Source organism: Melanerpes formicivorus, unplaced genomic scaffold (assembly GCF_026170545.1).
Source record: "Melanerpes formicivorus ecotype bairdi unplaced genomic scaffold, bMelFor1.0.p_v2 SCAF_1, whole genome shotgun sequence".
Taxonomy (NCBI): Eukaryota; Metazoa; Chordata; class Aves; order Piciformes; family Picidae; genus Melanerpes; species Melanerpes formicivorus.
Genome location: NW_027142353.1, coordinates 57,961,332 through 58,249,689, shown reverse-complemented (window position 1 = coordinate 58,249,689; position 288,358 = coordinate 57,961,332). Strand labels below are relative to the sequence as shown.

The window sequence follows — 288,358 nt, the reverse complement described above, 5'->3', positions numbered from 1 at the left end:
CAAATCTAGATTACCTGTTTATCCCAAAGATCATTTAGCTGCAAGTTTCTTTAAGAAAACAAGGTAAAGTTTAAACACTTTAAACAAAGTAAACATTACTCCTTGGATTCTGAAACCACCACTGTATTTACTGTAGTTACACCACCTCCATCTTACCACAGAACCATAGAATTGTTTTGGTTGAAAAAGACCTCTAGGATCATCTTAAGAAAAAAAAAAACTGACACAGTGAGGACAATCAATCACTGGAACAACCTCCCCAGGGATGAAGTAGAGTCCCTAACACTGGAGGATTTGAAGGTGTGACAGGACTGTTGTGTTAGATAATCTCATCTAGGCTCCCTTTGCCATGAAAGGTTGGACCAGATGATCACAGTGTCACAGTATCACTAAGGTTGGAAGAGATCTCGAGGATCATCGAGTCCAACCTATCACACAGACCCATGACTAGCCATGGCACCAAGTGCCACATCCAATCCCCTCTTGAACACCTCCAGGGATGGTGACTCCACCACCTCCCTGGGCAGCCCGTTCCAATGACGAATGACTCGCTCAGTGAAGAACTTTCTCCTCACCTCCAGCCTAAACTTCCCCTGGTGCAGCTTGAGACTGTGTCCCAATGTTCTGGTGCTGATTGCCTGGGAGAAGAGACCAACCCCTTCCTGGCTACAACCACCTTTCAGGTAGTTGTAAAGGGCAATGAGGTCACCCCTGAGCCTCCTCTTCTCCAGGCTAAACAATCCCAGCTCCCATGACCTTCCATGTCCTCACAACCTGGGCATGTGAATTTAGCTATGTGGTAAGGACATCAAGGACTCTGTTGTGACTCCCAGCTGTGTGCTTTTAGCAGAATTTGCATAGTATTTTGAAAATACATTTTTCTTAAACCTTTGACATGGGGAGAAACTTAGTGTCATTGCAGGAGCTCCTTAGCTATTGCACTCTGAAGCACTCTAAGACACTGTTTTGGTGATAATGATAGTACAGAAAAGGAAATGGCAAAATACAACTCACTGATGGTTTTGCTCTTCTTTAGCTGATGCTCTAATGGTAGTTTTAGCATTCTATTGACATCTGTGTAATGCTGAAATTTATTTCTTTGTATTTCTTCAAACCATTCTCCAGTCACTCCTGGCAGCCCTGTGTCAGACTTCTTTCTCTTCCGAAGTTTGCTAGGAAGTAAAACCACAAAATGTTATTTTTAAGCCATTTTAGACATTACAGGCACACCATCAGTGACTCTTCCTGTTGCTCATTGTAGGTATTTACAGTGTACTTCTAGACATAAGGACTTTTTAAAAGATACACTGGGACATGACACATTCAGAGCAATCTCATGAAAGTTTGAGTGACAGCAGAATTCTCCACGTTTAGAATGAGATTATGGGACCAGGATAAGTGGGCAACTCATATGCTTGCATTATTCTCTGCCTTAAAGAAGTGCCTCCTTCTTCATTCATTTAAAAAATGAGGTAATAACTCATAAGCATTATAAAACTAATTGAAAGTAAGATGAAGTTCAGCCAACAATTGAAGTAGAATAACAAGTACTCTAACAAAGCAATTCCTGGTTTATTCACTTATTTAAGCAGAAGCAATAACAAGGTTATTCAGGTTTCCAAAAGGAAGCTCACTGAGGCCCTGACAGTGAGGTGCCCACCACGCCTTTTCTATGTGACGGAGAGTAATCAATGTTAAATTCAGCGAACAGGTTCTCCTGCAACATGTTCAACAAGTTCATTGCATTTCCATAGATTCATAGAATGATTTATAGAATGGATTAGGTTGAAAGGGACCTCAAAGATTATCCAGTTCCAACCCACCTGCCATAGGCAGGGACACCCTCCACCAGAACAGGGTGCCCAAGGCCCCATCTAACCTAGCCCCAAATACCTCCGGGAAGGGGGCATCCATGACCTCCCTATACAACCTCTCCAGTGTCTCACCACCCACACTGGAAAGAACCTCCTCCTAATCTCCAGTCTAAACCCATCCTCCCCAAGCTGCAGTCCATTCCATTTTGTCCTACCACTACAAGCCCTTGTAAAGAGTCCCTTCCCAGCCCTCCTGTAGGCCCCCTTCAGACACCAGAAGGCTGCTCTAAGGTCTCATTGGAACCCTCTTGTCTTCAGGCTGAACAGCCCCAACTCTCTCAGCCCATCCCCACAGCGGAGGCTCTCCAACCCTCTGATCATCCTTGTGGCCCTCCTCAAGACCCCCTCACAGCAGCTCCACATCTCTCATATGCTCCAGGCCCCAGAGCTGGACACAGTACTCCAGGTGAGGTCTCACAAGAGCAGAGGAGCGAGGCAGAATCACCTCGTTCAGCCTGGCGGCCACACTTCTTTTAATGCAGCCCAGGATGTGATTATACTTCACATAATCACAGAGACATTCAGGTTGGAAGAGACCCTCAGGATTACCAAGTCAAACCAATAACCCTACTCTACAAGGTTCACCCCTAAACCATATCCCCAAGCACCACATCCAAACGACCCTTAAACACATCCAGAGTTGGCAACTCAACCACCTCCCTGAGCAGTCCATTCCAGTGCCTGACCACTCTTTCCATGACTTTTTTTTTCCCTAATGTCCAGTCTAAACCTACCCAAGTTGCATCTTGAGGCTGCTCCCTCTTGTTTTATCACTAATTACCTGGGAGAAGAGACCAGCACCAGCTTCTCTATAATGTCCTTTCAGGTACTTGTAGACAGCAGTGAGGTCTCTCCTCAGCCTCCTCTTTTTCAAACTAAACAGCCCCAGCTCCTTCAGTTGCTTTTCATAAAATGTATTCTCTAGGTGCTTCACCAGCAGCATTGCCCTCCTCTGAACATGCTCCAGCACCTCCACATCTCTCTTGTATTGAGGTGCCCAAAACTGAACACAATACTCAAGGTGTGGCCTCACCAGAGCTGAGTACAAGGGGACAATCACCTCCCTACTCCTGCTGGACACAGCATTTCGCATGGCCTCAGCAAGAAGGAAGTCAGCCATACCAGCCATCAGTTAGGACAAAAGAACCTTTTAAAACAGAAGACACTGTGAACTGAAAAAAATAGGCATAATTAATGTAAAAAAAATCATATACAATCTTAAGTGATTCACCTGTTTTAATAGTACTTTTAAAAGCAGCAATAATCATTACAGCCCACGTTTAATACCTGACATGAGTGAAATAAGTCTGTGTCCAGCCTCATTTGCTGCCCTTGGTGTACGGATTCGGTCTATCCACTGCTATTCTGGGTCCTCATGAACTACAAGTTCTTCCACAAAGCCATGAATTATTACTGCTCTGTAACACTTAGGAATTGACATAGTGTGAAAAGACTTGACTCCACAGGATGACTGCCTCAATCTGTTTAAATCACTGAAGAGACCTACTTTCACCACAACATTGATGCCCCCCACGTATGCCATCAATGGTATTGTATTTTCCTCTCTCCTTACTGCATAGCTATTTTACCTATGTTTACTGTGTATGGAAGCAACTGATAATGAATATAAATGCTCTGCCACGCACTAATGAAGCCTGAACAAGCCACACACGGGCTGCAACTGAAGAATCTTTTAAAAAAAATAGAATAAACCAAACCAGGTTGGAAGAGACCTTCAGGATCATCGTGTCCAACCCATCAACCAATCCAACCCACCCAAACAACTAACCCATGGCACCAAGCACCCCATCAAGTCTCCTCCTGAACACCTCCAATGACGGTGACTCCACCACCTCCTTGGGCAGTCCATTCCAATGGGCAATCATTCTCTCTGTGTAGAACTTCTTCCTAATATCCAACCTGAACCTCCCCTGGTGCAGCCTGAGACTGTGTCCTCTTGTTCTGGTACCGGCTGCCTGGGAGAAGAGACCATCATCTGCCTGTCTACAACCTCCCTTCAGGTAGTTGTAGACAGCAATAAGGTCACCCCTGAGTCTCCTTTTCTCCAGGCTGAGCAGCCCCAGCTCCCTCAGTCTTTCCTCATAGGGCTTGTGTTCCAAACCCCTCACCAACTTTGTTGCTCTTCTCTGGACTCGTTCCAGCAAGTCAACATCCTTCCTAAACTGAGGGGCCCAGAACTGGACACAGTACTCAAGGTGTGGCCTAACCAGTGCAGTATACAGGGGCAGAATGACCTCCCTGCTCCTGCTGGCCACACTGTTCCTGATGCAGGCCAGGATGCCATTGGCCCTCTTGGCTGCCTGAGCACACTGCAGGTTCACGTTCAGCCTGCCATCGACCAGTACCCCCAGGTCCCTCTCTGCCTGGCTGCTCTCCAGCCACTCTGACCCCAGCCTGTAGCACTGCATGAGGTTGTTGTGGCCAGTGTGCAGAACCCGGCACTTGGATATTTTAAATCTCATTCTAGTAGCAAGTTTAGTTTTTAGACCAAGCAATCACAGGAATTAATTGTTTGTTTATCTGGACATAAAAGTACAAGGTACAGGTGAAAAGGAGTTGGAATAGTGCAATGGAGATGCAAGTGACTTGTTTCCAACTTAGATTACACAAGTGCCTAATGTACAAATCCATGGCTCAGCTGATTCTAATGGCTACAGAACAAAGACTTTGTGCACAGCCTGGAGATGCAATACCAACGTTTTAAGCAAGTCTTTTATGTAAATCTTCCACTTTAATTAGTGGTAAACCCCATGTCTAGGTATACAGGTGCTCACAGGTAACATGTATTTTTTTTCAGTTATCACTTTAAATGACATCTCACATTCTCTGAGAAATTACTTGCTGGAACGTGTCCAGAGAAGGGCAACAAAGATGGGGAGGGGTTTGGAGCACAAGCCCTATGAGGAGAGACTGAGGGAGCTGGGGTTGCTTAGCCTGGAGAAGAGGAGGCTCAGAGGAGACCTTATTGCTGTCTACAACTGCCTGAAGGGAGGTTGTAGCCAGGTGAGGATTGGTCTCTTCTCCCAGGCAACCAGCACCAGAACAAGAGGACACAGTCTCAAACTGCACCAGGGGAGGTTTAGGCTGGATGTTAGGAAGAAGTTCTTCATAGAAAGAGTGACTGGCCATTGGGCTGCCCAGGGAGGTGGTGGAGTCACCATCACTGGAGGTATTTGGGAAGAGACTGGATTGGTGCTTTGTGCCATGGTTTAGTTGATTAGATGGTGTTGGGTGATAGGTTGGACTTGATGATCTCAAAGGTCTTTTCCAACCTGGTTAATTCTATCCTATCCTATCCTATCCTATCCTATCCTATCCTATCCTATCCTATCCTATCCTATCCTATCCTATCCTATCCTATCCTATCCTATCCTATCCTATCCTATCCTATCCTATCCTATCCTATCCTATCCTATCCTATCCTATCCTATCCTATCCTATCCTATCCTATCCTATCCTATCCTATCCTATCCTATCCTATCCTATCCTATCCTATCCTATCCTATCCTATCCTATCCTATCCTATCCTATCCTATCCTATCCTATCCTATCCTATCCTATCCTATCCTATCCTATCCTATCCTATCCTATCCTATCCTATCCTATCCTATCCTATCCTATCCTATCCTATCCTATCCTATCCTATCCTATCCTATCCTATCCTATCCTATCCTATCCTATCCTATCCTATCCTATCCTATCCTATCCTATCCTATCCTATCCTATCCTATCCTATCCTATCCTATCCTATCCTATTTATATTCTATTTCTATTCTATTCTATTTCCTCACAAAACCAAACTTAAAATTAAATATCTAGCCTGGATGTTCTTTCTCATGGAATTAATACATGGTGTATTGTCCCTACTAGTACCTAATGTTTATCTGGTAGCATGTGAAGAGTAGGAGGGCAAGAGAAGACTTTTTTGGTGGATGAGTATTTCCCTACAGAGGGTTAGGCAGACACATGCACAAGTACTAGCAATTTGAAATAAGCTTACTACAAAGGCAAAAATGTTAATCATCACAGATATTGCCGCACCACAGGAGTGACTAAACACCATAAACTCCATCTGCAGTACTGAAAACAGCCTGGCAGTAATGTGAAACGGGAGAGGCGAGGCACAAAGCGCTCTCAAGCGCCAACTTCATGACCTCACTCCTGCGGCCTCAGCAAAGGGGATCCGAGATACCAGGAATAAGAGCGCACAGAGCCAGGCATGAGGTATGTTGGGAGTGGCTGCAGCCCCAGCGATTGCCCGGAAAACAAGCCCACAGCAGCGCTGCAGACCATCTCTCACACGCCCCTCGCGTCCTTCCTGAGCCACGCAGAGCCAACCGGCTTCCCCGCCGGCCGCCGTACGCTGGGCGTTAGCTTGGGCCCCCCGCGCCACCTAGCGGCGGCTGCCGGAGCCTCGGCCTCCGGTGCCCTTACTCCGGGTGGATCTGCAGCAGACCCCCTCCGGGGAAGCGGCCAGCCCCTGTGTTTAAACTGCTGTTCGCTTGACCTCTGTGGCTTCCGGCGAGAAAGGAAAACACACAAGCCCTACGCTTAATCTAACAGCGACAGAGTCGGGCGTTGTACGGACATGCCTTCCACTGAAAAATGCATTACACGTCTTGCACAAACACCCTCATCGATGTTTAAGCCCCGTAAAGTCTTTATTGGTACACACTTGGCACGATCTTCAGGCATTATCTGTGAAGGAACTGCTTTTGAATTGTGCTTGCATGCCCAACTCGTGCCATAAACCCTTTAAATTACCTGTGCATATTTACATTTACACACACATGCAGGCCCCATGTACTGAACCCTATATATAGTTATGTGACTACCAAATAATATTAATGTGATACATGATGTGTAATTGCAATGTCACATGACCATTAAATATATATTTGTGATGACTCCCAGCCAAACCACAACATTTCCCTATATACTTGCTCTGTCAAGTCTACATGCCCCCTCATGATACTAATGAACAACAGTTGTGCAGTGGAAGGAAAGCCTGTCTCAAGAAACAATTACAGGAGAAGATGGTATCTGCAGTCAGTATTACAATGAATTTGCCTTTAAGGCAGTGCTATTGTTAGTTGGATTGCAGATTATATATTGAGACACTGCTCCCTAGGAGTGTCAAAACAAATAGTGTCCTCTAAACCAAATGTACTAATCCTGCTTTCCTGTCTGCTCCATCCATCCATCCTTCCTCTTCATTTCTCTACAGCTGCTTTGGACACTCAGATCCACTTCTTTTCGAGATGACCCAGTATCATTGTGACTGAGAAAAGTACCTGCAAGCTCTTGCAGGATTAAAGGCAGCACCATTCCCAGGAGAACTTACAGGAGACTGCTCCACAAACCAGTGAAGGCAGCAATCCTGAATGACTTCACAGGGTATACACCTCATTACCTTTTCCCATCTATTATCCTACACAGCATCTAAACTAATGAATCACTTGGGAGCAATTCCTTTGCATTGTTTTTAAAAACAACTCTTCCTTATTGGCACAAGGGTGTCTCAGTATTTCTTACACAGACATTTCCAGGGAAAAGTTAAATGTTTGTATGTACTAGGCTTTCATGTGGGTTATCATAAATATTGTGAGAGGAGCTGCAGCCTCCCCTGCCACTTCCTGTTAGGATAATAAGGAGCTTTAATTACTACTGTAAGAGGAAAAGTACTTTCTCCACCATCTTTGTCCTGAATATAAAGCAGAAGAGAGGTGCGTAAGGTAGTAGAACCTGGGTTGCCAAATAGGGCATCTGGGGACATCCCTGCTGTTCGTGGCAGACAGAACTTGATTCCACTTTTGCCCTAGTAGAAATTATGACTCCTATTGATTTCTGCAGTAGCAGGATTTGGCTCTGAAGGTCTCTTACCACACACCTGACAAGAGAAGAGATAAACAGCAACGGCTGAGCATGAGGAATTGCACCGAGTGAAGGATAAGCAGAACAGTACTTGCTTATTGCATCAAAGCTCTGGGTGTCTAAGAAGACAAGGCTGAAAGGATTGCAGATAAAAACCGTGCCAAAAGCACCACACAAATAACTACAGCAGTGCAGATAACTTGCAAAAACAAGTTTCTGTCTTTACTTTGTTTGTATTCCTTAGGTTGTCAGTGAGAAAAGGCAGTGACTGAAGAGCCAATTCTTCCCTATTTTTTTTTCCCTTCAACTTATCACCTTCCCATGGCTTTATACATTATGCTGCACTGTTGAACTGTACATCTCTACCATTACTATAGTCAGTTAATTAAAAACAAAATCTGGCTGTTACCAAAGCCACAGGCAGCTCTAAAATTCATATGCAGGGTTTTTTTTTCCCCTTACAGTTCCTTTGAATTTTATAATTTAAAGACATACTCTCAGGTTGTCACCTTACTTGGGAAAAAAAAAAAGGGGGAAAGAAGTATTACTGACAACACCAAAGATTACCACAGCTGAAGTACTTTGAAATAATGATTATCCAGCACTTCATATAAACATATAGTAGCAAAAGCAACAACATTCTGGTTTCCAAGGTGCTAGAGAAACTCCTGTGGCAGGTTAATCCTACCAGCAGGAAAAACAACAACTCGTAGAGCCAAGATAGTTTTTCCTAACACATCAGAGATACAATAGGTCTGTTTTCTAAGGCAGCCTTCATGCTTAGTAGATGGTGTATTATTACTTACATTAAAGCAATCTTTTGTTGATTTTTCTTTCTTACTGTTTTCTGTTTGTTTAGTATCAACAAATCAAAGCAGCTTCATTATTACATGTACACAGAACATTATGCAGAAGCAGGTGAATCAGTGCACATAGTATAACACACTGCAAAAAGATCTAATTGAAAAGGCAAAATTGTTTTTGCTTTTGCACTGGTAAAATTAAGTATAGAATAGAATAGAATAGAATAGAATAGAATAGAATAGAATAGAATAGAATAGAATAGAATAGAATAGAATAAACCAGGTTGGAAAAGACCTTTGAGATCACTGAGTCCAACCTATCATCCAACCCTATCTAATCAACTAAACCATGGCACCAAGCACCCCATCCAGTCTCTTCTTAAACACCTCCAGTGATGGTGTCACAGTATCACAGTATCACTAAGGTTGGAAGAGACCTCAAAGATCATCGTGTCCAACCTGTCACGACAGACCTCACGACTAGACCATGGCACCAAGTGCCACGTCCAGTCCCCTCTTGAACACCTCCAGGGATGGTGACTCCACCACCTCCCTGAGCAGCCCAATGGCCAATCACTCTTTCTGTGAAGAACCTCTTCCTAACATCCAGCCTAAACTTCCACTGGCACAGCTTGAGACTGTGTCCTCTTGTTCTGGTGCTGGTTGCCTGGGAGAAGAGACCAACCCCCACCTGGCTACAACCTTCTTTCAGGGAGTTGTAGACAGCAATAAGGTCTCCTCTGAGCCTTCTCTTCTCCAGGCTAAGCAACCCGAACTCCCTCAGCTCTCCTCATAGGGCTTGTGCTCCAAACAGTATTTCTCTGAAAAATCAATGCCACCTCTGTTTTGGTGAACAAAATCTTGTATTGCCAATAATTTTTCAATCTAACCTGCTAAAGTCATTGCTGATCCACCACGCAGATTTAGTTCTCTCTTCTCCCAAAACACTAGTCCTCTGCCTAAGTCTTCATCCTTTTTAATTATGATTACTGCTGCTGTAATTTTTGTTACTATGTATTGATTTTTAAAAGCCCATTAACCCACAAAATTGCCTTAAGACATATTTGTCTGAGTAAATGACCAATACAACTAAAGATGTGTATGAGCAAAGAGGATGTGACACAAGAAGAAAGACCAAATAGTGTGTCGGTGCAGTGTTTCTTCTGAACATGACGCAAGTAATAGGTCCATGCAATGGAAGGACTTTCACTGTTGTAAATAGGCATCAGGTCAGGCTGCTGGAGAGTCACCTAGTGGTCACAGCCCTGGATGGAAAGGTGTTACTGGAAGTGCCAAGAAAAGTTCACCTGAAGGACAGGGTAAACACCTAGGTGCTAGGTCCTGCACTGAACTGTATGGGATATGTTTTCAATCCTACTTTGATGGACATATCAAGTTGCCATCTTAAAATATTAATATCTTAAATCCCTAAATATTTAGATTCCAGAAATGTGCAAAACCAGGATATGGAAGTAGCAACAAAGTGGAAAGGGAATTAGTCTTCTAGACTGTATATACAACAGACAGAACTACTTTAAACACAAAGGTACCACTTCTGCACACGATTTTGATACCCACTCTGTAATACCCTTTCAAGCAGCAAGTAGGGCTACATAAGCAGAGAGCTGCAAACAGTAATTGTCATTTTATCCCCAGAGCACTTTCCTGATAAGAGACATCAGATTGTGAGTTGTGATATGTGAGTTAAAGACTGAACATCTTTTCTGCCCTTACCCAAGTTCTACCTTGGCTATTCATGGAGAACATTGTTCTATTTCCACCTCTCATCCTTTTAATTAAAAAGTTGAAAAATAACAAAATCTGAGATCATTATGCTGTCTTTACTCAGCAGATAGATTCTTTTAAATTAGCTGATTAGCTGCTTTGAAATAGCCTAATGGAGTGGCAATGTGCACACTGATTACATAGAATGTAATGCAGAGAGACTATCAGCGTAAAGGAAACATCAGCCTCTCACTGTATGTTGGATGCTTCTTTCTGCTCTGTAACCCACATTGCCTTTTTGTGTCTACAATTTGTTCATTTAAGCACTCCATGTACAGTGTCTAAAAGCTACCTCTGTTTTTCCCCAAATCATTAACTTCTGATATTAAACTATATGAATATACTGCAGACAACTCATTCTAGCTGCTGTTTTCCTTCACTGAGTCCCAGCACTCCATTTCCCCTTGATGCTTTTGTCTTTGCAAGAGCGAAGACTAACACTTTGAAACAGAAAGCTAGGAAGTGTTGTAAGGGAAAGGAAGAGATTCATTCTCCTGCTGACCACATAACTCCTGTTTGCTCTGGCAATTTAGGAATAGAATAGAGTAGAGTAGAGTAGAGTGGAGTGGAGTGGAGTGGAGTGGAGTGGAGTGGAGTGGAGTGGAGTGGAGTGGAATGGAATGGAATAGAATAGAATAGAATAGAATAGAATAGAATAGAATAGAATAGAATAGAATAGAATAGAATAGAATAGAATTAACCAGGTTGGAAGAGACCTTTGAGATCATCGATCATCAAGTCCAACCTATCATGCAACAGCTAATCAACAAAACCATGGCACCAAGCACCCCATCCAGTCTCTTCCTAAACACTTCCAGTGATGGTGACTCCACTGCCTCCCTGGGCAGCCCATTCCAACGACCAATCACTCTTTCTATGAGTTCTATGAAGAACTTCTTCCTAATATCCAGCCTAAACCTCCCCTGGTGGGAATCAGTACTTCTCAGTTAAAGCTCAGAAATCTGGAGCTCAATGACTATCTTTGTGAAGTTTCTAAAGCACAGAGCACTGTACTGAGGGTGATTAATCGCTCATCTCAAGCTGTAACAATGCCTCAAAATACTATTTGTGACATGAAACTATAGCAGCTACCTTGGGTTTACAGTGAAAACATTATTTCATCACGAATAGAATAGAATAGAATAGAATAGAGTAGACCAGGTTGGAAGAGACCTTCAAGATCATCGTGTCCAACCCATCAACCAATCCAACCCACCTAAACAACTAACCCATGGCACCAAGCACCCTGTCAAGTCTCCTCCTGAACACCTCCAGTAATGGCGACTCCACCACCTTCCTGGGCAGCCCATTGCACTGGGCAATCACTCTCTCTGTATAGAACTTCTTCCTAACATCCAACCTAAACCTCCCCTGGTGCAGCCTGAGACTGTGTCCTCTTGTTCTGGTACTGGCTGCCTGGGAGAAGAGACCAACATCTGCCTGTCTTTTAATTGAGTTTATACATACTTAGAATATCAAAGCTCATCATCCTTTTGGGCTGTTGGTCAACAAGAGTGAATGAGGTGAAATACTGCTAGTAATGTCACAGCTGTTGGTGACTCTCCAGCTTGGGCTGACAGCTATTTCCTCTACAGTGAGTGTAAAACAGAGGGATAAGTTTTACAGATTGTTTGCAACCTCTGTGTACAGGCTGCAGATATGTTAAAACAAAACAAAGCCAAAATCAAAACAAAGGTGTTTCTCTATTATGTAGTCAACACTCACAAGCAACCTACCAATATCATATGGCAATAACAAATCCATGATGCAATGGAAAGGAAGACTGCCTATCATTTTTTAAGTGTTTCACATAGTTTCTGAATAGTAGCAATTAGTATCTCCAATGAGATGACTTCATTAATAGGAATTCTCATTAGCATTAGTACATGCAAATAGGTGCAACAGAGAAAGTTCTCCATGCAAGGAGTCTGATTTGTTTGCAGGGATAGATGTAGTCTCAATGCAGAAACATCACATGACAGGAGTAAGTCTTGAATGTCTGTCCCAGCAATCTTACACAGAAATACAGATGTATGATGTGTATGCCATATGATGGGTGGAAGGCTGTGGATTAGGCTTTCTTAGGTGTCTCAGTGGATCAGAAGGTAATGATTAACAGCAACAATATTTACTCTTCCAGGGCAGAGCAGCAGCTAGTTGACTGTGAGACCTGTTATAAAGATTGATAGCACGCAAAGAGACAGTGCAAGTAATTTACAGTATGGCCATGTATTACAAATTTAACTGCTTTACAAGGACATAGAAGGCAGAAACTATTCATCATGATACTGTACAACTGTCTTTATGCAAAACCATTCCAAGGCAACAATATAAGGGGAAACCCAAGAAAACAGACACAGGCCTGGTGAGGAGCTATGAATGAGGGGAATTCATATCAAATGAAGACTGAGTCTCATCTCTGCAAGCAGATTTGTGTGTGAAAGACCATGGGTCTGGACAGAGCTGAGAGCTTAGCTGGAGCTAGAAGCTCCGTGCCATGGTTTAGTCATGAGGTCTGTGGTGAAGGGTTGGACATGATGATCTTTGAAGTCTCTTCCAACCTTAGTGATCATGTGATACTGATACTGTGTTTGTAAAAAGTAAGCTTGAAGCCTAGGTCTCTCAAAACACACCTTCACAATCTCAGGTAACTGTGCAGAGTCTCACACAGAGCAGAAGCAAGATTCTGGTGACAAAAGTAAGACAGAAGGTCAGAATACACTCACACACGATTAGAATGATTAGAAATACTTTTGATGTGAACATTTACACGCACAAATCCTCAGGGAAGGTCCCAGTTCTTCCCTACTTGCTTTAATACATTTCTCACATGAAATCTGTAAGTTGCAAAAGTTTGCAGCTGGTCAACTACAAAGAATTAAGTAATTTTTCAATTTGAAACAAGTACAAGAAAGGCCAAAATGAGGCCAGTCCTTAGTCTATATAGTCCCATATTAAAGTTATGGAACACAGAAGAAACTGAGGTGTGCCCAATGTTCAAAACTGCATTGGGCCAAACTCCATTTGATTTGAAAATGAGATTCAGGGAGCAAAAAGATTCTAAAGGATGATTAAATTCAGTATGCATAAACCACAAACCCTAAATTTTAAATGAGGCAGATACATGCAGTGTTTTTCAAATGCTACCAGAACAGGATCACACAGAAACCAAAGAACATCAGCTGAGGTCTTGACATACAGCCCAACAAGCTTTGCTTCCAGCCATTAGCCAGGTCTCTTCAAGAGCCACATCTACAGGAGGTGCTGGGGCTGCATGTCTAGACAAACCCAAGAATCTGAAGTACCTCAGAGACCGAACCCAACAAAACTCCGGTGCCTTGGGCTTTACTGTGGAAAAGCATGTGCTGCAGTCTCTGAGAGGATTACCAGACACATACAACCGGAACACACCAACCACTGGATCCCAGCTGTGCCAGAACCTGAGGAGATACCAGCCACTCTGAACATGAACCAGACTTGTTCTTTTGCCACACCTTTTCGACTTCCTGGCATTAAGATTTTTGAAACACACGAGAACTTGAAGGTGCTGGTACACAGTGTGTAGACCTGTCAATACCTGGAAACACTCCTGGGGTCTTTCCAAGGTTACTCACTGTATCATAGTATCATAGTATCAGTCAGGGTTGGAAGGGACCACAAGGATCATCTAGTTCCAATCCCCCCTGCCATGGGCAGGGACACCCCACACTAGATCAGGCTGGCCACAGCCTCATCCAGCCTGGTCTTAAACACCTCCAGGGATGGGGCCTCAACCACCTCCCTGGACAACCCATTCCAGGGCTTCACCACTCTCATGGTGAAGAACCTCCTCCTCACATCCAGCCTGAATCTCCCCACCTCCAGCTTCATTCCATTCCTCCTAATCCTATCACTACCTGAGATCCTGAGAAGTCCCTCCCCAGCCTTCCTGTAGGCCCCCTTCAGATACTGGAAGGCCACAATTAGGTCACCTGGGAGCCTTCTCTTCTGCAGACTGAACAGCCCCAACTCCTTCAGTCTGTCCTCATAGGAGAGGTGCTCCAGCCCTCTGATCATCCTTGTGGCCCTTCTCTGGACACGTTCCAGCACCTCCATATCCCTCTTGTAATAGGGGCTCCAGAACTGGAGGCAGTACTCCAGGTGGGGTCTCACCAGAGCTGAGTAGAGGGGGAGGATCACCTCCCTCGACCTGCTGGCCACACTTCTCCTGATGCAGCCCAGGATCTGATTGGCTTTGCGGGCTGCAAGTGCACACTGAGAGGTCATGTTGAGCTTCTTGTCCACCAGCACCCCCAAGTCTCTCTCCTCAGGGCTGCTTTCCAGCCAGTCACTGCCCAGCCTGGATTTGTTCCTGGGATTGCCTCGACCCAGATGCAGGACCCTGCACTTGGTCTTGTTGAAGCTCATGAGGTTGGCTTGTGCCCACCTCTCCAGCCTGTCAAGGTCCCTCTGGATGGCCTCCCTTCCCTCCAGCGTGTCTGCTGCACCACACAGCTTGGTGTAGAATGATCATTCTTTTCCTTACAGCAGTGACAGGCATTATCTTCCAGAGGCCCAGTGACTCTACCACACTTGCCACTAGCATTACAAACTTTTAATAGATACGTATAAGAAAGTTGAGCTAAAGTGAAAATCATCATACATATTTTCCATATTTCAGGCAGTTCTCCATACATCCCCGTGACTTAGCTTGCTCAGCATGGAAGCTGCAATGCCAATTATCATTTTAACTTCTGCACCTGAGTTGTGGAGGAGAGAGAAGGAGTTGAGAACATAGAAGTATTACTATTAGAATAGAATAGAATAGAATAGAATAGAATAGAATAGAATAGAATAGAATAGACCAGGTTGGAAGAGACCTTCAAGATCATCACGTCCAACCTATCATCCAACACCACCTAATCAACTAAACCATGCAACCAAGCACCCTGTCAAGTCTCCTCCTGAACACCTCCAGTGATGGTGACTCCACCACCTCCTCGGGCAGCCCATTCCAATGGGCAATCACTCTCTCTGTGTAAAACTTCCTCCTAAACTCCAGCCTAAACCTCCCCTGGCGCAGCCTGAGACTGTGTGCTCTTGTTCTGGTGCTGGTTGCCTGGGAGAAGAGACCAACCTCTGCCTGTCTACATCCTCCCTTCAGGTAGTTGTAGAGAGCAATAAGGTCACCCCTGAGTCTCCTCTTTTCCAGGCTAAGCAACCCCAGCTCCCTCAGCCTCTCCTCATAGGGCTTGTGTTCCAAGCCCCTCACCAACTTTGTTGCCCTTCTCTGGACACACTCCAGCAAGTCAACATCATTCCTAAACTGAGGGGCCCAGAACTGGACACAGTACTTGAGGTGTGGCCTAACCAGTGCAGTGTACAGGGGCAGAATGACCTCCCTGTTCCTGCTGGCCACACTGTTCCTGATGCAGGGCAGAGGGAAAGGCACCAACTTCCTACAAGGTTTACAAGTCCTTAACTGGGTCACAGCTCTACAGAAAAAATAACAAAACCAGACTGCTCTGCATTAGCTAGTCCAAAATAACTCCCTGTATTGACTGCCCACTCAGTAGTCACTGCTAGTTTGCACTACTCTGCCTGACCTATTTATTCCTGAAGCCTGGTCAATTTATCCACATGGAAGCTACTTTTGCCATTAATTCTGACCTGGAAAATGTCAAGCCATGGTCTTACCAGAATACAGAATTAACCAGGTTCAAAAAGACATTCTAGATCAAGTCCATTCTAGATCAAGTCCAAGCTATCACCCAACACCATCTAAACTAAACCATGGCACTAAGCGCCTCATCCAGTCTCTTTTTAAACACTTCCAGGGATGGTGACCACACCACCTCCCTGGGCAGCCCATTCCAATGGCAAATCACTCTTTCTGTGAAGAACTTCATCCTAACATCCAGCCTAAACCTCCCCTGGTACAGCTGTGGTGTGGCTGACCACAGTCACTGTCACAAAGCCTGACCCTGATGTGACTTCATGGCTTGACCTTGGCCCCGAACCATCACCATGGCCCTGGCCTGTGATTGCCAGGCTGTGGTGGACCCAACTGTCCTCCTTAGGCCTGATCCTGATCCTGACCCTGACTTGTCCTCAAGCCTGGCTTGGGCCCTACTGTGCCACAATGATGATCAAGCTGGAGCTGCCCCTATCTCTCACTGGAGCAGTGGGATGGTGGGGCTGGCCCTGGTAGCAAAGCCCTGCCAGCCCTGTGGGGATTCTCTGCTGCCCCAACAACATGAAGAAATAAGAAATACATTCAGTGCACATATAGGCTCTTCCAAACAAAACACACCTCAAAAGGTGTTTCTGGGTCTCATTCTGCCACCACACACACTGTAGAAAAAACGCTGCTCTCAAACACACAGAAGTGCAAAGCTTTGGTGGAAAGGATTGACATCTCGTTAACAGTGAAATTATCACAGTGTCACAGTATCACTGAGGTTGGAAGAGACCTCGAGGATCATCGAGTCCAACCTGTCACCACAGACCTCATGACTAGACCATGGCACCAAGTGCCACGTCCAATCCCCTCTTGAACACCTCCAGGGACGGGGACTCCACCACCTCCCTGGGCAGCACATTCCAATGATGAACGACTCGCTCAGTGAAGAACTTTCTCCTCACCTCGAGTCTAAACCTCCCCTGGCGCAGCTTGAGACTGTGTCCTCTTGTTCTGGTGCTGGTTGCCTGGGAGAAGAGACCAACCCCTTCCTGGCTACAACCACCTTTCAGGTAGTTGTAGAGGGCAATGAGGTCACCCCTGAGCCTCCTCTTCTCCAGGCTAAACAGTCCCAGCTCCCTCAGCCTCTCCTCATAGGGCTTGTGCTCAAGGCCTCTCCCCAGCCTTGTTACCCTTCTCTGGACACGTTCAAGTGTTTTGATGTCCGTCTTAAACTGAAGTGCCCAGACCTGGACACAGTACTCAAGGTGTGGCCTAACCAATGCAGAGTACAGGGGCACAATGACTTCCCTGCTCCTGCTGGCCACACTATTCCTAATGCAGGTCAGGATGCTGTTGGCCGCCTTGGCCACCTGGGCACACTGCTGGCTCATGTTTGGGGGGTCTGTCAATCAGCACCCCCAGGTCCCTCTCTGTTTGGGAGCTCTCCAGCCACTCTGAACAGATAAGTTTACTCTGAACAGATAAGACCAATAAGATAGCAGAATGCTGGTTCAGCCCCTGCCCTGTATGTGTAAAACTGGAGTTCTACCACAAACTTGAGTTTAGTTAGTCCAAATGCACAGGGATTAAAACCAAAGCAGAAGATGGCATGTGCTGTGGCTTTGGCTCTTAATATCTGCTCTCCTGCAAGCCCCAGTCCTTAACTCTAAGCCCTACCACAAGATAGGATTATTATAAAACAGTAATGAGGAAAAAACTTGATTTGCAACTTAACTAATTGCCTTTGGCTACAGTACCCCTACTCAATCAAGAGGAGTCCAAAAGTGGGATTATTTATGACAGTAATTGTTTACCAAACCAATTGAAGGTCATTGTCTTTCCTGCTATTTTTGCTTCTATTTACCCTGCTTTAGCATATTAGCCCTTCTGGGCTTCAAGGACCTATTTTTGTAAGCGTTTACAAACCACTAAACATGCCAGTGGTACGGTATCAATAACAAATAACAATAGTACCTCCTCCACAAACAAGACCCAACAGCACACTTGTGCCCTGAAACATCCCGGGTGGAGTATCTCTTATGAAAGAACTTCTGTACGAATGCTTTGTCCAGAGGGGGAGCTCCACCAGAATGACAATACACCCAAGTGGTGCTGCCCTCACCCATGTAGCTTATGAGTATTTTGGGGTGGATTATAAGAATTATGATTGTAAAGAGTTGTGCCCCTAATCCAGATCTCTTAACACCCAAGAAGTTAGTTACTGAGGTGCTGGGAGAGGGTCAACAGGACTACTTTTGAGAACAAGCCAACATAAAGGTTGCAATGTCAGACCCCTCAAACTGTAAGCAATGCAAATAACTGAAGCACCAAGAAGGCGCATCCCTGCAACAAATGCCTTCCAAGGTTATGAACGTGGAAAAAGGGAAACCATGAAGTGCATTCCCTATGCAGTGTTTTATTCCCACCTTCTGTTGCCAGACCTGTGAGAGAAAATGTCAGTCAAGAGAATACAGTAAGTAATTACTTGCAACAAATGAACTCAGTAACTGATCTGCCGTAAGGCAGAACAGCTGTGTTCCTGAAACAAATAACTAGTTCCAAACTCTGTGTTGTAGAGACTGTCTAGAACAAAGCAAAGAGGGGATTCATCTTTCTCCACAAGAATTTTATTTTGTGAATGGGTCACCAAGAGGGAAGCAGTGAATGGTGCTGACTCTACCTTACCATTCATTTCTTCTGCTTTTCTCTTTAAAATTGAGGATAAACTAAAAGCAATCTGGCAGGGGAAGGACTTCTCAGGATGTCAGGTAGTGATAGGACTAGGGGGAATGGAATGAAGCTGGAGGTGGGGAGATTCAGGCTGGATGTGAGGAGGAGGTTCTTCACCATAAGAGTGGTGAAACCCTGGAATGGGTTGTCCAGGGAGGTGGTCGAGGCCCAGTCCCTGGAGGTGTTTAAGAGCAGGCTGGCTGAGGCTGTGGCCAGCCTGATCTAGTGTGGGGTGTCCCTGCCCATGGCAGGGGGGTTGGAACTAGATGATCCTTGTGGTCCCTTCCAAGCCTGAATGATACTATGATACTATGAATCTCTTGCTTTGTTGCCTTCTATTCTCATGGTCATAGATCTATACCCATAAATATGCTAAATAAAAAACAAATCTGGAAGTATGCAGAACAAATCAAAGAGAACAAGTGCTCTTTTTGCCCCAAAGCTCCACTTCCCTTTCCACTTTCTTTTCATTTCTAGCTAGACAGTGGCTAATGCCTAACATACAGTCTAGAGTTGGTAATTGCATTTTTTTCCCCCTATTCTTCCTAATAGAAAAGAGAAAAAAATTCTTTGCCCAATATAGGCATAGTTACTTCTCAAAACATAATCTAGCAGGTAAACTGCTGTTCTGGGAGACAGGTTAATTTCCCTGCTGAGTTGCTCTGTCTCTCATTTATTTTCAGTGTCTAGTTTGAAAGCAAAGCTAACCATATTTCCATTTTTCTGAATAAACTAAAATGGCACAAATCTACTGCTTGTACTCCTAATAGGAGCATTATATAAACCAGACAAAACTCCTAAATTAAACTTAATAATTAAAGAATTCAGATCTCTTCTGCCCTTTTAAATATATTTTCTTATTTATCCATTGCTTTTCTGCTGTATCTCCCAACTGTTCATTTTTTGGACAGTCAGCAAATGTTTCAGCTACCTGTTCCCATGCCTCAAACCCCTACCTGATGCCTCTTTTAAGTAGCTGGCTCCATGTCTCCTGGCTCCTCTCATCTCAGCTGCTCTCTTGGCCCTCGTTCTGTTTCATCAGTGGAAGTACATCTCTGCACCCAGTGCTCAGCTGGACACATCGGAGCCCCAGAGCTGACTGGGAAGACAACCTGCTCTGGCACTCTCCACCTCTCCACACTCAGCAGAGGGAGGAGCTGCTTCAGGAATAAAAGGCAGCAGCTCCACCTCTGCACCTTGTAGCTTCATAACCTCTCGCTGCTCAGTCTTCCTACAGGGACTGCTAGTCCCTCTGCTACCTGCCAGGCTCTGATGTGCTGTCCTAAAGAGATGGGAAGCAGTCAGCCTCCCTTGCCACCCTGCCCATCAGTTTCTTGGAAAAGGGACAGAAAACACAGGCATGTACAGGTTTGTTAAGCCTTTGGGACTTGGGGCTTTGCATGCAAGTATCAGCTGTCAATTCTATTTTGAATTACTGTCCCCAGCAGCTGCAGAACAAAGCTTGAGAAGATGAGATGGGTGTACCCTGAAGCCTTGAAACCAAAAAGTCGAATAAGACCTGGAATGTTTTTATGTCATAATTTTCAGGCCTGTTTCATTATGGATGGCAAGCTGACCCGTGGTATTAATAACTGTGCCTACAGCATGCATTCATTGTGTCCTTATGGAAACTGAATTGCTACAGAGCCATCTGACCACAATGCCTTCTGAACATGCTGCATTCCTCCTATCTCCCTCTGCCCGTGCATCTAACTGTGACTGAAATATCTGGGAGATGCTTCTTCCACAAGCATCCTGCAAACCCATCAGTTTCAATAATTAGGCTTACCAATATAGCATTTTGTGACTTGAGTTGGACTTCTGTCTTAACATTGCAATAATTATTACAGAACAATGTACGTATACTGATACCCAGAACCTACATTCCCCTTTTCCTCCCATGCTAATGTTTACGATGCTTGAGGTTTTCTCCAAGTTGGTATTATGAGTGAGACTCAGGTTGATGAACAAAGAATACTGAAGCTGGCTGTTACCTATGTTGAAAACTACTGTGCATTTTTTCCCCTTTAAATTATTAAACCAAACCAAACCAGATTGGAAGAGACCTTCAAGATCATCGCGTCCAACCCATCAACCAATCCAATCCACCTAAACAACTAACCCATGGCACCAAGCACCCCATCAAGTCTCCTCCTGAACACCTCCAATGACGGCAACTCCACCACCTCCCCAGGCAGCCCATTCCAATGGGCAATCACTCTCTCTGTATAGAACTTCTTCCTAACATCCAACCTGAACCTCCCCTGGCGCAGCCTGAGACTGTGTCCTCTTGTTCTGGCACTGGCTGCCTGGGAGAAGAGACCAACATCTGCCTGTCTACAACCTCCCTTCAGGTAGTTGTAGAGAGTGATAAGGTCACCCCTGAGTCTCCTCTTCTGCAGGCTAAGCAACCCCAGCTCCCTCAGTCTTTCCTCATAGGGCTTGTGTTCCAAACCCCTCACCAACTTTGTTGCCCAATATGTGATCACTAATTTTCTAAACTATTTTCAGTATATAGTGGAACCAAAACTGACTGTTGCTGCTTCTCTGAACATGTTCCATGGGAGCAGTCAGGTACATCTGGTTTGCTGTTAATGTTCACAGGTACTGCCGAGAAGAGCCACGAGAGGGCAGTAGACAGGAGAAAACAGGCAAAAAAAATGCAGTCCTGGGAACCAGCAGCCCAAGGCACATCAGAACCTCAGCTCCCTGTCAGTAGCGAGAACAAATAAAGATCCAACAGGTCACACAGTTAATTTCTGCATAAAAGAGGAAGCAATACTGAGAGGTCTTTCAAGCCAGGCTTAGAGGTCTGAAGCTTGCCAAGGGAGCTGAGAAAGGAATGATGGTACCCAGAGGATGTGCTAGGGCATCATAAAGAGCAGGGAGGGAAAGCATAAAGCGGGGCCCAAAGCTCCACAAATGTGCACAACTGACAGCACAAGTCACACATTGCTGCTCCACACAAAGGCTGCAGACAGGAAGAAAAAGGGAGATGGAAAGGGGTTGTGTAAACCAACTAGCATTTTCCCAGAGAATGCCCCCAATATGCATTTACTTTCCTCAAGGCGTAGGCTGCCTGGGTGAAGAGGATCCAGTGGTTCTATCAAATTTCCAGTGTTGTTAAGTAACCTGCAAAGCCAACCAGATCCTGGGCTGCATCAGGAGAAGTGTGGCTAGCAGGTCGAGGGAGGTGATTCTCCCCCTCTACTCATCTCTGGGGAGACCCTACCTGCAGTACTGCATCCAGTTCTGGAGTCCCTATTACAAGAGGGATGTGGAGGTGCTGGAACGTGTCCAGAGAAGGGCCAAGAGAATGCTCAGAGGGCTGGAGCAACTCTCTTACGAGGACAGACTGAAGGAGTTGGGGCTGTTCAGTCTGGAGAAGAGAAGGCTCCCAGGTGACCTCATTGTGGCCTTCCAGTATCTGAAGGGGGCCTACAGGAAGGCTGGGGAGGGACTTCTCAGGATCTCAGGTAGTGATAGGACTAGGGGGAATGGAATGAAGCTGGAGGTGGGGAGATTCAGGCTGGATGGGAGGAGGAAGTTCTTCACCATGAGAGTGGTGAAGCCCTGGAATGGGTTGTCCAGGGAGGTGGTTGGGGCCCCATCCCCGGAGGTGTTTAAGCCCAGGCTGGCTGAGGCTGTGGCCAGCCTGATCTAGTGTGGGGTGTCCCTGCCCATGGCAGGGGGATTGGAACTCGATGATCCTTGTGGTCCCTTCCAACCCTGACTGATACTATGATACTATGAACTACATATATACACACACACATATATCTCCATCTGGAAACAATTATGGTCACATATCTGAGAGCCCTCAATGCATTTGAGGATAAATTCATGGTCAGTATTTCATAATCCACTGCAATGCCTTTGTGTTTATGTGAAAATCAACTCCCATGGTTAGAATTTGTTGGCCACAATAAGCCATCTTTTGATCCTATTTCTGAATTTGTCTTTCAAAATTAACTGGTGGAAACCTTTTTATTCATTTATTTATTTAATGTACAAAACTGAGCTTGTAAAAAGAAAAAAAAAGCTTGTTTCTGATTTTGGTGGGGTATTTTTATTCCAGACTTGTACCTGGGAATGGATTTCCACTGATCTTTTAAGAGCTCTGCAGACAGCTATGTGCTGGCTCATGTGGCATCAAACTGCACACAAAAGATCAGCGCAGTCGTTAGAACCTGCCTTGGGGTCTGCCAGCAAAGTTTTCATTCCTCCTCTCAATACAGCTCAGATTGTGCATCCAGGTACACACTACATTGTAAATAAACACTGACTTACTCTCTGGCCCTGCCCAATTCCAACTAGTTCTTTCAAATGCCATGCTCCAGAGTAGTTTGTGGGGCAACTCACTTCAGCGACTTCATGCAATAAAGCAGTACTGATGAAACTGCTCCTTCGATTCCACAGCATGACAGAAATCAAATAGCCTCAAAATCACACTTTGAAAGCATCCCAGGAGGAAGCTGCCACAGTGGCCAGGCATTATTGTGAAACTTTTGAACTGAAAAAAATGTGTACAAAGTCAATTATCAAAATAATAGTAATAAGAAGGACACAGAGCCAAGGGAGTGGGTATATGGGACTAGGAGGAGCAAATGCAGTTTTCTTTGGAGCCTCTGAAGCTCACAGTAGTCATATAGGAATTGTAGGATTTGGCCCTCGAGGGTGATCACTGTTATTACTTAGATTATAGTAGCACAAGGTAACTCTACACCGCCTGGAACCCGTCTGCTCCTAATGGAGTCCCCTGGCCTGAAGAACTTACAGTCTAAATAAGACCAGGTAGACAAGTGGAGTGAGAAAGAAAGTACTTTTATTAGGCCCAATATAGATTAAGAAACTTGCCCAAGGACACATACAAAGACTTTGACATAGCCAGTGTTTAACCTAGGTTTCGGTATGCTGCCTTGATCACAAACATTTCACCTATCTTCTGCACAGCTGCTGAATACCTCTTCAGCTGAGATTTAAACCAGACTCCATCTCAGTAAAGCATCACTAGAACATCCACTTATGTCATGTTAATTTTGACAGCTTTTGCACAAAGAGAAATCACTTTCCATGGACTCAGTGCTAAGTACACAGACAGAGAAACAAATACAGATTTGGGGGCAGGTGAAAGCCTGGAGTTCAAGAGCAGACTGTTTTTTCCCACAAGCTTCTACATCATTGGAAGCCTCAGTGCATTTGCTGCAGCTTTAGTCTCGTCCAGAGTTTTAAACTTAGAACCACTGAGCAGAGTAGTCCTCCATATGCAGTAAAATATTTCTTCTTTTTTTAGGTTATAATGGGACACATGAAATAGAAATTAATCAAAGAAAGAAAGGTAACACCAAACTATGGAAGGAAGAAAGAAATCACAACACTTAACTCAGTCCAGGCTCACATGCTGCAGAAAACTAAGGAAAGTTTTGGGTGCAAGTTAATGTTGACACATAATGTTTAACTATGCCCATCGTAAAATCCCCTTGGTTGAAACGAAAAAGACACAGCACAAAAATCCACTTGACACAAATGTCACTCATTAAACACTCCTTCTACACCTTACAGGAAAGCATTACTTGTGAAGAGTGCCCACATATGAATCTGAGAGAACACTACCTTTTGCTTGCAAGCTGCCCACAAGGTACCCCAAGTCATACTTGAAGGAAGAAATTATAACCTTTAATAATAAATAGCTCATGTTCCAGCATTATTTTTATTAATTCTTAGATCTTTGCCTTCACCATCAGCACACATGGCTTTAATGATTGCACAGAACAGAAATGGGTGCTAGAAAAAAGGTCAGGGTAGTTCTGTTTCTTCATTATGGCTCATGTAAGATGTTGTGACTTGTGTACCTGAATGCGGAGGCGAATCACTTAAATCACTTGAAAGAGTTTTGTGAGCAACCTTTCAGTTCAGCCTGGCTTGGCTTCCAAAAGCTGCCAGGATTGGCTCCGGGAGATGCCCAAGAGCCGCCAAGCCGCCAAGTTATATAGAATCATAGAATCGTTAGGGTTGAAGGGACCTCAAGGATCATCTAGTTCCAACCCCGCTGCAAGGTCCCGCAAAACTTCCTCGTCCCCATTGTCTCCCCGGGTACCAGTGTTCAGCCTACAGTCCCTGTCAGCGACACGGTGAAAGGCAGAAGCAGCTTCCTCCTCAAGGAAGGGCGAGAGCCACGGGGAGCAGCAGCCGTGACTGAAAGCCATCTCTGCCACAACGCGCCATTCTCCGAACGTCCCGAAGCCACAGATGCCCGAGACGGGCGGCTCCGGGGACCCCGCCGTGCCCCGACATGTCGCAGCTGCCCGGCTGCCACCTCTTTTTCCGTTCACTTCAGAGGGACGAGGCAGCAGCCGAGTACGCCGCCACCCCGCGCCGCCAGACCCGGGGCCGTGCGCCCTCCGCTGACCCGTCCCAAGTCCCGCTGGCCCCGCACCTCCCACCCGCGCCTTCACAGTACCTGATTCTGTCCTTCTCAGCCCGTCGGAGCTCCGAGTCCCTTTGCAGTACCTGAAAAATCGCCTTGGCTTCCTCCTCGTTTAAAAAACTGAGATCTAGCTCCTGGGGCGCTGCGGTCATGGCTTTGCTTATTTTCGGACAGGTGGGCGGAGGCAGGCGGGCAGCGCTGACCTCCTCGGAGCTTGGAGCGACACCAGCATGGCCAAGCCCCGGGAGGATCGCGCACGCCAGCACCCACGGGACTCGCTTCCCGGAGCTGTACCCGTCCTTTACCGCCCCGTTGCGCGTTGAACAACACCCGGCGGAGCGAGTGAGTCCCGGCGGGGCGGGGCGGGGCAGGGTGGGGAGGCCGCCCCGCTGCCGTGGCCGTTGCCAAAGCAGCCGCTCACCCTGTTGCTTGCGCCCCGTTGGGGGCGGGCCGGCGCTTGAGTCAGGTGTTCGCGCCGAGTGTTTGGCGCGATGTTTACCTTGGCGCTGCCAGGCGGAGCACGGGACGCCCGGGGGACCGCTGCGGAGCGGTGCGCATTCCCCAGTGGAACGGTGCAGTACGCCGGCGGGGCAGTGTGAGCACCTCCGCGGGACGGTGCGGGCCCTTCTGCAGCGGTTATGGCGCACGTCCAGCCGGGCAGCTTTGCGGCCGTGAGGCGAGGCCTCCACCGAAGCGCTCCCCACGGCACCGGCGCTCTGCCCGACCGCCGCTCGGCCCCTCGGCGTCCCGCCTCCGCGGGGCCGCCTCTCTCGGTGCCACTGCAGGACATACCTATAGGTTTGCAGACTGGATGCAAAGCCGTAACTGTACCAAGACGGGAAAGAACTAGTTAGTGTTTCAGATTTACTGTCCTTTATGTATTCCCGAAGAAATAATGGAGAACAGAAGTCCTTGACCTGGGCGTTATAATCACCTTTCAGAAGTAACTTCATCCTGATTTCAGTCTGATCGTTATAATGCAACTGCTGGTGCCAGCGGGAGCTGCACAAACAGGTGTGTGTCTCTCTAGTATGTATCTATCTAGTGTGCTAGACTGGTAATAGAATGGCAGTAAGACCTCTGAAAGTTTTCCGTTGAAGAAGGGTTTTACTCTGCATCAAGCTGCAGATGTGAGCATAGCTGTACAGAGAAAGGAAGAGAAATAGGAATTTGTTACGGGAAAGTGAGTCAGTGGAAACATCAGCATGGTGGTGTGCAGCCCGAGCCAGGCTGAGCTGTATCCGACCACCTTCCCACCCTGCAGCAGTCTGATGTGGGGCCGTGTCAGAGTGCTTCTCCACTAGGAAGTCATGTGGTGCAAGTGGAAATAAGGACCTCAAAGCATAGTGTGAATAGGTTGCAGGAGGCTCCACCTTTCTGTGTAGCTTCTGGCATCAGTAATCTGTCCCAAAGAAGAATTTACCTGATTCTTGGTGACCAAACAACAAAAATAAGGCAATGAGACAACTGGTATGTTGTATCAGCATTACAAAGTTTGTGTTGGTTCATGACTAGAAACAGCTGCTCTCTATGGAGCTGTCTACCACAAGTTTATTCTGTGAACAAACCTTGCTTCTCCATGTCTCTTCGTTACTCCACCTCATTTTAGCGTTTTTTAAATGTCTTTTTCATATATCACAGTATCACTAAGGTTGGAAGAGACCTCAAAGATCACTGAGTCCAACCTGTGTGGATCATGATGGCAAGGGAGCAGCCTGCATTCCAGTATTTAGAGTCTCTAGCACCTTATGTGTTTTAAATTTGTTGAGTAAACCTGAGACACTCTCTGATTATTTATTTTTCCTTAATGTTTCATAGCTAACAGCTGTTCCAGGAAAATACAGAGATGTTTTCTCGTAGCATCTCTTCTGTTTAGCAACCTGAAACACAGCAACAAAATAGCATGTGAGAGGCTGCAGACATGAGACGTCTATTAGTAATGTTAATTGGGAGTGCCACTAAGGAGGATGCTGACACACTGTCCTTAATTACAGGGCAAATTCTTCAAAAACTGCATTTCACAAATACTGTTGTATCATGGGTGGTGTTACTCCTCCTTACTTTCAGTGGAGGATTTCAAACTGTAGGACTCCAGAAAGCCATAAGGGCTGTTTTCTAAAAGCTGGTTAGCAACTAGAGAGTTGAGGGGAATGCGCAGGAGGGTTGGTTGCATCTTGTGGTAATTGACCTTGAGGCTCGTATCAACCTTGAGGCTTGGAAGAACTGTGAAGTCTTGTCTGTTCCTGTTGAACTAATTACTGTGTAAATTGTCACACAGATTAGTGAAGGCTACTTTAATTAACTCCCTGTGCTAAGTGAAAAAGGCTTCATGACAAGGCAAAGAATAAAGATGAAGGGCTTTTCATTTAAAATGTATTAAATCTGCTTATTGTGTTTGAAATAAATGCTTGTAAAACTAACCTGGGTCAAAAATAGTTTGATCATACTACACATAAAAACAAAAGCAGTGCCTCTCCCTCTTACAAGCCTGTCATTTAGATCTCAATTTACTCTAATAGTCATTATTGATTTATGTGTTTTAAATTAACAGCCAGAAGTCTAGATGGGTCTCTGGATGTGGTGCCTTGCAGTGCATAGCTCCCACTGCCACAGGTAGACATTTCCACTGAACAGTGAGCATCCTCTAGGGTCTCTCATGGGGCCCCCAGCTGCCACTTCAAAAGAGCTTTGGACTTTCATTTAGGCATTTTAACTGTGAAGTAGTGCACTTTGAAGATTGACTGGATGTTCAGCATCCAAATGCTGCTTGTGTCATTAGACCCATTTGTGTGCTACACAGCATCTTGTGAGGCAAGGAGGGAGCCAAGACCAGGCTGAGCAAGTTGCAGAGTGTAGGCCATTGTTGTCCACCCTGAAACTGCCACAGGCAGTAAGCCTGTTCCCAAAGGGAAAGCCAATCTTCAAGGTGTACCACATTCACAAGTCACATCTTGCAGCCTATGTGGCTTCATACTGCTCCTTTTAACAATTTCCTCAAGCACTTCCTCCCTCTGAGTCTCTTAATTCACCTGCTTTTCTTTTCCTCCCAATCCCTTGAGCGTGGGCTGCTCCCTTCCCCATATTTAGGCTCTGCCCTACAAATATGGCAGGTTTCCTCACCTTACAAGTACTTCTTGCTGCTTCTGCCTCTCACCCTAATGCTTTCCTACCCTATACACTGTCTATATGAACTTCTGTGTTTGGTTTTTTTCCCAGTACTGTGTTATTTCTGCTGAAACAGATTTGTTGATCCCTTAGAATGGCAAAAGGGCATCATGCTAAAAATGTGACCACCAGAAGAAAGGTAAGAGGGATATCCCAAAAGCAGATTAGCACTGCATAGCAGTAAGAAGTCATTGTGAGAGCAATCTCTGAAATAGTGGCTGTGCTCTTCCCCTTGCACTTTGTGATGCTGCTTTTAGTGTATTTGGTGCTGCTTTGGACTCCATCCCACCCCTTTGTTTTGCCTTTTTTTTGTTTGTTTATGACTGTCTTTCTTCCTTTCCTCCTTCCAACAGTTATCTAATGCTGCCAAATCTAGGACTAAGCCATGTCCCTATGCACTACATCTGTGCATCTTTTAAACACCTCCACCTACCTGGAGAGCCTGTTCCATTGTTCAATAACCCTTTTGGTGAAGCAGTTTCTTCTAATACCCAATCTAAACCTTCCCTGGTGCAACTTGAAGCCATTTGCTCTTGTCCTATCACGTTACTAGGGAGAAGAGACAGCCACCTTGCTACAACCTCCTTTCAGGTAGTTGTAGACAGCAAGAAGGTCTCCCCTCAATCTCCTTTTCTCCAGACTAAACAACCTCAGTTCCCTCAGCTGCTACTCATAAAACTTGTTTTCCAGACCCTTCACCAGCTTTGTTGCCCTTCTCTGGACCCACTTCAGCAACTTGATGTCTTTCTTGTAGTGAGGGCTCCCAGATGGAACACAGTACTCCAGGTGTGGCCTCACCAGTGCTGAGTAGAGGAGGACAACCACTTCCCTGGTCCTGCTTGTCAAAGGATGCCTTTTGCCTTCTTGCCTACCTGAGCACACTGCTGAGTCATATTCAGCTGGCTGTCTAATCAGTTCTGATTCCAATTTGAATGCTCATTGGGACTGCACTTTCTCTGGACTGGAGGGAAGACTGCAAGCAGGATCCCTTGCAAGGCAAAACAAGTTAGGTTTTTAGGAGGTTGCTGCAAAGAGCTGTGTCCTGGAGAGGTATGTGAAGAAGGCAGTTACTAGTACATCTCTGGAGTATAAGAGCACTGGGTGGAATGGGAGGAGAAACATGTTTTGTTGAAACGATGCAGGATTTCTGCTTTATTGTAGGTCTGATGTCTTGACTGTCAGAGCCATAGGTTGGCTAATAGTGTGTAAAACATCTGGTCTCTTGGCAGAAACTATATAATCTTCTCTTGCTGCTTAACTAATAGGCACATAATCACCAGAGGCCAATGCCTCTGACATGGCTGAATTACGCATTAAATATAATAAGGTTATATGCCAATGTGTGCAACTTATTAAAAGAGGCTTGGGTAAAGGGAAAAAGAACTAAGCATGACTAACAGTATGAAAGAGATGTTATTAGAAGCAAGAAGGCAGCCTTTAAAACACTGAAGTCATATCCAAATGGAGAAATGGGAAAAGTTCATAAATCCTGCCATAAAATTAAGCAGACCAATAAAAAACAACAAGAAAGAGTTGGGATGAACGACTTGCTAGAGGACTCTAAGGCAGCACTAAGAACAAACATTTCAAGAAGGTAAAAGAAGCACTGCAGAAGGCAGATAACCTTTGCAGAGAAGAAAATTATGTTCCCTGTGGAGGAAACTAGGAAAATGCAGATGCCAGAGTCCTTTTCCAAGAGACGACATGACTGAAACGGAAGTGACTGCAACAAATGACACTTACAAAGTGTCAGTGTCATGACACTAATGAGTGACACTAACAAATAACCAATAATAGGAGTTATTTCATCCAATGGTTCTAAGAAGGCTTACCATAGTCTTATAACAGCTCACTAGAGTTCTTGATACCTGAGGACTGGAATGTGGCAAATAGAAAGCAGCTATAAAACTGTTTTTGGAGAGAATCAAGGCAGCTACAGGGTTATGCATCAGACCTCTGGGCAAATTTGTGAAAAATGTAAGTAAGGGCAGGGTGAGTGGTTACCTGAATTCATACAGGTTACCCTGGAAGAGTCAGTGTGGCTTCTAAAAAGGGAAGTCCTGTGGCAATGCCAGCGATGAGCAGTGTGAGCAATCTGGCAGTGCAGTCCTAGAGCCTGACATGGTGGTAGGCCATGCTCAGCATAAATGCAGAGCCAGCTAGCAGTGTAGCAAAACAGTGCTGTGCCTGCAGCATGTAACTAAAACAAGGCACTGGTAGCTATAAACATGGACAGTTATCTTGGGACAACAGGACACGCACATGCATCAACAACCTTGCGTGTCGTTAGTAGTTGGACCAATAATCTGTAATAGTGTGATGGGAACCAATGAAGCCATGCCAACAAGGCACTCCGAGTTTATGTAAGTTGTAGCAGTTCCCTTGCTACGCACTTCTGCCTTTCCTGTCTCTTCTTCTTCTACACTTTACTTTACTGTGCTATACTTGCACTACAGGCCTGCTCCATAGGCCTGCAACACTGGAACAATAAAGAGCAATACTCGATCATATTGGTCAGCCGTATTGATTCCAATCTCCATCGCCCCCATAAAGTCCTACTTTACAATCCTCTTTTTGAAAGGTGTTAGCTAATATTTGAACAGTGAGAGCAAAGCTGACCCAATCTGCTTGGAGTTTTGAAGACTTTTGACAGTACCATCATCAACAGTTTCCAAGGAAGCTTAGTAATCATCAGTTTAAGTAAAAGGTTCTTTTGTGGGTAAGTAACAGGTTAAAAGAAGGCTAAAAAGGTTAAGAGGAGGAAGGTCACCGCTGGAGTTTCCCAGAGCCCTCTAGGGGAATTCGTGTTGTTCGTTACACTCTTTAGTGACGTGGGAAAGTGGGCAGGGAGGTGAGCAAGTTTGCTGATGTGGTATGAAAGTTTGTGATATGAAGAATGATAAGGACAAATCTGGGAGGAGTGGCTGAGACTCCATAAGGCTGTGCTTCTATTCAGTGAGATCTGGACAGGCTGAAGAGCTGGGCAGAAAGAAATGTAATGAATTTCAACAATGACAAGTGTAGGATTTTGCACCTAGGGAGCAATAACCCCAAAAACCAGTAGAGGTTAGGGACTGACCTGCTGGAACACAGCTCCACAGAGGACCTGGAGAGTCCTGGTGGTTAACATGTCAACCATGAGCCAGCAATGTGCCCTTGTGGCCATGAATGTATCTTGGGATCCATTTAGAAGAGCGTGGCCTGCAGGTCAAGGGAGATTCTCCTCCCCTCTACACTGGCCTAATGAGGCTACATTAGGAGTGTTGTGTTAAATTGTGGGCTCCGCAGTTCAAGAGAGACAAGGAACTACTGGAGAGTCCCTCAGATGGCTCAGATGAAGTTGACTAGGGGATTGGAGAACCTCTTTATGACAGAACACTGGAACAAGGTTGTAGAGTCTCTTTTTTGGAGATACATGGATGTGATCTGTGCAACCCTCTCTACATGAACCTGATTTAGCAGGGAAGTTGAACTATATGATCTCCAAAAGCCTCTTCCAACTCTAGTCATTCTGTGACTCTGTGACAAAGGCAGACTGTGAGGGACCACAAAAGGCCTTTGTGAAACAAAGTGGCTGAGAAATGTGTGTGGAAAAGAATTGTGGCTTCATATATAAGTTAGCTTTTACATAGAAGAAATTAACTCTGAGCTGACTGTTACCATTTGGAAGCAAAGTCTTTATGGTATGTATAACTTGTGAAAACTCTTCTCACAAGTAAGCAGCAATTAGAATAGAATAGATGAATAGAATAGAATAGAACAGAACAGAACAGAACAGAACAGGTTGGAAGAGACCTTCAAGATCATCGTGTCCAACCTATCATCCAACACCACCTAATCAACTAAACCATGCAACCAAGCACCCTATCAAGTCTCCTCCACAAGAGAAAGTGGCCTCAAGTAATAATGCCAGGGGAGTTTTAGATCAAACATTAGAAGAAAAGAGTGGTCAAGCATTAGAACAGGAAAGTGGTGAGGTCATCCTCACTGGAGGTGTTCAAAAAACATGTAGACGTGGCACTTCATGACATGGTTTAGTGGGCATGGTGATGTTGGGTTGCTGGTTGGACTTGATGACCTTAGAGGTCTTTTCCAACCTTAATGATTCTCTGATTCTACAGTATGGAATTCTGTATGTTGATGACCTTAGAGGTCTTTTCCAACCTTAATGACTCTATGATTCTACAGTATGGAATTCTGTATGGACTATAGATTACATTACTTATGTACAGTATGAACATTGATTCATTTATTTCTATATTCTGAATATATATTCATATATATTTTCTATACAGATTATGTAATTCTATATCTTCTATATTTCTGTTTGGCATAGAACAAGTGGAAAGGAATTGACTTTGGCATTTCTTCCAATATAGGTGCCATCAAATGGACTTAATAGGAGCTGATTCCAACACAAAGGAGTGCAACTCCTTGCCGAAGGATTTTATGGATGCAAAAGGCTTCAAGGGGAGACTGTGTAAGTAGACAAAAGAGAGAGTCATTGCAGGTTATTTAATAAAGAAACCACTTTGGAAAATCCCTGAGCTGAGAATAGATTCACTTTTGTCCTTAGACATTTTCTTATAACCACATCTGGCAATAGGATGCTGAACTAGATGGACATGTGGTTGGAATCATTATGAGCATTTGAGTGTTCTGACAAACATGTTTGGAGAGCATCTGTGTGAAACCTGGGGCAATGGGCTCATGGGAGGGTACTATCACTTCTGGATATGAGTTGGACTAGCTGGGCTAGCCTTAGCTGGGTGTTCTTTGAGAGAAATAATTCCTCAGTGTTAAAGATCTGTCTCTGGAGTCTCACCTGCTATATAGCTAGATGCATTCAGCAGTCATGAATATATTGTTTATGGGGCTGCAGAGGGCTTCTTGTCTTAGATGAGACATTCCTGAGGTTTTATCTTCTTTTGTGCCTTTTGTTCAGCTGTTCTGATAATGGGATCATGACCAGTTGCCATGAGGTCTTGTGAGAGTGGCCATCCTCAAACAGTTTCCAGGTATTTACAAGTAATACTAAGTATTATATCCTTGGGACCAAACACATCCCTTGTTGACACCTGACACTATTCATGCTCAAAGTCTTGACAATTTCACAGCTCATCAACTACAGGTAACAGAAGTGTGTCAGAGTTGAAGGAGAGTGGTGTCAAGATATGAATGCATACAGAGAGATAGGTGAGGCTGCTCTGTATGACGGGATAACTTTGCAGGATTTGGAGTAGAGTTGTGCATTTTTTTATAACTGAACTGCTTACAGGAATTAGATTCAAACTCAAAACTCCTCTACTTGTACCTGAATTCCTTATCAGGATAGCTTCCTTGCTTATGCTAGACCAGCACATGGGGAGTATAGGCAAGGCATGCAAATTCAGGTCTATGATAGTACAGACATAACTCAAGAGTCTTTGTGCTTCCCTCTGCAAAAACTAGCCCAAATCTGACTGCTGCATCATAAAGCTATCTATAGCCCTTGGAGCTTCTGTAGCTATGTAGGGTGATATATTTAGTCCTTCTTCACAAAAAAACTGATGGAGTTTAAGAGCAGCCTTCATCACAGATATCTGGATGCCTTCAATGATGAGATAATTGCTTTGGGGTGATAGGTGAACAATGGACATTGGTTATTTTGACTTTAGCAAGACTATCAAGACTATCTTTGGTTATATTCTTGTAATCACACTTAAGAGAGACAGCATGGGTGGACTACAAGGTTGATGAGAAAGTTATTGGATCATCAGGCTCAAAGTGTTCTGGCTAGTAGCTGAAAGTCTAACTGGCAGGAAATTCTTGAAGTTCAAATAGGTGGGTGAAGGAAAAATAAGGGCAAGTAAACAAACAAACAAAGCTCCTCTAAAGCTCTATCTGAGCATGAAAAATACTATGCCACCATACATTTTGAGAACAAGCAGGCTAGAAGGCTGTCTTTCAGGAAAGGACCTGGGGGTCATGGTGAACAACCAGAAAGTGAGCCAGCAACATGCCCCTGCAGCAATGAAAGCAAAGTGCATATTGGGCTGCATTAGTAAGAGTGTGGCCAGCAGGCCAAGGGGAGTGGGTATTCCCTGGGAACTCAGGAGGCTGCATGTGGAATATTATGTCTGCTTTTGGACAAGACACATTATCATACTGGAGCAAGCCCAGTGGAGGGGCACAAAGGTGACTAGGAGGCTGCACATGAGGCTGAATGAAATGGTTTTGTTTAATCTGAAGAAAAGCTTAAGGGGATCTAATTGTTTTGTACAACTTCCTAATGGGTGATTACAGAGAGATCTGCCTGGAGGTCCACCACGAAATGACAAGGAACAATGGACATAAATGGCATCAAAACATTCCAATTTACCATTATGAAAAAGAAAATTCATAGTGTCATATCATAGTTTGTGCTGGAAGGGGCCTCTAAAGATCAGCTAGTCCAATCCCACTCCTGGGCAGGGGCACCTCTAACTAGATCAGATTGCTTATGCTCCAAGCCCCACTCAGCCTGACTTTGGGCATTTGATTCAATACTATAACAGATTGTTCAGGGAGGTTGCAGACACAGAAGACTTGCCTAGGGAAGGCACTGGACATCTAACATTGAAATTAGCTCTGCTTTACGCAGGGAATTCAGTCTGCTGACCTCCTAAAGTCAACAAAGTATGCTTCTGTGATTCTAAGTGGTTTCTAGCATATATGTCACACTTAAATCTTCAAAACAGATTTGCAGGGATACATAATGCTTCTGTGTACTGACTGCAAGATGTAAATGTAGCCCATTGTGAGGAAGTTTGTTTCATGGCACACACCAGCTCATCTTTTACTAGAGAATAATAACCAGATTATCAGAGATAGTAACTATTGTCAACAGTGATTGATGTCCTTAGAATCTCATCATGTGCAATGCTAGGTGAAGAAGAAAGGTAGCAAATCTAAATAAACCCCAAACAATTAGTTCAGTTTTAATTTAATTAAGAAAATGAAAAGAAACCAAACAATGAAAGTCTCACAATCTAAACTAAAGGTGCATAACAGAAAAACTTAATGATCTATTTAGCTAAATTGTTTGAACTAAAGGCATATCATTCTTTGTTTAGCTCCTGAAGCCAGTACAGTTATTAATACTCCAGAGAAGACTCTGGTTTTATGTACATGCTCTGTTTTGGAGGAGAAGGTTCAGCAACTATGATTTAGCAAAATCAGAATGCCTCTGTAAATATACCACAGGAAATGAATATAAAGTGTGGAGTGAAAAATGCCTCCCATTCCAGCAAAGAAACAGGTTGTCTAGAACTTAATTGCATCACAGATATTTCTGTGATCTTTTGTAGCCCTTAACTCTAAGAGTGCTTTTATTGCAGGAGGATCACTAGTATAAGGCAGGGTCCTTACTCTACTTGGTTTGCATAAATACTCCTAACAGTGGAAGTTGGAGGGGTATCCCATTTACGTCATTCTTTTCAATATCAGTGGCTATTGATGTTGATCAGCTATGATTATGGCATGTGTGGCAGTTTGGGCTGGGTGTCCCCCTGCTGCTGCCACATAAGACACATCTCTGGTGTCCCCAGGGTCCAGCCCAGTGGGTGGACACAGGAAGCTGTGTATTTGTCCTGCTCCCTATAAATCCACCTGCAAAGTCCTACACTTCCTCTTTCTTCCCTTGCTGCCCTCGTGGGAGATACTCCCTGTCTGGTAATGGAGGGGAAGTTATCTCAAGGCCTTTTAGGCCTGGCTAGGCTTAATGCCAAGAGGAAAAGGGGGAAGGGCACTCTCAGATCTGGCCACCTGAGATTAGCCTAACAGTGGAGGGGGGGAAGAAAGAGCCCTGGGGGTTCTGGGTGTACCCTCAGGTGGGGAAAGGGGAGTGCTGGGAGGCTTCTGGGTATGGTTTGGGATCTCCTTTGTCACTGTGCTTGTAGCTTCTATAAACCACTCACTGCTTTTCCATTTAAACTTTCCATCACTTCTGCAATCCGTTTGAGTCTCATTTTTCTGCCCTGGTGGGAGGCAAGGGAGGATCTGCTTCAAACTGGAACAGCATGTCAGAAGAACAAACATAAAGAGTAATACTGACTAAAAACTTTTTATTTTTTTACATCAGCAAGCAAATTCCACATAGAAAGACACATTTGTGCTTCAGTTCAACTCACTAGTTAATCCTCTTCTACGTAACACTGACAATGAGTCTAAACATCTTCAGCGGCCAGAGAAAATACTCATTTTACTAAATGTAAACACTGTCATGTAGACAGCTCTAATTACCTTTATTTTCAATGAAGAATACCAAATGCTTGCAGTACACAATTTATCTCATTCTATAGCAGACATCTAAAAGAGGTCAGATGAATCATGCCTTAAAAGAGGCTCTTTCTCTCTCCTGAATATAAAGGGAGTCTAGCATGACTCGTTCCGAATTGTACACTGTGTATGCCTAAAGTTAGGTGAGAGGAATCCCATCCCACCTGTTTGTACACTTAATAAAAGAACAATACCAGTACAGTAGAAAAATAAACAAACTGTCCCCCAGGCCTTAAAACAAGTTTTGGGTTGTTTTGTTTTTTTAATCTTGAGCAATTCAGCTTTTCATTTAGGGTTTGGTTCAACTCCCACTGAAGTCAATAGCTAAATGTTTAAAGAATAATTTAACGAGGCTTGACAATTATTTTTGTTTACTCTCTCATAAAGGCTACTTACCTAAATTCAGTGATAAACAGATAGCAACTGCTTAATGAGAAAGGATATCCTATAAATACAGGTTATACTTTAAAAGCAAATTTTTGTAGATGAGATTTTTTTCCCTTCCATCTCTTAAATGAAATATGTAAGCAGGGTAGATAAATCCTTAGAGATAAATGTCCTTAATAGTTCTAATTCATGTAACACCAGAAGGTTCAGGTGGTTTTCTTTTCTCTCCACAGGATGATTAGCTTTTTAGTTAATATGAGTAATATATTAAATAAAGTCCAGCAGGATGTTATTGCTCTGCTTAAGTGATGATTCTGAAATTTGCTCTGCCCTTGTCAGTTTCACAGAGCTCCTCAGTCCTTGACCCCAAGTAGGAATAGGCATGTAGTGGTATCATAGTATCATAGTATCAGTCAGAGTTGGAAGAGACCACAAGGATCATCTAGTTCCAACCCCCCTGCCATGGGCAGGGACACCCCACACTAGATCAGGCTGGACAGAGCCTCATCCAGCCTGGTCTTAAACACCCCCAGGGACGAGGCCTCAACCACCTCCCTGGACAACCCATTCCAGGGCTTCACCACTCTCATGGTGAAGAATCTCCTCCTCACCTCCAGCCTGAATCTCCCCACCTCCAGCTTCGTTCCATTCCCCCTAGTCCTATCACTACCTGAGATCCTGAGAAGTCCTTCCCCAGCCTTCCTGTAGGCCCCCTTCAGATACTGGAAGGCTACAATTAGGTCACCTCGGAGCCCTCTCTTCTGCAGACTGAACAGCCCCAACTCCTTCAGTCTGTCCTCACAGGAGAGGTGCTCCAGCCCTCTGATCATCCTTGTGGCCCTTCTCTGGACACGTTCCAGCACCTCCACATCCCTCTTGTAATAGGGGCTCCAGAACTGGACACAGTACTCCAGGTGGGGTCTCACCAGGGCTGAGTAGAGGGGGAGGATCACCTCCCTCGACCTGCTAGCCACACTTCTCCTGAGGCAGCCCAGGATCTGATTGGCTTTGCGGGCTGCAAGTGCACACTGAGAGATCATTATAACATTATAACACAGACTACAATGGAGCTGGCACTGGAAAGTCTGACCAAAATTTTAAAGGCCTAGTGCAGGTGGTGAAAATGAAAGGCTAACTGAAACCACTGAAGGTTTACTGTGTAGCCTGGGTGGAAGCCAGTCCTCCATGAGTGTGACTGTGATACGTAACCAGGAGCCTGTGCTGGCACTAATGGGAGAAATAAAGCCAGACAATTTGTGTTTTCTTGCCTCCTTGCTGAATCCATGCTAAATATCTAACTGGCTCTGTAGTTCATTGATTTGCATGTGCAACTGGTAAAGGTGTCTTGGAGGAGGATAAAGAAGGAATTCTGTCGAAATTAACATCTGGGTGAGATTAACAAATGCCAGAGTTAAACTGTAAATGTCTATTCACTAATTCAGTTTATATTTCTACTTGAATATCTGCTTCAGCATAATAGAGGTTTCAGGTTCTGAAGCCAGAACATTACCAGGAGCTGTGTGAGCAGCGTGAGAGAGAAGGCTCTTTCCTGGGCTCTGTGCTGAGAATTGTGCATTACAGATTCCCCAGCCACCCCCTGTTTGACAGTCCTGGTGCAATGGCAAAAGAGGTTAGCACTTTAAAACATATTAAAAAATGAAATAACAGCTTTGCATATTAATAACAGGTTACATTTCAAGAACTAGAATAGTATGGGAGTGTCAATGGCAAAGGACCCTCTCCAGTGCACTTGGTAGTCAAAGAAGAGATTTTAACTAGGTGGGGAAATAAAAGCAGCTTTGAGAGGTTAGAAACAAATAACGATGCAAAATCAAATGCTTTTATTCTCCCTACTTCATTCTTGTGGAATGAGATTTTCGCTAAACAATGAGTTCTGTAGATGAGCTCTGCTGTGCCCTGGCTTGCATCCATTCAACATCCTAGCTACCTTTGATTGCAGCACCAAATCCAGCTACTTGTGAATAGCCGGTCTGTGTAAGCATGCAAGGGAGAACCGTGTGCTCTGCAGAGCTCTTTAGTGGGGAGAACTGAAGATGACAGCATGTAATGCTAGTAGGGTAACGTCAGCACACCTCTCCTCCTGGGGAGCTCTGTGCTGAAGTTGTTCTAATTGTGTCAACCTGTAGTTAAGAAAATTTGGTGCAGTCCAACTGAAACTCTTGAGTCCAGAAGGGATGCAGAATTAAGAAGTCTTTCCTGTCCCAATTGAATTAATTACATTAGTAGTTTTTCTGCAAATTATCAGTGTTAATGAACCTTGCAGACTTCGTATTTCATACTGAATGAAACATGATGTTTGTGTGGATTAAAAGTGACAGTGCTATATAATCCATTATTTTATTGTTTTTTAATGAGGAATAATGAAAAACAGAGGGACTGTATCAATAATCTACAGGCAATGTGTTAGAAACTGCATGTAGATAGATAGATAGAGATGTAGATATAGATGTAGATGATATAGATATAGATATAGATGATATAGATATAGATATAACTACAGCATTTTTTCTAGTAACTTCTGGTAGAGTGACATGTTGAAGAGTTTGAGCTACACTCTCAGCAAGTTTGCTGATGACACCAAGCTGTGTGGTGCAGCAGACACGCTGGAGGGAAGGGAGGCCATCCAGAGGGACCTTGACAGGCTGGAGAGGTGGGCACAAGCCAACCTCATGAGGTTCAATAAGAACAAGTGCAGGGTCCTGCATCTGGTCGAGGCAATCCCAGGCACAAATCCAGGCTGGGCAGTGACTGGCTGGAAAGCAGCCCTGAGGAGAGAGACTTGGAGGTGCTGGTGGACAAAAAGCTCAACATGAGCTCTCAGTGTGCACTTGCAGCCTGCAAAGACAATCAGATCTTGGGCTGCATCAAGAGAATTATGGCCAGGAGGTCAAGGGAGGTGATCCTCCCCCTCTACTCGGCTCTGGTGAGACCCCACCTGGAGTACTGTGTCCAGTTCTGGAGCCCCTATTAAAAGAGGGATATGGAGGTGCTGAAACGTGTCCAGAGAAGGGCCACAAGGATGATCAGAGGGCTGGAGCACCTCTCCTGTGAGGACAGACTGAAGGAGTTGGGGCTGTTCAGTCTGGAGAAGAGAAGGTTCTGAGGCGACCTAATTGTGGCCTTCCAGTATCTGAAGGGGGCTACAGAAAGGCTGGGGAGGGACTTCTCAGGATCTCAGGTAGTGATAGGACTAGGGGGAATGGAATGAAGCTGGAGGTGGGGAGATTCAGACTGGATGTGAGGAGGAGGTTCTTCACCATGAGAGTGGTGAAACCCTGGAATGGGTTGTCCAGGGAGGTGGTTGAGGCCCCGTCCCTGGAGGTGTTTAAGCCCAGGCTGGATGAGGCTCTGTCCAGCCTGATCTAGTGTGGGGTGTCCCTGCCCATGGCAGGGGGGTTGGAACTCGATGATCCTTGTGGTCCCTTCCAACCCTGACTGATACTATGATACTATGACATATAATCTCATTTTCCTGTAATGCCATCTATACATTTTGGCTTATTCAGCTCTATTTCATCAGACAAAAGAATTACACACAAATTTTGTAACACTGTAAAAACGGGATGGGTTTCACTTTATTAAGTGCTGTCACAAAAATGCTAGTAAAAGCATTTTGATGCCACAAAAGCTATCAGAATAATTGATTCAGTTTTAGCTTCTTGGTTTATTTACCACATGAACTACATAAAAGCCTTTCTTAAGAGCAAATGAGAAATGCAGAACCAAGATGGCAAAGCCTTAGTGATGGCTGGGCTTTAAAGGCAAGGGGATTTATATGAGATGCTCAGTAAACAATCATCTTCATCTTCTGTGCTTGATTTGCTGGTGTAGGTGTTGCCACTTGGCAACAGTCATCACCAAATCAGTAAAATTGCACAATAATGATTCTGTGCCACATATAACATGGAAATTCTATCTAATATCGGAGGTGAATCTACAAGGACTTGCCCACCATGCAGGTCCTTTGATACTAGTCTTATTGCTGTGTAAGAGATCCATCTATAGTGGTGGTGGGATTCCTGGCAGCCTGGTTTTGAGATCAGTTGCTGCCCCAGGAAATGGAAAATTGCACTGGCAGGATTGACTCTTAATCTGGCAGGATTGACAACCTTAAGTGTTTTAGCAGGTTGGAATGCAACATGTTGCATTACCCAGGTGACATGCTATTACTCAGCAAGGGCAGCAGCTGCCAGAAGCAGTGGAAATAGCAGGATGGCTCCCAGCTGGACAATTTTAAAATTCATCTGGAGGGAACCAGGAGCTGCCTGTTACCTTCAATGTGCCTCCCCTGTATGGGCAACCTCTGGTAATGGTAGCAACTTTTCTTATGATCTTAAAAATCATAATGTTGTTAAGTGCTGGGCATGCTGTTCTGGGGATGGAAAAACAGTAATGAAAATACAGTAGGTTTCTAAGGAGCAGCTGAATCCTGCTACCCAGAACAGCTAAATTTTCCCCTCTTGCCTTAATTTCCTTGGCGCTGTGATCTCCACAAAAGAGCCTTGAAAAGGAGGCAAAAATAATTCTCTGCCTTTGCAATTAACCTTTGTCAGGTATGATTAGGTCAAAGTAGCAAAAATACTTTTTCATTCAAACACCTCATTCAAGATGAGGAACAAAACCAGCTCTTCCTCCATGCCCTGACGGTGACACGTGTACCTGTTTTCCATCAGCCTTGATGAAAGAGAACAGGACAATTAGCTGACTGTCAGGCAAGGCCATTGTAGTTTGAGTGCTGTCATAGGCTGACCCTGGCTAGCAGTTGGGTCCCCACCCAGTCTCTTGTTTGCTCCCATCAAGAGGGCTGGGGAAGAGACTTGGAATAACAAAAGCTGAAAACTCATGGATTGAAATAAAGACAGTTTAACAGACAAAGAAAAGCTGCCTGTGCAAGCAAAGCTAAATAAGGAATTAATTCACTACGCCCCGCTGTTGGACAGGTGTCCAGCCATCTCCTGGGAAGCAGGACCTCAGCATGCATAATGGTTATTTGGGAAGACAAATGCTTTAATCGAAAACATCCCCCTTTCCTACTCCTTTCCTCGAGCTTTTATTGCTGAGCACAATGTTTTATGGGATATCCCTTTGATCAGTTTGGGTTGGCCATCAGGGTTGCTGCCCCTCCTCAGCCTACTTGCTGGTAGGGCAGAGTATGGAAAATAAACAAAACAGAAGTCTTGATGCCATGTAAACACTGCTCAGCAATATTCAAAACACAGATGTGTTAAGAACACCGTTCTAGTCCCAAATGCAAAGCACAGGAGGCTTCTATGGAGGTTAACTCAGTCTCAGCCAGACCCTGTACAAGTATTCAAAAACCATGTAGGCATGGCATTTTGTGGCATGGTTTAATGGCCATGGTGGTGTTAGGTGAGTGGTTGGACTCAACGATCTTAGGGGTCTTTTACAGCTGAAACAATTCTATGATTTTGTGATTTTAAGTGCTGATCATGTTCTGCTGCTACAGCTAAAAGTCATCACAAGCAAAAAGGAGCACTTGTGCTGGAAGACATACCTAAATGTCTGGGGATGGTATGTCACTGTCAACCTACAAATCAGTTATAAATGTCTAACATGTTAGTTGTCTGGTTGATGTTTATCTGGAAGAGAAACACACTGTTCTCTCCTTTTCTCAAGCTTAATACATTATAATTGTACCTATGTATATGCTTTGTCTGCATTCAAAATTCAAGCAATCAGGCACTACAGCTTGATGGGCACATGCTCGGTTCCACTGATAGGTAAATGCTTGGAGGAAGCAGCAAGGAAGCACAAAGCTAAGGGTGTAGGGAGGAGCCCAGCCTGAGGCATGGCTTCACAGGTGGGGCAAATGCAGAGTGTCTGAGCCAGGACCAGGAGTGGCTTCACTGCAGGAGTGTATCGAGGGGCGCACCCCCAGGCACAGCTCCAGAGGTGAGGTAGGCATAAAGACATGAGGTCTAGGGTGGGGTGGGAGAGCAGCATGCATGCTGGCAAAGTGCACAGATCTTGGCTCTGTGATGGAAAACAATAGAAGAGGAACCCAGGAAAGGACCTAACAAATAACCTTCTTACCTGGGAAACCTAATTTTGGCTCCAGTGTGGGCTATTGTGATACCTTGCCGGTGGATGTGATGGTGGAAGCAACAAGAGCTGGGGGTGGAGCAAAACAGGTTCTGAGAGAGGCAAATAGGTGGAGAGGTTGAGTAAAATATTGGGAAAATTCAGAATGAGTTAAAGGAAAATATTAAATCAGAACCCTCAGCATCCAAATCCAAGAATCACCAGCACTGATGGCTAGGAGGGAGGGTAGGAGAAACTGATGAAAAGGGTGGTGAAAGAGCTGTGGAGAGTCTCACAGGTCACTTGTACAGGGAGGCAATGCCTAATCTGTAGTGTGTCATCGACCTAGCAACATATTTGGAGTAACTTTGAACTGGGAAAATACTTTTGACTAGGTCATTGATTTGTGTCATGAAGGTTAAGTGTTATTGACCTAGTTGTAGGAGGCTTCATCTCTACTCTAGCGGATGATCAAGCAGAGTGACTCTCAGGGTGGGAAGGATGTTGAGAATCAGACTGTGTGAGTATATTAAATCAACCAGGAGGTTAGAAAGTGCGCTGCAGAGCACTAGTACTGTGGCCTGAAGGGAAAGTCAAAAGAAGGAGTAAGTCTTAGTCACTGGCTTACAGCCTTCTTCAAATCCTGCTCGGGATTTTTAATTCACATTACTTAATGACATGTAATTTTCTGTTATCACTAGCATATGATTACATAATTTTGATTTCACAGAAAATAGCAAGGAACAAATTCATGTTCATGCTTGTATTTCACTACAGGATAAAACAGTGAAATCAGAGCTAGGCTTCTGAATATGGAAGTTACCCTCCTGGTAGTGCAATGAGGCTGGTGAGAGACCTTGAGCACAAGCCCTATGAGGAGAGGCTGAGGGAGCTGGGGTTGTTTAGCCTGGAGAAGAGGAGGCTCAGGGGAGACTCACTGATGTCTACAACTACCTGAAGGGCGGTTGTAGCCAGGAGGAGTTAGTCTCTTCTCTCAAGCAACCAGCACCAGAACAAGAGGACACAGTCTCAAGCTGCACCAGGGGAAGTTTAGGCTCGAGGTGAGGAGAAAGTTCTTCACCGAGAGAGTCGTTCACCATTGGAATGGGCTGCCCAGGGAGGTGGTGGAGTCACCATCCCTGGAGGTGTTCAAGAGGGGATTGGATGTGGCACTTGGTGCCATGGTTTAATCATGAGGTCTGTGGTGACAGGTTGGACTTGATGATCTTTGAGGTCTCTTCCAACCTTGGTGATACTGTGATACTGTAGTTAGGAAACAGGTCTCTGGAGAGATGATTTGCACAACCAAGGTATGCTGAGAGAGAACAGGTAAAGTTTTTCCAGTGAAAATGACCCAACAGAATAGTCCTGAATACTGTCTAGCTGCTTGTGTTAAAGGCAAATGCAGTTTATATATACTGAAGTATTTGCAAACTAGCTGAGTAACTTCATAGCAATAATTTGTCAGTAACTTTATGAAATAAGATCTCACTCCAGTGCAAAGTGACTATAAATTGGAGGCATTGTTAGTAACAATACTAGCATGTTATGTTCACATGGTGATAATGTAAACTCTTGTTCAAAGTGCAAGGCAAAGGAGCCATTGAGGATTGTTCCAATCTTCTATTCATAATTTCCCTAAATATTATGTTTATTTTCCACCTACTGCTCTTGTCTTCCTGATAAAAAGATAAACCCCATATTTCCAGTGCAACTGCATATGATCTTACTGTAATGATGGATTTCTAGCTTATTTGAATCACTTTACTCTGTGTTCTTTGTCCTTTCAATACACCCCCTGATACAGTCCCTCCTTACTTTCCTGTCAGTCCCTTTTGAAAGCAACTATAAGGCTTCCCCAGAGATTTCTCTTTTCCAGACTGAACAACCAGCCCAAACTCAGCCTGTCCTCAAAGTGGAGGTTCTCCAGCCCTCTGATCATCTTTGTGGCCCTCCTCTGGACCTGCAGGTCTATGCCTTTTGTATGCTGGGATCCTTAGAGCTGAATGCATTACTCCATGTGGGGTTTCACAAGAACAGAGGAGAATCACCTCCCTTGACCTGCTGGTCACACTTCCTTTGATATGTCCCAGGATGCAGTTGGCTTTCTGGGCTGTGAGCACACCAATTCGTCCCACTAAATGTGATATCAGCACAGGTATTCATTTAAACATTTGTGAATGATGTAACTTAACAGCTGTACAGCTTCTATATGTATGTATGTAGGTAAGCTATGGATGTCATAATAGAATGGAATAATAAACTGGGTTGGAAGAGACCTTCAAGATCGTCGTGTCCAACCCATCAACCAATCCAACCCACCTAAACAACTAACCCCTGGCACCAAGCACCCCATCAAGTCTCCTCCTGAACACCTCCAGTGACGGCGACTCCACCACCTCCCCGGGCAGCCCATTCCAATGGGCAATCACTCTCTCTGTATAGAACTTCTTCCTAACATCCAACCTAAACTTCCCCTGGCACAGCCTGAGACTGTGTCCTCTTGTTCTGGTACTGGCTGCCTGGGAGAAAAGACCAACATCCACCTGTCTACAACTTCCCTTCAGGTAGTTGTAAGCAACAGCAAAGCAAAAAAATTACTGTAATATCTTAGAAATTATGTAGCAACTTTATGGCTTTGACTGGAAGCTCTTGGAAGACCAAAATAACAAATAAATCCATAAAATTATGTTAAAACATTAGCACATGCCACTGATTTTGAAGGAACCATCTTGTAAGAAAGCAAAAGCTGCTTTTCTTTGTTTTGAAACTCAGGAGAGGTCACCAGTTCTCATCTGTATGTATACATACATGTCTGATATAAACAAACACAACTTCTCTGTCTGCATTCTTCACTGGAAAACTGGTAATGCTGAATTCTATATGAGAAACTACTTTAATGTTGGTATCTCGATAACCGTTGGTAGGAGCCTTCTAACATTTGGAGACTATCCAGCCTGTAAAGTACCTTCCCAAATGTCTTTTAAAGGCCACTTTACAGTAATAAAATTAAAGTATCTTCTGGGTTTTGTTCCTCCCTTGAATGATCTGCTATTGCTCCTTTTATTGTTTCGGTGTTTACAATCTGCAGAGATAAAATTATATAATTAAGTGGTCAGGGTAATACACTGTGAGCTTTTATTAATGGTCTCCTACTGCTGAAGAAAGTAATGAAGTAAATCCAAGACATTTATATTTAAGCAAATATTAGCCACTACTGGAGCAAAATCTACAACCTGTTAATGTTGATCCTAGACCGCAGAATATGAAAGCTTGAAGGTTTCCAGGGCAGCTTCCATCTGCAGCTTCTAACACAGCAATAGCAACTGAGACCACTGAGATGCTTCAGAAGCAATATACTGTGAGTATTCCTTGCATGTTTAAGCTGCCAAAGACAAGAAAAATGGTGATAAATTTATAGCATGGACCTTTAGGAAGAGACTGGATGGGGTGCTTGGTGCCATGGTTTAGTCAACTAGATAGTGTTGGATGATAGGTTGGACTCAATGATCTTGAAGATGTTTTCCAACCTGGTTAATTCTATTCTATTCTATTCTATTCTATTCTATTCTATTCTATTCTATTCTGTTCTGTTCTGTTCTGTTCTGTTCTGTTCTGTTCTATTCTATTCTATTCTATTCTCAAATCTGCAGCTCATCAGAAATCTACCTGTTCACATGAGTTCTAATACTCTGTGTCTAAGCTCCTCCTGGCAGCTGTAAGAACTGTGAATGCCTGCTCCTCCACGCTCCCCTGTAGCCTGGTGCCGAGCTGTTGAAGAATTGGGCTCGTGTTGAATTTAAGCATCTTGGTTGCTATATTGGCAAGGAAGGTTTGAGGTCAGGTACCACAAGGAACCATTTGCCTGAACTCTTTAGATAAATACCTTGCACATCAAACCATCATGTAGAGAGTGAAAAAACACCCAACTCTGCCTATTTCTAAGGATTTGATTGTTCATTATGTGGTTAGTCTGTAATTCCTTTAAAAGGTACAATTAGCTATGTCTATTACAGGATTTATAAAGGCTTTTCTGTCTTTCTAGAGAGAGTATCTATTCCAACATCTTGTTTTTCACTACATCTTTTAAATGTGAATTGATGCTCATGGCCCTCATGAAGTGCAGTGTGTCTCCAAGGTCTTTATTTGGCAAAGCATATTTCTCCAGTCCGTGCTGGCCAAAAACAGACACTGAATCTGTTCATCCTGTGTAAGGATTTTTGGGGCCCTAAACTAATACATTTGTGTATTCCAACCTTTAGCAGTTGCCTTGCCTACCTCACAACCTTGAGGAGCGTGAACAGCTTTTAAAAATCTACTGACGACAGTAATCTGCCTTCCGTGTTGCATTCATTGCCCATTGAACCCCTCCCTGAACCTGCAGTAATAGGATTCATTGCAGAAGGGCACCCGTGAACAGGAAGTTTCTTGTTAATATTACTGCAAGGAATGGGGTGGAGTGGTTAGAACAAAGATGCAAAATAACTGCTATCAAGAGTGAAGATCAAAGAGAAGGTGATGAATGGGTGGTTTTGGTTGTTACTGCTTTTGAAAGGTGACTGAAGGATAAAGCAAAACACACACGAAAATTGTTGTTAGTAAGTTAAAGCGATTGGTCTGGATTCTCAGTCCACCAAATTCACTTGTGCTGCCCTGTTTAAAAGAATTCCACATTATGGGAAGCAAATTGTTTGATTCTCTTATGTGAGAACATAAATAGCAACTCAAATGTCTCCCTTTTCCTAAATTTAAACTTAAATACCTCACTATCCTGGTTTTTCTTCTCTGTTCTATACTTCTCAAGCATGTGTTTTTTTAAGCCAGACTTGTCTTTTTCATTATCTCTGTGTCTCATTCAGTAGCATAGTATGCCATATTATACTGATACATATTGTCCCCCAGGGATCAGTGCTGGACCCCATCCTCTTCAACATCTTCACTGATGATCTGGATGAGGGCATTGAGTCAGTCATCAGCAAGTTTGCAGATGACATCAAGTTAGGAGCAGATGTTAGTCAGTTAGAGGGTAGAAAGGCTCTGCAGAGGGACCTCGACCAACTGGACAGATGGGCAGAGTCCAATGGGATGTCGTTCAACAAGTCCAAGTGCCAGGTGCTGCACTTTGGCCATGGCAACCCCATATAGAGCTACAGGCTGGGGTCAGAGTGGCTGGAGAGCTCCCAAACAGAGAGGGACCTGGGGGTGCTCATTGACAGCTGCCTAAACATGAGCCAGCAGTGTGCCCAAGTGGCCAAGAGGGCCAATGGCATCCTGGCCTGCATTAGGAATAGTGTGGCCAGCAGGAGCAGGGAAGTCATTGTGCCCCTGTACTCTGCATTGGTTAGGCCACACCTTGAGTCCTGTGTCCAGTTCTGGGCCCCTCAGTTTAAGAAGGACATTGAGACACTTGAACGTGTCCAGAGAAGGGCAACGAGGCTGGGGAGAGGCCTTGAGCACAAACCCTATGAGGAGAGGCTGAGGGAGCTGGGATTGTTTAGCCTGGAGAAGAGGAGGCTCAGGGGTGACCTCATTGCCCTCTACAACTACCTGAAAGGTGGTTGTAGCCAGGAAGGGGTTGGTCTCTTCTCCCAGGCAACCAGCACCAGAACAAGGGGACACAGTCTCAAGCTGCGCCGGGGGAAGGTTAGGCTTGAGGTGAGGAGAAAGTTCTTCACTGAGCGAGTCGTTCGTCATTGGAATGTGCTGCCCAGGGAGGTGGTGGAGTCACCATCCCTGGAGGTATTCAAGAGGGGATGGCACTTGGTGCCATGGTCTAGTCATGGGTCTGTGGTGACAGGTTGGACTCGATGATCCTCGAGGTCTCTTCCAACCTTTGTGATACTGTGATACTGTGATATTATGTACATTTTTATAGCATAACAAGCTGCACAGATTTACAGTAAAACACAGTAGCAGTAATAAATGATAGGAATAACAGAAGCCTTTTTTTCACTACAGATTTGAAATGATTTTCTCTGAACTTGTTGAAGCTATGATGAGCACAGTGGTGGAGTCACTGTCCCTGGAGGTGTTCAAGAGGGGACTGGACATGACTTGGTGCCATGGTTTAGTCATGATGTCTGTGGTGACAGGTTGGACGTGATCTTTGAGGTCTCTTCCAACCTTGGTGATTCTGTGATTCTTGCCACAGTGTGTTTCTGTGAATGCTCTGTCATTAGATGTGCCTCTTATGTGTTCCTAAAAGGAGCTACCTTCTTTCCACATCTGAGGTATTGCAATGAGAGTGAAACCTAAGCCTTGTGGATGTGGACACCTACAACAAACTCCATTAAGGAATGGATTTCAAGTATTAGCAGGTTTTGAGTTGCTGTGTTTAAGAAGCAGCAAATGTTCTGGGTCTTGTAAGAGAAGCTAAGCTATTCAGATGTTCTCTAGTTTATTTAATTCTTCTGTGCAGTGAAGGTGCTGCTGTTTTCCTGATGTCACAAGGCTGTTGAGGAACCAGATACTATGGAAAACCCAAACTGACAAATACAGTTTGATGTGAATGAATACATAGAGTATTCTCCTGTGCCAGACAGAGAAGGCCAGAGCATAGAATATTTGCTTTGTACTTCACTGCCTGACATAAATTCTTCACAAACCATTTGCAGTCTGGGGAGTAGAAAGCTGAGCGCTGTTTCTATTAAAGCTCTCCATGTAGCCATCCCACTGGACAACATGCATCTGTACAACATAATGGTGTACAGCAATAGCACTGGCCCTTTGTTGATTTACTTTCAGGTTCTCCTATTAGTGCCTCACAGGACAGAGACACAGTGATTGCCTAAGTAAGATTTTTATAATGCAAATAATGCAAAGAGTTTCTTCATAATAGCAGGTTTTATGGGTTGTGAAAATCATCTCAGAGCCCATCACTGCTATGTATAAAATTAGAACAGTTTTTCCTCGTATACATAATTTCATCTTTGTTTACACTGAATTTTAATTGCTAATTTATTGCCAAGCAAATTATTCTACAGTCTTCACAGGAAATTCTTTGTCAAACCAGATAATACACTCTTAAGAACAGCAAGGCTGCTCTGCAAGAAAAGGTGAGCCAGGAGTGGAGTGGCAGTGAGGTGGCTAGGGACAGTGTCCTCCCTACTGATGAGGCATGGTCCCACAATGCATAAGCAGGGAAAGCAGAGTAAGTCCCATAGTGGTCACTTAGCTCAGCCACATGCTAGACACACAAGTCAAGTCAAGGAATCAACAGAACAAGAGGACACAGTCTCATGCTGCACCAGGGGAGGTTTAGGCTGGATGTGAGGAAGAAGTTCTTCACAGAAAGAGTGATTGGCCATTGGAATGTGCTGCCCAGGGAAATGGTGGAGTCACCATCACTGAAGGTGTTTAAGAGGAGACTGGATGAGGCACTTGGTGCCGTGGTTTAGTTAAGATGGTGTTGGGTGATAGGTTGGACATGATGATCTGGAAGGTCTTTTCCAACCTGGTTAATTCTATTGCATTATACTCAGTGCATCAGAGTTTGTGTCCAGGTCACTGAGGTGCATGGCCAGGTACAGGCATACTTGCAGTGTAGCTCCAAGACTGCTACTAAGGCTTTGCCTCCTTGCTCCTAACTCTGCAGATTGCTTCTGAATATGTTGAAAATCATGGACCAGAAAAGACCCTACAGATTGCCAGTGGTGCTTTCCTTTTACTTTTGAAATGTTTATGCAAAAGACACCTATAACTTAGCTATTGATCAGGCGTATTTGATTTGCTCCTTTGTGAGCAAAATAGGAGATTGCCAAGTAATATCTGCATAGATAGGTGCTGACAGTTGCATGGTTATCCACATCTCCCCTTAGAAACCATAATCCTGAGCTTTGTGGTGGGATATTTATGCTGCCAAACTCTACTGACAGAGCTTGTAAGCCTAGGCTGAGTGGCTGTGGCTGTCAAGCTCCTGAATTTGGCTCCTGCTGAATTAATCTTCTGTAGAGCTGTGTAGAGCTCTTACAGGATTTTTGTTTGCTTGTTTTTATGAGTTGTCAAACCTGTATGCTTTAAATCTGAAACAGAGATGCTACTTTCATTAAAGAATACTGAACATTTTGTGAACTGGATCCAAAAATTAGACACTGAAAGATTTGTCTGGACTTTAACTTTGCCTGTGAATCAACCACATCTGCTGAAATAACCTCTTTCCCAAATGTTATTGTTGATGCTAAAATTTAAAGGATTGCTAAATGAAATGAAATTGGAACACTAATCTGCTGAGGAGCTCAGTGAAGCTTTTTAGGTCCATGTTTTCATATGTCTCTTATTGAGTCTTTACATTTGGTGAACATTAAATGCTTTGGGGAAGGATGTGGCACAGTCAGTTCCAGCTTGTAGGCACTTAAATGTTGTGTCTACATGTCAGACTTCCATTACAGTGACTGGAGATTGAGTCAATACAGCTAATGGACACTATATGGGATTCAAATGACTAAATGAGATGTCTCATTCAAAATAAACCAAATAGCTCTGCAGTTTCCAGTGGAATTAAATGTAAGCATCTAGTGCCCTAGAGCACAGAAGCATCTGTGCAAGGCTGGCGGACACAACAGGAGGCATACACAACATGAGGCATACACAACGTGAGGCATTAGAGCTCCCAAACAGAGAGAAACCTGGGGGTGCTCATTGACAGCTGCCTAAACATGAGCCAGCAGTGTGCCCAGGTGGCCAAGAAAGCCAATGGCATCCTGGCCTGCATTAGGAATAGTGTGGCCAGCAGGAGCAGGGAAGTCATTGTGCCCCTGTACTCTGCATTGGTTAGGTTGCACCTTGAGTACTGTGTCCAGTTCGGGACCCCTCAGTTTAAGAAGGACATTGAGACACTTGAACGTGTCCAGAGAAGGGCAACGAGGCTGGTGAGAGGCCTTGAGCACAAGGGCTATGAGAGGAGGCTGAGGGAGCTGGGATTGTTTAGCCTGGAGAAGAGGAGGCTCAGGGGAGACCTCATTGCCCTCTACAACTACCTGAAAGGTGGTTGTAGCCAGGAAGGGTTGGTCTCTTCTCTCTAGCAACCAGCACCAGAACAAGGGGACACAGTCTCAAGCTGTGCCAGGGGAAGTTTAGGCTGGAGGTGAGGAGAAAGTTCTTCATGGACAGAGTCATTTGTCATTGGAATGTGCTGCCCAGGGAGGTGGTGGAGTCTCCATCCCTGGAGGTGTTCAAGAGGGGATTGGACGTGGCACTTGGTGCCATGGTCTAGTCATGAGGTCTGTGGTGACAGGTTGGACTTGATGATCTTTGAGGTCTCTTCCAACCTTAGTGATACTGTGATACTGTGATACAGGCAATCTGTGGCTAAAGCTGCCTTACAGCATCTCAGATGGCAACAGAGAAGCTGAACTAAGCCTCTCTGTTTAGATGCCTCTGTATATGTATGGGAGCTGAATCCCACCTCTAGGATTTGATTGTTAAGAAATGTTAAATCATTATGTTGGTTTGTCCAACAAAAATATCCTGAATCTCCCATTAAAAATACCCCAACATTTTTCATAACAATATTTCTAGGTTTGCCTTTTCCTGTGTTCTTACAACCAGCAGTAGAACAGAAATGTTAGATGAGAAATATCCAGGCATGTGGCTGTACTCCATCCATCATCAACTAACCCTCAGTAGGGAACTGTAGGCAAATTGGCACAGCTTTGTTACCATACTGCTTCCCTGAAAGAAAACCTTGTACCCTGTCCTTGCATTAGTAGGTGTGTAGGTGAGGCGATTTAGCACAGCACTTTTCTGTTTGCATTTTTTAGAACACTGGGATCATTCTGGTTTTTGGAGGTCACATGCAGCTACTCATGCTACAGTGGCAATACCCTTTTCATTTGACAGCACCTTCTATCTGAGAAATATAGTACAACTGAAACAATAAAGCATTCAGATCAATGTATGTGACTTTGCATTTATAGATGAGACTAATTTGGTTTGAGAACTTTTACATGCAGCTGCTATCCCTGTAGGCATACACTGAGTTCCTACCAGTGCATGAGTATAGGATTGTCAGTAGAAATAGCTGAGTGTTTGCCCTCATCTCCATCACTGTAAACAGGCACTACCAAGGTAGTTTATCTTCAGTTTCCTTTTGCCTTTCCATGTTGCCTTCCTGTGACTGATTGCTTGTCTCTACTCTAAAATGGGTCTCATACTGTTAAATATGGGTCTAATGAGCATAAACATTTAGCCCAACTTTAATTTCTACAGCTAGAAATATGCAGATAGATTGGGTAGGTTGGGTGGATTACACTTCAGAGCCACCCGAAGAGGTACTATTAAGTCATTATAAATAGTCGAGAAACGTGCACCTCAGAGTTGAGCAATACACCTAGTGAATAAACTACAGAAACTAAACAATAAACCATGACTCTTCCTCCAAATGCAAGAATAATCAAGCATATAAACCCAAGGATAATAAGGCGTAAGTGTCTGTGTCTGCTGCATAAAGATGCAATGCCAGTTTTTACATAACTGACAAACTAAAATGTATTGTACTATGCTAATGGACTGGGAAAAACAATGCATTAACTGTCTCCTGAAGTGACTCTGAAATACAAAGACCTCAAAGAACTGTGCTAAGTGCAAGTCCTTTTTCATAGTTTCATAGTTTCATAGTTTCATTCAGGGTTGGAAGGGACCACAAGGATCATCTAGTTCCAACCCCCCTGCCATGGGCAGGGACACCCCACACTAGATCAGGCTGGCCAGAGCCTCATCCAGCCTGGTCTTAAACACCCCCAGGGACGGGGCCTCGACCACCTCCCTGGACAACCCATTCCAGGGTCTCACCACTCTCATGGTGAAGAACCTCCTCCTCACATCCAGCCTGAATCTCCCCACCTCCAGCTTCACTCCATTCCCCCTAGTCCTATCACTACCTGAGATCCCCCATAAAGTTCTTTGCTAATTGAAAGGCAGCATTTATGTGTGCCATTTTTACATTAAGCCTCTGTAGCACCGTGCTGTACACCTTTCTGTTTCAGAAATGGCACTCTTCCAAGATGTGTGATTGTCTGAAAGGTTAACTAATCTTTCGTAATTTGATTTGTCAACTCTGTATCTGAGTCAGGAAATCAGCTCAGTTTGCGAAAGAACTGTCAAACATGTTCAGAATTAAACACCTATATATGGAGTTCCCTGGACTGGAATAACAGCCTGTGCCCTGGGACTATACACAGATCCCAGCCATCACAAAAAGCAGGCCTGATTATTTAATGGTTCTTTCTCGGCCTATCTGTTGCCATCACTGTGTATTACTCATTTGTATTTCTGGGTATTGCTCATTTATATTTCTTACAGATCCGTTACGGCCCCTAGTGGCTTAGACATACTTAAACATCATCGTGGTCCTGGCACCAAAAGCCCAGAGAAGTGCAAAGTGCTACAGGGCAGACTGTAGGTAGTAGTGAAGTGATAGGGCCTGCAGAAGCTGGGTGTGTTTGACATGAGGGGAAACAAGTTTCAGCAAACCTCGTCATCTATTTCTTGTGAGGTTTGTCATGCTTATTTCAATATGAAATCATTTCAATATGAAATCATTTCAATCAACTCCACTTCTGTTGGCTTAAAGGAAAAAATGTTTCAATTTTGTATTTGTTTTAACCTCCATCCTGTGGCTTTAAAAAAAACCAAAGGAATCTACATAGAACATTTTGAAGAGACAGTTTTATTTAAAGACTGAAAGTATGACATGGTAAATAATTCATTTTTTAAATTACTTTCCATTTTACAGGCAGCCACCTTGTCTGAAAATCTTAGTGGAAGCTTCTTCCATGACTATTCTCTTTGGTTAGGGATTTCATCACAACTTCCCCAACATTCAGGTGGGACTTTTTGGCAAGAAGTTCATTTCGAGGTCCAAAGACAAGCTGGGAAATAAATTCAGTCATCAGGGTCAGTTTCAGGATGAGGATGAGATTCAGGATCAGGTAGGGTGGTCATATTTGGAGTCAGGCACAGCTGTTGAGGACCAGGCATGTCCACAGTGAGAAAGCAGGTCCCAGGGCAAGCCAGGAAGTCAATCTGCAGCTCAGCATCTCCATCAGTGGGATCTAAGGCCAAAACCAGGTATAGGTGTGGTTCAGCTGGGGACCAACATGACAGATGACATAACTCAGAGCCTGAAGCCACAGGGTGGAGCTGGTCCAGGGTATGGGGGGAAAGCCTCAGGTGAGGCTAGCCAGGGCCATTAAGGTCTATGAGTGCTCTCAGGGTGCTGACCTTCATACTTGGTGCCCCTTGTCCTCCTTGTCACCATGAATAACCTTGCCCACACATACACATCTGTTATTATGAGTAGGAAAGACAGCACATGTGAGAGTGGAATCTATGGAGAACAACTGCTACTGAAACAGATCTTGTCTAAAAAATCATTGCTGTCTTCTCTGTGGTCTGATATAGAGATTTGTTACATTTATTCTTACAGCTAAAATCCCGTCCTTCGTGTCTCCAAACCAAAGCAAGCAACTGTACTTGAATCATGTTTTTGTTGGCTTGTAAAACCAAATCTTTCTTCTCTCTCTTGCTCTTTATTACTCAGGATGGTCTTTGGTTTTGCCACAGTTTTAGGGATAGTGTTGTTACATGGCAACTGAATTAGTCTTGCACATTATAAATGGAATGGAATGGAATGGAATAGAATAGACCAGGTTGGAAGAGACCTTCAAGATTATCACAGCAGAATTTTTTCCTGTATAAAAGAGAAACTTTTACAAACCACTGGCTCTTTCTCAGGCAAGCCCCTCAGGGTGAGAGGACAGCAGAAAAAAAATTTAGAAAGGTGTTTCTTAGGCCTTTTCAGGTTCTCAGACCTCCAGCAAAGGGCCTAGAGGTTCTCCGGCATTTTACCTTCTACTGTAGGATACAGGGCAGGCTGCTTTTGACTTTGTTTATCCTTTCCTGGCATATGGACCTCTTGGCTAATAAGCAAACACATTATTAAAAAGGATCGGAAACATAAGCATAATTAACAGTGTTTTTCATCACAGCAGCATAAAAAGTTGTTTTAGAAATTGGACAGCAAGGCATTATTTTTCATACAACTTTTCCATTGAGGATTTACATCCACAGTGACTCAGAGAACACTGCTTCTCCTCTTCTATGAGGGAGATGAGCCTGCAGGCAAAACATAGGCCAGGTGAGCAAAGACAGCATGTTGAGACACAACACTTTTACTGGCACATTTACTTACAAAAAGGTTAAAATTACTGCAGTGCTTCAACAGCAGGAATGCTTCACAGGGAGGCTTTCATTCGTTTGTTTTTCTACTACAGGCAGACAGATAGAAACCCTCAAAGTGGCAGTTGAGCCTTGTGTCAGTCTGATCATGTTAGATGGAGACCTTGTTTTATATGTCTAGCTAATGTGCTGTAATTGTGGGAAAGATATGTCACCCCCAGAAGCACATCCTTGGGGTGGAATGGAACAGCACCTCCTGCAGACAATTTTTCACAAGGTACTTCTGCAAAATAAACATTTTTGTTTCAAGAATAAAATCTTCAGTATCTTTCCTTATTCATCTTTAACAGCAAATAAACCCCTAGAGAAAACCATTGCATTCAAGCTGTACCTAGTAGGAGAGATCCCATTGAGGTATATTTAATGGAGATTGTTCCAGCCCTTCCTCAAATTAGGAACTTAATACATTTTAAAGGGAAACCAAACATTTCTGTGATTACAGGTTTCCCTGATCTCAAGGAGGAGGGAAAAACATCTTCACTTGACATATGTGTATGGCAAAAGTAGAGCTAATTAAGAGACACTCCCTTTTCCCTTGGCTTTCTGGAATTCCAAACCCTCATCAGAGACAGTAATTATTTCAGGAGTCTTTCACTGTTCCCCTCATCAACTTGTTTACTTCCTTCTTGTGACATGGCATAAATACGGTTGTAATTTTCTACTCCTGCTGTGGCACAATAACTCTGCAGCCTTATTCTGTTTTTAATCCTGTGTGCTGATGAAGTTCTCAAACTGACTCAGCAAATTGTTTCTGACTGTGGAACAACTGCAAAGCAAAGCAGACCTTCCCAGTAGGGAGGGGTTAAGAATTCATGCACTTAAAGATACCATAACATAATTTTGCCGGGTGATACATGTCTCCTATAGAGACCACCCTTACACCACCCAGCCTTAAGCAACACTGTCTGTTTGCAGTATGCCCTGTGATACTCTGCCAGCCCTTTAATAGTTCATGGCTCTGAGCCAAGGCCAGTAAGATTGACAGCTGCATTATGGGTTAGCTGTTTGGGTTGCCATGGGTTAGCTGTTTGGGTGGGTTGGATTGGTTGATGGGTTGGACACGACGATCTTGAAGGTCTCTTCCAACCTGGTTTGGTTTATTCTAATTCTAATGGTTGAAACACATCAAACTGAGCTGAAATCCGGTGCCTTGAACACAATGCCCACCCTGTGCCTTCCCACTGCTTTTTAGTTTCCAAATTCTTCATTTCTCGCCTGTGACCAAATAGCAGAGAAAGCATTAACAGGCTTGTCACAGAAGTCTTCCCCCTGCTCCCCACGCCACCGCGTTGTGGAGGACAACATTTATGCCAGTACTAAGCACATACTCCTCATCTACTAAGGCTTTATTTTTTCACTCAGGTATTTTTCCCCTTCGTTTTATAATCTCGATCGCAGAGCACATTTTGCATGCCGTGCCGGGAACTCATTTCTGGGGCTAGAGTACACAAAGTCTTGATTCTCCTTCAACTCCCGCGCATCCTCCCGGTCGCCCCTCAGGGCTCGGGAGCCCTGGCAACCCAGCCGAGCGGGTCCGGTCCGGCCCCGCCTCTCCACGCCGGCGCGGCCGGTGACGCGCTACTCCTGCGCCCGGTTCCGCCCCCGGCTGGCGTGTGCGTCCCATGCGGGGCGGTGGGCGCAGCATGGGGCGGGCTGGCCACGATGGCGGCGGGTCGGCGGCAGTGGACCCGGTGCGCAGCTTCGAGCGCTGGAAGAAGAAGTACACCCGTCGGACGAAGAGGCTGCGGCTGCAGCGGAAGGAGAGGAAGCGGCCTGAGTGGCAGGTGGAGCGGGAGGGCATCGCCCGCCTGGTGCAGCGCTACCCCGAGGTACGGCAGGGGTGGGCGGCTGGTGCTGCTGGGTCGGGACGGGGACTCGGGGTCTTTGCGGTGGGGACAGGAGGACAACCGTCGGGCGGGCGTGGTGGGCCTGCAGGGGTGAAAAAGTATCCCCTTTCCTTGTGTGGGTTGTGTGGGGTAGGGGGAGGAGGGTTCTGTGGCGGGGAGGAGGGCTCCTGCGCAGGTATGAGGAGCATCTCTGGTTGGCAGGGCTGTTCCTCTGGCTGTCGGCGGTGCCTGTCGGTAACAGGTGTGTTGGGTTCTGTGGCAGGCAGAAGGGCTTTCACCTCTATGAGGAAGGGAATCTGCTGTTCCTTTAACTTTACCCGCACCGGGCAGAAGAGAGGGAAGCAACGGCAGTCCCAGTAGTTCTGTTGGAGGTGACCGTGGGAGCCGGGGGTAGTGACACCCTCATGAGGGGAGAATCATAGAATCCTAGAACTGTTTTGGCTGGAAAAGACCTTTAAGATCATCAGCTGTCAACCTAAGATCACCCTGGCCATCAAACCACATCCCAGCGTGCCATGTTCACACGGTTCTTGAACACCTCCGGGGTGATGTCTCCACCACTTCCCTGGACAGTTATGGCCTTCCAGTATATTGAGGGAGCCTACAAGAAAGCTGGGGAGGAACTTTTTAGTGTGTCAGGTAGTTATAGGACTAGGGGGAATGGAACAAAAATAGAAATCAGATTGGATGTTAGGAAGAAGTTGTTCACCATGAGGGTGGTGAGGCCCAGGTTGCCCAGGGAGGTGGTCAGCATGAAATATGTAAAAAATGGGTGTATATAATAGTGTTACTGCTTTTTATCTAGAGATCAGATTAATGCATAAAATTACTTCTCTTTTTTTCACTAGAGGGAAGTAGTTTGCAAAAGAGTAGTATTGTCATCAAGATGCTTTAAACAGGTATAAATCCTTAGTTTCCTGCAATAGACAGAGCCTACAGGTGGCTTAGTACTTCAAGCGGGTACAAGGCTCATCTGATGGATCAGTAGCTCTTCATTTGATATCTTCCCTATGAGAAGAGGCTAAGGGAGCTGGGATTGTTTAGCCTGGCGAAGAGGAGGCTCAGGGGAGACCTTATTGCCCTCTACAACTACGTGAAGGGAGGTTGTAGCCAGGTGGGGGTTGGTCTCTTCTCCCAGGCAACCAGCACCAGAACAAGAGGACACAGTTTCAAACTATGCCAGGGGAAGTTTAGGCTCGAGGTGAGGAGAAAGTTCTTCACAGACAGAGCTGTTAGCCTTTGGAATGTGCTGCCCAGGGAGGTGGTGGAGTCACCATCCCTGGAGGTGTTCAAGAGGGGATTGGATGTCGCACTTGGTGCCATGGTTTAGTAGTCATGAGGTGTTGGGTGACAGGTTGAACTTGATGGTCTTTGAGGTCTTTTCCAACCTTATTGAGTCTGTTCTATTCTATGATTCTCTAAGTGGCAGGAATGCTTGATTCCCGTGTTGGGACACTGCTGTTCAGCAGTCTGTTAGAGGTAAATGATACCCATTAGAAATGCATGAGTGGTGTAAGCTCCAAGTTTGATGTTTGGAAATCTGTTTATGGGTGATAGTCACTATGCATTCAGAGCTGTGTAGTCTTGCTTCCTCTTCATCTGCTCAGGCTTTGTAGATTTTTTGTTAAAAATAGATTTTTTTTTTGTTAGTTTTGTTTGTTTTTTTCTGAGTTCTGTGGCATTTTTTCCAGTCTTGCTGCTATTGGTTGGTGTGTACTTCACCAGTAGAAGCTGTCCACATCTTTTGATGATCTCCTGTCTGCTAGAGCAGACTCCAAAGTGTTACATTTTTCATAAGGTCTCTACTTGATATCTCAGTATTTTTATAAATCATTGAGCCAACTCATGGACTCAAGCAGATGCTCTTGGGGGGTTTGTGTTTGTGTAATGAACATCTTGGAGAACATGGAGGTGGATGCTGCGCCAGGGGAGGTTCAGGTTGGATGTTAGGAAGAAGTTCTATACAGAAAGAGTGATTGCCCATTGGAATGGGTTGCCCGGGGAGGTGGTGGAGTCGCCGTCATTGAAGGTGTTCAGAAGGAGACTTGATGGGGTGCTTGGTGCCATGGGTTAGCTGTTTGGGTGGGTTGGATTGGTTGATGGGTTGGACACGATGATCTTGAAGGTCTCTTCCAACCTGGTTTGGTTTATTCTAATAATATTCTAATTCTAATAAAGAAGTAACTTAGATGTTTGGGAACTGCACAATTTTTAAAGTATGTTTTGTACCCAATAGAACAGCTCAAAAAAAACTAAGAGTACCTAGAGCTGAAGGCTGATGTATCTGCTGAGCTTTAGAATATAGGTGGGCTCTTCTTGTCCCAATTTTGTGAATATGGGACTGCTGCAATTCTGGATGCTCAAGTCTGGGCGGCTGCAAAGTTGGATTTTTGGAGATACCGTGTGTATGTGAAAAGTTTAGCATGAGGTTTAGGTGCAGGTTCTGCCTGGGGTTTGTGGCATCTGGCATTGTAGAAAATGTAGACCTTGCAGGATTTTTTAAAAATGGGATTAAAATGTTGTGATTTTTTTTTTTTTGGTAATTTTTTTCCCTTGAAGAATACTACATCTCATCTTAGAAGTTCACCCAAATAAGAAAAAGACATCAGTAAATGGAACCAGCTCAGTGGAGGGCCATTGAAATGGTGGAGGCTGGAGCACTTGCCCTGTGTGGAAAGGCTAGGGGAGCTAGACCTTCAGATTGCCTTGGGGCTGGGATAGGGACTATGCAGGAGCTGTTGGTGTCCATTGGGAGATCATTGAGAGGATGGTAGAGGGTGGAATAATGAAGGAGATAATAGGTGTAAGCTGACAGAAGAGAGGCTCAGCCTGGAACGCTTTTTCCCCAGAAGAACAGTCAGGCAGAAGTGCAGATTGCCTGGAGAGGCTGACCAGTCTCCTTGAACAGTTTCAAGTGGATGATAAGCACATGAGACCCTTAATGGGAAGGCTGTGAGTTCAAGCCTGCAGTGGGCAGTAGTGTCCTCCCTACTCTAGTCGTGAGGTCTGTGGTGACAGGTTGGACTTGATGATCTTTGAGGTCTCTTCCAACCTTAGGAATACTGAATAAGCCCTGAGCAGCCTGATCTCACCTCAGAGCTGATCTGCAGTGAGAGGGAGGTTGGAGTAGAGGCCTCCTATGACCATTTCCACGTCATACTAAACAACTATATGTTAACAGAAGCTTAACAGTACCATTTAATGTCTCTGTTATGCTTAGATTGTAAGCACTAATTAATCTTACTTTGTTTCAGATAAATCCAAGTGAAATTCAAAGATTTTCAGATTTTCCATTGTCAAAGAAAACACTGAAAGGTGAGTTAAGGCTTCTTTGGAAAGCAAGTTATGTAAAAGTGAATCTGAACACTCTTTTTGGTTTTAAACTGAGATTTAAGCAAGTATTTTCATGCACAGTGTTTTTGAAATGGAGAGGTAACTCTCTGGGAAACACAAAAGTAATTATTTTTGTTTGGTTGTTTTTTTCTTTCTTTCCTTTCCCCTCCTGCACTCTCTTCTCTTCCCACACTGCAAATAGGATTGCAGGAAGCTCAGTATCGCATGGTAACGGAGATACAGAGGCAAACCATAGGTTTGGCTTTACAAGGCAAAGATGTGCTTGGAGCTGCAAAGACTGGATCAGGAAAAACCTTGGCTTTTATTGTCCCAGTAAGTAATTTACATCCTTCTATTTGTAAGTAAATCAGGTTGTCCAGGAAGAATTCGATGTCAAACATCTCAGGTTAATAGGTCCTGAGAGAAAAGTTGTAATCCAGCAGATCTTAGATGTTCCAGGACTACCTTAAGGGGGGTTGTAGACAGGCAGAGGTTGGTCTCTTCTCCCAGGCTACCAGTACCAGAACAAGAGACACAGTCTCAGGCTGCGCCAGGGGAGGTTTAGGCTGGAGGTTAGGAGGAAGTTTTACACAGAGAGAGTGATTGGCCATTGGAATGTGCTGCCTGAGGAGGTGGTGGAGTCACCATCATTGGAGGTGTTTAGGAGGAGACTTGCTAGGGTGCTTGGTTGCATGGATTAGTTGATTAGGTGGTGTTGGATGATAGGTTGGACACGATGATCTTGAAGGTCTCTTCCAACCTGGTCTGGTCTATTCTATTCTATGATACTAATTCAGTGAAACTGCTTGAGGTTCAGAAAAAGGTATATTTTTGGCCCTATGAATATTCTGAGACAGATAAATTCTGGTTTGATCCTTATGTTAGTAGACCCTGTGTGACTGAGGCAGGGCTTCATTTTTCTCTCAAGAATCTGTTTTCCTGGAGCGCCTTTAGTTGTCCAGTTCTTTTAAAATCTGAAAAATAAATGTGTGAAATAGCAGGGTGAAGATTCTCCAGTTCCTTACACTTTTTTTTTAGGTAATTGTTTTTCACTATGATAAAGGTTGAGGATTTGGACCTTGTATAGCAATGTTGAACTTTGTCATTGTGGGCTTAATTTCTTGTCTTTTGTAAACTCCTTAGAAACCACTCCTAGGTGCGTGCAGGAAACAGGAAACCTCTGTTATGGAGAATATGTTTGACTGTTTTACTCAAAACATCATGCTCTGCATTTTTTTCTTTTTGAAGTTGGAAGTATAATTGAGATATTTACTTGTAAGGGGATCTCAATGTCCTTCTTAAATTGAGGGGCCCAGAAATGGACACAGGACTCAAGGTGTGGCCTAACCAGTGCTGAGTAAAGGGGCACAATGACTTCCCTGCTCCTGCTGGCCACACTATTTCTGATGCAGGCCAGGATGCCATTGGCCTTCTTGGCCACCTGAGCACACAGCTGGCTTATATTCAGCTGGCTGTCAATCAGTAACTCCTGGTCCCTTTCTTCCTGGCTCCTCTCCAGCCACTCTAACCCCAGCTTGAAGTGCTGCATGGGGTTATTGTGACCAAAGTGCAGCACCTGGCACTTGGACTTGTTGAATGACATCCTGTTGGACTCCACCCATCTGCCCATTCGGTTGAGGTCCCTCTGCAGAGCCTTTCTACCCTCTAACTGACTAACATCTGCCCCCAGCTTGGTGTTGTCTGCAGATTTCCTGATGACTGACTCAACCCCCTCATCCAGATCATCAATAAAGATATTGAATAGGATGGGTCCCAGAACTGATCCCTGGGGGACACCACTAGTGACTGGCCTCCATCTGGATGTGGCAACATTTACCATCACTCTCTGGGCCAGCCAGTTCCTAACCCAGCACAGAGTGCTGCTGCCCATGCCACGGGCTGACAGCTTGGCCAGGAGTTTAAGTCCTTTGTTTACAAACTGTATTTTAAAGCAGTTTTGGAGGGGAAAAGTGGTAAGAGAGGAGATAAAGAGTAAAAAAAGATAATTGTACAAGGATATCACAGTATCACAGTATCACCAAGGTTGGAAGAGACCTCAAAGATCATCGAGTCCAACCTGTCACCACTGACCTCATGACTAAACCATGGCACCAAGTGCCACATCTAATCCCCTCTTGAACACCTCCAGGGATGGTGACTCCACCACCTCCCTGGGCAGCACATTCCAGTGACAGCCTTCAGTATTTCCAAGTGCTTCTGGTATTCACATCTATGAAATATGTGTTAGGATTAGCAGAGTAAGACAGTGTTTCTGCAGTGTGAATGCATGAGAGGAGGAATGATCCCTGTCTGAGGTGTATGGCAGCTTTATCTGTAATACTCAATATAGCAGGACCTTCAGAATTGAAGCTGCAATAATTGACTTTCTTTCAGTTGCTTGTTCTGTTTCTGATTCCCACAAAACCTTTGTTAGCAGGGAAGTTTCTTGTGTTTTTCTACATCTGATTTCTATTCTCATATAAATGATTAGGGCTTAATTTCCAGAATTTAGCAGAGCAGGATTACTTATGCAGGAAAGTGCTTATGATTTGCCACTCCTTACTGCCTGATTGGTACTGAGGACCTTTGCTGCAGTGAGTATCATTACCATTAGTTAGAACTGATTGATAATCAAACGATGTGATGCATATACTGATGTTTCTTCAAGTGATAGTATCATAGTATCTGTCAGGGTTGGAAGGGACCACAAGGCTCATCTAGTTCCAACTCCCCTGCCATGGGCAGGGACACCCCACACTAGATCAGGCTGGCCAGAGCCTCAGCCAGCCTGCTCTTAAAACACCTCCAGGGATGGGGCCTCAACCACCTCCCTGGACAACCCATTCCAGGGCTTCACCACTCTCATGGTGAAGAATCTCCTCCTCACCTCCAGCCTGAATCTCCCCACCTCCAGCTTCATTCCATTCCCCCTAGTCCTATCACTACCTGAGATCCTGAGAAGTTCCTCCCCAGCCTTCCTGTAGACCCCCTTCAGATACTGGAAGGCCACAATTAGGTCACCTGGGAGCCTTCTCTTCTGCAGACTGAACAGCCCCAACTCCTTCAGTCTGTCCTCATAGGAGAGGTGCTCCAGCCCTCTGATCACCCTCATGGCCCTTCTCTGGACACGTTCCAGCACCTCCACATCCCTCTTGTAATAGGGGCTCCAGAACTGGACACAGTACTCCAGGTGGGGTCTCACCAGAGCTGAGTAGAGGAGGAGGATCACCTCCCTTGACCTGCTGGCCACACTTCTCCTGATGCAGCCCAGGATCTGATTGGCTTTGTGGGCTGCAAGTGCGCACTGAGAGCTCCTGTTGAGCTTTTTGTCCACCAGCACCCTCAAGTCTCTCTCCTCAGGGCTGCTTTCCAGCCAGTCACTGCCCAGCCTGTATTTGTGCCTGGGATTGCCTCAACCCAGATGCAGGACCCTGCATTTGGTCTTGTTGAACCTCATGAGGTTGGCTTGTGCCCACCTCTCCAGCCTGTCAAGGTCCCTCTGGATGGCCTCCCTTCCCTCCAGCGTGTCTGCTGCACCACACAGCTTGGTGTCATCAGCAAACTTGCTGAGGGTCATTATTTTACAGCTTGGCGTTCTTACAGATCTCTTATTACATGTTTTCTTTCTGGGATTTTTATAATGAGATGATGGTGATTTAAAAAGAAATTGACTTTTTTTTTTGTCTAGGCTTTGGAACTCCTGTATCGGCATCAGTGGACTTCAGCAGACGGCCTGGGAGTTCTGATCATATCACCCACCCGGGAGCTGGCCTATCAAACCTTCAAGGTTCTGCGGAAAGTTGGAAGGAATCATGAGTTCTCAGCTGGCCTTATCATTGGAGGAAAGGTGTGTCCTGTCTTGGAGTTTGTATAGAAGCACAAATGAATGTTAAATTAGATACTGTTTTAGGAAAGAAACTCTGGGAATGAAAAGTCAGGGAAGAGAGCAGTTAGTGAGAATTTATCAATGACTCACACATTTTAGAGTAGAATAGAATAGAATAGACCAGACCAGACCAGACCAGGTTGGAAGAGACCTTTGAGATCAACTCCAACCTATCACCCAACACCATCTAATCAAATAAACCATGGCACCAAGTGCCTCATCCAGTCTCTTAAATACCTCCAGTGACTCCACCACCTCCCCAGGCAGCCCATTCCAATGGGAAATCACTCCTGTGAAGAACTTCTTAACATCCAGCCTAAACCTCCCCTGGTGCAGCTTGAGTCTGTGTCCTCTTGTTCTGGTGCTGGTTGCCTGGAAGAGACCGACCCCCACCTGGCTACAACCTCCCTTCAGATAGTTGTAGACAGCAGTAAGGTCTCCTCTGAGTCTTCTCCAGGCTAAGCAACCCAAGCTCGCTCAGCCTCTCCTCATAGGGCTTGTGCTCCAAACCCCTCCCCAGCTTTGTTGCCCTTCTCTGGACAGCTTCCAGCAAGTCAGCATCTTTCCTAAACTGAGGGGCCCAGAACTGGATACAGGACTCAGGGTGTGGCCTAACCAGTGCTGAGTACAGGGGCACAATGACCTCCCTGCTCCTGCTGGCCACACTATTCCTGATACAGGCCAGGATGCCACTGGCCTTCTTGTCCACCTGGGCACACTGCTGGCTCATGTTCAGCCTACTATCAACCAGTACTTCCCTTGGAAGCTTTTGCATGTATGTGTGGTCTTTCTGCATGACTGGATGGACCATCCTGCAAAGCTTTCCAGGACTATCCTGTTAATTTAGATTATTCTGAAATAACTTTTTGCTTCAGCCACAAATGTGAGCTTGCTAAAGAAATTGTGATATCTCTGTAGAAAGAGGAAAGGCTGATCCTTTACAGGCTCTTGTAAGAGCTGTCAATAGGTTAAGGGGGCCACACTGTCTCTGGTACTGGGCTTCTAGTTTGAACAACTAGAGCTGAGGTAGTTTAACTCCTTTCCAGGATCTGAAGGAAGAGTCTGAAAGAATCCACAACATAAATATGCTAATTTGCACTCCGGGACGGCTTCTACAGCACATGGATGAAACTTCGTACTTCTATGCATCTGATCTGCAAATGTTGAGTAAGTATTGTACTCAGAAATATTTTGGAACAGTTCATGATTGCATGGAGCACTTCCTAGAATAAAAATTAATCCTAGTCATGGTATGTAGATGAAATGTTATGTAAGTTCATGTGTGCTAATTGTTAATAGGAAACGTGAAACCCCCTGTCTTGTGTGTGCTTTCTCTCAAAGCGATTGCTGAGCCTGCCTTCTTTAGGGTAAGAAGTAGTATGTGAACTAGTAAGGAACCTACAATCAAATTTAATGCCCCTTGTTATCTTTTAGATCTGTCTTGGCTAACACTGTCCCCTCCTTTCTGGCTGTGACTGCCGTGTTTTCCCTGCTGTGATTGTTAACTGTATGGAGCACCCATTACAATGTGTGTGTTTTGGGCCAGTTCTGGAAAATGCATTGCTCTGAATTTTAGACAGAGTGCTGTTCCTTTCATTGTTTTGTTAGCATTCTTAACATTGCTTCTTTTCATCCTTCCAACTTGAATACAAATTCCAGTGTAATGGAAAGGTTTGCCTGCCTCTAAGAACTGTGCATAATCTTTAGTATAGCTTGAGGAACTTTGAAGTAATTAAGAAGCTAATGAAGCTGATAAAGTGTGAAATTATGCTTGTTATACTGAGTACCATTCATGGCAGTTAGACAAGAATTGTATTAGACATATATGAATCCAAGTGCTGGGTTCTGCACATTGGCCACAACAACCCCATGCAGTGCTACAGGCTGGGGTCAGAGTGGATGGAGAGCGGCCAGGTAGAGAGGGACCTGGGGGTGCTGGTTGATGGTAGGCTGAACATGAGCCTGCAGTGTGTCCAGGCAGCCAAGAGGGCCAATGGCATCCTGGCCTGCATCAGAAACAGTATGGCCAGCAGGAGCAGGGAGGTCATTGTGCCCCTGTACACTGCACTGGTTAGGCCACACCTCGAGTCCTGTGTCCAGTTCTGGGCTCCTTAGCTTAGGAAGAATGTTGACTTGCTGGAACGAGTCCAGAGAAGAGCAACAAAGTTGGTGAGGGGCTTGGAACACAAGCCCTATGAGGAGAGACTGAGGGAGCTGGGATTGCTTAGCCTGGAGAAGAGGAGACTCAGGGGTGACCTTATTGCTCTCTACAACTACCTGAAGGGAGGTTGTAGACAGGCAGAGGTTGGTCTCTTCTCCCGGGCTACCAGTACCAGAACAAGAGGACACAGTCTCAGGCTGCGCCAGGGGAGGTTTAGGCTGGAGGTTAGGAGGAAGTTCTGCACAGAGAGAGTGATTGCCCATTGGAATGGGCTGCTCGGGGAGGTGGTGGAGTCACCATCACTGGAAGTGTTCGGGAGGAGACTTGATGGGGTGCTTGGTTGCATGGTTTAGTTGATTAGGTGGTGTTGGATGATAGGTTGGACACGATGATCTTGAAGGTCTCTTCCAACCTGGTTTATTCTATTCTATTCTATGGGCCCTTTTCTTAAAGCTTTGTCTTTTTTACTACTCTGTTTATTCCCTGTGTTTCAATGGTAAATTCACCTTGGGTACAGGAGAGTCTGGTTTGCTCTCTCATGGGTTGTATAGCACTGTTTTGTATTCCATGCTTTTGTTTCAGTAACAGGAGAGGGATTTTTTAATTTGCAAGTTTTTGAACTGTTTACTCTAAATGCTAAATGCTTCAGCATGTGAAACTGAGGGCTGCAGTGCTTAGATATTGGGAAATGCTGTGACTTGCTGTTTTTCTGAAAGTGTCTTTCATGGAGGACATGAATATATGAAGAAAATTCTCTCCTATACAGTAGTTAAGTTCACCTTGGCAGTTTAAGTAGGCACGGATTTTTGTACCATAGGGTTTTTGTGTATGATTATTATTGATTGCATGTGTGATTAGTATCCATTCTGTCTCTCAATTCAGTTCTTGATGAAGCTGACAGAATTCTAGACATGGGGTTTGCTGATACAATGAATGCAATCATCGAAAACCTGCCTAAGAAACGCCAGACCTTGCTGTTTTCGGCAACACAAACGAAATCTGTGAAGGACCTTGCAAGACTGAGTCTGAAAGATCCAGAATATGTCTGGGTTCATGAGAAAGCCAAATTCAGGTATGTTAGCATAATGTTCTCTTTTGGGGGGAAGGAGGAGAGGAGTGGAATGAATGTTAAACAGACAGTGATCCTACCTAACTGCTTCTCTGACTGTTGGTTCCTTGAATCAGAAATTACCTTGTGCATCTTTCTCCTTCCCTCAGTATCTGATCCTGTTGTATGCCTTCCTGAAAGCAAGGAATTTCCAGATAAAGGAAGACTAGTTTTGACTGATTGATTCCTGGGAGGCTGAAGCTGCACTTTTCTTATGGCGTCTCAGAAACCTTTTCAGACTCAATTTGTTTTTTCTCGGGACCAAGCATCAGAATGAATTATGTCTTGGGTGGTGTAGTGTCCTGGGTATAACAGCACTCCTGAATTGCTGCTTTTTTTCTTGTTTGGCTTCCTTGCCTCCTAGCATGCATTCTGACTGTGTGGTGGGTTGAAGTTTCCCCCCAGCATTAACTTTGCCAGATCAACTCAGATAGAAGCAAATGAAGCTGTGTTTACAAGCAAAAACTACCATCTACGATGGAGTGTAATGAATATGTACAAAACATACAGTATTTACAACATTGTACGGGTATTTGCCATTAGCAAAGAACATGAAAACCCCCTGGTCAGAGACCAGGGAAGCTGTTTCACCTCCCCTACCCCCCTTATCCCCTTGTCCCAAGAGAGAGAAGGATCACAGAGAAAGCAGAGGACAACAAAAATGGTGAAGGGTTTGGCGCACAAGCCTTGTGGGGGGAGGCTGAGGGAGGTGGGTTTGCTTAGCCTGGAGAAGAGGAGACTCAGAGGAGACCTTTTCACTGTCTACAACTACCTTAAAGGAGGTTGTAGCCAGGTGGGGGTTGGTCTCTTCTCCCAGGCAACCAGCGCCAGAACAAGAGGACACAGTCTCAAGCTGCACCAGGGGAGGTTTAGGCTGGATGTTAGGAAGCAATTCTTCCCAGAAAGAGAGCTTGGCCATTGGAAAGTGCTGCCCAGGGAGGTGGTGGAGTCACCATCACTGGAAGTGTTTAAAAAGAGCCTGGATGAGACACTTAGTGCCGTGGTTTAGTTGATGAGATGGTGTTGGGTGATAGGTTGGACTTGATGATCTCAAAGGTCTTTTCCAACCTGGTTTAGTGTGTAACTATAACTAAAGTTGTGTGTAACCTCCAGTGACAGTGACTCCACCACCTCCCTGGGCAGCCCATTCCAATGGCCAATCACACTTTCTGTGAAGAACTTCTTCCTAACATCCAGCCTAAACCTCCCCTGGTGCAACTTGAGACTGTGTCCTCCTGTTCTGTCACAGGTTGCCTGGGTGAAGACTGCCAGAAAAAAATAGTGTGCTTAATATCCTCTTAGGAGAAGAGGCTGTACAAGCCTAATAAGTAGTCTTCATTTCGAGGACTGGCTATGCATGTGTCTCACGGATCTCACATTTTGTGAAGTCTATTTTAAAGTACATTTAATGTTTGAAAATATTTGGGAAAGGGCAGTTAGAGAACAAAATGAATCAACAAAAGGAAAGTATTAATTTCCTTTAGAATTTACTGCCCTGGTATGTAACAGGGTTATTGCCTTAGGGAAGCAGTTTCCCCTGAAACACTTAGAAAGTGAAAGGCACTGTGATATAATTAAATTGAATAGCAGAACAAGAACTGGAGGAGTGTCTTGTAATTTCATCCTCTGGAGTGGTCACCTTTAGTAAAATGATTTTGAATACCTTTGGTCTGCTTAGAGTGAAGCAGAGAGGGACTGCAAGAGATGAGCATTTAGATAGATTTCAAGGGCAAATATAGAATAGAATAGAATAGAATAGACCAGGTTGGAAGAGACCTTCAAGGTCATCGCGTCCAACCTATCAACCAATCCAACCCACCTAATCAACTAAACCAGGGCACCAAGCACCCCATCAAGTCTCCTAATCACCTCCAATGATGGTGACTCCACCACCTCCCTGGGCAGCAAAGGATTTTTAAATTTTTGTAGAATCTTCCTTTGTAAGGAGAGGAAAGGTGAGTTAAGATGACAGTTCAGAGCTTTACAAAGTCACTTTGCATGTCAGGATTTAATCAGTAGAAGTACATCAATGCTTTGTGTGTGTGTGTGCATGACTAGACTGTGTTTTGACATTGCCTTAAGCACAAATGATGCTTTAATAGGATTAATAGAAAAAAAACTGTATTTTAAGTCAAGGCAATTTGAATGTCACTACTTAGACATGGGAAGAGCAGTAAATGAATTTAGAAGTAACGTCAAAAGTTGTCCACCTCCCCCCCACAGGCTTTGAGTAAGGAAATTGATTTGTCTTTCAAGGGAAGCTTTTTTTGTGGAGCTGCCAAGACTTGTTCCTCAGACTGGGAGAACGTTTCAGCCCGACTCTTCTTTTCTTCTTTTTCTGGGTATTTGTCAGATACTCTTGACTTAGAACAAAGGTCAGACAACTCTCTAGACAATTGTATGCCTGTATATTCTCTCTCTTCCCTTCTTTTCTTTCTTGTTGTAGATGATTTGGGAACTAAGGGAATCTAAATGTACTTTTGGGGTTTGTTTTCAGCACACCGGCAACTTTGGATCAGAACTATGTTGTTTGCGAGCTTCAGCAAAAAGTAAACATGTTATATTCTTTCCTGAGAAGTCACTTGAAAAAGAAGACCATTGTGTTTTTTGCAAGCTGTAAAGAGGTATGGCTGTTCCACCTATTCTCCTTTGTGCAGCATTTCAAAACTTGAAAAATGAAGATACTTGTGTAGATGTTAGGGTGTCAAGAGAGGCGAGATTCTGGACTAGTTTGCAATAGGAAATCGGGGGAGGAACCAAATAGCACCTACTCCTGTAAGCATGTCATGCAGGGCCTGTCTGCTGGGAAGGTCAGTGACCAAGGCTCAATAGAATAGAATAGAATGGAGTAGAATAGAATTAACCAGGTTGGAAAAGACCTTTGAGATCATCGAGTCCAACCTATCACCCAACACCATCTAATCAACTAAACCATGGCACCAAGTGCCCCATCCAGTCTTTTCCTAAACACCTCCAGTGATGGTGACTCCACTACCTCCCAGGGCAGCCCATTCCAATGGCCAGTCACTCTTTTCTGTGAAGAGCTTCTTCCTAGCATCCAGCCTAAACCTCCCCTGGCACAGCTTGAGACTGTGTCCTCTTGTTCTGTTAGTGGCTGCCTGGGAGAAGACTGCCAGAAAAAAGTAGTGTGCTTACTATCCTCTTAGGAGAAGAGGCTGTACAAGTCATTTTTACAGTTATCTACTCTGGCTCCTTTTAGGAAATGTCATCAAAAGGCATACCAGTCTTTTGCTAAAGTTAGTTGCCTCTTTTAGTACCTGGGCATGTGACAAGTTCTCAAAATATCATCTCTTGTCTCTGATGTGGAGAAAAGTGTGTTTCATTTGATGTGCTGACTGTATACTGGATATGACCTTAACAAGTTTAACATGGACTGATAAGGTTTGGGGGTTTTATTTTACATTATTTTTATCCTGATTTGTTGTGTAGGTCCAGTATCTATTCAGAGTGTTCTGTAAGCTTCAGCCTGGTCTTACCGTACTGGCCCTCCATGGCAAGCAGCATCAGATGAAGAGAATGGAAGTCTACACTTGTTTTGTTCGGAAAAAGGCAGCAGTACTTTTCGCTACAGATATTGCAGCTCGTGGCCTGGGTATGTACCCACAGAAGCAGTAGTTGGTCACTTAGTGGTGATCTCACCCTACTGAGTTTTTATCAGCCTTTATGTTCTGAAGACCAGCTTGTTTTTTTAAGAAATGAAGCTGTAGTTTGCTTAAGACCTCATTAAGCTATCTCAGGAGAGACAGGCTTCTTAGAGTTCTCCTCTTTCTTTACTGAAGATGCCCACTTCATTTCTGCTTACTTTATGTTTTTGTCCCAGAATGACTTAACATTGTCACTAGTTTTGCAATGGCATTTGTTAGTGAGCTGGAAGCTATTTATTTATTTATTTATTTATTTAGTTAGTTAGTTAGTTATAAAAATCTATAGATAACCTATTTTTTTTGGGCTTAGAGTGCAGGTATAATTGTGCAATACAGTGCATGTACAAACTTGGTCAGGAAAACACAGACTGACTCCCATAGTATCATAGTATCAGTCAGGGTTGGAAGGGACCCCAAGGATCATCTAGTTCCAACCCCACTGCCATGGGCAGGGACACCCCACACTAGATCAGGCTGGCCAGAGCCTCATCCAGCCTGGTCTTAAACACCTCCAGGGATGGGGCCTCAACCACCTCCCTGGACAACCCATTCCAGGGTTTCACCACTCTCATGGCAAAGCCTGTTGCTGCTGGGTGAAGAGAAGCAGTTGGAAAATGCTTATTAATGATACTCACATTCATTGTTGATTTATTTGTCAGGCTTGATCATGCCCTCCTGTCTTTGAGGCTATGGTATTTCTAATGTGGGCAGCTGAAACAGTGCTGTCTTGCCACGACTAACTTTAAACCATGGTGGTGTGAGATACTGCTACTGCATTTGAAAAGTGGGTCAGATACTGTTATTTAATTATCAAATGTAGTGATATTTTATCATGTGTGACACAAAGCATGTCTGCTCTTGTCAAGTGTGAAATTATATTCCATTCAGTGCCCTGTCATAATTTAGGAAACGAATACACCATTAATTTTAGCTTTCTGTGATGAAGAGAATGATTGTTTATGATCTGCTAATACATGCAATTAACTTTATTTCAGAAGTTGCACCCAGTGTCTGTGAATTTGTCTAAATGATGGTTCTTCAGGAATCAATGCTCCAAAATAATATGTTTGCTTTCCAATAGGAGGTTTTGGAGTACAATGAGCTTAAATTTTTGATGGTTTGTTTTCTTTTGTTTTTTTCCTTTCTTTACCCAGATTTTCCAGCAGTGAACTGGGTCATTCAGTTTGATTGTCCAGAAGATGCAAATACATACATCCACAGAGTGGGAAGAACAGCCAGGTTGGTTTTCACTTTTCATTAAAATATTAGTGTTTGAAACTAGATCACTGTAGAGACAGATAATTGGGTAGGGACTCCTTTGGAAAAAAAAAATCAAGATATGAGTTGGAAAGAAACAAAGTTTATTATCACCAAACCACTATTTTGATTATTTGAGACTAATAAATTGACTTAATAATTTCTTAGTAAGCTTCAGACATTCATTACAGCAGACAGAAACAATGCCCCCATTTAATCTGATCATGGAAGATTAATAACAAAGAAGCAAAAAAATCCCCTTTTGTGCTTGGCAAAAGGCAGAGGTTTTGCTGTGCATGTTTGGTGGAAAAGCTTGTTTTGCCACTGCCCTTTATTGATAAATAAGGCTTTAGTCCCTGGATGCAATTTTTGGAGCCATTGAAGACTCTTCAAAAGAATGGAAATATTTCTTCTTTAATTTGTGGGGGGAAAGAAAGCAAACAGTGTTAATTACAGGTATTTTTTAATGTTCTGAAGGTTTTGTGGAATCATACTCTTAAGGATAGCTTAAAATATTTGTGGTTAAGCCTTTATGATGGAAGGTAGTTACCCAAATACACCCTGGTCCTTGATTTGTGGTTAAGCCTTTATGATGGAAGGTAGTTACCCAAATACACCCTGGTCCTTGATTTGTGGTTAAGCCTTTATGATGGAAGGTAGTTACCCAAATACAACCTGGTCCTTGATCTCAGGAGTAGTTTTCTAAGAGAAAGAGGACCTATTATTGTGTAGATCAAAAAGTTCATGCAATTACCTGAAGGACAAAATGTATGACTTGGTATTATCTCTTGTATGTAACTTAATTTGTAGTGTGGTCTGCAGTACAGGCAGTTGTCAAACCTAATGACAGGTCAGTTGCTCAGAATAGGGCTTCAGCCCTCTGTGCTATAGGAATTTGAAACCAGTCTTCCTGGAGCAGATGGCATTAAATTTTGGTGACTGTAGTTGGAGTGTGCACTTGCAGCCTCCTTTCATCACGTGGAAGTTCTAGCCATGTTTTCATTGTAGTGGGTAACATTTCTGCCCCATCCTGCCCTGTGCTCTCCATTTTCCTGTCTATTTGTTGTAATAGAAGAGAATAATAATTTTTGAAATGTTTGAAATGTTGATTATTTTTTAAAATAACTATCTATGAACAGAGTTGGCAAATCAGAGAATCATTTAGGTTGGGACCATTGACCTGGCACCATCATGGCCATTAAACTGTGTCCCAAAGTGCTACGTCTACATGTGTTTTTGAACACTTCCAGGGACGGTGACCCCACCACCTCCCTGGGCAGCCTGTCCCAATGCCTGACCACTCTTTCAGTAAAGAAATTTTCCCTACTACCCAATCTAAACTTTCTTTAGCACAATTTGAGGCCATTTTCTCTAACTTTATCACTTGAGATTAGGGAGAAGAGACCAACGCCCACCTCTCCACAACCTCCTTTCAAGTAGTTGTAGAAAGCAAGAAGGTCTCCTTTCAGTCTCTTCTCCAGGATAAACAATCCCAGTGCTTCCAGATACTCCTCATAAGTCTTGTTCTTCAGACCCTTCATCAGTTTTGTTGTGCTCTCTGGACACACTCCAGTAACTTAATCTTCTTGTAATGAGGGGCCAAAACTAAACGCAGTAGTTAAGGTGCAGCTTCACCATGCCAAATACAGGGGCATGATCACTTCCCTACTCTAGCTGGCCACACTACTACTATACCAGGATGCTGTTGGCCTTCTTTACCACCTGAGAACTTCTGAGAATTTCTCATGTTCATACAGCTGCCAGCCAGCACCTCCAGGTCCTTTTCTGCTGGGCAGCTTTCCATCCACTCTTCCCTAAACCTGTAGTGTTGCATGGTGTTGGCATGACCCAAGTGCAGGACCCAGCGCTTGGCTTGTTAAACCTTGTACAACTGACCTCGGCCCATCGATCCAGCCTGTCCAGATACCTCTGCAGAGCATTCCTACCCTCAAGCAGATCAATGCTCCCACCCAATTTGCGGACATTTGCAAACTTACTGAGAATGCACTCAATCTCCTTGTCCAGATCGTTGGTGAAGACACTAAACAAGACTGGGCCCAGTACTGAGCCCTGGGGAATACCACTGGTGACTAGCTGCCAACTGGATTTAACTCCATTCACCACCACTCTTTGGGCTCAGCCACCCAGACAGTTTTTAACCGAGGGAAGTGTCCACCCATCCAAGCCATCAGCAGCCAGTTATTTTAGGAGGATGCTGTGGGAGACAGTGTGAAAGGCTTTACTAAGGAGTGCAGGTAAACAACAGCCTTTCCCTCATCAACTAGGCAGGTCACCTTGTCATAGAAGGAGATCAGGTTTGTCAAGCAGGATGTGCCCTTTGTGAACCCATGCTGACTGGACCAAATCACCTGGTTACCCTGCACATGCTGCATAATGGCACTCAAGATGATTTGCTCCATGACCTTCCCTGGCACCAAGGTCAGGCTGACAGGTCTGTAGTTCCCCAGGTCCTCCTTCCAGCCCGTCTTGTAGGTGAGCATCATGTTTACCAATCTTAGATCAGTCATGTTTGTTACATTAAATCACCCAAAACTTGTAGCTGATTGTATAAATTTAAATCTAGGTATAATCTCATGCATGGTAAGTGAGGAAAAATCCTGTATAGGCTAAGTGAGAATTCTGGAGTTTGTTTTGTTTAGTTTTTGTTTTGGTTTTATGTTTGTTTGGTGTTTGTTTGTTCAGGGGTATTATTGGTTTGGGTTGTTTTTTCCCCCAGTCTGTTTTTAATTTAATCCTGTATGGCTTCCACAGAAGCTTTGTAATTTTTCTGTGTGTGGCATACTGTCATCGTGGGAGGGAAAGCAATGTATTGGCACATTTTTTACACTGGCAGTTTATAGGAGGCTTGTTGAGCTCTTTTCAAGCCTCATCACTGAGTTAAAGCACCTTCATAGAATCATAGATTGGTTTGGGTTGGAAGGCACCTCCAAAAGTCATCTAGTCCAACCCCCCTGCAGTGAGCAGGGACATCCTCTTCCTTGAGTTACAATCCTCAGGCCTTTTTCCATTTCTTGTTAGACACTGAGAAGGGCAATTTTAAGTAGATTTAGAGATGGGAAGCAGCTATATAAAGATAAGTAACTCCCTTTTTCCACAGTGCATCTAGTAACGTCTGACCCTGACAAGGACGTTAGCCTTGCGACCTTAAGTGTCTGTCTTCAGGAACTTCTTAAGTACAACTGTGACAGTTTTAGGCTGTGCCTTTAAGGACAGGACGGCTACAGAATACTCTAGTTGAATGCTTTGGTGTAAAAAGGAAAACAAAGATAATTCTAAATGAATTTCATTGGTAGATCAGTAGGAATGTAACTTGAAGGATTTAGTCTGAGTTCAGTCTGCGTAGCTGCTTTCTTTCTGTTGTGTTCTTGGCAGTGCTGACCTTGGACTTCTGAGATAAGAAAACTAATTTTTTTCCCCTTAACAATTGCTTTGAACTAACAAAATTTCCCTTAATATCCATTTGCTCTCTTTAATCCTTTTTAGAAAAAGGGGAAGAAGGGGGAAAAGGGGTTTTGGGGGGAACCTGGAGGGGGAATTCTCCTCCAGAGGGAGTTTCTGTGTACATTCTTTCCTGTATATTTTTGTATATACTGTAAGTACTGTATCTTTTGTATATATTCACTGCATTTCATTCTGCTTGTAAAATACAGCCTTTTTTCATTCACTTCTCCGACTGAGTTAGCTGTGGCTTGTGTGGTGGGAGGGTTGAACTTTCTCACTACCACAGCAACCTTCTGTGATTGCTTAATCACTACAGAAAACTGAGGCAGAAGGTCTGTCTGTAGGCCATGTGCTGTGCTGAATGCCTGCCCCTGGCTTCCTAGGCTGTTGTTTACCTTTCCTTTGAAGTTAATTTTTTGGTTGCCACACTTTACTGAAATTGGAGTACATGGGAGTGAATGATACCAAAAAGCAATTTCCTTCTGTAGGAAAAGCTGTATGGGTACTTTATGGTTCTTAATCTGGTGCAAAGATCAAGGAATGGAGAAACATGCAGACTCTGCCCTTGAAGTAAAGCAGTCCTGTGTAATGGGCTGGGGCAAACCCCCTCCCCACCACAGGTAGAAAAAACAACTCAGACAAACGGATTGCAAAAGAATGGTGGAAAGTTTAAATGAGAAAACAAAAACAGCAATGAAAGTTTTACAGAGAACCACAAGCATTGTGACAAAAGAGAGAGATCCCAGAACATACCCAAGAACATCCCATTCCCACCTGGGGGTACACCCAAACACCCCAGGGCTCTTTCCTCCCCCCCCCACCAACACAGCCTTGGGCCTGGGCAGGCCCAAGGGAGGCGGCTCATGCCATTTTACCTAGGCAGCAGCAGGGGATGAAAGAGGAAGTGAAGACCCCACATGGATGTTTTATAGGGGAGCAGAGGATTGTGGATGAAATAACCTGGTTTGCTGTGACCACCCACTGGGCTGGACCCTTATGGGACCTCCCAGGTGTGGTCTGTGCAGTGGCATCCAGGCCAGCACCCAGCCTAAACCACCACATCCTGGAAAGCGTGTTGTTTACTGAGCTTAAGGACATGAAATGAGTCTCTGACAATACAACAATGGAGACGTCTAGAGTTGTAAGTGAATAGCATGTACTAAGTAAATATGCTAAGTGCAGTTTGGGATGTGGCTACTTGAGAGTGTATTTACCTGTGAAAGTGTTGCGTAGGAAACTTGTTTTCAGTAGCCATGATTGGTATGAGAAGCTTGTGGTTTCATTTTTCAGAAACTTGATAAAAATGATCTGCCTGCAGTTTAGTAGCCCTCATTAATGGGGTTAGAGATAATTACAAATTTTCATGGCTTATGAGAGTGTGTAATTGCACAGAATGAAAGCTAAATTAAATATCTCAGCTAATTAAGAGACTGTGTTAAGCTGCAATTAAAATAGGGCTGCCAAAATACTGTTTACTTTTGAAATCAAGTTACTCTGTGCTACAAAAGTAAATATGAAAATCAAGAGAGAAATTATTTTGGAGATAGAGTAGAATAGAATAGAATAGACCAGACCAGGTTGGAAGAGACTTTCAAGGTCATTGTGTCCAACCTATCATCCAACACCACCTAATCAACTAACCCATGCAACCAAGCACCCTGTCAAGTCTCCTCCCAAACACCTCCAGTGATGGTGACTCCACCACCTCCCTGGGCAGCCCATTCCCATGGGCAATCACTCTCTCCATGTAGAACTTCTTCCTAACCTCCAGCCTAAACCTCCCCTGGCACAGCTTGAGACTATGTCCTCTTGTTCTGGTGCTGGTTGCCTGGGAGAAGAGACCCAGATGGGGCTGAAAAACCTAAGGCTGGCATTTGGGAATAGAATAGAATAGAACTAATCAGGTTGGAAAAGACCTTTGAGATCATCGAGTCCAACCCAACACTATCTAATCCACTAAACCATGGCACCAAGCGCCCCATCCAGTCTCTTCCTAAACACTTCCAGTGATGCCGACTCCACCACCTCCCTGGGCAGCACATTCCAATGGCCAATCTCTCTTGCTGGCAAGGCCTTCTTCCTAACACCCAGCATAAACCTCCTCTGGCACAGCTTGAGACTGTGTCCTTTTGTTTTGGTGCTGGTTGCCTGGGAGAAGAGACCAACCCCTACCTGACTACAACCTCTCTTCAGGTAGTTGTAGACAGCTTGAGAGCTTTAAGAGAGCCACTCACACGTCTGTGGTTTTGCAAAGCTGTATCTAAGATGAAAGAGAATTATTAAAAAAAAAAAACAAATATTTTATTTTAAATGGCTAAGGCCACCATGTCCCCTTAGTAGCATTTTACTTGCATTTTACCCTGATGTAGAACATAAATTGCAACTCCTGCATTTTTGATTTACAGTAAAGTAGCATGAAGAAAATCTGGGCCTTGTCCAGTAATGCTTTTAGTGGAGAATTGGCATGTCTTGAGGGGTTTTTTTTGTCTGTCTTTTTGTCACACAGTCTCTTAGAAAAGTCTGTAATTTAAAATACTACCTCACAAGTGTTTGCCTTTGGGTTTTAGTTTCACAAATTCTGTGTAAGTAAGAGCTACTTGTAGCAGTTGTCTGCCTAACTGATTTATTCTGGCTTTTAATTTGTATTAAGGCCCTCTGTTCTGTAGCCTACAGAGCCTGAAGTTCAAAACATGCTGTGATCAATTTTTGTGAAACAAGTTACAGTGCCACTAGGGGACAGCAGAAGATTATAATTTGTGAAGCACACTGATACTTCTTTTTCCAGCTGTTCTTCCAAACATAACTTGTGAGCTATGTGGCATGAAAAAACCTACCAGGTTGTTTTTCTCTCAGTTGTAACTTCACTGATGAGTAGAAAAGCCACTGAAAAGTCTCTTTTATCTTTCTATTCATACTTAAATATCTTGTCTTTTGGATGTGCCTATAGCCTGGCACATCTCAGTAATTAATTTCTGTCCTATTATGACATTCCTCCCTTTGCTGCACATTTTTTTTCTTTCCCCCCACCTTTTCTTTTCCTCCCTCTCCTTCAGGAGGAGACTATTAAACAACTGCAGTTTAGTGAAGTTTAGTTATTTTGCTCTCAGGACTCAGTGTTTTTAAAAGACATTGACAGTGAATGTTAAACATAATAAATCTTTTTGCTCTGCAGTTTTTATTTGTGGTATGTCCAGGATGTTAGATAGGATAGAATAGGTTGGAAGAGACCTTCAAGATCATCATGTCGAACCTATCATCCAACACCACCTAAAGAACTAAACCATGCAACCAAGCACCCCATCAAGTCTCCTCCTGAACACCTCCAGTAATGGCGACTCCACCACCTCCTTGAGCAGCCCATTCCAGTGGGCAATCACTCTCTCTGTGTAAAACTTCTTCTTAATCTCCAGCCTAAACCTCCCCTGTTGCAGCTTGAGACTGTGTCTCCTTGTTCTAGTGCTGGTTGCCTGGGAGAAGAGACCAACCTCTGCCTGTCCACATCCTCATTTCAGGTAGTTGTAGAGAGCAATAAGGTCACCCCTGAGCCTTCTCTTCTCCAGGCTAAGCAGCCCCAGCTCCCTCAGCCTCTTCTCATAGGGCTTGTGCTCCAAACCCCTCCCCAACTTTCTTGCCCTTCTCTGGACACATTCCAGCAAGTCAACATCCTTCCTAGACTGAGGAGCCCAGAACTGGACACAGTACTCGAGGTGTGGCCTAACCAGTGCTGAGTACAGGGGCACAATGACCTCCCTGCTCCTGCTGGCCACACTACTCCTGATACAGGCCAAGATGCCATTGGCCTTCTTGTCAGCCTGGGCACACTGCAGGCTCATGTTCAGCCTACCATCAACCAGTACCCCCAGGTCTCTCTCTGCCTGGCTGCTCTCCAGCCACTCTGACCCCAGCCTGTAGCTCTGCATGGGGTTGTGGCCAATGTGCAGAACCCAGCACTTGGATGTGTTCAATCTCATGCCGTTGGACTCTGCCCATCTGTCCAGCCTGTCGAGGTCCCTCTGCAAAGCCTCTCTACCCTCCAGCAGATGAACTCCTGCCCCCAGCTTGGTGTTGTCCACAAATTTACTGACGATCGACTCAATGCCCTCATCCAGATCATCAGTAAAGATGTTAAAGAGCATTTAGATCGGACCTGGGATCAGACTTCTGATAGTAGTTAATCAAGGCTAGTTGGTTAAGTTTCTCAGGTGCTTAAACTGAGGTAGGAAAGTCACTGTAATTTTGTTGTTGCCATCATTAAACGTAGTGTACATACAGACATGTCTGTTCTGCTTAGCTCTACATATGGTTCTTCCCCTTTTGATAAATCATATTCTGAAAACAAATGGAATAATAAAAGCTTGTGTTCCCAAAGCAGGATATACTATTACCTACCATCTTTGTACCTGCTGGTATGATGAGTAGAGCCAAGAAGTATGAATAAATACTTGAAGAGGTCTATAGCTGAGGGGATTCTTTTCTGTATTGTGAATACTGAAGAATTTTGGGAAGGTGAAAGGGGTAGGTCATGTAATGATCTTATTCTGTCATGAAACAAAATGCTTTGAAGCATGCTTATTGGGGCTCTCCTGAAGTAATTGGACATTATATGTGTGAAAATGAGACTAATGAGCCTTTAAGCCTTTAGAGTAATCCTTTAAAGTGGCAATAAAGCATTTAAAAGTGCAAGTAACCTAATGGAACCTTTTTCTAATGGAGGAAGCTTGATTTTTATTATTTTTTTTTTTAATTAAAAAAAAATATTAAATTGCACAATACATCCCACAAGTCTTGGGTCAGGATTGAAGATTCTTGGTGGTTTTGTTTTGAAGGTATTTAAGAGCCATTGAAGCGCATTTGCTTACCTTTCTTTAAAAAGAATGCAGTATTCAGACCACCTCGTGTTATGTTGCAGCCAAGTCACCCTCCTGACTCAAGTGAAAGTAGCTGCTCTTGCAGGTCACAAGAAGTTGTTGACACCACATATTTAACTTGAAACTCACATGTGGTGGGTTAATGCCCATTTCTGAAAACGAAAAACCAAAGCAGGGTGGAAGGCTTGCAGGTACTTTACCCTCCCTGCAGGGCGCTTCCCCTGGGAAGCTGAGTCTGTTCCACTCCCCGCTCCCTGCCCAGCCAGGGTATAAAAAGCAGGATATCGTAGCTGTTGGGTCTCCTGTTGGCTCCTGCCTCTGCTGATGAGAGCTACTGCAGCTGCCCTCCTGCTCCTCTGCCACGTGGCCAGACCTGATCCTTCTCCCTGCTGCCTACATGCCTCCTCAGATAAAGACTGGTTTTGTATTACTCTTTTTTGTCCCCCTTGCATCCATCCTTGTTCCTTGCCCTTGTGAACCTTTCCTGTTATTGAGATATATATATTGTTTAAAGAAAATTCTTCACCTCTTTACTTCCAAGCCGACTCCAGATTATTGTTTAGTGGATTTGCTCCTTACCCTTTTTTTCTCCTCTCTGTTTGGAGGGAGGAGGGGGGAGTGGGGAAGAGATTCTCAGCCTTTCCCCCATCTGGGCTTTTAACTCTACTGCATCACATTATTAGATTCTCTGAAATTAAACATTGTACCCTAGCTACATTCCTGACAGTGATCTGTGATGTTGTAGTTGTACTGACTGGCCATGTCTTATCCATTAGACTTTTCTTCATAATGGCATAGTATGAATGTTGCAATACACTAAAATATTAAGTGGGAAAGGTTATTACCTGCTGACATGAAGCTATCCTGTAAAATGTAATAAAAAATAAATAGCCACATGCATTTTAATTCAGTAGAGTGGACACAGCTGCTGTGGAAAATGGATTGCTTACAGTCTGGGCTGGAGGACACAACAACCTCCCAAGGCCTTTGGAATTCAGTTTATTCTGAGACTAGCATGATGAGGTTGGTGAGCCACTGTCTATTGTTGTTTGTTATTTCCTGTGACTTAAGTCTGTCTGGCCAGCAAGGACACCTAGCCAGTATGACAGAATGAAGGAGATTATGGGTGGTGCTATGAATAAAACCCAGTTGTATTGCTCTGAGAAATGGCAATAGGTGTAAATATGCTATTGTCCAGAAACAAGGGAGAGGATATGAAGTGATCAGAGGGAAAAAACCAACCACAGAACAGCCTCAAAATAAACAAACTCCAAAGCAATCTCTTGACTTTTTAAGATGCTGAACTGAAGGTCTGTGTGATGAAGAAATAGGAGCGAACAAATCATTAGAAGCAAGATAAAGGATAAACCAAAAAATTAAGCCAGTTCACTTCTGCTGTTTATTTAAATGCTTCATGGGATGTTGGCCTGTTTACAACCTATGGGAAAGAGGTTGTCCCCCTGGCTGAGTAGAGGAACCGTTAGCAAACAAGAGCTGTCCGCAGCGTTTGCTCAGCTGTGAACGGCAAGCACACTTTGGGGGGTGTGTTGTCAGTTCTGCTGGGATGCTTCAATAGGTGTTGCTGTTGATGATACAGCACAGTTTCCATCAGCAGTGCACACAGCTCTCTTGTTAAAGATTTGTTGTTTTGAAGAAAAATATCTATTGCAGAAAGAGATCATTGATCACGTAGATGGGATAGAAATTCCAATAGTCATGCATTTGTTTTTTGTCGGTTATATAGAATAAAAAATTCCCATGTTGTGGAAGAAACCCAGCAGTGTAGAAGGTATGATAAACTCTTCATGCTCCTGGGCTTAAAGAAATAGTGTTTTCTTGGTTTGAAGCTTAGCTTTCACCAGTCCTCATCATGTCAGAAGGCTTGGAAGGTAGTAAAACTGGAATCAAAGTTTTGCCTGAACTGATGCTACTACGAGAGACCTAAAGCTCTTTTAAGAGTTGTGTTTAAAAGTGGTAGCTTACATAATCAGATGTAATAGTTGAATTCTAAAACAAAACTATGAATGCTTGTATTTCTGTGAAAGGCCTTAGGGGTAGGTGTAGGTGTTAGTTTCTCTTTGTTGAGGGATAATGTGTGGGTGAACAAGTGTATTTGTATACCTATCTGGTTAAAATAGGTCTGCTCAGAGTAAAACTCTCCTTTTTGATATGTTTTGGATGATTTCTTCATAGATGTATTCTACTGTTCCTTTATATAAAGAGTGCAAAGAGTGCAATATAGACAAATGTCTGTCTTCACTACTGTTAGTATTTTATCAAGAAATTGAAAATAATGCTAGAAATAATAGAATTCCACTCACTGTAACTTCTTTCCTAGTCCATATTATATTAAGCACGATTATTAGGTTACCTTTTAGCTAACCTATAGATTGGGAAGTCACTGTTTGTAGCCTAGCTTCTAAAACCTGAATGTATATTTGTTTGATGGTGATTTTGTCTTTTCACATACTTCTTTCAAGAGCTGAAGAACAGTACCATGTCAAGACCTCAAAGATCATCAAGTCCAACCTGTCACCCAAGACTTCATGACTACTACCACCTCCCTGGGCAGCCCATTCCGACGGCTAACAACTCTTTCTGTGAAGAACTTTCTCTTCACCTCAAGCCTTAACTTCCCCTGGTGCAGCTTGAGGCTGTGTCCTCATTAAGTCTCAACTGTATTAGTGTGTAGACCTTATTGCTGCCTATGACTACCTGAAGGGTGGTTGTAGCCAGGTGGGGATTGGTCTCTTCTCCCAGGCAACCAGCAACAGTCTCAAGCTGCGCAAGGGGACGTTTAGGCTTGATTTTAGAAGTTCTTCACAGAAAGAGTGATTGCCCAGGGAGGTGGTAGGGCCCCTGGAGGTGTTTAAGAAAAGACTGGATGAAGCACTTAGTGCCATGGTTTAGTTGATCAGTTAGGGTTGGGTGATTGGTTGGACTTGATGATCTTGGAGGTCTCTTCCAACCTGGTTGGTTCTGTGATTCTGTGCAATACCTTTCTAATTTCATTGGCATATTGTTTCAGTCCTTAGAGCAGTACATCTTTGCTTTAGAAGGAGGTATCTATGTTGCTTTTGGAATTTTGCTAGTGAGTTATTCCACATAATGGAAATGTCTTGTTCTGGATTCTTCATGTAAGCTAAACTGGAATGCAAAGGTGTAAGGAACATCATTCTGGTAAAATCAAGTGTTTCAGAATATTGATGTCCTGAGAATGGCATGAGTGGTCTGCAGTGAATAAATGGTTGCCCTACATGGTGAATAATTGAGTTCACAGTGGAAGTAAGAATTAAATGATTTTGTATTAATAGTTTGACAACCCTGTATGATGAGCAGAGGGTCCAGCGGAAGAGTGAAGCTATGCAGAGTGTTTCATAATGGATGACCACACTCAGAATCATAGAATGCGCTGGCTGGAAGGGACCTCTAGAGGTCATCTAGTCCAACCCCCTGCAGGAAACAGGGACATCCCCAATTAGATCAGCTGTCTCAGAGCCCCATCAAGCCTGACCTTGAATGTCTCCAGAGATGGGGCCTCCATCACCTCCCTGGAGAACCTCTTCCACCGTTCTTCCACCCTCACAGTAAAAAGCTGCTTTCTTCCTGACATCCAGTCTAAGTCTGCCCTTCTCTAGTTTCAAACCATTGCCCTTTGTCATACTGCCATATGCCCTTGTAAATGTGCATGCAAAGCCAGGCATATTTAGTGGGCTTGGTTTTGATGCTGTTCCAAATGCTTAACTTACTGACCTTAATGTTTTAAGGAAAGCAGTCTATAGCTGACTTGTGATAAGGCTCTAGCAAATTTGATCTGGGTGAGAAAGAGACAGCTGAGAAGTTGATTTGGTTTCCTTGATGTCTTTCGCTGAGGGACCTACTGTGCTGAGTTTCTGCATGCCTAATGTATCTGAAGGTGGCTCATTGGCTTGGAATGCAGAACTTTTTTAAGGAATGGGCTTTGATTTTAAGCTCACAAGTTTTTTCAGTGGTATCTTACTTCCTTCTGGGTCTTCTGACAGATGAGATGACAGCGTATGTTGATGCTTCCATCCTGACCCAGTTAGGCTAAAATTAGGTCCGTAATGGAATCTTGGTAAAGTCCCATTTAAGTTACAGATGAAAAAATGCACAAACCATTTTTATTTTATATATTTACCCATTGTTATGGGAGATATGTGACCTCCAAAGCATAAAAAATTATGTACTTATCATTCCTTGTATGTTTGTGTGTGGTAAATACCTTCAAAAGCATTACCACCTCATTTATACTGAGTTTTCTGCAATGGGAAATACTCCAGTTCAGGGAATTGTAATGCAAGTATCTTTATATCTGCATCCCTCCTCCCCTAAATTTTGTAAGTATCATCTCAGTTTTCTCCTTTGCCAGTTTCTAAAACAGGTACTTTTTTTCCCCATTGCCAAACAAAGCAGAAATACTGCCTTTCACTCTCTTGAAATTTGGCATCAACTTACATCCTCTGAAATACAAATGTTAGGGAAACATGTTGCAATACATCTGTTCAGGACAACCTGTATAAGATTTCATGTAAGGTCTACATATCCATGGAGGGTGCCCTTCAGTTCTCTTTCCATTGCTTGCTGGTGGTTTGTTTTTTTTTCTACAAACACAACCCTCACCCCCTTTCCTCCGCCTCCTGGAAATGTCTACCCTGAAGCAGAGCACTGGTTCCCATTCCTATTTTATTCTGGTATCCCTGTGACTCCTCTGTCACTGACAGTTAAAATATGGTGCATTTGACTGAGCTATATGTTGTGATGGTTATGGCAAAGATGGAAAAATTTCTCAGTGTGTCTAGAACAAGCTCAACTCTAGATGCATGGCAAGGTGGAATTAACAACCACAGTACGTTTCATCTATTGCTTTTGTGCTGGTGGTAATATTGTTTGCTTTAATAGTATTGGCAGTGGGTATATGCAGCCTCTGGATGCAATCAAAATGTGGGGAGAGGGGATTTAATAAATGTTTATGAATATCTGAGGGCTGGGTGTCAAGAGGCAGGGGACAGGCTCTTCTCATTTGCACCCTGTGATAGGACAAGGGGTAATGGATATAAACTACAGCACGGGAGGTTCTACCTCAATGTGAAGGAGAACTTCTTCCCTGTGAGGGTCACAGATCACCGAAACAGGCTGCCCAGGAGGGTTGTGGATTCTCCAACTGTACAACACAGTCTCAAGCTGCACCAGGGGAAGTTTAGGCTGGAGGTGAGGAGAAGGTTCTTCACCGAGAGAGTCATTCATCATTGGAATGTGCTGCCCAGGGAAGTGGTGGAGTCACCATCCCTGGGGATGTTCAAGAGGGGATTGGACATGGCACTTGGTGCCATGGTCTAGTCATGAGGTCTGTGGTGACAGGTTGGACTTGATGATCTTTGAGCTCTCTTCCAACCTTAGTGATACTGTGATACTGTGAACCTGTGCTAGATTCTACGGTCCTGCTCTGGCAGGGGGGGTTGGACCTGATGATCTTCAGAGATCCCTTCCAACCGCTGACATCCTGTGATCAGTTCTGCGTTGGTGAATAAACTATCCTCTTAATTTTACTGTGGGTTGTTTGGGTTTTTTTTTCCTTCTGTATGAAACAAAACTACTAGGCAACAGTCTTTCTTGCTAGGAAACTGATGTTCCTGACCTTTACAACAGTTTTCTCTACTTAAAATTAGCCAGTACCACATTGTCCTAAATAATGTATCCTGCTTCCTTCTTGTCCAGCCTTTGTTGTTTGCCCTTGATTGTAGACATCCTTTTTCTCATCTGCAGTCAGTGTAAATACATTGTTACTACCCTTTGCTTTGTATCACTAATGATGATCTGCCATAGCTTCCTTATTAGGGAATCAACGTTGAATTGAAGTTGTCTTGAATTGAGCTTATCTTGAAGGCCTTAGCACAGTGTTAAGTTGTTCTTTTCTGAGAAATAATAGGCTGCCTTTTGGTAAACATTGAAGCCTGTAGATGCTAGAAAGTAAGGAAGGTAATGAAGTAGAAGTATGTGAGTGTTGTTTTGTCTTCTTCAAGACTTTGTGCACGTAAGATGCAGTTTTGCACAGAACTGAAAGTTGCAACGCAAAGATGAGTCCCTGCTCCGGTTTTTTGATCACCTTGAGGAGATGACAAGATATATAATAACATCCATTACTACATAGTCCAGGAAAGTTTGATTACTTTGAGGTTTTAATTTACTTTTCTGAATCACAGATGAAGTGCATACTTGGTGAATAAAGAATCGCCAGATCAAATTAGCCTTTTAGCACAGATGTTTGGTTTTGGTGATCATAGTGTCATAGAATCAGTCAGGGTTGGAAGGGACCATAAGGATCATCTAGTTCCAGCCCTGCTGCCATGGGCAGGGACACCCCACACTAGATCAGGCAGGCCAGAGCCTCATCCAGCCTGGTCTTAAACATCTCCAGGGATGGGGCCTCCACAGTGATGATGGACAACTTGCTGACAAGAGTCAGGAAGAATGGAGAGAACTTCTAATGTCTTCTCATCTGGAGAAGTAGTCCTCCTCCTGAAGAAATTTGGTGGGTAAAGTTAATTCTTTTGCTGCTTTGTCATCTACAAAGGTTTAAAAGTTCTGTCCATTGAAAATAATTAGAGAAATGTTAGTTTGTTCGATGCAGTGGAGAACTTTATTCCCTGTTCTTTTCTCCGGTGTTTTAGGCATTGTAGTGGAAACAAATTTTGAGCAGAAGATCTAAGTGTTCTTTATTGTTTGTGCCAGTAGCTTGTGCTTTCATAAGTTTGCCAGTCTAGAAGCTTTTAGTATGAAAGACACAGAGAAAACTTTAGAAAACTTCAATTTTCTGCTGCAACCTCTCTTTTGGAGGTTATCTTCAAGACCAGAATTTTTTTATTAGCACGTTGCTATTATTATTTTCTGAGAGATGAGTTAATGGTCTATCCAGGTAAAAATCCTTTTGTAGGCTTGCATTTTGCTTTAACTAAACACCCATTGAGGGCACTGAAAGAGATACAAACCTTTCCAGATGATATTTAAGCCTGTTTTGTTTTCGGCTTTCTCGGTTTGGTAATGAATTGATTTTCCTGTTAAGCTCCGAAGAACAGCATCGAGATTAAACTATCTGCTTTAACTAATTAAATCATGCTCAGAATGTAAAAATGAACAAATACACTTCCTCCTTAACTTCAAGTACATTTAAAATATTGACATTTCAAAGACTGAATGTTTCCAAAGAAGGTATGGAAAAAAAAACCACCTGCATTGCGTTGGTGCCAGATGTCTTTCAGTCTCTTTGTATTGCTGTAGGCATCAGCTTTAAGAAATATTTTGCTCAGAATTAGGGTTGATTTTTTTGTTTTTACTTAGTAATAGCCAAAAGATGAGAAAGTACAGGTGTTTGGAAAACTCTGTCTTTTCTTTGGGCTTGGAACACAAGCCCTATGAGGAGAGACTGAGGGAGCTGGGGTTGCTTAGCCTGGAGAGGAGGAGGCTCAGGGGTGACCTTATTGCTCTCTACAACTACCTGAAGGGGGGTTGTAGACAGGCAGAGGTTGGTCTCTTCTCCCAGGCAACCAGCACCAGAACAAGAGGACACAGTCTCAGGCTGCACCAGGGGAAGTTTAGGCTGGAGGTTAGGAGGAAGTTTTACACAGAGAGAGTGATTGCCCATTGGAATGAGCTGCCCGAGGAGGTGGTGGCGTCACCATCACTGGAGGTGTTCAGGAGGAGACTTGATAGGGTGCTTGGTTGCATGATTTAGTTGGTTGGGTGGTGGTGGATGATAGGTTGGACTTGATGATCTTGAAGGTCTCTTCCAACCTACTCTACTCTACTCTACTCTACTCTACTCTACTCTACTCTACTCTACTCTACTCTACTCTACTCTACTCTACTCTACTCTACTCTACTCTACTCTACTCTACTCTACTCTACTCTACTCTATTCTACTCTATTCTTTGCCTGTTTTTGTGTGATTGTGTCTTTACTTAGTTATAATACTATTTTCTCTGTATAAAGGCTTTGCAAGACTTAATGTAAATACTGAATCAGTTGATGCCCTCAGGTACCACATTTTAATTCTTGGGTTTTTTTGTGTCAAGTATCTGTGGAATGTGCCTTTAGAATTCTATCTCCTGAATTTGTGTTTTCTGAAGAGATAACTGACTCAGCATACAGTATGTTAAGCACTAACACAGGAATACATTTCTGATTGCAGGTTCATCTCATCCTGTGTCCTGTTTTGATGGGCACCTTGAGGGTCTTGTGGCAAACTTACAAAACAATGCCATTGTAGAGTAGTATTTCATGTACTGTACCATTCCAGAGTTTGGGGTTGTGGCTTGCAGAGAGGGTATCTGCAGCCTCTGACCTGTAATGGATATTCCTTCCATTATTTGTGTGGCACTGGCCTTTCATCATGTGTTGCACATGGAATAGAATAAATATGAATAAACCAACAATTTAATAGTGCCAGGTTAGGCACTTCAATAGAAGACATTCCAGAAACTGCAAAACTACATATATCACTTCATGCTTTTGATTAAATTCAAGGAGTTTGCAAAACTAATCTTCTGTAGGTGTTTATATAGTGTGATCAAGGTCTGTTTTGTCCTCTTGACAAATGAGGAATATTCTTGTGAAGAGACTACACAGACATACTTTCTGGTCATTCACATAGATCAATTCAGAATCCTTTCCTTTTGCAGCATCTGTTTTGGGGAGCAGAGCTGTGTGCTACTCTGTACTTTAAATTGGTGAGACTGCTGTTGGCAGAAACATTATCTCTGTTTTTCTGTTTAGTGCAAGTCTTGGGTAGATAAAAGAGAATATTTTCATACTTCTTTCCAACAGTGCTCTGAGAGTTCAGGTTCTTTTGACGAATAATTAGCTGCCTTGGAACTGTGATCATCAGTTTTTGCTGTAAAATGCTAAGTTCTCGAAGGTTCAGTGACTTTCCAGGATTTCATTGCTTGTTCAAGCAGTGATGATGTCTGACACATACCCACTTTGTGGAAACATCATCTGGAATTTGGCTGGGTTCCAGTATCTTAGAAGTTGCACTTGTTCTATGTATGCAAGTCATTCCCAACCTTTATTGTTGTATAAAGTGGCCAACAGTGCCTTGCCTTGGTAAAGATAAAAAATGGCCTTAAACCAAGCATATGCATTGCTTTGAAACTCTCTTTTTGGAAAGATTTCTATAACCTGTTGTTTCTGCATTAAGAATGTCTTAGACCCACTAATTAAATGTATTAAAATCAAGTGACTGTAGTCTTTTGTACAGTTCCTCTCTCTTGCCCACAACCCTGAAGCAATATTTTTCAGGGCTAATGTCCTACCATTTCTTTTGGTATTCTTGCCAAACCATCTATAAGCAGTAAATGTGCATAATGGTATGGCAGAGGCTCTGCTCTTGAATCAGTTTGATTCTCATCAAAAATTTCAAAATATTAAATCTGAGCTTAAAATTTAGAGTAAACCTTTATTTAGAATAAACCAAACCAGGTTGGAAGAGACCTTCAAGATCATCGTGTCCAACCCATCAACCAATCCAACCCACCTAAACAGCTAACCCATGGCACCAAGCACCCCATCAAGTCTACTCCTGAACACCTCCAATGACGGTGACTCCACCACCTCCTTGGGCAGCCCATTCCAATGGGCAATCACCCTCTCTGTGTAAAACTTCCTCCTGAACTCCAGCCTAAACCTCCCCTGGCGCAGCCTGAGACTGTGTCCTCTTGTTCTGGTACTGGTGGCCTGGGAGAAGAGACCAACCTCCGCCTGTCTACAACCTCCCTTCAGGTAGTTGTAGAGAGCCATAAGGTCTCCCCTGAGTCTCCTCTTTTCCAGGCTAAGCAACCCCAGCTCCCTCAGCCTCTCCTCATAGGGCTTGTGCTCCAAGCCCCTCACCAACTTCGTTGCCCTTCTCTGGACTCGTTCCAGCAACTCAACATCCTTCCTAAACTGAGGGGCCCAGAACTGGACACAGTATTCGAGGTGTGGCCTAACCAGTGCAGTGTACAGGGGCAGAATGACCTCCCTGTTCCTGCTGGCCCCACTGTTCCTGATGCAGGCCAGGATGCCATTGCCCTCCTGGCTGCCTGGGCACACTGCAGGCTCATGTTCAGCCTACCATCGACCAGTACCCTCTCTCTATCTGGTCACTCTCCAGCCACGCTGACCCCAGCGTGTAGCACTGCATGGGGTTGTTGTGGCCAATGTGCAGAACCTGGCACTTGGATGTGTTAAATCTCACAATGAAATCATACATTAAATGTTTTAAAATTACCTCCCTTTCTGGAGATACTCAAAACCTGCCTGGATGCATTCCTGTGTGGTCTGGTATAGGTTATCCTGCTCTGGCAGCAGGGTTGGACGAGATGATCTTTCAAGATCCCTTCCCGCCCCTAACCTTCTGTGTTCTTTACAATTCAGTCCGCAAATGCAGCATGTATGGAGGGGAGGCTGGGGGGGAAGGCATCTGAGAGCATTTTTGCTGTGATTTTTCAGATTCATCAAATGAAAACAGAGAGCTGTAATAAAAGCTGTCAGGCTGTTCTAACTGCAGATTTCATTGCTGCTCGCATTGCTCGTGGTGCTGTGACAGATAGTGTTTATAGTTTTCAAGCAGTTGTGTGGTGCTGGTTTTGCCAAGCGATAACTGTTTATACTTGGAGAAAAATGGGCTCCCTATATTCCATCTGAAATGACTTTTATCAGTTAATGCTGGGATTGTTTAGTATCATAGTATCAGTCAGGGGTGGAAGGGACCACAAGGATCATCTAGTTCCAACCGCCCTGCCATGGGCAGGGACACCCCACACTAGATCAGGCTGGCCAGAGCCTCATCCAGCCTGGTCTTAAACACCTCCAGGGATGGGGCCCCAACCACCTCCTGGTGTGCCTGAGGGCACTCTCTGGTCTCCAATTTCAAATCTTTCTTAAGACAAGGAAACCTGACTCTAATACTGCCTTAAATAGTGCTTATGTCCACTTTTCAGTGGACAGGTGCAGAACTGGTGTTTTCTTCTGTCGTTGCTGAGCTTTTATTGGAAAGAAATGTGACCTGCCCTGGCATAACCTTGTTCTCTGTGTTCTGTGACCCAAAGAAAAACTCATGACATCTCCCAGACTTCTGCTGACAGTTTATGCCTTTTGTGTAATCTTTCCTTGATGGTTCTCTTGATGGGGAAGAGTGAATGCAACTGGAGTAAAAACCCACCACGAGAGTGTATGATGGACTAACAGAAGGTGAAGATGTAGGAAATGACAACAGACTGAGTGGAATAAAAAGAGGGGTATTAGTTAACTTTAACTATAGAAAACAGAAAGGACAAACCAGATATGCTTAAGATGGATGAAAAGTTTTACCAGCAGAGGGAAAGCAAAAAAGGACAAATATGACTGGAATAGAAACTGAACCAAAGGCCTATTAAGGTAGTAAATAATTTGATATACAATGACACTTGAAAAATAATACAATGGGAATTTTCTGATTCAAAGAAATGGAATAGTTGTAGTCATGGTGGTTTATATATAGGCTTACAATCTGCTGCTGCCTTAGGACTTCCCTGTGAGTAGCTCTTGTCAGTTTAGAGCTGCTCTGCACAGATAGTAGGTTAACATTCTTATTTTGCTTTGTTCCACACATTGCTTTCATCAGTTGGTTGTGAGCTGGATTTTGTCCAGATTTGGCATACTCCTGGAATTTAGTTGAATTGATGTTTTTTATATAATGAGTATTTTCCTATCAGTCTGTACTTGAGAACTATTTGTAAATGTAAATGAAGAAACGCTGTATGTATTGTAATAGATTTGGACTTCCTTACTGTAATAGATTTGGATAATGCTGAGGGAGCTGGGATTGTTTAGCCTGGAGAAGAGGAGGCTCAGGGGTGACCTCATTGCCCTCTACAACTACCTGAAAGGTGGTTGTAGCCAGGAAGGGGTTGGTCTCTTCTCCCAGGCAACCAGCACCAGAACAAGGGGACACAGTCTCAAGCTGCACCAGGGGAGGTTTAGACTCAAGGTGAGGAGAAAGTTCTTCACCAAGCAAGTCATTGGTCATTGGAATGGGCTGCCCAGGGAGGTGTTGGAGTCACCATCCCTGGAGGTGTTCAAGAGGAGATTGGACGTGGCACTTGGTGCCATGGTCTAGTCATGGTGTCTGTGGTGACAAGTTGGACTCGATGGTCCTTGAGGTCTCTTCCAACCTTAATGATACTGTGATACTGTGTAACGCAAATTACATCCTGGGCTGCATCAAAAGATGTGCTGCCAGCAGATACAGAGAGGTGATTCTGCCACTTGGCTCTTGTGAGACCTCACCTGGTGTACTGTTTGCAGGTCTGGAGCCCTCTGTATAGGAAAGACATGGACCTGATGGAGCTGGTTCAGAGGAGGGCCATGAGAATGATCAAGGGGTTGGAGCACCTCTGCTGAGGACAGGCTGAGGCAACTGGGGTTGTTCAGCCTGGAGAAGAGGAGGCTTCAAGGAGACCTAATAGCAGCCTTCCAGTACCTGAAGGGGGCCTACAAGGGTGGAGAGAATCTGTTTACAGGGGCCTGCAATGACAGGACACGGGGCAGTGGCTCTAAGCTGGAAAAGAGCAGATTTAGATTGGATGTTGGGAGCAGGTTCTTTACTATGAGGGTAGTAGAATGTTGGAACAGGTTGCCCATGGAGGTGGTTTAGGGCCCTTCCCTGGAAATATACAAGGTGAGGCTCAAGGAGGCCCTGGGCAGCCTGCTCTAGTTGAGGATGTCCCTGCTGACTGGGGGGAGGTTGGACTAGATGACCTTTGGAGTTCCCTTCCAGCCCAGCCCATTCTGTGATTCTAATGCGTACAAGCTAACTAATCATCAGTGCTTCCTTAGGAGGACATAAACCCATTTTGTGCTTGTTTACCACTGCTGCTGGGTATATTTTCTTTTTATGAAAATCCTGAAGTAGCAAAATGCACCAGAAAGCAGGAACTGTCATTTTCTTTTGCAAAGAGAAAGTGAACAAGAAGATGCATTAGGAGTGAAACAGATTTGGTTTTTTAATATTTTTGGGGTTATTTTTGGTGTGCCTTTGCCAAACATGTGTCTTGAGTACTGGCCCACTCAGCTCCATTTGATACAGCTGTTAAGTGCACTGAAGAGTGGATACTAGATATGTTCTTACGGGATCAGTCTGGTTGAATCTTTTCTTTTGCACCTAAAAATGGCTTCTACAAATGAAAGAACTCTTACTTTGATGTGTTTCTTTCAGTTATGCTTCCTGCTATGACCTTTTGGAAGAGTAGCCTTTATTGAGCGTAGAAGTAGGAGTTGTGGTTTGGGATCAAGGTGCTTAGCATTTCTTAGCCTTTACCTTCTTTCACCTGCAGGATATGCAAAAGAGAATGAGCTGTTACCGAGTGTTAAAACTTGCTTATGGTTAAAGGATGCATGCATCTTTTAGTATTATAAGCTATGGGTCCATGTCCCAGTGGAGGCCAGTGGCAAGCGGAGTCCCTCAGGGATCAGTCCTGGGACCTGTCTTGTTCAACATCTTTGTGGGTGACATGGACAGTGGCATTGAGTGCACCCTCAGCAAGTTTCCTGATGATGCACCAAGCTGTGTGGTGCAGCAGACACACTGGAGGGAAGGGAGGCCATCCAGAGGGACCTTGACAGGCTGGAGAGGTGGGCACAAGCCAACCTCATGAAGTTCAATAAGAGCAAGTGCAGGATCCTGCATCTGGGTTGAGGCAATCCCAGGCACAAATCCAGGCTGGGCAGTGACTGGCTGGAAAGTAGCCCTGAGGAGAGAGAGACTTGGGGGTGCTGGTGGACAAAAAGCTCAACGTGAGCTCTCAGTGTGCACTTGCAGCCCGCAAAGCCAATCAGATCCTGGGCTGCATCAGGAGAAGTGTGGCCAGCAGGTCAAGGGAGGTGATTCTCCCCCTCTACTCAGCCCTGGTGAGACCCCACCTGGAGTACTGCCTCCAGTTCTGGAGCCCCTATTATAAGAGGGATGTGGAGGTGCTGGAACATGTCCAGAGAAGGGCCAAAAGGATGATCAGAGGGCTGGAGCACCTCTCCTATGAGAACAGACTGAAGGAGTTGGGGCTGTTCAGTCTGGAGAAGAGAAGGCTCTGAGGTGACCTAATTGTGGCCTTCCAGTATCTGAAGGGGGCCTACAGGAAGGCTGGGGAGGGACTTCTCAGGTAGTGATAGGACTAGGGGGAATGGAATGAAGCTGGACGTGGGGAGATTCAGGCTGGATGTGAGGAGGAGGTTCTTCACCATGAGAGTGGTGAAGCCCTGGAATGGGTTGTCCAGGGAGGTGGTCGAGGCCCCGTCCCTGGGGGTGTTTAATAGCAGGCTGGCTGAGGCTGTGGCCAGCCTGATCTAGTGTGGGGTGTCCCTGCCCATGGCAGGGGGGTTGGAACTAGATGATCCTTGTGGTCCCTTCCAACCCTGAATGAAACTATGAAACTATGATCAAATGCTGTTTGATTTCCACTAATATTTCTAATCTAGGGAGGAACATATCTGCAGATCTGAATGCATGTCTTAATCCCAGGTATTTAGAGCTCTAAGTGGAGTTTTGAAATCAGCTCAAATGGAGATGCTAACAAGTCATGTAACTGGTTTGCTGCTTCTTTTTCCTTTGTAAAGTGAGATTTTTTTGTCTGCTTTTTTGAGCTTCTTTTAAGAAAGCAACTGTAAATTCCCTTGGTATTGCGAACATCTTATAAAAAAAGAAGGTACTTTTTGCATTTTTGCTTGAGGTGGTCTCATACATTTTTGTTCCTCTTTTTTTTTCTCTCCATTGCTCTGATCAGATACAAAGAAGGTGGTGAAGCTTTGTTAGTATTGCTTCCCTCAGAAGAAAAAGGCATGGTGGAACAGCTGGCACAGAGGAAAGTACCTGTCACTGAAATCAAGTAAGTGATTAAAGGCCTGTCTGTTACTCAGCCTCCTGTCTGCAGGAATGTGTGATGCCTCTATGACAGTCCTGATTGAATTACCAAGTGCTTGAATTGCCTGGAGCTGGACAAACAAGCGGGATCATTTTGTCTTGATAGTGTTGTAGAAGAAAAAGACCTTGAGAGGTTACCTATTCCATCCCTTTTCCCAAAGGCAGGATCAGCTGCACAAGTCGTTCTTATCAAATGCTTGTCTAACTTGCCAAATAGTTTCATCACAATTTTCCAAAGTGAGCTCATTTATACTCAGCAGTCCTTAATATTAATGTTTTTCTCTTCAAGTGTCTGATAAGCCCTAGAAGCAATTTAAGTGGTGTATTTCCTTTGTCCTGTGCCAAGACTATGTGAAAAATGATGCATTCTCATACTCTTTATGACTATTTTTTATGTAATTGAACATTATCATGCTATCTCTTTCTTGTCTTTTGCAGATTAAGCAATTACAATTTCTTTAATCTCTCCTTGTATGTTTTCTTTAGTGTCTGTACCACTCTCGTTTCTCTGGCCTGTCTTTGCTTTATTTCTAGATTGTTTCTCAATTTGTCCTGATCTTTTCAAATCAGTTAGCTGAAGAACAAGGAATAAAAGGTGTGGCTAAATGGTCACTGTACATGCTTGAGTGATTTTACCATTAGAGATCTCTGCCATCTGTACAGAAGAGAAAGACTTTGAAAGGATTGCAGAAGCATATAATGATAGTATGTAAAAATGAAAAGGCACTTAGATTTCCAGTCTCTTTTAAGTATGGAGTAATGGACATGTAGGAAAGACAAAAATCCTAGCTGTATTGATCCATGTAAATCCAGATTGGATAGTAATTCAATTTTAATAAGGACAATATCTCATCCCATCCTAATAAATGCATCTTCTGTTTATAATCAAACTGAAATGTGTCTCTGAAGGGATATCCATGAATGCATCTCATAAATTTCTACTTCCCCCCCCCGCCCTGGTTAAATACCACTCCCAAATATTCATTCTTTTAGCATGCCACTAGGCATATATATAATAAATACAACCAAGGAACATGCTGAACTGGAATCATTGTAAGCAAAGTCAGAGCTTTTGATTGATTATATGAAAGTATTAACAGCCTGCCTCCAGATCCAACTTTTCAATCTGCAAAACATGCCACATTAGTATTTGTAACAACACAATAAAGGAAATGCTTTCACTTAGAATTATCCATCTAGTGTGATTAAGACATAAATGGTTTATCATTGTACTTGCAAGAGGCTAACTGAAGTCCTTAAAAACATGTTCTTGAAATTACTTGTGAATTGCAAACCAATTTCATCCTTTTTAACTGCAGATTTTCTTAGGTTGTTTACTTCTACCCAGTTTCTCTGTCAATACAGCCCTGATGTGTCTTGTCAATTGATAAATTGTTGAAGAAGTTGCATCAAGCCATGGATCATGTTCCTGGTTGTCTGTTGCAGTCTTCTGGTGGTGTTTACACATATTACCTTAATTACAGAATCTCAAGAATTGAGTCTGGTGAGTTAGAAGGTAATGAGCATTGCTTGCTGCTAATGGAGTTTAACTTTCCAACCTTCTGAAATTAGAATCATAGAATCAGTCAGGGTTGGAAGGGACCACAAGGATCATCTAGTTCCAACCCCCCTGTCATGGGCTGGGACACTTACACTAGATCAAGCTGGCCAGAGCCTCATCCAGCCTGGGCTTAAACACCTCCAGGGATGGGGCCTCAACCACCTCCCTGGACAACCCATTCCAGGGCTTCACCACTCTCATGGTGAAGAACTTCCTCCTCATGTCCAGCCTGAATCTCCCCACGTCCAGCTTCATTCCATTCCCCCTAATCCTATCACTACCTGAGATCCTAAGAAGTCCCTCCCCAGCCTTCCTGTAGGCCCCCTTCAGATACTGGAAGGCCACAATTAGGTCACCTGGGAGCCTTCTCTTCTGCAGACTGCACAGCCCCAACTCCTTCAGTCTGTCCTCATAGGAGAGGTGCTCCAGCCCTCTGAGCATCCTCGTGGCCCTACACAGAAATTCATTCTGAAAGCTTCTTATATCTCAAATTTCACTGTCAGTTAAAGTTTGCTTTGCTGTTCTTGTTAACCTGTTATCTGGAATAGGGTTCACAAGAACCATTTTTATGTTAGTCTCCTTATTTTATATTTTCTGACTTGCAAACAGTTCTTAACATTTATTTTGACAGAGCTTTTAAAACTGTTCCATAATTTGAAAGGAGAAAGGGGAACAATGTGTTTATTTTCCTGTATGTCTTTGCACAAGGGTACAGTTTGGGCTTTTTTCTTAATTTTCAATTTCAAATCTAAGCTCCATGTGGAGCCTGTTCATATACAATTCCTTTCTAAACAGCGCAAGCTGCCAATTTACAGGTAGTGCTTTTAACAATACATCTCTTTTTCATTGTTCAAGCAGAGCAAGAGAAAATGCAAAACATGTAATAATAAATACAACATTTTAGAGTGTTCAAATACAGCAAAAAGCTGCTCTGAAAGTATTAAATATTATGTACATAGAAGTAGTCTATCATTTCAAAGTTTTAGATGCAAGCTGTAAACTGAAATGATGAGGCTACTTCATGGAATCCAGTTTTGCTGAATAACAAGATAAGAGCTGCTGCCTGAGGAGTTAGAACAGATTTTGTGTCCAGAAAATTTCACCAAAGGAAGTATGTCTATATCCATAATGTAATATTGCCCTCTCTAATATGATGACAAAAATGTGGTTCTTGTAGAAAATAACAGTAACAACAACCCTCCCTTTTTTTCCTGGCACTGGAGAATGCAGGGGACATATATTCCTCATGACATGTATTAAAATGTGATGCCTCTTGACGACTGTCATTACTGAGGAACAGTCCATTGGTGTCACTAGCCAGCATGGTTATGTACCTATATATGATCTGCTGGTGTGAGGCTGGCAACTCTAAGCAGCCTTCCTCATCTCTCCAGTCTTCCAAGTTGTCCAGTGTAATCATAGGGAGCCACTTTCCAGGCTGAGCACAGGGCAAAACATGCTGCTGCTTGGAAGCAGGGTGGAATGCAGAAACGGTTTTGCTACATCATGGTACCATGGTATTTTTGGTGATTGCTGAGATTTTTTGTTGTTGTTTAGATTCCACTTTGGAGAGCATGGGGAAGATAGTGTATCTAGTTAAAGCACTGCTTGTATCCTGATGTTAAAAACTTGGGAAATGAGAGAAAAGCAGCATGTTTGTCGACCATAAGATTGGAGCATTGCTTGATCAATTCATAAGACCCAGCTATCTGTGTGCATATTTACATCATGGCGCAGTCAAGTGTGGCTTTTTTGCAACTGCTATGTAAAACAGCAGTTTCAAAAACCTAGGCTGCTGCTTAAGTGCAAGATTGGGGCTACAGAGTAATGAAAGAAATAATCAGCCGAGTTAAAATGACAGTCAATGTCACAAAATGCCCTTCTAGTCTTTGCATGGTTGGTTGTAGCCCACTAGTCCTTAGCTGTTTAGGCAAGCTTGTACATTTCAGTAATTCATTTCAGATTTTATCTTTCCAAGTAGTCACATGTATATGAATAGAATAGAATTAAGCAGGTTGGAAAAGAACTTCAAGATCATCAAGTCCAACCTATCACCCTACACCATCTAATCAACTAAACCATGGCACCAAGTGCCTTATCCAGTCCACTCTTAAACCTATCTGCAGTGATGGTGACTCCACCACCTCCCTGGGCAGCACATTCCAATGGCCAATCACTCTTTCAGTGAAGAATTTCTTCCTAACATCCAGCCTAAACCTTCCTGGCACAGCTTGAGACTGTGTCCTCTTGTGCTGGTTGCCTGGGAGAGGAGACCAACCTCTGCCTGTCTACAACCTCCCTTCAGGTAGTTGTAGAGAGCAATAAGGTCTCCCCTGAGCCTCCTCTTCTCCAGGCTAAGCAACACCAGCTCCCTCAGCTTCTCCCCAGCTCCAAACCCCTCCCCAGCTTTGCTGCCCTTTGTTGGACATGTTCCAGCAACTCAACATCTTTATTAAACTGAGGGGCCCAGAACTGGACACAGTACTCAGGGTGGGGCCTAACCAATGCTGTGTACATGGGTAGAAGGACTTCCTTGTTCCTGCTGGCCACACTATTCCTGATATTGGCCAAGATGCCATTGGCCTTCTTGTCCACCTGGGTACACTGCTGGCTCATGTTCAGCCTACACAAAGAGTTTTATTTGTTCAGAATGAAATAACATTCAAACTCTTTAAAACCAAAATCCAATTCAACAATGACCAGCTTTCTTGTTTTCTTGTTTTTAATACCAGCATGAGACCGAGACAGCAGTGGGTGTCTGTCACGATACAGCACTGGAGAGTACAGAATCCCATATTATGACTCTTTTAATATTCAGTGTTGAAAATTTACCTACTTGTTAACAATTGCATAACCTCAAAATGTACCTCAGTACCATATTCTTGGTTGCCATTGCTTAGACTTAACACCATTTTATCTTTCTGTGCTTTTATCTGTAAAGTATTTTATGTTTTCTACCTTTTCCAAACCTTTTTCTTGCAAGTTTCAAGCAAATTACTCAAACTAAAAATCTATGTGCAGACAACAAAATACCATTGCATCTTGTCTAAGATTATTGTCCATTATGCTTGGAGCCCCGGTGATGTATTGTCTCCTATAAATAATGAATTGTATTCCTTCACTAATCAAGTCATAGAAAATAATGAGTAACTTGGTATGACTTTTGAGTTTAACAGTGACACCAGTGAGTCGCTGACAGTCCCAGCTCTGAGGCCAGTTCTGCACTTACTTGAAGATTTAGTGTGAACTGTTTCCCTAGCTTATGAGAATGTGCAACTGCCAGATGCTTTGCTGACATCAAATACAGCTAATGCAGCTATGGAGGATAATCAAACTGATTAGTCATGTTTTGTTTCTGACTAAGCCATTGCATGTTTGCTTATTTTCTGTAGGTGCATACAAATAGTTATTTTTTTGGTGTTAATAGAAAATGAAGTTATTAACTTACCTCTTTTTTTTCTTCTTTTCTCCCCTTCTCTGAAGATGAGCAGTATGTTTACCTGTGTTACCTCATTGAGTTTTATTTAACTTAGATGAATTCTCAAGAACAAATACAGCTATGACTCAACACTGTGCTGTGACATTCCCTCTGGTTGCTATGGAGCAAATTTCTCTTGACCCAGCTGATTTATCTAAGTGCCTGTTATCCTGGGATTTGTGGTTCTGGTGTGAGCTTAAACTGTGCTGTAGCTGTTGTTAGCTGTCTGATTGCAGCTGCCATTGAGTGAAGACAAGGGAAAAAGACACTGGCTTAATTTAAGAGCCTTGAGGTCATCTTTTATTAACTTTTCCCTACTAAACATCAATCCTACACTTCTTTGGACTGCTGTTCAAGTAGGGATGTGAACTTTTTGTTTTGTTATTCATGCTATCCTTTCTTTACTTTTTGTATCTTATTTTGTACTTGTCATTCTGACTTTATCTCAGTGTGTTTGTTTTGTTTTTATACTGACCTTCAGTTCTTTAAGCTTTCTTCTGAAGCTTTAGGTCACTGTAAATATGTTGATTTCTTCTAGCTAGCCTTTTTATCCTTCCTCCTGTCTTTCCACTGAACTTGTTACTTTCTAATGCAATTTGGTGTTAAGCTAGCCACTAAACATGATGCACAGCAGCAATAACCAGAATCAGAAATCTGGTATTTGTGCATCCATTTTGACCTCTGAGAGGTAACCTCCTACCATGTGTGATAGGTTGTCTGATACACTTGGCTGGCACTAGCAGATCAAAACCAGAAGTAGATAAGAAAAGATCTGGGCAAATAAACCTAGAATATTACAGGTGTGAAACTTGGAGCCTGGGAGAGGACTTACATAATTTACTAGGTTTCATGGCATTTTCTATAGTAGTCACTGGTTTTTATTCACCTGATCACTGTCTTGAGGAGCTCTTAAATCTGTTTAATCTCAATGTCCTTTATTTTTGCTCATCTGGCTGTAAGAGAAAAGTACTTAAATTTCACTATTCCCAGGGCAATGGATCTTATTTGAGCTCTCAAAAATACTGACTGCTCTCTCAGTATAAGGTAGTACTATAATTTATTATGCTTATACTGTATTTCTTCCCAACATATTATGAATTCAGTAAGGTATTCACTGCTGATTTTGGCTTTGCTTTGGAGGAAATTTTGCCACCTTCACTGAAAACCACGTCTGGATAATAACTCTGAGCTCCCATTTGTCTTTTCTGTGTTACTTGTTTGAGACGTGTATGCTTCATCCTTAATATGATTCCATTTTAAGGTGTTCCAGAGTGGTGATAGTTTTATGCTTACTAAATGCAAAAGATGTGAAGATACCCCAGGGTATTTTTAGAACAGAATGGAATCAAATAGAATAAACCAGTTTGGAAGAGACCTTTGAGATCATCGAGTCCAGCCTATCACCCAACACCATCTAATCAGCTAACCCATGGCACCAAGCATCCCATCAAGTCACCTCCTAAACACCTCCAGTGATGGTGACTCCACCACCTCCCTGGGCAGCCCATTCCAATGGGCAATCACTCTTTCTGTTAAGAACTTCTTCCTAACATCCAGCCTGAATATTTTACTTAATAGCTGCTTTCTTTTGCATATTCTAAGAGTTAAAGCTGTCTTTTTTAATTTTATTTTTTTAAATTAGAATTAATCCTGAGAAACTTACAGACATCCAAAAGAGGATGCAAGCTTTCTTGGCTCAGGATCAGGAGTTAAAAGAGAAAGCTCAAAGGGTAAGTTGTCTGCTTCACTACAGTTCCTGAGGCACGCTAGTTGATTAGAACTGCTGCTGGAATAATTGACCTGCTAATATATGCCCTAGCAGCAGTGTTTGGAACTGCTAAATTGTTCTAATGTTTCAGCTCTAAATCATGGTATGAGTTGAAACAATAATAATGTGTTAGCAGTTTGTTATAAGTATGTCTGTGTCTGTTGCCCTGGGCTCGCAAATAGGCTTGTGATGCTAATGCTACCTGAATTACTGCTGCTCTGCCAAAGTTAAGACATGGGTAAGGACATATTTATTTTAGTGTCTTGGGTATGAAAGTTATTTTTATTTACTTGTTACAGTTTATCAGCTGTTTGAAAGTTTTTACTCTTCTGTTTGAGTCTTTTTCCAACTCTTTGAGATCTGAACCTGGGGTGGTTAAGCTCCATGGACCAGTCCAGGCTAGGGTCAAATGGCTGGAAAGCAACTCTGCAGGAAAGAGCCTGGGAAACGGGCTGTCCTAGTGGACAACAGGCTGAACATGAGCCAACAATGACCCTTTGCAGTAAAGAAGGCAAACCACCCTCTTTTTTGTTAAATTCTTCTATTTCTTGTTTCAGTGTTTTGTATCCTACCTGCGGTCTGTTTACTTAATGAAGAATAAGGAAGTATTTGATGTCTTCAAATTACCTCTAGCAGAATATGCCCTGTAAGTATCATCAACTGGGACAGTGAAAACTGTATATTGAGGAGTTCTGCAGCTGGTGATAGCTTTAAATAGCTATTTTGACATGCTGATGTGTTAACACAGAGAATCAGTCAGTCTTACAATGGTTTTACAGTTCCATATTTATGTTGTGGGTTGGCCTATTTTTGAAGACATTCTGACTAGAAATTATGTGTAATAGCAATATATCTCTAGAGGGAGAAATAACTTACAGCATAACATCTGCTCTAGAGAATTGAAAACAAAACTTGGGAAGTAAAGGGATAGAAAACAACAAGTTTTGGTGGTTGTTTTGTTTTTTGCTTTTTAAGACTCACCCTTCAGCCTGATAGCTAAATGCCAGCCTTTAGAGTTCATAATTTAAAAATAAATGGGAGTATCTAAAGATGATATCTTGATATTGCTCTTTAACATCTTTATGGATGATCTGGATGAGGGCATTGAGTCCATCATCAGTAAATTTGCAGATGACACCAAGCTGGGGGCAGGAGTTGATCTGCTGGAGGGTAGAGAGGCTCTGCAGAGGGACCTCGACAGGCTGGACAGATGGGCAGAGTCCAATGGCATGAGATTGAACACATCCAAGTGCTGGGTTCTGCACATTGGCCACAACAACCCCATGCAGAGCTACAGGCTGGGGTCAGAGTGGCTGGAGAGCGGCCAGGTAGAGAGGGACCTGGGGGTGCTGGTTGATGGTAGGCTGAACATGAGCCTGCAGTGTGCCCAGGCAGCCAGGAGGGCCAATGGCATCCTGGCCTGCATCAGGAACAGTGTGGCCAGCAGGAGCAGGGAGGTCATTGTGCCCCTGTACACTGCACTGGTTAGGCCACACCTCGAGTCCTGTGTCCAGTTCTGGGCCCCTCAGTTTAGGAAGGATGTTGACTTGCTGGAACGAGTCCAGAGAAGGGCAATGAAGCTGGTGAGGGGTTTGGAGCACAAGCCCTATGAGGAGAGGCTGAGGGAGCTGGGATTGCTTAGCCTGGAGAAGAGGAGACTCAGGGGTGACCTTATTGCTGTCTACAACTACCTGAAGGGGGGCTGTAGACAGGCGGAGGTTGGTCTCTTCTCCCAGGCAGCCAGCACCAGAACAAGAGGACACAGTCTCAGGCTGCGCCAGGGGAGGTTTAGGCTGGATGTTAGGAAGAAATTCTTCATAGAGAGAGTGATTGCCCATTGGAATGGGCTTCCCAGAGAGGTGGTGGAGTCACCATCACTGGAGGTGTTCAGGAGGAGACTTGATAAGGTACTTGATTGCATGGTTTAGTTGATTGGGTGGTGTTGGATGATAGGTTGGACACGATGATCTTGAAGGTCTCTTCCAACCTGGTCTGGTCTGGTCTGGTCTATTCTTGCTTTGCTTTGCTTTGCTTTGCTTTGCTTTGCTTTGCTTTTGCTTTTGCTTTGCTTTGCTTTGCTTTGCTTTGCTTTGCTTTGCTTTGCTTTGCTTTGCTTTGCTTTGCTTTGCTTTGCTTTGCTTTGCTTTGCTTTGCTTTGCTTTGCTTTGCTTTGCTTCGCTTCGCTTCGCTTCGCTTCGCTTCGCTTCGCTTCGCTTCGCTTCGCTTCGCTTCGCTTCGCTTTGCTTCGCTTTGCTTCGCTTTGCTTTTCTTTTCTTCGCTTTTCTATTCTATTCTATTCTAGTCTAGTCTAGTCTAGTCTATTCTATTCTGCAGTCCCATTATGAGTGTGATTTGGACAACGCTTCTTGAACATACTTTACTTTTCAGAAAATTCATTGCACTTGGTGAAGATGAAACACCTGCGCTGGGCTGGGTAGCATCTACTTTGCTATGTCTCTCTTTTGTCCCTACATGAACCATTCTACATTTTGTATGGGAGGGGAATTAATTTTGACAGATTGTCTTTACACATGACAGCCATCTGAGGTTGTTTTAAGAGATGAAGTTTTCAAATAATCTCTTGGGACATAGGGTAGTCAAAAAGGGACAGGAAGATGCTCAGATGCATGGTAAATTAATTTTATGTCTCTGGAATTTCATACTCAGAAGACTTAAGTATTCAAACTTGTCAGCATGTGGCATAATGAACTAAAATGTGACAAATTGCCAGACAATAGAACACCTGGTCTTCCTGTGCTGTGCTGCAATTAACATGATGTTCTTTAAGGTACATAAGTGTATTATCAAAGATGCTTTCTTCTAACCTTACTGACTGAGAAATTTTTACAAGGGAGAACTAGGAGAAACTTGAAAAATTTCACTACCCCTTTACCTGTGTGAGTTGTCATCATCTTCAAAACTTTGTTGTTTGTTCTTCTGTGTTGAATATAAGAGGTAGTGGCAGAAGATTAGGCCTAAGACAGATGATAGAGTCATAGAATTGTTAGAGTTGGAAGGGACCTCAAGGGTCATCCAATTCAAACCTCCCTGCCATGGGCAGGGACACCTCACAATAGATCAGGTTGCCCAGAGACACATCCAGCGTGGCCTTACAAACCTCCAGGGATGAGGCTTCTGCCACCTCCCTGGGCAACCTGTTCCAGTGTCTCACCATCCTCGTGGGGAAGAACTTCTTCCTAACTTCCAATCTGAATCTACCTATTTCTATTTTTGTTCCGTTCCCCCTAGTCCTACCATTACCTGACACCCTAAAAAGTCTCTCACCAGCTGTCTTGTAGGCCCCCTTAAGGTACTGGAAGGCCACAATAAGGTCTCCTTGGAGCCTTCTCTTCTCCAGCCTGTATAGTCCCAACTCCCTCAGTCTGTCCTCATAGCAGAGGTGCTCCAGCCCTCTAATCCTCGCGGCCCTTCTGTGGACACCTTCCAGCACCTCCAGATCCTTCCTGTACTAGGGGCTCCAGAACTGGATGCAGTACTCCAGGTGTGGTCTCACCAGAGTGGAGCAGAGGGGAAGAATTGCCTCCCTCGACCTGCTGGCTGTGCTTCGCTTGATGCAGCCCAGGATGTGGCTGGCTTTCTGGGCTGCAAGTGCACACTGGTGGCTCATATTGAGCTTCTCATCCACCAGCACCCCTAGGTCCTTTTCTTCAGGGCTGCTCTCAAGCCAGTCCCTGCCCAGCCTGTATCGGTGCTTGGGATTGCCGCCACCCAGATGCAGGACCTTGCACTTGGTCTTGTTGAACCTCATGAGGTTGGCTTGTGCCCACCTCTCCAGCCTGTCAAGGTCCCTCTGGATGGCCTCCCTTCCCTCCAGCGTGTCTGCTGCACCACACAGCTTGGTGTCATCAGCAAACTTGCTGAGGGTGCACTCAATGCCACTGTCCATGTCACCCACAAAGATGTTGAACAAGTCTGGTCCCAGTACTGATCCCTGAGGGACTCCACTTGCCACTGGCTTCCACTTGGATGACCACACAAATGTTACCAGTGTGCTAAGAAGGCAGTTGGCACATGATAGTAATCCTGAATTTTTGCAATTCCAGTCCCTCTTTATGGATTCCATGGCATGCCATTGAGGATCTGATACTGATGTGGACAGAGAAATCTTGTCTTCTCTGGCCTCTGTTCCAGGATTTGGGCCTTCATCAAAGTTAATTCTAATCCCAGCTTTGCAAGGTTATTATCAAGTCATGGAAGAAACCAGACAGTTGTTTGGAGAAAGTTGGAGAGGTTTAGTGACAACTGTGAAATAGGTGGAAGCATAATCAGAAATAAGCTAATATATCTGGGAGATAATTTGGGGATTCTGCTCCAAATGAACAGTTTCTTGACACTCTGCTTCCCCACTTTTCAGATCCCTAGTGTACCTAAGAACACCCCACAGTCTGCTGGCTTTCAATTCATTGCACTTCCACTGATACAGTGGATCAGTCAACTTAATTTATCTGAAAGCCCTGAAAGTCTTGTGTGCTTGAATCCTGCATCCTGAAGCAACCTTGCTTTATGTTCTGCATACAAATTCATGGCAAAAGCTGGAATAAGAAACCTTTCTTCCCTTTACCTTCAGTGTGTATTCTCTGAAAATGTGTATTCTCAGTCTTTCTGTGAAGATTCAGTGCTGGCTTGATAGATAGTACTCCACTAAAATCTTACAAAGCAAATAGGCTACTTAATGCCTTTATCAGGTTTTCATTTCAGTCTGTCAGGGTGTTGCCCACTTTATCTGGTGCTCTCTTGCCTGGTATGTCTGTGCACTGACATTCTCTTAAACTCTGAGTCTGCAGAAAGGCAGCAGTCTTTTGGATTTCTATATAGTGTATAAAAAAATTGTATATCTAGAAAATAGTAAATGTATTGAAAAAGTGTGTGTGTGCATATCTACACAGACACACATTCTAGAGACTGATCACTTCTAAGATGTGGTAATTTAGTATTCTCTCCAGTATCTTCTCATTACAAATTGCTGTCAAGAATAATTTGCTGGAGCAAGACCTGCCCAGGCCTTGTTAACAGAGGCAGCCTTTAAGATTGAAGGAGAACCTTGAGGCTTGCATAAAAGAGGAATTTTTCTTTTCATTGCAAAGGACTGGAGAAGAGGAGGCTCAGGGGTGACCTCATTGCCCTCTACAACTACCTGAAGGGTGGTTGTAGCCAGGAAGGGGTTGGTCCCTTCTCCCAGGCAACCAGCACCAGAACAAGGGGACACAGTCTCAAGCTGTGCCAGAGGAAGTTTAGTCTCGAGGTGAGGAGAAAGTTCTTCACCGAGTGAGTCGTTCCTCTTTGGAATGGGCTGCTCAGGGAGGTGGTGGAGTCACGTTCCCTGGAGGTGTTCAAGAGGAGATTGGATGTGGCACTTGGTGCCATGGTCTAGTCATGGTCTGTGGTGACAGGTTCGACTCAATGATCCTCGGGGTCTCTTCCAACCTTAGCTATACTGTGATACTGTGACAACTTTGAAAACATAAGAAAATGTAAACAACAGAGTGGAAAGGAGTAATTGGTTAATCTGGCTTCCTGGATAGGGGACAGGGATTCAAAATGTTTCACTTTCTGGGCACTTAATTTTGTTAAATATGAGCATATATACATCAGTGTCCACAGGCAGATCATAAGAGTTGAATGTGCTGGCTAGACAGTTGAGTCACGACTTTCAAGATATTGCCAAGGAAGGTAAATTCCTCTGTGAATTTCCTCATATCTCCTAGGAGGAAAGCAGCATATTTTTCTCTGTTTATCCTTGTATTGGTATCTGCAGAATAAATAAAGCAGCTTGAAGCCAAGTTATTTGGGAAATGTTTCATACATGCAACACCAGCTAATTTTGCAAGTGTTGTTTACAGATCAGTGTTGCAAAACAGTAGGTAGCTGCAGATGCTGTCAAGTCTGAAATGGATAATACCAGGATACCTGATCCATCTGTCCACATCTGTCCTCTTACAGGGAAAGCACCCACTGCACTCTCATTCCAGTTCCCCTCACTGTGAATATAGGCTTGGGCAGAAGGTTTCATTCACTGTCTCGCTCTATCTGCCATGAGCAAATGTAGGCCTGCCCATTGTGGCCCCTAGGCAGTGCTCATCAGAGGCTTTGCACATCTCATCCCTTTGTTGGTTCTTGGCTCTCCTTTTCATTGCCCTTATACTCAATTTCCTACACTCCAGCTTCCTTCCAACTAAAAAGCTTGCTCCTATTTGCTTTTTCTCAGTTGCTTCTAGTCTTCATACACCTGTAACCAGACTTAGTATCTTTCATGCTGTTATGTAGCTAATCTCAGCCTTATGCAGTATTACTCACACATGGACCTCAGTGTTGCTTCCAACACTCTGTTGAGTTTGGGCATTTTGCACACAACTTCCCTTCAATTGCTTGCAGATCCAGCTGTCCCTTTGTGAGCTTTTTGTAACTACTTCTTTAAGCTTCTGAGCTTTCTGATCCCGCAATACGGATCTCTGAAAAAGCTGCAGTCTCCTCTTTCAAAGTCCAGGGTCATTAGTCTCTTAGTCATCATCCTTGTTTTAGGATCTTGAACTACCTTTTCTCATTTTGCAACCAAGCATGCTGCTGACCTTCACTCACCTTAGAAGTAAATGTATTTTCATATGCATGAGTAGCAATTCCAGCAGAGTGCCTCTCAGAGATGGCTAATCCAACTAACCTGGGGAAATGGTCTTTAATGCACTCTAGAAATCTTCTGTGATTTGTGCTCTGCTGTGTTGCCCTTTAAGAGAGTGTCATGATGGCTCATGTACCAAGAGTGCCAGGGTCAGTAAATGCAATGTGGACATTCCTTTTATTTTTGTAAAGAAGGCTATGGGATCTAGACAGCTTAGACAGATGATAAGGCCAACTGCCAGGTTCTGCACTTGGGTCATAACAACCCCATGGTGAACTACAGACTTGGGGATGCATGGTTGGAAAGCTGCAACCTGGAGAGGGAGTTGGGGATATTGGTTGATAGTTGACTAAGTATGTCAGTGGTGTGCCCAGGTGGCCAAGAAGACAGATGACATCCTGGCTTGTATTAGAAACACTGTGGCCAGCAGGAACAGGGGGGTGATCATCCCCCTGTACTCAGCACCGGTGAAGTCACACCTGGAATATTGTGTTCAGTTCACTGTAAGAAGGGCATTGATGTGCTGGAGCACATCCAGAGAAGGACAATACAGCTCATTGAGGACTTAGAGCACAGGTCCTACGAGGAGCCTCTGAGGGAGCTGGGTTGTTCAGTCTGAAGAAGAGGAGTCTGAGATGAGATGTCATCTCTCTAAAACTACCTTCAAAGGAGGTTGGAGCGAGGAGGGGACCAGCCTCTTCTCCTTGATGGCAAATGCCAGGATCAGAGGAAATGGTTACAAGCTGTGGGTTTAGCCTGGATATGGGGAAATATTTCTTCACTGAAAGGGTTATCAAACATTGGAATGGTCTGCCCAGGGCAGTGATAGAGGCACTATCCCTGGACGTGTTGAAGCAGCATGTGGACCTGGTGCCTGGGGATATGGTTTAGTGCTGACCCTTCAGTACTGGGCTGACGGTTGGACTGGGTGATCTTGAAGGTCTCTTACAACCAAATATATTCTGTGATTTTGTCACTCTTCTAAGTGATTGGATTCCAGCCATGACATCCACTTTGTTGGCCTTCTCTTTGATCCTGACCCATAAACTCATGGTCAGCTTGATTCTCATTATTAGTGGAGTGCCATGCATTTGAGCTCCTTAATGCGGAGGGCTAAAGCTAGCTAGTGAAATAAGTGACACAGCAAAAGTAATTTCTCTGTTTATTTTGGTCATTATTCAGACCATCTGGAAGGTCTGTTAAATCAGATTTGTGTCATTGCTGTTGATTTGACTTCTGTTTTCAAATGGTTGTTCACACTGTCTTCTGAAAACGTTTTGAATGTTAACTGTAGATGCAGCATATATTGCAAAGCAAGCAATGCACATTTCTCCCATTGAAATAGCTTCTGGGAATATTTAACCTTTTTTCAGGCTATTTTTATCTGTCTGAACCTGTTCTGCAGTGAAAGAAATCCCTGTGCTGTGTTTTTCTGTGTTCATATCATTTTGAAGAAGTTAACTCATGGAATATGCCTTACATTTAGTGAATGTAGTAATGATATTAGCATGAAGCACTGACTTGTGGAAAACTGTTGTGCAGCAGTTCTGCAGAAGCAACCTCATTGTTTACAGCTGGCTTATATTTCAAAAAGGGCTGGAAGTCTTCTAGGTGCAGATTAGCAGCTCCTGTGAAACTTAAAAGCTAGAAGATTTCACTGGTCTTAAATTTCCTGTTTAATTTGTTTTGTGCAAAGGCAGATCTTGCTGTGAGTGTCTAATGTTCCATCTTTTGAAAGAGTTAAGATAGATGCCTAGTTTTTCATTCAATCCAAGTACAGGCATGATGAAGGCTGGGAACAGACTAAGGGCTTGTAGGCATAGGATAAGGGGCAGTGGTTTTAAACTGGAGCAGGGTAGATACAGATTGAACATAAGGAGGAAGTTCTTTACAGTAAGAGTGGTGAAATACTGAAGTAGGTTGCCCAGAGGTGTGGTTGAGGCCCTATTCCATGAGACACTGAAAATCAGACTTGATGTGGCTCTGTGCAGCCTGATCTAGTTGGAGGTATCATAGTGTCATAGTATCAGTCAGGGTTGGAAGGGACCACAAGGATCATCTAGTTCCAACCCCCCTGCCATGGGCAGGGGTGTCCCTGCTGACAGCAGAGGAGTTCTACAAGATGACCTTTGAGGGTCCCTTCCAACCCAATGCAATCTATGAATCTGTAAAATGATGGTGTTAATGTAAACCTACCTAAGATCTATGTGCAAGCATTAATTAACAAACCTCAGAAGTATTTTAAGTCTGATACATTGTTTATTTGAATTAATTGTAAGAAATTTTTACTAATGTTTGATTTTCATTATTCAATAGCAAACAAAAGTGGTGTTCCTAAAGCCATCTAATGGCCAACGTGGTGCCCATCCATAAGAAGGGCCGGTTGGATGAGCCAGGGAATTATAGGCCTGTCAGCCTGACCTCAGTGCCAGGCAAGATCATGGAACAGGTCATCCTGAGTGCAATAACACAGCACTTACAGGATGGCCAAGGGATCAGGCCTAGCCAGCATGGATTTAGGAAGGGCAGGTCCTGCCTGACCAACCCCATCAAGGAGACTTGATGGGGTACTTGGTGCCATGGGTTAGCTGTTTGGGTGTGTTGGATTGGTTGATGGGTTGGACACGATGATCTTGAAGGTCTCTACCAACCTGGTTTGGTTTATTCTAATAAAGGTTTATTCTAATAAAGGTCTTCAGAGTTTTACACTTCTAACTTACCTCTTGAGAATTTTTGTCAGCTTGCTTTGCATTGAAAGAGTTACCTGACCATTGTTGGTGTTTGCTTTAGTTACTTCTTTGCATTCCCTGATCAATGTTAGAGAATGATGATATCTGGCCACCTGGTTGTCTGCTGATGAATAGAACTGTCAGCTGTACTTCTGTTTATATTAGCAAAATAATCTCTTCTCAGTATTGCTTTTAGAAGCTGATTTAAGATGTGTTTCTGGAAGAGCTTGCTCCCAAGAAATTGTTGCACTTCACACCAAAATATGAAATTTGGTTGTTCAGCTTGATTTGTGCTATCATTTAAAGGCTACCTTAGTTGGGGGACTGCACTTCCATGTTAGAATAAACAGGTCATTAGAATAAACCAAACCAGATTGGAAGAGACCTTCAAGATCATCGTGTCCAACCCATCAACCAATCCAACCCACCCAAACAGCTAACCCATGGCACCAAGCACCCCATCAAGTCTCCTCCTGAACACCTTCAATGACGGCAACTTCACCACCTCCCCGGGCAGCCCATTCCAATGGGCAATCACTCTTTCTGTATAGAACTTCTTCCTAACATCCAAGCTGAACCTCCCCTGGCGCAGCCTGAGACTGTGTCCTCTTGTTCTGGTACTGGGTGCCTGGGAGAAGAGACCTTCATCCACCTGTCTACAACCTCCCTTAAGGTAGTTGTAGAGAGTAATAAGGTCACCCCTGAGTCTCCTCTTCTGCAGGCTAAGCAACCCCAGCTCCCTCAGTCTTTCCTCATAGGGCTTGTGTTCCAAACCCCTCACCAACTTTGTTGCTCTTCTCTGGACTCGTTCCAGCAAGTCAACATCCTTCCTATTTTTAGTGGTTTTTTTTTTTGGTCTATCTTCATAAGAAAACCTTGCACATTTCTTATTCTAGAATAGGGTGTGAAATGCTAACTCTAAAATCAAAGAAGAGCTGTAGCTTGAGTTGGAGTAGGATTGTGGTCTGAGCAGCATCTAATGAATTAAAGAAAACTAATATTGCCCTTTCCAGTGGCTAGAAAGAAAAGCTGTTTTCATGTATTCAGGTTTTTTTAACTATGACTAGACTCTAGATGTAGCAAATGATTCAGACACACATTCTAAGGGAAGATAAATATTACATACGAGGAAGCTTTTAGCCATAGTAGAATGCATTTGTCTCAAATTGTTCTCCATTTGGAATATGGTATGGAAAAGAATTGTTCTCCATTTGGAATGTAGTATGGAAAAGAGGCTCTGAGGACTCAAACCACTGACATTGATTTGAGAATGTCATTGAAAGACATTGGGCATTGTTTGTACACAACTTCATTTAAGCTTATCTGCTATTACTTTCTTACCAAATTTGACAATAACACCTTCCCTCTCCCCTAGATCTGAGGCCTGTGTTCTTTTGGTTGAGATGTCGTTTGAATTCTGATAGCACTGATCTTTGTTTGGTAGGGCTGCTAAGCACTGTAGAAAAATGGACCTACAATAGCTGATAATAAATTTTATGCAGTGAGACATCAGTTTGGAACAATCTGGCAGGTAGTGGAATGACAAACCCTGTGTTGAAGTCTCTTCCACATCATAGGCTACTCTTTTTGACTGTTTTTAAACTTCTGTTGTGGAGAGAATAGTTTCTTCAGCTTGTCAGACTTCAGTCTGTAGCCATGATCGTGATCTTTGATACTAGCACTCGAGACACAGAGTTTGCAACCGTGCATAGTGTGTGTTTGTCTGCGTGACAACCTACTTGCAGTAATTTGTCAACAGCTGACAGAAATACTTTATGTAGAATAATGTGGTGGAATCTGGAAAAGCAAAAAAAAGTGTTTCTTCTGCAAAGGATTTGTTTTGCTACTTTGATCCCCCTGTCAAACAGTTTGCACATTCATTGACGTTGCAGCAGTCTCTTTATTCGTGTTTTACTGTGCCTGGTGTTAAGGCCCAGTTCCAGGTTTGAATCTCCTCCAGCTGCTGCAGTAAAGCATTACATCTGCTTGCTTTGATTATTTTTGTTTCAGTCAATAGGCCAAACTTCAACACATGGTTTCGTTGCAGAGGTAATTACTGTTAGTTGTCAGATGGAGAAACAAGTTTCAGATTGCTGGTTGCTCCAATTTCAGTTCCCAAGTGTGTTGTGTTCCCCTCACAGCAGTGCACTGTCAGTAAATGTGCAAAATGCACTGGATAAGGGCTTCCTTTTATAATTTTTTTTTCATAAACTTCTATGTGCTTTATTATTGCTGTAATCATTTGTAGAATAGCATCACTGGGTTATCAGAAATGCTTAAACAAAATTAACTTTGCATTAAAATGAAGACTTCATATATTGCAAAACTTCCTCCTCACCCTAGCGGTGTGGGCTGCTTTTTGGGTCCCTGTCCACTTTTCTGCATTTCAACCTCCAGCCAGTGCCAAAAGTGCCTTGTTTAACCACAGATGTGGTTGTGTTTGGGCTTTTACTTGTCATTTAAGCCAGGTGCCTTTCCTGCTGAGTAGTCTATGTCATTGACTGCCTTTAACACTTCAAGGGTCTCCGGGGCCTAGACTTTACTGTTGCTGCTGTGCAGTATTTTTTGGATGCTTCATGGACTGTTGGTAATTGCATTTCTGCTAGGGAATATAGATTTGATTTTTTTTCTTTCTCCTTTGACATAACCAAGGCTTCTTTATTCAGAGCTGACTGGTGGAGAGAAGGCATAAAGCTGTCTACTTAAAATGAGCAGCATTGAGAAGAGAGGTGGTATAGAACTGCAGAATCTGATTTGAAAGAGTCTGGTCTTTTATATGTCTGTGCATGTGTATATACATAGCCATTTTATTTGTTTAAATACTCCCTTGCTAAGTGTCTGGTAAACTTGGAATGGGCTGCCCAGGGAGGTGGTGGAGCCACCATCACTGGAGGTGTTTAGGAAGAGACTGGATGGGGCACTTCGTGCCATGCTTTAGTTGATTAGATGGTGTTGGGTGATGAGTTAGACTCGATGATCTTCCGGGGTCTTTTCCAACCTCGTTAACCTCCTCCTCTTCTCTTCTCTTCTCTTCTCTTCTCTTCTCTTCTCTTCTCTTCTCTTCTCTTCTCTTCTCTTCTCTTCTCTTCTCTTCTCTTCTCTTCTCTTCTCTTCTCTTCTCTTCTCTTCTCTTCTCTTCTCTTCTCTTCTCTTCTCTTCTCTTCTCTTCTCTTCTCTTCTCTTCTCTTCTCTTCTCTTCTCTTCTCTTCTCTTCTCTTCTCTTCTCTTCTCTTCTCTTTTCTCTCTTCTTCTATTGCAAGCACTATCAGTTCTGTATTGTGATTTTAAATGTAGTTATGTTCTCTGCATTCCTTGCACAGTAGCAGTGTCTCCCCACATCTTTTATTTGCCTAATGAGAAGAGCCATTGTGAAGGAGACTTAAATACTGTGGTTTTTTTGTTTTTTAATTTGGATTTGGTGGACTCAGGTATAGTAATAGTGGGCAATTACAAAGTTTAATGAAGGCAAATAATCTGTGTTCCTATGCAATGCTCTCTGTTATTCTTGCTATACAGTATTTTTGCTTTGTGGCTGATGATTTTCACTTCCTGTGGAGAGTAGTAGTAGAACTTTGAATTGTTTTGAATTGTTGTGAATAACTGGGTAAAATAGTGGTATTGTAGGCACTGTTAGTTAAATATTCTGTGAGGGAAAAGCCTTGCTGTAAAGGGATGCAGACAGGTGATATTTCCTTCAGAGGAGAAATATTTCTCCCTTAGCTTTTTCTGTAATTAGTCCTTTATCATACTGTGTTTGTTCATCTAATCTCTCCATCACTGCAAGATGGTGAGGATCATATTCTGAGTGCACGTCTAGCAGTGAAGGAGGCTGACAGAGATCGGTGCTGTTCCAGTCCTTGACATTTCTTCAATACCTAATTTATATTGGTGTTTCTTCTACCATATTTTACTGTGAATCATAGATAATTTGCTCTCTCTTGTCTACTGTTTTTGAGGTTCTTTGTTTGCTTTTTTCTTTCTGGGAGGATTTGTAGTTACAAATCTTTCTTGAGAATTCTCAGTCATTTCATCTTCCTTCCTCTTTCAGTGCTGCATCTTTCAAGGTAGACTGCCCTGTTGTCAGCCAAATACTGTTTTGCAAATGAGTTGGTCCAAATGTATCACTATGAATTACAACCATTAAAATTGAATCACTTGAGTCATCAGTGAAGGCTGCTAATTTGGTAACATTTTATGGATCTACCTTTCATATTAACTGATTTGTTTTATTCCATGCTTTAGATCACTTGGCCTGGCAATGGCACCTCGTGTGAGATTTCTTCAAAAAGCGCAAAAACGGCTGCCTGTGAGTGAGGCAGCTGATGGGACAGATCACCTGAAGGAGGCAGAGCAAAATGCAGATACCCTCTCATTAAACGAGGGAGGAGGGGAGAAGCACGGGACTAATTTGAATGGAAAAGTGCCTGTTAAGAAAACAAAGGAAAAGGAGAGAAGGAAAGAAACTGAGGAGTGTTCTGCTTCCAGTGAAGCTGAGGAGAGTGGTGAATCTGAGGACGAATCAAAAGAGTTCTCTGAGGAGGAGGACAAAGAAGTTCCTACACCAAGTGGGGTACCAAACCCAGACACCATGCAGTTCTTTGAAGATGATGATGACGACGATGATGATGCTAAGGATCTTGATTTGCTGACAGTGAAACGACGGAATGTTTTTGGTGTGGAAGATAACCCAGCACTGGTAAGTGCACTTCTTACAGTGAGGCTCATGAATCTTAATGATTGTGTATTGGATATACTCCAAGTGAGGAGGAGGAGAAAGCAGAAAATTCTGCCCTTAGAAGAATACTTGCTTGAAGTCAGCTGTGTTGTCCATGGGTCAGAATTGCTCCCAAAGGAGAAGTGGCGTGATTTTACGCTTCTATCACTTTATGTGATTAGCAGAAAGTTTTATTTGCATAGCGAATATCCTTGTCGTTACTTTAATTTATGAATAACCTGATTTGAATACCTGGGAAATGGGGAGAGTTTTAATTCTTATGATTTACTGATTCTTGTACCTCTCGAAATAGCTGCCACTTCCAGTCATCATTTCGATGCTATACCGCAGTGCCATAGCGCTGGGAAGCAAATTGAAATACATGATGAGCCATTTCCCGTAACAAATGGTCTTTGCAATAATGTAACCTTCAAACCATTATTTTTACTTTCAACAGGACCTCTGCTATTAGGAATTAAGCCAGTATCAGAGAAAGTGAGAGAGGGTGCACACACTTACGGTGAAGCGTGGTTATAAAGGCTTATTAAAAGTATTCATGTAGATCTTCCATTTCCTTGTCAAGGAGCTTTATAGTTCAGGATTTCTCTGGGCTTGGTGTTCTGAGAAGTGTTATTTTAAACACAGTGTTGCAGTAAGCATAGTTTGGGGTGTTTTGGAAATTATAAAGCATATTGTGGATTTTTTTGTTGTGGTGGGTTTTAGGAATTACTCCCCCAACGTGAGTTTGGAGAATTCTCAGTATGACAGTATCACTAAGGTTGGAAGAGAACTCGAGGATCATCGAGTCCAAACTATCAACACAGACCTCATGACTAGACCATGGCACCAAGTGCCACGTCCAATCCCCTCTTGAACACCTCCAGGGATGGGGACTCCACCACCTCCCTGGGCAGCCATTTCCAATGATGAACGACTTGCTCAGTGAAGAATGTCCTCCTCACCTCGAGTCTAAACCTCCCCTGGCGCAGCTTGAGACTTTGTCCCCTTGTTCTGGTGCTGGCTGCCTGGGAGAAGAGACCAACCCCCTCCCAGCTACAACCACCTTTCAGGTAGTTGTAGAGGGCAATGAGGTCACCCCTGAGCATCCTCTTCTCCAGGCTAAACAATCCCAGCTCCCTCAGCCTCTCCTCATAGGGCTTGTGCTCAAGGCCTCTCCCCAGCCTTGTTGCCCTTCTCTGGACACGTTCAAGTGTCTCAATGTCCTTCTTAAACTGAGGGGCCCAGAACTGGACACAGTACTCAAGGTGTGGCCTAACCAATGCAGAGTACAGGGGCACAATGACTTCCCTGGTCCTGCTGGCCACACTATCCTTGATGCATGCCAGAATGCCATTGGCCCTCTTGGCCACCTGGGCACACTGCTGGCTCATGTTCAGGTGGCTGTCAACCAGCACCCCCAGGTGCCTCTCTGTTTGGGAGCTCTCCAGCCACTCTGACCCCAGCCTGTAGCTCTGCATGGGGTTGCCGTGGCCAAAGTGCAGCACTCGGCACTTGGACTTGTTGAATGCCATCCCATTGGACTCTGCCCATCTGTCCAGTCGGTCGAGGTCCCTCTGCAGGGCCTTTCTACCCTCTAACTGACTAACATCTGCTCCTAACTTGGTGTCATCTGCAGACTTGCTGATGACTGACCCGACCCCCTCATCCAGATCATCAATAAAAATAAATCACCAGACTAGCTCAGAAGGTTTTGGATGCAGACGAAGCAACATTTACAAGCAAACTAAAATCTGGGAATGGGAAATGCAATGAGTATGTACAATATATCTGTATTTACATGTATTTGAAAGTTAGAAGCAACACAGAGACCCCTCTGGACAAAGCCAGGGGGCTGCTCACAACCTCCCCTCTGCCATTCCTCTTCACCCCCCGTGCCTCCCCGCCCCCCCCCCAAACAGACAACAGTTCGGCTGGTATTCAAGGTCAGGAAAGAGATAAGAGAACAATGCATAAACAGAGAGAAGAAGCAAAAAAAGAGACAGAATAGTTTATGCAACTGCTTTTTATCCACATTAGCAAGTGAATAGAATGATATATACCTATTTGTGTTACTGTTCTGTATCCAATGATCATTTATTTACCCTTTTACTCAAAAAATGTCCAGAAAGTTCCTATTCTTGTTTTTGCAGTTAGGAACTAGGCAAAAGTTCCACCTCCAAGCCGCAACATTTGTATATCCTTAACCATCTTGAAACAATATCTCTTTCCTAAAGAGATCCCAGTGAAGTAGCCATCTGGTTTAGCAAGATGGTTTTCTGAACTGGTATAGATGCAAGGGGAGCCTCCTCTTCTGAGTGAAGTATTTATTTTTCCAATGGGCATCTTAAATCTTTCTTTTTCTGTGCAGTTATTTAATAGCACAGGGCATTTGTCATGAACTTACTCTAATCATCCTACTAGCTGCATTTATAAGCAGCATCTTTTCTCTAGTATTTAGCAAAGTGTATAATCTAGTTTCATCAGCCTTGTCAATGATGAGCAGTTGCACAGGAACCTAATCACTGTCTGCACTCTCTCCTCTGCTGTGAGGAGGTTGCCACAGATTGCCATCTTGTCCGAGAACAATGGGAGGAGGATGCTTCTGGGATTACCTTTCTGTTCCTGTTATTCTAACCCTGAGCTGGCCTGCCTCAGCAGAGCCACTGCCAGGCAGGAACATTTATTAATAAGTTTTATTTTCATGTAGAAAATAAATTGCTGGATTAATAAGAAAGTGGAGCAAAGAATTTATGCCTTAGTTGAAGAATGGTTTTCTCACAGCTTTCTTATTGCTCCCACAATTTTCTATGCTGAAATACACAGAGAATTTCAGGTTGGTTTTATTTGTTGGAGAATGGTTGGGGAAAGTTTGTTCAGGAGGTGGTGAAAGGAGAAACTTTGATGTAGAAGAGTGAAGAAAAGAAATGTTATGAAAAGTACCAGTAATTTAAAAGTAATTCAGAAACTCACTACTTTTGCACAGTTTTTCAGTATTAAATGTAGGTGAGTTTATGCTGAGGCAAGTCCCTCTGCAGCCTTCCTATAGGATCACTTCAGGTCTTGGAAGGCAGCTATAAGGTCCCCCCAGAGTCTGATCTTCTCTAGACTGAACAACCCTAGCTCGCTCAGCCTATCCTTACAGCAGAGGTGTTTCAGCCAGCAGCTCTGTGTCCTTGGAGCAAGTGTGTGATTGGCTAATTGGGAGATTGTGAGTATGCCCACAAAGGTTGAATTCAGTTTGAATTTATGCTCTTGTGTGACTCTTAGACTTTGCAGCTTCTCTGCTCTTACATTGTGCTTCTTGTTGACTGCAAAGCAGTCCCACTGTGACTGGCGAGCTTTAGGATGTCTCTGTAAATGGCAACATAGCATTCAGTTTCAATTTTGGAATAGCTCTTGTTAGAGATACCATTGGTTCCTCATTCTTGTGTCTTCCATGGAATATCCAGTGGAAGAAGGAGGAAGAGGACATATTAGGCTGGCTCTCAGAATTCATGTGGTGGTGTAGTGCCCTGATCATTGATTGCACGTGGGTCCATCTTTGTAATGAGGGAAAGGAAGCAGGCAAAAAGAGCAGGGGTTATTTAAACTGGTGGTGGAGTAGAAGAGGATTTGCATGATTATTTTGTTTAGAAGAATGTCCATGCTACCCAACCTAACAGTGAAAGGTGGGTTGTGGTGTTCAATGAGACATCTGTGACGTTAGTTCATCTAATAGCATGACTTGTGGCTCGGTTCCACTCTTTCCCCTGGACAGGTGTGTATGCTGTTTCCCTTGTTTTGTGACAACAGATAAAAAGAAATATCTATTCTCTGCATTGCTGTTTAAAAGAACAAACCTTGGATAAGGTGAAAGACCTTGGCTGATACTACAATTTCATTCGAGCTTCTGAGCTTGTTTTTTTAAGATGTGCTCACTAGCTGCCCTAATGGAATTTTACTTACAAATATGTCAGGATTTTTAGCTAGTGATATAACTCATGGGGCTTATTTAGAAGCACAGTGTTCTTATGCATAAAAAGAAGGTCAGCTATATGCTTAGAGCCATTAACTGATATGCAATATTTAGCTGTTGTGTTAACATTATGGAAATTATTTGTTTAAAGTGCATTTAACAGTGTTAGCAGTAGTGATGCTGCAAAGACTTTAAATGCTCCCTGGTTGCAGACTGTGTTTTTAATGTTAATTTCATGAAATTGGTTGTTGTATTTGGAAATGCAAAGACTATACTTCTTAAATTACTTATTTTGAGAGCTAAGATTAAGAGTCCAGTAATTTTTTTTCTTGGTTTTGTTTATGCTTTTAAATTTAGTCATCTTGTCAGACATACTGTCAGACTTGTCTTATGCTATAAAATTTTCTGTATAGGGAAGAGAATACCAAACTATTGAGCTCTTAAGACTGTAGTGACTCTCTCCATGTGCCCCCATCTCTTGCTTTATGAGCCTTAAAGCTTTTCAAGTGAGGTATTTACTGGATACTTGAAACAGTGTAGTAAACATAAACATACAGAGGGCTGCCTTAAATAGTACTTGCAGATGCCTTGGAGTTAGTCTGGAAGTGCCTGCTGTTTGACTATTGTGGTGATAGGGGATGTCATGATTCTCTCTTGACTACCAAGCTTCCCTTGTAATCCAGCATCGCATACAATGAACTTTGCTTACTTCTCAGACACATAAACACTGCAACTGACATATTATGACCTTCATATATGCATATTTATAAAAGTAGGAAAGAACAGACAAGGGTGAATCTCCCTAATTGGAGATGAAAAGAAGCAGAGAGTGACAGCTAGTTGTGATGTGGTCTTTGGAGAGAAAATGCATGAAGGAAGCATTTAATATGCACCAAAGTGAGGACATAGTTCTCTACAATTTTCTTCTGTGATGTTGGGAAGAAAGCCTTTTACCCTCCACAAAAATAACAAATAATTTTCAGAGATGTGATTCATCCTGATTTGCTTCTCTTACATTGGCTTTTCCTTCTGAATGGGATTACTCTCCTTCTGTTCCATGAGAGAGATTTTCACTAATCTTATGTTTATATTCAGTTTTTTCTATGCAAAATTTCTCTTACCAGCTCTTTGTAGCTCTTACTCTTTCATATCCATTCATTTTAAACAGATGACATTGCCTCCTTAATGCTTTTCAAAGGACAGCAAGATAGAAAATACCCAAAGGAGAGACTAAGCAAGGGAGCAATCTGCCTGACTCTGGTAGTAGCATTGTTTCCCTTAGAGATAGCTTTCTTTGCTCCTGCTGTAGCAGTGTGTTGTGTCCATGAGAAGAAAGGTGCACTGGGCAGCCTGCATGCTATAAGAAGAGCATTATTCCATGTTGCAAAGCTTGCATTCTGGCAGTGAATATATAGGAGTTATTTATTCTTAAGTTAAATAAACACCAGTACAATGATGCATTATCTATCATAAATTCTGCTTTTTACACTATGGAAGTGCCCTAGGTTCTCAGCTTCGTAACAGTGTGCTTATGCATTTCTAGTTAAATTACAGCAAGTAATGATTTACAGGAACTACAAAATATTTGCATGAAGCTGGAGGTGGGGAGATTTGGACTGGATCTGAGGAGGAAGTTCTTCACCATGAGAGTGGTGAAGCCCTGGAATGGGTTGTCCAGGGAGGTGGTTGGAAGGTGCCATTCCTGAAGGTGTTTAAGACCAGGCTGGATGAGGCTCTGGCCAGCCTGATCTAGAATAGAATAATAGAATAGAATACTAAACCAGGATGGAAGAGACCTTCAAGATCATCACGTCCAACCCAAACCAATCCAACCCACCTAAACAACTAACCCATGGTACCAAGCAGCCCATCAAGTCTCCTCCTGAACACCTCCAGTGATGGCGACCCCACCACCTCCTCGGGCGGCCCATTCCAATGGGCAGTCACTCTCTCTGTATAGAACTTCTTAACATCCTAGTGTGGGGTGTCCTTGCCCATGGCAGGGCAGTTGGAACTAGATGATCCTTGTGGTCCCTTCCAACCCTGAATGATACTATGATACTAAATGAATTAGGCCTACACTTGAATATTACCCAAAGTGCTTCAAGAATCCAGTGTTATGGAAAAATACTTTTATTGGCCTTGAATGGAAGTGAAACCTGTTGGTAGTACCTTGAAACATTTTTTTATGCACAGCAGCCAACCCAAGGCATTCCACAAAGTGGACAGAGAATTTAAAGGAGATCATGTTTTCTTTCCATGTAATTTCACTAAGTTACAATCAAATCTTGCTTTAGAAGAATGTCTGTGATATCCAATTATTTATTCTATGTAATTTTTAAAAGTCTTGTCACTCAGGTGTGATTGTTAAGCTGCACAAATGGCAGAGAAAAACATTTATTCATGTTGTTGGACAACTTTTATTCTTCAGATTTTCAAGGATATCCATTCCCCTGACATTACCCTGTAAGTAGAACATTCATGACTTGCACGCTGGATTAAACTATGTAACAGAGGCTTTTAGGACAGCCCATTTTAAAAATGGACAGTCCACATTAAACTCCAGTTCTGTAGATCACTTCCTGTTTTAATGTGTCTTCATTTCTCTTTCAGGTTTCATTAAAAAAGAATAGAATAGAATAGAATAGAATAGAATAGAATAGAATAGAATAGAATAGAATAGAATAGAATAGAATAGAATAGAATAGAATAGAATAGAATAGAATAGAATAGAATAGAATAGACAAGGTTGGAAAGGACCTTCCAGATCATCGGGTCCAACCCATCATCCACCACTATCTAGTGAACTAAACCATGGCACCTAAACACCTCCAGTGATGGTGACTCCACCACCTCCCTGGGCAGCACATTCCAATGGCCGATCACTCTTTCTATGATGAACTTCTTCCTAACATCCAGCCTAGACCTCCCCTGGTGCAGCTTGAGGCTATGTCCTCTTGTTCTGGTGCTGGTTGCCTGGGAGAAGAGACCAATCCCCACCTGGCTACAGCCTCCCTTCAGGCAGTTGTAGAGAGTAATAAGGTCACCCCTGAGTCTCCTCTTCTCCAGACTAAGCAATCCCAGCTCCCTCAGCCTCTCCTTGTAGGGCTTGTGCACCAGACCCCTCCCCAGCTTTGTTGCCTTTCTCTGGACAACAAATGTGCCTTTAAGGCAACATTCCAGGTGCTTGTGCCAATCCCTGTGACATTTATGACAATTTAAAAAATAGGATTAGAAGTCTTGCTGAATTTACTTGTAAGCTATAAACTTTGAATGATTGGCTGCTACCTGCCTCTTAAAGTACATGTGCAGCATAAAATTGTCATTCTAAATATCTTAAATCATGTTTAAAATCTGAAGAGAAAGTATTACTTTTCAATTTTATTTGAATATCTGTCCTTGCCACAGATCTCAGCTTTCTGTATCATAAGATGTGGAGTGTGTAATTCTGATGTGCTGGGCTTTGCTTCTGTGGAAAATTTCATATTTCAAGGAGCTTTTATACTTTTGGGAAAATAGATATTATACTATGTGGTATTTTTAATGCCCACATTCCATCTTCATGTCCACATTCCATGCTTCAGCCTTTGCTCCTAAGACTGAACTCCCCTATAAATCACAGAATCAACCAGGTTGGAAGAGACCTCCAAGATCATTGAGTCCAGCCATTCATCCAGCCCTAACTAATCAGCTAGACCATTGCACTAAGTGCCTCATCCAATCTCTTCTTAAACTCCTCCAAGGATGCTGACCCCACCACCTCCCTGGGCAGCCCATTCCATTGGAAAACCACTCTTTTTGTGAAGAACTTCATTTTAAGATCAAGCCTAAACTTCCCCTTGCACAGCTTGAGACTGTAACGTAATACAGAACAACACTCCCTCCTCCAGCCAGGAGGGTCCCCCCCACCGTACCCCCTCTCTCCCCCTACCTCCCTTTTTTCCCAAAAAGCATTAGAGAGAGAAAGGTAATTATTAAGGAGGAAATTCTGTTAGCTCAAAGCATATGCAAGAATTAGTTTCTTATCTGTTAGTTCAAGGTTAACTCTGTCCAGCACAGCTGTTGCTCAGAGAGAGAGAGAAACAGACAGGCTGAGAAAGACAGACAGACAGAGATTCAAACTGAACTAAAACTTAAAGTTGCATTCTACCAATCTACCAATGAAATTCTTTTAGAATATCTTGTTTTCATTCTACACCAAAACATTCAGCCAGAGTGTTCCAGCAACTGTCCCTTTCTTAAAGGCACAGCCTAAAACGGTCACAGCAGGCTATACCATTGCTTCAGTGCTCAGGTTTCTGCATCAGGTGTGAATTCAGGCTGAATTGAAGCTTGTGTTGTCATGTGATTGAATAGACTCAACTTGGCAGAAATGCATGGTCTGATATCTCAAGGGAACAGACTGTGTAGAAGGGCTTGTAGCCATAGGATGGGGGGCAATAGTTTTAAACTGGAGCAGGGTAGATACAGATTGAACATAAGGAGTTAGTTCTTTACAGTAAGAGTGGTAAAATACTGAAGTAGGTTGCTCAGAGATGTGGTTGAGGCCCTATTCCATGAGACATTCAAAATCAGACTTGATGTGGCTCTGTGCAGCCCGATCTAGTTGGAGGTGTCCCTGCTGACTGCAGAGGAACTGGACAAGATGACCTTTGAGGGTCCCTTCCAACCCAATGCAATCTGTGAATCTGTAAAATGATGGTGTTAGTGTAAACCTACTTAAGTATTAATGTATGCTATTAAATGATTTGTTATAATAAGTGCTTGCAGTAGGCTACTGAAGCCTGCAGTAGGCCACTGTTAGTTGTCCTTGATAACTGATTTAAATATTGAAATTATTTAGCTCTTTTGAAAATATTTTTTTAAATTTAGTATCTTTTATCTGATGTATTTCAGCAGTTTCGTAGATGGAGGTGGGGTGCCTGGGTCGAGGCAATCCCAGGCACAAATCCAGGCTGGGCAGTCACTGGCTGGAAAGCAGCCCTGAGGAGAGAGACTTGGGGGTGCTGGTGGACAAGAAGCTCAACATGAGCTCTCAGTGTGCACTTGCAGCCCAGAAAGCCAATCAGGTCCTGGGCTGCATCAGGAGAAGTGTGGCCAGCAGGTCAAGGGAGGTGATTCTCCCCCTCTACTCAGCTCTGGTGAGACCCCACCTGGAGTACTGCCTCCAGTTCTGGAGACCCTATTGCAAGAGGGATGTGGAGGGCCCCATCCCTGGAGGTGTTTAAGAGCAGGCTGGCTGAGGCTCTGGCCAGCCTGATCTAGTGTGGGGTGTCCCTGCCCATGGCAGGGGAGTTGGAACTCGATGATCCTTGTGGTCCCTTCCAACCCTGACTGATACTATGATACTATGACAGCTACTCTGCATTAAAACTGCCTAGTTGTAAACAATATTCTCTGAGACCATGGGATTTGTAAATCCAAAAATACCACTTTCCTTGAAAATCATTAGTGCTGAATGATGGCACTGGAAGTATTTATAACTTATGGCATAGTGTTTGGATAGTGATGGATTTTGTTAGGACTTGAGTGCTAATATTGTGAAAGGTTACTAGAAATGGTCTAGCACTAAATTTTAAAGGAAGTAGTGCTTCCTGAAATAGTAATAAAGCACACCAACTAATTAATACATATCCAGTCTCCCAACTACTGTCAACATAATGGGTAGTTAGACTTATGAGAATGACTCTTTACTCTGTGTGTTAATGTCTTCTCTGATACAGACATCTGCTACTGTAAGCATTGCTTAACACACTACCCAGGCACATTTGAAACAACATTTTGGGCAGCTTTCTGAATTGCTGTCTGGGCTGTGTTAATTTTTTTCAGCTAGAATAATTAAATAAGTGTGGCAAAATAATGTGTGGTTTTGGTGCTGATTCACCAGCTGTTAGCCAAAATGAGTCCTTGGGTAATTTATTACAGTATCACTAACACGCAGATTGGAATGTCATGACTATTTTAAAGAGGAAAATTGTGTGTGGTACACTGTTTCCAAATAGTGACCTGCTAACTTACCAGGAACTAGGCCTGTGATTGCAGAAAATCTGCTTGGTCATGTGTTGCTGATGCTGCTTGTTTCCATGAGACTTTGATTTGTCCCAGCTATGAAGAGTAGTAGTCTTGGTAGGAGCAGTTGGGGAGGATTGTCCTACCTTCTTAGAATAGAATAGAATAGAATAGAATAGAATAGAATAGAATAGAATAGAATAGAATAGAATAGAATAGAATAGAATAGAATAGACCAGGTTGGAAGAGACCTTCAAGATCATTGTGTCCAACCTATCATCCAACACCACCTAATCAACTAAACCATGCAATCAAGCACCCTATCAAGTCTCCTCCTGAACACCTCCACTGATGGTGACTCCACCACCTCCTTGGGCAGCCCATTCCAATGGGCAATCACTCTCTCTGTGTAATACTTCCTCCTAACCCCCAGCCTAAACCTCCCCTGGCGCAGCATGAGACTGTGTCCTCTTGTTCTGGTACTGGTTGCCTGGGAGAAGAGACCAACCTCTGCCTGTCTACAACCTCGCTTCAGGTAGTTGTAGAGAGTGATAAGGTCACCCCTGAGTCTCCTTTTCTCCAGGCTAAGCGATCCCAGCTCCCTCAGTCTATCCTCATAGGGCTTGTGTTCCAAACCCCTCACCAACTTCTCTGCCCTTCTCTGGACTTGTTCCAGCAAGTCAACCTCCTTCCTAAACTGAGGGGCCCAGAACTGGACACAGTACTCGAGGTGTGGCCTAACCAGTGCAGTGTACAGGGGCAGAATGAACTCCCTGCTCCTGCTGGCCACACTGTTCCTGATGCAGGCCAGGATGCCATTGCGCGTCCTGGCTGCCTGTGCACACTGCAGGCTCATGTTCATCCTACCATCAACCAGCACCCCCAGGTCCCTCTCTGCCTGGCTGCTCTCCAGCCACTCTGACCCCAGCCTGTAGCACTGCATGGGGTTGTTGTGGCCAATGTGCAGAACCCGGCACCTGGATGTGTTCAATCTCATGCCGTTGGACTCTGCCCATCTGCAGGCTGGGTTCTCTGCTCTGCATCTTGGATAAAGAAACAGCTACTGCCTCTGGGAATAAAAATCTCTTAAGAGAGCTTTGCTTTGAATGAAAGAAAATAAAAATAAAGGCCACAGCCACTAGCTTTTTTTCAGGCAAAGGTAAATTAAGTGCAAATCTCTTTGGGCCTGCCTGGTGAAGAAGTCTTCCCATCCTTCATTACCTATAACCTTTCTGTTCTGGTAGTAATTCTCTGCTTCTTTCAGTGCAGGGTTGTTCCTCTCCTTTGCCTGAGCTGCCTGTGTGTTTGTTCCTCTTGAAGGAAATCTCAATTTAGCTGATGCTCACCAGATCAAGTTAGACTGCTTTTCCTGCCACATATATTCTGTATCGACCCCTCTGAAGTAATTGGTTGCGTTTGAGAAGTGAGATGTCTGGCAAACGTACTTAAGGAAAATGGGGCTGCTTTACTAAATCCCTCTCAAAAACTTACAGACAGGAAGAAGTGTTGGTGTCCTTGAGAGGGAAAAGCTAATGGGAAAGCAAAATGACAAAGGTAGCTTTTGGAGGAGTTACATGGCAGTGTTATTTCTCTCAAATCTGTCCCCTACGTGAGCAAGAGCACAGAGCATGATTTAGAACTGTGTTTCATGGTATTTTTTGTTTTGTGATAATACTGTCTGTGCTTCTTTCAGGGAGACTGTGCAGGTAGGCAGCTGGAGAAAAAAATCCAACCTTGCTAGTATTGTGATTTTAAAATTAATTTTATCTACTTGCAGTGTAGAAGAGAAAGTCTGTGTCTGATCGTGCTGTGGGCAAGATGGGAAGTACCCTTTGTTTTAAGCTGGAGTTGCTGAAAGTGCCTTCCTTGTTTTCATAATCTCTGCATTGAGCAAAAATAATATTAGATGGTGTTCTGTTTATGCTGTCCCTTTCTTATCTCTGAGGTGGAGTGCTAGTGTCCTCTGTGGTGGCAACTTTCTTCAAGCTTCACAGCAGAAAGACTGGGTCTTCCAAAGCAAAACAGTATGTCTCCTCTTGTTAAATAATGCAGGGACCTCATAATTTTGGGGAAATACTGTTCATTGCCATTTGCACAGCAGTGTTTGTGCCTCAGATAAAATGCTGTGTGTGTATGTGGTTTTAAATTTGTTTAACAGCTGTGGGTTATAGTGATTTGTTACTTTGTCCAGCTTTTGTGCCAATAGCTTCACCTACAGTGTAGCCTGAAAAAAACAAGTAAGTTCTTGTTTATCTCTTCCTTTTTTATGGCAATGAAAAGCTAAAGGTTTTTAAACACAAGTGTACTGTTTGGGATACATTTAAATATATGTTACATGTGAGAATGATGTGGTAACAAAATTACTGAGAGATGCTGTCAGTGAGAGACTGGTGAGTCCATGAGTGTTGATGCAAAGTGTATTTTGGTTAGTGGACAGGAAAGAAATACTCTTCTTATTTTCAGTGTTAGAACACAAATCTTGAATGGGAGTTTTTAGTATGCACACCTCTTAGACCAGTTTAGACACAGTGTTGGAAGAAGGAGGTGCATTGCAAAAGAAAGCTTTTAAGTAGCGGCAACTCTGTTAAAGATGGGACTGAGGGGAGAAGGGAAGATAAGGCGAGACACCAGAGCTGAAATACAATAGGGACCTGGGTGTGCTGATTGACAGCCGCCTAAACATGAGCCAGCAGTGTGCCCAGGTGGCCAAGAAGGCCAATAGCATCCTGGCATGCATCAAGAATGGTGTGGCCAGCAGGAGCAGGGAAGTCATTGTACCCCTGTACTCTGCACTGGTTAGGCCACACCTTGAGTACTGTGTCCAGTTCTGGGGCCCTCAGTTAAAGAAGGACATTGAGACACTTAAACGTGTCCAGAGAAGGGAATGAGGCCTTGAGCACAAGCCCTATGAGGAGAGGCTGAGGGAGCTGGGATTGTTTAGCCTGGAGAAGAGGAGGCTCAGGGGAGACCTTATTGCTCTCTACAACTACCTGAAGGGGGATTGTAGCCAGGAGGGAGTTGGTCTCTTCTCTCTAGCAGCCAGCACCAGAACAAGAGGACACAGTCTCAAACTGCTCCAGGGGAAGTTTAGGCTCAAGGTGAGGAGAAAGTTCTTCACAGAGAGAGTTATTAGCCATTGGAATGTGCTGCCCAGGGAGGTGGTGGAGTCACCATCCCTGGAGGTGTTCAAGAGGGGATTGGACGTGGCGCTTGGTGCCATGATTTAATCATGAGGTCTGTGATGACAGGCTGGACTTGATGATCTTTGAGGTCTCTTCCAACCTTGGTGATACTGTGATATACGGGGATGATAAATGCAGCAGGCATCTTTCCAACGTGATTCCCGGGGAGCATGTAGGATACTCACAGCAGATTCCTTTGACTCTTAACATCATGTTGCATGAAAACACGTAGCACCTCTATTTGTGCTGACTTTTGAATATGTGCTAGTGTGTTGCTCACTACCGCAGGTTCGAATAAGAGCTGCTCAACTAGTATGTGATTTGTTTTCCCTTTAGCGCTAATCCTACACTTTGTGCAATGGTGCACTTTGTGCAAAGGTGCACTTTGTAGTTGTAGAGGGAAGTGGTCATCTGTCTGATTTCCCTGGATACTATAACCCTGCTGTTTTACTCTGTCACTCCTGTATTGAATGCACAAATTGAATTCTGCTTAAGTGTGTCTTTCAAAATGCATCAAAATTCCAAATGCATCAAAGCCTTCGACACTGTCCCACACCACATCCTGGTCTCCAAACTGGTGACACATGGGTTTGATGGGTGGACCACTAGATGGATAAGGAACTGGCTTGATGGCCGCACCCAAAGAGTGGCTGTCAATGGCTACATGTCCCAGTGGAGGCCAGTGACAAGCGGAGTCCCTCAGGGATCAGTCCTGGGACCTGTCTTGTTCAACATCTTTGTGGGGGACATGGACAGTGGCATTGAGTGCACCCTCAGCAAGTTTGCTGATGACACCAAGCTGTGTGGTGCAGCAGACACGCTGGAGGGAAGGGAGGCCATCCAGAGGGACCTTGACAGGCTGGAGAGGTGGGCACAAGCCAACCTCATGAAGTTCAATAAGAGCAAGTGCAGGGTCCTGCATCTGGGTCGAGGCAATCCCAGGCACAAATACAGGCTGGGCAGTGACTGGCTGGAAAGTAGCCCTGAAGAGAGAGACTTGGGGGTGCTGGTGGACAAAAAGCTCAACATGAGCTCTCAGTGTGCACTTGCAGCCCGCAAAGCCAATGAGATCCTGGGCTGCATCAGGAGAAGTGTGGCCAGCAGGTCGAGGGAGGTGATCCTCCCCCTCTACTCAGCCCTGGTGAGACCCCACCTGGAGTACTGCCTCCAGTTCTGGAGCCCCTATTACAAGAGGGATGTGGAGGTGCTGGAACGTGTCCAGAGAAGGGCCACAAGGATGATCAGAGGGCTGGAGCACCTCTCCTATGAGGACAGACTGAAGGAGTTGGGGCTGTTCAGTCTGCAGAAGAGAAGGCTCCGAGGTGACCTAATTGTCGCCTTCCAGTATCTGAAAGGGGCCTACAGGAAGGCTGGGGAAGGACTTGTCAGGATCTCAGGTAGTGATAGGACTAGGGGGAATGGAATGAAGCTGGAGGTGGGGAGATTCAGGCTAGATGTGAGGAGGAGGTTCTTCACCATGAGAGTGGTGAAACCCTGGAATGGGTTGTCCAGGGAGGTGGTCGAGGCCCCGTCCCTGGGGGTGTTTAAGAGCAGGCTGGCTGAGGCTCTGGCCAGCCTGATCTAGTGTGGGGTGTCCCTGCCCATAGCAGGGGGATTGGAACTAGATGATCCTTGTGGTCCCTTCCAACCCTGAATGAATGAAACTATGAAACTATGAAACTATGAAACATCAAGCCTGCATCTGGAAACATGAAGAAATTCGAAATCCATCACTACTAGTAACTTTTTCCAGTGGTTTTACTAATTTTATCCTGTTGCATTCAAAAGAATGTTATGGGATTGAAGAACAAAGACATCAGAGGACACAATAAGAGAACAGCAGCTGAGATTAAAGATATTCCAGCAAATATTCATTTGGCCTGAAAAAGAGCCTTTATTTTAGCACACAGAAGAATGTGAGAAGAAAATGTGCTACTGTTATGGAGGAGGTGAATGATATGATATAAACTGAAACTGCAATGTGCACATGCAAATTAAAGCAACATTTATCTTAGGGACACTTTATTATTGAATGCTATCAAGTCACAGAATCACAGAAGCATTCAGGTTGGAAAAGGTCAACCCACAGGATCACCAAGCCCAACTGATAACCCTACTCTGCAAAGTTCACCCCTAAACCGTATCCCCAAGCACCACGTCTATACAACCTTTAAACACATCCACAATGTGGCAAGTGGTTTGGAAGGCATCCTCTAGTTCCTTAGGTATGGAAAAGATGGTGTGGGAGTTGCAGATTGAATATTTTAACTGGCTGAACTTGAGTCAAATTTCTGCTCCTTGCTCATTCAAATACTATAATTAGCTTTGCAAGGTGAGGCTTAGAAGAAATAGAAAAGCTTTATGTACCATGTCTGCAGGTAATTTTTCTCTCTTTGCTTTCAAGATCAGCATTTACTCTAAGCCAAGGAAATGTTATGTTTTCATTAGTTTTGTTCTTGAGGCTCTACTTTCACAATCCTTTTTTAATGTGGAAAATTTGAGGCATAAATTACTTTGACTTTTCTCCCATTTTCAGGAAGTATTTTATTCTTTTCAGTACAGCTGAATTTTTCAGTGGGTCATTGAAGCTAATCAATCTTGACATTACTCTGTTACTGCTAATCTTTTATGCTTGGAAAAGCAGCATCTTCATATTTTATTTTGCAGTTGGACACTTTTAAAGCAATAATAGTCTTACAAAGCATTTCATGATGTAATGTAGAACAGTTGTTAATGATTAAAGCTAAGACAGTTGTAGTGGAATTTTTACTGGGTAAATTGGGACGAGACTAACAAGTAAGTAGCGATATGAGAGATGTTAAATTCCTCTAGTGGAAAAACACTGGAGAATTGAAATGCAATTTTAGATTGAATCTTTCTATCCAGAGTGAGCATCTCCTTGGAACACACATGTTGGCATGTTGTATTCAATTTTTTTTTCTTAGTTACTGGAGTAATAATTAAAAGGAATTTGAAATGATGCTGCTGTTGTGTACTCACCTTAATGTAGCTTAAGTGTTGTAGAATAGACTAGACTAGACTAGACCAGACTAGAATAGAATATAGAATATATAGAATAGAATATAGAATATATAGAATATAGAATATATAGAATATATAGAATATAGAATATATAGAATAGAATAAACCAGGTTGGAAGAGACCTTCAAGATCATTGCGTCCAACCCTTCAACCAATCCAACCCACCTAAACAACTAACCCATGGCACCAAGCACCCCATCAAGTCTCCTCCTGAATAGAATTAACCAGGTTGGAAGAGCCCTTTTAGATCATCAAGTCCAACCTATCATCCAACACTATCTAATCAACCAAGCACCCCACCCTATCTAAGGCACCAAGCACCCCATCAAGTCTTTTCCTAAACACCTCCAGTGATGGTGACTCCACCACCTACCTGGGCAGCCCGTTCCAATGGCCAACCACTCTTTCTATGAAGAAGTAAATTAATTAGTTTCATTGTTGCTTCTTGCTCTGAAGTCAAGGAAGCTTGGTCAAATCCACAGAAATTAGAAAAAGCAATTTTTATCCATGTATAACTGTGTCTAAATAAAGCTTTTAAAGCTCAAGAATGATTAGCTCTTTTTCTCAGTTATTCATCTGAGAAATTCAGTGCTTATAAAAGACATATTCCCAACTACTTTAGTTCTCATTTTTTGCAGCAGGGAGGCTCAAATCTACATTAAAGTATTTTCATTATAAAGAGATCAAGTACAAATTCAGACAAAAGTTCTATAGAGGAACCTATTCTACAGGTCAATGTTTGTATTAAATATTCAAGCTTTAAACCTGGAGTAGTGATCAAAGTGTTGTTTCCCTTGTGCATATTTCTAATAGTCCTCAGTGATACTTGTCTAGGGTTTCAGAGGACTTGGATTGCATTGGGATGTAACCTGGACAGAAGGACCATAGTAAGCAGTGTGCATGAAAAGGTATGCATCAGGTTGGCTTTCAAGAAATGGAGTCTATGTGTGCCCAAAGGGCAGGAGAGTAGTGTTCCAGTTTGGGGTGGTAAGGGGGAAGGAAAATGGTGACCTACAAAATAAGTCAAATGCTATATCTACTAAATTTTTCAAGAGCAAACCCAAACTTTCATGTTCTTATTTCTGTCACTTTTGATCATCTCACTGAGAATTCCATTCTCCTTGGAATGTGGTAGGCATTTGTGATTTGCAAAAACGGGGCATGTGTTGCTGAAAGCCATGAATATATTTGCAAAGTCCTGCAGGAGCTCCAAAGTATCTTTATATACACCAGTGACCAGAGTTTACCTTGGGATTGTTTAATGAGGTGGCTCAGCATAATAACAAACCAATTGTTTAGATTCGGGTGACACGAAGGTTTTGCACAAGCAGGGCTCTGTGTTTGAGCATCATGGCATTAATGCAGGGTGACCCAAGCTCTTCAATCATTAGAGGTTAGATGGCAATTAAGAAAATTCAAAGTGGTGAGAGAAACCCAGGTTATTATTTATAGCTGTGAATCCATAACTGCTGTGTTTTCCTGTGTTTGGTTTGCTTACTCTGAGCAAATGCTAATAAGCTCGATTTCCATGCTAAGTAAAAATACTCTTTCTCTTTTTGTAACACATAGATTGCTTTAAAATGATTGGGCAGTTCTTTTCTGTGTACATCAATGTCCAGTGTTCATCAACTGAGTGTCTGTAGCTTTTGTTACTTGGTATTTGGAACTGTATTTGGAAAGTGATGGAAAGCTGTTGAAGGTCAAAGCTTATGTCTTGTGATAAGCTGTAACAGAAGTATGAACAGTCCAGTCAGGCTTTTAAAATGTGTTCTTTCCTTTTTCATTTGTTCCTTTTGCGTGTCTTAACAAGGAAAAGCTCTGGATTTTATCCTGCTCTGAAAGTCGGACTTTCCATCCTGCCTGGATCGATGAATTTTAACTGAGTGTCACTGTCTTGAGACTTTTGCCATTCTCTTACCTTCAACTGAGGGACCGAAATCTATCAGTGAGAGCTGTTTAGCACTATCTGTCATCTGCCTTTTCAAACTGTCCTCCCTGGCTGTTTGCTATACACGGCTGGAGAGTATAGCTACTGTGCTTGCCATGTTCACAGCCTAAAAGGACTTGGTACAAAATAGGAATTCAGTGCTCGTGCTGTGAGACCTGGGGCATCTGAATGTCAGACTCTATCTGATGAAATTGCATTCTTCTCCTACTTTAATAGGATTGCAAGGATAATATAGTTTAAATTTATAGTTGTCATAAGGATAAGGTCAGGAAGTAGATCAGACATGAATTGGTATTGACCCTGTTTTCTTTTCATGTGAGTTAATTTACCGACTTACTAGACTGCTAGCTGCTCAGGAGTCAGTGCATGACTAAGTTGTGTGACTAGTTGGAATGGTCTTAATTTTCTTTTAAAAGATATATAACTTACATAAAATATTCAACCCTTATATGTTTCATCTATACGAAGTATTTGAATGTGGCCTGTGGGATAGTTGGGGAGGTCACAATAGGACGAGGAATGGTGGCTTCAAACATGAAGAAGCTAGATTAGACATTAGGAGGAAGTTCTTCACCATGAGGGTGATGAGGCACTGGAAGACATCGCTTAAAGAAGTTGTGGAAGCACCAAGCCTGGAAAGTGTTCAAAGCCTGGTTGGATGGGGCCTTGAGCAATCTGGTCTAGAAGGAGGTGTTCCTGCCCATGGCGGGTGGGTTGGAACTCGATGATCTTTATGGTCCCTTCCAACCCAGACTGTTCTATGAGTCTATATATAATCTACAAAGATTTATTATATAAAACATTATTTTCACACATATGAATTGCATCTCTGTGTGTATGAGCAGGCAATTAACAAAGCATGCAGAGAAGCAGGTTATACCCCTCTCTCAGGCAGTTTTGGTATTGAAGCTATTTCGTGCAACGGTTATGAGATAAACTTACTTCTGTGCCTCGCTTCGTGTTCCCTTCTCTCTTATTTCCTCTATGCTATTTTTCTTTCATTAGTGCTGACTCTATCACAAAGCAGGAGTTAGCTGACTCGGGAGAGATAATTTCTCACCAATCAGTTTTCTTTGTGCAGAAAGATAAATCTGCTGACTTCCTCAGCCTTGTATTTAGTCTGAAATGCTGCGCATCAGATTTTCAGGAAAGAGAATGAATTGATACCATCTTGAGCTCCGTTTTGTATGTAATCAAGGCTGGATGTGAAGATGCCCTATTCATCTCAGGAACAGTGGTAGGAGTTCCTGATCGACTTTTCAGGAATAATTTTAGTGTAAGCAACCCTGTTTGCCTTCAGAAGTAGGTTGAGATGCTGGAGGACAGGGGTTTATGTTATGACTCTGTACTGTAATGAGTAACTAGACTTGAGGAAACTTCACAGAATCACCAAGGTTGCAAGAGACCTCAAAGATCATCAAGTCCAGCCTGTCACCACAGACCTCCTGACTGAACCATGACACCAAGTGCCATGTTCAGTCCCTTTTCGAACACCTCCAGGGATGGTGACTCCACCACCTCCCTGTGCAGCACATTCCAATGGCTAATAACTCTTTCTGTGAAGAACTTTCTCCTCACCTCCAGCCTAAACTTCCCCTGGCGCAGCTTGAGACTGTGTCCTCTTGTTCTGGTGCTGGTTGCCTGGGAGAAGAGACCAACTCCCTCCTGGCTACAACCGCCCTTCAGGTAGTTGTAGACAGTAATAAGGTCCCCCCTGAGCCTCCTCTTCTCCAGGCTAAACAATCCCAGCTCCCTCAGCCTCTCCTTGTAGGGTTTGTGCTTGAGGCCTCTCCCCAGCCTTGTTGCCCTTCTCTGGATACGTTCAATAGTCTCGATGTCCTTCTTAAACTGAGGGGCCCAGAACTGGACACAGGACTCAAGGTGTGGCCTAACCAGTGCTGAGTGCAGGGGCACAATGACCTCCCTGCTCCTGCTGGCCACACTATTCTTGATGCATGCCAGGATGCCATTGACCTTCTTGTCCACCTGGGTACACTGCTGGCTCATGTTTAGGTGGCTGTCAATCAGCACCCCCAGGTGCCTTTCTGTTTGGGAGCTCTACTTAAGTCATCCCTCTTTTTAGGTTATTCAAGCTGCATGATTTCCTTCAGTATATATGGTTGTGGTTAGGAGATTGAACTTTGGCAGATGCTTCCCATGTCCCAGGAGCAGCAGAAGTTACCAAACTATTGCATAGCACTGCCTCTAATTACTTAAAAGGAGGGAAGGGATTTTATTTTGATATTTTGTTTTATGTTTTGTTTGTTTTCTTTCCTCTTTTTCTCTAGGCAAATTTCAGAGAAGGCAATGCTCAACCTAAAGGGATATACAACAATAATAATGTCATTAAAAGTATATGAGGAATAGTAGATTTCAAGAGAGAATGCAGAAACCCATTGTTCTGGAGCTCCTATTACAAGAGGGATGTGGAGGTGCTGGAATGTGTCCAGAGAAGGGCCACAAGGATGATCAGAGGGCTGGAGCACCTCTCCTATGAAGACAGACTGAAGGAGTTGGGGCTGTTCAGTCTGGGGAAGAGAAGGCTCCCAGGTGACCTAATTGTGGCCTTCCAGTATCTGAAGGGGGCCTACAGGAAGGCTGGGGAAGGACTTGTCAGGATCTCAGGTAGTGATAGGACTAGGGGGAATGGAATGAAGCTGGAGGTGGGGAGATTCAGGCTGGATGTGAGGAGGAGGTTCTTCAGCATGAGAGTGGTGAAACCCTGGAATGTGTTGTCCAGGGAGGTGGTTGAGGCCCCGTCCCTGGTGGTGTTTAAGAGCAGGCTGGATGAGGCTGTGACCAGCCTGATCTAGTGTGGGGTGTCCCTGGCCATGGCAGGGGGTTTGGAACTAGATGATCCTTGTGGTCCCTTCCAACCCTGAATGATACTATGATAATCCAAACAGAAATAGGAGTTTATCAGTGACATTTAGAATTTTTTAGTTCTTCTGGGACATGACTTTATTTGATGTGTGTGAATTGCTAATACTGCGTGTTTTTATTGTATTATGTTGCATTGGCCAGTTAGACCAAGTGAAACCTCCTTTGGTTTATCATGAAGCTTCTGCAGTTGTCAGACATTGTTTTGTGAACATCTGTCACTTAATATTGGCTTGGCAACTCCCCAAATTTTTAATGAATAAATGAATTCTAAGTTCTGAACAGGCTGTGCTTCTATCAGAAAGCTTTGGTGGCTGGCTGAGGCAATGCTGCTAAATACTGAGTCTAGACTAATTAGGCTATTCTAATATGTGGGTTGTTGATGAAAGCACTTAAAACTTTGGTTGAAAGAATCTTCAAACAAACAACAAAAAGAAAATCCCTAACCAATGAAACTATCCAAGAATTCCCTCTTGAGATTCAAATTGAGAAGTATTGCTAATCCCAGCTGCATAGTCAAGAGTGATGTGCCAGCTGTCCTAGAACTAGATTTGACAGCTGACTGCTGTAGGCTGAGTGACAAGTGACAGACAATAGGGGAGATAATTTTTCATGCTCTCTGTGGGGGGGAGGGAGAGCATATGAAATAGGTTGTTTTGTTGTTTGTTTTCCTCTCCCCCTCCCTTTTTTTTTATTAATGGTTTCTTAGCACAGAATGAGCAACCAATGAGGCAGCAGCAGCATCCCTTACTCTCCATGCAGGCATTGCCAAACTGAGTGCAGCAGTGTGCTGCAGTAGGAAATGTGGGGTTTTGGCAGATGAACTGTTCTGTCCTGGAAACTGTGAAATACAGTATTTTTCTTCTTCAGTGTTGTAAAGGCCCTGAGATGCATGGGTTAACATGGATGAAATTTTCTAGGTAGACTCAGAAGGTTGAGAAGAGGTAACTGCTTATTTCAGGAGAGAAAGTTTGCTTGAGGAAGTGTTACAAACATTTCTGAATGGCCTCAGTTTTTCTGGATCTTTTGCAAAGGTTTTACCATATATACTTGAGCCAAAATGGTTATTCCTGTAAGTGCATTCAGAGATTTGCAAGTATACTGTCTACATTAATTTTCTTTACTCACCCGTGAAAAGACAGTGTATTTTTTTTAGAGGACAAATTATAGCTGGCTTTGGAGTGCTCAGATGATTGCCATGAGAAGGCAATCCAGAGAAGGGCCACGAGAATGATCAGAGGGCTGGAGCACCTCTCCTATGAGGACAGACTGAAGGAGTTGTTCAGTCTGCAGAAGAGAAGGCTCCAAGGTGACCTCATTGTGGCCTTCCAGTATCTGAAGGAAGGCTGGGGAGGGACTTCTCAGGATCTCAGGTAGTGATAGGACTAGGAGGAATGGAATGAAGCTGGAGGTGGGGAGAATCAGTCTGGATGTGAGGAGGAAGTTCTTCCCCATGAGAGTGGTGAAGCCCTGGAATGGGTTGTCCAGGGAGGTGGTTGGGGCCCCAGCCCTGGAGGTGTTTAAGACCAGGCTGGCTGAGGCTCTGGCCAGCCTGATCTAGTGTGGGGTGTCCCTGCCCGTGGCAGGGGAGTTGGAACTAGATGATCCTTGTGGTCCCTTCCAACCCTGACTGATACTATGATACTATGATCCTTGTGGTCCCTTCCAACCCTGACGGATACTATCATGCTATGATGGAAGCCACATAAATTCTAGCATAAGCACCCTGAATTTTACCAGGTAGGACCTCTGTGCTGGCTGCATTGCATTCTGTCACCAGTGCGGGCAACTACCACGTGTTTCAGAGCTGGATGTCTTCAAGACATAGTAGAAACTAATATTGTAGTTGTGAGGAAGATTTCAGCGCAACCAAAAGAACCCACACCAAAGCCCAGCATCTGGTCATATTCTGAAACTGGAAACATCTTTCCTCTACACTTCTGTGATATGAAGGGAGTCTCTCAAATATTGATTAAAGAGAAATGTTTTGCTTAAAAAATGACCTGTTTGATTCTACAACAATTCCAGAACGTTCATTTTCATCTGTGTTAGTTAGAAATAAGTATGGAAAGAAATAAAACAAATTCTGTTTTCAGGTTTTTAGTTTTTCTTCTGTTAGGAGATAGTATATTCAATTACTCTTTCATTCTGTGAAGTGTTATGCATTTCTAATCAAACCAAATTCTTGATATCCATTACTGCCTATGCATGTATTTCACAATCTAACAATTAGGTATTGTATAAAAAAGAATTTCACAGTATCACAGTATCACTAAGGTTGGAAGAGACCTCGAGGATCATTGAGTCCAACCTGTCACCACAGACCTCATGACTAGACCATGGCACCAAGTGCCATGTCCAATCTCCTCTTGGACACCTCCAGGGATGGTGACTCAACCACCTCCCTGGGCAGCACATTCCAATGATGAATGACTCTCTCAGTGAAGAACTTTCTCCTCACCTCGAGCCTGAACTTCTCCTGGCGCAGCTTGAGACTGTGTCCTCTTGTTCTGGTGCTGGTTGCCTGGGAGAAGAGACCAACCCCTTTCTGGCTACAACCACCTTTCAGGTAGTTGTAGAGGGCAATGAGGTCACCCCTGAGCCTCCTCTTCTCCAGGCTAAACAATCCCAGCTCCCTCAGCCTCTCCTCATAGGGCTTGTGCTCAAGGCCTCTCACCAGCCTCGTTGCCCTTCTCTGGACATGTTCAAGTGTCTCGATGTCCTTCTTAAACTGAGGGGCCCAGAACTGGACACAGTACTCAAGATGTGGCCTAACCAATGCAGAGCACAGGGGCACAATGACTTCCCTGCTCCTGCCGTCGAGTTCAGTTGTGATATCTAAATTTCATATGGTGTCTTCTGCATCTTTGCCTTCATGCATTCTTAGATCTTTACTATAGTTTTTTTGTGTTCTATGGGTAAATGTTCTAATGTTTTTATTTTCTCTGTTTATCAAAATTAGTAAAAATGTTCTTCACCCTTTTAGTTTCATCTGTGAACTTGCTGTAATTGTTCCTAAATACAGACAAAACAAATCGAGACATCAACATTTATAGAATTTCCCTGGAAGAAAAGATCAAGGCTTAAAATCTGGACAGTTTTACTGAAGCAGCCTGCATGTATTTCCATCTGATCCTGAAAGCTGGATTTGCCCGGGGTTGGGGGGAAGGCACACATAAGCCTTTCTTGTAAGGTTATTAGTTTTAATTAACAACCCATTTTTCACTAATTGTTTAGGTTTCCTAAAACAACCTTAAAATATGATTTTTAGCTTCATATTTTCATTTAAGGGGAAAAATTAGCAGAGTTTGAATGTGATTTACTTGGATTTAAAAGCCATGAAGCAAGGCTGGGGTTTCTATTAGGTTAAAAGTAACAATATTAAAGTTCCGTTGCTTCAGTGGCCGTTCAAACGACAATTTATTTACACTATTTTGTTGTTATACCAGTTGTTCACAAGTAGAAGAGAGCAAAGAAGTTATTTTTCTTTGGGTTTCTTTTTGATGGAGAACAAAAGCATCTTTCCTATTTGCTCTATAATTACATGCTAGATAGAGCTATCACTTTCCTGGAACTTTGAATGTTCAGCATTTACTCCCTACTTTATTTTCAGCAGCTTGCTTGGTTTTGGGAAGGCAAAAAACTAAAAGAGATTTTCCCCCCTCAATTGTCTGAACAATGGAATCAGCATCTTTTGTTAGCCTTTAATTCCTTCTTGTTGTTATGTCCTATCTGCTTATGTATTGCATTCTTGTCTGGTTGTATTCGTGTGGGAGGTTAATTTTGAGTAGTAACTTGGCAGGCGAGATAGGGTAGGTATGACACTCGACAAACACATTTCTGTTATACTCTCTGAGTAGAAGCAATATTTTTTTAAAAAATGAGTAAACTGTAAAAAAATTCAAAAGACATCTGCCTCCTAGAGATACCAGGAATGTGGAAGGGAAGCTGATCTGCTTCACCTCCTTCACAGAAGTCTCGTTTTGCAGACGTAGATTAAAATGATGAAGAATGGAGACAAAGCTGGAGCTTCATATTCTTTGCACTCTGAGGGAGCAAGTGGGGAGCTGGAAAATGGAGTTACAAGAATTTAGTCTTGCTATGTGCAGTTCTACTGAAGACCATTAAGATACCCTCGTGAGGTGCTGCTGTAAAACAATCTTTTTGTGTTTCTGTCACCCTTCCTGAAAGCAAATTCACTGCCAAAAAGCCTGTGTAACTCAGTAGTTAACGGATGCATATTCAAACTTGTTCTTAAAGGAGTTGCAGTGCATGGTAAAGTGACTTGGAACACTACTGCTTGTAACTTTTCCTGGCAAAATCATTACTGAATATGATTCTTGATGTGAAACCCTGAATAACTTTCACAGCTGTGAGAAAAATTACTGATACACAAAGTGAGGAGCTGGAGTTTAAAATATAAATGGATGATTTACTTTGACAGAGCTATATGTATGCAAATCTTTGGAATCCTTCCTTTCCTTACATAAAAGGACAATCTGCTGACTTCAGAGGAATAGCTTTTTAATTGAAAATGTTCTGAAAATGTTGGCTTTTCTTGCTAAGCATCAATCAGCTTTGTGATGCAGGCTGTAGTACTGCAATTTGTTTGGCAAACGAAGGTAAGATCTTGGCTTTGGCCAGTGGAATATTAATAAATTAAGAGATGAATCTGATCTTATGTATATGTATACATTTAAGTGCTGAGGCTGTCTGCTGCACATGCACTCACTTTTGCTAGTGTTTCTAATACTCAAGCAATGTAAGCTCATGTGTAGGTAGTTTAAAATTGCAAGGCTCCTCTCTTCAAAAAGTGTCAGAATCCCACTCAGGTCTCTAGACTGTCTCAGAAAGCATTTACTCGTGTTGTATGAACTTGTGTTCAGCTCATTTGATCCATGGTCCCATGCTTTTAAAATAGATTTGGAATTTACATCAGATCAAGAAAGTTTAAAGGTCATGTATAAAATGCATTCTTGTAACCAACTCTGTAAGGATGCTCATGTCAGAAATGCTTCTCGACGGCTGTGGCAGCAGACAGCTTGCAGTAGCTATTGGAGCATTTCCTGAGAGTGTGAAGATGTGCTTCAAATAACCCAAAAGTTTAAAAGCACTTTGCTTGTGCAGGTTTTTGTCAAGTAATTGAATTTGTTGTTTTATAGTTTGCTAAGTCTCCATGAGTGTACTTGTCTCAGCAATATGTCCCAAGAGATGCTGTTATTATTTCTTGAATGACAATTTAAGTGCTGAGCTCAAGCGCCTTAATGAGTGGGCTGAGCCTGTGACAGGGAGAGGAGCTGTTACTGACAACATGTTCCCTGGAGATTTGGTTAGGGCAGTAAATAAAAGGTACATAATTTGCATAAGCCTATTAACTGATGTTCTCAAGGGGAATATCAATAATTGCCAATGCTGTTTTCAGTGCTGACAGCTGATCCATTTACAAATTAGGTACTGAAAGGGGTTCCAGTGAAAGGATAAAGTGATTGGCTTGGTTACACAATAGTGTCAGGCGATGGAGAAAGTGCAAGTCCTCCTGTGAGCATTGAGTGTCTGTTCTCATAAGTAGTCTGAAGTGAATGGAAAACAGGCTATAGCAGTACTGTTGTCTGAAGAGTAAGGTGGTTTCAAAGATTTAAGTCCAGGTGCAAAGAGATTTGTGAGCACAGTACAAATAATGTGCGGATATCTATTTTAACCTGATAATGTAGCGGTGCTTGATTTTCTGTATAAAATGAGCCAGAAGTAATCACAATTAAATTGGACATAATTTATTTGCACTGGCTTCTTTCAATCTGTTTCATAGCCAACACTTATTTGAACCAGTCAAATGTGTGTGGAGATTAAAACTTCTGTGCTTTGTGGTGTTTCTTGGAGTAGAAGACTGTCACGCTTGTTAAATAGAGAGCTTCTGTATGCTGTCTCTTTGGACACAGACTAACTTGTCCTGGTAAAAATCTATGAAAAGGCAAAGTAAACTTTCCAATTAAGTCTTTATATCATTATTTTTACTTTCTCATTTAGGTGCCCCTTGTAGAAGGCTTGCCATTGTGTTACCTTACTATTTGCGAGTGTGACAAGATGGTGAGATTGGCCAAAGTTTGTGTGTGGCTGTGTCTCCCAAACCCCAAAATTACTTGTTTGATAAGCACAGTTACGGAATAAGTATACAAAATCCTCCCTTTTTATTCAGAGATGGGTAATTAGTCTAGCCTGAATTGCTGAGATGCCAGTACTTGCTCAAAACAGAGCTTTAATGTTTGTCTGTGATGTCTCAGAAGCAAATGTTTGATTTGTGTTGTCTTTTAACACAAGTATATGAAAAGGTTTCTGGTACGGGTAGGGTTTGAAAGTGGTGGCTGGTGTAAAAGAATTAGCTCTGGGAACAAAAGGAGATTTAACAGTGGTTGAAACTGCTTCAATATTCTGAAAAAATATTTGTCATAGCTTAAAAAACAGATTTGAATTTGCAGAATACCTAAAGTGTTCTTCAAAGTCAATATTGGTTTGTGTTTGAAATTACCGTTCCATTAATACTGTGTAATTAAAATGGGAAGTGGAAACTTGTGAGCCAGCATTTGGGAATACTTGTATTGATAAATTCTGTGATATATTTTGTGTGCTTATCCAGCCTGCAGGTGTGCATAACTGCTTAGACATTTGGCCATTTGTTCAAACTTAAATTAATAAAAGGCTTTTCAAGAGATGCTAGAGGATAGTTATTAGTAGGTATTGACTTTGGGATAATGGTTCAAACTATAATTATCTCTGGTCTCTTCACACAGTGTGGAATACTTGCATAGGGGTCACAGAAATGTTTTAACACATACAATTTCCGTTTGTTGAATGCGTTCTGATTTGAAAGCGTGGTGCCTCTACGCCTGGAATTGACATGTCAGATTATTGTTGCAGCAGTTCTCAGTTCTGTGCTGGCAAAATAGTCAGTTGTGATTAACTCTTGCAGTGTGGTCAACAGGATTGTAGTTTGTCAGGTTAGATTGCCTTGGTTCCAATGCAGGAATATTTGCAGCAGGAGGAGCTTCAGACTGCTGGTCTGCCTGCATTGCTAAGGTTTGCCTATTGTTCTGTGTCTTAAATGGCAGGATCTTTAGGATACAGGCTGACATTCTTTTAAGCACTTGCTTAATTCTCAGAGCTGCACAGTATCAAGATAAAATATTTTAACATGTAAGTATTTTGAGAATAATCAATCACTGGAACAACCTCCCCAGGGATGTATTAGAGTCCTCTCAATGAAAGATTTCAAATTGCGACTGGGCAGAGTGCTAGATAATCTCCTTTAGGCTCCCTTTCTCATGAAGGGTTTGACTAGATGATCTCTTGAGGTCCTTCTGTGATTGTACTTTAATGTGATTATGTGATAGATTGATAATATACCTGGTGTACAGGTATCTAAACTGAAGAGTATCAGGAGCATGCCAAACTGCATGCATCAACTGTTCAGTGCAATGACTTTGACTTGCAGCACAGCCAGCATTGCTGGATAGCTGACTCACTTGGCAATCAGCTCCTGAACATGCCTTTTCTGGTATGGCACTTCAGGGTGAAGTACTAAGCTTTGTTGAGCCAAAACCCTTATGATTATATTCTGCAAAAGTTCCAGAGCTGATGGCTGAACAGCTTTTATACCTTAACGTTGGCATGATGAACATGACAGGCACCACAGTCAACCTTAAATTGTCCTGAGTTGAGCCACCACTGTCCCCAGTCATTAGGGATCTGATAGGAAGACATGAGCAAGCCTGACACTCAGACTTGCTCTAGTATTACTTAATCCTTCATTTCCTCTGTAGCAGTGAAGCAGGCAAAAGGCTGATTTCAGGGTTACTGTGTTGCACACTTTTTCTTGACTTTATGTCCATCTTCAGGTGGATGTCAACATTGGTGCAGAGAGCTGTCCTGAGTGGTTTAGTACCAGGTACCTATACTGGAGTTGTAGATTTAAAAGGCTGTAGATTTAAAAGTTAGGGACCAGAATTTTGCTTCTTCAGGTTGTTGTTTTTCCCACTTGGCTTGATACTGTGCTGCCTTCAGGAGATTTTTGGGGAAAAAAAGCTGGGTTTTTTGTTGTTTTGTAAAGTAATTCTTGCAGAAACATTAAGAATTACTGGACTGCTGCTAAAACAGAGTAGAAAATGTACTCTTCTAATGCTTTTCATTATGGAAATACCAGCAGAACTTATTTCTGCTCTTTCAAAGATGTTAAGGAGTGATAGGAATAGTTAAGTTTCAAAATTGTTTTCAAGCTGTTTAAATAAAAGGATATTTAAGGTAAATGTTACCACTTTTGAAAAGAGAGTCTTCATCCCTGTAAGTACATCGTTATTCTTGAACATAATGCTTTGAATTATAGGGGTGCAAATGAATTTATAAAGGTGAATGGGTTTTCAGCATTGACTCAGAGCAATAGGTCATCATTAAAATAGGAGGCTGAAGATATTTTTCATTCTACTCCTGATGAACCTTCCCTTTATTGGTCTTCAACAGCATAATTTCCTCTGCCTCACTTTCCTTTATTCTATGTAAGAATTAGAACAAAGTACTTGTGCAGATCAGTGCTGATTTCCCGGCCAATGGTGTGCTAATTGATCAGTCTTCAGCTTGCCGTTCACTTGCCTGTCTCACTATTGAGTCGGCAAGCCGAAGAACCAAGTCAAGAGCTGCACTTAACTTCAAAGGCAAATCTTCCTTTATGAGTGCCGCTGTACTTGTTCTGAGGGTTTTTTTTAAGTGGTACTTCAGTGTTTTTGAGGGATACTTAAAGCTACTAGAGAGAATCACAGGTTTGACTGTTTTCAGAGCACCTAGTGCAATGTCTAGTCATTTAAAGAATGCCTTTATTTTCATAGTATTTAAATGCTATGAGCCAGAGTGGGTCCTTCGGGAAATCCCCCAACCCACAAGTTCACTGTAGATGAAAAACTGCTGTGTTAAAATGCGGTGCTGGTTTTTAAACCTTCTCCCCTTCCCAGTAATGAACCTCGAGATACAGATGAGGCAGCTTATTTAAATTGCCTTTAGCTGTGTATATTTAAGAAGAGATGGAATAACCTTTCGTGTAAATTGAAGCAAACAGTAGTTTGCATCCCCTGTGCCAGTGTCATTGTAAGCAAGCTGCTGCCTGAGTAGTATAATACATATTTAATTGGAGGCATTTTCCATCCATAAATATTAATAATTTAACTGATAGGAAATGAAATGGTTCGATGCTTAACTGTACAAAACTAAACCAAAACCTGCTTATAATGCTTTGTTGTTTTGGTGAAAATGTGATAATTTAATGAAAATGGGCTTGATTGGGAGTTACTGATATTTAAGAAGATTTTATAATTGCAGAAAACCTGGACCTTCTAGTGTGAATTCTTAGCTCATTGCAGGGCAGCTGGACTAGATGACCTTTGCAGGTCACCATTCTGTGATTCAGCCTGGAGCTTTTAATGTGTTTAGAAGAAAACCAGATTCTGGTGCTTGCTGGTTTTTTGTTGTGGTGGGGGGTTTTTACCTTTTTTGGTGTGTGTGTGTGTTTGCTTTGTTTGTCAAGAGGAAATTGTATTGCTATAGACATATAATTTCTGAAAGCTAAGGGATCTTTTTCTTGGTCAAGACCTAATGCATAACTCAAGTGTTTCACTCCTTTTGCTGATTAGCTGCATACTTCGTGTTTTGCTCTCCGAGAAACAAGAGCAGAAAGCAACATTCTTTGCTTAAGTCCTTACCCTGATCATTCAGCACTCACTCTCTCAACTTGAAAAGGTGTGTGAGCATTGGCTTCCAAGTTGAAGTGTCAAAATTGCCCACATCTCGTATGTGGAATGAGACTTACCCGGCCGATTTTCACCTTGTGTTTCTCTGCAACCGAACTTTTCATGCCTTCTGCAGTGATGTGCTGTGTGCATTGTAGGTCACTCCATCGCTATGTGTGAGCCAAGTCCCTTGGGATGGTGGGGAATGTGAGAAAGAGAGAGTGTGGCGTAGTGCCACAGCTCAGTGGGATCTGGTGGAAAGCCAGCTTAGCCCTCATCAAGTGCTGACAGTATTTTATATATATATATATATAAAATACATAACTATCATATAGACATAAACATTAACATTTATATATAATATAGAAATGTTAAGATTATATGGTTAAGGTAAATATATTTATTTGAATATAAAATAAAATTTGAGATATATTTAAATACATAATGAGGGCCTCTTGTGTGTACAGTGTAAGAGAGACACTGAAGTGCTGAAGTGAGTCCGGAGAAGGGCAGCTGAGCTGTTGAAGGGTCTTGAGAACTAGTCTTTTCAGGAGTGACTTAGTGAACTGAAGTTGTTCCACCTGAAGTGGAGGAAGCTGAGAGAAGACCTTCTCTCTCTCAAAAACTACCTGGAAGGGGCTTGTGGAGAGGTGTTGATCTCTTCTCACAAGTCACAACTGCTAGAACAAGAGGAAATGTCACCAAGTTAGACCAGGGCAGGTTTAAGTTAGATGTGAGGAAAAACTTCTGTACTAGGAGGCTTATCAAAGACTGGAACAGGCTGCTCAGGGAAGTGGTTGACTCCCCATCCCTGGCTGTATTCGAAAGCTGTCTAGATATGGTGTAGTAATAGCCCTGGCAGAGTTAGTGGTTGGATTTGATGATCACTGTAATGATCCCGAGTGTGACTCTGTTGTGCAAAGAGCATCAGTTGTTGCATATTTTGTTGGCCTCATTAGCCAGAGAAGTCTGCTGAGAAGTCTGAATTATTATATATAGACTCATAGAACAGTCTGGGTTGGAAGGGACCGTAAATGCGCTATGGAATGGGTTGCCCGGGGAGGTGGTGGAGTCGCCGTCATTGAAGGTGTTCAGAAGGAGACTTGATGGGGTGCTTGGTGCCATGGGTTAGCTGTTTGGGTGGGTTGGATTGGTTGATGGGTTGGACACGATGATCTTGAAGGTCTCTTCCAACCTGGTTTGGTTTATTCTAATAAAGGTTTATTCTAATAAAGGTAAAGATCATCTAGTTCCAACCCACCCGCCATGGGCAGGAACACCTCCTTCTAGACCAGATTGCTCAAGGCCTCATCCAACCAGGCTTTGAGTAGTTAATGCTTTCTGTTTTACTGTGAAGAATTTTCAGTGATAAGGACATGTATTTCAATCTCTGCAAGGTTATAAAATTCTGCTGTGCATTTCATAAACTGTAACAGAAATACATTTAATGTGTAGAGTAGTGAGTCACTGATTGTCCAAGTAGATTCTAGAGGCCAGTACTTACCTGGCTGTTCCCTGTAGCCAGAAGGCTCATGTGTAATCAGAATAGGCATTAAAAGATTTGATTTGAATTATTTTTTCTGCCTGACTGTAGGGAATCTTATATATAGACAAATTATAAATGGAAGAGTAGGCGTCTCACAGGCACACTGTGCCCATAGAAGTCACACCAGGAGTTTTAATGACCTGAAATGCTCTTCTCTCTTTGTGTTAGGAAAATTTGCACCTTTAAGCATCCAATCCCTACGACATTTTTGAGCGTGTATGCTTGTTCTTTACCTGTTCAAGGAGGGCTTTATTTTCTTGGGCATTATTTACCATGTCAGGAATCTGTGTAATTGAGAGCTAATAAGGGCATGTCCTAACATAGTTGGCTTGAGTCTAAATACGTCATTGTCGATCTTTCTGGCAGGGCATGCTGGTAACACAGATGTCTCATTCATGTATGAATAAATTCAATCTCTAGTGTATTGCTTTGTTTCTGCAAAATCCTCTGATCATATTTCACTATTTGTGAGTTCAGCAGGCCTGATTCTTTTGCATAGGGTGAATTTTGTGACAAGCTGAGTGATTTTTTGGATTAGTTTCACAGGAAATAATACTGCAGTTGGAAGAAGTATCTTTGTCAGCAGGTTTCAAGGCTTTTTTTGGGTGTGCATATGCATTTAGCTAGCAAACACTGTTGCTGTCAGTGGTCTCTAGCCCTTAAATGATTGTTTTCACTAAAATATAGATCAGTATGTTAACACTTTCTCCCATATGTGACAGCACATAGGTGGGCTGTGTTCTGTAAAAGACTGTATACTAAGCTGGCACTGTGAAGAAAGCAGTGGGGTATATGTTAAATCTGTTGGCTTCTGTTCTCAATAGAGTGGAAGTACAGAATTATCTCTGTCATAGAATCATAGTAATGTTTAGGCTAGAAAAGACCCTTTGAAATAATTGAGTCCAATCATTAACCTAACAGGACCAAGTCCACGAATAAACCATGTCCCTAAGCACCACATCTACATCTCTTATAAATACCTTCAGGGATTGTTCTACCACTTCCCTGGCCAACACACTTCAGTGCTTGACAGCCCTCGTGTCCAACATAAACCACCTCTGCTACAACTTGAGGCTGTTCTGTATCATCCTGTCACTTGGTGCTCGGGAGAACAGACCAACACCCACCTCTCTATAACTTCCTTTCAGGTAGCTGTAGAGAGTGAGTAGGTCCCCCCTCAGCCTCTTTTTATCCAGACTGAACAATCTCAGTTCTCTCAGGTAGGTCACTGGAGGGAAGGAAGAAATTAAATCTCTGGTTCTGGACAGCAAGACAACTTTAAAAATGTTGTTAGCTACCTGATGCAGTTTATGAAGTAGCATAGATTGAATTTAATACTTCTACAGATGAAATTTACTGTACAAAAAAGTGTATTTCTAGAATGCAGCTAGATGGCAAAAAGATTGTAGTATCAGATCTATGCTGAAACAGTATTAGGTTTGTCAAGACTTTGTATCCTTGTTTCTCTTCCTGAAGGTAGCTATTATTTCTACCCTGCAAGGTGACACGGAATCTTGAATGCCACCAGGATATTCATCACTAGTCCTTCAAAATGTTTTCTTTCACCTCAAAATTTCTTTTAACTTCTTTCTTGTATGTGGTTGAAGTTCATAGATTCACACCATTTTCTTTAAGGACTGTTGGAATCTCAAAGAGTTTTACCATCCTGGAATTCTCTAAAAAAATCTGAATAGAATAGAATAGAATAGAATAGAATAGAATAGACCAGGTTGGAAGAGACCTTCGAGATCACCGCGTCCAACCTATCAACTAATCCAACACCACCTAATCAACTAAACCATGCAACCAAGCACCCTGTCAAGTCTCCTCCTGGACACCTCCAACGATGGTGACTCCACCGCCTCCCCGGGCAGCCCACTCCAATGGGCAATCACTCTCTCTGTAAAACTTCCTCCTGACCTCCAGCCTAAACCTCCCCTGGCGCAGCCTGAGACTGTGTCCCCTTGTTCTGGTGCTGGCTGCCTGGGAGAAGAGACCAACCTCTGCCTGTCTACAACCTCCCTTCAGGTAGTTGTAGAGAGCAATAAGGTCACCCCTGAGTCTCCTTTTCTCCAGGCTAAGCGATCCCAGCTCCCTCAGTCTCTCCTCATAGGGCTTGTGTTCCAAGCCCCTCACCAACTTTGTTGCCCTTCTCTGGACACCTTCCAGCAAGTCAACATCCTTCCTTAGTACTTACTGTCAATATTTTAGCAGCATATTGTTGGAGTTTATTTTGTGTGAAGGAGAGTTTTCTAGAGAGTTCATTGCATACCCTTATCCCCACAGTCTTTGTAACATGTAGGATTTGCTTGTGGCTGCCCAGTATATGATTATCTGTCTTGCCCTTGCAAGATGATCAGAGCAGATGTAGCTGTTAGAATTCAGAGTGTGTCATGAATGCACAGTGTTTACTTTCCTGTTTTGTTCTTGATTTATTTGCCTTTCTGATTACACTTAAACGGTTAGCTCATGTTAGAAAAACTATGCACAGTGTTTGAGACCTTTAAAGTGGGTGATAGAGCTAATGTAGAGCTCATAAGTATGTGGATAGTGCTGTATACACATTTTTCTGTTTAATGTTGTATTTTCTGTAATTCAGTACAGCAATTATCAATTTGCTCAGTATCACTGTGAATCCAGGACACCTGGGGAAGGACTGTTGAGAAGGGCTTGTAGCAAGAGGACAAGGGGCAATGGTTTTAAACTAGAGCAGAGTAGATTTAACTTAGACGTGAGGAGGAAGCTCTTCACAATGTAGTGAAATGCTGGAACAGTTCGCCCAGAGATGTGGTCAAGGCCCCATCCCTGCAGACATTCAAGGTCAAATTTTGCGGGGCCATGAGCAACCTGATCTAATTGGAGATGTTCCTGCTCGTTGCAGGAGGGCTGGACAAGGTAACCTTTGAGGATCTGTTCCCATCCAATGCAATCTGTGATTCTGTAATCCTTCTCGATAACACAGCATCACAGAATGCTAGGGCTTGGAAGGGTCCTCTGGAGGTCGAGTCCAACCCACCTGCAAAGCAGGACCAATTAGGGCATGTCCAGGTGGGTTTTGAAAGTCACACAGTGGCATCTGCTCATGTTATTTTGGGTGGTTCGTTCACAGGCTACATTATCAGCTGTTTGTGCCACCTACAGGCCTTTCAGGTTGTGCTTGAAGGACTTGTAACCTCCTCTGCAGTCCTGCTCTACAACTTACAGTAACACCTTTGTGCTATCTTTAGCGTAGGTAGGTGCTCGTAGTTAAATTGCACCAGTGTCTCTTTTTTTGACTCAAATGGTAATTTTCCATGGGGCACTGTATCAAAAGCTTTATTGAAGAACAGGTATTTCTGCATTGCTATTCTTAAAACAATTTCTTTGATAACTGAAGAATATTGGTTTAGCCTGGCATCTTTTGCCAACTCCTGCTGAATCTTGTCCTATTTTATATTTTTATGTCCTCTGTTACTGTTTCCACCAAATGTTGTTCCAGATCCTTTCATCCCACTGCATCACCTAGTGATAGTTGCTCTATTTTCCTTAGGTTTGTTACTATGCTGTATCATTCTGAAAGCAGGTTCAGACAATCTGTAATCCTCTATCCTTCCTGTGTAACAGCTCCACTAGTAGTTTTCTTCCTCTGTCTTAATCTGCAGTCCTAGGAATCTGTTTGACTTCAGTCCTATTAGCTGACTTCTATGATTTAGTTTTTTTACATGGATCCCTATTTCTGCTCCTTGTGGTGTTACTAGTAAGTTGTCTTGTAATGGTTATTGATTCAGGAACCTCTGTGATCCTGCAGGCTTGATTTTGTTAAGGTACATATTCTAAGAATTTCACTTTTTTTGGACAAACCCTCTTTGCTGAGGAACCTGATCAGACCTCTACCTAGTCTGCAGTTGTTTACCTTCTCAGCCTGCCCTTCCAGGGCTTTAATTTTTCATGCTTGGATTACCCAAGGCAGGTGTGCTGGAGCTCATGACACTGATACTCTGTATCTAGGAAGCACAGGTCCAGAAGGACCAATTCTTTGGAGAGAATGAGATGCCATATTTAGGGAACTGAGGCCAAATTGGACTCTGTAGGTTGTGTTTGCAGTTCCAAATAAACTGCTTTCCTGAAGTGCAAACTGATTTAATTCTATTGTTGCTTGAGTCTTATTTCTTTAGCATGAATACACACTGCTTTTCCTGTGAGCTTTCTGTAGTGCCTAGGGGAAAGGAAATGAGATTTCTTAATGTCCATTTCATATCATACATTATTGAACATTAATGGGTGAGCATAGCAATAAAACACCCAAAACCTGAGAAAAGTCCTTCCAGTAGGACAGTTAGAATCCATTAGTTCTCACAATAAATCAATCTTTATTTCACACAGCCTCCAAATGTCATCATCCCAACGTGTGTAGGACTCGTGGGCTGGTTTTGTTTATTACATATTTATTGCAAAGTTTATTCAGTGATTTCTGTCCTTAAATTTTACGTTACTCACCTGACTTTTAAGTAGTTTAGTAATGGCAAGCTATTTTATTAAAAAATATGCTAAACAATTCCCTTTATCCTCTCCCCCCCTCCCTCCCCCCCCCCTTCCTGTTCCTTCTTTTGTTCTTTTATTCTGAGTGGCTGTGATAGTTATATCCAAATGGTCTAAAATGGGAAGGTTTTTCTCGGACTGTCCAAATAAAACTACATAGAATCATAGAATTGTTAGGGTTGGAAGGGACCTCAGGGATCATCTAGTTCCAACCCCCTGCCATGGGCAGGGACACTTCACCCTAGATCAGGTTGCTCAGAACCACATCCAGCTTGGCCTCAAAAACCTTTAGGGATAGGGGCTCTACCACCTCCTTGGGCAACCTGTTGCAGTGTCTCACCACCCTCATGGTGAAGAATTTCTTCCTACATGAAAGTGATAATTTGTAGTTGCTATAAATAAGCATTGGCTGTGCACAGAGACAAATATGCAGATCTGTTTCTTAACAGATTGTGTATCTGTGTTACCAATTAATACAGACATTTCAAACTTCCTGTTGATCTCCCCTCGTGTGTCACCTTGTGGTTGGTATAATCCTTTCCCAGCTATGTGCCTCTAACCTTTGTGTGCCTCTGAAGAGCTCGTTAGTTTATCTTTAGCCTAGCATTTCTTCTAGAACTTTTCCAATATAAAAAGCAGAAAGGGCTTTCAGCAAAAAATGGCTTTAGAGTTTAGCTTTGCACTACTCTGTTGCTTTTTTAAAAGGTTTGGGTTTTTTTTTCCTTTTTCCTTCATGCCATGTTTGCTGCCTATGGAAGACGATTTGGTCTCTAATGAGCTAATGTTGTGATGCAGAACACAGCTCTGCTGCTCTGTGGTGCTGCATCTTAACTTCTGTTCCTTTTCTGATGGGACCTTATTGTTGAATCTTTTTTGTTTTCTTTTTTGTTGTTCATCTCTCTCTCACACACAGAGCCTGTAAAAAAGGTCATGCAAGAGAAGAAACAACAGCAGTCTAAGTAGTATATGTACACTGCACTGGTTAGGCCACACCTTGAGTACTGTGTCCAGTTCTGGGCCCCTCAGTTTAGGAAGGATGTTGACTTGCTGGAACGAGTCCAGAGAAGAGCAACAAAGTTGGTGAGGGGTTTGGAACACAAGCCCTATGAGGAGAGGCTGAGGGAGCTGGGGTTGCTCAGCCTGGAGAAGAGGAGACTCAGGGGTGACCTTATTGCTCTCTACAACTACCTGAAGGGAGGTTGTAGACAGGCGGATGTTGGTCTCTTCTCCCAGGCAGCCAGCACCAGAACAAGAGGACACAGTCTCAGGCTGCGCCAGGGGAGGTTCAGGTTGGATGTTAGGAAGAAGTTCTACACAGAGGGAGTGATTGCCCTTTGGAATGGGCTGCCTGGGGAGGTGGTGGAGTCGCCGTCATTGGAGGTGTTCAGGAGGAGACTTGATGGGGTGCTTGGTGCCATGGGTTAGTTGTTTAGGTGGGTTGGATTGGTTGATGGGTTGGACGCGATGATCTTGAAGGTCTCTTCCAACCTGGTTTGGTTTATTCTAAATAAAGGTTTATTCTAAATATATGTAAGGGTAGTAAAGAAGCAAATGCATGATTAATACTCGTGTGTGTTTGGGATTTTTAGAGGGATTTTCTTTTTAGAGCCTACTATTTGTCTTTTGTGCTTTTTATTTACTGCATCATGTAACCTCAGCTTTCTGACATTTGCATTTCTGCCTTCATGAATACATTATTTTTTCAGAAACATTTTGGGTTGATAACAATCTTCATTGAAATCTCTGTTTATTTAGGAAATACATCTCTGGAGGCTCCAGAAGAAACAATGTCCTACAGCGTTTGAGCTTTGGTATTTCTGAAGTGTTTATTGCTTTAAGAAGAATTTATAGAGAAGGAGGATTGTAGGATAGTAAATTGCAATCAGAATAAAAATTGCTTTATGGATGCAATTTGAAAGAAATCTAAGGTATTAGAGCCAATAGCTCACCTATCTCTACCTTCATTGCATGATGCACAGGCAAAGACTGTAATTTTTTAAGCAGAAAGCTTGCTTCACTGGAGGTTAACAGTTTGCACTTAAAAAAAGACTGATATCAAGGCTTAATACATGCAGTTTCCTTTTGAACTGCTTATTAAAACAATTGATCAAATACTTTCAGATTTATTGTTTGCTTTCATCTTGTTGTAGACATGCATTTCGCTTGTGTAGAAGTAATGTTTAGCAGAGTGATTTGGTAATGGCTCAGCAAGAAGATGGCATCTAATCTGAGCATCAAGGTTCTGCATTTGATGTTGTGTTCTCCTAAATAGTAACAGCATCCAGGACACAGTGAGGGCTTGTGAAGGAGAACACTGGGACACAGAGGAGATGTGGCATTCACCCAGTGGCACAGTAAATGAGAATTTCCTTTGCAGAGTACAACTCCTGACAAATAACACTGAAGAAACTGGGGACGAAGAACACTTTCTGTAATCAAAGCACTGACAACAGGGAAGCAGGAGGATAAAAATAAGCACCATATATTTCACTGTGCCTTCCATTACTGTAGCAATGGAGATTTTTATATCTCTTACAAGCAACAGGAATATTTTGTCTGTAGATACTTTGGGCTGAGTCCAGTAGAATCTGGTGAAGCATTTCAACTCCAAAATGCACCTGAGTTGCTGGTTCTTCAGTGGTTTGTGGACCAACACTAATCCTTGAGGGTTATGGAATGAGGCAAGCTGAACACTTAAGTAGTGTTGGAAGAAGCAGAGAGGCTGTCTATCTTGAATTCTGTAGATTAAAGTAATGTAAACATCCTGCATTTGAAGGCAAGGGAGCACTAAACATCCATCTCCTTTACTAACCAAAAAAAATCCCCCAAACCCCACAGGATTTATGTATGTTAGTAATGTACATTTTAAATAATCTACACACAATCCTGATTAGAGGCAATTTGTGTTTTGTTTGGCATAGACATGTTTGTCATTTGATTGTGATTTGTTTGGCATGGTGCAATGGGGCTTCATTGCACTAGACACTTAACATATTGCATATGTAGTGTGGTGGCTTCCAGTTTAAGGCAAGAAAACAGGTGGACGCAAAAGACAGATGGGGAAACACAAGGTAATGGAGACAATGATGAGTGTTGTAATAAACTGTAGTTGCAAAATAACATCTGCCCAGCTATGGAAAGAAATTTTACAGGTTTGGGGTTTTTTTTAGTAGAGTGTACTGCTTATTCATTCTGCCTCAAGGATGTATCAGTGCCTGCGTGTATATAATTATATGCCTGAGCAGTGTTGGTTGGTAGTTTTTATTATGGTGGCAGAGAGTTGTTCCTTAGCTTTCAGCTGCATTCAGCACCCAGATTTGTGGGTGCCTGGGACCTGCTTATTGGAATTAGAGTTGATAAGGGGATATCAGTGACTGTTGATCTTTAATAATTCAATATGATGTTTTCTGGTCTTGCAATGAAGTATTTTCCTCTGTTGCTGAACTACTGTTTTGCCTAGATTTGACTGAGGTTTTAGAGATTTTTTACCCTAACAGCTCAGCTAAGAGTAATCACCTGTAATACAGTGCAGAAGTACTAGGGATGTAAATGAAAGTGCTTCTGTCTTATATGTGTTGTTGTCAAGTTTTGCCTGAATTGGAGTCCCTCACTATAGGAAGGACATTGAGGTGCTGGAGTGTGTCCAGAGAAGGGCAACAAGGCTCCTGGGAGGCCTGGAGCACATGGCCTGTGAGGAGCATTTGAGTAAGATGGGGTTGTTCAGTCTAGAGAAGAGGAGGCTAAGGAGAGATCTAGTTGCTCTCTACAACTGCCCGAAGGGAGGTTGAAGCCAGGAGGGGGCCAGCCTCTTCTCCTTGATAGCAAGCAACAAGACCAGAGGAAATGGTTTCAAGCTGCACCAGGGGAGGCTTAGGCTGGATATTAGGAAATACTTCTTCACAGAGAGTGTTATCAAACATTGGAATGGTCTTCCCAGGGCAGTGATGGAATCACCATCACTGGAGGTGCTTAGGGAGATGGCTTAATGTTGACCTTTCAGTGCTGGGTCAGTTGGACTGGGTGATTTTTGGGGTCTCTTCCAACTGAATGTTTTTTGTGATTCTGTAAGTCAGAGTCTTGTATAAATGCTTTATGTTGGGAACTTTAACCTGAAACAACATCTATCAACAAGAATTGGATGGAAATGCGTTAATGAAGTATTACTCCTTATTGGGGCAAGCTTAATACAGTGTGGGCAGAGTCTGAAAGGTGGCTCTGGAAAGAGCAGAAATAGTAAGGAATTAAGATAGTTGTGTGTAAAGACTGATTCTGCTAAGTTGTGCCATTTGAAATATAACTGGTGCAGTGTTCTAGTACCACAGCACCTTTTTGTGGTGGGGATGCAGGGTGGGTAAGGAAAGCACTAAGTTAGTAAAATGTGCAATGCCTGCTACTTTCTCTGCAGAATATTTGTAAGGAAAAGAATTCTGTCTAATATATTTACCCTGTGCACAGTTGATCTTTGTACTAGATAACAAATTGTGCCTGTGTCGTCTCAGTAAAAATGGCTCCTTTACAGCTGAAAAGTTGCATATCAAACAGCGACTGTCTGCTGGGTTATTTAGACTGAATGGGCTAAGGCACTAAGGAAGCAGTTTTCTGCATAGTTTTTAGGTCTGCTACAGAAAATGTTTAGCCAAAATGGTTGGTGAATCATTGTCCCTTTAGATGTGGAAATGATGTAATTGCAGGTTTTTAGGAGGAACTTACCTGAAATCTCATGGTAATACTGTGGAGTGAAATGTATTTGTAATAAACCAGGTGGCAGAACTCATAAGTATCATGTAGGTGCCTGCTGGTCAGTAAACTGCTCCCCATTATTGTTTTGTCTTGGGTTTATATCACTAAGGCTCACTTAACAGCTAGAGGTGCACTGTGCTCTGAATAAAGCAAGCAGGAACGATGAAAATAGTTTTGTGCTGGGTGCTTAAAATTGTCTCTTTTTTTTCCCCCCCTCCTTCCAGTTCACCTTTCAAAGTATCATTCTTAGATTCATCTTCTCATCTTGTTTCTTTTTTTTGCTTTTAAACTTTTCCTAAGAGTGTAGTAATTTTCCAGATAAGATTTTTCAGGAAGTTTGAAAGGTGTCTCATCCCTTTCAAATCAATTTCATTTCTCAAATCAGCCAAGCAGCTGTGAAGCATGCTAACTTAAGTGTCCAGCGTACTCAAATCCTCATGATCTTGAAAGAACCCTACTAGAAAACAAACTCATGGGAGATTCATTTGAAAATCTAGGTGTTAACATTTTGTAAGTGATTTAGCCCCAAATCTCAAAAAAAGAAAGTGAGTCTTCCTGAATGTCTCAGCCCAGAGAGGGAAAGAGACCCAGTTCTTTTGACCAGTCCTGTGTTGTGAAATTAGAGGCACAAATGAGGCCAAAATACCAACAGGGAGGCTGTTTATTGCACAAATAAAGTGGATGGATCAGAAGGGGAGAGAGAGAGAATAGAGAGTGAGATCGAGAATAGGGAGAGAGAAGAGGAAAGGAATTATATTACTACACCCCTCACCCCTCCCAGACAGTTTGAGTCTGTAGAGGAAGGCTGCTGCAGCTTTGGATGTAGAGGAGATGTTGGGTCTGTAGAGGACCAGTGCTGCAGCTGTGGCTGTAGAGGAGATGTTGGGTCTGTAGAGGACCAGTGCTGCTGCTGTGGCTGTAGAGGAGATGTTGGGTCTGTAGAGGAAGGGTGGTGCAGCTGTGGCTGTAGAGGAGATGTTGGGTCTGTAGAGGAAGGGTGGTGCAGCTGTGGCTGTAGAGGAGATGTTGGGTCTGTAGAGGAAGGGTGCTGCAGCTGTGGCTGTAGAGGAGATGTTGGGTCTGTAGAGGAAGGGTGCTGCAGCTGTGGCGGTAGAGGAGATGTTGGGTCTGTAGAGGAAGGGTGCTGCAGCTGTGGCTGTAGAGGAGATGTTGGGTCTGTAGAGGAAGGGTGCTGCAGCTGTGGCTGTAGAGGAGATGTTGGGTCTGTAGAGGAAGGGTGCTGCAGCTGTGGCGGTAGAGGAGATGTTGGGTCTGTAGAGGAAGGGTGCTGCAGCTGTGGCTGTAGAGGAGATGTTGGGGCTGTAGAGGAACAGTGCTGCAGCTGTGGCTGTAGAGGAGATGTTGGGTCTGTAGAGGAAGGGTGCTGCAGCTGTGGCTGTAGAGGAGATGTTGGGGCTGTAGAGGAAGAGTGCTGCAGCTGTGGCTGTAGAGGAGATGTTGGGGCTGTAGAGGAAGAGTGCTGCAGCTGTGGCTGTAGAGGAGATTTTGGGTCTGTAGAGGAAGAGTGCTGCAGCTGTGGCTGTAGAGGAGATGTTGGGTCTGTAGAGGAAGGGTGCTGCAGCTGTGGCTGTAGAGGAGATGTTGGGGCTGTAGAGGAAGGGTGCTGCAGCTGTGGCTGTAGAGGAGATGTTGGGTCTGTAGAGGAAGGGTGCTGCAGCTTTGGCTGTAGAGGAGAGGTCATTCTTGTTGGCTGTGCTGTCCCCTAAGCAGCCTCTTCAGCTCCATGAGTTGTAGCAGGTGGAACTTAGGACACGGAGAGAGGGTTCCTCTTGGTCTGCTTCTTCCAGACTACATGGTGATGTCTGTCATTTTTTTTTCTCCTGATCTTCTCTCCATTTTTCTTCAGAGCAGCATTGCCTTGGTCTTCTCCTTCTCTCGCGTTTTCCTTCTCAGTGGCATTGTTCAGGTCTTTTCCCCCTGTGTTTTCCTTCTCCTGTGTTTTCCTTCTCCTGAGCCAGTAGTTGCTCAGATCTTTTATACAGTTTTTAGGTATGTATATTCCAGAAAGTATTAATAGCAGTGGCATTTGCCCATTTCCAGGACAGCTGCAGTCTGGTGAGCAATCGTTATCTGTGCACCTTCCTGAGAGTCGTTCCAGTGGCTCTGCCCAATACACATCAGCTATTGTCTGGGCAAGCAGCAAAGGTGCTTTTATCTTTGTTGAGTCACATCAAGAGAGACAAGATTTAGTCTCTCACACTGAACCACAGTCCTTGCAAATGAGCAATCCATAAAACTATGAACAAGTAAAAGCTGATTGACCTAATATTCCCTCCCCATTTTTTGGTGGTGGTTCTTTTTTCCTTTTTGTTTGTTTGTTTTTAATTCACTTGACAGGGTGAATATTTTTTTGAAGTATGAATTTTTCTTTAAGCAGTGTGAGTGAGACTTGTTAAAAGGAATTTTATTAAAACAGTGTAAGCTAGCAAATAGATTCTAAAGTTCATGATCTGTTTTGCATAAGCTTGTATTAAAGGTAGATGTAAAATACAGTGAGACACATTTAGTGGTGGACTGGCACTGAGCAGTATGTAGCTTTGATTACTTGAGCTTTCCAGTTTTATTCTATCTAAGATATTGATGTCTTTGCACTGATGACCTGTAGCTGACTCATTATTTTTCCCATGGCTCTCCTAAATACTGAAAGCTACTGATGTTCTCAACAGCAAGTAGATAAATAAGATAATAAATTATGGCAGTTATCTTCTGGCAACTGCTAAACAGACAGAAAATGTATGATGGTTATGTCCTTGAAAGAAGCTGGCTTGTGCAACATAGTGTGAACTTCTGATCGTGCTTCTTGTCATGTCCTGATTATTGACCACTGAATACTCTGAGCTGCTTTTACCATTTAAAAACAAATCAATCAAATTTCCTGCCTTTATAAGGCAGGTTTGGGATTAGACAAAGCATTATAGTTGCATGCTAGACTGAAATGAAGCATTACCTTTTATCCATAATGATCTCTCAGGCTCTGCTTGTCTGTGTTAACCTCAACTTGGCTATGTGGGGTTTTTTTATGTTTCTCCTCAGAGTAGTTGAAAATTGTAGATAAAAAGAATCTTACCCACATTTCTGTAAATGGCTACAGGAATAAATTTTATTGACTGTGTGATAAAAAGTTACTGCACCATAAAAACCTGCATGGAAACACTGTAAAAAGTGCTTGTAAAAGCATTTCAGCTATTTTTTTCCCCCCACAAGAGTAGGGGTAAGCATGGTATCTTGTCCTTTTTGAGACAGATCAAAACAATCTCTATGCAGGAATAGACTGGGATAATCTCAGCTCTTATAGCTGCAGTAGAAACAAATTACTTCCTTGAATTTTCTTCCTTTATCTTTCATGAGCTTGGAAAAAAATGTGTATATATATATATATATGAAATGCTGTGAACATCATCTCAAAGTGATGTGTCTGTGGTTTTAACTCGAGTGGCTTGTGCAGAAGGGTCAAATAGGCTGTTCTTAGAAACTGGCCTCTTTGCAACAGCCATATCTGACTACATTAGCACATTACAGAACTTGAGAACTTTGGAGAAGAAGTATTTAAAGTAGTATTTGTTTCAAGAGGTTCCATCTGGTATTAGTGTTTTGAATAGTAAGAGGTTACTTGCAGTGCAGAGAGCATGGATGTTCTTCTGCTCATCCTGGCCTGCATCAGAAATAGTGTGGCCAGCAGGAGCAGGGAAGTCATTCTGCCCCTATTCTCTGCATTGGTTAGGCCACACCTTGAGTACTGTGTCCAATTCTGGGCCCCTCAGTTTAAGAAGGACATCGAGACACTTGAACGTGTCCAGAGAAGGGCAACAAGGCTGGGGAGAGGCCTTGAGCACAAGCCCTATGAGGAGAGGCTGAGGGAGCTGGGATTGTTTAGCCTGGAGAAGAGGAGGTTCAGGGGTGACCTCATTGCCCTCTACAACTACCTGAAGGGAGGTTGTAGCCAGGAAGGGGTTGGTCTCTTCTCCCAGGCAACCAGCACCAGAACAAGGGGACACAGTCTCAAGCTGCACCAGGGGAGGTTTAGACTCGAGGTGAGGAGAAAGTTCTTCACCGAGCGAGTCATTTGTCATTGGAATGTGCTGCCCAGGGAGTTGGTGGAGTCACCATCCCTGGAGGTGTTCAAGAGGGGATTGGACGTGGCACTTGGTGCCATGGTCTAGTCATGAGGTCTGTGTTGATAGGTTGGACTCGATGATCCTTGAGGTCTCTTCCAACCTTAGTTATACTGTGTGATACTGTGATGTAGGATCTTTTAGGAAGGATTTTTTCTGTGAAAAGTTTGAAGAAGATGTTTTTGTTTAATCCAGAATAAGTTATGTCAGTGTGAATGCATATGTTTAGAATCCATTTTCCACATTGGCAGTTGATCTCCCATTTCTCACGATTTCCTTACTTCCCCTAACTTTTTCTCTGCAGTTAAGACTTTTCAGCTGCCTTTGCATTCTGGAGTCCTGCACTTTCTGGGTAAATGGTATTTGGGATTTTTCCAGCCATGATCAATGAGTGGCTCCTGGCACAAGGTGAACACACTTGAAATCAAAATTGGAAGCATTTCTCACTTTCTGAGAAGTCTTGACTTTCAGACAGATTATTCTTAATTGAGCAAATGTCATCTCCTGTGCATTCTCTTGAAAGTGCTTCAGAAACTATTTATTTCCCCTTCTCCCTCTAAAAGATGAGTACTTCCTCTCTTCTCTTGTGCTGCCTATCCAGACTTTTTGTTGATGGAGCCTCTAGTGAGATGGCAATGGGATCAACAGGTCAGCCCACAGAACTGCCAGTAACTCCTTTTTATTTTGTATGTGTTTTTGCTGGTGGTATTTGTTTGCTTGGTTCTGTTTTGCTTTGATTTTTTTTTGTTGAGGGGTGGTGGCTTGCTTGTTTGTGTGTTGTTTTGGGTTTTTAATTAAAAATAGTAGATTCCTAGATCTAAACACACTTAGAATCATAGAATCAATAAGGCTGGAAAAGACTTAACATACTTTTTCTTTCTTATACTTTTCTCTCATCTCTTTCAAGTTACTTTTCCAAGTCCCAGACTTTTCCCTACACCAGCTGCTCCAGCTGAGTTAGGTGAGCTTTTCCATCTCACAGAGTGAGAATAAACATGGGGCAAAGCTGGAGGGCATGATTAGATTGCAGTAGCCCAGTTGTGCTGACGGTAAGCTTCTGTGTCCCTAATGTGTTACCAGCTCCGGGCTGTTTTGGTTTTTTGGCATGCCTGGTGGCTCCAGTTTACTTCTTTATTTAAAGTTTGTGTGCCCAGGAGCTTAGCTAAGGCTCAAATGGGATAATTCTGTGGTGCTAGAGAAGTGCAGTGAAGTCTAGCCAAGTGATATGTGCCAAGAGAGGAGTTCTCAATTTAGGGAACTTTCTCGGAAGACTACATTCTGTGAATTATAAGGATGGGAATTAAGTTTTTCCCTGTTCAGGATCTGTGAAAAAAAATTTAAAGGCATAGCCTAAAACTGCTACAATACTCTTAGTACTGAATATAGCGAGGCATAAATCTGTTTGTAAAAATACATATCTGCTGTGATAAAAGTTGCTACATTTGTAGTTGCTGATATTTTAAATGAATATGTAAAAGCCCACCACACCTACCTGAAGACACAGAGCCAGATTGTAATCTCAGGTTTTGTCTCCCACCTCAAATTGCATAGAATTAAGGTGGGAAAGTATTAATTAACCTTTACTCTATGGCTTACTAAAGTACAAGAAGTTGATAGCTGAATCAAAAGAGAGTTGATTCAGAACTGGCTTGCTGCAGGATCTTATGTATGTGCATAATTTCATAGCGTGGTCACTGGAACAATTCTGTTCAAACACAAGGAACAAACATTAATGCAGACGGAAAATAAATGGTCTGTGTTTTAAAGGTCAGTAGAGGTCATCATCTTGCCTGTGTGAGATCTTTGTGACATGGAGGATAGAGAATAATTTCTAGTATAGAAGTGGAACTGGTTTAAAGAGGGGGGGAAAGTGGTCCTTTTTGGTTCAGTATTGTAACCCAATGTTGCATCTAATTTGGATTGCTCTTTTAATTGCTTTTTAGAAATATTAAGCCCTAATGTTTCTGAAGACAGCAGTTTGGTTAAGTAATCAACTTCCAAATTCATTGATTGTTGAATCAGACATGTTTGGTCCTAAGGTTTATAAATTCCGTAGACGCATTGGTTCTACATCTGATGCCTGACGGAGATGAAATGTCCCTTTTCAGATTTCTGTCTTTTTAATCATAGAATAGAATCATAGAATCAATAAGGTTGGAAAAGACCTCAAAGATCATCAAGTCCAACCTGTCACCCAAGACCTCATGACTACTAGACCTTGGCACCAAGTGCCACGTCCAGTCCCCTCTTGAACACCTCCAGGGATGGTGACTCCACCACCTCCCTGGGCAGCACATTCCAACGGCTAACAACTCTCTCTGTGAAGAACTTTCTCCTCACCTCAAGCCTAAAATTCCTCTGGAGCAGCTTGAGACTCTTGTTCTGGTGCTGGTTGCCTGGGAGAAGAGACCAACCCCCCCATATTATCCATCAGACTTGCTTTTGACCTTCTTTCTGAGTAGTTTGGCCAGATGTCTTAAGAAGGCAGCCTCTGAGAATTCAGACTTCAAAGTGAGATACATAAAATTTGTGGACTATACATTGCCCCCTTTTAATGTCTACCTTTCATTTAGTTTTTATTGTGTTCAAAGTTAAAGCTCAGATACTTGTAACACTATCTCTACTTATGTTCTTAAAGTTGCTAATATAAAATTATCGTTTGTTGCTGAGGGATTCTTTATTGCATCCTTCAAAATAGCTTGACTTGTGACCCTCTCTCTACCTTCTCACAGTTACTATGTGTTTTTGAAGCTGGTGATAGGAGTTCTCTCTTTTCTCTATTCCTGCTCCCCATATTGAGGTTATTATTCTCCTGTTGTGATCTACACCAGAATTTCACTGTGGCCGGCAGGAACAGGGAGTTGGTCTAAAGGTCTAAATCTCTGTACTCAGCACTGGTGAGACCACACCTCAAGCACTGTGTTCAGTTCAGGGCCCCTCACTATAGGAAGGACATTGAGGTGCTGGAGTGTGTCCAGAGAAGAGCAAGGAGGCTTTTGAGGGGCCTGGAGCAGATGGCCTATGAGGATTGTCTGAAGGAGTTGGGGTTATTCAGTCTGGAGAAGATGAGGCTGAGGCAAGAACTCATTGCTCTCTACAACTACCTGAAGAGAGGCTGGAGCGGGGAGGGAGCCAGCCTCTTTTCCTTGATGGCAAGTGACAGGACCAGAGAAAATGGTTACAACCTGCAGCAGGGGAGGTTTAGTCTGGATATTAGGAAATACTTATTCACAGAGAGGATTCTCAAATATTGAAATGGTCTTCCCAGGGCAGAGGTGGAGTAGCCATCCATGTAGGTGTTTAAGCAGCATGTGGATCAGGTGATTAGGGAGATGGTTTAATATTAACCCTTTGAGTGTTGGACTGGATGATCTTGAGATCTCTTCCAATTGGGTGTTTTCTGTGATTTTGTAAGTCAGAGTGTTGTGTAAATGGTTTTTGTGGGAAACTTTAGCCTGAAACAACATTTATCAACAAAAGTTGAGTGGAAATACGGTTTAGTGTTGACCCTTCATTGCTGGGTTGAAGATTGGACTGGATGATCTTGAGGGTTTCTTTCAGCTAGATACATTCTGTGATTCTAGTCCTCTCCTCTGTATATACAAGTCTAAATCCTGCCTTAATGTTTTACCATGAGGACCTCTGTGCTGAATTTTTACATGTAATTGCCATGTTTTTAATGGAAAAGAACAATAAATTGAGGAGGCTTTTTGAAACCTACACATTTTCCTAACTGTGTGACATGATAATGATTTGTCCACCTTCGCTGCTGCTTCAGAAGCAACAGAGGAAATCTTGGTGTAGTGTACTTCAGCATACCAGCCTACTACACTTTGATCATTGTATCCTGGCAACTGAGAGTATTTTTAGGTAAATGTTTTGCTTTTTTTCATCAGTCTGTCATTTTCATCAGTCAAAAAATCACTAAACTGTGAAAACTTCCGACAAACCACCGCAGAAGTCTTGAGGAGTGAGAGGGACCGAAACAATAGTAACATGTATTTTTAAATGAAACTTCATCACCTTTGTGAGTACACCCCTTTATCTGTGGGGCATTCTAGACTGAGTTGTATGAAAAGTGTTGAAAGCATAAGCTCTGAGGGAGAGGTATTTGGGACCAGGGCACTGTGGCCATACAGTGCATCCTTCATTTGTAAATTTGATCTGAGACTTACAGTTTGTTTTTAAAGTCTTCTTAACTCTCACACAATTAAGCACTGGGAATTTAGCAGAGTTTAGACTTATCTGCATATAGGCTGCTGAAGCAATTGAAAACTTCTAATTGCTTCTGCTGGAGTCAGAGATATGTATGATTTCAAAAACATCTTTTAAAAAACAGACTGAAAATTCTTACCCCACCTGGAGTACTGCCTCCAGTTCTGGAGCCCCTATTACAAGAGGGATATGGACGTGCTGGAACGTGTCCAGAGAAGGGCTACGAGGATGATCAGAGGGCTGGAGCACCTCTCCTATGAGGACAGACTGAAGGAGTTGGGGCTGTGCAGTCTGGAGAAGAGAAGGCTCCGAGGTGACCTAATTGTGGCCTTCTAGTATCTGAAGGGGGCCTACAGAAAGGCTGGGGAAGGACTTCTCAGGATCTCAGGTAGTGATAGGACTAGGGGGAATGGAATGAAGCTGGAGGTGGGGAGATTCAGGCCGGATGTGAGGAAGAGGTTCTTCATCATGAGAGTGGTGAAGCCCTGGAATGGGTTGTCCAGGGAGGTGGTTGAGGCCCCAACCCTGGAGATGTTTAAGAGCAGGCTGGCTGAGGCTGTGGCCAGCCTGATCTAGTGTGGGGTGTCCCTGCCCATGGCAGGGGGGTTGGAACTAGATGATCCTTGTGGTCCCTTCCAACCCTGACTGATACTATGATACTACAGAATATAAACGTTCGTATAAATTTGACCACTTGCTAGAAGTTGGCTTCTGCAAAGAAAGGAGATGTGAAGGCTTTCAACTCAAAGGCAAAAGGTTTAAAAATGTATGGGAAGGCAGATTTAAACTGCAGACACTTTTGGAGCCCTAAGATAAGTAGTTGCTAATGCTCTGAGGTTAATGTTGATGGCTTTGCTTACAGTTATTAAACTCCTGGTATGCATCCTTTTTGGAAGTAGTTTTGCCATTTGGCCCAGGGCATTTCTTTAGAGGAACAAAAGCAACACCCTAATAGACTGATTCAGTCCTGTTGCCTGTGCTGGTTCAAATGGATGTTGGACTCTCCAGTATTTTTCTCATCATGATTTACTTGATTTGGAGAACACAATTGCTTTATGTGCTTTGTGTACTGAGTTGATAGCTGGCTGCTACTGAAAAGGCTGTGTGCCTCTCCTTTGCCAGCTCTGCTCCCTTCCTTGAGACTGTAGGAGTGCTTGTGTGACCCAGGGAGCGAAAAGTAGCAGAATACAATCTGCAGCCAATTTTAAATCCTTGAAGCAGTATTTCTCAGGCTTGGGAAAAGACCTATGGTAGTGAAGGGCAGCAATGAGAGTTTTTGAAGAAGCAACACACAGGAACTACAAGACCTCTTCTTGCAGCATTTTTAGTTTGCATTGAATTCATGGACTCAACCTTTTTTGAAGAAGAATAATAATAGGCATGATGTATTTTTCAATGAGTGCTATTGTTGTGGCTTCTCTGTCAGTCTTGAACTGTGAAGAATTAACAAGAAAGAATTTGCCTTTCCATATTATCCTCGATTGACATTTTGTTGGAAAAAAATGGCTGTATTCTTCTTGGCTCTCTTGTGAGAAAAGAGCCCTTCCACTCCTCTCATCCCCCACTTTTGTTTTTCTCCTGTGGCATGTTTTTCTCCTGCTTGCTGTGCTGCCACTGTCACCCCATCTGGGTCTCTCATGCTGCGCTGTTTGTTTGGTGCATGGGATTGTGGAGGAGGCCCTGATGTGGTTCTGAGATAGGCACTTGAGGTGCCACTTTACCAGTGCTGAGTACAGGGGTATACCCACTTGACTGGTCCTACTGGCCCCTGTCTTCCTGATACAAGCTAGGATATCATTTGCCCTCTTGGCCATCTGGGCTCATATTCAGCCAGCTGTCAACCAGCACCTCCAGGTCCCTGTCTGTTGGACAGTTTTTCAGCTACTCCTTTCCAAGCCCGCAGCACTGCTGGGCGTCGTTGTGGCCAAAGTCCAGAACCTGGCGTTTGGCCTTACTGAAACTCATACAGTGATCTTGGCCCATTGATCTAGTCTGTCTAGATTCCTCTGCAGTGCCTCCATACCCTCAAGTAGACCAACACTTACACCCAGCTTGCTGTTGTCTGCAAACTTGCTGAGGGTGCACCTGATGGCCTGTGGTGGTTTAAGGCTTTACCTGGAGTCCAAAAGCCCCCAAAGAACAGATTTTTATTTCCTCTCCCTTTTTCCCAGTAAGGTAAAAGTGAATTAAGCAGGAGAAAGGAAAGGTAAAATCATGAAAGAAAATGGTCTGGAATTGGTTTGGAAGCAAAGAAGGTAATTTTAAAGCAATATATATATTGCAGTAACAGGTAGGGTTACAGTGGTAAATAGTGTAAAGAATGTACAAAACCAGGCCCAGCTGGCACTGGATTCTCTTGATGCAAATGGGTTGCAGCATGGAGGTAGGACTGCCACAAGGTGAGTGCAGGAAACAGCAGCAGCAGATGACCTCCTTCAAGCAGGTGAGGCAAGGAAAAGAGCTAAGAGGTGTTTCTCCTTAAACAGGCTTGTTGGACACAAAGGAGGAGTGGAATATACCTCTGACCCAGGGGGAGCCCTCCTTCTGGGAGGGGGAAAAAACAAATCTCTCTCTCTCTGCCCACCTGTGTCAGATTTCTTTTGTCCACCTGGGGCCTGGGTTCTTTTCAGCCCCCATGAAGGATGGGTGTAACCTGGGACATGGCTTTATCCAAATCATTGATAAAGATGTTAAACAGGGCTGGCCCCAGTACTGAGCCCTGGGCAACAGCACTCATGAGCGAGCAGCTGCTGACTGGGTTTAACTCCATTCACCACAAGCATTTGAGCCCAGCCATGCAGCCAGGCTTTTACCAAATGTATGCCCATCCAGGCCATGAGCTGCCAGTTTCTCCAGGAGAATGCTGTGGGAAACAGTGTGGGAAACAGTGGGGAAAGGCTTTACTAAAGTCCAGACAGACAACAAGCACAGCTGCATAAGGAAGTTATCTTCAATGCACTAGGAACCTCTGGGACTGTTCTCTCTCTGCTGAGTTGTATTTCCAAGTACATTTGGGAAGTTGAAGTCCCCCACAGGAGCACAGGCAAGCAATTGTGAGACTTCCAGCTGCTTACTGAATGTTTCATCTGCCGCTCTGCCCTGATGGGTGGTCTGTAGCAGAATCCTAATATGATACTGGCCTCCTTGGACTTCCCTTGGATTCTGGGTCATTAGCCCTGCTAGAAGGATCTTGGGGCATCCCATCTGTTGCCAGCAGGCCTGGTGTTGTGTATACCAACTTGGGACTGAAAAACCCAAAGCCCTGATGGTTACACTGGGCTTACAGCCAGGAATTGATCTGCTGACTCCTTCTGTTAATTCACTCATCAATCCCTGCAGCTGGAAGGATGGAGAACATGAATTGTGCTCCTGATCCCTTAACCAGTTGCCCCAAGGTACTGAATTCTCCCTTAATTGTTTTTTGGACTTCTTGTGAGCACCTCCCCACTTGAGAAACCAAAAGTGGGTAACAATCTGAAGGGCTCATGAGGGTAGGAAGTTTTCTTGTCATGTCCTTTACCTGGTGTCCAGGGAAGTAGCAGACTTCCCTATGAATTGGGTCTGGTCTGCATACTGGGCCCTCTTCAGAAGGGAATCACTCATGCCAATGACCTGTCTGCTTTACTTTATGGAATCAGTTTTGATGAATGGTCTAGGGCCACTTAGCCTTGGTGGCACTTCTGGCCTGGGTGAACCATCTTGCTGATTATTAGTTGATACCTCCTGTAGGACCCCATACCCGCTTTGCAAGGGCATCTGGTAGGGTGGGGGTGTTACTGGTGAGACACATCTGCCATGTCAGGCAGGAGCTTGTCACCATTGTCCCCTGCCCTCTAAATCACTGTGTTCAGCTATACAGGTAGAGGCCAGGTAAGTGCTGTTAACTTGTGTAGGCTCTTCTGTTTTGAGAGAAATGTGTTTATAGGCCTCTAAAGGGGAAGGAGCACGTCATTTATGTCAATCTAATGATGAAATAAACATTATTAAACAGTAGTGATGGCTATCACTCTAATCTACTGCTGAGAAACTTAGACTGCTCAAGTGAACAAAAGTGAATTTTGAGTGTTCAAAAATATGCAGTCTGTGCTTTTTGTGGTCATAGCCTGTGAAGGCTATCATGGTGGTGGGGTAGTTAAATGGGAGCAGTTTGTGGTTTTAGCAGATGCACAACAAGTTAAAAAGAGTGCCAAGATAAACACACCTATTTGTCTTTGCAAAGCAACTTTTTTGTTATTTTCTGATGGCAGATCAGGAGAATGTAGCAAACAAAATGTTCTAAGAAGCTTCAGCCTTGGCTGCTGTTGTGTTCCTGGGGTCATGGGTGGTGACTTTTGAGGGAGAAAGGAATGTCACAGTGCTCACACATGGTAAAATGTATTCAACCTTGACAAAAGAAAACATGAAAATGTGGTCTTCTCACCTCCCCTTTTGACCTAACAGTATTTTTAAGCTATAATTTTAATGATGCTATGACATTTGTTTAAGCCTTGTCTGCCTTAATGATTGTGCAGAAACATTTTTTTACTAACTGTGTCTAGGAAGTAGTCACATTCAAAAAAAAAAAAAAAGGGAAAAAGAAAAGGGTCTTTGTTAACTAAAAAAGCTCCAAATTTTCAATTCATTGCCTTCTTGCTGTATCATTTAGTGATTACATTTCTCTGAGTATTTCAATTTAATTAAGTGCAGCCTGGGAGAGAAAGAGCAATTCTAATTCTTCTGGAGACTGAAAAATTACATGCTCCAGAATGTAGCACACCTGAAGGACTTAAGGATTCTTTTCATCTGAAGCAATGCAACCCTCCCCTCCTCTTCCTGCTTGTCTCCCTTCACCCCCATTTTGAGTGGGGGCCTTGTTTCATGTCAAATATTAGTGGGGGATTAGCTGCTGGATCTCAACATTATTGTTGCAGATCTGCAATAGAACAAAAGGTGCAAAACAGGTGTGCTCAGCTCTACATAAATGTGTTAGGGGGTCTGGGTTTGTTGGATTGGTTGATTGTTTTGGGTTTGTTTTGCTTGTTTTAGTTTTTCTTTGAAAGGGACAGACAGAAGATGGCTAAGCTTGAAGTATTCTGTAATTCAGTTCAGTATCCAAGACATGTTCATGCTCTTACTTGTTTGCTGGAAATAGCATCTTCAGCCTGGCTTTTTCTGGCTTGCAAAAAGGGAAGAGCTGGAACAAAAAAAAGAAAGGGCAGTCAACAAAACCATAGGTTTTGTTTGTTGCTTGACACTGTATGAAGAATACTTGTTTATTTACTAAGATGGAATCCTCATTTTAGGATAACTGTAACAGTTCATCTGCTTCCCTTGACTGTGGGAGTACTGGATTTTGCCAGAGGAAGATTGTGGTGTCTGCTGCATCACCTTGCAATGGAAACATTTTATGTCTTGGTCTGGCACTGCAGTTACCAGTGGTATTAACCATTATTGTATACTTGTATATTTTCACTTTGAGGCAGCCTGTGACTTGTTATTATGATGTTTTAGCTTCTACATGTTTCTTTAAAATATATTTTTCTACCAACCTTAATAATCCCAAGAATAAATGAAAGCTGGGTTAATATCTTTGGTTTTGAATTACAGTCTTCTGAAATATCTTTATCTTCCTTTAGCCAGGCATACTTAATTACAACTTAATTTACTTGTTGTCTAGAAATATGTGAAGTAGTTCACTATTCTCTTTTACACTTTGCTTTTACATAAACTGCATGAGCAATCATGACCTTGTGTTGCCAAAGGCCTAATGCTTTAGAAAAGGAGGTTGTTGCTGCTTTTGCTTGCAAGTCATGGAGATTTTCAGGCTAATGCAGTAGCTGTACTGAAATGTTCTGTCATCCAGTGCATTAAATAGAGACATTTTTCATAGCAAGATGGAGAATCATAGAATCAATAAGGTTGGAAAAGACCTCAAAGATCATCAAGTCCAACCTGTAACCCAAGACCTCATGACTCTTAAACTATGGCTTCAAGTGCCATGTCCAATCCCTTTTTGAACACCTCCAGGGATGGTGACTCCACCGCCTCCCTAGGCAGCACATTCCAATGACCAGTCACACTTTCTGTGAGGAACTTTCTCCTCACCTCGAGCCTAAACTTCCCCTGGTGCAGTTTGAGACTGTGTCTTGTTCTGGTGAAGAGACCAACTTCCCCCTTCTGTCTACAACCTCCCTTCAGGTAGTTGTAGACCGCAATAAGGTCTCCTCTGAGCCTCCTCTTCTCCAGGCTAAGCAACCCCAGCTCCCTCAGCCTCTCCTCATAGGGCTTGTGCTCGAGACCTCTCACAAGCTTCATTGCCCTTCTCTGGATATGTTCCAGCAAGTCAACATCTTTCATAAATTGAGGGGCCCAGAACTGGGCACAGTACTCAAGGTGTGTCCTGACCAGTGCTGAGTGCAGGGGCAGAATGACTTCACTGCTCCTGCTGGCCACGCTATTCTTGATACAGGCCAGGATGCCTTTATTATGGTTTCTTGTATCACTTGCGGTTTCTTTGCTCTGAAGGGCACTTTAAATGGATATGGTAGTGTGGGCGACTGCTGGCCTTGTGGTCTTTGTGCCTAACATGATTAACAACAATGAATACTACTTGTTAGAAGCTTTTCTTACTCCCTCCGTGTCTTTTGCCCTGTTGCTGTGATTTTGAAAGCATTAGTCTCTATGCTATTCTGTATGCTGAGAGTACTGTTTTTCTTTTTAATACCAACCTAGATTTATTCTTATCTTCACAATCGTTACCACAAAAGCCATTTTCAGTTCTCTGTGTAGGTTGTTCTATTCTGGAGAATGGTCTCTCTCAACATCAACATGCTTTAAATAAGTTTAGAAAGTGAATAATGCGTAGATACAGCAAGTAATTTAGCTGTCCAAAATTTCCCTGTTCAAACTGCAATATTGTGTAGCAAATTACCAACCAATAATTTTGACTTTGTGTTCCCCCCCTCCCCAGTATTTTGCTTGCAAGTCTTGCATGGTGATCACAGTATCACCAAGGTTGGAAGAGACCTCAAAGATCATCGAGTCCAACCCGTCACCACAGACCTCATGACTAGACCATGACAGCAAGTGCCACGTCCAATCCCCTCTTGAACACCTCCAGGGACAGTGACTCCACCACCTCCCTGGGCAGCACATTCCAATGATGAATGACTCGCTCGGTGAAGAACTTTCTCCTCACCTCGAACCTAAACTTCCCCTGGCACAGCTTGAGACTCTGTCCCCTTGTTCTGGTGCTGGTTGCCTGGGAGAAGAGACCAACCCCTTCCTGGCTACAGCCACCTTTCAGGTAGTTGTAGAGGGCAATGAGCTCACCCCTGAGCCTCCTCTTCTGCAGGTTAAACAATCCCAGCTCCCTCAGCCTCTCCTCATAGGGCTTGTGCTCAAGGCCTCTCCCCAGCCTTGTTGCCCTTCTCTGGACAGGTTCAAGTGTCTCGATGTCCTTCTTAAACTGAGGGGCCCAGAACTGGACACAGTATTCAAGGTGTGGCCTAACCAATGCAGAGAATAGAGGCACAATGACTTCCCTGCTGGCCACACTATTCCTAATACAGGCCAGGATGCCATAGGCCTTCTTGGCCACCTGGGCACACTGCTGGCTCATGTTTAGGTGGCTGTCAACCAGCACCCCCAGGTCCCTCTCTGTTTGGGAGCTCTCCAGCCACTCTGACCCCAGCCTGTAGCTCTGCATGGGATTGCCGTAGCCAAAGTGCAGCACTCGGCACTTGGACTTGTTGAATGCCATCCCATTGGACTCTGCCCATCTGTCCAATTGGTCGAGGTCCCTCTGCAGAGCCCTTCCACCCTCTAACTGGCCAACATCTGCTCCCAACTTGGTGTTATCTGCAAATTTGCTGATGACTGTCTCAATCCCCTCATCCAGATCTTCAATGAAGATGTTAAAGAGGGTGGGGCCCAGCACTGATCCCTGGGGGACGCCACTGTTGACTGGCTGCCAGCTGGATGTGGCACCATTCACCACCACTCTCTGGGCTCAGCCCTCCAGCCAGTTCCTAACCCAGCACAGAGTGTTGTGGTCCAAGCCACGAGCTGATAGTTGAAAAAAAACCAAAATAACACAAACACCCACACACAGAAGAAGAAACACCCCAAAACCACCCAGAACTTCATCAGTCCATTCAGCCAGTTGAAGCCATCACTTGAAACGTTCAAGATCAGGTTGATTTTGGTGCTCTACTGAAGTACTTCAAAAAGTTCACAGAGAAGCAAACAGTGATATGGCACTGGAATGGATTGCCCAGCAGAATTTGTCTCACTTGATTTACATTAAGAAAACACACCCATGATGTGCTAACAAAAGAAGCTTGTTTTCCTAGCAAGGTCTGGGGCAGTTGTGTTGTGGAAGTGGAGGGATGCTTTGAAGAACTTAACTTTGTTCCACTGCATCTCAGAGGCTTTGGCTTATTCTAGTGTCCATGACAGAAGGAATTAGGAAGGGCTGAAGTAGCTGTCATTGCAGAGGAGTGGGCTGGAAATAGAGATCACCTAGCTATCACAGACCACACAGGAAAGCAGCATCCATACATCTCCTTGTGGTCATGCTTCTCTGGTCCCTTGTACTCAGTGGAAACAGATGGCTTGTTGAGCCAAGGAAGCTTTCCGATGTTGGCAGTATTTTAGCTGCTTGAAGTAATACAAACTGAACTTTGAAGTCTGGGTAATTTGCTTCTTTTGATGTTTTCCTTCTTATGTTTTATAATTATGTGTGAGGTGTGAAGTTTGCATCTCACTGCTGCTTCTGTGGTTAGATATTTGTCAGAAGGAGTGAAAATTTCTCTCTTTATCTCCACTGTAGGTAATCAAAGCCTTGTAATCTGAGTTTGGGAAATTCTGGGGGTTGAGGCTAAATGCTTGGTAGTTAGGCTGTTTCACACTAGTGCTTGGGGGAAACTCAATCTTCTGAAAGTTTCATTGTGCCACCAAATAAAAACTCTGTCTGTACGTTCTTGACAGCACAAAGAGGAAGAAAGCCCTTCTTTTTTCCATCTGGCATGCCAGTCAGCATGAGGAGCTGCTATGCCCTGTTGGCTCACCTTAAAATGCCCAGGCTTATGGCTTGCTCTGGCATTAGAGACAAGGTCTGGTTGTCAGCAGAAACCCTCCATTCACTCATGTCTGCTGATGTGACAGTGCTTCTGCCCTTAAAGCCTGTGACCCCAGATTTCAGCTGTTTACTGAGCAGTTAAAGAGAAATCGTTGCTCCTGCCACAGTTGAGGTTGAGGTTAATGGATGGAGGAACATTTTTGACAGCCTCCAGCAGCTGGTGGTATCTGTTAGTATGGTGAGGTCAGTGTGAAGAAAAGAGATGAAACCATGGAGAACATGTGTAAAATTCCAACCTCCTGCTCATGAATTGTCAAGTGTCTTCTAGTAGTAGAAAAGGAGAAAATTTGAAATGATTAAGCAGAATGGCTTGAAAAAGCAGAGAAATAGAGATTAACACAGCAGATGAGGAAAGTCTGAGGTCTGCTGTGCATTGGTGTTACATAGTGGTTGGACATGATGATCTTAAAGGTCTTTTTCAACTGGAATGATTCTGTGATTCTGTGATCATTGTAGAATGGTAGAGGTTGGAAGGAACCTTTGGAATTGATTCCAGCCTCCCTGCCAAAGCAGGATCACCTTGGGAAGGAACCTGATGTGTCTTCAACATCTCTAGAGAAGTAGACTCCACAAGCTTTCTGAGCAGCTTGTTCCAGTGTTCTGTTGTCCTTATAGTGAAGAAGTTTTTCCTCATGTTGAGGTGGAACTTCCTGTGTTTGTTGTCTGTTGCTCCTTGCCCTATCACACAGCACCACTGAGATGAGACTGGCCCTTTCTTGACACCCACCCTTCAGATATTTGTAAACATGATTCTTTGCAATGGATGAATCAGACTCCTGCTTGATGGTAAATTGATACTTCAATGCAGCTGTTCAAGTGTCAGGTCAAAGCAAAGACAGATGGTGGCATTAGAAATTTGGATGAGGGTGTTAGCTATTTGGGTGAGGGACCCAGAATGAAAGTCCCAGCATGGGTGGGGGAGTAGACCATGAGCTGGGATGAATGTTCACAACCCATCCTGCAACAAGACTGCAGCCAGTTAGAGGAACTTTTAGCTCAGATATGTTCAAGAGAGAGAAACAGCCACTGGGGCAAGGAGATACAGGGAGAGGCTTTTGAGACATGAGGAGCTGATGGTCTGAAAAACATTACTGGAGGCATGTGAAGGGAGACATTTGGGTGACTGGAGATAGAGTCTTTAGGACTATATAGAGACTCCTGAAAAATGTGAGAGGCTCCCAGGAGAGGAACAAAGCAGCATTTATGGGACCTCATGGTAGCCCCAGGGCTGTATATGCCCCGTGGCTGACCTGCCTGACTCTTCTGGAACACTTGGGACAGGGAGTCCGTGTCGTAAACCACCACACTAACCCATCTAACTTCTCTCTTGAGTGGCCCTGCTTCCATTGCTGAACAGTGAAGTCATGTAGGCAGTAAAATTATGTCTACATCTGTGGTCGTAATATTTTGTTATCTGAGCCCATATGGTCTTAGTCTGTGACAGTCACTCAGGACACACTGGCTGAGGTTCAGTGGAGCCTTGATGCAATGAAAGCATCCTAATAAAAATCACAGTTGAATTATCTGTGGGATACATAGAGTTTTATAGTGATGTTCTTCCCTGGCTTTGTAAAAGTCCTAATCTCATAGTGCTGCATGATTCACAGGCTGATCTTACACTATGCTTTTTAGGTGTATAATGAAGGAATTCAGCTTCCCATTTGTATCCTCTCTGTTTGAAACTGTTGTCCTTTCCCATTTTCTTTCTATGCTACTTTGCATCATCAAAATACTTCTCAAAGTCACACAGAGGAGGGAGAGGGAATAGGGTACAGCTGGAAATACTGCCTGGGAATGCATGGAAAACCAGCCTGTTGGATATTTGTGTTCCATAGCCAGGAGACCCTATTTTTGAAACCAAAACATCTAACCAGTTTGAAATATTCAGTCACCTTTTTGTTTACCATCAGCATATTAGACTGCTAACAATGTGAAACTGCCAGTGCAGAAGTGAAAGACCATAAAAATTAAGATAAGATAAAACCCCAATGAAACAAAAGCAGCAGGTGAAAGAAAATACTGTGGTAGTGAGGAGTATCATCCTACCACCCTGAAGTACTAAATTCTTCCTCTGGATAATTCCTGTTGTTTTACTAGGTAGTCCATATTTCAGGGTGTGGTGGTGAGAGAAAGTTCAGTTCTCCCCCCCCACAAAGAAACCACGGCTAACTCAGTCGGAGAAGCGGAAATGAATATAAGCTATATTTACAAGCAGGATGAGATGCAGATGATGCCCCGTCCTCTTTAACATCTTCATTGATGGTCTGGATGAGGGGATTGAGTCAGTCATCAGCAAGTTTGCAGATGACACCAAGTTAGGAGCAGATGTTGGTCAGTTAGAGGGTGGAAGGGCTCTGCAGAGGGACCTCGACCGAGTGGACAGATGGGCAGAATCCTTTGGGAGGTCATTTAACAAGTCCAAGTGCCGGGTGCTGCACTTTGGCTACGGCAATCCCATGCAGAGCTACAGGCTGGGGTCAGAGTGGCTGGAGAGCTGCCAAACAGAGAGGGACCTGGGGGTGCTGGTTGACAACTGCCTAAACATGAGCGAGCAGTGTACCCAGGTGGCCAAGAAGGCCAATGGCATCCTGGCCTGCATTAGGAATGGTGTGGCCAGCAGGAGCAGGGAAGTCATTGTGCCCCTGTACTCTACATTGGTTAGGCCATGCCTTGAGTCCTGTGTCCAGTTCTGAGCCCCTCAGTTTAGGAAGGACATTGAGACACTTGAACGTGTCCAGAGAAGGGCAACAAGGCTGGGGAGAGGCCTTGAGCACAAGCCCTGTGAGGAGAGGCTGAGGGAGCTGGGATTGTTTAGCCTGGAGAAGAGGAGACTCAGGGGTGACCTCATTGCCCTCTGCAACTACCTGAAAGGTGGTTGTAGCCCGGAAGGGGTTGGTCTCTTCTCCCAGACAACCAGCACCAGAACAAGAGGACACAGTCTCAAGCTGTGCCAGGGGAAGTTTAGGTTCGAGGTGAGGAGAAAGTTCTTCACCGAGCGAGTCGTTCATCATTGGAATGTGCTGCCCAGGGAGGTGGTGGAGTCACTGTCCCTGGAGGTGTTCAAGAGGGGATTGGACGTGGCACTTGGTGCCATGGTTTAGTCATGGGTCTGTGGTGACAGGTTGGACTCGATGATCCTCGAGGTCTCTTCCAACCTTGGTGATACCGTGATACTGTGAATATACACAATATACAGTATTTACAATATATGGAGAAATATACAGCAAAGAATGCAATACAGAATAACCTTTCCCTCCTCCAGCCAGGAGGGTCCCCCGCCCTGTACCCCCTTCTCCCCCTACTTCCCTTTTTTCCCAAAAAGGATTAGAGAGAGAGAGAAAGGTAATTATTAAGGAGGAAATTCTGTTAGCTCAAAGTGTATGCCAGAATTAGTTTCTTATCTGTTAGTTCAGTTAATTTAAGGTCAACTCCATCCAGCACAGCTGTTGCTCAGAGGGAGACTGAAACAGACAGACTGAAAAAGACAGACTGAACTGACTGAGAATCAACCTGAACTAAAATTTAAAGTTGCCTTCTACCAATCTACCAATGAAATTCCTTTAGAATATCTTTGTTTTTCATTCTTCCACCAAAACATTCAGCCAGAGTGTTCTAGTAACTGTCCCTTTCTTAAAGGCACAGCCTGAAGCGGTCACACAGGGCAAGAGTTTTATACAGAATTTTGCCCAATTTCTGTTTGTAGGATAAGCAGGAGGAGTGAAGGTAAAGTGCAGCCTTCTGAGCTGTTGAAGGTGTGCTTAAGTAGTAGTTGCTGCACAATGATAGTGGTGTGACAATACAGAGAATGTAAGTGCTGCTACAGTCGCATTTTTCTATAATAGATATGGTCATTACTTGATAACACAGTGCAGTAGCTGTCACAAACTATTTCTCCTGTTAGGAAGACTGTAATTTTTCTCTTTGATAGTTCATTTTTCAGGGCATTAGTGTGCTAACCATAATGACAGTGACTTTCTGAGTTAATTTTTTTTTTTGCTTCCTTTTTATAGTGGATTTGATATAGAGCTTGGAACATGATTAAAATGACTGAAATAGAAACGAGAGAGAAAGAAATTCAGCTCTCCCCTTTTCTCTCCAGTTGCTGTGACCACTTTCTGTTATTTATTGGAAGCTTAAACAGTGTAGTGACTGTTTTTCAGGCACTGTTTTCCTGAGTAGTAGAGCTTTACAGTCTTTACAGCATGATGCATGAGTTGTGGGTCGTCTTCTGTTGAGTCTCCATGTATTCCTCTTGGGGTACCTTTTGCTATAAAATACTTTCTGCAATGGCAATTATTGCTTAAAATGTCCTCTGTGTATTGTGTCTGGACACATAGGGCCTTCATTCCTGGAAGGAGAGCTCTCAGAAGTGCTCGTGGTTGGGAATCTTCACATTCTTTGCTTCTATGATGTTGCCACCAGATGGGTGGCTCTGTGAAACCCATGCAGGCCATCTGTGAATGTGACATTTTGCTTTCCCCTGTGTTTTATGGCAGTAATTAAAACAGTCCTCCCAGAGTTGCATGCTATCTCCAAAATGTGAAAATACTCTAGATAGTTCCTCAATCTCTGTCAAAAATAGAAGTGACATCTTCACCTCTTCTTTCTAACAGCTGGAGTGCAACCAGAAAAAGAAATATGATTTCAATAGCAGTGTGTTTTATACAGGGATACCACTTTTCTGATAACACTTGGGTTTTTTCTGATCAGTGCTGGTTTCTCAGAAGTAGCCAGGAAAGTGCAACCTCAACCTGTTGGAAACAGTGGTAATGTCTGGATTTCACCATCTCTGCTGACTAGTTTCCCTGGTGCCTTCATGACTTTGTTTCACTGCAACTTTTCTTCTCTTAACTTTTATGCTCTTAGCTTTTGTGATTCTAAATGTTATTTAATAGTAAATTTTCTAAACATCTCCTGGCACTGATGTTCTGCATTATGATGGGGCTGCAAGGGACAGGAGTTATGAAATAGGAAAGCTCTTGCAGGGCTCCCCACCGTTTACTCATGCAACTCAAACTAGTGCATTGCCTGAGGACAATGTGATGACAAAGTGAGATGAAAGTGGTATCTGATCAGCCGTAGCTAATAGCTTCAGTCAGTTACTCTGGATTTCTTGTCAGATGAGGCTTGCTAACACTGTAGGATGGCAAATCTAGTGTCCTTGTCCCAAAAAAGTGAGTGAGATTTGAATCAACCAGGTGTCCCACTGCTGCCAAGATTGAAGTTATGCTGAATTGTTATCAGAACAGAAGTTCTGCATGATACAAGCTGCTTAAAACTCTTCAGTGCAAAATGTCCTTTTATTGGAAATTACTCTTGCTTATATGTTACAGGAATTACATTAACTGTTTTTAAGAAACTTGGAAGCATATACTCTGACTAAGGAAAAAAATTGATAAGAAATTTCCCTTTATTTTGTACAGAATGCATCAAAATCAAAGACGAAGAAAAAACCCACTAAAACCCAAGAAGCCAAAAAAATCTTGAAGAAGAAGTTTAAAGTCAACACAAAAATAGTCTTTACTGAAGATGGAGAGGTAAGATCCATTGAAAAATAACATTATTTTTATGAGAACTAAATTTGTGATTTCTGTAAAAACAAAAATTCTCTTTACCTCTGTAAGAAGGTAGAGGTTACAGAAGTGCATGGTATGTTTCAACTGCTTTTGCAGGTTTCCATTTAGAGTTCAGTTCCACTGGGTAAAAGAGAAATGCTGAGCACTGGCCTCTTTTTCACCTTTGTATGTGTAAGATACTTCCATGGGAGCTGTTGGTAGATGTGCAGAACTCTACCTCTTTTCTACCTATTACCTTCAATTTCAGGTGAAACCGAGAGCCTGTTTTCTCCTGTACTGAAATGTAAAGCAGTTTTCCTGTAGATACTTTCCAAAGCTCCCTCAAGTCCCGAGTTCATATACTGAACTAAAAAAGTCTCTGGTTTTCTTTCCAGCATTTGCCATGTCTAGATTAAAAGCTTTGTTAGGAAAGCCAAGGAAGTACCAACTTTTCACCTGCTGGTGCTGATGTAGCAGTACAGTAAAGTTTACCAGTAACATAATTGAATTTTTTAATAGCCCCTGAAAAAGGTACTGATTTTATGTAGAGAAAGGAGCTGTCGTGCATGCTAGTCACTCTAGGGTTTCACTGTAGCAGTAACTTCACCAGCAAATCTCTAGGCTCCATAAATTTTTAGAATAGAATAGAATTTACCAGGTTGGAAAAGACCTTTGAGATCAAGTCCAACCTATCACCCACCACTATAGAATCAACTAAACTGTAGCACCAAGCACCCCATCCAGTCTCCTCCTAAACACCTCCAGGGATGGTGACTCCACCACCTCCCTGGGTTGCCCATTCCAATGGTCAATCACTCTTTCTATGAAGAACTTCTTCCTAACATCAAGCTTAAACCTCCCCTTGCACAGCTTGAGTCTGTGTCCTCTTGTTCTGGTGCTGGTTGCCTGGGAGAAGAGACCAGCCCCCACCTGGCTACAACCTCCCTTCAGGTAGTGGTAGACAGCAAGAAGATCTCCCCTGAACCTCCTCTTCTCCAGGCTAAGCAACCCCAGCTTGCTCAGCCTCTCCTCATAGGGCTTGTGCTCTAAACCCCTCTCTGGCTTCATTCCCCTTCTCTGGACACATTCTAGCAACTCAACATCTTTCCTAAACTGAGGGGCCCAGAGCTGGACACTTGATTCCACAGCTTCAGATACTGTGCATGTTGTTTTGCCATTTCAACCATTAAGAAAAAAGTAGTTTGTTTTTTTTTTTAACTCTGGATTAATTTCAGTGAGGCATAAACTGAAAGAGAGTTCACCTTTACAAATGTATAATTTGCTTTTGTGACCAAATAAAGCATTTTATATTGCAGATGAAGGGAGTAGTGCCGTGTAATTACTGACATTAGACAAAATTGAAAAGGTTTTAGAGGTTGCCCAATTGACTGGAAATTATGTCTTCAGATATTTTTAGATACTCAAAAGCTGTTGTCTCATCTTCAAATACATATGCAAATGCTTTGTCTATTCAAAAGGATTGAGGATGAAGCAAAAGAATAGCACAAAGATTATAGTTAGAAAGGTAGCGCAATAAAGGAGTTCACTTATTCTGAGCTCTGCACAACGGTGCTTTAAAGTTTTATCATTCTGATTCACATACTTCTCTTTGGTAAAATAAAGCTCTAAAAAGAAATTTATCTCTTTAGAGAATAGAATAGAATAGAGTAGAATAGAATAGAATAGACCAGACCAGACCAGACCAGACCAGACCAGGTTGGAAGAGACTTTCAAGATCATCGTGTCCAACCCATCAACCAATCCAACCCACCTAAACAACTAAACCATGACACAAATAATAAGTGCACAAATTCCCTTTTACAAAAAGGAACTGGAAACAGCAGGCTGGGTTTATCAGTACCCAGGTGAATAATACCCTGTGTGCCTTAAGGAGTCCAGACCAGGTTGGAAGAGACCTTCAAGGCCATCGTGTCCAACCTATCATCCAACCCACCTAATCAACTAAACCATGCAACCAAGCACCCTATCAAGTCTCCTCCTGAACACCTCTATTGATGATGACTCCACCACCTCCCCAGGCAGCCCATTCCAATTTTCTGCCATACAGTTTCTTTTTGAGAGTTAAGCAAGAATGATTTTGCAGAGACTACCTCCAGGTGATGTCTGCTCATACCATGAGTGTAAAGTATTAGATCATAAAATGAATTGGGAATATTTTTTGTGTGTGTGTGGTCTTTGGCTTCATTTTAGAGTTTCAGATGCTTCAGGGAATATGGATGTGTTCAGCACGTCACCCACTAAGTCAAACTTGAAGCATCAGATGTTTCTGAAGTGGTTTTCATGCCACAGCCCGTAAACCCCTCCACGTCCGTTCTCCTTACGTCTCCAAAAGATGAGTTTACATTCACAATTTTTCAGGCACTGTGTTGAAGGCTAATCTCATTTTTCTCTCGGTTAATAGGTTGGAATATTTCAGTATTTCAGTATCACTAAGGTTGGAGGAGACCTCAAAGATCATCGAGTCCAGCCTGTCACCACAGACCTCATGACTAGAGTAGGGAGGACACTACTGCCCACTGCAGGACTGATTGTTTACAATAAAACATAGTCTAAATTTAGATTTACTGGAGTTTTGTTCACTTGCATATATTTTGGAGAGTCATTCATTGAAAGCAAACACCATTTTTCTCCCAAAGTGACTAGCAGGATTATAAATCATTTGTCCCATCCGGCAAAGATTAAAACAAGGGAAGAAGTTCATGTGACTCCATTAAACAGTCATATGGTGTCATATGGAGACCTAATGTGATGTTAAATAAGGTATCAGAGTTTGTATTGTGCAATAGTTTGTTTCCTTTGGAAATTTAGTCTAGAAAAATACTGTATTGGAATATTTAGGGCATCAAAACGTTGGCGTGGGAAAAATTATTCTAACCATTCTTTTTCTCCCTGGCATGTAATTCAGTTAGTGCAGCAGTGGCCACCTGTGCAGAAATCCAGTTTGGTGAAGGCAGATGAAGAAGATGATGGCGCTGGTATCAATTTAGATAAAGCAAGAGAGATACTGCAGGAAGAGGACAAATTTGACAAAGAAGAATACAGAAAGAAAGTAAAGGAAAAACATAGGGTAAGTTCATTTCTCTCTATAGATACTCTGATATGGATTGCTCAGGGAGGAACAATACTTCAATATATTGTGAAATAAGGTAATGAAATTCATCTGCCTTTTCAGAACTACATTGCATACAGGAAGACTTCTGCTGTTAAGTAGCTGGATAAACCAAAGCCTGATGCTTTGTTGTACCAGTTGTTGGTGGATCTTTATTTACAACTTTAAAATCTGCTAGGAGTTTAGTATAATTTTTTAAAGCGGAGTTCAGTGAAAGGGTTTGTTTCACAAAAAGTGGTGTTTGGCATACGTTCTCTAACAAATGCTGAAGATGTTTAGGGGGAAGGGGAAGTAGATGATGTGTTCAGGTTATTACTTGCTCAACATTCAGTGTTGCATTTGAGGTAGGCAAAAGTGTGAGCTGTAATAGGAGCAGTTAGGAAAATCAATCGAGTCCTGCTCTTTGGCCTCATCCAAGCAGAGACAAGCACTGTCTCCTTTTTCATGTTAAGATGGTTTGTGAGCAGAAGATTCACTTTTCAGTGACCCATGAAAAAGATATACTGTTACTATGTGGGGCAGATACTACCTAATCTTTTCCTTTCCTTTCTGCAATAATGCTAGTTATTTCATTCCTGCTTTGTTTTAATTTCCTTCCTGCAAGCAGACTGCTGTAGATCTTTGTCCATTTGTCATATTTTTAACTGCAGATGTGACAAGTCTCTGATACTTGATTTTTTTTGCCTTGGTTACTGAACTCTCCTACAATCCTCTCCTTCTTAGGTTTTTGGGAAAGCTGTAGTTAAATGTCTCCTCTCTGCTTTTGCTTCAGATTTTCTCCAAGTCTTTGCTTAACATTTTCATCAATTTAACTATTTGTTGCTTCACATTCAGTAGTTTTCAGTTGTATCTTCATTCTTTTTCCCTCATCTTAAATCTTTTTCTTCCTACTGCAGCTGATGCTTATTGTTTCCTGTTTTGTATGTTTTGCAGTTCTTATTTTTTCTCTAAATTTTTGAATCATTCTGGATTTATTGAATTCATTATGTGAGTAGATTAGAAGACTACTAGGCACAAATGTGTTTCCATTCTGTCTAAACCAAACGTAGAAGTCTGCTACATGGATAGGTAGATCAGTAATGAAAAAGTCATCTGGAGTGGAATGTGTGGTAGTACTTGAGGTCTCTACATTGGCTTGAAAATGGCTACTTAGAATAACAAAATAATTTATGGAAGGCTATGAGAGCATATGTTGTTTCATCCAGATTTTTGTGTTTTGCACATGGGCTCAGAATTTTGTTTGGATTGTGAGTGACTGTAGAAAAAACAGTGCTTTTATAAAGGTTATAAGTTTATGGATCATCTTTTATGGATCCCTGTCTTACAGTTTCTTCAGTATAGTTATAGTATCATAGTATCAGTCAGGGTTGAAAGGAACCACGAGGATCATCTAGTTCCAACCCCCCTGCCATGAGCAGGGACACCCCACACTAGATCAGGCTGGCCAGAGCCTCAGCCAGCCTGGTCTTAAACACCTCCAGGGACAGGGCCTCAACCACCTCCCTGGACAACCCATTCCAGGGCTTCACCACTCCTGTGGTGAAGAACTTCCTCCTCACATCCGGCCTGAATCTCCCCACCTCCAGCTTCATTCCATTCCCCCTAGTCCTCACAGTATCACCAAGGTTGGAAGAGACCTCGAGGATCATCGAGTCCAACCTGTAACCACAATCCTCACAGTCCTATCACTGCCTGCTATCCTGAGAAGTCCCTCCCCAGCCTTCAAGATATTCTTCAAGATAAATATCTTTGGGCATAAAAAAGGAACCTTTTAAAATCAAAACTTTCAGAAAATAGCGTGGTGGCTTGGTTTTGTTTTTTTAAGGTTAGTATAACCTGTAACCTTAATATAAACTTTCCTTGCAAAACTGTTTCTGGTGAAGAGCAAAACTGTTCAGAAAGTGTCCATAGGCCACAACTTTTAAATCCATGTGTGAATGCCATTTAAATGAGCACAGTTTTCAGTGTGATCAGAAAAATGTTTTTGTGCATTCATGAGACGTTTGGATTAGATGAGATGTGTCTTGCAGTGCCTCTAAGGCTTGTGGAAACTTGCAAGGCATCTATGCGATAATTAGGTTTCCTTCATGAGTCTCACATTTTGTTATCCTCTCCTTCTGCAAGTGGAGAAAAATTGAAAATCAGACGGATTAACATAAATAAAGATCTGAGGTATAATTGTGATGTAATTAATGCTTATTGAAGTGTTGGAAGCAAAATAAATTTTACCAGTTGAGCACAGGGACAGGGCAGCAGTGCTGATGTAGATGATGTGAGAAGCATTCTGCATTAATGGATATTTAATGGCAGCCCAGCAAGAGCGATATATTTGAGCTCCTTTGAAATGTGTAAAATGTTATTAAAAACAATAAAGGGAAAAGTGAATAAAGCATTCAGAGCATGTTTTTACACTCCATTTTTCAAGTTTTCAACTGAAAATGTGCTGTTGTTAGGAGCACAACAGTGGCAGAAAGGGATCCATCTTGCTTCTTAATAATCTCTCTTTCTGTATAATAACCCAAGCTCAGAAAAATACCCATCGGTGATGAAGGAGAAATGAACAGAAGCCTTATTTCTTGCCTCTTCCCAGTAAGATATGCTGTGAACTTAGGATGTTCAAAGTGAAAAGATGGCTATACTCCCCCCCACTTCCCCCCCCCCCCCCCCCCCCCTTTTTTTTTTTAATGTTATTTTATTGTATTTGGGTGGTTACAGTAACAAACAAGCTGAGGCTGTTTTCAGGGGCCTGCTACTGCAAGATGCAGTAGTTCCATACCTCCCTGGAAGACATTAAACAACAGTGATTGTAGAGGTATGACAGCAGTTAGGTTTTATGTCACAGGGGGCATCTTTTCGAGGATGCTGCACTGTAAGCATTGTACCAGCTAGACTTCAGGTCACAGGGGGTAATCTTTCAGAAGATGCTGCAGTGTAAGCATTGTACCATAAAGTCTGTGTTTTAAATGTATGATATCTCCTATATTTGGTTTATAGTTTTATAAAATAATGCTGTAAGTGGTGTTTGTGTTTAAGAGCAGGCTGGATGAGGCTCTGGCCAGCCTGATCTTGTGTGGGGTGTCCCTGCTCATGGCAGGGGGGTTGGAACTAGATGATCCTTGTGGTCCCTCCCAACCCTGACTGACTGATACTAAGTTACTGTAACATAGGGTAGTAGATCAGTGAATAGTGTGTATAACCATTCAAGAAACAGAAAAGATGTCCTAGAGATTTTCTTTATTTTATCAAGCTTTCATTAATAATTAAACCAACTAATTGTATGCAGTTAATAAAAAGAAAAGCAGATGCTATACAGCTGTTCTGGTTTGGGCTGGTGTAGTGCTGTATTTTGGATTTAGATTGACAACAGTGTTGCTAACATGCTGACATTCTAGTTGCTGCTGAGCAGTGCTTACACTAAGCCAAGCAATTTTCAGCTTCTCCTGCTGCCCAACCAGCAGAGGCTGGGGAGTGCACAAGAAGCTTGGAGCACATATAACCAGGACAGCTGACCAAAATGAGCTGAAGAAATACTCCATGCCATGGGATGTCATGCTAAACAATAAAACTGGGGGGAGTAGGCCTGGGGGTGGCAGCCCACTGCTAGGGGACCGACTGGGCATTGATTGGTGGTGAACAATTGCTTTGTGGTCTTTTATCACTATAATTATTTCCCCTTCCTTTTACGTCTTATTAAGCTGTTCTTATCTCAGCCCACGGTGTTCTCCTTCTTTTCTTTCCTGATTCTCTCCCCCATCACACTGAGGAGGAGTGAATGAGCAGCTGTTGGGTGTTTAGCTACCTGATGAGTGTTTAGTTGCCTGCTGGGTTAAACCACAGCAATGGCACAAACCCTTTGGTATGCTGGAAGACAAATGCACGCGTGGAAAATAGTATTTGTAGTTTGAAATCAATCAATACATTAATTCTGAAGAGAGTTTGTGTCATATTTCAAAGGAAATGATCTGAAGGGGAAAAAAATCCTGATGAAGTATTATGCTCTTTATTAAGTGAAGCACTTGAATAGTTCTTCACTTTGAGGTGAAATTTGTCAGATTTCAGTGTAATTGTGCAGTTGGTTTAATGCAGTGCTGGGTGAGGATGATAAAATTCTCTCATGTAAAGAGTGTTCCAGCATAGGAACAAAATAAAAAGGGAAGAGGTTGCTGCTGAGAGGAGTGTTCAGAGGAATGGCAAAGAAGGAAATATTAGAGGTGGAGAGATCTGTAAAATAAATCAAGAGAGTATTACTTTGTTAGGAAGCCCGAGCCCTTTCAAGCTGTTGTGTGCATGCAATGCTGCTGTTATGTTCCAAGTGCAGCACTATTAAGATAAGGGGAATGGACACTGACAGGGGATTGACAGGCATCCCTTTTCAGTCTTAGCAGCACCATCTGTCCAGCCTTGCTGGCAGAGGCAAGGGTTTGCTTACTGTTTACTTTTCTTGCACTTCAACAGCTGGATGGGCTATGCTTAAAGCTTCAGATGCCCTTGAATGTATTCTAAGAATTTTCCAGCAGTCAGAGTTCTTGGCCTCATCTTCTTGATGTGAAGAATAAGAAAATGAAATAACTGTGTGCAGGTTCTGGTGTCCATCCAGATCAGAAAATGGAGCTGTGGGTGGAGGCTGAACAGCATGCTTAACTTCAGTTAGGGCAGAGCTGCAGCATTAGTGCTGTAAAGGGAGCTTCCATGCCAGGCTGCTTATCCTACTGAAGGGTTTAATAGCACAACTGCCCCAAATCCTGACCTCTACCTGGCTCTTTGAGACAACCTAGCAGCTTTTGATGGGAGCTGTACCCTTTGCTTGCTGAGGACGTGAGTACTGGTGGGTACCTGTATCTACATGGTCAGGCACAGACAGCAGTGGGATTTTTCTGCCTTCTGTCAGATCTGGTGTATAAGACTTAATTTTTTCCCTTAAGAGTGGCTGCATTAAGACATCTCAAGAGTCCATAACTTGTCTAGATTATGAATTCTCATTCTTAAGAGGTATCATCTCTTCAAAACCAAAAGCAGCCACAGGATTAGATGAAGTGCATGTTCATCGTCCTTTCTCCTCTACTTTTCTCTGGAAAACACTACTGGTTTTTGCAGTGCAACTCCTATTGACATAGACATTAGGATTTCAGCTCACAGCTTTCAATGTTACTTTTAAGCAGCATTAACTAACTTAATTTGTGTTGTAATTCTGTCAAAACGACATTTTTAGTTAAATTAAGATTACCTTTACCTCTCCCTGTGTTTGTGTACGTGTGTGAAGGGTTGGAATGGAAGGGCCTGTGAATTCATTTGAGAAAAATCTATTTGATGCCTGTAGGCTCAGAATCTGCCTCAGATGCCATTTGCACTTTTCCTGTGTTGGCTTAAATAAGTAATATTAAACCTATATATTTCAGTTTCCCTACCGGTAAAGTAAACATCAGCTCTGCAGATGAGGTTTGTATTGTTGTTTATATAGTTTGTTGCTTGAAGAGATTATTGAATAGATCTCTAAACCCAAATGTTAAGATATTAAAGAAACCCCAACAAACAAACAAAACAAATGCTGGGTTCTGCACATCAGCCACAACAACCCCATGCAGCGCTGCAGGCTGGGGTCAGAGTGGCTGGAGAGCAGCCAGGCAGAGAGGGACCTGGGGGTACTGGTTGATGGTAGGCTGAACATGAGCCTGCAGTGTGCCCAGGAAGCTAGGAGGGCCAATGGCATCCTGGCCTGCATCAAGAACAGTGTGGCCAGCAGGAGGAGGGAGGTCATTCTGCCCCTGTGCACTGCACTGGTTAGGCCACACCTTGAGTACTGTGTCCAGTTCTGGGCCCCTCAGTTTAGGAAGGCTGTTGACTTGCTGGAGTGTGTCCAGAGAAGGGCAACAAAGTTGGTGAGGGGTTTGGAACACAAGCCCTATGAGGAGAGGCTGAGGGAGCTGGGGCTGCTTAGCCTGGAGAAGAGGAGACTCAGGGGTGACCTTATTGCTCTCTACAACTACCTGAAGGGGGGGTTGTAGACAGGCAGAGGTTGGTCTCTTCTCCCAGGCAGCCAGCACCAGAACAAGAGGACACAGTCTCAGGCCGCGCCAGGGGAGGTTCAGGCTGGAGGTCAGGAGGAAGTTTTACACAGAGAGAGTGATTGCCCATTGTAATGGGCTGCCCGGGGAGGTGGTGGAGTCACCATCGCTGGAGGTGTTCAGGAGGAGACTTGACAGGGTGCTTGGTTGCATGGTTTAGTTGGTTGGGTGGTATTGGATGATAGGTTGGACGCCATGATCTTGAAGGTCTCTTCCAACCTGGTCTATTCTATTCTATTCTATTCTATTCTATTCTATTCTATACGAACAGCTTTCTCTTTTTGCTCTAAAGTCACTAAGATTTGTTGGTTTTATGGTAACCATTCTTCTATGCAATTTCCAGGTTTAACAAAATAAATATTGAAGTAAGTGTTAATAAGTTGATTCAGTTTTATCTTTCATTTGGGAATGCTGCTTTGTGTTGGTTGGAGTTTTTCTCTGTCCACCTGAGCATAGCAGAACTGCCATGGCAGTGGGCACAGTTTGATTCTGTATTGCTCTCATGTGTGTACTGATTGTGTAGTTAGAAGTTCATAATCTTGCTCTGTGGGCTGGTGCTGTTTTTATTAGAGTTGGATTCTCAGATACCAAGTTGCTTGCAAGCTGAGCAGTTAATAATAATAATAATGAAAACATATTTTGCATGCAAGCAACACAAACTTGGTGTGAAATCTGAGAAAAGACAGATGTGGGAGGCCACAGTGCCATTTATTGAGGCGTATTTAAGAGCCCATTTTTGTTTTAATGTGGGCGGAAACCACTTGAATGCAACGATGCCAACATTCAAGAGATGATGTGAACTTTTGAACAGCTCTTTGTGTTACAACAAGAACAACAACAACAATAATAATAATGATAACAACAGCAGGTTGGAAGAGACCTTCAAGATCATCGTGTCCAACCCATCAACCAATCCAACCCACCTAAAAAACTAACCCATGGCACCAAGCACTCCATCAAGTCTCCTCCTGAACACCTCCAATGATGGTGACTCCACCACCTCCTTGGGCAGCCCATTCCAATGGGCAATCACTCTCTCTGTATAGAACTTCTTCCTAACATCCAACCTAAACCTCCCCTGGCGCAGCCTGAGACTGTGTCCTCTTGTTCTGGTGCTGGCTGCTTGGGAGAAGAGACCAACCTCCGCCTGTCTACAATCTCCCTTCAGGTAGTTGTAGAGAGTGATAAGGTCACCCCTGAGTCTCCTTCTCTCCAGGCTAAGCAAGCCCAGCTCCCTCAGCCTCTCCTCCTAGGGCTTGTGTTCCAAACCCCTTACCAACTTCGTTGCCCTTCTCTGGACTCGTTGCAGCAAGTCAACATCCGCTCAGCTCACAATGTTTAACTATGTCCCACTAAAATAACAAGACATAGTAAAATGACAAGAAATTGTATCTAGTCCTGTTACCAACTAAAATGTATTAACAAATGACAGCCAGATTTTTCCAGGCCACAGAGTGATTTGTTCCAAAGGTTGGCCACCCTTAAGATCTGTTGTGTGACAGACTATTGCCTCAGCTTTTAAATAGAACAGCTTGGTAGCTCCAAGTTACAACATCAGTATGTAAAGGATCAATTATTAACAGTGCAGTGTTAAAATCTTTGAACTAATCCTGTGAGAGTTCTTGAGCCTTTAAATAATAAAGGCTTCAGGTGACTTAGAGGAACAGGACATTTTCACAGGAAAAAGATTTGCCTTAGCTGTGTTGAGTGAAACTATTTCTTGCCTTTGGGTAAGCAAATAAGCGGGGCGAGTGAAGTTTTAGGCTGGTAAAACTTCAGTGTATTGCCAACTAAACAAATATGTTTAATGTAAGTGAGCAGTTATGACATCTGTACAAGTTATTTAATATAAATGTGGTGGGTTAATGCCCATTCTGAAAAGAAACAAAACAGGGTGGAGGGCTTGCGGGAGCTTTGCCCTCCCTGCAGGGTGTTTTCTCCCCTGGGAAACTGAGTCTGTTCCACTCCCCGCTCCCTGCCCAGCTAGGGTATAAAAAGCAGGACATTGCAGTCATTAGGCCTCCTTTTGGCTTCTGCCTCTCCTGGATGAGAGCTACTGCAGATGCCTTCCTGCTCTTCTGCCATGTGGTCAGGCCTGATCCTTCTCCCTGCTGCCTCTGTGCCTCTTCAGAGAGAGAGACTGGTTTTGTATTGTTTTTTCCCCCCCTCCCATCCATCCTTGTTCCTTGCCCTTGTGAACCTTACCTGTTATTGTTTAAAGAAAACTCTTTACCTCTCTACTTCCAAGCTGACTCCAAATTATTGCTTGGTGAATTTGCTCCTTCCCTTTCCTTTTTTTTCCCTCTCTGTTGGGAGGGAGGATGGGGGAGCAGGGGAGAGATTCTCAGCCTTGCCCCCATCTGAGCTCTTAATTCCCAGTTAAGGCTGAAACCACTACAATAAAGGAAGGAGACTTTTATCTTACATATCTTTTAAAAAATAAAAAGCTGAAAGTAAGATTAATATATGAAACATGACAACAAACCATATATAAATATATTTATTTATATTTTGTATTTCAGCAAAGCCTCTGGACAAAGTAAAATGAACTCTTTTATGTGTAGAAAGAAGAGAGTAAAAAGAAAAGGGGATTTTCTGGGGTGAAGGTGGGGGCAGGAAAGAACTTTCAGTTTTCAGAATTACTGAATTTTATTTTCTTCTCATCTTCCTTTTAAAATTTATTTTATTGTATTAGTTTTTATTTTCTTATTGTAACTAAAACCTTGGCTCCTACAACATCTATATGTGAAGCATTCACATGTTTCTAACCTCACCAACTAGAGAGCCATACTACTATTTTATTACTATTTTTCCTCAACTTTAAACATGGAATATAAAGGTTAGAATATTTCTTTTTGCATATGTGGTGGTTTTAGGCTATGCCTCTCAAATTTAGTTAGATTTCAAGCAGAGAAGTAGAAAAATATCAACAAATCACTACTGGGTGTAAAAAGGAAAACAAAAGATTAGTCTAAAGAAATTGATTGGGTAAATATCTGGAATAAGATGAGCTGTACCTTAGCAATTCTTCCCTTTTTTCTTCTCTTTTGGTCTCAGCTGTTTTGCTTTCCTTGGGAGAGATAACCTGCTTATTGGCTGGCTTTGGCTAAGTCAACTTCTCTGCTCCTTTTTCTTGTTCCTTTTGTAGAGGTGGGTAAGGGGGTAGGGAGAGAGAAGCTAGTAGCTTCCCCTGATCCTTGGCCAGGGGGTCCTTATGCTGTCTATTAATTGTCAATATATGTATAACATTGTAAATACTGTATATTTAGTATGTAGTCATTGCATTCCATTGTAGAGTGTAGATTTTCCTTGTAAATACAGCTTCATTTGCTTCTAACTGAGTTGGTCTGGCAAAAGTTAATGTTGGGGGGAAAACTTCAACCCACCGCAGCATGTGTTGGAGTCTTGGTGAGACATAAAAGGGGTATGAGTTGATGATTTAAAACCCAACGGTTAAAAGAAAGAGGAAATATGGGTGGAAAAAGAGGCCAGTGGCTGACTTCTTAACCAGAGTTAAGAACAGTGAGCAGCTTTTCTGTATGTCAGAAGCTGCTTTAGAAGCTGCTTTGCCCATGGCTGTCGCTCCTCGTTAGGCTGAGCTGCTTCCGTTGTCTTTTTCTACTGCAGGAAAGGTAGGGAGCTTCAATAACTGTAATGCTTCTGTGTTTAGTTGAAAGCCAAATGATCCAACCATATTACATGGTGGTGGGTAAAAGATTTCATCCCTGTGATTGCTGAGGTTTATTAACCATCCTTGTTAACTAGGTGTGTAATTGGAGAGAAAAAAGAAAAGGTAATTTGGAGAAAATTTCTAAGAGCAGACCAAGAGGGTCACTGAGCTGTGGAATGCCATTAATAAAGAACTAAGGAATAGACTGCTAACCAGTGTGGTTTGGTGGAAAGTAGGTGTAGTGAGCTCTGTGCTTGCATGTATTTTTATCAGAGCAGATTCTGATATGTAAATACATCTATGGAATACACTGAAAAGTCTGCTTTTAAGTTCTTTAATTAATAAATGTGGCACAGATTAAATGGACCCAAACCTCAATAACAGGAACATCCCAAACCAGTAGCTTCTGATTAAGTATATGTTTCTAGTGGACCCATGGGATTTGTTCCTTGGGAAGTGTGACATGTTTTTATAGTAGCATGGAAGCAAGCTGCCTTGCTAAGTTGGCCTCAGACAAATAAAGCTGTTTTAAGATAGGCAGCAATGCAAATTTCTAGGAAGAAGAAGAATACTAGAATAGAATTTTAGGACTGAGACCTCTTCCCTTAGAGATACAGACCTTGAAGAAGATCTGGGTGGTCAGTGGAGACAACATAGACTAGAATAGAACAGAACAGAATAGAATAGAATAGAATAGAATAGAATAGAATAGAATAGAATAGAATAGAATAGAATAGAATAGACCAGACCAGACCAGACCAGACCAGACCAGACCAGACCTGGGTGGTCAGTGGAGACAACATAGAATAGAATAGACTAGACTAGACTAGACTAGACTAGACTAGACTAGACTAGACTAGACTAGACCAGACCAGACCGGGTTGGAAGAGACATTCAAGATCATCGAGTCCAACCCACCTAAACAACTAAACCATGGCACCAAGGACCCCATCAAGTCTCCTCCTGAACACCTCCAGTGACAGTGACTCCACCACCTCCCTGGGCAGCCCATTCCAATGGGCAATCACTCTCTCTGTATAGAACTTCTTCCTAACATCCAGCCTAAACCTCCCCTGGCGCAGCCTGAGACGAAGAACTATTGCAGTGGATTTTTCTGACAGGATCAAAAGGATTGATAGAATTATTGAATATACAAACAGATGTGGCAGATAAGGTTGGGGAAATGGTGAGATCTCAGAGAAGCCAGTGCCTGAAATATTAAAAAAAACCTATAGAATGAGAAACATCTGGAGTTTATTTTCTTCACCTCACAAAAGAGAAGGTTAAGAGGAAGCATGATAAGCATGTAACTACATAAGGACCTAAATTTTAACAGAGGTTTCTTCAAACTGGTTGAATTTAAAGTGAGACTGTTTAAACATGGTCTAAAAATCACAAGGTTAGTAGGCTCAGGCTAATAACAGCAGTAACTACTTACAGAAGATAGTTTTGAAAGATAGTGGTGTGCTGTCTTTCAGTGAGATATTTCAAAATCTAGATTAAACAGTCTTCTGAACGAGGATATGACCACTACAGTAGAATCAGGGATTAATTTCTACAGCCTGTGTCATATTTGTCATGCACATTGATCCTGTCACCTTTCCAGTTTCCTGAATAGAACAGAATTAACCAGGCTGGAAAAGACCTTTGAGATCATCAAGTCCAACCTACCACTCAGCACCATCTAATCAACTAAACCATGGCACCAAGTGCCTCATCCAGTCTCTTTTTAAACACTTCCAGTGATGGTGACTCCACCGTCTCCCTGGGCAGCACATTCCAATGGCCAATCACTCTTTCTGTGAAGAACTTCCTAACATCCAACCTAAACCCCGCCTTGGTGCAGCTTGAGTCTATGTCCTCTGGATCTGTTGATGCTAAATCCAAACTGGTCCTTAAATGACATCTAGATAATCTGCATTTAGCCCCTGTTCAAAACCTTCATTGTTCTATTTGTTGTTGGCCTAAGATAACAAATGCATATTCTGTTTACTGCCTCTAGGCAGATTTTTTTGGCTTTGGTCTATAGGGGCTGAAATCACGTTCTTGGGAGTTAAAGTACAGCAAATTACTGCATCAATTTTTGGCTGAACTTTGATAGCCTGGAAAGGACATGGCTAGATCTATCAGCTGTGAAGAGGGTGCTGTGTGGGTATGAATGAGAGCTCTTCGGCGCAAAAGAAAACATGAGTGCTTGACTTCACTGTTGTAGACAGAAGAGTATTTAATCAGGTTGTGATCAGATACCTGATAGCCTCACGGTGCCATGTTATCAAGTTATATGCTATGAATGTCAGCCAGTAACAAATATAATTAAATAGTCATTCTTTGAAACATGATCTTTTGTTTTTCTGCCCTAGTAAATTGAAAGCAATGAAAAATTGCATTTAATCTCTGAATTACATGCTGCTCTTACAAGTAATGATTTATAGCTTGAAAACCTGGCATTCTTACTGTATTAACACTTTAGATGTTTTCTGTTATTGTTTCCCATGTGTGAAAAATAATATTGGGCAGCTAAATTTTTTATACCTAAGTTGCAGGCTTATCCATAGACAGAATCTATTTGCATGAAATAAATCAATACTGAGCTGTTCGACTGGTTCAACTTTGCCTCATTGGAATACATTTCACAGCTGTCTTACAATATATTGTCCGTCTGCCCATATGTCTTCCTAGCAGAAAGAGTGTGGGAATGAATGACATCATAATGAAAACACTCATCTGAATCTTTGGAGGTCTGTGTTTCTGGCTGTGCTGCACTGTTTCTTTGTAAGCTAAGGCAAGGTATTTAATTTCTGGGTTTTACATAGTCCTATGAAAGGGTGTCTTTATTATGTAGGCATATTACCTTGGCACAACAGAATATGCAGTTGATCTTTAGGTAATAAGAAATAAGGTCCTGACTGGGGAAAAGTATTTAGGCATTTGCTGAGCACACAGTAGATGCTTACACCTGTGCTTGGATCTGTGTATAAGCGTAAACAGTGCTGTAATAGGATTGTTTTCTGGAATGAAAGCCTAAGTCAGAGCCTGAAGGCTGTTCCTGCATTTGGAATCAAAATAGCTCAGTGAGAGCAAGACTGCAGAGTGAGATAGTTGATGCTGAGAACCAGGTTGCATGCTATGTGGTGGTGTGGGGTTACACTGTATCAGCTCTCACCTGGTGCTTTGAACTCAGTCTCTTTGAGGAAAGTAATTTCTCAGATTGATAAGCAAGATCCTACACACCACCACTCCTCCCAGTAAGGGACAGCTCTGACAAACTAAAATGTCTTCAGCTGAGGAAACTCTCTTTTGAGGATAGAGCAGAGGAGATGGACTTGTTCAGTCTGGAGTAGAGGCAGCTTTGAGGGGACCTGACAGCAGCACCTAGTGCTTCCAGAGACCTCACAGAGGAGACAGAGATAGAGTCAGTGTCTTCACAGCACTGCAGAGCAAAAGGGAAGAGATGATGGCCATAAGTTAAAACAAGAGGTTCAGCATGGGTATAATGGAAACTTTCAGTGAAGACAGTCAGGTGGTGACACAGGTTACTCAAAGATGCTGTGGAGTCTCCAACCTTGGTATTTGTCCAGGCTGGATGAGGCTGTATGAAGTGTGGCCTGACCTCAGAGCCAATCTTGCTGTGAGCAGGAGGTCGGACCGGAGACCCTCTGATGTTGCTTGCAATCAGAATGATCCTGTGAATGCCCAGTGTTGGCTGGAGTGTATTAGCTGTGCTCCTGAAGACTGCCTTGTAGTGTGAAACACAGCAGAAGCAGGCCTGATTAAAGCATTGGCTTCTGAAATGTACTTCTGTGGTAGGTTGAACTTCTAACTCCAACTCAGTGCCAGTGTAGATGCATCCTGTGCAAAATCTGCTTTTGTTTTCCATTGACAAGGAACCAAACCCTCTCTGTCAAAAAAATCAAATCAATCTCTGCACCTATTGATTTTAGAATCTTTTTGTGCTGTTGTCTTTCCTTAGTGACTTAGACATACTGTATGGCATATTCCTCTTCTATGGCATTGTGTCAATCTCCTGCTTTCATAGCTGTCTTTTTACAGCTCTGTTTTAAATCTCTTGAGCAGGAACTTTCCTCCTGTATTGGCTTCAGCCTGTGGTTGTAGTTAAGACACTGAATTTTCATATACCATAGAATTTTTCTGTCTAAAATTGTGTTACTTTCAAGCTCTGTTCCCTTTCATTTTTTCCTGTTTGAAAAGTTTTAGCAGAAAGATGAGAGAACCCCAATGGTGACCCCAAAGAGCCAACAATTCACAGCTATAAACCATTTAAACACAGACTGAGGGAAATTGAGAAACTTAATTAAATTAATTAGAAAAGCATAAATAAAAATAATCAAAAATGAATACAAATTTGACTTGGAAGAGAAGGAATCATAACATGAATGACCTGGTAAGGATCGTGAGGTCTAGCTTGTGGGAGAGCAAACTGCCTGTGTCTGTACCTGTGTCTTGTTCTAGAGGCCTCTTTTGTCCTGTATGATGGCCTTGTGGCCTTAAAACATAATTATTGATGTTTATTGATTTTTGTTACATTAGGAAACCTTAAATAATAAGACAGTTGTGTTGTTTCTGTCTACAGGGGTGGAGGTTTTGTTTTGTTTCATATCATGCATTCAAGGCCCTCACATATAACTCTGAATGTATTGTGCTTGTACCAGCCAGCTTTGCACACAGCACTGGAGAACTATATAAAGCAGAGAGACAGAAACCTCATGCGGTTTTGTCCCTGTCTTTTTGGTGGGAGGATGAACTCTATCTGTTTAGTTTTGATTTGGAGAGAAGAGGTCGACTTAACTCAGAGTCTTAAAGTAAGCTAACACTTCTGTGGGTTGGCTCAAAAGAAACTGGATGTAGACACAAGGTTTGAAATTCTTGGTGGTTGTGCTCTCATTTTCCCTGCACTCAAACATGCTGCCTCCCCAAACAGCTGTGTGTGGTACCTACCAATGTGATTTGGTGACTTCATTGTGGTGTTATGGCACCAGGACTCTGGGAGCTATTGTCTTGTTACTCCCATGAGTGAGCCAAAATGTGATGGTTTTCAGTTTCCTCTGTGCTCAGGTGTTGCCTTTGGACTGATATTAATGTCCCCTTTTAAGTGGTCCTGGTTCTAAATGTTCTGACATGAGTTACAACTTACATTGCTCAAAGAAGCTGAGAGAGTTGAACTGCAGGAACAACAATGTCATCAGCATCAATAAGGCAAAATACAAAGAGGAAACTTAAGATTTGTGCATCAGTGCAATTACTAAGCAACTGCTGGTGGAAAGTGTTTCTTAATAACAGAGATGTGAAGACTAGGAAAAACATGGTTTAGCTTTCACTCCCAGTTGCTGTAGCAGCCATTTAGTCAGGAAAATTACATTCTTAGTCTGTTAAAATGATTTGATTTCATATTAAGCCACTAAGAAATAATAAAATTGGATCTCTTGGTGTAATTTTAACTGTGTTGTTTTAGAAACAAACACCAATGTTGTCCAAAAACCAGCATCGTTCCTTTAAGAATAACAGGCCTTGGTGAAGAGAAAATGTGAGTTTGAATCACTGTTGCCATATTTTTTATTTCCTTCAAAAGCGAGAAGAATGAATAATGTATCAGTCAGATACTTTATTTACCCTCTTTCATCAGTAACTCATAGAGTGAATACCACCAGTATAGCATATGTCCATTAAAACTATCTAGGTGGATCAACCCCAGCTCAACTTAAAATATTACGATCTGGATGAGGGCATTGAGTCTATCATCAGTAAATTTGCTGATGACACCAAGCTGGGGACAGGAGTTGATCTGCTAGAGGGTAGAGAGGCTTTGCAGAGAGACCTTGACAGGCTGGACAGATGGGCAGAGTCCAACGGCATGAGATTGAACACATCCAAGTGCCGGGTTCTGCACATCGGCCACAACAACCCCATGCAGTGCTACAGGCTGGGGTCAAAGTGGCTGGAGAGCAGCCAGGCAGAGAGGGACCTGGGGGTACTGGTTGATGGTAGGCTGAACATGAGCCTGCAGTGTGTCCAGGCGGCCAGGAGGGCCAATGGCATCCTGGCCTGCATCAGGAACAGTGTGGCCAGCAGGAGCAGGGAGGTCATTCTGCCCCTGTACACTGCACTGGTTAGGCCACACCTGGAGTACTGTGTCCAGTTCTGGGCCCCTCAGTTTAGGAAGGATGTTGACTTGCTGGAACGAGTCCAGAGAAGGGCAACAAAGTTGGTGAGGGGCTTGGAACACAAGCCCTATGAGAAGAGACTGAAGGAGCTGGGGCAGCTTAGCCTGGAGAAGAGGAGACTCAGGGGTGACCTTATTGCTGTCTACAACTACCTGAAGGGAGGTTGTAAACAGGCAGAGGTTGGTCTCTTCTCCCAGGCAGCCAGCACCAGAACAAGAGGACACAGTCTCAGGCTGCGCCAGGGGAAGTTCAGGCTGGAGGTCAGGACGAAGTTTTACACAGAGAGAGTGACTGCCCATTGGAATGGACTGCTCAGGGAGGTGATGGAGTCACCATCACTGGAGGTGTTCAGGAGGAGACTTGACAGGGTGCTTGGTTGCATGGTTTAGTTGATTAGGTGGTGTTGGATGATAGGTTGGACACAATGATCTTGAAGGTCTCTTCCAACCTGGTCTGGTCTGGTCTGGTCTGGTCTATTCTATTCTATTCTATTCTATTCTATGAAAATGAAAATGAACAAACCAAAACCAACAAGCCAGGAGTTTGCTTTAAAATTGTGCCTCTTTTTTTTTTTTTGTTTTAGGAGAAAAGACTGAAAGAAAAAGCAGCAAGGAGAGAAGCCAGGAATAAGAACGCACAGGTAAGGAGTTTTGTTGTTGTACTCAAGCTGCTGGTTGTGGGTTTGAAACTGGTTTTTAAAGTTACTTTTAAGCAGTGTTGTGCCTAGTGACTCTATAAAGGCACTTTCTGTTGGCTTGCCTTTTCCTACTTGTTTGCTCTGATGTGTTTGTAATGACTTACCATGGAAGGATACTGAGAAAGCATGAACGTGTGTGTGTGTGTATGTGTGTGTGTGTGTGTGTGTATACATACATAAACCTTTGGGAATTGCAGCCTCTTTATTTTGTCTATCAAGAGGGTTGCAATTTCAGCTGCAGTGCTGATGCCATTTTTTTTTTCCTCTGAATACATCATCATGTTTATGACTTCCTGGCAGTTGACCAGGATTTTCTGGTCAAATCTCATTTAAACTTGTTCCTTATGAACCTTTTTTGTTTTGAACAGCAAGTATTTACATTGAAGTTTATTCCTCTTGCTCAATTCCACAAATAAAACCTTTGATATCCTTTTCTTTATAAGCACATTGCCAATTTCCTAGAGGCTGTCTAGTGTTTCATACTGCTTGGTTTGTAAATAAAATGAGATTTCATTCAGCTGAAACATTTTTCCAGGATATGGGCAGGGTAATGTGTGTCATTTCTAACTCTGCATCTCCTTGCCCTTCACATGAAGAGTTATGGTTTGTTCTTGGCAATTAGCAAATAACTTTCTCCCTGGAGAAAACTGATTTGTTTGAATTTTGCTCCTTGTCTGATTTTTGCAAGCTGGCTATGTGCTGGGAGGCTTGAGTGTAGGAAGATGCTTCGTTCTGTAGTTCTGAAGTGGAAAATAATTACAGTTTTGAGATGAGAAGCCTACTTATGCTAAGTATTAAGTATGACTCTGTCTTCAGAGATGGAAAGCTATGAGAGCTGTTGGCATCATGACTCCCCATCAAGCAATAGAAATTTTCTGAATGTAATTGAGTGCATAGTTTTTAATGTATTGAGCAAGCATTTTAGAAAAATAATTATGGAATGAATGATTAATGGGCATCTTAATAAAGGGAGAAAACATTGATCAAATCAAGCTGCATCACATTCCTAAATGCTGCTTGTTAATTTTGGCTCTCTTTATGGAATAATAAAAGCCCATCCCAAAGTCATGTTACTCAGAAGCTGGAGAAATAAACTCATTGCTTTCAAAAGAATGTGTTTGCTGATGTACTTCTCCTATCCTATTCTTTGTCAAACAAATGGATCTGTTGGAAAATTAATGAAGTTGATCTCTATTGAAGAGTGATCTGTGTGAGGGTTGTGTGTATCCATGGGGGCAGTATTGATTAAATGCTGAGCCTCACCCTCAAAACTAAGGTAACCCTCTCTAAGGTTGCCTCTCTCCTGCACATCACTTGTACTTGGAAGGCTGGCTTGCTAGCCCTGATCTAGTGTGAGATTGGCATAGGATTTCTGTGAGAGTACCAGCTGTGCAAGCCTGCTATTTTATTAGTGTTATTAATTTTATTCATGAAGTGCTTAGCTCACTTTCTGCAAGAAGGTGCAAGTCTCAGGAGCTGACATGTCTCCTTAGTGAAAAATGTTGGGCTTTTTCTCATTTAGAGGCTGGTTTTGTCAGTACTGTATGCAGCTGAGTCCTGTCATTTTCAGTGGGGCTCATTTAAGGGAAAATGCTTCTGCTAAGAGAGGTTGCCAGCTTGGACCCAGGCCATTCACACCTGGAAGTGGAAGGGAGTAGCAGATGGTAGACTAAGGTAGCAGTTTCTGTCTGCTGGGAGTCTGAAGAATTCTCTACTTCACAGTATCTTAGAGATGATGCCACGATAGCTGAAGTTCTCCATAGGCTATGTGGGATTTGACTCAAGCAGCTCCTAGGAGATACTCAGGGTAGAGAAAAAAAAAATATGGAAACAGTAAACACAGAAACTATTGAAACAGAAACTAGTTTAGAAAATACATGTTGCCTAAATCAGGAGTTCAAAAATCTTTGCATTTTCACTTGTGCTTTCAGAATATGGCTTGTGACCCATTTACTCTGCCATACACAACTCATTTTGCAATTAATAGCATTTTCTTATAAGAGAAAGCAATAAGGATAACCAAAAAAGTAGAAAAGTAATTTTTAGCTATATTTATATAGTCTCACAGCTGGAGAAAAGGATTAGATCAACAATTATAGGCAGTTAGTAATTTAAAAGCAGCTGTGGTCATAATTCATTGTTCCATGTCTATTTGCACTAATCCCCTTATTTGTTTTGTTTTATTAACTGCATCTCTCCTACATTCTAAACTCCTTGGGTTACAGAGTTTCTTATTTTTCACTAGTATTCCAGAATGGAAATTTACTTTCCCATTCTAGGCACTAAGTAATAATTCATGGCAGAATCACAGAATGATAGGGGCTCGAAGGCGCCTCTAGAGATCATCTAGTTCAACTCCCCCTCCAGAGCAGGTTCACCTAGAGCAGGTTGCACAGAATGGCATCCAGGAGGCTATGGAATGACTTCAGAGGTGGAGACTCCACCACATCTCTGGGCAGCCTGTTCCAGTGCTCCATCACCCTCAATAGAAAAGAGTTCCTCCTCATGTTTAGATGGAACTTCCTGTTTTCAAGCTTGTGCTTGTTACCCCTTGTCATGTCACTGGGCAACACTGAAAAAGTGTTGGCCACATCCTCCTGACACTCAACCTTAAAATATTTATAAGCATTGTTAAGATCCCTGCTAAGACTTAAGCCCCAAGTCCCTCAGCCTTTCTTCACAAGAGAGATGTTCTAGTCTCCATGCCATCTTTGTAGCTCTCTGCTGCACGCTCTCAAGCAGTTCCTAGTCCTTCTTTAACTGGGGAGCCCAAAACTGGACACAGTACTCCAGGTAAGGCCTCACCAAGGCAGAGTAGAGGGGGAAGAGAATCTTCTTCAACCTCCTGATCACACTCTACTTGATGCGTCCCAGGATACCATTGGGCTTCGCTGGCTCGTGATTGTCCTATTGTCCACCAGGACTCAGATGTTTTTTTTCTTCCACAGAGCTGCTTTCCATCAGTTACAATTTATGCATCTCTACTTCAATATAATTCTTTTCCTTTTGTTGTCCATGCCTGGTTGCTTGACTGGACAGGGCCTGGCCTTTTATTCTTAATGTATGCTGGTTTTTATTCCAAAATGAAAAGGGAACTAAAACTTTTGTGGTTTACAGTTTATTTATTTTCACCCTTTAAACCATACATTTGTGGGATTTAACCTTAGTCTTAATCTGATTTTAGATTCTTGGTTGGTGATATTCTTAGTTTTTGGATTTGTCTGTCCTGTACATGTTCATCCATTTCCTATGCCAGGAATCTTGTCTTCTTGATTTTGGTTTGTTTTGGGGTTTTTTTCACATTTATTCTACCTATAATTTTTTAACTGGTGCCCTTCCCTTTTTAGTAACAGCTTTCCATCAGTTTTACATTCCTCTATGCTTTTCAGGAGGTCTGTCTCTATTTTAAGTTGGGGGATATTGTCTGTTTTGGTTTTATCTTCCATTTGAAAGTTTAAATGCCTTGCATGAGTGCAGTTGTTTGTATAAGCCATCAAAAAGGAGAGATCACAGGGGAAAAGAGCCCCTTGGTTTTTCTTCTGGTGTCACAGGAACAACTGCAGGAAAGGTTTCACCCAGCCTTTGCTGCACTGAGATAGGGCAGCCTTCCTGCACATGGAATTCTGGCATGCTCTGCTGAATGTGCTTGAGCAGGGGAATAGATGAGTAGGTATTTGCAGTGTTATAGACTCCACCTTGGATAAATCCCCATGCAGTAAGTAAACTGAGTAAGAAGAGACTTGGGGGTGCTGGTGGACAAGAAGCTCAACATGAGCTCTCAGTGTGCACTTGCAGCCCGCAAAGCCAATCAGATCCTGGGCTGTATCAGGAGAAGTGTGGCCAGCAGGTCGAGGGAGATGATCCTCCCCCTCTACTCAGCCCTGGTGAGACCCCATCTGGAGTACTGTGTCCAGTTCTGGAGCCCCTATTACAAGAGGGATGTGGAGGTGCTGGAGCATGTCCAGAGAAGGGCCACAAGGATGATCAGAGGGCTGGAGCACCTCTCCTATGAGGACAGACTGAAGGAGTTGGGACTGTTCAGTCTGGAGAAGAGAAGGCTCTGAGGTGACCTAATTGTGGCCTTCCAGTATCTGAAGGGGGCCTACAGGAAGGCTGTGTAGGGACTGCTCGGGATCTCAGGTAGTGATAGGACTAGGGGGAATGGAATGAAGCTGGAGGTGGGGAGATTCAGGCTAGATGTGAGGAGGAAGTTCTTCACCATGAGAGTGGTGAAACCCTGGAATGTGTTGTCCAGGGAGGTGGTTGAGGCCCCATCCCTGGAGGTGTTTAAGAGCAGGCTGGCTGAGGCTCTGGCCAGCCTGATGTAGTGTGGGGTGTCCCTGCCCATGGCAGGGGGGTTGGAACTAGATGATCCTTGTGGTCCCTTCCAACCCTGAATGATACTATGATACTATGATACTATGATAAGTGAGGGCTCCTAAGGGATGCTTTGGAGAAAGTATTTCTTGCAATTTATGCCCATTAATTAAATTTTAGTACAAAAGGCTGTGAAGTCACATGAAGGAGGTTCTCTCTTATGTTCCTTTTGAAGAAAAGCTGGAAACTTAGTTTTGGGGGGATTTTTTTTCCTCATCAGATATTTGTCTCCCATTTTGGGAGAATTTGAGATATTTACAAATGCAGTGTTTTAAGATGAAAAAAACCAAATGTTTTGTCCTCTCTCAGTACTGGTAAAATTGCAGTCATCCTCTCAAACAAATTTTGATATTCTTGGCTTGAAGATAGTCTAGAGAAAGTCAGACAGCTTTTTCTTTTTGTCTTTTGACCAAGAAATAAAGCATTGTGCAGAAGCAGCAGCAACATGGGCAGCTGCTCTGAGAGAGTAGCTGGGTGTTACTTGGTGAATCCAGCCCCTGGCCTCAAGCAGGACATCCCTGTGCTGTTGTGGTGGTTTGAGCCTTAACTGGGATTTAAGAGCTCAGATGGGGGCAAGGCTGAGAGTCCCTCCCCTGCTCCCCCCTCCTCTTTCCCAATAGAGAGGAAAAGAAAGGACGGGAGCAAATCCACCAAGAAATAATTTGGAGTTGGCTTGGAAGTAGAGAGGTAAAGAATTTTCTTTAAACTATATATCTATATGTCTATATATCTATATGTCTATAGATATATAGATATATAACAGTAACAGGAACGATGGGGAAAAAATATGAATACAAAACCAGTCCTTTGCAGAGGTGTGGATGTAGCAGGGAGAAGAATCAGGCCTGACCACGTGGCAGAGAAGCAAGGAGCCAGCAGCAGTCCCCATCCAGGCAGAGGCAGGGCCCAAAAGCTCTAATGGCTGCAGTGTCCTCCTTTTTATAGGCTTGCTGGACAGGGAGGGGGAGTGGAACAGACTCAGTTTCCCAAGGGGAAAACCCCCTCCAGGGAGAGCAATGCCCTCACATGCCCCCCTGCTTTCAGGATGGGCATGAACCCATCACGACTGTGCAGCGCTCTGCTCTTGACTTTGCTCTTGTACTTCTAGTACTCCATTACATACTAATTTCTTAGTAAACACAAAGAGCTTTTATACTAGATTTCAACCATTATTTAAAGGTCTGTGCTCTGCAGGCAGCTGTTAGCATTAGTGAAGCTAAATGGGACCATATTTCTTGAATAGCAGTTTCAGTGTTTTGCTCTCCCGATGCCTTACAGCAGTATTGATGTGGTAAGAATTATGAGGTGAGGAAGGGTTTGGTTTCTTTAAAAAAAAAATTACAGGAAAGGCATTACCCAGGAGCAGCTGAAAAAGTTTCTGGGTCAAGGTCAGGGAGCAGAGTGGAATCAGGACAAGGTACTGCTTTTTGCCCCAGCACAAGGCAACAAGGCTGGTGAGAGGCCTTGAGTACAAGCCCTATGAGGAGAGGCTGAGGGAGCTGGGATTGTTTAGCCTGGAGAAGAGGAGGCTCAGGGGTGACCTCATTGCCCTCTACAACTACCTGAAAGGTGGTTGTAGCCAGAAAGGGGTTGGTCTCTTCTCCCAGGCAACCAGCACCAGAACAAGGGGACACAGTCTCAAGCTGTGCCAGGGGAAGTTTAGGCTTGAGGTGAGGAGAAAGTTCTTCACCGAGAGAGTCATTAATCATTGGAATGTGCTGCCCAGGGAGGTGGTGGAGTCACCATCCTGGAGGTGTTGAAGAGGAGATTGGACGTGGCACTTGGTGCCATGGTCTAGTCATGAGGTCTGTGTTGACAGGTTGGACTCAATGATCCTCGAGGTCTCTTCCAACCTTGGTGATACTGTGATACTGATGTGCTTTGTGATCCTTAGCTATCAGCTCCCAACATCTTCTGAGAAATGATATCTAGTCTTTGAAAAAAAAAATCAGTATCCACAAGAAATGGCTTGGTCAGCATCTGTAAGCAGTACCAGAAGGTAAAACTTGCTCATTACAATTTTGTGCATCAATTCAGACATTGCATCCTATACAGTTATTCCCTGCTGGTGTCCAAGCAAAACAGGAAAACCTGAAATAGTGCTGGCTATCAGACTAGAGGCTGTCTATCCAAGGGCTTTAAGGAAAATGTAGCCTCCTGAAAACCTAGGGAAACCCAGCTTCAGGCCTTGAGAGAATTTTTCTGGTTTAAAAAAAAAATGAGATGGACAAATCATTAGAATAAAGTTGAGGATAGGGGAAAACTGACCTGAGAGATATCCTAGCAGTCAGTTGTCAGAGGCACTTTTTCCTATCAGTGATTTCTTGTTGAGTAATTGTAGAGCATTAAAAATCAACAGCAACAGGAAGACAGCAAGTATGCTGTATTTTTTTCTCTGCTCTCTCTTCAACATACATTTATTCTCAAAGGAATTAGTACTTGTGTATTAAATTTTACATATTTTACAAAATGTATACTTGATATGCTTTTCACAGAGTCAAAATGAAGTTGGGAATCTTGCTACCCTGTTCTGAAGGGATTTATGTGAGCATATCTACAAAAATACACTGGGGTGAGCAGGATGCATGTGCTTAAGATATGACAGATTCAAGCATTGATAGCTGCCTGTATTGCATCACTGCAAGGGATAATCCTCAACATAGCCTGTGGTTTCTGCACCTTGCACTTATGTTCTGCTGAGATTTTAACCAGAAAAATACATTAAAACACTGTTGTCTTTTGATCTCCAGTGCCCTCCATGGGATTTGGGATATGCTTGCTGAATAGAGCTCAAAAAAATCTTTGTACCTTGTGACAAAATTCAAAGAAGAGAGGGACAGAGGCAGATCTCTTGGGTAGCTATTGCTAATAATCCAGTCCTCTGGGAGAAATACAATCTTTAAGATAGGAGGAAACTTCTGTATCTGCTGTGTATTGTTCCTGTGGCTGCTGGAACAGACTACCATTACCAGGTGGCAGGATAGGATAGGATAGGATAGGATAGGATAGGATAGGATAGGATAGGATAGGATAGGATAGGATAGGATAGGATAGGATAGGATAGGATAGGATAGGATAGGATAGAATTAACCAGGTTGGAAAAAACCTTTGAGATCATCAAGTCCAACCTATCACCCAACATCATCTTATCAACTAAACCATGGCACCAAGTGCCTCATCCAGTCTACTCCTAAACACCTCCAGTGATGGTGACTCCACTGTCTCCCTGGGCAGCCCATTCCAATGGCAAATCACTCTTTCTATGAAGAACTTCTTCCTAAAATCCAGCCTGAACTTCCCCAGCTCTGCTTCTGCCTTGAATTTCCTTTTCCTTGAGATCTAGCCCGTGATACGGTGTTTAGGCTGGAGGCTCCAGATGCTGTATGCATGTGGACAGTAATTTCAATGTGGAGAGTGGTTTACAGGAGTGAAGACATGTTCCCAAATCCCTTTGATCAGTTTATCACTAAGTGTTCTTAGGAAAATCCCATGGGATTTGCTGTATATTGATGGTTAATCGTGAAGGTGCTTTTGTTCTGGATCAGCTCTTAAGATCCTCTTATGGATGGTGTTGACGAGCCATTGCTTTATGTCCCTGTCATTTCTGGAGCTGGGACAGGGTTGCAGGCCTAGATCCCTCTGGTTGTCTAGGTGTGGAGATTGAAGAGTTTATTTTGTTCATGGAAGATCTCGTGAGAGCATTATGTTGTCCTGGTAACAGTCTCAGGACAGACAACATCTTGTCACTGCTGCTTGATAGTTGCAAAAGACTTGACATTTTCTTCACCAGTGTTTATTCTTGATTCTGCAAACCACAAAGAACAGTAAAAAAATGAAGTAGTGATGCTTCTGTTCAGCTGCAAAGTTTTCTACTCTCTCTCATGTATGGAGCTTACAACTGAAATCACCATGTGAATTAGATCCTCTCTATTCAGTCAAACTTCTTACTTAGAACAATTTAATTAACCTTGGGTTAAAAGTAGTTCTGGTCTGTTAGATTTTTGCCTTCTGTACACAGACCCAAAAAGCTTTTGAGTGTCTTTATTTATTCATTACAAGTTTGTGTTTGCATTGTTTTGAATTTCCTTGAGAAGCTTTGTGGATAAACAGTCATTTGGAATACCAGCACTTTAATCTACCAATACAGGAATTTCAAGCAGGTTTCTTAAGGCAGAATCATGATTTCAGGTTCAAGTTGTTACATTGAAAATAAAGAATTTGCTGACTCTAAACCAACTTACAGTCTGAAATAGTTTAAAAATCAATATGTTCTACAATATAAATATTGTGGATACATTCAAATGAGTACTCCGTGCCTGAATGGAAATGTTGCTTGTATTTTGCTCATTGAAAATAACATGTTGATGATTCCAGTTAATATAACACTTCAGCTGCTTTAAGTAAAGCCTGTAGTAAATACTGCCTTTACTGCATTTAAAAATCTGTATGTTTAACCCAAAATCTCTGTGTTGTAACCCTGAACAAGTAACAGGGGAGGATTCCTACTGGTTGATTTGCCAGTTCTGCATGCTTCTGTGAGCCTTTTCATTGTAGCCACCAGCACACTGAGCAGTTTTAATATATTTATCAGACTGACCATTTAAACTGCCACAGCAGTTGACTTTTATCACAGTATCACAGTATCACCAAGGTTGGAAGAGACCTCAAAGATCATCGAGTCCAACCTGTCACCACAGACTTCATGACTAGACCATGGCACCAAGTGCCACGTCCAATCTCCTCTTGAACAGCTCCAGGGATGGTGACTTCACCACCTCCCTGGGCAACCCATACCAATGGCTAACAACTCTCTCGGTGAAGAACTTTCTCCTCACCTCGAGCCTAAACTTCCCCTGGTGCAGCTTGAGACTGTGTCCTCTTGTTCTGGTGCTGGGTTGCTAAAGAGAAGAGACCAACTCCTTCCTGGCTACAACCACCTTTCAGGTAGTTGTAGAGAGCAATGAGGTCTACCCTGAGCAATTCAGCTTTTTGGGTCTGTGTACAGAAGCAACATCTTTTCTTCTTGGCTTGCAAAATGCCTTTTTCAGTTTCTTCACTGATTGAGTGCCCTCTGCAGCAGTCCTGGTCTGAGCAGAGCAGAAGTGATCACTTTGCTCCGGGCTGACTCTGGCTAAGGAATAAATGGCAGTGGACAGTGCTGGAGGAGCACATCCACTAGCATGAAAAGAAGAGAAAACAAACAAAGGAAACAACCCAAATGAAAACAAAACAAACCAAAACACAAACAAAAAACAACCAAGCAACCATAAAATTCCAGGGGGAAGAGGGGAGGGGAAGGGGAGCTGTTTTAATGTTCCAATGCATCATTTATATGTTGTAAACAGACTTTGTAAACAGACCACTACAGGAAGTTAATTGTAATGATACTTCATTTATTGATCTATTATTAGACACTACTATAGTGTCTAATAACCAGTCTCTCCCTCTAAAGCACAAAATTTAAAGCTGTTTTGTGAAGCTCATTTGCTATATTCCATATATGTTTTGGGCAGTAAGTTACTGCTTGTTAGTGTGATGTTCTTGTTCTCTTTGCCTCACCACAGTCCTTTGATGCCTTAACCATCACAATACAGTAGATTTGCCTGGAACTCAACTTTAGGAGATCTTAACCCTCAGTCCTGAAGGTGTGGGAAACCACAAACAATGCAGAAGTAATGATCTAAGGTGTGCAGCAGCTTTCACACAGACCTTTTCTTTAGGAAGTTCTTTCTGGATTGCTAGGTCTTTTCCTGTAATGCTGTGAAAAGCATTCTTGTCTGTACAAATATTATACAGGTGATTGCATTTCACAAGTAAGTTGTATCAGACTATTCAAACTTGTTTATTATGCATCTTGATTTGTTCTGGTATTACTCTGAGCTGCTTCCCAGCTTTCCATATGTGTTTGAAACTTTCTTAGATTACAGACTTCAGACTCAGCAACTCTATTTGGCTGCATATCTCAGGTATGGACTTCTTAGGAATGAGTTAATTGGCTGATGAGCAGGGGTAATCTTTCAGATGTGTTTTGATGATACTGGCATCCTCAAGCAGTAAGGAATCATCATTAGTTTTAAATTAAGCAGCTCTGTTTTCTCTGTATCCTCCCTGTTTACATTCTTGGAATGCATTGCTTGCAGTATGGTATGTAGTCTGCTGTAGCTAATGTCAGCAGCTGTAATTGCTACTAGTGATGAAAATTGATTTGTGCAATCAGAAAACCATTATCTGCATTCTGGTTGATAATGCTGCACTTGCCAACATTTAAAAATTCTTCTGATGGCTGGGGTTTTTTTTCAGGATACTCTGGGGTCATATAGTCACCAGGATTCCAGCTGCTTTGTGGTGTATTCTGTGTGAGCATTAAAAGAAAATGAAAATGCTCTTAATGACTCATCTCAATGTGTGTTTCTAATTATTTTGGTTCTTTTTTTACAGAGAGTTTTAAAAGATTTTGTCAGCATCCTTCTTTGCCAGATAGCCAGGAGTACTGCAGTGTCCCATGTGTTACCAGAGCATGCAGTGTTAGGTTTTCTCTTCTTTAGCACTATCATCTGCATTTATAAACCAGTTTAGGAAATGCCAAACTAGTACCTGACATGTATGATTATTTAGCAGACTGCATGGGAAGTCTGGTAAAGCCCCTTGCATCCCCAAAATGGAGCTCTACCAGCTGTTTGGAGGTGCATCTTCCTTGGTTGGCTCCAGCTCTCCCCCAAGGTTTCTTTTCCTTAAGGCAATGCACAATGTTCTCCCTCCAGCCTCATTTAATGTTTCCTTTCCCTTTTGTTTTGTTTTGCTTTGTGGTTTTGATGTTGGCTTTGTTGATACTGTTGTTTGGTTAGTATTGTTGTTTGGTTAGTATTGTTGTTTGGTTAGTATTGTTGTTTGGTTGGTATTGTTGTTTGGTTAGTATTATTGTTTGGTTGCTATTGTTGTTTGGTTGTTCATATGCTTTTTTGTTTGAGATTTATTGATTTGTTTGGTTGGTTTGGTTTTCCTCTGTTTTTTTTGGGGGGGGGGGATTTTGGGGTTTCTTATTTCCTGGTGTTTCCTCATCTCCTTTTCTGTTATCTCAGAAGGAGATAATTCAAGTTGCTACTGTTTCTATTTGGTTACTTTCTGCCTTGTGGAGACTAAGACTAGAAGCAGTGGGGAGCAGCAGGAAGATAGGTAACAGCATCACCTGGGAGCAAAGCTGTAGGAGCTGTGCTTAGTCTATTTTATGTGTGTGTTTTTGTTCGCTTGATTTTGTTCTTTCTGTCATGTCTCTTGTTTTCATGACATTCTTTCAAATAAATGCATACTGGTTATGTTTTGCTGGGCTGGGTGGTTCCAGTGCTGCTGGATAAATGCTGATTTTTTTCCCAGTCTCTTCCTTATACTGTAGGAGAACTGGAAGAGATTGAGTTTCTATTGCTCTTTACACATAAGAAACCTTTTAGTAAAGGAGCATCAGTAAAGGCTCAAACCTAATTACTCATAAGCTGGGAGAAGCCAGAATTGAAGTTGTCAGTGCTTGTCTTTTGCTGTATAAAAATAGTGATGCAGACCAGGAGAGATGAATCTATTTCTCCCTGTCTACTTGCCTGCACTTCCACTTGAGCCAGATCCTCAGTTTGCTTGGTGTGTAGTAAGGAGTGGAAGAAAGTGAAACATTTTCCAGCTATTAAGTGTTTTAATTTGCCTATGGTCTGAATGTCATCTGTTAGACAAATGGACCAAAAATCCTTTGACAATCAGCAAACACAGATGAACTTTGAGCTGAACTGTTGCTATCATCCTTATTTCTAGCATTTACTGATTTTTAAAACAGTTTTTTCCCAAAAACCCTTTGTGTTTTTTTGACTGTGTTTCCCAGGATACTCACGTGTCCTTCTTTGCTAATATTTATTTTGCAAAGAGAAGCTGGACCCAGGAAACCTTTTCTGGATTAGAATTTTTTTATATACAAATGGTCATCTAACCTGTGCTGGCACTAACATGGACTCACCTGATGCCTTGTTTGTTTGTCAGGATTTTTTTTGTTTCCTTTTTATGTTTTTGTCTGGGAGGTGTAAATCCAGGGAGCGTCAGTGTAGTTGTGGAACTGTGTGCTGTTCTGGTCCTACTTAGATTAGAAAGGATGTATTAGAAAGGGTCCAGAAACCATGAGAAAAATTCAAAAAGGCCTGATGTTAACAGAGAAAGAAGATGAGGGGAGATCATAGAATCAATAAAGCTGGAAAAGACCTCAAAGATCATCGAGTCCAACCTGTCACCCAAGACCTCATGGCTACTATACCATGGCTTCAAGTGCCATGTCCAATCCCTTTTTGGACATCTCCAGGGTTGGTGACTCCACCACCTCCCTGGGCAGCCCATTCCAATCACTCTTTCTGTGGCCAATGGCCAATCACTCTTTCTGTGAAGAACTTCTTCCTAACATCCAGCCTAAACCTCCCCTGGTGCAGCTTGAGGCTGTGTCCCCTTGTTCTGGTTCTGGTTGCCTGGGAGAACAACCCCCTCCTGGCTACAACCTCCCTTCAGGTAGTTCAAGACAGCAATAAGGTCTCCTCTGGGCCTCCTCTTCTCCAGGCTAAACAATTCCAGCTACCCAGGCATTTCCTGACTAACTGAAGTAAGAAAATACATCTCTTTATTCTTCTCAGGGAAAAGTCCCCAAGTACAAATCCTTCTGAAATCAATCTTTTGCTGCACTGCATGACACGGTGTGGATTTGGCCTAATGAAAGGAATTCAGTTTCCTCTCCCTCCCATTTGGACCCTGTGTAAAATCCATGCAGGAAGTTGGACATGAAGAATGTGGAGCAGTGAGATTCTGTTCTCAAAGCTTATGCTTACATTTAGGAGCTGCTAATTGAAGGCCATGAAGGGTTGGTTTGTAAATGCTTTGCTTGCCAAACATTAGAGAATGGGCATCTTGACTTGGTTCTTTAATTTCCTTACTATCATTTCTGTTCTTGTTAACATTAGAAAGTGCCAGTTTGCTGTATTGTAACAGATGACAGCTGCAACTTGTGGATGAGTTGACATATAGTTGGGGTGACTGTGCACATGCCAATCTCTACAAATAGGATCCTTTTTCAATCCCCTGAGATCTGGAAATAGGTTTCCTTAGATGCCCAGATGTTAGTGGAAATTTGTTTCATAATCACAGCTTGCCTTGCTGTTTGCACAGTATTTGTCTATAGTCTCATTTCCTCTTTTGAGCTTGTGCAGGTTCTTCCTTTTTTGTTTGATACTTGATTTTCCCCTGATCATTAGGCTTCCATTTTGGTGAGGAATGGAGGAATTAGTGTCTTCCCATGTGAGGTTTTAATAATCAGTTCTACAGAACTGAACTGCATTTGTAATAATCCAAGAGATTTTTGTTCTTAGGTTGCTTTACAGTTAGAGCAACAGCTGGGAAGGGAATCTTTTAGATACATTGTTTTGTACTTATTCTGGGCTTCTCTTGCATGGAACTTTTCAGGCATTGCCCATGTGATGGTGTGGGAAGAGGGTTGTTTTTGGATAGCTTTAGAAGAGTATAGGGAAGATTTGCTTTTGCGCGAGTTAGAGAAAGCTATGTTTTGTCTTAGACTCTGAGGGTAATGTAAACACCTTGTAGCTGGGGGAGAAAAGCTGGGCAGAATTTGGTTGGATGTGTTAAAATACTGTTTTGTTATTTTGACCTATTGTATGCCTTAATTACATGCATGACAGTAGAAAATGACCAGTTGAGATGTGACACATGTGCCTTCTGATAGACTATATAACTTTACTGTATAACATCATAAATGTCTTTGTTTGCTTACATCTGCTCCAGAAAGCATTGCTCAGGGTGCTTAAAACAACTATACAACATACAGTGACCCCGATGTGATTCAAACACACAGCCTTCTGATCTGGAGTCACATATAGTCAGCTGACTCTTTAGACTAATGGGAGGTGACCAAGTGCCCTTCTGCTTGTGACATGTTTTCAAAAATGGGTTACTGCACTTTCATGGCACACCAATAGTGATCTTGCTCTGTGGGAAATACCAACGGCATGAGATTGAACACATCCAAGTGCTGGGTTCTGCACATTGGCCACAACAACCCCATGCAGAGCTACAGGCTGGGGTCAGAGTGGCTGGAGAGCGGCCAGGCAGAGGGACCTGGGGGTGCTGGTTGATGGTAGGCTGAACATGAGCCTGCAGTGTGCCCAGGCATCCAGGAGGGCCAATGGCATCCTGGCCTGCATCAGGAACAGTATGGCCAGCAGGAGCAGGGAGGTCATTCTGCCCCTGTACACCACCTGGTTAGGCCACATCTTGAGTACTGTGTCCAGTTCTGGGCCCCTCAGTTTAGGAAGGATGTTGACTTGCTGGACCATGTCCAGAGAAGGGCAACAAAGTTGGTGAGGGGCTTGCAACACAAGCCCCATGAGGAGAGGCTGAGGCAGCTGGGGTTGCTTAGCCTGGAGAGGAGGAGACTCAGGGGTGACCTTATTGCTCTCTACAACTACCTGAAGAGGGGTTGTAGACAGGCAGAGGTTGGTCTCTTCTCCCAGGCAGCCAGCACCAGAACAAGAGGACACAGTCTCAAGCTGCATCAGGGGAGGTTCAGGCTGGAGGTTAGGAGGAAGTTTTACACAGAGAGAGTGATTGGCCATTGGAATGTGCTGCCCAGGGAGGTGGTGGAGTCACCATCGCTGGAGCTGTTCAGGAGGAGACTTGACAGGGTGCTTGGTTGCATGGTTTAGTTGGTTGGGTGGTGTTGGATGATAGGTTGGACATGATGATCTTGAAGTTCTCTTCCAACCTGGTTTATTCTATTCTATTCTAAATACATAGAACTGCCTTGTAAGCAGTTATGCAGAGCAGACAGTTACTATTGATAGAAATGTAGATTAAGTATTTGTCAGTAAGGAGAAAAACCTCTATGAAAAACAGGAAGAGCATTTCCACTTGTTACTTGATTTTTCTGTGTGGTTATATGGATAGCAACCTAGCAGTTTTATGAAGTACTCCATTAATATCTGATCTTTAGGCTACTATTTTTGTGATTCAGTATTTCAGCATATTATGTTTAAAAAATCCCCTGTTTTTCAAGTGGATTAATTGGTTTAAAAATTTGGTCAGCAGCCACCATCATTGGAGATGTTCAGGAGGAGACTTGATGGGGTGCTTGGTGCCATGGGTTAGTTGTTTAGGGGGGTTGGATTGGTTGATGGGTTGGACGCGATGATCTTGAAGGTCTCTTCCAACCTGGTTTATTATTCTATTATTCTATTCTATTATTCTATAATAGGATTAGACTTGGTTTATACAAATATATTGCTTTCCTCTGTTCATTCTTATTGGACAATCTGCCAGAGCTTTGAAATTTTCTGCAAGAGAAGTTGTGGGTGGACAAGAGAAGGTGATTGATTAATTACTGTCACAGTCAACTTATATATATGTGAGTGGCTATTTGAGCTGAAAGCTCATAAAGATCATTAGACTTCATTTTAAGTGACAGTCTCAAAACAGTCCATTTTCTTTGATAATTCATGTGCTGTTAAAAATGTCAAAAGTTATTAGCTTTTTGTTGTTGTTCTTGTTTATTTCCATCACATAATATTCTAGGAGATCACATACCTACAAAAATAGTGCTTAGGGTAATTATCACAGTATCACAGTATAACTATGGTTGGAAGAGACCTCGAGGATCATCGAGTCTGACCGATCAACACAGACCCCATGACTAGACCGTGGCACCAAGTGCCAGGTCCAATCTCCTCTTGAACACCTCCAGGAACGGTGACTCCACCACCTCCCTGGGCAGCACATTCCAATTACAAATGACTCACTCAGTGAAGAACTTTCTCCTCACCTTGAGTGTAAACCTCCCCTGGTGCAGCCTGAGACTGTGTCCCCTTGTTCTGGTGCTGGTTGCCTGGGAGAAGAGACCAACCCCTTCCTGGCTACAACCACCTTTCAGGTAGTTGTAGAGGGCAATGAGGTCACCCCTGAGCCTCCTCTTCTCCAGGCTAAACAATCCCAGCTCCCTCAGCCTCTCCTCATAGGGCTTGTGTTCAAGGCCTCTCCCCAGCCTTGTTGCCCTTCTCTGGACACGTTCAAGTGTTTCGATGTCCTTCTTAAACTGAGGGGCCCAGAACTGGACACAGGACTCAAGGTGTGGCCTAACCAATGCAGAGTACAGGGGCACAATGACTTCCCTGCTTCTGCTGGCCACACTATTCCTAATGCAGGCCAGGATGCCATTGGCCCTCTTGGCCACCTGGGCACACTGCTGGCTCATATTCAGGCGGCTGTCAATCAGCACCCCCAGGTCCCTCTCTGTTTGGGAGCTCTCCAGCCACTCCGACCCCAGCCTATAGCTCTGCATGGGATTGCCATAGCCAAAGTGCAGCACTCGGCACTTGGACTTGTTGAATGCCATCCCATTGGATTCTGCCCATCTGTCCAGTCGGTCAAGGTCCCTCTGCAGAGCCTTTCTACCCTCTAACTGACTAATATCTGCTCCTATCACTGTTCAAGGTATTTACACTAACTTAGAAAAGGCATAGAGTTTATGAGATTCATCCCTCCCAGGCACTTGTGTGGCAAAATTCTATGAATAATACAGAAGGTGATCCACTTCTCAAGCTGCACCAAGGGAAGTTTAGGCTCGAGGTGAGGAGAAAGTTCTTCACCGAGAGGGTCATTCATCATTGGAATGTGCTGCCCAGGGAGGTGGTGGAGTCACCATCCCTGGAGGTGTTCAGGAGGGGATTGTATGTGGCACTTGGTGCCATGGTTTAGTCATGAGGTCTGTGGTGACAGGTTGGACTTGATGATCTTTCCAACCTTAGTGATACTGTGATACTGTTGGTGTTATGTTATTCATATTTAACATTGAAAATAAATCAATAAATCATTGTGGTTGTATTTAGAACTCACAGGTTCACTAGTATTAGTTTTCTCATACCTGGTTAAAACATGCTAACTGTAGCAATGTTACCTCTGGAAAGTTTAGCTGGAAGGAAGTCTGGTTTACCTCAATGTGAAGTGCAAATGGAATTACCCCTGAGCTGATCTGGCCAGTGAGGTAGTAAGCAGGCATTATGGTCTGAGCGTATGGTAGATGTGGGTGCTGAGAAGTGAGTTTTTCACAAAGGAAAGGCTATAGGTGAATGCATCTTTCCTTGAGTGTTATTTGTCAGATGATACTCTGGAGCTTAGCTTTTAGTTTCTGTGCAACAGCAAGGAAAACCAATAGATGGATTGAGTGATTTAATGAATAGCACAGATCTCTAGGTGCTTGCTGGTCCCAATGGTACCTTGAAAGCCATAGTGTGCTTCTGTATAGCACTAGAAAACTGCTCAGTTGGTTGAATAGCTTTTCTTGTGCTGTGTTACAGCTACAGCAAAGATAGTGTGTATAAAAGTGAAGATACTCTGAGAATTAATGGTTTCTCACTGCTTTCAAAGAAGTACTCTTGTAGGTGCTTAGTGCTACCTATGTGACTGATTTAGCTGTACACTCAATTAGTCTTTTCTGACTAATTTCCTTCTAGGTGTCAACACCTAAGATTTGGATTATTTTCAAATCAATTCTGTTCCCTCTGAAGTATGAGCATTTTACTAAATCTCTTTGTATTGGAGTTGCAGTTAGGCTGTCAGTTGTGTATTCAGCATGCCTGTTTTGGACAAATACACAATACTAGGTTCTCAGCTCAAGTCTACTCTTCCTCTTTATTTCTAATAAAATATGAGCCTGATAACTGTTGGTTTGGGGTATCTGAAAATGTTTCCCAGCATGCTACCTGAATCAAGTTACTTTGTGTAATTTTGTTTTAAGGAACACTCCTATTTACATACTAGCTTTTCAGAAGCATTAAACACTTTTATTGTCACTCCTGACTATGTAACTGTCATGAGGTCTTGGGTTGGACTTGATGATCTTTGAAGTCTTGTCCAACCTTATTGATTCAATGATTCTATGAACGGTTGGTGAATAGAATCATAGAATAGAATCATAGAATCAATAAGGTTGGAAAAGTCTTCAAAGATCATCAAGTCCAACCTGTCATCACAGACCTCATGACTAGACCATGGCACCAAGTGCCACATCCAATCCCTTCTTGAACACCTCCAGGGACAGTGAATCTACCACCTCCCTGGGCAGCACATTGCAATGGCTAATGACTCTCTCAGTGAAGAACTTTCTCCTCACCTCAAGCCTAAACTTCCCCTGGTGCAGCTTGAGACTGTGTCCTCTTGTTCTGGTGCTGGTTGCTTGAGAGAAGAGACCAACCCCCTCCTGGCTACAACCGCCCTTCAGGTAGTTGTAGAGAGCAATAAGGTCTTCCCTGAGCCTCCTCTTCTCCAGGCTAAGCAATCCCAGTTCCCTCAGCCTCTCCTCCTAGGGCTTGTGCTCAAGGCCTCTCACCAGCCTCAAACATGAACTTGATGTGAGGCTTCTAGCCATATCCTGAACCCTCAAAAACTGGGAGCTGCACTAGGAGCTTGCAAGTCACAATTATGCAGATATTTCACTTCAGCACTTACTTGCAGTATTCCTTCCTGTAGAACATTTGAGCAGTCATGTGTCCATAGAAGCAGCTTGATGCCATAACAAGAATCGCAGAAGTTAACCAAAATTAAAGTTGAGTGTATAACTAATGTCATATATTATAGACATATTGCAAGGCACCAGCATAAAGTAATTTTGTCTTGCTTGTCTCTCTCTCTCCCTGTAAGCCATTACCAGTCTTATAGACTTTGGAGGGACTCTAAATAAATGTTATGCTTGTCTCAGTGGAACTATCCATAAAGGAATTAGAAAAGCACAAGGGCAGAAGTATGAGCAAGTTTAACTGAAATTCAGAGGCTTGTGGTGAAGACACCATATGCCCAGAATTATGCCCCAGATATTGAAACTTGTCCCAGCATGTGTGGACACATGCCCCTGCTTTCCTGAGGGGAACAAAGGCCAAGGTGTTATCCACGTGGAGCAAACAACTGTATGCACCCATTGCATGGGGTGCTCGTGCTAATACCAAGTATGGGCATAATTCTAGCTTCATGCTTTCTGTAGGCTAAAGCTGGTTGTGAGTGTGGGTATGAGAGTGCCCATTGGCCAAATCCAGCCTCAAGAAACTTATAAGTATTACAGCAACTTGTAAACAGGTTGCCCTCTTTGTCTTTGCTCGAGCTACCAAGCTCTTTGCTTGAGCTACCAAGCTCATTGCTTTTGTGCTTAAGCCTTCGATGCTAAGCTTCATAGCCATTTCAGGGTGGATGTGGAGAAAGTGATTAGGGTCCAGTGAAGTCTTCCATGGCAATGTGGAGTGTAGAGCACATGATCTATAAAGAAAGGATAAAGGAAGTGGACTTGTTCAACATGGTTGGATGTGTGGGAATATAGTTTTGCTATTTTAACCTATTGTATGCCTTAGTTACATGCATGTCAGTAGAAAATAACCAATTAAGATGTGACACATATGCTTTCTAAAGAGTATAGAGCCTTACTGTGTAACATAATAAATGCCTTTGCCTGGTAACATCTTGGCCTGGAAGCTGTGCTTGTAGTGACTCTAGGGTGATTCAACACCATGACCATATTACAACAGCAAAGAGACAATTTAATAGTATGTTTGAATGGTTGTTGCAGAGATGATGAAGCCAAGCTTTCATTGCTGTGGGCAAATGATGTAAATTGCCAAAACCTGTGACTGAAAAGTTTCAGAGCGGAGGAGTGAATGCTGGGGAAAAACTTGTTTACAGGGAGGGCAGTGGTGGTATGAAATGGATTACCCAGAGAACTTGAACCTCTCTGCTTGGAGGGCTTGAGATGTAGATGGACAAATCCTCTGCTGACTTGACTGAGTGTTGGTGAGAGTGCCACTTTGGGAAATTGGCCTAGGGATCTCCAAGTATCTCTTTCCACCTACTTTTCCTTCTCTTCCTTAAACAGCATATTCAATTTTGGTTCCTTCCTCTGATCATTCTACTTCTAGAGTTAGACCTTGGAGTTTTCAGTCAGTAGGAGGTGAGCAGATAGAAGGCAGCAGCTAAATCTGGCACCGAAAAAAATTTACTGTGCCACCTGCTTGTTCCTTCAGCACTCATGTCCTAGCACTGCACTGCTACATATATTTTCTTTCTTTAAATAGTTGCATTTTCCCTGGTGAAATTACACAAAACTTACATAAAGGTCCCAGTTGACAGATGTAAAGCAAAGAGGCAGCTAAAATTAGAAGAGGCAAAAAGAGATGTTGGGAAACCGCCTGAACGGTCTTATTAGCAACAAATTTATGCTGAATTCTGCCAGTTAGGTTAGCTTTGTTTATTAGGTCAGACTGTATCTCAGACAGGGAAAAGAAAAAGATGTCATGCATTTAAAATTTTATTGGAGTCTATCAAAGGTCAACATATATTTTAAAATGGTTGATATGGCCAGGGTGTTTGGATTGGCCTTTGGCAGAAGGAAGGTGCCCTGTGTGAGCCTCAAGACATTATTTATGAACTGCTAAGGTAATTTACTTAGAAGCTTAGCAGAAACCTGCAACTCTATGATGCTCTGAACTGTTGGTGGAAGGACTTTTGTGTCATAGTGTTGCACCACAAAAAAGGAATTTTCTACTAAGTCTTTCTAGTGGGGTGTTTCATCCGCTGATCTCTGTGACTGGTGAATGCAGAGTTTATCTCTACCATGGCAGAAAACAAATGGGTCCCTGTGATTAATTTCTCTTTTACACCGTTGCCATATGGACACCAGTCAGGAGTAAGCTGGGAGTCATATTTCACAGCATGCTGTCTTCTCCATGCAGATGTGTTTGTTCCTAAAAAAGCCAGGAACCCATTGCTCTTCTGCAAGTGGATGATGAAAACACTTCACAGGTGGTCAATGAGGAATCATTGTAATGTTGCCAATTTAATGTTGAGGTCTCTTCCAACCTTGGTGATACTGTGATACTGCGATCCTCCCAATTGGTAATGGCAGTGATACTGAAACCATTCAGAAAACACCCACATGTAGACAAAGGCTCTGAAGTTTGTGCAGATAACATTAGTGACTTCTGATCGACCAAATAAAGGACCAAATCTGTTAATTAGTGCTGCTTTGAAAAGAATTGTCATACTTATAATTCCTTATTAGAAACCCGTGAGAATGTGTTTCCAGGTGCTGAAGAAAATCTGCTGCATGTTTCTTTCTGATAGGCATTTGAAAGACAATTGCCTGTATAATTAACTCGACAAGGCATTTCAAAACCAGTCTTCAGCTGAAATTGTTTTCAGAATTTACAGATTAATATTTCTACAGATTGCTAATTGCATGTGACTGTCAGTCACTGAGTGAATTAAACTCCTAGGAGGCTTCTTGTTAGGAACACAGAAATGTATGAGAAAGATTAATACAGCCTGCATATGTGAAAGTGTTTGGTTGTGGTTGTTTTTTTCCCCCTACATCATTGAGAGCATTTGCAGTAACATCGAAGTATTTCAAACTGGAAGGCTATTCCTTTGTATGACTGCCTAGAAGATCTGTATTGAAATATCAAGGCTCTAGATGAGGAGATCGAGTTCTTCACTGAGCAAGTCGTTCGTCATTGGAATGGGCTGCCCAGGGAGGTGGTGGAGTCACCATCCCTGGAGGTGTTCAAGAGGGGATTGGATGTGGCACTTGGTTTAGTCGTGAGGTCTGTGGTGGCAGGTTGGGACTTGATGATCTTTGAGGTCTCTTCCAACCTTGGTGATTCTGTGATTCTGTGATCACTGCACCTGTTAAAAGATGGTTTAAAAAATATTGCTATGTATAAGTTATTGTGCAATCCAAGGCTCTGATATTGATTTAATGCAAGGATTAGTTTTTTGACTGAGACTATATTTTTCTAGAGAGGCTTTCCTCATGTTAAAATCTGTGAATATAAGGATGGATTTCTCTGTTAGAGAGTATGATTTCTGCTTCCTATTTCTAACTTTTGGTGTGAGCAATAAGAACTGGAAAAAAATCATCAAAATCTGATTACTGATAGGACTGAAGGAGTTGGGGCTGTTCAGTCTGCAGAAGAGAAGGCTCCCAGGTGACCTAATTGTGGCCTTCCAGTATCTGAAGGGGGCCTACAGGAAGGCTGGGGAAGGACTTCTCAGGATCTCAGGTAGTGACAGGACTAGGGGGAATGGAATGAAGCTGGAGGTGGGGAGATTCAGGCTGGATGTGAGGAGGAGGTTCTTCAGCATGAGAGTGGTGAAACCCTGGAATGGGTTGTCCAGGGAGGTGGTTGGGGCCCCATCCCTGGAGGTGTTTAAGAGCAGGCTGGCTGAGGCTCTGTCCAGCCTGATCTAGTGTGGGGTGTCCCTGCCCATGGCAGGGGGGTTGGAACTAGATGATCCGTGTGGTCCCTTCCAACCCTGAATGAAACTATGAAACTATGAAAGGTAATGCTGACTCAGTAGCCTGGTATTCAGTTATGGATAATGCCTAGTGAAGTTGTTTCTTCCCAAATTGGAATGGTATGCTGGTTTTGGAGCATGTCTGTACCCTCTCTGTAGAAATGAGGTAGAACAAAGGGACTTTGCAGGGAAGCAGGGAGAGCTCCTAGCTTGGGTAGCATTGGTCTGAGATGGAGTTGTCTGAGGGCCTGTGGGAGTACTTTAATTATCAGGTAGAGTCTGGGGTGGTGGTTTGCTTAGTCCTCCTTGGTGTTCTCATAGTAACTTCTAGAGATGTTCCTTCTCTAATCCTGTACAGTGACTCCTGCAGGTCACCCTGTTGTTTGCTATCCCACTTTAAGCCTGAAGTTACAAATTTTAGTCACAATAAATGACCAATTCTCATAAACATTGTATTGCATGTGAGCAGTGCTGTTGTAGTCTTTTGATTTCACCTATTCTGTGTCTTCTGGCTACAGTCTGAGCAGGGAGGAGGAAGATACTGTTCCCCAAACAGATAGTGGCAGCAAGGATTTTCCTAGTTGCTGGAACTTGGCAGCATTCCAAACAAGGAGAGTATTTTGTAATTGTGTGTGTTGAACAAACCTGATTTGGTGAAAGTTTTATGTTGTAAATAGAACTACCCTGCAGTTTTATCAGTTCCTTTTTAATGTTTATCAGCTAGACCTCAAAGCCATCTGCAGATCCTTTCAGCGTGGAAGCTGTTTGATAATATATCCTGAATATGCACAAGAGAATAATTTCAAGCACACAGCAAGAAATTGAAATTTTCAAGTTTGGCTTTGATTTATTTTGTTTGATCTGCTGTCTTTGTGGTGATTTTCAGTAGGACTTGTAGCTTGTCCCTCTGCATACTGATCTCTAAAATTACTTGTGGTAGTAAGATGCCTAGCACCTTTGAAGTCGTCTTTATATAGTACCATCCTTAGAAAGGCACCTTTAGCTCAAGTGCTTTACAGATATTTCAAGCACAAGCTCTATACTAGGGTGAAATGATGTTATAAATACTATTAAAAAAGGAGGTACTTGCCTGATTTGTGTTTCATTATCAAACAAAATCATACAGCATCTTTTCAGTAAAGTTTACTCTCTGGTTTTTAATTATTGGCACCTCGAAGCATCAAACAGATCTATAGCTACTTGAGTTACTCATCTGTAACCCTTACAATTTAATGGAAATATTTTCAGTCAGTTTTTGCATCTCACTGGTTCCAGACAGCTGTATAATGCTGAAGCTGTCAGCACAAAAATCTCTTTCCCCACCAAGCATTACAGCTCATGCATTTTAAGTATGATACTTGTAAGCAAAGACAGTGAATTGCCTTATTGAAATAATGTGACAAAGGCTGTTGATAAACTGCAGTCTTGTATTGCAATACCAACAACCATCCAACCTACTGAAGGATCAGTAAACTGTTACTTAGCTCTGAATTCTGAACTGCTATTCCTCTGCATGCTACCTAGCTAGGTTAATAAATTGTTATAGAGTATTTCAGCCTATCTAAATTTTGCAGACCTTGTGACAGTAGTACTCAGTGTCTTGTGTCTTTCCTCACAGCAGTCTCTACAATCAGGATTTACTTCTGTTCACATGTACAAGCAAAGAGTAGTGGGAGATACTGACTGAATCCCTTGGATTTTGCTTCTGAGCTTGGGCTGGAGTAGAGAATTGAGCTGGTTTTCTCAAATGTCAGTCAGGCTAGTTGTTCTCTTGCTTGGTAATCCTCCTTTCTCTTATCTGAAAGGCTTGTCCAAAGACAGAAAATGTAAAGATGGAATTGAAAACATTATAGTGCATACATGATGTGATGATGCAAGAAGCATTTCTTCCAGCTGATGACTAGCTGTAGATGAGGAAAAGTTTCAGCACTTCAAAAGGTATTTGTTGCACGAGTATCAGAATTTCAACAGCTTTGTCATTTATTTGGCAACAAACCTTACTTTCAGATATGTGTAGATTACAGTTAAAAATGCAGATATGAATTTGGTAGCTTCTGAAAACAACAAATGTTTTGTGTATATTTATTAAATCCTCTCCAGGTGTAATACTGTATAGCTGTCTTAACTTTTGATAGATTGATTGCCAGCACTTTTATGGCACTGTTCCCTCAGTTACAGCAGTAAAGTTTGAACATTACACTGTCAGACCAGCAAAACAGAAAAAAAACCCACATCATACTTGGCTTGCATAATAAGAGTCTCATTTGAGAGTGAAGCTGCAAAGATGTGGAAAATGTGCTCCAAGGCTTGAATAGAATAGAATAGACCAGGTTGGAAGAGATGGTTGAGATCATTGCGTCCAACCTATCATCCAACCCACCTAATCAACTAAACCATGCAACCAAGCACCCTGTCAAGTCTCCTCCTAAACATCCCTATGAGGAGAGGCTGAGGGAGCTGGGATTGCTTAGCCTGGAGAAGAGGAGACTCAAGGGTGACCTTATTGCTCTCTACAACTACCTGAAGGGGGGTTGTAGACAGGCAGAGGTTGGTCTCTTCTCCCAGGCAGCCAGCACCAGAACAAGAGGACACAATCTCAAGCTGCGCCAGGGGAGGTTCAGGCTGGAGGTCATGAGGAAGTTTTACACAGAGAGAGTGATTGCCCATTGGAATGGGCTGCCTGGGGAGGTGGTGGAATCGCCATTGCTGGAGGTGTTCAGGAGGAGACTTGACAGAGTGCTTGGTTTCATGGTTTAGTTGATTAGGTGGTGTTGGATGATAGGTTGGATGCGATGATCTTGAAGGTCTCTTCCAACCTGGTTTATTCTAATATGTTCTAATCTCCAGTGATGGTGACTCCACCAAAATAGGGAGGGTAGGGCTGCCCAGAGAGAACACTGCTAAATAGTCTGAAGGCTCTGGATACAGAGGGGCAGCTTCCATGGCATGTATGAAGGAGAGAATCCAGGATAATGGACTGTAGCTTCTCCTTGACTGTTTTGCTTGAAATGTTCTGGTCTCTTCCTTTGGAAGGCGTTTCTTTGAAGATTTTCAGAGAAGTTATTCCATTTGAAATTGTGGTACTTCCTCAGTGTTTGTGAAGCATCCTCATAAGTCACCTCCTAGAGGAGGTGACTACAACTACCTGAAGGTAGTTGTACAGGTAGTCTACAACTACCTGAAGGGAGGTTGTAGCCTGGAGGAGGTTGGTCTCTTCTCCCAGGCAACCAGCACCAGAACAAGGGGACACAGTCTCAAGCTGCACCAAGGGAAGTTCAGGTTCGAGGTGAGGAGAAAGTTCTTCACCGAGAGAGTCATTCGTCATTGGAATGTGCTGCCCAGGGAGGTGGTGGAGTCACCATCCCTGGAGGTGTTCAAGAGGGGATTGGACATAGCACTTGGTGCCATGGTTTAGTCATGAGGTCTGTGGTGACAGGTTGGACTTGATGATCTTTGAGGTCTCTTCCAACCTTGGTGATTCTGTGATACTGTGATATTTGTTGGAACTAGATGATCCTTGTGGTCCCTTCCAAACCTGACTGATACTATGATACCACTATGATCTTTGAGGTCTCTTCGAACCTTGGTGATTCTGTGATCTGTTTGTTACATCCCTTCTTGTAGCTTTCTAAGTTATTTAAATGAAAAATCCTGCCCTAACATGCCATTGGAGGGAAAGCCCTAACTTCATGGAAGCTCCTTAACAGCATTTTTTAAAAGCAGACCTGAATATAGTTTTCCCCCTTTTTCTTTTTATATATATATATACCTGCAGATAGACTTTAATTTTGCAGAAATCAATAGTAAGTATTAGTTTGGACTAGATTTTTCCCAAATAAAAAAGGCCTTCTAGTATTACACATTGTTCTGGTTTTAGGATAGCTTGAAACTCATAATACAGCTGTCACTGAACAAAAACGTTGTTTTATTAGGTCAATGTGTTTTCTTAAAAGTCATTAAAATAATTTGCACCATTGCCATCTGTTTTCATGGTCAGTTGATTATAGAGACTCTCAACAACTGTATCAATAAACTGCATTTAAAGGAATCAGGGTGAGATACATTGACTTGGCTTCTGTGGTCAAGTCATTAAGTTAGGGCTAAAATTAAAAGCAAGTTCTTTGTGTTTTACACTTATGTATTTCAATATAATATGAATACATTTTAATGTCAACTTTGTTAGTGACTTCTTTCTGCTTTCTCTAGCATGTATCACTGAGGCTGGTGTAGAGTCCATTAGATACCTCACTGGTACATTTTACTCTTGGGTTCACTATTTAACTGGTCTACTGGATTTTTTAATTTCTTTGGGTTTTTGGCTTTGCATCATTAGAGTTGAGGGTTTCTTTTTGTTTTGCTCTGTAACTAGAGGTACAACACCCTCGCTGAATGTCTCTCTTCAAACGTATAGGTTTCACAGGAACTTGGAAAAGATCTTCTTCCCAAGGCTATATTTCATTGTTGAGGATTTTGGTGCTCATTTTTTATTTCTTTGGGGCTTTGCCTCTGCATCATTAGAGTTGAGGGTTTCTTTTTGTTTTGCTCTGTAACTAGAGGTACAACACCCTCTCTGAATGTCTCTCTTCAAACATATAGGTTTCACAGGAACTTGATAAAGATCTTCTTCCCAAGGCATTTCATAGTTGTGGGTTTTGGTGCTCATACTGACTGGATCTCTTGTAGACTTCTGGGAAGTGTTACAGTATATGCCAGCAAGGTTGTTTTAGAACAGAATAAACCAGGTTGGAAGAGACCTTCAATATCATCGTGTCCAACCCATCATCCAACACCACCTAATCAACTAACCCATGCAACTAATCACTCTATCAAGTCTCCTCCTGAACACCTCCAGTGATGGTGACCCCACCACCTCCTCAGGCAGCCCATTCCAATGGGCAATCACTCTCTCTGTGTAAAACTTCCTCCTAGCCTCCAGCCTAAACCTCCCCTAGCGCAGCCTGAAACTGTGTCCTCTTGTTCTGGTACTGGCTGCCTGGGAGAAGAGACCAACCTCTGCCTGTCTACAACTTCCCTTCAGGTAGTTGTAGAGAGCAGTAAGGTCCTGAGTCTCCTCTTCTCCAGGCTAAGCAACCCCAGCTCCCTCAGTCTCTCCTCATAGGGCTTGTGTTCTAAGCCCCTCCCCAACTTTGTTGCCCTTCTCTGGACACGCTCCAGCAAGTCAACATCCTTCCTAAACTGACGGTCCCAGAACTTGACACAGTACTCGAGGTGTGGCCTAACCAGTGCAGTGTACAGGGGCAGAATGACCTCCCTGCTCCTGCTGGCCACACTGTTCCTGATGCAGGCCAGGATGCCATTGGCCCTCCTGGCTGCCTGGGCACACTTGGAGTGGTTGTCTGTCCCTTCCATTCCTTTGTTGCTTGAATTTTTGGTTCTGTACTAGATTTTGTTTTCAAACAATTGAATTGTTTCTAAACAGTAAATGATGAAGATGTTGTGGCACTTTTGACATAGTACATAGGTCTTGCTCTGGTTGTAATGCTGTTTGGTTTGTAACAGAGTTCAAATTAGAGCCAGTTGCCTCAGATTTCTGTACTCTGTAATCTCAGTTGCTTGAACCCATACTTAGGCAGGTGTTTTAATTTATCTCATATTTGTCAGATGTGAAGAAGGTTGAAACGGTTAATCTGTAGGTAGATTATGTTTGCATGTTGAGGAGATTTCTTCTTCATATTGAAAACCTGAGTGCTGGGAAAAGATTTGTTTCCCCGGTTGTTACAACTTTGCCTGTTTTGAATTCAGCCCCAGTTGAAAAGAATGTAAAACCATCAGGTCTATAGAGTAGCACTTCGTGGAAGTAAAGACAAAACATAATTATAAAGCAAGTGGCTTGATGCTAATGTTTTTAGTTGGAAATGCTGCTGTAGCCTCCAGTCATCCAAATGTTGGCCTGAATATATATATATTTAATAAATGTGACTTACTATTGCATATGTTCTTATGGCAGCTACATTAATCTTAACTGCAGTAAGAGAGCTGCGTGCTTGCAACAGTTTTGAATTTATTTTTCTTAAATGGAGAGTTCATATGAGCCCTACTTTATAGTGTATTTCATAGAGTACTGCAACAGTAAAAAATCAATAATATATCAACTGGTTCTTGTAGCTATCTTTTCATGAGACACGGTGGACTTCCTAGCAGGGCAATTTGTACCTCACAGTATCTCTGCACTGAACTGACTAGGTCACATAGTATCACAGTATCACAGTATCACTGAGGTTGGAAGAGACTTCGAGGATCATTGAGTCCAACCTGTCACCACAGACCTCATGACTAGACCATGGCACCAAGTGCTATGTCCAATCTCCTCTTGAACACCTCCAGGGATGGTGACTCCACCACCTCCCTGGGCAGCACATTCCAATGGCTAATGACTCTCTCAGTGAAGAACTTTCTCCTCACCTCAAGCCTAAACTTCCCCTGGTGCAGCTTGAGACTGTGTCCCCTTGTTCTGGTGCTGATTGCCTGGGAGAAGAGACCAACCCCTTCCTGGCTACAACCACCTTTCAGGTCGTTGTAGAGGGTAATGAGGTCACCCCTGAGCCTCCTCTTCTCCAGGCTAAACAATCCCAGTTCCCTCAGTCTCTCCTCATAGGGCTTGTGCTCGAGGCCTCTCACCAGCCTTGTTGCCCTTGTCTGGATATGTTCAAGTGTCTTGATGTCCTTCTTAAATTGTGGGGCGCAGAACTGGACACAGTACTCAAATGATCACTAGAATTAAGATTTCTTCAGAGGAAGTAAAATATCTTCCTATTTCATGTTTTTATTTCATGAGCTTTATACCACATGCTGTTTAATACAGATGACAGTGTGCCTTAAAAGAAAAGTGGTTGGAAGCACAGCCTACCTCAGAATTTGAGATGAGTTTAATAATTCAAAATTACAATTTTCTTCTCATCTCTTAATAAGAAAATAGAAATAAAGAAATTGATGTTGTGATTTTGTTTTGTTTGTAATTTTGTGGTAGTTTGGCCCCTGGCCTGGAGGCCTGATGCCCACCATAGCCAGTCTATCACTCCCCCTCTTAAGCAGACAGGGAGAGTGGGGGGAAAAAAATAACAGAAGCCAGTAATAGAGTAGGAGCAATTTTAGTGACACTAATAAGGAACCAGCAATAGACTGCATGGAAGCAAAAAGCTGGGAGAGAGATGTTAGTCTCTACTTCCCATCAGCAGGACGATGGTCAGTCTTGGGAAGCAGGGCTCTCTAAGCTTGGTGGTTACTTGGGAGGATAGACGCCATGGATGAATCCCCCCACTTCCTTCTTTCACTTCCTTCTTATACCTGAGCTGACTTCGTATGGTATGGAATACCTCTTTGGCCAGTCTGAGTCAGCTGGCTCATCCATGTCCCCTCCCAAGATCTTGCCCACCCCTCAATGTAATCTTGGGGCAGGGAAATGTTGAAAGGACACAGCCTGGATACTTACTCAACAGTAGCCAAAACACAGCTGTGTTATAAACTACCGCTGCAAAAAACCACAGCACTAGAAAGATGCTGTGAGGAGAATTAACTGCAGCTCAGTCCAACCCAGTACAAATCTCAATGCATTTTCAACTAGCCCATAATTTGCTGGAGTGTACCTCAACTTCTAGGAATAGGGCTAATGGTTTTCTTTAAGTCAGCTAACGTGGCACCTTTATTTTATGGAACTGGCCTGTGTATTTAGAAAAAATGTGCTAAACTTAATCAGCTTACGACAAAGCCATGAGAAATTAGTTTGATCCTAAAAATGCCTGCTAGCATTTTTATATAACCATGAATAAATCCATTCTCTGGTAATTAATGTTTGTAATTAGGCTTTATTTTAAGAGCCTATACTTATGCAGGTGATTAGCTAAGAACAACTGAGCTTAGTCTTTTTTTGAGCATCGCCTAAAATAAGATTAAAGGTAGGGCACTAATAGGTAACTCTTTTTTAAAACTTTACATTTAAAACAAGACTTCATGAATAGGCACAGAGCAGAGTTAAATTCTAGGCTTTTCTGTGAGGTGTAACCTGGTAATTGTGATAGATGTTAAAATAAAATTGCTTTGTCTTGGCTAGATTTTAGAAATAGGCTCTGGGCAACCTGGTCCAGTTGAGGATGCCCTTGCTGAGTGCAGAGGGAGTTGACCTAGCTGACCTTTGGAGGTCCCTTCCAACTTAGACCACTCTATGATTCTAGATTGGAAATTATGGATGTTGGTATCTTCTCCCAGGCAGCCAGCACCAGAACAAGAGGACACAGTCTCAGGCTGTGCCAGGGGAGGTTTAGGCTGGATGTTAGGAAGAAGTTCTGCACAGAAAGAGTGATTGCCCATTGGAATGGGCTGCCCGAGGAGGTGGTGGAGTCCCCATCATTGGAGGTGTTCAGGAGGAGACTTGATGGGGTGCTTGGTGCCATGGTTTAGTTTTTTAGGTGAGTTGGATTGGTTGATAGGTTGGATGCGATGATCTTGAAGGTCTCTTCCAACCTGGTTAATTCTATTCTATTCTATTCTATTCTATTCTATTCTATTCTATTCTATTCTATTCTATTCTATTCTATTCTATTCTATTCTATTCTATTCTATTCTATTCTATTCTATTCTGTCAGCTATGCGTAGTGTCTGATTGTCCATATGCCCATTTTAGCACTTTAAGATATCTTTGAGGTCCTAAAATGCTGCAAGAAACTGATGTTGTAACAAGGTAATAGTTTTTGGATGTATGCAAACAGGATTAGCTTCCTTTAGGAGTTTCTGGGCACACACTGTCTTATTTAGGGACACATGACTGCATTTTGGGCTTTCACTTAGAGCAGACTACAAAAAGCATGGCTGTTTCCCTTGAGCCAATCTTAACTGAGAATTTGATGCTTTCTGCTCATACCTGATCTTCGGAATGTTGATTGCTGGTGAGTGTGAGTTCATTTAATTAAGAATGAGTTAGTAGATATTGAACTAATCTTCTGACATAAAATTACTGCTGTTCACCTCCATGGGAATGCTACTTTGTGCAGTAGTGTGAGGAAAGTTCACCTATTGACTGAAGGTAAATGTAAGTTGTTGCATGTTCTTCTGCATTGGACCAAAGGGAATCCCATTACTGTGGCTCTGGGCAGCTTCCAGTAGGGCAAAGCAATCTATGAAAAGATGATTTGTGTGTTGAAAATTATGTTTACCTCAGGTTGGAAAGTGCTTCTGGAGAAATAAACATGCCTGATTTAAATTAGAGTGGATAACACTTTGGTACTTTGGTCATGCCATTCTACCTATATTGGAAAGGAAATAAAATCCATAAATAAGGTATCTGCAAGTGGAGCAGTTTGGAAAATCTCCATTTCAATCTTGTCTTTATTCTGCCTCAGCTTAATGAACCCCATTTGTTCAAATTCAGAGATGTCAGTGAAGCAGCAGCAAGAATGTTTTGGTGCAGTAGTCCTTGTATGTCTTGCAGTCAGTAGTTCTATTTAGCATGCAGGAGGTTTATTTTTGTTCACTTCTCATTCTTTCCAAATGCTGTGGAATATAATTTGGTGCATCTTCATTTCCAAGTAAGTGTGCTTTAACAAAATGAAAGTGACTGCAGCAGGCATGATGCAAACCATATCAAAAGCACTAAACAGAATCATAGAACCACTTTGGCTGGAAAAGACCTCTAAGGTTATCAAGTCCAATTGTTGTCTAACTCTACTGTGTCCCTCAGCACCACATCTATTTGTCTGTTTAAATGCCTGCAGGGATGGATATTCAACCACTGTATTGGGAAGCCTATTCCAGTGTTTGATAACCTCTTTCAGTGTAAACTTTCTTCTAATATCCAATCTAAGGAGAGGCTGAGGGAGCTGGGGTTGCTTAGCCTGGAGAAGAGGAGGCTCAGGGGAGACCTTACTGCTGTCTACAACTACCTGAAGCGTGGTTCAGCCAGGAGGGGGTTGGTCTTTTCTCCCAGGCAACCAGCACCAGAACAAGAGGACATAGTCTCAAGCTGCACCACGGGATGTTTAGGCTCGAGGTGAGAAGAAAGTTCTTCACCGAGCGAGTCATTAGTCATTGGAATATGCTGCCCAGGGAGGTGGTGGAGTCACCATCCCTGGAGGTGTTCAAGAGGGGATTGGATGTGGCACTTGGTGCCATGGTTTAGTCATGAGGTCTGTGGTGACAGGTTGGACTTGATGATGTTTGGGGTCTCTTTCAACCTTGGTGATTCTGTGATTCTGTGAACCTCCTCTGGTGCAACTTGGAGACCATTTCCTCTTGTCCTATTATTTGTTACTAGGAAGAGAAAAACAGCACCCCCCTGGTTATAACCTTCTTTTGGGTAGTTGTAGGGAGTTCTAGATTGAACACAGATTGGAAAAGGTGAGGAGGAATAGGAAAATGTGAACAAAGTTGACAAACTGCTTGTCCTGAAAAACTGTGGATTGAAATTCTACGTATTTCATGTTTTCAACATGAAATTGATCTTGAAAATGCAGTACACTGCATTTCTGTGATAAAATTAATTTAACATTTTAGCAATGAAGCACAAACAGCAAAGGTAGAACCCAAATAACTTTCCAATATTTGAGTTTCTTCTCGTGGTAATTATTTGATGGTAGTTCTCAGTTTATCAGCACATCTTTACAGCTGTTTATGCATATTCAGCATTTCATCAGCACGTGCACACAATCTGTTTGTTGTAGGAAGGATGTGGTTTAAAAAGTCATTTTCTGCACAAAATCTTGACTTCTCTGAAATATTTAATGTGTGCTGCATGTTTTGTTTGTCCATGACTGTCATCTCTCTGGGATGCTTGTTTGTACAACTCAATACACATGAAAAGTGTTGGAAATTATTTGTACCAGTGCATGGCTGCAACTACCTGAAAGGTGGTTGTAGCCAGGAAGGGGTCGGTCTCTCCTCTTTAGCAACCAGCACCAAAACAAGAGGACATAGTCTCCAGCTGCACCAGTGGTAGTTTAGACTTGAGGTGAGGAGAAAGTCCTTCACTGAGAGAGTCATTGGTCATTGGAATGGGCTGCCCAGGGAGGTGGTGGAGTCACCATCCCTGGAGGTGTTCAAGAGGGGATTGGACGCAGCACTTGGTGCCATGGTCTAGTCATGAGGTCTGTGGTGACAGGTTGGACTCGATGATCTTTGAGGTCTCTTCCAACCTTGGTGATACTGTGATACTGTGATGGCCTTGCCTGGCCTCTGGCTACCCACTGGTCTGAAAAGCAAGAAGAAATGCACATGTAAAACCAGAGTTTTCTGGTAGTGCAGATTACTACCAAGATTTTAAATAGGCAGTTTTAAACACAACTTGTGCTGAATTAGTACTGGAAATGGAACAGGTGCTATATTCTCTGTCTTTAGGAAATGGTCTGATGTTGCTCAGGTCAATCATAAGTCATTCAGATAAATCAAAAATTGTTAGTTTCTTCTCTTGGATATTAATTAGGTTTCCCTCCAGTGGGAAAATAGTTTTCTGGTCTTTCAATAAAGCCATTTTTCTAAGAGAGAGTCACTTTCAGCTTCTACTTAATACTAATTAGCCAGTAAATCTATGTTTGTGCATTTGATTGCTATCAAAGCAGAAGTGATTTACAATTGGTAAACAGAGATGTGCTGATTGCAAGGAATTTTGATTTGGACTGTTCTGAAAAGATATTTATCTAGGTCAAAAGGTGAATGCTGTAGTACTGGACTACCAACAAAAACTATTTCTTGGCAAATGTATAAAGAGGATCCTTTGAAGAAAAGCCTTTTAATGGTTAAAAACAAACAAACACCCAAACCAACCACTAAACCACCTCTCTTTGGAGTCAGTGTCGGTATATCATTCTCATGGGTTTCCTAAAGCTCAAAATACTGATTCCTTTATAAGAAGCAGTGTGACAATTTGCTTGAGAAGTACTGTTTGGTATTGGTAATTCGGTGTGCTAGTTACCCTAGTTTCATTTCTTGCTTGAGACTCATTTGAAACTGTTCATTGTGCAAATGGAATGTGTAAAGTGGCTCACAAGGCTGAGGTTCTGAATTTAATGGGCATTTCCAGCTTCTCTTCCTCATCAAAGATGCAAGAACTTTTAACTTGTGACTATGTGCAAGCCGATACAGTATGTAATCATTGGTCAGAATTGCATGGTATTTATGCATGTGGTGCTCATGGATTAACAGATAGGACTCCATATCTTCAGGGTGAATTGCTTGTCAGAGAAAATGCAGTGGGAAAGACCTGGCGACACGGGTGGGAACTACCTTTCTCTTGGGAGCTTCTGCCTTCGCAGTGGAGATGGCTGAGATTAACCCAAACCAGCTGTGAATTATACCTCACCTCATGACACAATCCAGAATCAAGGCTGCATGGCTTTCATATGCAGAACGGTAAAGGGATAGCTTAAAGAGCTACTGCCAGGTAGATTTGCTGCCTCTTTTCTGGGGAAGAGAGCTTCTGAAAGAAAGAAGGTATGTATTGCAGTTAGGACTTAAGCCTTCTGAGCTTTAGCTGGGTTTCATCTTTGTGATAGAAGGGAGTTATGAAAGTTGATTAAATGCAATGTATCACATGGGAAAATGCAGTGGGACCTCATCTGCTTAGTGGTGAGAGATCCTCAGTATCAGCAGACAGGAGCTATGCAATATGATGCATCTGAAATATTTCTTTGATAATCTATTTCCTGACAAAAGGAATCTATACTCTATAGCACCCAGCAGCCTCATTTATCAGCCTGTTGTCACAGAAAATATTTTGGGTGCTGAAACTGATTGCCAGCAAGGTGGCTGAAGCCCTTAAAGATGTTGATCATGTTGAGCAGTGGTGGCTCTTCATCACAGTTGTGAAGAGAAGTTACGGAACAGTGACTTGACTGATGAAGTCCCTTTAAGAAAAGGCATTTGCAAAGAACTTTTTAAAAGCTCGTTTTAGTTATGCCTAATGTATAAAACATGATTCTGTGCCTACTTAATAAAAATAGACTTAATACATAAAGCAGGTTTAATTAAATCTCATAACTGGAGGTGTCAGAATGCTGATCACAGGTCTGAATGCATTCCCTTCCAAATTTAGTTATACGTTCTGAATTTCATGATGGATATTATGTACGCAGTGCTTTGGGAAGTCATGCATAATGTAACAAGCATTTTCACTTAACAGTACCTCTAGCAAATGTTCTCCCTGCTAATACTGTATGCCAAGTAGAATGTGATATAGCAAATGATTTATTTATTTTCAATAGGTCATTAAATGTCACCCTCAAAATTTTGTGAAACTGCAAGAGAAAGGAAATGTAACCTGATAAAGCCACATGGTTGAGGAGATAGGTTTGTGGATGTAATCAAATCACAACTGGGTTTTGTAATCAGGTGACTCTGCTGCTGCAGAAATAACTTTAGTGTGCCTCTTGCAAAGTTAGGTGAGCTATGTAGACAGGACCAGGATAACTGGGCTCGCAGTTTCTCAGATGGAGAAATAGAATAGAGTGGAATGGAATGGAATGGAATGGAATGGAATGGAATGGAATGGAATAGAATAGAATAGAATAGAATAGAATAGAATAGAATAGAATAGAATAGAATAGAATAGAATAGAATAGAATAGAATAGAATAGAATAGAATAGAATAGAATAGAATAGAATAGAATAGAATAGAATGAATTAGAATAGAATGAATTAGAATAGAATAAAATGAATTAGAATAGAATAGAATAGAATTAGAATAAACCAGGTTGGAAAAGACCTTCAAGATCATCACATCCAACCCATCATCCAACACCATCTAATCAACTAAACCATGGCACCAAGCACCCCATCCAGTCTCCTCCTAAACACCTCCAATAATGGCGACTCCACCTGCTCCCTGGGCAGCCCATTCCAATGGGCAATCACTCTCTCCATGAAGAATTTCTTCCTAACATCCAGCCTAAACCTCCCCTGGCACAGCTTGAGACTGCTGTGTCTGTAAAATTACAGTAATGTTTACACTGCTTCAAAGACACAGCTCTTTTGTTTCTTCAACACAACAGTTGTTTTCTATTTATCATTTTAAGTTTTAGATTGGTCAATAATGAGGGGGTTTTGTAAATCTTAATCATTGTATGACAGGTAGCAGAGAAAAGAGCAATTGAATATATTTTTTTTTCTCTATCAGCTATGCTATGGTTACTGCCTTTGAACTTTTGTCAAGATTGAAATAGTAACCACATTGACTGCTAGCTTATCTTTCATGTGGCTGTGTAGGTTCTCAGACTCAATCAAATCTTAGGGATGGATATCTAGCAGTTGCTAACATGGCTACAGTCTGAGTTCAGTTGGATTTATTTATGTTTTTCTTAAGAAGTAGTAATTTACTTCCAAAGCTAAAAAATTACATGTTTAAGTGTCATCCTGTGGTCTGATGCATCCCACAGGGACCTCAGAAATGCAGTAAATTGTGTGCGTGCTTCAGCAGTTTGCCAGAGACTCATGGTTTAGCACACGCAAGTGTGTGCCTCTGAGTTTGGTGTTCCAGGGGTGGGATATTGCCAGTACCACTAGAACTCAATGGTAGCCTGCATCCTAGATCTGCTTGCACTTTCCAGATTCAAGCATGTGGAACAAACCCCCAAACCTCCTGTGAAGGTTTTGTTAAAGATATAATGCTAAGACTTGAATTTGTTCACTATGAAAGCAAATGATGTGGAGGTTCCTGCATTATATGTTTTGAGGTTTATGTATTTTATCCTATGGCAAACTTTTCATTGTTCCACAAAGACTGGAGGAGGTGGACAGTGTTGCCACAAGCAGGGGACCCCTACTGAAATGAGTGGCTGATGTGAACCACTGCAATGTCACTGCTTGGTGGAAGTTCTATGCACTTCGGCTGTGTCTCCTTCTCCAGTTCCTACAGTTCTCCTCATACATGAGAGCATGATTGTTTCTTGTTGGCCTGGTGAGCATGTTTGCTGGTTGGATGCCAGATCAGCTGGCACATGTGTTTTGATTTTTTTAACTGGTGATCCATTCAGAAAATAGACTTAAAGAATCTTTTTGTCCTTGGTTGGGACAAGCAGTAGCTCTGCAACAGTCAAAGAAAGCATTCTTCAAACCTGTATCCAGGCTGGCGATCTGTGTGATAATTGGCATGATCTAGAGGAGAGAAGTTGAGGAAATGAGTCAAATACTTTAAAAGTAAGTGAGCAGTCTGTTCTTGGACTGGCACAACATGTAATGGGTTGGTAACAGGGTATTGACATTATCAGGGTAGTGAGATTGACCAGTGTCAAGAAGTTACTGTTACAGCAGTTCACCCAGTTCATGTCTTTGATCTTTTTACAGCAAATATGAAGTCTGGAATGAATTCTTTTTATTAATTTATATGAAGCAAAGATCTGGAAAATGTCGATATATTGCAGAGTTAGAAACTAAACTTTGTGGAGTAACACTCATGAAAATTGCTTAGTGTCAGGATTGTGTTTTATTTGCTGTGTTTTTATTTCTAGTCAAGATAGTGCTTTTTATCAATGTGACCTATACAGAAAGCATGTGAAGCAGCTGTATTAAATTCTGCTGCTAGTGGAGGTCTATATAGGGTAATAAAAGTTTATGCCTTTATATTGGTTGTGACCAATGAATTAATGAGAACTGGCAATATGTCTGCACTCAAGCCAGTAGAGACTCTTTTCAGGTTGCTATTTCAGTTTCCAGTATTTACTAATGTGTGGCAAATCATAATTGCAAGCAGATTGTGTCATGCCAAAAAGTCAGTAGAGCAAATGAGCTGCTTGCATTGGAGTTCATAACGAGTGTTAAGTTCAGGCTAAAATTACTTTCCCTGACAGGTCTCTAAGCATACTATTATGTATTTTTAAATCTTCAAGATGAACATTTGTCCTTCTTGTTCTCCCTTTCCTTGACATTTTGTATGCATGTTGCAAGTGTTTGGGGGAAGGCAGGAAGGAAATAGCCTTGTATTTAAAAACATGGTAGGTGAAAATTGAACAGCTCTGTGAAAAAAAGACCAAACCAGTCATTTAAATACATATTTTGTTAGTTACATCAATTTTTTTATAATGATTTAAAAGTGGTAGATAAAACAAAGGGGTTGAGGAATGATCTATGAAAAGATTTACTAGTGTTTAAAATCATTTAAAAAAGCAAAGTTGCTGATAAAGTTCCAAACAGTGAAGTGATTTAGAGAACAGCTATTAACTGACAGAGTTAACTGTGTTTTCGTGACAAGTTGCATCATATAATGACCGAGCTGCTTTAGTGGCCAGGTAAATCTCTGGGTCTAGCTTATTTTGATTAAGTCTTTCCTCCCTGCCATCTAGTAAAGAAAAAGATTTACTTAGGGTTACAAGAAAAAGAAAAAACACAAAAACACACAAAAAAGAAAACCTCTCTCCTTTAAATTCCCTTTCCCTGTGGCTGTCTTAAGTCCTTGTACATTAATACCTATCATGTAAAGTAAATGTAGCAACTTGGTGGGTAGACCATGTGCTTTTATGACACAGGTTGTACATGGGGCAGAAAAAACTACAAGCTAGCTATGGTATCTGCCTTGCAAGCAAGTGTGCAGCTCTAGGAAGTGAAAGTATGGACAGCAACCTTGATGAGGCCAATCCGCTCTGCAGGTACATGATGTTCTTGGCATCCAAATGCCACATGAAACTTATGGGCAGTGGGTGAGGAGAGGTTCACAGTGGATTTATGTTATCTGTTGGGTGACAAGTTGGACTTGATGGTCTTTGAGGTCTTTTCCAACCTTACTGATTCTATGATTCTATGAAAGACAACTGTCATTTCCTGGTTCTGAAAGAACATTTCAATATGCAGTTAAAGGTTGAAAAACCTGCTAGGATGATCTTTTCTTCCGTGGATCTGCTGTATTTAAGAGGGTTCTACTCAATCTGTTAATTAGTGACTGTCAAATAATATACATAAGATAGATATTTTAGAAAATAATTAAAATTCCACTTGAAGCCTGTTTCAGTTGCAGGTGGAATAGGAGTTAACTTGACACTAACCATGATTTTAGTAGTAGTTGCCATGGTTTAGTAGTCATGAGGTCTGTGGTGACAGGTTGGACTTGATGATCTGGAAGGTCTTTTCCAACCTGGTTAATTGTGTGATTGGAGAATAAATAGCAACTGCTTGGCAAATAAGTGATGATTCTTTTATAATTTGCTGCTATTGTTGTGGGGGGAAAAATAAAAAGGAAAAGGGAAAATGTGGGCTTTAAATAGTTGTCACAAAATAGTACCAAGTTTTCTGTAAAGTCCAGTATAAAACAACTGTGCCTCAAAATACTGAAATAAAAATGAAAGCAGCAGTGGTTTCTTGTGTAAAGCACTGTGTGAATTAGGTTTGCTGATTCTAATGAGGACTGTAATTAGTGATTCAGATCACTGATTTAAATTGACCCATCACGACTTTTATTTCTCTGATTCCTTGAGAAACAAATGTAAAATAGCATTGTTTGGGTACAGTATTGGAATTCCATAGAATTACATAGAATAAACCAGGGTGGAAGAGACCTTCAAGATCATAACGTCCAACCCATCAACCAATCCAACCCACCTAATCAACTAACCCATGGCACCAAGCACCCCATCAAGTCTCCTCCTGAACACCTCCAATGATGGTGACTCCACCACCTCCCCAGGCAGCCCATTCCAATGGGCAATCACTCTCTCTGTATAGAACTTCTTGTAACATCCGACCTAAACCTCCCCTGGCACAGCCTGGGACTGTGTCCTCTTGTTCTGGTACTGGCTGCCTGGGAGAAGTGACCAACATCTGCCTGTCTACAACCTCCCTTCAGGTAGTTGTAGAGAGTAATAAGGTCACCCCTGAGTCTCCTCTTCTCAGGCTAAGCAATCCCAGCTCCCTCAGTCTCTCCTCATAGGGCTTGTGTTCCAAACCCCTCACCAACTTCGTTGCCCTTCTCTGGACTCGTTCCAGCAAGTCAAACTCCTTCCTAAACTGAGGGGCCCAGAACTGGACACAGTGCTCGAGGTGTGGCTTAAGCAGTGCAGTGTACAGGGGCAGAATGACCTCCCTGCTCCTGCTGGCCACACTGTTCCTGATGCAGGCCAGGATGCCATTGGCCCTCTTGGCTGCCTGGGCACACTGCAGGCTCATGTTCACCCTACCATCAACCAGCACCCCCAGGTCCCTCTCTGCCTGGCTGCCCTCCAGCCACTCTGACCCCAAATTCAAGTTTGTACCTGCCTGTGGAATGTTAGTAACATTATGTCTGCGCATACCTGAAGTCTGATTGTTCATATAGTGCTACCAAAATGTAATTTTCAGGGATTCCAATAGAGCTGTGTTTCACAAAATCTATTCCCACAAGAGCTGAATGCCAAGGTAATCAATCATACAGTGGACTGTATCCTTTTGTTATGGATATAATACGTTATTTATGCACTCTAAAGATTTTCCAGATGATGTTGAAATGAACAGGCAAGCAAATGAACAACTAGAAGGTGTAATGTGTCCGTAACTGAAAATTGCAATTTCCTGGGTTAAAATTTGTAATGATGCTTTCAATGCTTACAAAGCATTTGAGATTGATTTGCTGTAAGTATGGACTTTCAGGGAGTAGCGAGAAGTCTTTTAGAAGTCTATAACATGCTAATTACACCTACAGGTGAGTGCCAAGTCTTCTATTCTTATTGTTCATGTACCACTTGTATTTTGATTACTGATCCCAAAAGTTGTAACTCAGGTCACTGGAAATAGGGTAAGTAAAACATTTTAGTGCAGTACTCAAGTAGTACAGCGTGGATTCTTCATGATACATTTCATAGGTACTATTAGGCATAGCCTTAGGCTTTTCATGGAAGGTTGTCTCAATTTCCCCCTCAGTATATTGCTTCAAACATTTTGTTCTTGGGCTGAGAATGAGATGATAGTCTTCTTTACTAGACTGAGTTAACAAACTCTGATATTTGTATGAGAAGCTCTAAAAGACTGATAGAAAACAATATAGCAGTGGTGGAAAATAATTTCATCCATTAATGCTTATGTGTTGAAAGGAGGACAAACTTTTTCCCTTCTCACTGTTACATCTGGCAGTGCTTTCTAGTTTGTTTTCAGGGAAATCTGCTGTTGTGCCTTCAGAGTAGTTTTCAAACTGTGATCTTTTTATGCTCCCTGGCTGAAGAGAACTGCAGCTTAAAGACTTTCAGGGGCAAAGGCATAACACTGCTGTATTTACTATCCCTTGATACATTTTAATTAGTTACCTACCTACTTTTTGAGCCCACATAAAACTTTGAACACCTTCTGTATTCTTTGGAGGAACATTCATGGCTATCCTACTTACTTGTCATGCTAAGAGGGGCCTTTGATTGTTTAGTCACTTCTTCGCTAGTTCTGTTTGCTGTTGTTGATATGAGCAGGTATTGCTTGCTTCCTTGTGTTTCATCAGGCTGTATTCATTTGTTCTCTTGTGACTTTTACTTAGCCCTTATGCTCTTTGGGCCAGGAGCTGACTTTCTGCTACATTTTGTAGAAAAGAATACATGGCTTGCAAAGATGGATTCAACAACAGCAACAGCAATAATAAATGACCCTGAAAGCACACAGCAGCAGCCAGGTGCTTTTTGATTTGCTGCTTACTTGTTTGCATATTTGAACTAATGTGTATCTGTTGCTGCTGCTAAATAGACCCTGAGCAAAGGCAGAGGCAAGCTCTTGTTTTCACAGCAAGGGGCTGAGTCCGTGCTGTGACTGACATTGCTACTTCTGGCCTTCTTTTTCTGAGTTCTGTATGTAGAAGCACCACCAGCACTTAAAATAACTTTCCCTGTGAGGAATTAATTTGATCATATTTCTCCCTGTAAATGTATGATTTTACACACGTATTTTGTACAGGCATTTAGAGTATGTGAGTTAGGCAGAGCAGTGAAAACGTGAAAGTCTTGTCATAGGACAAATGCTTAGTGCCAGTGTTGCTGTTTCTTGTGTGCTGAATACAAATCAGCTGTTTGAAGAAAAAGAGCAGAAGCAATCAGCTTACAGAATTGTGTGACTTGGGAATTTTCCCTTCTGATTATTTCACATCAGTGCTGCTGTCGGTCTCTTCATTCTTGAAGAGTAAAGGCCACTAAGCAAAGAGTGGTCTCTGCTCCCAGAGTCTCCACTTTGAGCAGTGGTGGTGGTGGGACACCTCTGCTGCATCCCAGCAGAAGATGCAGTTCCTTCAGGCTTGTTCAAAAGTGCCAGAAAGCAATACAGAGAAAATTCTCTTGTGTAGGCACTGTCTCTGTGGATTTATGCTGAGACTGCCTGGAAAAAGGCTGATGTGTTGAAATGTTTGAATGCAGAGAATGTGGAGAATTACTTTCTGTAGCTGAGCTTACAGCCTTGAGTGTTGTGAACCTAGAAGTTCAGAAAGATAAAGAGATGTTCCAAGGGTTATGTGTGGAGAATGTGTTTAACAGTGCTCTGCATTGTGGTTTTCTGATTCTTGTGAGAGGACCTGAGACTTTTGGACACATCTGTTGCCATTGTTTAATTTTCCCACACTGTTTTTACTCGTTTCTTTTTATAAGGCACAGTGAGTGAAACCAATTTTTTTTCCCCTGTACTGCTTTCTCACTTACAAGCAAAATGATACCTGACAATCTAGCATGAGAAAGATTTCAAAATAAAAATGGTTTAGACTCCTCTAGTTTGAAGCCTTTGCATTATTTAATGCTTTAAACCAGCTTTGTTTCAGAGGGGGATTTAATGTGTTTGGTAGCATCTCTATCTAGCTGCTAACATGACAGGCACGGGAACCTTCATACTTTGCCAGAGATGAAATTACTGCTCTCTTCATGGTACTAGGGATCCTAAGTTTGGCAAATAAACCAGCTCTGGGCTCTGGACATATTTCATCACACCAGAACTAGCAGCTTGCAATCCTGTGAAGTGTGCATGAGGAATCTCTAAAATCAAGAGTCTATATGATAGGTTAAACTCTTTTCCTTGTCTAAATTTCACATATTCCAGTATGTATTTTGCTCATTCTGATGCCACCCACCTAGTAACTGAGTTTCTTTGAAGTTCTGTTTTCAGTGAACAGCATAGTTGTTTTATTCTGACCTTTCTCATCAGAATTACATTAGTCTGTTCTTCTGTTGAAATCACATTGATAATTATGGTTAGCAACAACTTGAAGAATCTTTTCTTCAATAAATATTCAACAGGGGTCTTACAAGAGCAAATTTTAGGAACTAAAAGCTTAAGGACAGTAGTGAGATATGCTCATTATAATTCAAATGCTGATGAGAGCAAACACATTTTTTATATATATTCTCACATTTCATTTTCAGGTAGATGAGTTTGTAATTGTAAATGTACTGGGAGAGGCTGAGGGAGCTGGGGTTGTTTAGCCTGGAGAAGAGGAGGCTCAGGAGAGACCTTATTGCTGTCTACAGCTACCTGAAGGGTGTTTGTAGCCAGGAGGAGTTTGGTCTCTTCTCCCCACGCAACCAGCATCAGAACAAAAGGACACAGTCTCAAGCTGCACCACGGGATGTTTAGGCTCGAGGTGAGGAGAAAGTTCTTCACTGAGAGAGTCATTAGTCATTGGAATAGGCTGCCCAGGAAGGTGGTGGCGTCACCATCCCTGGAGGTGTTCAAGAGGGGATTGGACGTGGCACTTGGTGCCATGGTTTAGTCATGAGGTCTGTGGTGACAGGTTGGACTTGATGATCTTTGGGGTCTCTTCCAACCTTAGTGATTCTGTGATTCTGTGAAAATTACGTTATCTTTCTCTACGTGCATTCTGTGTTGCTGTTAGTTCTGGTGTGGACTTTTTTTTGTAAGTACTTTGTAGAGATTAAGTCTGCAGATGAAACATATGCATATTGTAATGAGAATGACAGAAGCTTTAATAATATAAAAAAGCTAGAAGTGAAGGTGTGGAAATTTCTCTATTGTTTGGTATTTTCAGTGGTTCTGAACTGTGCTTGTGGCAGGAGCCATTTCCAGCACAAATTGATTTGCTATAGTTACACAACAAAGAATGGAATGGAATGGAATGGAATGGAATGGAATGGAATGGAACGGAACGGAACGGAACGGAACGGAACAGAATAGAATAGAATAGAATAGAATAGAATAGAATAGAATAGAATAGAATAGAATAGAATAGAATAGAACAGAACAGAACAGAATAGACCAGACCAGACCAGACCAGTTTGGAAGAGACCTTCAAGATCATTGTGTCCAACCTATCATCCAACACCACCTAATCAACTAAACCATGCAACCAAGCACTCTGTCAAGTCTCCTGAACACCTCCAGTGATGGCGACTCCACCACCTCCCCAGGTGGAGTCAGTGTACATGCATCAGTGTATGCTAGTTTGGAAGGCAAGACTTGCCCATCCACTGACCATAAAATGTGAGGCTTTTAGGAATGCCAAGAAAGAAAATTACGTATTTTCATGTACATTACCACTGGTAAAAGCAAGATTCTGCTGGCTAAACTAGGCTAATTGTTTTGTTTAAGATGGCAGAATGCTTACAAAGAAAGAATGACTGAATGAAATTGTACCTTTGTGTCACTGCTAGTGATTGGGAAGTTGAATGATCTGATGACGAAGCTGAGATTTATTCTGTCCCTTCTGCTGAAACCCAAGAATGATACTCTCTAAAGAGGTGTGGAAACCAGGAGCTATGGCTTACTCCTTCCAGAGCCTGAAGATCAGTTAGATCACGTTAGTGCAAAATCTGTGTCTTTGGTTTCTCCAATTTTTGGTTGCCAGCATTTCTGTCCAGACCCATGGAACTCGGCCAGTCCTTCTGGAACAGCTGACCCCATTTGTGTCCTCATCTGTGGTGTGCCTTGAGCCCATCTCTGTGCTTCAGGCAAAGAGAACAGAAAATCCCCCAACATCCTGATCTCTGCTCTTCCCACTCTATTATATATCACTTCCTACTAATACATAAAAGGAAACAAGCCTAGAAGTGGCAAGCCCAGTTGTGGAATAGACATATTTGTTGCTGTCCTGGTTTTAACTCAGCCAGCAGCCAAGCCCGGGCAGTCTGCTCACAACAGATGGGTTCCCTCCACCCCTCCTCTCTCCTCCAGATGGGCAAGGAAGAAGTGGACTGGAGAAGCAGAGATAAGGAAGATTTACTACTGCAGGGATATCAGATAACATGCACAAAAAAATGTACAGCATATATAGCAGTGGGGGAACAGACAAAATGTGGACTGTCTGCACCTATGAATCAATGCATCTAAGGGCTGCACCCCAGCCCAGAAACAGGGAAAAAGCTGCAAAAACCTGGAACAGGAAACTTTATAAGCTATAGATAACTCCCTAAATCCCATAACTCCTTTCAGCTCCAGCCAACCCTTTCCTTTTGCAGTGTGCATAATGTCAGCATGGTGTTGAATAACCATATGCCCTCCTGGCTTCCACTGCACCACTGTGGGGAGCAGGAGTAGCTCCCTCCCACTCTTGTCCCTTCTAGTGTGGCCAGCCAGCTAAAACCAATACAGTCATCTATTAGAATTAATGTTCAGTGTTGAAGCAGATGATGAAGGGTAGATAACAGGAAGAAGCTTGCATGACTTGGCCACAGTTCACGAAGGTTAGCTTTAAACACCACTGCACACATCTTAGAAACGTGGTTGAAAGGTGGCCTTGCCCCTGTTAGCTTAGCTTGCAAGATCATTCCCTCAGTGGAAAGGGATGCTTTCTGTGTTTGGATCTGAAGGCTATTGATGCGTGTTAGATGATATGGATTGTAGTTGTCCAATTTTGGTCTGGTTTAGGCAGCTCTTTGTATGTCAGTTCAGCACTCAGTTTGCTCCACTGGCTGCCAGTCAGTTTCCACTGTTGTCTAAGGCTTTGGTCGTGAAAGCAACTGTCGGATCAAACACTCCAGCTACCTCAAAGGCTGTATTTCTATTTATGAGTTGCCAGAATATCTGTATTCCTTTGGGGCAACGTAGATGATGATATATCAAAGCAACCATGCATCAGCTGAGGGTGCAGTGTTGTGTGTTGGGGATACAGGCGATGGAGAAAACCCCAAAAGACAAGGTGATCAGGTGAATCCACTGCAAGATGTTGTAAAGGAAATGCGCCAAACCTCTCTGTTCATTAATGTGTTTCGTCATAAGCAAAATGTCCAGTTCTGGGCCCCTCAGTTTAGGAAGGACGTTGACTTGCTGGAACGAGTCCAGAGAAGGGCAACGAAGTTGGTGAGGGGCTTGGAACACAAGCCCTGTGAGGAGAGACTGAGGGAGTTCAGGCTGGAGGTCAGGAGGAAGTTTTACACAGAGAGAGTGATTGCCCACTGGAATGGGCTGCCCGGGGAGGTGGTGGAGTCGCCATCACTGGAGGTGTTCAGGAGGAGACTTGACAGGGTGCTTGGTTACATGGGTTAGTTGATTAGGTGGTGTTGGATGATAGGTTGGACACGATGATCTTGAAGATCTCTTCCAACCTGGTTTATTCTATTCTATTCTAAAATACAGAAAGAAGTCTCAATTTTTATCTGAAAAATTATAGGCAAAAAGAAGAGAATGAATAAAATTTGGAATGCTGTCAGGTCATGATAGGGATTATATATTTAAATATGCTTTTATATAAGCCACAATATGCTACATATATTTAAGTTGTGGACTTATGTAGGGTAACCTCCTAGCAGTATTGAAAGCTCACTTAGCATTAAAATCACAGCCACCACTGATTGGGAAGGGCCATATTATTAGCAAAATCTAAAGGGTGGCATAACTCAAATGGAAATGAATATTGCATGAGTCTGACTGTTGATAGATTTGAGTCTGATCAACTTCTAAACAAACATTAAAGGTACTGGTTTTAGCTGATCAGTGCTATTCTCCTACTGTGCTTTATGGAGTACTATGGGCAGGACTGACAGTGCTAAAATTATTTCTTTCCCCTTCAGCCTGGTTGCTAGGAACTGATAAATTCCCTAAAGGGTTGAACATAAAAACTGCAACTCCAGACAATTTAATTGGGTTTTAAATATAAAAGACTTATTAAATTAAATATATATTAAATGTCACAATAAATATGTATTCTATAAATGAAATATTAAAAGGTAAAACATTTTTTATGCATGTGCAGGTCTTTATGGTATGTTTTTTCAGTTCTCTCTTTTTATCTGATGGTAATGGATAATTTTCACCTGAGTGTCTAGTGCCTGGTAGAAATTAGACATCATTCTGCTATTTAGAACTTATGAGCCCCTTGAGGATCTGTTTTCTTGAAAAGGTACATACATTTCTTCATTTTAAGTTTCTCTTAACCTGTGTAACACATTTACCTGAGGTCCACCAGCCATTCAACCTTCTTTGGGAAGAGACAAAGCTGTCATTGGGATCATAGAAACAATAAGGTTGGAAGAGACCTGTCCAACCTGTCACCGAAGACCTCATAACTACTAAACCATGGCACCAAGTGCCATGTCCAGTTCCCTCTTGAACACCTCCAGGGATGGTGACTCCACCACCTCCCTGGGCAGCACATTCCAACTGCTAACAACTCTCTCTGTGAAGAACTTTCTCCTCACTTTGAGCCTACTCAGCACTGGTTAGGCCACACCTTGAGTACTGTGTTCAGTTCTGGGTCCCTCAGTTTAGGAAAGATGTTGACTTGCTGGAACGTGTCCAGAGAAGGGCAACAAAGCTGGGGAGGAATTGGAATGGGCTGCCTAGGGAGGTGGTGGAGTGACTAACACTGGAGGTGTTTAGGAAGAGACTGGATGGGGCGCTTGGTGCCATGGTTTAGTTGATTAGATAGTGTTGGATGATAGGTTGGACACTATGATCTTAAAGGTCTTTCCCAACCTGGTTAAATCTATTCCATTCCATTCCGTTCCGTTCCATTCCGTTCCATTCCATTCCTTTCCATTCCATTCGATTCCATTCTAAACTTCCCCTGAAGTAGCTTGAGACTGTGTCCTCTTGTTCTGGTGCTGGTTGCATTATGTAACAAAGACAACTGAAAGTTTAATTGGAGGTATTCTGTTGAGAACCTCATCTGTTTGCCTCATCTGTTGGTGTTTCCAAAATGTCTACAGTAGTATCTTTACTGACTTGGTACAGTGTGGAAGGTTGAAGACAATGAGGTTTCCAAAGCAGAACAAAATTTTTGCTGATTTTTTCTACAATGTTGACTTTGCATAAAAAGAATTTCCTTACACCTCAGAGAGAGACCATTCAAGTGTAGAAGTGCTTTCATTTCAGTGCCATCTTCAAAATGGAAGACATTGTGCAAAGTTTCTGTGGAGCTAGATTGCAAATTAGCTCGGCTGGTCTGGTGTGAAAAAAGAGAGAACGTGTCACCCTGAGTCAAATGGAAATAGCAAAGTGATTGCCACTGAATTCTGTTCACCTGACTACCTTGATTTGATGTCTGAGTGGGTTTCCTTCCACAGTTGCACTTCATGGTCAATTCACACTCCAAAGCACATTTTATGGTAGCCTTAGACATAAAGTACAGGAGGTCAAAATCTGTCCTTCAGTTAATCTCTTTATAGTGATTGCTTAGGAAGGATCTAATCCTGAGTCTGCAAATTGAATCCTATTTGTATCTGAAGAACTTTAGCAAGTGTTATCCTGGACTATGATTTTACTTTTGTCTTCAGTTTATGTGGGGAAGTGATGTGAAATTAAGTTGCAAGATTTCTTCTCCCTGACTGGCTGATACAAATTTGAAGCAAGAGGGGGAAAAGAATGAGTTTCTATTGTTCAGCAGTGGATGATAAATGTTCATGTTCTTAACAATTTCAGTGTCTTACAAAAGGCTGGGGTGGCTGGAGTGGCTGGAGAACTCCCAAACAGAGAGGGACCTGGGGGTGCTGATTGACAGCTGCCTAAACATGAGCCAGCAGAGTGCCCAGGTGGCCAAGAGGGCCAATGGCATCCTGGCCTGCATTAGGAATAGTGTGGCCAGCAGGAGCAGGGAAGTCATTGTGCCCCTGTACTCTGCATTGGTTAGGCCACACCTTGAGTCCTGTGTCCAGTTCTGGGCCCCTCAGTTTAAGAAGGGCATCGAGAATGGACACTTGAATGTGTCCAGAGAAGGGCAACAAGGCTGGGGAGAGGCCTTGAGCACAAGCCCTATGAGGAGAGGCTGAGTGAGCTGGGGTTGCTTAGCCTGGAGAAGAGGAGGCTCAGGGGAGACCTCATTGCTCTCTACAACGACCTGAAAGGTGGTTGTAGCCAGGAAGGGGTTGGTCTCTTCTCCCAGGCAACCAGCACCAGAACAAGGGGACACAGTCTCAAGCTGCACCAGGGGAAGTTTAGACTCGAGGTGAGGAGAAAGTTCTTCACCAAGAGAGTCATTAGTCATTGGAATGTGCTGCCCAGGGAGGTGGTGGAGTCACCATCCCTGGAAGCGTTCAAGAGGGGATTGGACGTGGCCCTTGGTGCCATGGTCTAGTCATGAGGTCTGTGGGGACAGGTTGGACTTGATGACCTTTGGGGTCTCTTCCAGCCTTAGTGATACTGTGAAATATTTTAATGACTACATAACTGGTGATACATACAAAAAAACACAACCTCATGCTCCCTGATGAATTGAAGAAGCATCTTTGCCGATTATGTCTTTTGTTACAGTAAGCATTACCTTGAACACAGCTCTGCAAATTTTCTGCTGGAAAAAATGAATATGAATGTGTAATGAAAGCAAAGGTTTGATCTGTGTATGTGTAATTGTCGTATATGTGCATATATAAATGGCAGAATGTAGGAAAGAATGCAGTCTCAGCATTTTCCTGACATAATCACAGAATCACAGTATCATTCAGGTTGGAAAAGACCCTCAGGATCAAGTCCAGCCGATAACCCTACTCTACAAGGTTCATCCCTAAACCATATCCCCAAGCACCACATCAAAACAGCTTTTAAACACATCCAGGGCTGGTGACTCCAGCACTTCCCTGGGCAGCACATTCTGAAGCCTGACCACTCTTTCTGTGAATTTTTTTTCCTAGTGTCCAATGTAAATCTACCCAGGCATAGCTTAAGGCTCTTCCCTCTTCTTCTATCACTAATTGCCTGGGAGAAGAGACCAGCACCAGCCTCTCTACAATGTCCTTTCAGGTAGTTACAGACAGAAATGAGGTCTCTCTTCAACCTCCTCTTTTTCAAACTAAACAGCCCCAGCTCCTTCAGTTGCTCTTCATAAGATTTATTCTCCAGGCCCTTCACCAGCTGTGGTGCCTTCCAGCACCTTGACATCTCTCTTTTATTTACGTGCCCAAAACCGAACACAGTGCTTGGGGTGTGAATGCTGAGAATATGGATGAACAGCCCAAGGCTTCAAAACAACTGCCCAAAAAATGTTAGCATTACAGAAGTCTGTTGCATAGTGTCACACGCATTCACCAATACTTTGTTGCCTACTACAACTTTGAATTCTGCTGCTTTTTTTCAGCTCTTTTGCTGGTTTGGTTTGCTTTTGGTTTTTTAAAATATGGAATTAGTAAGCACCATTTGCATTGAAAGAATAGGTGGAATAGGAGGGACCAGTAAAGAGGAAATATGTAATTTTTAAAGAAATGGAACTTGGCTATAATGCAGAATACTCTCCAAACGTGGAAATGGATTAACAAAAAGGTGGCAATTTTGTGTTGTTAGTAGTACCCTGTAATATTGTGCTAAAAGCTGAGCTTAGAGAATAATTTTTTAAGTAAAAAATATACTTTTAATTTTTTTAAGCAAAAATCACCTTAAAAAAACCCCTGCAAAACCAAACCCTATCTTTGTTCCAAAGTACCACCTGAAGTTCTTGGGAATCAACATGCTTTTAAGTGAGTGGTTATGCAGCACAGTTACCTCTGCTAGTATCTAAAAGCAGTCAAGAACAAAATACATGTTGAGTTTGTTTTTCTTCTGTATTATGATTGCAAATATCTGGCTTTTATCCCTTTCCTCTTGTTTTCAGTGCACTGGAAATGTGGCACTGGACAAACAATGAGGGACTCTTGCAGGGATGACTAACCTTACCCTTTTCCCTTTTCTTTCATTCGCTCTATATGCAAACAAAAAAGAGACCTAAGATGTGGGGTTTCTTCTGGTTTGGGATTTTCATTATTTCAATTTTTTTTATATCACAGTGGGCGGTGAGGACAGCATTCTTTCAAAATCCAGTGATAGAATTATAGAACCGTAGCATTATTAAGGTTGGAAAAGACCTTTAAGATCGTGGAGTCCAACTATAGCCCAGCTACCCCCCTGACCACTAAACCATATCTTGGGAGCTAGTGGACAAGAAGCTCAACATGGGCTCTCAGTGTGCACTTGCAGCCCGCAAAACCAATCAGATCCTGGGCTGCATCAGGAGAAGTGTGGCCAGCAGGTCAAGGGAGGTGATCCTCCCCTCTACTCAGCTCTGGTGAGACCCCACCTGGAGTATTGCATCCATTTCTGGAGCCCCTATTACAAGAGGGATATGGATGTGCTGAAACGTGTCCAGAGAAGGGCCACAAGGATGATCAGAGGGCTCCTACAAGGACAGAGTGAAGGAGTTGGGGCTGTTCAGTCTGCAGAAGAGAAGGCTCCAAGGTGACCTAATGTGGCCTTCCAGTATCTGAAGGGGGCCTTACAGGAAGGCTGGGGAGGGACTTGTCAGGATCTCAGGTAGTGATAGGACTAGGGGGAATGGAATGAAGCTGGAGGTGGGGAGATTCAGGCTGGATGTGAGGAGGAAGTTCTTTCCCATGAAAGTGGTGAAGCCCTGGAAAGGGTTGTCCAGGGAGGTGGTTGAGGCCCCATCCCTGGAGGTGTTTAAGAGCAGGCTGGCTGAGGCTGTGGCCAGCCTGATCTAGTGTGGGGTATCCCTGCCCATGGCAGGGGGGTTGGAGCTAGATGATCCTTGTGGTCCCTTCCAACCCTGACTGATACTATGATACTATCTACATGATTCTTGAACACCTCCAGGGATGGCAACTCCACTACCTTCCTGGGCAGCCTGTTTCAATGCCTCACCACTCTCTCTGAAAAGAATTTTCTTCCTCATGTCCAAACTAATCTTCCTCTGCCACAACTTAAGCCCATTTCTTCTTGTCCTATTGCTAGTTGCTTGGGAGAAGTGACCAGCATTGGCCTCATTACAACCTCGCTTCAGGTAGTTGTAGATAGCAATTAGATCTCCCCATAGCCTTCTCTTCTCCAGACTAAACAAGCCCATTTCCCTCAGCTGCTCCTCATACAACATACCCTCCATACCCCTCACTTGGTTGCTCTTCTCTGGACATGCTCCAGGACCTCAGTGTCTTTCTTATAATGTGATGCCCAAATGAGTACTCAAGCTGTGGCCTCACCAGAGCCAAGGACAGGGGACACGATCACTTTTCTAATCCTGCTGGACAAACTGTTGTTGATACAGGCCAGGCCAGGCCAGGACTCAGAACATTTACTTTAAATCTTTAGTGCTGTGAAATTATTTGTAGAACGAAGGATCATTGAAATGAGAACTGTTTTGGAAACTCAGCTGTGTGCGTGTTGATTAGATATGTAAACAAAAGGTAGCAAGGTCTTTAATTACAGTTTCTTGGCATTCAGTTTTGCTTTTCAGCATAAATATGCATAAGTCTAGGGTTCAGCTTGCTTAGAAATGCCTGGAAGCTTTTTGTTTGTTTGCATTTTTGTGTGCATACACAATCGTATTTGCCTTCCAGTCTGCCGGCTTTCTTCCTGCCTGCTAGCCAAAGTTTACAAAAGAGATATTGTCAGTCCAGGACTGTATGGAGCAGAACCTGTATCTGCAAAAGCAGTCAGCTGAAGCGTATTACCCTGAATTTTATTATCCAAGACTTTTATGGAACAGCATCTTCTGTTTCTTCTTTTTTAAGGAATTTGTGAGGCATTCTTGTACCCTGGGAAAATTTGGCAATTGTTGCAGTTTGGGCTGGGTGCCCTCTGCTATGTGAGGTGCTTCCTGTGTCCAGAGGTCCAGCCCAGTGGGCAGACACAGGAAATTAGGTATTTCTTACCATAACTCCTGCACCACTATAAAATCCAGTGCGGGGTCTAGCACTTTGCACTGCAGTGCTGGACTTTGGCTACGGCAATCCCATGCAGAGCTACAGGCCGGGGTCGGAGTGGCTGGAGAGCTCCCAAACAGAGAGGGACCTGGGGGTGCTGATCAACAGCCACCTGAATATGAGCCAGCAGTGTGCCCAGGTGGCCAGGAGGAAGAGTGTGGCCAGCAGGAGCAGGGAAGTCATTGTGCCCCTGTCCTCTGCATTGGTTAGGCCGCACCTTGAGTACTGTGTCCAGTTCTGGGCCCCTCAGTTTAAGAAGGACATCGAAACACTTGAATGTGTCCAGAGAAGGGCAACAAGGCTGGGGAGAGGCCTTGAGCACAGCCCTATGAGGAGAGGCTGAGGAAGCTGGGATTGTTTAGCCTGGAGAAGAGGAGGCTCAGGGACGACCTCATTGCCCTCTACAACTACCTGAAAGGTGGTTGTAGCCAGGAAGGATTGGTCTCTTCTCCCAGGCAACCAGCACCAGAACAAGAGGACACAGTCTCAAGCTGCGCCAGGGGAGGTTTAGACTCGAGGTGAGGAGGAAGTTCTTCACCGAGCGAGTCGTTCATCATTGGAATGTGCTGCCCAGGGAGGTGGTTGAGTCATCGACCCTGGAGGCATTCAAGAGGAGATTGGACGTGGCACTTGGTGCCATGGTCTAGTCATGGGGTCTGTGTTGATAGGTTGGACTTGATGATCCTCGAGGTCCTTTCCAACCTAAGTGATACTGTGATACTTTCTCTTTCTTCCTCCTCCGTCAGCTGGTAACTGGGGGAGATGTCTCCTGGCTTTGGGCTTGGCTAGGCCCAAGGCCAGGGGGGTGTGTGGGGGGTGGGCAGTCTCAGATCTGGCCAGCTGAGACTAGCCTAGCAGTGGTGGGGAAGAAGGAGCCCTGGGCATCTTGGATGTACCCTCAGGCAGGGATGGGATGTCTCTGGGTCTGTTTTGGGATCTTTCTGTGTCACTGTGCTTCTGGTTTTCTGCAAACATTCACTGCTTTCTATTTAAACTTTCCATCACTCTTGCAGTCCATTTGTCTGAGTGTTTATTGTTGCCTGTGGTGGGGAGGGGGGATGCCTCAATCTAGCACATTCTTGGTAGCAGAGGATGGTTTTGGTGGGGAGGGGGTCTGCTCCCAACCCCTTACAGCAATGAAGGCAGCCTGGCCCAAGACATGCTGCAAGGATGGAGGGAAGTTGTGCCCCAGAGAGGAGGAGTGAGGGGATCTGGGAGGAAGGCTGAAGCACGTGCAGCACTTGTGGCGAATGGCTGAAAGTCGCACGGAGCAGTTAGTTCAGCTTAAGCAATGTTTTGTTTTTTCACTGCAAGGACAACTGGATGAGTTTTAAATCGGAGTATTTAATGAACTACAACTTACAGTAGTATTTCTGAGATGGTAAATGGTTACTCAAACACTTGATCACAGGTGGCTGTTGAGATTTGTGCAGCAATAATCTTTTAGATTTGATAGATTTAAGATGACACGGTTAGGAAGCTAGAATTTGAACAGAAATTCTTGTGCTGCTTTTTTTTTTCTTGGATTAATATTTCTTCAACCTTTAGCAAACAGCCTTGGAGGAGAGTACTGGTGACTGAAATTACTCCCATTTTCCTGCTTTTTCCTAGAGCATACCTATTAATGGGTTTGTGAAAGTATCATAACTTGTCTTCTAATCCTCCTTGTTTCATCTGGCAGGATGAAGAAGAAACAGTGGCCTTTCTTGCTCACAGTGGAAGTGAAGAAGAGTTTGATCCAAGTACTCTTCCAGATCCTGATAAACACAAAGATTCTGATGAAGAGCAGGATTCAGAAAGTGAAGACAGCTCTAGGTATGTATTGCATCTTCTGCATTCACTTTGAAATGTTTATGTTTTTAGAAACTCTTTTGTTTAGCTGTTAGGAAGTCATTTGTGCAGGGTGAAACTTGATAAGCTTTATGATTCAGCGTTGCTCAGACACTTCAAGGCAGCTCCCAACTTGGTGTCATCTGCAAATTTACTGATGACTGACTCAATCCCCTCATCCAGATCATCAGTAAAGATATTGAACAAGATGGGGCCCAGCACTGATCCCTGTGGGACACCACTAGTGACTGGCCTTCAGCTGGCAGTGGCACCATTCACCACCACTCTCTGGGCACGGCCCTCCTACTATCTTGTAGTATAACTGCTTAACATGTATTTTGAATAGGTTGGATCAGTCCATTTAAAGTTATGAATTTTGTCTAGCTTGCTTTCAGTATCTTTAAGTAACCATTTATCCAGGGGAGATCACTTCTATCTTTATTTATTTTATTTAATTTTTAGTATTCATACATCACTTTTGTATTGATCCATTTCAGCTAGACTCAAGATTATCTAAGATTTAAGAATAAAAATTGACAGACAGACTTTTGGCAGTGGTAATCAGTGGAATCAGCAGCTAACCTTGCCCCCTGGAGTCAGTCTTTGTGCTCAAGGAGAGTTAAAGGCTAAACGAAAGTCTAGGGCCTTGAGAGTTAAAGGCTAAACAAGTCTAGGGCCTTGATCATAACCTGTTCCTGCAAAGTAGGGTGGAAAAAGAAAGAGCCTAGATAAAAAGGAAAATGGGAATGTAGTAATTATTTCTGACAAAGTATTTTCCTCAGGAAATCTCAAAGCTCTTTACAAAGTAGGTCAGTATGATTTTTGTAGACAGGAATGTTGAGTCATATAGTAACTTGTCCTAAAATTGAGACAGGGACAAGGATCAGGGACCCCAGAGGGCCCAGAGTCCAGGGACCCAGAGGGCCCACCCCTAGACAGATAGCATCCCCTTTGAAACTGCTACTAATCAGAGGTGGTTACTCTTCTTTTGTTTGTTTGTTTTTAATCACTTTTCCTGACTTCAGTGTGTGTAGTAAATTTAATACCACATAGGCACAGTTTAGTGCTTCTTGGTTTTCTTTTTCTTGGACTTGCCCTTACTTGAGTTACTTTTCCAGAGAATATTGGAACTTGGATGTCTACAGTATTTCAGTTAGCCCAAGCAAATCAGTCTTGAATGTAATTTGGGCTGAAGAGTGTAACTTTGAGCACAAAGTCCAATCCCCTCTTGAATACCTCCAGGGACGGTGACTCCACCACCTCCCTGGGCAGCACATTCCAATGGGCAATCACTCTCTCTATGAAGAATTACTTCCTAACATCCAGCCTAAACCTCCCCGGTGCAGCTTGAGACTGTGTCCTCTTGTTCTGGTTCTTTACACAATTGGACCAAATACTTTCCTGCTTTTCAGTCTTGTTTGTGTTTGCTGGAAACCTAGGGCAATAGATAGATGTTTTCAGCCATAGTTAAGATGGCAAGAAGAATGAAATTTGAAAAGTGAGTCAAATTGCTTCAGTTTCTGCAGCATTTAAACTGAGTGGGAGTTAACAAGGACCCAAAGAGCAGCTTCAAACACCCTAGCTAGGCCTGACATTCAGAGCTTTTAGAAGAGGCCACATCAGTTTAGGCACTGCACCAAATATGAATGAAAAGTACTACAAATAAGCCTGAGATATCAAAGACCACAATTCTCAGTTTATAATACAAGCATTGTGAGTGGATTTGTCAGTCATTGCTAAGGGTAGTAATTAAATTGGACTGAGAGGCAAGAACAGCCAGGGCAGGTATGCAAGAGGGAGAGGAGTGTGAAAAACAGTGGGATGCTCTCAAGGGCAAAAGCAGTGAGTGACAACATACTGAGAATACATTTGGAAGATGAAAGGATCCAGGACAAAACTTCATTTCTGTCAGGGCCTGAAAGGGAGAGTGTCAGAATTAAGAGCCACAGATGGCTCCAGCGTGGAGCACAAGCATGTGGTGGTTAATCCCATGCTGGTTTGGCCTGGGTAGGAAACATCAGTCATGTCTTTACAGGCTAAATGGATTTGGCCAGCATGTGGGTGTAAGTACTGGCGCACGATTGTCTGTGTTGTCCACCACTGCTGTGACTTTGGATAGTGCCAACTAGAGCTCTTCTGGGCAACGTCCCAGCTCATTTTGGTGTGGTAGGACAGGCCAAGGGCTGTTCCCAGTAGGCAGTGTTAATGAAGAGACATTTCTTTTATGGGTGTGTGGGTGAAAAATGTAGTGGTCTGTTCTCTAGCTCTGAAGTCAGCTTTTGAAGCTCAGTGTAACTATGTCTGAAAACTTGAGAGATGCTCTAAGCATTGCTTAAGAGGCTCTTGTGAAAGCAGAGGTGCAACTGAAAGGAGTAAGATGCAATGAAAGAAAAGTAATTTAAGGCTGGAAAAGAGGAAGTTGAGGAAAGCAAGAGAATTTGAATGATGAATTAGCTTCTGGGTAAAAGATAGTGGTAGCTGAGGAGGCTGGTGGTGGGAATGAGGCCATGGAGAAGTGTAATTGATTTTTCATGAGGGAGGAAGAGGTGGAGGGGATGTATGTATGAAAGGAGGAGGGAGGATGATGGGGATTTGGTGGATTGAGAAGAAAAAAACATGAGAACAAGCAAGAAATCTTGCTGCCAGTGGGGAAACAGAAGTTTCTATGAAATCAACATTCATGCCTCATGTACCTCTTTTAGAGCTGTCACTGAATTATATGATAGGTTGCTCCTGGGCTGGGGAATATTGACCTAATGATTTTTTACAAAAACAAGTCATCCAAGAGTGAAATTAGGCTTTTTTGAGATTAGAAAACACCATTCTATTCTGCTTTGTATTTTCAAGACTCAGAGATTTTGCTCAAAGTGTTGGATTAAAGTAAAAATATCTTGGGCCCCACCAGCTGCTACTGGCTCTGAGGGGAAAAATTGTTTATTAGAATAAACCAAAGCAGGTTGGAAGAGACCTTCAAGATCATCGCGTCCAACCCATCAACCAATCCAACCCACCCAAACAGCTAACCCATGGCACCAAGCACCCTGTCAAGTCTCCTCCTGAACACCTCCAATGATGGTGACTCCACTGCCTCCCCAGGCAGCCCATTCCATAGCGCAATCACTCTTTCTGTATAGAACTTCTTCCTAACATCCAACCTGAACCTCCCCTGGCGCAGCCTGAAACTGTGTCCTCTTGTTCTGGTACTGGCTGCCTGGGAGAAGAGACCATCATCAGCCTGTCTACAACCTCCCTTCAGGTAGTTGTAGAGAGTGATATGGTCACCCCTGAATCTCCTCTACTCCAGGCTGAGCAACCCCAGCTCCCTCAGTCTCACCTCATAGGGCTTGTGTTCCAAGCCCCTCACCAACTTTGTTGCTCTTCTCTGGACTTGTTCCAGCAAGTCAACATCCTTCCTAAACTGAGGGGCCCAGAACTGGACACAGGACTCGAGGTGTGGCCTAACCAGTGCAGTGTACAGGGGCAGAATGACCTCCCTGCTCCTGCTGGCCACACTGTTCCTGATGCAGGCCAGGATGCCATTGGCCCTCTTGGCTGCCTGGGCACACTGCAGGCTCATGTTCAGCCTACCATCGACCAGTACCCCCAGGTCCCCCTCCACCTGGCTGCTCTCCAGCCACTCTGACCCCAGCCTGTAGCACTGCATGGGGTTGTTGTGGCCAATGTGCAGAACCCGGCACTTGGATGTGTTCTATCTCATGCCGTTGGACTCTGCCATTGGTTTCTAAAAGGAACATCTGGAAGGCAAGTATGTGAGGCCTCAAGTAGCTTCCTTCAACAGTCTTTACAAATAGACTATCTGTCCATGCTTTTAAAAAGTCAAAGCATTGTTAAGCTTTTCTCCCAGTATTTTTTGTTTAAATTGAGGGACCTATACAAATAATGAGTTAAATTTGCTTTTAAATAAAATTCCCTTCCAGCCATACCTCTCTACAAGCAGAGTAATTAATGACTCCAAGCATGTAATGAGAGATTAAATTTATGTGTATCTAGTCCCATCCATCGTGTTTGTTTTAAGGCTATCAATGCAACTTGTTAATGAGGTGAAAAATTTAAGTGTATTGCATGGGGATAGAAAAAGTGGAAGAAAAGCAGCTGGATTTCATAAATACTCATTCTGCAGTCAAATTGAGGTTCTGATATTTCTAATCCCTCAACCTCTTCAAATAAAAACGTTGAGGAAGAACAAAGTTGTGATTAACCTTGTTCTTACCTTCTTTAAATCTTTCAGTAGGTGTGACTGATCTCATTTAGAATAGAATATTAGAATAGAATAAACCAGGTTGGAAGAGACCTTCGAGATCATCATGTCCAACCCATCATCCAACACCATCTAATCAACTAAACCATGGCACCAAGCACTCCATCCAGTCTCCTCCTAAACACCTCCAGTGATGGTGACTCCACCACCTCCCTGGGCAGCCCATTCCAATGGCCAATCACTCTTTCTGTGAAGAACTTCTTCCTAACCTCCAGCCTAAACCTCCCCTGGTGCAGCTTGAAACTGTGTCCTCTTGTTCTGGTGCTGGTTGCCTGATGGTAGAATTTCCTAGTGAAATTTGGTCACTTGTGTGTTGCAGGTCAGACTAGATCCTTACTATGATTCCTGTAAGCTTGTCTGCTGCAGAAATTACCTTTTAAAAAAAAAGGCATAAAATAAATGCAGTATGTCATTAGCAAGTGTCTGCATGAATGAAGGAGAAATGGGATTAACATTTGAGTATTGAAGCTCTGCAGTTCAGAAATCGTTAGCATTTGGAGGTTGGTTGTGGTCACATGTAAGAAAAGAAGACTAACAGATCTGAAGAATGTTAGTGTCAGATGAAGCTGAGGAGGAATGAATGGGTACAAGGGTTAGGTAGATGGTTAGCAGTATCTCCAAAGGCAGCAGCACATTTCAGACAAAGGTTAAGCCTCTGGCGGAGGGACATACAGCAAATCAAAATGGTTTCACTGAAGCCACAGTCATCTCCAGCTGGAGCAGTTTCAACCCATAGCAGGGATATGTGATCTTTATAAGGATCAACCCCTGAATGATGTCAGTTTTTGGACTGGTATATAAAGACAAGATAAAACTGCTTAGCCCAGTTATACTGAATGGAATCACCAGTGGTACCAGGCTAGGCCAGGCACTGCAGCCTTAGGGTCAGCAGTGCCTGCAGTGGTAATCAAGGAAGAAAAGCACCATTACAGCTTCAGACATGTGATTTGAATCCACTGCCACATCTACACCAGGGACTATAGATAGGAGACCTCAGAACAGAAGTGAGATGCTGATGGTTGATTTGAGTGCTTTTTCTCATCAAGTCTTCCCATGCAAGAGTGAGAAGTGTTATGTGTACGCTCTTACTGGTTTGGTTTCCATTTAAATATTATGATACTTCAGCTCCAAGGCAGACTTGTCTTTTGCTTTTAGCACTATTATACTGGTATTTCATTACAAGTAAATTATTCATCCCTTTCCCTGCAACTGCTCTTTTATAAATCTGGTTTTAGAGTGGGTTTAATTTACATCACTAGAATGACAAATAAAGGAATCATAGACTCATTTAGGTTGTAAAAGACCATTAAGTTCACAGGGCCCAGCCATTAACCTAGCACTGACAAGTCCCCCACTAAACCATGTCCCTAGAATCATAGAATCAATAAAGTTGGAAAAGACCTCAGAAATCAAGTCCAACCTATTACCTAATACCTAACACCTCATGACTAACTAAACCATGGCTTCAAGTGCCATGTCCAATCCTTTTTTGAACACCTCCAGGGATGGGGACTCCACCACCTCCCTGGGCAGCACATTCCAGTGGCAAATTACTCTTTCTGTGAAGAACTTTCTCCTCAGCTCGAGCCTAATCTTCCCCTGGCACAGCTTGAGACTATGTCCTCTTGTTCTGTTGTAGACAGCAATGAGGTCTCCCCTGAGCTTCCTCTTCCCAGGCTAAGCAACCGCAGCTCCCTCAGCCTCTCCTCACAGGGTTTGTGCTCGAGACCTCTCACTAGCCTCGCTGCCCTTCTCTGGACCACATAAACTATCTTTTAAATTCCTCCAGGGATGTTGACTCAACCACTTCTCTGAGCAGCCTGTTTTAATGCTTGATAACCCTTTCAGTGAAGAATTTTTTTCTGATATCCAAACTAGACTTCCTGTGGTACAAATTGAGGCTGTTTCCTCTTGTCCTATTGCTTGTTACTTGGGAGACCAGCACTCACCTCAATTCAGAAAATTGTAGAGAGATAGGATCTCCCCTCAGTCTTCTCAAGGCTGAACAATTTAGTTCCCACAGCCAATACTCACAAGACTTCTTCTGTAAACCCTTCATTGCCTTTCTTTGGGTGTCCTCTGGAAACTGAGGAGCCTAGAACTAAACACAGTATTCAAGGTGCAGCCTCATTAGTGCTGAGCACAGAGGAATAATCACTTCCCTAGTCCTCCTGGTCACCTTTTTCTGATAACAAGCCAGAATACTTGGCCTTCTTGACAATCTGAGCACACTGCTAACTCATGTTCAACCAGCTGTTGACCAGTACCCCCAGGTCCTTTTAGGCTGGGCAGCTTTCCAGCCGCGTTTCCCCATGCCTGTAGTATTGCGTGAGATAGTTGTGACCCAAGTTCAGGACCCAGTGCTTGACCTTGTTGAACCTCATACTGTTAGCCTTGGCCCACTGACTCAGCGTGTCCAGACCTAAGAAAGAATGCAACATGATGTATTTTCATTACCATGATATATTTTCATTACCATTTCCATGCACTGTAGCATTCTGACAGCAAGAAAGAAGTTGCAGTGGGCTTTATGGAAGGCACTGCAGTAATTAATCTTCGTTAGGATTGCTTCCATGGCCTTGTGAATTAAAATTTATTGTCTGGAAAAAAGGTTTGTGGCACAGCATGTTTGATTAACAAAATGCCACCATTTATGGGATGAATTATTCCTAACTTTTCTGAACTGTATCTTATTAGCAGATTCATTCATTATTCCTGCATATTTCTCTGGGAAAGAGCTCATGTGTGGCCTGCAATTGAATGGCAAGGTTGGATTGTTTCCAGAGCAGTGCTGGTGAACCCAGGCTCCAAAACAAGCTCTGATTTATGTTAACTGAAGCAGAGGCCAGGTAGAGATTTCACAGTACCAGGTTGTTTAAATAATGGCAACTTAACTGTGTGGCCATGCATTTCAAATGGCTGACTCTCAAGCATTTAAAATCTTAACAGCTTGTTTAGACAGCTTGTCAAGACATACCTTGAAACCCAGAAGCAAATTAAATACTAACAATTAAAAGCTTTCTATTTATCATAGTATCATAGTATCATAGTATCAGTCAGGGTTGGAAGGGACCACAAGGATCATCTAGTTCCAACCCCGCTGCCATGGGCAGGGACACCCCACACTAGATCAGGCTGGCCAGAGCCTCAGCCAGCCTGCTCTTAAACACCTCCAGGGATGGGGCCCCAACCATCTCCCTGGACAACCAATTCCAGGGCTTCACCACTTTCATGATGAAGAACTTCTTCCTCACATCTAGCCTGAATCTCCCCACCTCCAGCTTCATTCCATTCCCCCTAGTCCTATCACTACCTGAGATCCTAAGAAGTCCCCCCCCAGCCTTCCTGTAGGCCCCCTTCAGATACTGGAAGGCCACAATTAGGTCACCTGGGAGCCTTCTCTTCTCCAGACTGAACAGCCCCATGCTGAAAATTAATCATAATTGTGTTGATGTGCTTCTTGTTTGTGGAAAAAAAATAGAAATGGCATAGTTCATATTTATATATGAAAATAGTATATATATATATATATATAAAAGACACTATAGTATATTTATGCTGTATGCTATATTCTATAACTATAGTATATTTATAGTATAACTACATATATAGTTTTATATTTAATTTAATTTCTGTTTAGAATAGAATAGAATAAACCAGGTTGGAAGAGACCTTCAAGATCATCGTGTCCAACCTATCATCCAACACCACCTAATCAACTAACCCATGGCACCAAGCACCCCATCAAGTCTCCTTCTGAACACCTCCAGTGACGGCGACTCCGCCACCTCCCCAGGCAGCCCATTCCAATGGGCAATCACTCTCTCTGTGTAAAACTTCCTCCTGACCTCCAGCCTGAACTTCCCCTGGCGCAGCCTGAGACTGTGTCCTCTTGTTCTGGTGCTGGCTACCTGGGAGAAGAGACCTACCTCTGCCTGTTTACAACCCCCCTTCAGGTAGTTGTAGAGAGCAATTAGGTCACCCCTGAGTCTCCTCCTCTCCAGGCTAAGCAGCCCCAGCTCCCTCAGTCTCTCCTCATAGGGCTTGTGTTCCAAGCCCCTCACCAACTTCGTTGCTCTTCTCTGGACTCGTTCCAGCAAGTCAGCATCCTTCCTAAACTGAGGGGCCCAGAACTGGACACAGTACTCGAGGTGTGGCCTAACCAGTGCGGTGTACAGGGGCAGAATGACCTCCCTGCTCCTGCTGGCCACGCTGTTCTTAATGCAGGCCAGGATGCCATTGGCCCTCTTGGCTGCCTGGGCACACTGCAGGCTCATGTTCAGCCTACCATCGACCAGTACCCCCCAGGTCCCCCTCCACCTGGCTGCTCTCCAGCCACTCTGACCCCAGCCTGTAGCACTGCATGGGGTTGTTGTGGCCAATGTGCAGAACCCGGCACCTGGATGTGTTAAATCTCATGCCGTTGGACTCTGCCCATCTGTCCAGCCTGTCGAGGTCTCTCTGCAAAGCCTCTCTACCCTCTAGCAGATCAACTAAACCTTACAAATGTCTAGGCCTATGAACCTCTGAAACTCCAACAGTGAATATAGTTTTTGTGTGTTTCAAGTGTGCTATTTCACAACTTGTGAGATTTTCCACATTGTTTTATTTGCCAAGACGTTTTGAAACTTAATGTCTTAGATGAAGCATTAGGCAATTTTGAATGCAAACTGGGCTTCAGAGTCCATTCAGATGTGAATAAATAATTTGCTCTTTTGCAAACAAGCTAAAATGCTTTGACTAAACAAGGTTTCAGCCTTAACACTTTTGAAGTGAACCCCTGTACTCTGTCCTGATCAAAATGAACACTGTGAATCTCCAGCCCAAATCTTCACTGCCCACTTGGAAGAATCTTCCTTCTTTAGAGTATTTTCATACACTTTCAGTATAACTTTAGCATCTATGGAACATCTTAAGCACTAATGGTGAGAAACAGTCTATTTGCCTATAAAGGAACAGGATAAACATTGGTAGCAAGCTATGAAAAGCCACTCCCATGCAAACAACAGCTCGAAGCCAACAAAGTTGCTATATCCTTTTAAAAGTCCTAATTTGGGGAAAAGTATTTGGTGCACAGTCATCAGCTTTTCATAGACTGGTTTGGGTCAGAAGGGGGACCTTAAAGGTCATCTAGTCCAAGTCTCCTGCCATGGGGCAGGGACATCGATAGATAGATCAGGTTACTTAACACGATTAACACTATTTCTTGTGGACAGGCAGGGAAGGACAGTAGAAATATAGGGTGTTTTGTTTGCTTCAGTTGTGGGAATGCAGTTTTGTTTCTCATGTGATTTTCTTGCTGTCTCACTGTTGTAATGACTAGTCAAGAGTTGGCACTGTTCTTCTATGAAAGGTGGGATGGACAGATGAGGGAGGCAGGTGACACATCTTCAATCCAGTGCAAGGCTGTCAGATCTCATGTTGCTCCTTCGTTTTGATGGAAAGGCAGCCAGGAAGCACAGTGTATGAGCCAGGAAGAGGAGGAGGTGGTGTGATGCTGATCCTTCTCAGAGTGCACTGGGGAACTTCCTGAAAACTGTCATGTTTTGGGGCTAATGTTTGAGTTACACTGGTTTCCAGGCAGTGGTGAAACCAGCATTTCACAGACCGGTAACTAGTACAACAGCTGAAGGTAGTTTGAATTTGGCCTTGGGTTCCTGTGTTCATTTAAGGACTGTATTCCCAAGGAGCTGAATAGACTAGACTAGACTAGACTAGACTAGAATAGAATTAACCAGGTTGGAAAAGACCTTCAAGATCCAGTCCAACCTATCACCCAACGCCATCTAATCAACTAAGCCATGGCACCAAGCATCCTGGCCTGTATCAGGAGCAGTGTGGCCAGCAGAAGCAGGGAGGTCATTCTCCCCCTGTACACTGCATGGCTTAGTAGATTAGATGGTGTTGGGTGATAGGTTGGACTTAATGATCTCCAAGGTATTTTCCAACCTGGTCTATCCTATCCTATCCTATCCTATCCTATCCTATCCTATCCTATCCTATCCTATCCTATCCTATCCTATCCTATCCTATCCTATCCTATCCTATCCTATCCTATCCTATCCTATCCTGTTCCGTTCCATAAAAGCTTGGGCTTTCCTTATGTTGCTGTCATGTGGCCAGGAGACAGCAGTCAAGTTGCCAGCAGTCTAGTCTCCAGCTAGATTGAAGGCTGTAAAAGGTGATTCATAGAAGTCTTCAAATCAGCAGAAAGCAAACAAACCAACAAAAAAAGAAACCACCAAGAAACAAACCAAACCATCAGAACAAGAGGACACAGCCTCAAGCTGTGCCAGGGGAGGTTTAGGCTGGATGTTAGGTAGAAATTCTTCATTGAGAGAGTGATTGCCCATTGGAATGGGCTGCCCGGGGAGGTGATGGCATCACCATGACTGGAGGTGTTTAGGAGGAGACTGGATGGGGTGCTTGGTGCCATGGTTTAGTTGATTAGATGGTGTTGGATGATGGGTTGGACTTGATGATCTTGAAGGTCTCTTCCAACCTGGTTAATTCTATTCTATTCTATTCTATTCTATTCTATTCTATTCTATTCTATTCTATTCTATTCTATTCTATTCTATTCTATTCTATTCTATTCTACTCTACTCTACTCTACTCTACTCTACTCTCAAAAAAAGCCCTAACCACCCCCCCTCCCCCCCAAAAAAAACCCTAAAAGAAGTGTAGCATTTCCTGGTGAAATCACTGTTCAACATGTTTTAATTCTTCTTGTGTGTTTATCTCAGACAAGATCTTGAATGCATGTCTACTGACATATCAGCGGACAAATCAGCTTTGTCATGTTGTCTGTCACTCTATAAGGCAGAAAATCTTAGGTAAATCTGATAGCAGTATCCTGACATACTGTAATCAATTAAGAGAGCAGAACATGCAGCACCACCTCAGCCTGAAAGCAGTTCTAATTTAGACATTCTGAGTTCATTGTCTTCTGTTGCTCCACTCTTCTGAATTGTAATTTTGTTTGCTCTTATCTTGACATAAATTTGCCTCGTTTAAAATGAATTGTTTGATTACATGATGATATTGATTTCCACAGTTGTTGAAAAGACTTAATTGATTTGTTTCTGCAGTGAACTTGAGGAGAAGAGTGGAAGAAAGAAAAGAAGCTATGGAAACAGTGCTGTAGCGGAAGAAATGCCACCGAAAAGAAAGAAGGCGAAATTCATCCAAGAGGAGGACCCTTATTTGCCCTTAGATACTGGGCTTTCTCTAGCAGAGGATGAAGAGCTCGTACTACATCTGCTCAACAGTCACAGCTGATTATTTTTCTGCCCATTTTCTTTTCTGGGGCATCGCCACAATTCTGTCAGTAGCCTACACAAAATGAATTTGGCACCTGGGCAGCTGGGTACCAGTGAACGCAGATAAATGAGTTCCATGTGCAATGGGATCGCCTTAAATTGGCTCACAGATTATAGACAGTGTTTAGTTTGATTTATAAGGCTTTCTAAACCAACTTTCCAAGCTGAATCCCCAGATGTCATTTTGCAGTAAATGTTCATAATTTAAAGTCTCCAAGATCTGAGTCAATTATCTGTTTTTTTTTTTCAAGCTGCTTTAAATAGAACCAGGATGCTCCTGCCTTGATTGTGTCAGGTTTTGTTATTTTAGAAGATGCATATGTACTAAAATTATTGAAGAAAAACTGTTGGCAGTTCAAATATTACTACTTAAAATGGTTTTGTTTTTTCTTCTGTGTACCAGGCACGTTTTTTAAGAACATTTTAATAAAAGTGTCTGAAGCGTTGGTGTAAGCTTCTGGTGTCTATTTTGGCTTTGTTGTTTAGCCTGGAGAAGAGGAGGCTCGGGGGAGACCTTATTGCTGTCTACAACTACCTGAAGGGAGGTTGTAGCCAAGTGGGGGTTGGTCTCTTCTCTCAGGCAACCTGCACCAGAACAAGAGGACACAGTCTCCAGCTACACCAGGGGAAGTTTGGGCTTGAGATGAGGAGAAAGTTCTTCACCGAGCGAGTTGTTAGCCATTTGGAATGTGCTGCCCAGGGAGGCGGTGGAGTCACCGTCCCTGAAGGTGTTCAAGAGGAGATTGGACGTGGCACTCGGTGCCATGGTTTAGTCAGGAGGTCTGTGGGGACAGATGGGACTTGATGATCTTTGAAGACTTTTCCAACCTTGGTGATTCTGTGATCCTCTGGTTACCATTTCTATTATGATTCTGTCACTGGTGTTAGGTATTTCAGGAAACCGCTTTCAGAGTCAAAACCTGAATCTTGTTTTTGAATCCCAACAATGGTGATGCCACAAAAACAGAGTGTCACACTACCTTAGAAAATTGGTTACAAGGTAAATTTTGTGGCAATATTACAACTTGTGTGCTACTTCCTTTGTTGTGGACAACTACAGTGAAAAAAATTATTTATTGTTGGGCATATGTTCAAATTTAAAGCTTTGTGCCATATTGGCTGTTGTCTTGCTTGCATTCTTGATGATGGTCTCAAGAATATTGGCACATCATCCAGAAAAAAGCAAGGCAATCCCTAGCAGGCAATAGGGACAGTGAGGAAAAGTGCTGGGAGTGTTACATGTCTCTAAAGTGTCCTAGGCAAAGGGAAGGCTCCTGCATGACAAAATGAAGTGGAATAGGAATAGGAATAGGATAGAATAGAATAGACTAGACTAGACTAGACTAGACTAGACTAGACTAGACTAGACTAGAATAGAATAGAATAGAATAGAATAGAATAGAATAGAATAGAATAGAATAGAATAGAATAGGAATAGACCAGACCAGGTTGGAAAAGACCTTTGAGATCATTGAGTCCAGCCCATTATCCAACACTATCTATCAACTAAACCATGGCACCGAGCACCCTATCCAGTCTCCTCCTAAACACTTCCAGGGATGGTGACTCCACCACCTCCCTGGGCAGCACATTCCAATGGCCAATCACTCTTTCTATGAAGAACTTCTTCCTAACATCCAGCCTAAACCGCCCCTGGTGCGGCTTGAGACTGTGTCCTCTTGTTCTGGTGCTGGTTGCCTGAGAGAAGAGACAACCCCCACCTGGCTACAACCTCCCTTCAGGTAGTTGTAGACAGCAATAAGGTCTCCCCAGAGCCTCCTCTTCTCCAGGCTAAGCAAGCCCAGCTTCCTCAGCCTCTCCTCATAGGGCTTGTGCTGCAAACCCCTCCCCAGCTTTGTTGCCCTTCTCTGGACACATTCCAGCAATTCAACATCTTTCCTAAACTGAGGGGCCCAGAACTGGACACAATACTCAAGGTGTGGCCTAATCAGTGCTGAGTACAGGGGCAGAATGTGTTCTGTTAGCTGACAGAATGGTTCTTGACAGGAAACAGCCATGTAAAGTCAGGACTGGAAGTACATCTCAAAAAGGTGTATCAGTTTTTTGAGGAAATGGTTACCAGCTGCACCAGGGGAGGTTTAGGCTGGGTATTAGGAAATACTTCTTCACTGAAAGGATTCTCAACTATTGGAATGGTCTGCCCAGGGTAGTGGCAGAGTCACCATCCTTGGGGGTGTCCAATCAGCATGTGGACCTGGTGCTTAGGGACGTGGTGTGGTGTTGACCCTTTGTCATGGTTTGAGTTGAACCTGCTATTGTTATTCATAACCAGGCTGCACTCATGCCAGCTTCAAAAATGAAAGTGCCAACTGAAGCAAAATACAGGGTTTGAAGTTGAGATTCCCACATCAGAGGCTTCCTGTTCTGATTGCTGCTTCCAGGTTCCAGGTTTTTGGGTGTTGTTCTTTTCTTCTGGGATGGCAGTGGGACAAGGAAGGGTGAGGGAGTAGTTTGCTGGCTTTGGCTTTTAGCTCGCTTGCTTCTGCTTGCTGCTTCTGCTTGCTGCTGCTTTATTCTGTGCTTTTCCTGCAAACAGGCTAAGGTAATTAGGCATTTTGTATCATGTTTTTCTGATGTTGTTCAGTAAACTATTCTTATCTCATTTTTTGTGTGTCTGAATCCCAAGTTTTTGTGTGTTGCTTTTCCCTCACTTCTGTGTTGGGAAAACAGCAATAGACAGGTTAACCCGCTGGTTCGTTCTGACCTGTTCTGTTCTGATTTAAGTTACTACACCCTGCAGTACTGGGTTGAAGGTTGGACTGGATGATCTTTGAGATCTGTTCCAACCAGATACATTCTGGGATTCTGTTTGGTCATGAAAAACATATTAAAGTATATATTTCTCTTTTTATTTTTATCTTTTCAATATAACTTTTTTCATTTGGGTTGTTATAGAAATCTGTCAGCAGCAATTCAGTACAAGCCCTTCTTCCTCTCTCTGTACTTAGTTCAGCCTCTTAGTTCAGTTACCCCAAACTGAAAACACACTGCAAATTCTTGTCTGCAAATGTTGCTTCTGCTGTTCTGCCAGCAGGCAGGGTATCATAAAAAGAATATTATAGGCAGAGCACATCTGCGATCTGCTCCTTCCTGACAATGTGGAACGAGAAGAAATGACCAAGTTTCACAAGCAGCTAAACAAGAAAGATGGCACCTGCTTCACAGCTCATGGGCAGTGTTTATTCTACAGAGCCACAGTGGACCTGGAAGACACTGTGATCCGGGAGTGGAATCAGTGATGAATCTGTTAATGAAGAAGGATCTGCTGTGATGCTGTTGTGACTGTGCTTAGGCTCCATCATGTGAACAACTGCAGTGAATGTGATGAGTGGTATCAGCAAATGCCTCTGCATTGAGATAATAAGAATCTGCAGGGGTGGAGGAAAGTGGCAAACTAGTGCAAGAAGCACCTCCAGGAGAAAGCTATTAAAAGATGAGCTAGATGTAGATGATAATACTTATGGTGATGTCTGTATCTTATTCAGAGGTATTCGTAGCATAGTTTGTGGTGATCACTTAGTTGTCTTGTAGATCACCTTGATATTGACTTGCTGGAACGAGTCCAGAGAAGGGCAACGAAGTTGGTGAGGGGTTTGGAACACAAGCCCTATGAGGAGAGGCTGAGGGAGCTGGGGTTGCTTAGCCTGGAGAGGAGGAGACTCAGAGGTGACCTTACTGCTCTCTACAACTACCTGAAGGGAGGTTGTAGGCAGGCAGAGGTTGGTCTCTTCTCCCAGGCAGCCAGTACCAGAACAAGAGGACACAGTCTCAGGCTGTGCCAGGGGAGGTTTGGATTGGATGTTAGGAAGAAGCTCTATACAGAGAGAGTGATTGCCCATTGGAATGGGCTGCCTGGGCAGGTGGTGGAGTTGCCATCATTGGAGGTGTTCAGGAGGAGACTTGATGGGGTGCTTGGTGCCATGGTTTAGTTGTTTAGGTGGGTTGGATTGGTTGATGGGTTGGACGCAATGATCTTGAAGGTCTCTTTCAGCCTGGTTTATTCTATTCTCTTCTAAATGTTTTCTCTGAGAAGGCTGAACATAGTTTGTTGGTGCATGCAAGTAAAAAAACCCAAAAGATTTACCACTTCTTGCTAGAATGTTCTCATTTGTATGCTGGAGTGTGAGAAACAGCCTTACCCAGTAAGCAATAAGAGTAGAAATTAAATTAGGTAGATTGGAAAGAGTGTGTCTTCTATTCTTGTGATGTTTTCATTGGCCATGAAAAATAATTTTTCAAGTGCTCCTTTGTATTTTGGGATAATGAAATTCCTAAAGCATTTGTGCCATCTGATCCAGAGCCATTGTTCCTCAAATCCTTACAGAGTTTGCCTGTCAAATGTGACTATCCTGGAGGGGATGGCTTGCATCTAGAGTGTGACTCCCACAAGGATGGAGCCTTGTGAAAAAGTGGAGGGAAGGGGCTTAAGGCAGGTGTGCCGTGTGATGAGCGCATTTGTCAGCTTGGAACTGCTGTGTGTGCTAGAAGGAACGAGGCAAAAAGAGGCAACATTCAGCATTTTGGGGCAATGGCTGTGGTTCTGGATTATCATTCCTGTCAGCTATAGGTCTGATTTAAGAGGCTTCTTACCAGCCCTGATTTTAGCTGTGCTTCTGGAGAAGGGAAAAAGTATGATGTACCCCAAACAAATACTCATCCCAGACATGCAAGTACTGACCTGACTGAAGAGTGTTTTACAGGGAGCTTGTTTGCATTTAACACTTGCAGACCTCTCAACCAAAAGAACTGGCACATGTGTCTAGGGCTAAGGGGCATGTGGAGTGGGAACCATCTGGAGATGTCACCCACTGCCCCTCTTTCTCCTTGTCCCTGTGCTGCTGTAGATCAAAGTAAATCTCAAGACTTGCAAGTTTGTGCTTCCCATGCATTATAAATCCGTTTTCTGTAGGAGAAATGGAGGTGTGGAAGTCATCTGGCTTGTCTGTAATCAAAAACTTAACTGATGACTTCATGGAACAGGTCATCCTGAGTGCAATAACACAGCACTTACAGGATGGCCAAGGGATCAGGCCTAGCCAGCATGGATTTAGGAAGGGCAGGTCCTGCCTGACCAACCTAATCTCCTTCTACCATCAGGTGACCCGCCTGGTGGATGTGGGGAGGCCTGTGGATGTAGTCTACCTGGACCTCAGCAAGGCCTTTGACACCGTCCCCCATAGCAAACTGCTGGCCAAGCAGAAAGAGTGATTGCGCTATGGAATGGGCTGCCCGGGGAGGTGGTGGAGTCGCCGTCATTGAAGGTGTTCAGGAGGAGACTTGATGGGGTGCTTGGTGCCATGGGTTAGCTGTTTGGGTGGGTTGGATTGGTTGATGGGTTGGACGTGATGATCTTGAAGGTCTCTTCCAACCTGGTTTGGTTTATTCTAATAAAGGTTTATTCTAATGTAGTTGAATTTACAACTCCTAAATAGGTTTTGATTTAGTAAGAGCAGCCTCCCAACTTGGTGACTGAGCTGTCTTCTGTGCAGGACCCTACCCTTCAAGTGTCATGATACCTGGTACTGCGGGCACCCTAGGGGATGAGTTTCAGGGTTTTCACCCCTGCAGGCTGCATCCTTGCACAGTGAGGGGAAGGAAAGTCCCCTATGGGCACTCCTTTAGGAGAAGCAGCAAGATCTGAGTATGGTGGCAAATATTTTCCAAGTCCATTGGACAGGAGACATCCTTAAAGTGCCAAACAAGAACTCTTGTGTCAAATATCGAATTTTCATATTCGTTTGTATTTGTGCTTTATATTAATAGTGATTGATCTCCTTCTGCTGCTAGCATGGTTCCAGTGTGTTGATTTATGGCTGGGCATAGCATTAAGACCTAGTACATTTAGCTAATTCTGAAGGTATACATTAGGCATTTATATAATGGTCTAACTTAGCAGGCATTTATTCAGAGTCAAATTGTCTCTTTGTTGCATACAAATGAATAGAAACATTTTTATTGCTGGGTAATTTATTACAATTTGTTTGAAGCCTCTTTGGATGGAAACTGGAAGTCAGGTAAAAGTCACAGTATCACAGTATCACCAAGGTTAGAAGAGACCTCAAAGATCATCAAGTCCAACCTGTCACCACAGACCTCATGACTAGACCATGGCACCAAGTGCCACGTCCAATCCCCTCTTGAACACATCCAGGGACGGTGACTCCACCACCTCCCTGGGCAGCACATTCCAATGGTGAATGACTCTCTCAGTGAAGAACTTTCCCTTCACCTTGAGCCTAAACCTCCCCTGGCACAGCTTGAGACTGTGTCCTTTTGTTCTAGTGCTGGTTGCCTGGGAGAAGAGACCAACCCCCTCCTGGCTACAACCACCCTTCAGGTAGTTGTAGAGAGCAATGAGGTCTCCCCTGAGCCTCCTCTTCTCCAGGCTAAACAATCCCAGCTCCCTCAGCCTCTCCTCATAGGGCTTGTGCTCAAGGCCTACGAGGCCCTCAAGGTCATGAGAGCATTGCAGAGTTTGGGGGTTTTAGATTACTCAAGCTGACTGACATGAAATGTGCTAGCTACTGAAGGTGTCCAGCTAGCAGTATTTTTATGAGAGATATAAAACGTGTCATTGCAAAGACACTGTTCTGCCTCAGCACCACAGAAATTCTGTAGGTGTTCATTCTGTAAAGACTTCATTGATGCAGCACAGTAAATTGTATGCATTGTAAGAAATTCAGCCTCTAAGTGGTTGCAAATGAATATTAACATTTTAAATGGGTATTTTTCTTTCATATGAGAAGAAATGCAAAACATTTTATTCCTCTTGCAGCTGACTGAGCCTCGCTAGAGCTATGACCATTGTGTCCTGCTCTCTGGCCAGATTCATAAAGAGGGAAAAGTGCCTGAAGCTAAGCATTTAAAATCAGAGATCTGTGGTAGGGAACACTCAATTCAGGCAATAAGAAAGTAGTACAAGGTCTGAAAATACTGAAATGACCCTATGAGTTCCTGTAATCCGGGGTCCATAAGATAAAACTGATACCAAACAAGCAGAAAATGTCTCTTAGTAAGGGCTGCAGAGAGGAGTGCTTTTTTATCATGCAGCTTTCTGGTCTGACCTGATTGATGCTTGTTTCTTGTGAGAGACTGAGTATGCCTTGCAGTGGGGATGCTCAGCTGTGGTAGGCTGCTGTTGCACAAATGGCCACTGTTGTTCAGGATGTTAGTGCTTCTGTGGTGGAGATCACTGCCCAAGGCTGTAACCTTCCCCTGACTAGTAACCTGAGGTTTGAATTAAGCGGATTGGTTCTGTCCTGAAACAGATGAATCCTTACGCTGTCCATTTTGATAATTGGGCAGAGGGCTGGCAGCAGGCAACTGAGGGGCACTAACTCTTGCACAGCAGCTGGTTTTGCTGCTAATTCGATAGGAGCCTTGAGCAGAGCAAAGCCATACCTTGCACCCAGTGTGCTTCACGCTAGAAGATCCAGAACACATCTTCACTCCAAGAGAAATACAGTTTTCAATCAATAGTAGAAAAGACTATTGTCTTCAATTTTGGGCCACATTTTGTTACATTATTTGATTGCTCTTTTCTCTGGTGTTTGCAGCTCCTCTGAATTTAGAATAGGATAGGATAGGATAGGATAGGATAGGATAGGATAGGATAGGATAGGATAGGATAGGATAGGATAGGGTAGGATAGACTAGAATAGAATAGAATAGAATAGAATAGAATAGAATAGAATAGAATAGAATAGAATTAGAAACGAATAGGAATAGGAATAGGAATAGGAATAGGAATAGGAATAGGAATAGGAATAGGAATAGGAATAGGAATAGACCAGGTTGGAAAAGACCTTTGAGATCATTGAGTCCAACCTATCATCCAACACCATCTAACCAAGTAACCATGGCACCAAGCGCCCCATCCAGCCTCTTCCTAAACACTTCCAGTGATGGTGACTCCACCACCTCCCTGGGCAGCCCATTCCAATGGCAAATCACTCTCTCTATGAAGAACTTCTTCCTAACATCCAGCCTAAACCTCCCCTGGTGCAGCTTGAGACTGTGTCCTCTTGTTCTGGTGCGGGTTGCCTGGGAGAAGAGACAAGCCCCTGCCTGTCTACAACCTCCCTTCAGGTAGTTATAGAGAGCAATAAGGTCTCCCCTGAGCCTCCTCCAGGCTAAGCAAGCCCAGCTCTCTCAGCCTCTCCTCATAGGACTTGTGCTCCAAACCCCTCCCCAGCTTTGTTGCCCTTCTCTGGACTCGTTCCAGCAAGTCAATATCTTTCCTAAACTGAGGGTCCCAGAACTGGACACAGGACTCAAGGTGTGGCCTAAGCAGTGCTGAGTACAGCGGAACAATGACTTCCCTGCTCTTGTTCTGGTGCTGGCCACCCTGGAGAAGAGACCAACTCATCCTTCCAGATTAATGTTTCATTCTCAGAGGAATCTGCAAGTTTTATCTTTAAATGGTAGAACTAGATGCCAGAAAACTGCATTGCTGTCATCTTTATGAATCTTAGAATCATAAAATGGTTTGAATTGTAAGGGACCTTAAATAAACGTCTTAAAAATTGCCATCAAGGCTTCCATCTATACCATGTGAACACTTCTATAATGAGAACTCCCCAAAATGCAAAGATAAATGGGTCAGCCAAGAACATCCACAAATTAGAAAACCTAATGCAGAAGGAAAATGCTTTTCAGGCCTGTTAAGAGCTATTACCACAGTTAAATCAGTAGATGCTGATCTGTTCCGAGAAGGCTTTGTGCATTGCCTGGCTTTGTCCATGCCTGGCAAGGAGCCATTTCTCACAAAGAAAACCATTAATCAGATTCAGTCATGTAAAAATGATTACTTAAATTGCACTGGGCTATCAGCTCGTGGATTTACCCAGGAGTGGAATCTCTGGGGTAGATGCTGTCTATAAATTCCACAGAACATCAGAGATGTGTTTTGTCTATAAAATATAGATAAGTTTAATTAAACTAAATGAGTTTCGTCAAGCAGCTTGTGAAATCCTTTTGAGTCGAGGAGTAGCCGTGCTGAGATTTCAGCTGAATTAAGAGGAAACTCGCGAACATTGTTCTCCTAACCACATATGGGATCCTGGAGGAAGATAATGTTCCTGGCTATGACCTCTCTGGGGCTACAGAACTCCTCTCTGTCAGGCACAGCTTCTCCTTCTGAAGTTGAACCTAAGTTGTTATGAAAAAGCCTGGCATGAGCTAGCAGTGTGCCCAGGTGGCCAAGAAGGCCAATGGCATCCTGGCCTGCATCAGGAACGGTGTGGCCAGCAGGAGCAGGGAAGTGATTGTGCCCCTGTACTCAGCACTGGTTAGGCTGCACCTCGAGTACTGTGTCCAGTTCTGGGCCCCTCAGTTTAGGAAAGATGTCGACTTGCTGGAGCGTGTCCAGAGAAGGGCAGCAAAGCTGGTGAGGGGTTTGGAGTACAAGCCCTATGAGGAGCTGGGGTTGTTTAGCCTAGAGAAGAGGAGGCTCAGGGGAGACCTTATTGCTGTCTACAACTACCTAAAGGGAAGTTGTAGCCAGGTGGGGGTTGGTCTCTTCTCCCAGGCAACCTGTGGCAGAAGAAGAGGACACAGTCTCAAGCTGCCCCAGGGGAGGTTTAGGCTGGATGTTAGGAAGAAATTCTTCATAGAGAGAGTGATTGCCCATTGGAATGTGCTGCCCAGGGAGGTAGTGGAGTCACCATCACTGAAGGTGTTTAGGAGGAGACTGGATGGGGTGCAGGTGACATGGTTTAGTTGATGAGATGGTGCTGGGTGATAGGTTGGGCACGATGAAGGTCTCTTCCAACCTGGTCTGGTCTATCCTATCCTATCCTATCCTATCCTATCCTAGGCTATGAATTGAGCTTGCTGTTACTGGTATTGATGTGCTTGAGCTTATCACATTTAAGGTGAAACAGTATTTGACTCATTTTTCTTGCAAGTCGATCATATGTGCATTGTGTTGTACTTCATAAGGAAGCTAAATGATTCTTTCAGTGTGTGTTTAATATGATCCATACTGACACAATCCTTCCCACCAACTGCATTTGGTTATACTGAAATGCAATTTGTTTTTATTCCATGAGCTCAGTAAAAGATAATGAATCTGGCTTAGGAACTAATTTAAGCAAGCTAGTCACCACAAATGTCTTGCAAATTGCATCTCAGCAGGTTACAAGGGTTTTTTTATGCCACTACCCTGTGTACAGTTTTTATTTATTTGGAGATGTTAGGAGGCCTTTGTGGAAACTGCTGGGATTTAGGTTTGGTATGCAGAGAACTTTGTGTTCCCTTCTTAAAGCAGATACTAATGTGAATCATTTCCCCTAGCAGTGAGGTGAGTCTATTCCAGTACACTCTCAACTGTACCCCAAAGCATGCTGATATGAGTCACAGAAGCACAGAACGGTCAGGGCTGGAAGGCACCACAAAGACCATCCAGTTCCAACCCCACTGCCATGGGCAGGGACACCTCACACTAGGTCAGGTTGCCCAGAGCCCCATCCTGTGTGGCCTTAAAAAATTCAGGGGATGAGGCTTCTATCACCTCATTGATCAACCTGTTCCAGTGTCTCACCACCCTCATGAGGAAGAACTTTTTCCTAACATCCAATCTGATCTACCCACTTCTAGTTCTGCTCCATTCCCCCTAGTTCTATTACTATCCAACATCCTAAAAAGTCCCTCCCCAGCTTTCTTGTAGGCCCCTTTAAGATACTGGAATTAAGGTGTTCTTGGAGCCTTCTCTTCTCCAGACTGTCTCCATAAGAGAGGTGCTCCAGCCCTCTAATCATCCTCGTGGCCCTCCTCTGGAAATGCTCCAGCACCTCCAGATCCTTTCTGGTGCTCCAGAACTGGATGCAGTACTCAAGAATGGGTCTCACCAGCGTGGAGTAGAGGGGAACAATCACCTCCCTCGACCTGCTGGCTATACTTCTCTTTGATTCAGCCCAGGATGTGATTGGCTTTCTGGGCTGCAAGTGTACACTGGTGGCTCATGATGAGCTTCTCATCCCCCAACACCCCGAAGTCCTTTTCTTCAGGGCTGCTCTCAAGCCAATCCCTGTTCAGCCTATATCAGTGCCTGGGATTGCCCTGACCCAGATGTAGGACCTTGCATTTGGTCCTGTTGAACCTCATGAGGTCGGCTTGTGCCCACCTCTCCAGCCTGTCAAGGTCCCTCTGGATGCCATCCCTTCCTTCTGGCATGTCTGCTGCACCACACAGTTTGGTGTTGTCAGCAAACTTGCTGAGGGTGCACTCAATGCCACTGTCCATGTTGCTAACAAAGATGTTAAGCAAGACTGGTCCCGGTACTGATCCCTGAGGGACTCCACTTGTCACTGGCCTCAACTTGGACATGGGCCCATTGATAGCCAGCCTTTGGGTGCAGCCATCAAGCCACTGAATGGTCCATCCATAGAACCCATACTTGCCTAGCTTGGAGACTAGGGTGTGGTGCAGAACAGTATCGAAGGTTTCGCTCAGGTCCAGGTAAATTATGTCAGTTGCTCATCCATTGTCTATTGATGTTGTGACCCTGTCATAGAAAGCCATCTGGTTTGTCAGGCAGGATTTGCCCTTGTTGAAGCTGTGTTGGTTATACCAAATCACCTCTTCATTATTCTTCTGTCTCAGCAGTGCCTCCAGGAGGATCTGCTCCATGATCTTACTGGGCACAGAGGTGAGACTGACTGGCCTATAGGTCCCTGGGTCATCCTTCTTTCCCTTTTTGAAAATGAGGATTATGTTTCCTCTTTTCCAGTCAGTGGGGACCTCCCTGGACTGCCACAACCTTGAAATGTAATAGAAAGCAGTTTAGCAGCCTCATCTGCCAATTCCCTCAGCACCCATGGGTGTATCCCACTGGATCCCATGGACTTGCACACTTTCATGTTTGTCAGATGGTCATGAACCCCATCTTCACTCACAATGGGCAGTGCATTCTTCAGCCCATCTGCTTTAATTTCATGCCTGAACTTGTCAACAGGAGCTGCTCATGGGTGGGCAAGTGTGATTTGCCCTGGGCTTGAACCAGTGCATGCTCTTCCCCACTTTCTAGCCCTGAGCAGACTGGTACAGTGGCTAAAGCCCACTCTCTCATAGCTATCTTCTTTCATTAGTAACATGAGAGGTGATGAAAACCTTCTTAAACCCATCATGGAACCATTTCTGACTAAGGTACCAAGACATGTGGGGCTTAAGCAATAAGACAAGCATTGGGTGTCAGGGCTGTGCCAGTATGCACACCTAGTCTATTAAATGGTTCTTTCCTTGGGTGGTCCAGGTACCTCCAGGCTGTTGCTCTGGCATTGATGAGGTGATGGAGTGGCTAGAGCCCATGAGCCAACTTGAAATGAGGAGACTGATTGAACCTTCCCAATTCAGTGTTTGCTTCCAGGTGGGAATTGTGGACAGTGCTAGACATTTTCCCTGTGACATCTCCTGCTGTGTATCGAGTCCAGTTTGTGTGTCTGCATTGAGATCATGGGTCAAGTGCCTCAGAGATCTGCCTAGGCTGTTGTGTGTGGTTAAGACATTTGTAAATAGTCAACAGAAACTGTTCCTGGGGAAAAAAAAAGATTGATCAGGACAGTCTTTTGTACATAGCTGAGATGTTTAGTGTTTTGTGTGTAGTTAAGGTACATCAATAACAGAATTACGCATGTGGAAGGATGGTCACAGGACCAACTGGATGCCATGAACTAAGCAAAACAGTGCTTTGAGGAGTCACTCCTAATCCAGCTGAAGATGCTGCCACAAGGTCTGTGGCAAAAGAGAGTGCTGTTGCTACCAGAATGGAGATGATCATCCAGGTGGGAAATTTGATTCCCTTTGTGAGTGTTACCCTGTGCCAACTTTGCAATAATATAGTTGTTTGTGGTTTGGTTTTTTGTCCTTTTAACAAATACAGAGGTCTCTGAAACCCTAACCTGATTGGTTTTGGCTGAAATGGTCATTAGAGGGTGCAGAGCAATGCTGGGAAGCCCGTAAATTATTTGGTATCATCCCACAGACTCAAATGGCTGCAAGTCAGCTTGCATATGGATCCTCCTAGATGTCCTGCTCACAATTCCCAGGTCATGGTAAATGGTACAGTTCCTACACAGATGCTGTTAAACCTGCTCTTGGTGGTCCCAACCTGTGGGGATTGTTGTGTGGTGGAGACTTGGGGCATGGTAAATAACCATCAAGGTTATGGTGAGCAGCAAACATCCTTTTTCACTCTAGCACTGTCTGAAATGCAGGGAGCAGTGCACGACTACTCTTCAGCCAAGAGATAAAGAATTATATTTGCCTTTATCTGACTATTTTTAGTGTTCTGCTCTGTAAATCTCTCCATCCTGATAGTCTTATAGTGAGCTGTCAAGCTTGTCTTTGGCACCCTCTTGCCCAGCCCCTCCCCTGTCACAGGGGTGAAACACTCCCTAGCAGAAGCGCAGGGCTCTGGCTGATGTCAAGTGCATGTATATACTGTAGGCAGTGATGAGCTGACATGAGGTGGTATCAGCTGTCAGGGACTGGGCCAGGAGCTTTCTTTCAAGCCTACATCCTCACTGACAACTCCTTTGGGTTTTCTCTTTAAACCCCATATATTTCTTTTCCTAATCTTACATCTAGCAGAAAGCCAATAGAAAGGATTGCATGGGATGAGCACACAGGGGAAACCCAGTGCACGGGGGAAAGGTTTCACTGCTGCCTTTCCCCAGGCTATGCTCTTGTCCAGCATCTGCTCCATGGCTGCTGGGATAGATGGTGCTTGACCCACACAGCTGTTCAAAGGGTCCTCTTTGTAAAGATGTGGTCTCCAGGGTGAGGAATCAAGTGCACTGTGTAGGATGAAGAGTTTGCATTTCTTAAATACATGTAAGAATGCCCTCATCGAGCTCCTTGTCTAGTGGCTAATTAAGCTCATTTATTCTTTCTGCCTCTTCTTGTAGATGCAGATACATTTTTTTTTGCAAACAGATTTGCTTCTTCAGCACCTAATTTCAACAGAAACAATACCAAGCTGTTAGTGATGCAGAACTGCCTGGGTAAAAGAGCATCTCTCCTCCAGAAATTTGCTAAATAAAAATCAGGGGAGGGGAAAATTCTGCATTAAGCTTTTCTTTGGGTTTTGGATTTTTGTTTCTTTAATGCCTGATGAACTTATCTTGCTGGAGTTCTCATTTCTGTCCTCTGTTTCATGTGGTGGAAGCAAAGGTGGGGAGTGCATGACTTAGCCGTCTTCAGCCTGCTGCAAACGCCCTCTGCCTGAGTTTCAGCAGCTGCTGCAACCCGACCCTGGTGGGACGTGGATAGTAGCATTGCTCTGCTAAGGGAGGGCACTGGGAAGAAGCCCAAGCCCCTAACAGTGGTATCTGCAGGAGTATGAGGTCTGCATAGATGCAAACAACACAGGGAAAAAAATCAACAAAGAAGCACTGGGACAGCCTTGACAGGACAAGTCAAGGAGAGTGAAGCCAGAAGGTATGAGACATTGGGGTGGGAGGCGGCCAGCGTCTTCTCTTGCCTGCTGAAGTCTGGCTGGGCCCCTCACAGATGGCTTGAGTAGGTTTCCCCATGGGGACATGACCTCTCCTGGCCATCAGTAGTTACCTACTCTGTTCCTGTCTTGTGGGTACACAGAGGACAGCACATGCAGCTGTCCCCCAGGACTGCCAGAGCAACAAGTGCCGGTGAATTCATTTTGGTCACTTCTGAAACGTGCTTGAATTCCCTATGTTTATTTGACAAGTGTGGTAGCCCACCTCCCATTTTGCAATACTATGTGCTTAATATAAGCTCTTATATTGCATTAGCTACTCAGAATTATTTTGAATGTTCAAAATATGACTCTCTCTGTGATAATACAAGCTCTCAGAAATTTAGCATCAATTCACATTTCTAGTGGGTAATATTCAATATCTCACCTAAATATTCTCCTCTGTACTGTAAATATTCATCATTTTCCCCATCTACTCCCGACTGCCTGCACAGACACTGAAATTTTCTTTCCATCAGCCATGCCATAAAGCATTAAGAGGGACAGTTTTTCTCAGCTAAGTGAAAATAGGAGCTTGCCTCTTTAGCTCTGCAGTGGTGTTAGCACCCACTCTGTGTTCGGTTAATGCATGTGGCTGCAGCAGCTGTGGCTTCTGCAGGAACAATTAACACCATGAAATCATGTGCTGAATGTTTTATTAGGGAAAGACAAAGCTCAGTGTTTGATCCTCTGTGGTAAACCATCGAAAATAACCCCCTACATGGCCCCTGCTTGCTCTCTGCCCCCTACCTTCTTGTTTTCCTACTCTGCTTTGTGTTATCGTGCATTACCCATTTCACAGCTAATATCTGCTCTGAAGCAGCCTTGCAAAATACCTGTGGTCCTCCCTAGTGAGGGGCCAGCAATGGTCTGAGGGCTGGCAGGGTCTTTGTGTTGGGCTGTCCACCCCGACTGTGGCAGCTGTGCCTATGTGTTGTAGCAGTCTCTGTAATGCCTGCTTCTTTCCTGCATGATGTCTCATATCCTGCAACAAAAGCTGGGCAGACTAGCTGGGCAGTCATGTCCAATGGGCAGATTATCCACTCTCTCCATCATCTTTCATCTCAGCCGAGAGGTCCCAGTGAGGATGATGCTGCAAACTGAGGCTGAGAGAGCTGGGATTGTTTAGCCTAGAGAAGAGGAGGCTGAGGGGAGACCTTATTGCTCTCTACAACTACCTGAAGGGAGGTTGTAGCCAAGTGGGGGTTGGTCTCTTCTCTCAGGCAACCAGCACCAGAGCAAAAGGACACAGTCTCAAGCTGCACCAGGGGAAGTTTAGGCTCAAGGTGAGGAGAAAGTTCTTCACAGAGAGAGCTGTTAGCCATTGGAATGTGCTGCCCAGGGAGGTGGTGGAGTCACCGTCCCTGGAGGTGTTCAAAAAGGGATTGGACATGACTCTTGGTGCCATGGTTTAGTAGTCATGAGGTCTTGGGTGACAGGTTGGATTTGATGATCTTTGAGGTCTTTTCCAACCTTCTTGATTCTATGATTCTATGATTCTATGAAATGTGGGGCTGCAGACTCCCAGGTCAGGGTTGTGTACTCTCCTTCAATCAGCGGCAAAGCTTCCCCCACGTTAGTCCTTGCATACTTCAAAGTCAGAGTCCAGGCAGCTCTTGTGGATGATCTGCAAAGTGTTAATTAGCTATCTGTGGAGAGTGTCCTTGTTTATATATGCATTTATTTTACAACTACATAAAGCTTCACAGATTTATCATGGTTCATCTGTGCTTGAAGTGAGGAATGTGTCACCTCTGTACTGCCAACTTTCACTGCTGCCCATTAAATGTCATCTGAAAAGTGCATAAGGTTCAGTGAAGCAAGGGCTGATGTGTGAAGGAGATGTACTCCATAACCCTCAGTGTCCCCTCAAGCAGGACCACTGTGCTTGGGTGGTCTCTGGTGCACTGTGAGCACTTTTGAGAGGACTTCCTGATTTTATTTTGCAACTTCAGAGTGCACTGCCAGTGCAATAGGTGCTTTTTGGACAAGTGATGCCTTACCCAGACACTAAGCCTTCTGGACAAGTACTGAGAAAATGAATCATAGAATGGCTTAGGTTGGAAGGAACTTACCTACTCTATCCTCCCTGCCATGAGCAGGGATGTGTCTCAACTACGCTCGTCTGCTCAAGGCCTCATCCAACCTGGCCTTGAGCACCCCCAGGGCTGAGGCATCCACAGCCTCCCTGGGCACCCAGAGTATACAAAGATCACAGTGAACAGAAATGAACAACAATCATCTTGGAGAAAGAGGAGAAATTGTTCACTTTCAGGAAAGTGGTGCACTGAGTTGCCACATCATTAAGAAAACCATGTTCATGATGAGAGGAATGGATGATTAACTTATGAAGAGCAACTTTAGTATTATGTATAAGCACTAATGAAAATCTGTCTATCATGGCTCATTTCAATTAAATATGGGTGTTTCAGCTGCCATGGCCAGCCTGGGATTCAGCTGTGGCTAATGAAAGTGCACAGTCTCTGCTGAGGGTTTTAAGAATAGAATAGAATTAACCAGGTTGGAAAAGACCTTTGAGATCATCAAGTCCAACCTATCATCCAACACTGTCTAATCAACTAAACTATGGCACCAAGCACCCCACCCAGCCTCTTCCTAAACACCTCCAGTGATGGTGACTCCACCACCTCCCTGGGCAGCCCATTCCAATGGCCAATCACTCTCTCTGTGAAGAATTTCTTCCTAGCATCCAGCCTAAACCTCCCCTGGTGCAGCTTGAGACTGTGTCCTCTTGTTCTGGTGCTGGTTGCCTGGGAGAAGAGACCAACGCCCACCTGTCTACAACCTCCCTTCAGGTAGTTGTAGGCAGCAATAAGGTCTCCTCTGAGCCTCCTCTTCTCCAGGCTACGCAACCCCAGCTCCCTCAGCCTCTCCTCACAGGGCTTGTACTCCAAACCCCTCCCCAGCTTTGTTGCCCTTCTCTGGACACATTCCAGCAAGTCAGCATCTTTCCTGAACTGAGGGGCCCAGAACTGGACACAGGACTCAAGGTGTGGCCTAATCAGTGCTGAGTACAGGGGCAGAATGACTTCCCTGCTGGCCATACTATTCCTGATACAGGCCATTGGCCTTCTTGGCCTCATGGGCACACTGCAGGCTCATGTTCAGCCTACTATCAACCAGTACCCCCAGCTTCCTCTCTGCCAGGCCGCTCTCCCGCCACTCTGACCCCAGCCTCCTGTTTTGCAGCATGTTACTCTCCTTTTATGAGCAGGGTTGTTGACCCCAGGTGACTACTGAGCCAGCGATAGAGCTGGGAAGAAAACCCAGGTCTTGGTGCAATGATCTTTTAGGTATAAATCCTACAAGTACCTCTGGCTTTTGTTCTAAAAGAAGACAACAAGTTTGCTGTGTGCCTTGGGGCAGTCTGCTGCTAGTCCCTTCTTGTGCAATTCTGAACAACTGCTGCTGTCAGCCTACTCCCCTGGTTTGAAAACAGCAGGATGAACAAGGCACCTCTCCACATATTTATGATAGTGAAGCATCTGAAAGTCACTGGGTTGGCTCTTTGAAATGCTTGGCACTTTCCATGCCTCAAGGTCAGCAATAACAGTTCTGCTGATTTGTATAGAGCAGAGATGGCATCAGGGCTGATGTTTCTAAAAAACCCCTCGCTTCTGACCCCTACTCCAGTCAAATGATCCTCCAGCTTATGGACTGTCACTTGGGCTCACACAAAGCAGCACTTACTGGTTGGGGCTATGACCAAGTACCTATATTTAGTCAAAGTGCTGTGCAAAGAAAAAAGTCACTGAGTACTCAGAGGCAGTTTTGGGGAGCTGATTTTTTTCTGGGCAGTGGTTCAGTTGTATCAGCAATGAGGAAGGACTGGATGGAGAGGAGAGCAGGAGTTCAGCTGCTGATGCCAACTTAAGTATTGGTGCAGGTTTCTTAAAGATTCCACACTGGTGATCCCTGCACAGAGGCATAAAGAAGGGTAGGTTGGTAACAAGGCCTTCTTCTTTCAGGTTTCTTACAAAGATATGATCAGGAGAGTGAACCCAGGCAAGAAAAAGGATCTGGCTGTGACCCAGCAGAGGTTGTGTATGGGGCTAGAAAAGGGAATGGGAAGGGCTGGATTCCCTGGTCTGGGAGTGAGGGAGAGATGAGACACACATTTTATTGGTGGCCTGGTGAGGGAAGAGTTCTGAGCCCGTGCTGCTGTCATGGTAAGCTGAGATGATGGATGAGGTATGCTCCAGTCTAGTGCAGTAATGCACATTGGCTTTGATGCTTCCAAATCCTGATTTGTCTTGAATTTCCTGGTTTGCCAATAGATTCTCATTTCCCTTTTTCCCTGAGCCCTTTCCCATCTTGAAAGGAGGAGGCTGCCAGGGTTTTGCAGCAACAGCAGTGATGAAGCATAATGATGCCTTTAAGTCCCCCTAGTTGTTGGAGTTGTCTCATTGCTCCCTTCATTCCTTCAGGCAGCTGACCATGTTGGAGAACATGACTGCAAAAGCACCAGCAGTTAATCATGGCAGGATCATGAGCCTTTCAGGCTGTTATAACCATGGTGCTCATTTGTCCCCTTACAGTACAGCTCACACATCTATGGGCAGTAGCCTCAGAGCTGAGGAGCCATGAGAAA

General features: G+C 43.2%; 2 protein-coding genes and 1 long non-coding RNA gene across 4 annotated transcripts in view; 2 read left to right on the top strand and 1 right to left on the bottom strand.

Moving 5' to 3' along the window:
- EXPH5 (exophilin 5) overlaps window positions 1–25,498 on the bottom strand; it is a 46,520-nt gene extending 21,022 nt beyond the window's left edge. The window contains exons 1-2 of one of the 2 annotated variants that reach the window (XM_068144643.1): window positions 25,210–25,498; window positions 1,015–1,172 (exon numbers count right to left, since the gene is read on the bottom strand). In XM_068144643.1, coding sequence (XP_068000744.1) covers window positions 1,015–1,172; window positions 25,210–25,328 — 277 coding nt within the window. In that variant the 5' untranslated portion in view covers window positions 25,329–25,498. The remainder of the gene's footprint in view (window positions 1–1,014; window positions 1,173–25,209) is intronic. The other variant, XM_068144662.1, reaches the window with a different exon arrangement.
- Window positions 25,499–26,107: 609 nt separating this feature from the next.
- On the top strand, window positions 26,108–33,346 carry LOC137444231 (uncharacterized). Its single transcript, XR_010988099.1, has 3 exons — window positions 26,108–26,190; window positions 32,721–32,821; window positions 33,287–33,346. It is a non-coding gene; the product is annotated as an uncharacterized lncRNA (long non-coding RNA).
- A 24,574-nt stretch (window positions 33,347–57,920) lies between these two features.
- DDX10 (DEAD-box helicase 10) lies at window positions 57,921–269,684 on the top strand. The gene is made up of 18 exons (XM_068144608.1): window positions 57,921–58,154; window positions 61,427–61,487; window positions 61,708–61,838; window positions 65,194–65,352; window positions 66,438–66,558; window positions 68,435–68,624; window positions 71,158–71,284; window positions 72,111–72,273; window positions 73,480–73,564; window positions 96,723–96,824; window positions 103,541–103,628; window positions 104,224–104,312; window positions 117,272–117,725; window positions 182,220–182,333; window positions 185,278–185,439; window positions 201,976–202,032; window positions 257,482–257,615; window positions 269,001–269,684. Exons 1-18 carry the CDS (start codon window positions 57,948–57,950, stop codon window positions 269,188–269,190), a joined length of 2,634 nt encoding a protein of 877 aa, XP_068000709.1. The 5' UTR covers window positions 57,921–57,947; the 3' UTR covers window positions 269,191–269,684.
- Window positions 269,685–288,358: the final 18,674 nt, after the last annotated feature.

Excerpts from the sequence above, each read along its gene's own strand:
- DDX10 (XM_068144608.1), top strand. The coding sequence starts at position 57,948 with ATGCGGGGCGGTGGGCGCAGCATGGGGCGGGCTGGCCACGATGGCGGC. Across the intron at positions 68,625-71,157 it reads CATGAGAAAGCCAAATTCAG|CACACCGGCAACTTTGGATC; the intron begins GTATGTTAGCAT and ends GTTTGTTTTCAG. Across the intron at positions 96,825-103,540 it reads GTACCTGTCACTGAAATCAA|AATTAATCCTGAGAAACTTA; the intron begins GTAAGTGATTAA and ends TTTTTAAATTAG.